This window comes from Thamnophis sirtalis, unplaced genomic scaffold, assembly GCF_051295495.1.
Source record: "Thamnophis sirtalis isolate CommonGarterSnake01/CBP01778 unplaced genomic scaffold, rThaSir2_p1.2 scaffold_3, whole genome shotgun sequence".
NCBI lineage: Eukaryota > Metazoa > Chordata > Lepidosauria > Squamata > Natricidae > Thamnophis > Thamnophis sirtalis.
Genome location: NW_028261383.1, coordinates 173,640,905 through 173,885,773, shown reverse-complemented (window position 1 = coordinate 173,885,773; position 244,869 = coordinate 173,640,905). Strand labels below are relative to the sequence as shown.

Genomic DNA, 244,869 nt, shown 5'->3' with positions numbered 1-244,869 from the left:
CTCTCTCTCTCTCCCTCCCTCCCTCCCTCCCTCTCTCTCTCTTCCTTCCTTTTGTCTCTCTGTCCCTTTTTTCTTTTTTTCTTTCATCTCTCACTATTTTTTCTTTCTTATTTATTTATTTATTTATTTATTCCTTTCTTTATCTTTCTGTCTGTCTGTCTGTGGGGGGGGGGCAGTGGTGGGTTTCAAAAACTTTGGGAACCTACTCTGTGGGTGTGGCCTCCTTTATGGGAGTGGCTTCCCGGCCATGTGTTCTCTCTCTCTCTCTCTCTCTCTCTCTCTCTCCCTCCCTCCCTCCCTCCCCCACTCTCTCTCGCTCTCTCTCTCTCTTCCTTCCTTTTGTCTCTCTGTCCCTTTTTTCTTTTTTTCTTTCATCTGTCACTTTTTCTTTCTTTTTTATTTATTTATTCCTTTCTTTATCTTTCTGTCTGTCTGCGTGTGTGTGTGTGTGTGTGTGTGTGTGTCAGTGGTGGGTTTCAAAAAAATTTGGAACCTACTCTGTGAGTGTGGCCTCCTTTGTGGGAGTGGCTTCCCGGCCATGTGTTCTCTCTCTCTCTCTCTCTCTCTCTCTCTCTCTCTTCCTTTTGTCTCTCTTTCCCTTTTTCCCTTTTTTCTTTCATCTCTCTCACTCTTTTTTTTTCTTATTTATTTATTTATTTATTCCTTTCTTTATCTTTCTGTCTGTCTGTCTGTCTATGTGTGTGTAGCAGTGGTGGGTTTCAAAAACTTTTGGAACCTACTCTGTGGGTGTGGCCTCCTTTATGGGAGTGGCTTGCCGGCCATGTGTCTCTCTCTCTCTCTCTCTCTCTCTCTCTCTCTCTCTCCTCTCTCTTCCTTTTGTCTCTCTTTCCCTTTTTTCTTTTTTTCTTTCATCTCTCTCACTCTTTTTTTCTTATTTATTTATTTATTTATTCCTTTCTTTATCTTTCTGTCTGTCTGTCTGTGTGTGTGTGTGTGTGTGTGGCAGTGGTGGGTTTCAAAAACTTTTGGAACCTACTCTGTGGGTGTGCCCTCCTTTATGGGAGTGGCTTGCCGGCCATGTGTTCTCTCTCTCTCCCTCCCTCCCTCCCCCACTCTCTCTCTCTCTTCCTTCCTTTTGTCTCTCTGTCCCTTTTTTCTTTTTTTCTTTCATCTCTCACTATTTTTCTTTCTTATTTATTTATTTATTTATTCCTTTCTTTATCTTTCTGTCTGTCTGTCTGTCTGTCTGTGTGGGGGGGCAGTGGTGGGTTTCAAAAACTTTGGGAACCTACTCTGTGGGTGTGGCCTCCTTTGTGGGAGTGGCTTCCCGGCCATGTGTTCTCTCTCTCTCTCTCTCTCTCTCTCTCCCTCCCTCCTTCCCTCTCTCTCTCTCTCTCTCTCTCTCTCTCTCTTCCTTCCTTTTGTCTCTCTGTCCCTTTTTTCTTTTTTTCTTTCATCTCTCACTCTTTTTCTTTCTTATTTATTTATTTATTTATTCCTTTCTTTATCTTTCTGTCTGTCTGTCTGCGTGTGTGTGTGTGTGTGTCAGTGGTGGGTTTCAAAAACTTTGGGAACCTACTCTGTGGGTGTGGCCTCCTTTATGGGAGTGGCTTGCCGGCCATGTGTTCTCTCTCTCTCTCTCTCTCTCTCTCTCTCTCCCTCTCCCTCTCCCTCCCTCTCTCTCTTCCTTCCTTTTGTCTCTCTGTCCGTTTTTTCTTTTTTTCTTTCATCTCTCACTTTTTCTTTCTTTTTTATTTATTTATTTATTTCTTCCTTTCTTTATCTTTCTCTCTCTCTCTCTCTCTGTCTGTCTCTGTCTCTCTGTCTCTCTTTGTGTGTGTGTGTGTGTGTGTCTCTGTGTGTGTGTGTGGCAGTGGTGGGTTTCAAAAATTTTTGGAAGCTCTTCTGTAGGTGTGGCCTGCTTTCCGGGTCCACTGGTGGAACCTCTTCTAACCGGTTCGGTAGATTTGACGAAACCGGTTCTGCCGAATAGGTGCAAACTGGTAGGAACCCCACCTCTGCTTGCGACCCTTCTTTGTCACGGGCGACTCAAAGATATTCTCCTACGACTGGATGCAGATTTCCTCCCTCTTCCTGTCCCCTTTATCATCAGTTGCCCTAATTTCCCCGCTTTGGAGGCGTGAGACGGTGATCTGATGTAAGAAAATGCAAGGTCCCGAAATCTACTTGAATAGCCAGAATGCCGAAGAGAGGCTTGGAAAAAATAACAGCTTTTATTTGTAGAAAGAAGATCTGGTTAGCAATAGTTAGCAATAGTTAGACTTATATACTGCTTCATAGGGCTTTCAGCCCTCTCTAAGGAGTTTACAGAGTCAGCATATCGCCCCCAACAACAATCCGGGTCCTCATTTTACCCACCTCGGAAGGATGGAAGGCTGAGCCTGGTGGGATTTGAACAGCCGAACTGCTGAACTGCAGTCAGCTGAAGTAGCCTGCAGTGCTGCATTTAACCACTGCGCCACCTCGGCTCTTAGACCATTCCACAAGATACAGACAAAGAGCATGCAGTGAAAGGCCACACCTTGGGGAAGGTATACCATCCTTTTATACCTTCAGAGACTTCAGCTTAGTACCCAGTTCTGGCCCCCTTGGCCCATGCCTTCTTTGTAGCCCTGCATTGGCTGTGCCGCAAGGAACAGGGGTGGGGGGGCTGAGAGCTTAGTAACACAGGTATTTGCCCCGTGTAACCCTACCAGCCTATCACATACCCTGCACCAGGCACTGAGTTGTACACAAAAACAAGATAGCAGGAGTTCGATCACTGGTAGGAGCAAACGGCAGAGGCAATTCTAATTATTTTACAGGAGCAAAGCAATTCTTACAGAAGTGAAATAGCAAGTTATTATTATGCCCCAGTAATTCTACCTATTCTACTATTATTATGTCCCTTCAAAATAAACAGCCTGCCCTTTGTTTGCTGGATTCATTGCTCTGGTCTTAATTTCCCAATTTAGGGGTGTGTGTGGTGGGTATATTTATGGGCATTAGTTGCAATTAAATCAATTCCTTCCAATATTTGGATGTGTCAATAAGGATCTTGCATAGGAGTGTAGTATTTCAGTTGCATCTATGCATGAGTTACTGTCCATGCTTATTTTTCTCCATTTGGTCTCCCATTTTTAACTGGGGAAAAAATGTTATTGGAAGGACAATTCATTATCTGTTAGCTTTAGTTCTTAGTTCTAGCCTCCCCCCCCAAAAAAAAAAAGTTTGGTACACGTGAATTAAATCATAGAATCATAAGGTTGGAAGGGACCTTGGAAATATTCTGGTTGCAACCCCCTGCCCAGGGCAGGAGACCTAGTACCATCTTGAACAAATGATTTTCCAATCTCTTCTTGAAAACTTCTAGCAATGGAAGCAACCCACAACTCCAGGACGCAAGCTCTGCCGGTTCACCGACAAATGCGCGATCATCAAATCCGCGCCGACAAAACCGCGCCGATGAAACTGCGCCCGCCATCAACAAACAACGTAATGGGACACGAAAACAACGTTATAACCCTAACCCTAACCCTTTATAACGTTTTCGTGTCCCATTATGTTGTTTGTTGATGGTGGGCGCAGTTTCATCAACGCGGTTTCGTCGGCACGGATTTGACGATCACACATTTGAGGGGTCACGAGCTCTGCCGTTGGTTAGTTATTCTGTCAGAAAATTACTTCATAGTTCCAGGTTGGATCTCCCCAGTGGTCTGCAGAGTGCAAAAACTTTTTTTTTTTTAAATTGTCTCTTCAAAATCTTGGTGCGTCTTATACTCCAGTGCGTCTTATACTCCAAAAAATACGGTACTCAAATTTTCCACTACCTGTTCTCTGGAACCTGTGGGAACCTGCTGAATTTCAACCCTGGACCTCCTCTCTGATGAATATGCTTCTTGTCCTATTTTGGAGAAAAAGTCAATCTCCCTCTTCTCTGCGACACTCAGCATCTCTCAGGATCTCAGCGTCTTTTCGGTATCATAGTGACCAGAACTGGACACAATATTTTGAGTATGGCCTCCCTAGTGCTCTATAAAACAGTACTATTGCTTCTCAGGATCTTGATGCTTCTGTGGATGCAGGCTAAATTTTATTGGCCTTTTGAGCAGCTGCAGCACACTGCTAGCTCATACTTAAGTGAATTGTCATTTAATTGTAATTTAATAAATTTATATGCAGCCCAATCCCGTAGGACTCCGGGCGGCTTACAAAATACAAGAGTAAAAATAAAAAGTTAAAATATAGGGAAAGAGGAAAACAGATTTAAAAACAACACACCATACGCTCAATCTAGGTGGGGCTGGACCTCGTTCATGGGGTCAACAGCCCCAGGCCTGCCGGAACAGCCAGGTTTTAGTGGCTTTTCGGAAGGCCGAGAGAGTGGGAAGTGTCCGGATCTCTGCGGGTAGATCGTTCCATAGGGCCGGAGCAGCTACAGAGAAGGCCCTCCCCCGGGGGGGAGGGTCATCAGCCAGCATTGTCCGGTCGACGGCACCCAGAGAAGGCCCAGCCTGTGAGATCATATCGGCCGTTGGGAGGTATGTGGCGGGAGGCGGTCTCGCAGATATCCAGGTCCTAGACCATGTAGGGCTTTAAAGGTGATAACCAGCACCTTGAAGCGCATCCAGAGACCGATAGGAAGCCAGTGCAGCTCGCGGAGGATAGGTGTAACATGGGTGTATCTAGGTACACCCAATATTGCTCGTGCGGCTGCATTCTGGACCAACTGTAGTCTCCGAACACTCTTCAGGGGCAGCCCCATGTAGAGCGCATTACAGTAATTAAAGTAAGTGGTGGTCCACCAGGACACCTACCGTAGATCCCTCTCACGGTTACTACTGTTGAACTAGGTACTCACCTATTCTACAACTCTGCATTTGTTTTTTTCTGCCTAAGTGCAGGATCTTTTCTCACTACTGAACTACGCTGCATTGGATAGGGCCTAATGCTCAAGTTTGTCAAGATTCTTCTGACTCTTGAATCTAGCTTGGTAAATGTCAACAATTTCCCCATCTTGGTGTCTTCTGCAAATTTGATCAGTTCCCCTTTTTGTCTCCCTCATCTACACCGTTTATGAAGATGTTGAAGAGAACTGGGCCTCAGGCAGAACCTTGAGGTACCTCACTACATGCTTCCCTCCACATAGATTGAAGATTACACACAGTGTGTGGTTGGTGAGCTAATTGTGAATCCATCTGGTGGTTGCACTGTCTATCCCACATTGTTCTGTCTTACCAAGGAGTAGGCGGTGATTTATTTGTCAAATGCCTTACCGAAGTCCAAGTATGCTATTATCCACTGCATTTCTATGAACCATTCATTTAGTCACTTTATCAAAGAAGGTAATAAGGTTTGACTGGCATTGGTCTGATAGTTTTTGAACTGGCTGTTTGATTTGTGGCCATGATTACATTTTATGACAGTGAACACTGTAAATAGCCAATATTTGCAACTTTGCAACTTTAATAAGATTTGTATGCCTCCCACTCCCTAGGGACTCTGGGCGGCTCACATCAAAAGCAAAAACATAGAATATTAAAAGTACAATTATTTAAAATAAAATCATCCATTCAATCACGTGGGGCTGGATTTCAATCAACAGCCCCAGGCCTGCCGGAACAGCCAAATCTTGGTCGCTTTACGGAAGGCCAGGAGAGTGGTAAGGGTCCGGATCTCCACGGGTAGCTCGTTCCATAAGGCCGGCGCGGTTCCACCACAAAACCGCGGTCGACTAAAGCGCGTACCTGACGTCATCACAGCGCGACGAAAAAAGCACGCTGTGAGCGCTAAAGTTAAAATTAACCCCTAAACCTAAACCTAACCCCCCGAAACCTAACCCTAAACCTAACCCTAAACCTAACCCTTAACCTAACGCTAAACCTAACGCTAACGCTTAACCTAACCCTAAACCTAACCCTAACCCTAACCCTTAACCTAACCCTAACCCTAACCCTAAACCTAACCCTTACCTTAACGTGAATCGGCTTGCTTTCAAAGCGCTTTTTAAAGCACCCTTTTTTCTCCGCGGTCGCTGTTGTCGCGCTGCTGATGACGTCAACGACGTGCTTTAATCGGGCGCGCTTTAGTGGACCACGGTTTTGTCGTGCCACGGGCCGGCGCAGCTACAGAGAAGGCCTTCCCTCGGGGGGCCGCCAGCCAGCATTGTCCAGTCGACGGCACCCGGAGGAGCCCCAACCTGTGTGATCTTATTGGTCGTTGGGAAGTAAATGGCAGGAGGTGGTCTCTCAGGTAGCCAGGTCCAATACCATGTAGGGCTTTAAAAGCAACGACTAGCACCTTGACGCGGGTCCGGAGACCAATGGGGAGCCAGTGCAGCTCGCGGAGGATAGGTGTAACGTGGGTGTATCGGGATACACCCATTATCGCTCGCGTGGCTGCATTCTGGACTAGTTGTAGTCTCCGAACACTTTTCAGGGGCAGCCCCATGTAGAGCGCATTACAGTAATCCAGTCTTGAGGTCGCGAGGGCGTGAGTGACTATTCGAAGTGCCTCCCGGTCCAGGTAGGGCCGCCACTGGTGCACCAGGCGAACCTGGCCAAAGACCCCCCTGGTCACAGCCGACAAATGGTGATCTAACGTCAGCTGTGGATCCAGGAGGACCCCCAAATTGCGGGCCCTCTCCGAGGGGTGTATAACTTCACCCCCCCCCCAGGCTAAGAGGTGGAATGTCCGGACCATCTTTGGGAGGCAACATCAATAGCCACTCGGTCTTGTCTGGATTGAGTGCAAGCTTGTTCGCTTCCATCCAGACCCTGACAGCCTCCAGGCACTGGCACATCACTTCCACTGCTTCGCTGAATATTGCCCTTGCCCTTAATATGCACGCCAGGGAATCAGTGTGGGTGACTGTATGGTTAGCAGATGTCTTTCCTGAGGCAGTTTCTAAGCCTGGCTGTTCTCAAAAACTTCCAGATAGCTTATGATTAAGATCAGGAATGATATAAATTGTTTAAAGCTAGCCTAGCAAGGAGGAGCTAAGTTCAATGTAAAGATGTTATCAATTTTCCCACAATGTGTGCATCTTTTTGATCTATGAGACCACTTACTCCTTTAATTCTGGCTAAGAGGAGCATGAGTTATAGTCTCACTTACGTAGATTAGTGGGAAAACTGGCATATACAATTCAGTATATCCCACCAGTCGGTCTTCCTTTTTTAGCCCAGTTGCAGAAGAAAATACGATACTAATATGATTTACATTTTCTCAAAGTTTGGTATTATGGCAGATTGTTCCAGGAAAAATTGCACATAACCACTCTGATAAATGTCCCTGGCTTTCCCCTAAACTTTTCCAGCTCTTCTCAACATTGTTTAAAAGGATGTTTGCATGAAGATAAACTTGTCCAGCTGCTTGGAAATGTTGTGCAAACATCTTGTAGTGTTTATAGTTTGAGAAATACTGATGCCATCAAAAGGAAACAAATCTATGTTGAGTGTGTCCCCATTAAAACAAACTGTTATGAGTCAACGTAGTGCATCTCATCAATTTGTTTCATATTTTTTTTCCTTTTCGGCTTTGCTTTATGGTCATTTGAATCTCAGAGCAGCAGATGTAGTTCCTCTCTTAAGAGATCAAATGAATAACCATGGAGGCACCACCACTCTGAAAGCTGTTGAGAGACCGCCTTCTGCCGATTACCTCCCACAGACCCATTCGATCCCACAGATTAGGCCTCCTCCGTATTCCATCTGCCGGCCAATGTCGGCTGGCGACTACTCGGAGGAGGGCCTTCTCTGTGGCTGCCCCGGCCCTTTGGAATGAGCTCCCCGTGGAGATTCGGACCCTCTCCACCCTTCGGGCCTTCCGGACGGCCGTGAAGACCTGGCTGTCCCAGCAAACCTGGGGTTGAGTCGTCCCCCCCACTCGAATTTGCTGTGTCTGTTGTGCTTTTAAATTGTTCGTATTGTCCGATTGTTTTTGTTTTACTTTTTGTAATTTCCCCTCCCTTGGCTTTTGTTCAGCTGCCCTGAGTCCCTTCAGGGGAATAGGGTGGCCTACAAATTGAATAAACTCCAACTCCAACTCTGTTGGTTGTGAGACCAACTCAAATACCAACCAAGAATTTATTTATTTCTTTGTTAAATTTAATGCTGGTCTGTGATCATAATAAAAATGGATTGATTTTTGAATTTGTTTGCTGCCCATCTCACCATGAGTTCATTTGTAAATTATCAAATGTGGGAGAACATTTGTGACCTTCACCATCACTCAGAAAGCCGTTGCATTACACTTTTCCACCAGGCATTCTCTGCTTTTGGCCCGAATTTTCCTTGGTGCCTGGCCATTCCAGGAGATCCAGCTCTAGTAATTTCAACTGAGTAGAACAGGAGAATGTAACTGTCCATCCTGGTTGTGACTGAGGCTCATTGATGAAATTACAATTCATGGAAATAGTGTTAACAAGACTTACAAGACTTAACAAGACTGGGGGGGGGGAGGTTGTGGGGGAGGGAGGGATGTGTATTAGGCTTGACGAGGGATGTTAGATTTTAAAGTAATATGATTGCACGTGTATACTGTCTTTTCTTATTTTTTCTTTAAAACTAAGATATGTTAAGTATATTGATATGGAAGCATAAATACCATCAACATAGAATGGAGTTTGCTCGGAAGTTGAAATACACCAAGTGAATGAGAGGAAGAGGGGGAAACAGAGGAGAGAAGAAAGATAGGAAGAGAGGGATAGGAGAGAGGGTGAGGGGGGAAGATGGGGAGGATGAGTGGAATGTAGAGAGAGGAGAAGGAGAAAGGAAGGGGAAGTAGAGTAGGAAAAGATGATGGAGGGAAGAAAGGAGGTGGAGTTGGAGTTGGGGTTTATTCAATTTGTAGGTTGCCCTATTCCCCGAAAGGACTCAGGGCGGCTGAACAAAAGCCAAGGGAGGGGAAATTACAAAAAGTAAGACAAAGACAATCAGATAATACGAACAGTTTAAAAGCACAACAGACACAGCAATTTCGAGTAGGGGGGGGAACTCAACCCCAGGCTTGCTGGGACAGCCAGGTCTTCACGGCCGTCCGGAAGGCCCGAAGGGTGGAGAGGGTCCGAATCTCCACAGGGAGCTCGTTCCAAAGGGCCGGGGCAGCCACAGAGAAGGCCCTCCTCCGAGTAGTCGCCAGCTGACATTGGCTGGCAGATGGAACACGGAGGAGGCCTAATCTGTGGGATCGAATGGGTCTGTGGGAGGTAATCGGCAGAAGGTGGTCTCTCAAGGTGGGAGAGAGGTAGAAGAAAGAGGTGTATGGAGAGCAGAAGAGCTAATAATGGGTTTTTATCTTTCTGGGTATTGATGGCAAGAGGAACTGATGTAATTACTACTTAATACAATAGGATATTGGCTATGTAATAGAATACATGTGATTGTATGTTATGAAAATGGAAAATAAAAAAGTATATTTTCAGGGGGGGGGAAAGACTTTCATGTGAGAAAGTGCAGAGCACTTTACAAGTGAGTATAACCATGTTAAGTTGGATCCATAGGCCTCTTTGACATCAGTGTCTACTTTGATGAAAGGCATGGATGTTTCATGGAGGAACTCGTGTTGCATTTGCACGCATGCTGGTTAATAAATCTTCAAGTCCTCACAAATTCTATAGTATACTTCCTTGTTTTATTTTATTTTTTTTAACCAAGGAACACATGCGGTAAATGAAAACCTCTACCTAACATAGAGAACTGATCTCACGCTTGCTGCAGCCCCACTTACAACAGGCATTGCTCAAGCTTTCCATAACATCTCGGGCTCCGCGATCCAAAGGCCAGGGCTCTTCGGAGAGGGCATAGCTCTGCCGACCTTGCCAGCTCCCATAATTGTCAGCGGGATCCTGTTGGGAGGAATGCACTGGATTCCACTCATTGGATAATGATGTTGCATCAAATGCTTCTGCAGGATCTCCCCCAAGGAAAGCACTGAGATTTCCTACAATGAGAATGTAACATTGGAAAGTAGGGAGATCAGAGGCAACATATTGGACTCAGTAAGTGGACTCTCTGCTAGGAAGTCAATTGAATCAGAATATCTTAAAGTAATATGCATTAGATGAAGCATGAATAAATATTTAGCAATAGCAATAGCAATAGCAGTTAGACTTATATACCGCTTCATAGGGCTTTCAGCCCTCTCTAAGCGGGTTTACAGAGTCAGCCTTTTGCCCCCAACAATCCGGGTCCTCATTTTACCCACCTCGGAAGGATGGAAGGCTGAGTCAACCCTGAGCCGGTGAGATTTGAACAGCCGAACTGCTGAACTGCAGTCAGCTGAAGTAGCCTGCAGTGCTGCATTTAACCACTGTGCCACCTCGGCTCTTGGTGTTTAGGCAAACACCCCCTTCCCCCCATTTAACATCCTCTGCAGAAGTAGCAAAACCTACATATTTCAAAACACCTTTGGAAAACAAATGCTTCGTAGGCTGCCTTGGTGAATTGTTATTAACCTCATTGGTAATATCAATATTTTGTAAATAAACAAAATATCTGAAATAAACCCTGAAGCAGAAGGCTGAGCAAACTCTAAGATTTAGCAGATACTAAGAAATTATTCAGATTTACGGTAACCTTTTTCAAACAGAGCTTAATAATGCGAGCATCTTTTTTTGAAGAAGGGAAGAAAGTGAGCAGTGGTTGGATAGCATCATTTTTCTACGTATCAATGTCAAGTGAAGATGATCATTGGTTAGTGCAGAACATTGAGCCTCATTGATGGGGAAATGCCATGTGTTAATTTAATTGCCATCGGATCTGTTTGGGCAACCAAAAGCATATTGAAAGGGGGATGACATTAGAAGGAAATGCTTGCAATTTAGTTTCCCAGACAGGGATGCTTGTCCCTTGTCTACAAATTTGTAGTTATATCCTCTTCCTCCAACCACAGCCACTTTCAGAGATGCAGCTTCCGTTTTGAGTAGAGACGCAGGAAACAGGGAGAAGAGCCGAGGTGGCCCAGTGGTTAGAGTTAGGCTACTTCAGCTGACTGCAGTTCTGCAGTTCGGTGGTTCAAATCTCACCGGCTCAAGGTTGACTCAGCCTTCCATCCTTCCTAGGTGGGTGAAATGAGGACCCGGATTGTTGTTGGGGGCAATATGCTGACTCTGTAAGCCGCTTAGAGAGGGCTGAAAGCCCTATGAAGCGGTATATAAGTCTAACTGCTATTGCTATTGCTAAATGGGCTAAAGCTTAAGAAAGGATTATGGTATCTTGTCGAAGAAGGAATGCTATTTTGATGTGCCTTGGTTTCTGCATTTTTTGTGACAAATATGCTCTTTTCAGTACCAGATAAGATGTTTTCCTCAAACGGTATCCAAACTTTGCACCCAAAACGTTCCACATTTGGTTTTCAGCATCTCTCGGTAGAGCAGAAAGGACTCCTGTTTTCTACAGGAATGACTTCTACCAGCCAAGTATTGCATTGTCCATTAGGAAAAACCTAATATAATAAAGCGTCTTCCTCTATTTTTATATGATTCCAACTGGACAGATTATGTCTACTTTTAAACCCAATCTAGCATTCTTGGGAGGGTATGGGTGACAAATCTCATGTAGCAAGGTATTTACTGACTGGGGTAATAGGAATTTAACTCAACTTGCACAAAATGAGTAATGATAATTAATTTTGTTGGTGAATGGCAGGGCAGCATCCCTGAATGTGTCTTCTCACAGCTACCCTTTGCTGGAAATATCGTAAGGCCGTGATGGCGAACTTATGGCACGCCAGGGGTGGGTTCCTGCCAGTTCTAACCTCTTCTATAGAAGAGGTTCCACAAATCTACTGTGCCATTTAGAACCGGTTCCAGCTCCCTCCCTCCCCCCGCCCGCACCACGCTTGCCCTGCCCGCCGCTCACTGATCGCCTGGCTCACCAATCACCCCACCCACCTCTAAGAGCCCTATCTAAACCTTAAAATCTTAAAGCTGTCAAGTTTGAACACCCCTGGGTTTTTTTTCTAAAGGGTTAGGGGTGTGAGGGTCTTGTAACTTGACAGCTTTAAGACTTGCATGCTTCAATGCCAGAGTTCCTGAGCCAACATGACTGGAGGAGGAATTCTGGGAGTTGAAGTCCACAAGTCTTAAAGCTGTCAAGTTTAAACACCCCTGGGGTTTTTTTTTCTAAAGGGTTAGGGGTGCAAAGGTCTTGTAACTTGACAGCTTTAAGACTTGCATGCTTCAATGCCAGAGTTCCTGAGCCAACATTTTGGTTGCTAAGCAAGAGCGTTGTTAAGTGAGTTTCACCACATTTTACAAGTTGGCCACACCCACTGAGTCACATGACTGCCAAGCCACTCCCACCCAGTCACATGACTGCCAAGTCACTCCCACTCAGTCACATGACCGGCAAGCCACTCCCACAAAGCAATAGCAATAGCAATAGCAGTTAGACTTATATAAAGCAGGCCACACCTACAGAACAGGTTCTAAAAATTTTTTGAAACCCGCCACTGTGGCACGTGTACCAGAGGCGGCACACAGAGCCCTCTCTGTGGGCACGTACGCCATCACCTGCTGCTCTTCTGGTTTCCAGCATGTGCACCTGCGCCAACCAGCTGGTGTTTGTGCATGCCGGAGCACCGGAAACTCAAAGACTCTCTACATGTACCTAGATACACCCATGTTACACCTGTCCTCCCTGAGCTGCACTGGCTCCCTATTGGTCTCCGAACGCGCTTCAAGGTGCTGGTTATCACCTTTAAAGCCCTACATGGCCTAGGACCCGGATATCTCTGTGACCGCTTCCTGCCACATACCTCCCAGCGCCCAATAAGATCTCACAGGGTGGGCCTTCTCCGGGTGCCGTCAACTACACAATGTCGTCTGGCGGCTCCTCGGGGGAGAGCCTTCTCTGTAGCAGCCCCGGCCCTCTGGAACGATCTACCCCCTGCATTTAACCACTGCACCACCTCGGCTCCATGTTCTTGAAAGTATCCAGGTGTTGGAAGGTGGTAACTCAACATTCCCATTATGCAGGACTATGTTAGCTGGGAATTTTAGCAACTGTAATTCCCAGCTAACATAGTCCTGCATAATTGGAACCCCCAGTCCTATTCCGTTCGGAAGACATCACATAAGGTAGAGCTCGGACCTTAACTGGAGTCCACCCCGAGTTTGCCAAGATCCCCTTTTGCTCACCTGCTCGTCTCCAGCGGGATCCTCCACAGGTGAAGATGACAGCACGGATGAACTCCCTGCCACACAGCTTGACCCCATAGGACGGTGTCCTGGCTTCACTCACCAGCCACTTCTCTGAGAGCAGCACTCCAAGCACCAGAGCCAGCAGGAATTTGGGCATGGCTGAGAGCTGTGCGGGACGGAAATTGGGTTTCCTGCGACAACACAACTGCCTTTTGCTAGTTCCTCAGTGTAGCTGAGCCCCTTTTATATCTCCAGGCGGACATGAGCATCTTTCCGGCTATCTCCCCGATTAACAGCAGGAGGGGGTAGCGACCTTTCTTGGTGGAGGAGAACTTGGGAGATGTACGCTAATCAGAGATAACCTTTTCCTTGTTATCAGCTGGGCAGATAGGGAATTGTGTTCAGCGCTCACCTGGCCTTTCCGGGTATGGACAGGCGTGTAGGTGCATAGCGAGAAAATGAACAGCAAAACATGCAAATGTTGATAACGAGCGGGAGAGGAACATAGGCAGAACAACTCCCCAAGACTTCCCACACTTAAGTATGCATTTAGAAGACCTTTATGTTCCAAATAACAAGGTGGGCACTCAATCCAGACAAGACCGAGTGGCTACTGATGTTCCCTCCCAAAGATTGGCCAAGTATTCCATCTCTCAGGCTGGGGGGGTGAAATTATACGCCCCTCAGAGAGGGTCCGCAATTTGGGAGTCCTCCTGGATCCGCAGCTGACTTTAGCACACCATTTGTCGGCTGTGACCAGGGGGGCATTTGCCCAGGTTCGCCTGGTGCACCAATTGCGACCCTACCTGGATCGGGAGGCCCTTCAGATAGTCACTCACGCCCTTGTGACCTCAAGACTGGATTACTGTAACACGCTCTACATGGCGCTGCCCTTGAAGAGTGTTCGAAGACTTCAGCTAGTCCAGAACGCAGCCGCGCGAGCGATTGTGGGTGCACCCAGGTACACCTACGTTACACCTATCCTCCGCGAGCTGCACTGGCTACCCATTAGTCTCCGAACTCGCTTCAAGGTGCTAGTCATCACTTATAAAGCCCTACATGGCATCGGACCTGGGTACCTGAGAGACCGCCTCCTGCCAATTACCTCCCATAGACCGATCAGATCGCACAGACTAGGCCTCCTCCGGATTCCATCTGCCAGCCAATGTCGGCTGGCGACTTCCTGGGGGAGGGCCTTCTCGGTTGCAGCTCCGGCCCTCTGGAACGAGCTCTCCGTGGAGATCCGGACCCTTACTACTCTCCCGGCCTTCCGCAAAGCAACTAAGATCTGGCTGCTCTGGCAGGTTGGGGGGCTGTTGAAATAGCCAGCCCCACGGTAACTATGAATGTTGTGCATTTTAAATTGTTGTTTGTCTATTTGTCTATTTATCCCCTTTCCTTGTTTATTGTAAGCCGCCCGGAGTCCTTCAGGAGTGGACGGCATACAAGACTAATAAACACAAACACAACACAAATATATCAACAGAAGCAGCAGGGAAGACAAGCAGGGTTCTCACTCTTATTACATCTCCTAGTTTACCCTTACCAGCTTGGGCATTTGTCAGGAGTAGCTGGGAATTATAGCCGAATTGTCTGCAATGCACTAGGATGGAAACAGTTCCTATTGTGCTACATACTCTGTCTAACCTCAGATCGATGCTCAACAGTGGTGCTCCAGAGCAAATTTCCCCTTGCATTTGTGTTGTTTATTGGATTGATCAGGTCATTAAATTAGGAGACTTAAGACATTGTACATAGTTAAACTCCATTAAAATATAATGTAAATTCAAATAAGTTATGGGAAGAATACTTACCAACTACCAATTATCCATTAGTCTGTGTCAGAAATTGTCTTAACCACTGGCCTCTTTGAAAAGCTACTTTTTTTGGTTTTTAAAACAAAGGTGGAATTATTTCAACCATCTCTGAGTGGGGATGGTATTCCAGGGAGCTACCTGGACATGAACTCTGGTGTTTCACAAGATGTAGCTGTTTAGCATGCCATCCCTTTGAACTTATATAGGAAGGGCACAGTGGTGGGTTGCCAATTTTTTTTACTACCGGTTCGGGCGTGCTCGCGTGACGTTTCTGCACATGTGCAGAAGCATCTGAGCGGGTGGGTGGAGCCTCCTGCCACTGCTACCAGTTTGCCCGATCCAGGCCGAATCGGGAGAAACCCACCTCTGGAAGGGCAGAGATAAACACAAGAAAGTTGTTCATTAAAGAACCAGGATTTATAGATGACAATCAATACCTTGAATTACATCCAAAAACTCACTAGTAAACAATGCAGTGGTGGGTTTCAAAAATTGTTCGAACCTACTCTATGGGTGTGGCCTCCTTTGTGGGAGTGGCTTGCTGCCCATGTGACCGGATGGGAGTGGCTTGCCGCCCATGTGACCGGATATGAAGATGCCGACGACACTTGTCAGAACCACCTTAAATGACCTCACACACAGCACCGGCATGCATAAGAATAGGATGTAAACTTGTTTTTTAAAAGGCATCTTTGGTTTGCGTTAAAACAACGTCAACACACGCAATGTTCTGATTGCACCACAAACGCAGTAGTCATCCTTACCTTTCACAGAGGCACTGAGTTTTATAAATAGGAGCATGATAGTGTAGAATAATCCTATCCAAGGACCAGTGGTGGGTTTCAAAAAATTTTGGAACCTCTTCTTCTTCTTTTTTGTGGATAATGTTTTTATTTTCCATTTTTTCATTTTCATACACTCACATATATACTGTGCATAGCCAACGCCATACAACATTAAACAATAATCGCAGCAATTCCTCTTGTCAACAATACCCCAAAAAATAGAAACCCAATATACCACTCTCCATACACCTCTTTCTTCCACCCCCTCCAACTTTCTATCTTCCCTTCATCATCCCGCTCTAGCCTACTTTTCCTCCCCCTCTACCACTCCTCTCTCCTGGTCCACTCCCTCCCTTCCTTCTCACCTTCCCTCCCACCCTCTCTCCCATCCCTCTCTACCCCTCTTCCTTCTATCCCACTCCTCCTCCCGGAACCTCTTCTGTAGGTGTGGCCTGCTTTCCGGGTCCACTGGTGGGACCTCTTCTCACCGGTTCGGTAGATTTGACGAAACCGGTTCTACCGAATAGGTGCGAACTGGTAGGAACCCACCTCTGAAACAATGGAACTGTAACACATAGAGCAGAGGTCTCACCTTGGCATATTGAGGTGCACCCATAATTGGTCTTATGGCTGTATTTTAGACAATGATCTTCAACAGAAGCTCCATGCCGAGGGCATTGAGAGGTGTCTAGGGCATCAATAGCTGTGATCAAGTTCTCCTGATCCAAAAAAAGAGTATATGAGATAGATCTAGGAATATGGCTGCTGCTTGCTCTTTCTGCAAGAGTTGTGAGTACAGCTTACATCACAGTTTGGTCTCGGGAAGTGCAATCACATCACAATTAAAGATGGCGGATCTCCGGTTCCACCACAAAACCGCGTTCGACTAAAGGGCGCTCGACGAAACCGCGTAGCTGACGTCATCACAGCGCGACAACAGCGCGGAGAAAAAAGCACGCTGTAAACACTAAACCTAAAATTAACCCCTAAACCTAACCCTAACCCTAACCCTAACCCTAACCCTTAACCTAACCCTAAACCTAACCCTAACCCTTAACCTAACCCTTAACCTAACCCTTAACCTAACCCTAAACCTAACCCTTACCTTAAGTTGAATCGGCTTGCTTTCAAAGCGCTATTTAAAGCGGCCTTCTTTCTCCGCGCTCGCTGTTGTCGCCCTGTTGATGACGTCGGTTTAATCGGGCGCGCTTTAGTCGAGCGCAGTTTTGTCGTGCCACGGGATCTCCAACACAGCTGATCTACAAACCCCAAACTATTTGGTCTTGTTAGGTTTGAGCCTCAACGTTTTGTTCTTTTCAGATCTTATTTCCAGGCAGTGAGAGAGAACATCAACAGCATCACTTGGTCTGCCAGGGGTCAAAATGTACAATTTTTATATTAGACAGATACCTGACACCACGCTATTGGATGACCTTCCTCATGGATCTCATGTAGATGGTAGATGAAAGAGTTTTGAGTCTTAAGAAGCATCAGAAATCCCAGATCTCTCTCTTTTTACCGACACTGAATCCAGGCAAATTATTTTAGCTCATAGGGAAGAAAATGTCGACATGCGGTAAGTTTCTAAGGGGAAGACTACTTGAATTGTTCCTCTTGTTCAGATTTCGTTCAAAGTTGATAGGCAGTGGCAAGTTTTCTGTTCCTCACATTGGCCCAACAGACTTCCATCAGTAAAAAGAGAGTAAATATGCAATTTATACAGCTCTCTGCCTTACTATGATGATCCTGGGACATAAGAGCCAAGGTGGCGCAGTGGTTAAATGCAGCACTGCAGGCTACTGCTAGATCAGCAGGTCAGCGGTTCAAATCTCACCGGCTCAGGGTTGACTCAGCCTTCCATCCTTCCGAGGTGGGTAAAATGAGGACCCAGATTGTTGGGGGCAATATGCTGACTCTCTGTAAACCGCTTAGAGAGGCCTGAAAGGCCTATGAAGCGGTATATAAGTCTACTGCTATTGCTATTGCTACTATACCTGGAATTCCTCAATGCTGCTTGTCCAATTGTAAAAAAAATGGGAACTACTGCAGAAGAACGATTGCCTGGCAGATGGTTTTAGGCTGAGGTGGCGCAGTGGTTAAATGCAGCACTGCAGGCTACTTCAGCTGACTGCTAGATCAGCAGGTCAGCGGTTCAAATCTCACCGGCTCAGGGTTGACTCAGCCTTCCATCCTTCCGAGGTGGGTGAAATGAGGACCCAGACTGTGGGGGCAATATGCTGACTCTGTAAACCGCTTAGAGAGGGCTGAAAGCCCTATGAAGCGGTATATAAGTCTAACTGCTATTGCTACTGCTAATTAGAATAAATCCATTCCTTAACCTCAGAAGTGTAGATTTCTTTCCATCCATGTAAAATAATTCTCTTTACAAAGTCCGAGGCTTGGTACAATTCTTCATGAAACGTCTTTATGCAAATATCTTCCACCTTTCGTTGGCAGCAGGAACAGGACTGAACTTTCCTTATCTCTCCAAATTCTGTCCTTTCAGCCTGCTAGAGATAGCAGACAGTCTTCCTTATTTTGTGATAAGAAGACTGCCACGGTCTCTCCCGTCCGTATGCATAGCAAATGCCATCACAGATAAGCTTTGGCCCAAGTGCTGAGTAACTAGCTTGCTCTGGGCTGCATGATAAGAGTAACATTTCAGACAAAGGACAGATATAGACCCTTCTTAATATCAGGGCAAGGGAGTGAAGTCAGAGGGATACGGCCTCTATGCCCTTGTTGAAAGCATAGGGGGAAATAGGATCTTTGCATTTACCTTTCTCTCTGGGGTTTCTTCCTGGCTTCATTATAGAACTGAACAATAACTTGGGTTTTTAAAAATTTAAATTGCACTTTTATGAAAACTAGGAATTCACTTTTGTGTGGCGAAACTTCCAAAACAGGTTCAGCTATTACTAGCAAAAATCCAGACAACTGCTAGATGGAAGCAAACAGATATAACTGCTGTTATTTGCAGGTTGTTCTAATTAAGTAGCCTTGTATTCACAATTCAACTGCGGGGGTAGTTAGTTATATCACGTTTTTTTGGGTGTGCAGCTGATGAGCAGGTTAGCTGGGTTGCTCAACAGTAAGGCACTAGTGAAGCGAGCGTAGCAGAAGAGCACAACTTCCTTTCCCTATCCTTACCACTTTCGAGAAGGGATGATTGAAAGCATCCTCTTGTGTGATATTGCTGGGTAGTTTGGAGGTATTACTGTTTCAGGCAGGAAGATAGTGCAGAGAGTGGTGAGGACGGCAGAAAAGATTGGAAGGTCCTTCTATCCAGGACATAGCACATATGCAATGCTTGAGTAGGGTCTGCAGCAGTGGTGGGTTTCAAAAATTTTTAGAACCTCTTCTGTAGGTGTGGCCTGCTTTGTGGAAGTGGCTTGATGGTCATGTGACTGGGTGGGAATGGCTTGCCAGCCATGTGACTGGGTGGGCATGGCCAACTTGTTAAATGTGGGGAAACTCACTTAACAACGCTCTTGCTTAGCAACCAAAATGTTGGCTCAGAAACTCTGGCATTTGAAGCACGCAAGTCTTGAAGCTGTCAAGTTACAAGACCCTTGCACCCCTAACCCTTTAGGGAAAAAATCCCAGGGGTGTTCAAACTTGACAGCTTTAAGACTTGTGGACTTCAACTCCCAGAATTCCTCCTCCAGTCATGTTGGCTCAGGAACTCTGGCATTGAAGAGTGAAAGTCTTAAGCTGTCAAGTTACAAGACCCTTGCACCCCTAACCCTTTAGGGAAAAAATCCCAGGGGTGTTCAAACTTAACAGCTTTAAGACTTGTGGACGTCAACTCCCAGAATTCCTCCTCCAGTCATGTTGGTTCAGGAACTCTGGCATTGAAGTGTGCAAGTCTTAAAGCTGTCAAGTTACAAGACCCTTGCACCCCTAACCCTTTAGAACAAAAACCCCAGGGGTGTTCAAACTTGACAGCTTTAAGACTTGTGGACTTCAACTCCCAGAATTCCTCCTCTCGCTCTTCATCTTGGGGGGGGAGGGAGTTGGAACCGATTCTAAACGGCACTGTAAATTTGTGGAACCTCTTCTATAGAAGAGGTTAGAACTGGCTGGAACCCACCCCTGGTCTGCAGGATTGTCTGCTCAAGCAGCAGGCTGTGGCCCGCGCTGTTGTAAATTTTAAGCAAGAAGGCCTCTGCACAGATTTGTCCTTTTTGCTAATTGTACAGTAAATGTGCCATTTACTGATTAGGAGAGTCTATGGACAGTCAGGTGACTGATGGTGATGATGATGATTTGGTTACCTTATATGTGGACTATTGCAATGTGTTTTATATAAGACCACCCTTGAAGACTGCTCAGGAGCTTCAGGTGGTTCAGAACACAGTGTCAGGCTTGCATTTCTATTCCTTTTAGAATTTTGGCCTGCCACACTTTCCTTATTTCATTATGCTGTTTCTTTAAGTATAGTCGATGGGAGGGGGGAATAGAAGGAGTAGAATTGTGGAACGTATTGTTTTTCATTCTTTACTAGAAGCCAAGATCATCCTTTGTTCTCCACACCAGTACACCTGACCGGAAGAAGCTGGGCGTGGACGCCAGCGTGGAAGAAGAAGATTGGACCATGTGATGGTTTTGTGGGTGTGGGGATAAGATCGTGAACTTTTAACTGGGTGGGATTCTGATGTAACTTCCAGAGTTGGGATCCCCATAGCACGATGCCAACATGCCTGTTTTATTAAATTGGAACTTTAAGCATAGTTTTGCCTTCGACTCTGATTTAATTCTACGTGGTATTTGGAACGCTGACACACAGCATGGTTCAGTGTCCCCACCTAACATTTAGGCTTTCAGGTACAATTCATGATACTAGTTATCATAAGGCCCGGCTGTTTATGGCAATTTGTTTATCTCCCATAGCATCTGCCCATCCTGTTCAATCGGACAGAGATTGCATGCTTTCAATATAACAATACCCTTCTAATGGGAGCTATGCCTTCTCTATTAGTGCTCCTGCCTTTAAAACATAGACCCTGACAAATGTCTACTTCTTCCCTGGCTTTGTTAAAAAAATAAAAGGTTTCAAAATGTTTTTTTTTCCTACTAGGCATTGGGCTAACCTGGAGCCCTCAAGAATAATGGTATCTGTACTGCTTCATCTTTGAATGATTATTTTGATTTGCTGTATGCCTGTCAAGAGTTGAAATATTATGAAACAATATGGATTGGAGGACCCCCCCGGTTCTTGTTTCTCTATTTACTTTTATTTATCATTTCATTTCATTCATTTCATTTATTAAATTTATAGGCCGCCCAATCCCGGAGGTCTCCGGGCGGCTTACAACGAAAGAAAAAAGAAAAGCAAAATAAAAGAATAATTTAAAATTCCCAACATGCATACGTTCTGATCAGGACTGGACCTTAACAATAAGGTCAACAGTCCCAGGCCTGCCGGAACAGCCAGGTTTTAACGGCTTTCCTGAAGGCCATGAGAGTGGGTAAGGTCCGGACCTCTGGGGGTAGCTGATTCCACAGGGTCGGAGCAGCCACAGAGAAGGCTCTCCTCCGGGGGCCTGCCAGCCGACACTGTGGTTGAAAACTAAGGAGAGAAGCAATCTCGAACTAAGGAGAAATTTCTTAATGGTGAGAGCAATTAACCAATGGAATAGATTGCCTTCAGAAATGGTGTGTGCTTCATCCCTGAAGGTTTAAAAAAAAAAAAAAAAAGACTGGACAACCATTTGTCTGAACTGATATAGGGTCTCGTGCTCAAGCCACGGGTTGGAGTAGATGACCTCTGAGATCTCTTCCAACTCTTGCCATTCTACGTTGTATGTTATTCTACAGTTCTTGTCAATTGTGATGATTTACAATTTACACACTTTCACTTATTCTTTGGCTGGTCAGCCCCAAGCGAGAGTTATAATGCCTGAAATTCAAAGGGCCGCAGGTGTAACGTTCCCGTGGTTCGTCCATGAGGCCAATGTGGAGAAAAGACAGGACACGATCTTTCTCGGGATGGAGCGACCCAGATTGGGGGTCTGAGAGCCCCTTTTATTGAGATAGGACAAAGGCAGGAGGAGCAATAGCATGTGATTAAAAACAGCCTGTAAAAGTACAATTTCTAATCTACTGCTCAGGGAAGTTCTGTCTATATATGGTCAAATCCTAGGCGTCATTGGTAGGGCACATCTCAGGATGTTATGTTATGAACTATCAGGATGTTATGGAGTTTTAGGAGTTTGTTTTCTCCTGTGGTTCAGCGTGGCTCTGCATGCCCCGTTATGAACTGGGCCATGGGTGACGCACACCTACACAAGGAACTATATTACAACAGGCAGGAAAGACAACAGGCCTCCAGATAACTCACAATACCCTTAATTTTAACAGCATTGGGAAATGCCGAGGTGGCGCAGTGGTTAGGGTGCAGTACTGCAGGCCACTTCAGCTGACTGTTATCTGCAGTTCGGCGGTTCAAATCTCACCGGCTCAAGGTTGACTCAGCCTTCCATCCTTCCGAGGTGGGTGAAATGAGCACCCAGACTGTGGGGGGCGATATGCTGACTCTGTAAACCGCTTAGAGAGGGCTGAAAGCCCTATGAAGCGGTATATAAATCTAACTGCTATTGCTATTACTAAAACTGGGCTGCAATTTGCAAAAGGTTAATAAATGGCCCTTTGCTGCCATCTATTGGCCACCAGATGCAAAACATCTGCATCACAATTATCCATACTTGATTAGAACTAAGAACATCCAGAACTAAGATCGATTCAGCCCAGTTTCCTGAATTAATCACATAAGCTGGATTCCCGTTGGCCAAAATGTAGTTTGCTGTTTTGAATTGGTGTATATGCAAATAATAAGGCTGCTAAAAATTTCTGCATTTGGTGCAAAAGATCAAAGGAGAATAAGAATTATCAGTCACCATCGGTAATAACTGCTCAACAGTTATCATTAGAATCAGAAACCACTGCTTTGTTAAGTGCCAAAAGTGCAGTTCATTTAGTAACCCCTCAAAGTTACAATGGCATTGAAGTGACTTATGGCCATTTTCTCACACTTTATGTCGGTTGCAACAGCCCCATGGTCATCGTGAGATTTATATCCGGATGCTTGGCAACCAACTCACATTTATGACAGTTGCAGCATCCCGGGGGGGGGAGGGGGGTTCATGCAATTCCCCCTTTTGCAACCTTCTGACAAGCAAAGTAAATGGAATAAACCAGATTCACTTAACAACCGTTTTCCTAATTTAACAACCGCAGCGGTTGTTGACAAATGTGGCAAGGAAAGCAGTAAAACGGGGCAAAATTCACTTAACGGATTTCTCACTCAGCAACCATCAGTGCTGGGACTCCAGAGTGGTCGTAAGTCGAGGACCATCTCCTGTTCTGTTGGTGGGGTTTGCATAGGACAGTATTTCTCAACCTTGGCAACTTGAAGATGTCTGGACTTCAACTCCCAGAATTCTGGGGAATTCTGGGAGTTGAAGTCCAGACATCTTCAAGTTGCCAAGGTTGAGAAACACTGGCATAGGAGTTTGGTCGCCCAGCCTAGAAACAGAACAGCGCTTGGTGCTTATCCACAGATCATGCCCAATGTAACAATTCAAGGGATACATTAATTAGTGCAATTAATTACGACCGTTACACTTCGTTCGCTTGCTTTCAAAACAGTCAGAAGAGGCCTTCGGCTGCATCTAAACTACATTTCCCAGAAGCCGAGGAATCACGCATGCGCAGTTCTGAGTTTAACGGCGTTTTAGAACGCCCTCCCCAGCATATTGAAAGCTACCGAGCCAGTAGGAAAGTGCCACAGCTCCCAATTCGCTCGTGATGTCTTCAGGAAACACCTCTCTGCTAGAATGACAGGCTCCTAATCAAATCCGTAGTTGAGATTATCAGCTTTGCCAATAGAAGGATAAAGTTTCCGGAAGGAGGCGAGGCTTAGAATCAACAGAAGAGGAGGAAACGCCAAGGACATGATTGACAGCCGAACAGCCAATAAAATCCTACCCGCCGTCCAATCGACTTCAGGCACCACCCACTTCCCCCCTCCCCGCACCGAAGTGGGTAGCAACAGTTGCCCCGGTGAGGGAACACGGAGGGCGCCATAGCCACCGTAGTCGTGGCGACCAGGAAGCCCGGCAACAACAACAACAACCGCCCACCCTCCCTGCCTCTGCGCGATTCCCGCCAAAACCGAGAGAGAGCACGATAGTCGCGACGACGTCCCCGCCCCCGCCCCCTCAGGGGACGAGGCCTCGCGGGGCCGGGACAGTCCAGGTGGGTTCGAGTCCGGTTCCCCCCTTCCTTTTTTCCGTAAAAAAAAAATGGCGAAGCCTGTGATTACTCTTTCCCTTTCTCCGAAGTAGTCGGGAAAAGTGAGGCGGACAAGTGAAGTGTTTCCCCCCGCCCTCCCCGGTGTTGGGCCCTACCGCGGCCACACCAAAACAGGGCTTGACGGCAAAGGGCCCAGGCCCTGAAAGGAGGAGCGTTGACTCTCCTCGGTGATTGGTGGGCGAGAGGGCCAATAGGAGCGGGTGGATACGCTCAGGGCAGCCAATGACGTTCGGAGAGAGGCGGATGCGGGCGATCGCTCAGGAGAAGGGAAAAGGAGAGAATGGTTGACTTCAAACAGCGTCACAAAGTCGGGATGACGTCACGGGCATGAGCTTTTTTTTTTTCTTCTTAGCGAAGTTGCGTAGGAGCGCTAATCACCCGAAGGATTAATTCTCTTAATGAGGATTTAATTACAAAATAAATGAATAAAAGGGTTTTATAGAAGTCCTGTTCGGTAGAGAAGGTGGCTATTTGATTGGAATAATTCCCATGGGGGGGGGGAGGAAAGTCATAGGTTAATTATAGTGTTATTTTATTTTTATTTTTTAAAAAATGATAAGATCTGGAAAGACTTTTTGGCCAGGTGGTAGATAGAAAGTTCACTTTTAGACAAGAGGATAATAATAATAATGGCCAACTGCCATGTAAGAGCTGCTTACTTGGCTGTTTTTTATAAATGGTTTGAAGAATGGGAGTTGCGTTGGGAAAGTGAGTTGTGGTGGGGTTTTATTTTGTTTTATTTTTGGTCCCTGCTCCCTGTGGTTATTTATTTACTTATTTATTTGTTTATTGAATTTATAGGCCGCCCAATCCCGAAGGTTCTCAATAAAGCTCCCATGTTATTATTCAGCTATATCTATTACAAATAAGAGTAATTAGATTTTAGCTAATTTTAAGTTGTATTCTTCCATCGGTCAGCCTATGTCTCTCCAATAGCAAAGCCTTCTCAGTCCTATTGCCATTCGTTGAATAGATTTACCAAATGTTTTTATAAGCAAGTCCAAACAGGGATATCTTCGCACCTTTTTGCTCAGAATGTCTCTGATGAGATAATAATGTTGTCCCAGGCTTGTTAAACTTTTCAAATTGACTTTAATTCTCGAAGGTGGAATTATGAAATCTGCCAATGATGTTTCATAAAGTGTAGATTCTTTAGCTCCCCCCCCCCCCTTTCCAGCATAGCATTTCTTCCTTCCTCCGAGATAGATACGTACACCACTGGTTTTTCAAGACATAAAACAACATTCCTGTACCATGTTTAGAATAGATACTGGTAAGACAGTGGTGGGATTCAAATAATCTACCAACCAGTTCTTTGCCCTAATGACCAGCTGGGTAGGCGGGGCTCGATGGTCATAGAGAGCCGAGGTGGCACAGTGGTTAGAGTGCATCACTGCAGGCTACTTCAGCTGACTGCAGTTCTGCAGTTCGGCTGTTCAAATCTCACCGGCTCAGGGTTGACTCAGCCTTCCATCCTTCCGAGGTGGGTAAAATGAGGACCCGGATTGTTGTTGGGGGCAATATGCTGACTCTGTAAACCGCTTAGAGAGGGCTGAAAGCCCTATGAAGCGGTATATAAGTCTAACTGCTATTGCTATTGCTATGTGATCATGTGGGCATGGCCAAGTCAATGTCACTCAGGTTGATGGGCACTTTGCCTTAGTTGTTACAATTGTAATAAGGCAGTGGTAGTCAACCTGGTCCATACCGCCCACTAGTGGGCATTCCAGCTTTCATGGTGGGTGGTAGGGATTTGCTATTAACTCTGCTTTATGAATTTTATAAAGTTACTTCCCTACTTTATAAATCACCATGACTGTGGAACCGGTGGGCGCTTAGAAAATTTTACTACTAACAGAGATACAAAAGTGGGTGGTAGGTATAAAAAGGTTGACTACCCCTGGTAATAAGGGTTAACCGGAGAGGCAGTTTCTGTAAACAGGGCAATAAAGATGAGGCTAGAAACAACACCGGAATGTTTCCTTCCTGCCTTCCTTACAGGATTAGCCCTGTAAAGTGGGAAAAAAACAAAATATTTCTTCCAACAACTGGTTCTCCGAACCGCTTAGAAAGTTACCAACCGGTTCTCCCGAATAGGTGCGAACCGGCTGAATCCCACCACTGTCGTAAGAATAGTAGTTGAAGATTTTGAAATCAGAGGGTTTTTTTTTGCATCATGTGCTCAAAAGAAACCTGTTGCTCACTGATAAAGGCACATTTTATGCAGAAGTTCTCAATTTTATTCTCTGGGAAACTCGGGATCGGGAACTTTTGAAAAAAAATATAAGGTAGCCAGAACAAATAGAAATCCTAGTGTGAATCAGTACTGTAGGTGTTAGAATGCTAAACACCCCTCCCCTACCCTTCCACCCCCGCTAATGGAATTGACAGTATATCTGAAACCTCAAATAAGGCAAACATTGCTGTTAAATGTAACTTCAGATTACTAATATAACTGATTTCTAAAAGCCATGCTGTTTCACACGGGTATCTGTTTCAAAATGCTTTAGGTAAAATTATTTGTGTTCTGTGCCTGTGGCTAGGTATAAGAGCACACCACAATTGGTGAGAGTAATGATAAGAATAAGGTAAATATCTTAAATGTAATGATAGTATAAGATAAATAAAAATGATTATGGATAAGGATATTAAGATTTGTCATTTATGTATTTTTTTTTACTCCGCTCAGTACATAAATATGAATGAATTCTCTTCTTACAGATAGTTCTTATTTAATAACTGGTCATTTAGCGACCATTGAAAGTTACAACAGATCTCCCCCAAAATGCAGCTGGCACTTGGCAGACAGCCTTGTGTTTACAATTATTTGGTTTTATGTTTTTTGTCAGAAGTCTCTACTTACTTTTGGTTTCTGACAAAAAACGCCCATTGAGAACAATGAGTTCATTTAATAACCACAGCATTCGCTTAACTATTGTGTTTGCCTTACCACCAGGTATGCTTAACAACTGCTTCAAAAACATGTCGTAAAATTGAGTCAGTCATGTGATGACCAGCTTAACAACCAGCATGATTTATAATTTCAAGCTCAGTTACAGTTGTAAGTTGAGGACTTCCTGTATTTTCCTAATATTTTATTCCAGATAACATTACAGTTTAATGTTCAGTTTCCTCACTGAGAGATATAGGCATTAATTTAGGTTCTAAGGAACATCCCTATACGGAAATGTTGAATTGCTTCACATTTTAAGGTACTTTTCACAAATTGGAAATTGAAACTAAACGGAGGTGAAATATTTTTGGACGTTCTAGAGATACTGAATGCCAAATACTGCTTGATGTTCTAATGATGTGTTACATCTAATGTTCTTACAGATTGTTAAGTTTGAATTGGATCTAAACGTCAGTTTGCATTTGGGGGAGGTGCCTTTGATTTCTGGAGACTACCTGACAATTTTTTGGGGCAAGATTTCAGAAATGGACTCTTGGTTTTTCTAGGGTTGAGAGTGACTGGCCCCAGGTCATCCATCTGATTTTGTGCCTAAAGTGGGACTATATCTCTCAGTCTCTCTAGTTCAGTGTTTCTCAACCTTGGCAAGTTGAAGATGTCTGGACTTCAACTCCCAGAATTCCCCAGCCAGCGAATGCTGGCTGGGGAATTCTGGGAGTTGAAGTCCAGACATCTTCAACTTGCCAAGGTTGAGAAACACTGCTCTAGTTTATAGCCTGGTGCCCTAACTCCTATACCAGACTGACTCCCTTAGTTTGCCTTAGAAGTAGTTAAGATAACTATGGCATCTGCTATTTATTCACTTTATAGTTATGTTATGTTATGTTTATTATACTTGTATGCCGCCCTATTCCCGAGGGACTCAGAGCAGCTAACAAACAAGTGGGGAAGGGGGAGATACAAAAAACGAAGACAAAAAAACAAAATACAAGAAGCTACACAACAATCGCAACCATTCAAGTGGGGCTGGGAACTCATCAGCCCCAGGCCTGCCGGAACAGCCAGGTCTTGACGGCTTTGCAGAAAGCCTGGAGGGTGGTAAGGGTCCGAATCTCCACGGGGAGATCGTTCCAGAGGGCCGGAGCAGCCACAGAGAAGGCCCTCCCCCGGGGGGGTCGACAGTCGACATTGGCTAGCGGATGGTATCCGGAGGAGGCCTAATCTGTGGGATCTAATTGGTCGTAGGGAGGTAATTGGCAGGAGGAGGTCTCTCAAGTACCCAGGTCCGATACCATGTAGGGCTTTAAAAGTAGCGCATCATTTCTTTTCACCAAAAACTTATGATAGCAAACAGAAACTAAAGGAATGGCTGGCAGAACTTTAGTACTTTTCGAAACATTAAACAAATGTGCCCAAGTTGCAAAATGGCCACAAAATTCAAATGTTTTAAAACTGCTTGTTGCGGAGCACAAGATAGACTTTAATACAGTATCAAAAGGTCATTATAGCCATTTAGAAATTACCAGTATCAAGTTCATAAGTTTCAATCAACTTCACGTTTTGCTGTTCATTGCATGGATAATCTCATTGAACATTGGAGGAATAATTATGGAATCTATTTTATGTTTGTATGCTTAAGATCCAGAAGTTACTGAAAGATGAAGGATTTTGGTTGCTTTGGAAAGGCTGAAAGAAAATAAGTACTAACCCTGTAATTGCTTGTGGGGGTTGGTGGTTTTGAATTTCTTGAACAATAAATACAATTTCTGATTCTTTTTGAAAATCCAGATTATACCTGTAATGTTGGCCTTTATTATTGCAGGTTTAATTGTTGGCAGCTAGAACTACATGCCATATAAATAACACAACATTCTTACTGGAATATGCAGTTTGGCTACATGTGAAAACCGTTCAATTCAAGAAAAAGGTATTATTAAAATATTTTCAATGTTTAATTTCCAGTATTCAGAACCATCTAATACAGGGGTGTGAAACTCGATTTCATTGAGGGCTGCATCAGGGGGGGGAGGGCTCTCCCAAGTTCCATTTTTTCTGGAAGAAGCACTGTGGGCAAGTCCTTCACTGTTTCCAGAGTGGCCCCATGGGCCAGAAGTAAACACATTGTAGGCTGGATTCAGCCCACGGGCCTTGGGTTTGATAACCCTGATCTAATACATTGCTTAGGGTTGGAAGTTGGAATGATCAGATGGAAGTAAAATTCTGGAGATCTATATGGAACCGATCCATCCCAAAAATGGTTAAACACACCTGTCATATAAGGGAGCTGGGCTTCCTTGACAACGTTTTCTGTACATCCAAGAAACTTGTTCAGTTCTTATAGCAATAGCAGTAGACTTATATACCGCTTCATAGGGCTTTCAGCCCTCTCTAAGCGGTTTACAGAGAGTCAGCATATTGCCCCCAACAATCCGGGTCCTCATTTTACCCACCTCGGAAGGATGGAAGGCTGAGTCAACCCTGAGCCGGTGAGATTTGAACCGCTGAACTGCTGATCTAGCAGTAGCCTGCAGTGCTGCATTTAACCACTGCGCCACCTCGGCTCTGGTTGAATGGTGGAGAATGGAAGGATGTATATTTTTTACAGTCATCTGATCCTTAGCCCTCCGAAGGATGGTCAGCAGCTCTCTCAGTCGGTGAGGCCACTCGCTGCAATACCCAGAAGCTTCCACACCCGTTTGCTCTCTGGTTCAGGTGACCCTGGGGGGGATTGAGTGGCCTCAACAACTGAGAGAGAGAGTTAATGACCAACCTTCGGAGTGCTAAGGACCAGATGGCTGCAAAGAGTATAAATCCTTCCATTCGCCACCATTCTGCCAGAACTGAAGAAGCTTCTTGGATGAGAATTGAAATGTTTTCAAGGGGGGAAAAAATCCAAGAAATTCCAGTTGCTTTTTGAACAGCTCTTTTGAGACAACCATGACCTGGATGATTGAGAATCTCCATAGATATGACATTAGTCTGGTTAAACTCTGTTCCCTGGGTAGCATAATATACTGCTCTTGAGTTAATATTGAGGTTTAAAATATTTCAGAATTGTATTATTGAATAGTTGGGTTTGGATGTACAGTACACAGCTGTTAACTTTTAGAGAAGTTTTCAGATTCAAGAGAGCATACCCTGTAAACAGAATTGTGGCACTTTAAGCAGCTGTTGGGATAAGAATGAACAATGCCTAGGAAATGTCATTCTTTTACAATATAAACAGGCTTTTCCTTTTTAATTTTTATGGATTCTCTCTAAATAATTGCATAAAGTAATTTTAATTTTTTTGGGAAAAGATAAACATACAAGGATAGACATGAGAAATCTTTATATGAACCTCCTTTTCAATATTTAGCAAGTGCGGATAACAAATTTTGAACCCTACTCCACTATTAAGAGCACTTCGTTAGCTCAGTTGTTAATTTGAGAGTTTACATCCTGGGATGTAGATAAATGTTTATCCATAAAGGGACACTATCCTTCTATTCAGTAAGTGTGCCATTAGTAGTGCTCTTTCTGTGCTGGATTGCATTGCATCAGATTTAGAATGATAAAATCACAGGATTGGAAGGGACCTCAGAGGTCTTCTAGTCCATCCTCCTGCCCAGAACAGGAGAACTTATTCCATCCTGATGAATGGCTATCCAGTCTTTTCTTGAAGACCTCCAGAAATGGATCACCATAACCCGGGGAGGCAAGTTATTCCATTAATTAATTGTTAAGTTCTTTATGCAAATGTACTAGTGAAAAATAACAATAGAATGGCAACACACATTGAGCTATGTTAAACTACGATTACACTTCGTTTTGACTTGGCTCATCGTGTGACTTGGCCATTTTAATTTATAGACCATGGTTAATGGGCATTGCAATGTATCAACCCAACCAATTGTGTCAATACAACCCTCTGAAACGAGCTATTAGGTAAGAACCAGATTTATAAAGATACCATTCCTCTTATGTCAGTAAAACACATAAATATGTGATCCCAATTTGGATCAAGTCTGAATTCTTAAGGTTCTAAAAAGAGCAAGTTATTTTCACGTTCGACTTGCACAAAAAAGAATGAGCAAGCATGTTGGAATCTTTGGGATGCATGTTGTGCCTGATCTGATGCCTCCTATAGTTTTTATGCTTTAGTATTGTATTTTTAAGTCTTTGGCCATTTTAACTTGAAATAATTTATAATGCTTATTTGGTTAAAAGAGGTTTTTATGGTCTTTGTAAAGTGCCAGAAAAAAAGTTTTCCCTTCTGAGACCTCAAATGATACATTCAAAAATATATAGTGCAGGACTAAATGCAATTACCAGCCTGCTTCAGCAAGGCAGCTTCTGATTTTCCTGACAAAGAGTTAAACTCTGTTATTCAAAAGGATGATTATACACTCATCATAATTGTCTGGCTGTCTGAGAAAAACAGCCTTATGCGAAAATAATAATTTCCAGATAGATTGTAAAATATTCTTTAGCACAGTGTTTCTCAACCTTGGCAACTTGAAGATGTCCGGACTTCAACTCCCAGAATTCCCCAGCCAGCTGGCTGGGGAATTCTGGGAGTTGAAGTCCGGACATCTTCAAGTGACCAAGGTTGAGAAACACTGCTTTAGCAACTGTGGTGATTTACTTAACTACAGTTGCATAAAATTGGATATGCTGATGTGATGACTCACTTAACCACAATGACGAAATTAAAAATCCCAATTGTGATTGTAAGTCAAGGACTACCGTAATTGCTCCTTCGTGTACGAAGCAGCTTTTGAGGCCTTTACACCGTCTAACTGCATAACATAAAGATATACTGAATATTGCTGTTGAGGTTCTTTGCAGTTTTCTCTCCATTATTCTTTTAGCTTTAAACAATAAAAAAGGGTTATTTTAAAGCATTTGACTGCCCCTAATACTAGGTTGTGATTACAGTCGTCACTTTGGGGATTTATCATTAATGTTGTTTGTCTGCATATAAAACCAAATAGACTTTATATCGTCCATAGAGGCTTACTGAATTTCTTTAAAAACAGGTATACAAAATGCTATGGAAGTTTACAAAATTGGCAAAGACACATTATTATGCACTTATTTAACCAGAAACACTGGGAGCAGAATGTGACAAATAGTAAACAAATTACTCTGAATCTTGCAAGTTGTACCATACTTTCTGTCTTAAAGTTCATACTCGGTTCTCTATTCCTTATCCTAACTAGCTGTAAGGGGGTATTGTAAGCAAGTTGAATTTCTGACGATTGTGAGCAGGTTTGTGTTTCATAAAAGAATTCTGAAAAATATGATTTAAGTAGTCATGCAGATTATATTTAACGTTCTGCATTGTTAATTTTCCAGACTAATATTTCACATGCACCAATTGATTTTCCTGCTGCTATTCTTTTCGATAATTGTTTTCAATTAGATTTTTAAACATGGCGAGTTATTAAGTTGTCACCCAGTGAATAGAACTGTAGGGAGTTCTTTCTGTCTGCAAAATGCTTTATAATTGATTAATTATTTTTCTTTTCTTTTTTTTTTGTTCTGTTTGTTTTTCTTTTCCTCTTCAACGAAAGGAAGCAAAAAAAAGCCTTATTTATTATCATTTTCCCCACTGTTGGCATGGCAACACAGGCTTATGTTACCGAATTACAGGCAGCCCAACAACAATCACAACAACCGCAACAGTCTCAGCAACAGCCAGCAGCAACAGCAAACGCAACGACACCAGTGGTGGTGGCAGCAGCAACTCAACAGCAGTATGTGGCAGAATTGCAAAGCGCCCAGCAGCAGTCAACCCCAAAACAGTATGTGGCAGAAATCCCAACTTCTCAGACGCAGGCTCCACCCACTGGGCCACAGACACCAACGCCTGCGCCACAGCAGTACATTGTGGTGACTGTTTCTGGTAAGTGTTCAAGGGGTGAAGGAAAGTGGGGAAATTGCCAGGGGGAAAAAAAAAAAGAGAGCCGTCATTTGGAGAGATGAAATGCACTTTATTTACAGCAGTGTTTCTCAACCTTGGCCACTTGAAGATGTCTGGACTTCAACTCCCAGAATTCCCCAGCCAGCGAACGCTGGCTGGGGAATTCTGGGAGTTGAAGTCCAGACATCTTCAAGTGGCCAAGGTTGAGAAACACTGGCTTAGAGGATGCTGGCTGGGGAATTCTGGGAGTTGAAGTCCAGACATCTTCAAGTGGCCAAGGTTGAGAAGCACTGGCTTAGAGGATGCTGGCTGGGGAATTCTGGGAGTTGAAGTCCAGACATCTTCAAGTGGCCAAGGTTGAGAAACACTGGCTTAGAGGATGCTGGCTGGGGAATTCTGGGAGTTGAAGTCCAGACATCTTCAAGTGGCCAAGGTTGAGAAACACTGGCTTAGAGGATGCTGGCTGGGGAATTCTGGGAGTTGAAGTCCAGACATCTTCAAGTGGCCAAGGTTGAGAAACACTGGCTTAGAGGATGCTGGCTGGGGAATTCTGGGAGTTGAAGTCCAGACATCTTCCAGTGGCCAAGGTTGAGAAACACTGGCTTAGAGGATGCTGGCTGGGGAATTCTGGGAGTTGAAGTCCAGACATCTTCCAGTGGCCAAGGTTGAGAAACACTGGCTTAGAGGATGCTGGCTGGGGAATTCTGGGAGTTGAAGTCCAGACATCTTCAAGTGGCCAAGGTTGAGAAACACTGGCTTAGAGGATGCTGGCTGGGGAATTCTGGGAGTTGAAGTCCAGACATCTTCAAGTGGCCAAGGTTGAGAAACACTGGCTTAGAGGATGCTGGCTGGGGAATTCTGGGAGTTGAAGTCCAGACATCTTCAAGTGGCCAAGGTTGAGAAACACTGGCTTAGAGGATGCTGGCTGGGGAATTCTGGGAGTTGAAGTCCAGACATCTTCAAGTGGCCAAGGTTGAGAAACACTGGCTTAGAGGATGCTGGCTGGGGAATTCTGGGACTTGAAGTCCAGACATCTTCAAGTGGCCAAGGTTGAGAAACACTGATTTTACAGCCTTCACGTCGGGGAGCTTATGAAAGCCATTATCAGTGCCACTTCGGTAAAGACAATCAAGTGAAGGAATAATCAGCCCTAATATCAAATAGTTCTGATTCAACCAGTTAGGGTAGACTGACAAATAGTAGCTGGCAATGTCCTTCCTAGGCAGCTTTTAGGAAATATTTCCCTTTGTTTCAAGAACAGAATCCCTTAATCTGCCTTGAAATCTGTTTGTGAAATATTCCCCTCACAGATTATAATCATTGAAGATCCCATCTGCGTAACTGAATATATTTATAATTTGAACATTTCGCCAGTTAACTTTCCTTAATTTGTATGATTTGCACTTCATAGCTTCTTCGTCTGTCTTTACTAGAAGAGTATGGTGAATTTCAAATAATAATTTGGTTAATCTCATCGATCCCAAATGAAGTCCTTTTAAATTTACTACTATATTTTAAAATTGTTCTAATGAAATATATATGTACAAATATATAGGGTAAACAGTTTTAAATATACAGTACTGAAATCCATGATTAAAAGCTCAGGTGAGATAAGTGATTTAAATGTGGTTTGCAAAAATCAGTTGAAGGACCCATTGAGCATTGCCAGGCCCAGCATATAACTTTCCTTTAAATATATTTTCTAATTCTCTATCAGCTACTGTGAACAGATTAATGCCCATCTCTTTTGAATGATACACTTCTCATTGAAGTAGCTATATTTTATACAGTTATCACAGAATTAGTAAATACTGAAACATCTGGGAATGTCTCTGTTGAGTGACTATATTTTTCACTTCCCTGCATATCATGAATGACCATGAAACCTCTTTTGGTGTTGATTTTGCAGTTACAAATAAATTTTGAGTAGGGAATTAGCAAATACAGAATAGTCTCGGCAAATTCATTCTGGGCCTTGCATCAACAATGAAGATTTGCATTTAGAACTTGGGTATGATGATGAGAATAGAATCTTCCCCCTGCGTGGTATGCAGCAGAACCTTTCTTTCACTAATCAGATTTTTATGATAGATAGATCCTATATATTTTCAATAATAGCCCAAGAATATTAATCTACGTACGAAGTTTAGAAGATATGACATGAACTCTGCACCGCAGCCCTGCACGGATCTGCAAGGGTGAGATTCCAGGCCAGTTGGAAATTAAATATAGTAGATTGCTTTAACTCTTCTGCTTACATTAATAACAAACTGAAAATAGTCTTAAGAAGAGTTCAACATCTGTCTGAGTGAAGAGGAAGATGCCAGGCCAGGTTTTGGCTTGGGTTTAATACTTGACTGAGACATCACCAGAGACTTCCCGGGCTGCAGGCAGGACTAGAAAGTTAAAAATCAAATCAAAACAAAAAATAGCAATGGCATAACATTTTGGCACTGTTGCCAAAAAATTCACATGCATTGTTATAATTGTTTTTAGTCCAGGCTATTATACTTTGTTTCATCTTTTTAATTATATGCTTCGGTGTTGTTAGCTGTCCAGAGTCTAGTGGAATGAATGGCTATAAGATATTTAATAAAAATAATAAAGTAATAATGAATATAGATATGTTTATAAAATCATGATGAGAGAAGCTTCATGACATATTTCTTTTACATTTACACGACAATATTTAGTTTCATTTGGATTTTGTCACAATATACATTTAAATTTAAATCGAGAGCCGAGGTGGCGCAGTGGTTAAATGCAGCACTGCAGGCTACTTCAGCTGACTGCAGTTCTGCAGTTCGGCGGTTCAAATCTCACCGGCTCAGGGTTGACTCAGCCTTCCATCCTTCCGAGGTGGACCCGGATTGTTGTTGGGGGTGATATGCTGACTCTGTAAACCGCTTAGAGAGGGCTGAAAGCCCTATGAAGCGGTATATAAGTCTAACTGCTATTGCTATTGCTAATTTGTGCTGCTTAATTGACTACCATGTATTATGTGAATTTTCTACGCTTTGTTTTTGCTATAGATTGCACAGAGATTAGGGAGGATTGGAAAATTAGAGAAGAATGGGGAAAAGAATGATGCACTATTTCACCCAGTTAATAACGACAAGAGTTTTGGTAGTATATAGATTTAGTTTACTGGAATTTATTCCGTTTTTATAAATCAGCCTTCCTTCAGTTTAACAGTTTGTTTTCAATGTATGCTGAATTCTATTTTCATACGTGCCTTGGCAAAAATCAGAAAGAGTAAAGGTGATACCTCTTGTTCATATTGAGATACAGATGATTTTGAATTACACTGATTTTCCACCCAGCAAGTAGAAGCAGCAGCTGATTTTCAGCTGCGCTGCAAAAAGTGAAAGATAATTACAAGTACAATTTTAAAAGACACCATAGGTAAGCCAACTGCGGTGTTCATATGTTTTATTAAATGGTTATTGATATATATATTTTAATCAGTGTGTACAAAATGTATTTAATTGGTCTATTTTTGTTATTTTGCCCTTGTAACATAATACACTCAAGACAGGCCAAGAAAATGGCCTTTGTGGTAATGATCACATTCTTTTCTGGCTCATTCTAAAGTTAAATACCCACACTCTCAGTTTCCCTTTCTTTCGGTGGAATTGAACTTAACGCATCTCTGCAAGCAGAGTTTTGGCTCAGGTTCAAGTAGATTATGTTGCCGTGATTGCCTTTCACACAGTTGCCTTATAATAAATGATTTGATTTGGCCGTGGCACGACAAAACCGCGGTCCACTAAAGCGCGCCCGATTAAAGCGCGTACCTGACGTCATCAGCAGCGCGACAAATACGACCGCGGAGAAAAAAGGGCGCTTTAAAAAGCGCTTTTAAAGCAAGCCGATTCACGTAAAGGTAAGGGTTAGGTTTAGGTTTAGAGTTAGGGTTAGGTTAAGGGTTAGGGTTAGGTTTAGGGTTACGTTAAGCGTTAGGGTTAGGTTTAGGGTTAGGTTAAGGGTTAGTGTTAGGTTAAGGGTTAGGTTTAGGGTTAGGTTTGGGGGGCTTAGGGTAAGGTTTTCGCGTTAATTTTAACTTTACCGCTCACAGCGTGATGTTTTCGTCGCGCTGTGATGACATCAGGTACGCGCTTTCGTCGAGCGCGCTTTAGTCTACCGCGGTTTTGTGGTGGAACCGATTTGGCAAGGTAGGAATTTCAATGACTGTTATATTACAAAAGCATTGATGTCTAAAAGTGATGTGCTAAGTTGATGCTTCTGAGAAATTAATGCATAAAAAGAAACAAACTCATATATAAACATAGATTTATTGTTTTTACATATTTGTAACGTTTCTGACTCTGTTTCCATCTATTTGCTTTCATATCTTAAAACAATAACTCTTATTTCCAAGTAACGTGTTTGATTATTTTTTCAAGTTTAATTTTCTATCTAGCTTTTCATATCAGGGAGGGTCATTATGACATTGTGAGAATTTCTGCCCTAGTTGTTAATTCTTTTAATGAGTTGAAAGGAACTGCTCTGGCCCTGAGAAGTTCAACAATCCTCAAGTCATCCATTTGCCCGATAATATTGATTACGCTGATCATTCTTCACATTGCCAGAGAACTTCAAGGGAACAGTCTTGAAATCCTACATAATAAATTGCATTTTGTAAGAACAACAAATACATCCAGAAGCCCAGTGCAGATGGCCCAGTCTGACTTCCTCTGCCCTTTCTCCCCTCCTGTTGAGCATGTCAAATGAGACACCCATGAAATGTGAACTGCTCCTTTGCGATTACAATCGGGTGAACAGCCGGCATCCGCCACCCAATCCTGGGAAGAACAGAGAACGTACCTACTCTTGATGCGAATGTTTATTCGAAATCAATCTGCCTGGAAGCTTTAGTAGGAACAAATGGGGATTACTTGGCCAAGGTTCCAGTTTATAAAAGGCTTGCCCGTTTTATTTTCAAGGAAAAGAGCAGTTAGAGCTGAAACCTTTCAGGAGCTTCACCATGTATTATGATTGCCTTTATGCAATGCCTTTTGATCGTAAGTACTTCTGAAGGGATTTCTGCTTAGTACCTCTTGGCCTATATCAGAGATAGATCCTTTACAAATTACCTGCTGTCTTTGCTCTCTTGCAAGCCCATTGTGGCCAACAGACTTTACAGCATAGAAGCAGCAGAAGAGTCTGCTCTCAGCATAGAAAGCTTCTTGATTGTCATAGTAGTACTTTGAACCATATGCTCTAGCCTGGCTTTTGGAAAAGAAATGTATGCGCTGCTTTGGATTATATCTCAAAATCCGGAAGGAAACGAAAGGTAGCATCTTCAGAAAATAGAAAACATTTTTTTTTATGACAGTAACATCATTGAGGGTAGATGAATGCTGGAAACTCAACATCCTGATGTAATTGCAGAGGCATAGAGAGAAGTACCAGAGACAGCTGTATTTCTGCTTGCCTTTAGAAAAACACATGCTTCCAGGGATGGATATGGAAAGGAAACATCTGGCAAATAAATAGAAACCACAAAAAATGAAGATAAATATATAGAGAGAGAACTTTGCTGGTGTAAGAGTAATTACGCAAGGCTTGGGTTGTTACTATTAGCACTGTTGCACTAAATGGCTTACTTAAATTGTATTCAATCAAAGAGATGTCTAGGAGATCCAACTTTCCCAGATAGGTTCTGTCCACCCAGTCCAGATGGCCAGAGAGTGCCTGCTGAAAGTCTCCTCCATTCTGGGGCAGAGTTGAAGGGCATCTTCCCTCTCATGATATAGACTAATGAAGGATGTTGATGATCCCACTCCTGTGACTTCCAGAGGCTTGTGAAATCCTGACTTTTTGGGTTTGGGGGGGGGGGAGGAGGCTTTGAAGATTAATTGTTTGTGGAACAGTAACCTGTTGTTTTTTTCCTATTAATCATTATTGATCATAGGTTTGTTTTTTTTACAGTCAACCAGATGTTCAGATTGGATTTGGCATTTTTATCTAATGGGATCCTATATATTGCCTAGAGCCCTTTTAGACTGGTTCTTTTTATTTAGCTCTAATAAATAAAATATACAATAAAACTTTGAAGGAGCTCCTAAAATAAAGAGAGGAGAGGCATTTGCTTTATCACTACAAATATTGCACAACTTTTAAATATCAGACTATGTGATGAAGGATGTAGTGGGGGAAGTTATCTTCATTTTTGGGTAAATATATATATGGATTGCTTTATTACCATTACAGAGAGTGCTGGGAATTATAACAGCTTCCAGCAAAAACATGCTGGAGAAATCTCATGTAGACTTTTCCCAATAAGAACTGTGCATTTGTAGCCTAAGACAGTCGTAGTCTGAACACATTCTTAGACATTACTTTATTCTTGTGAAGAAAATAAATTGCTACATTTGAATAATACGATTTGTTCTCATTTTAGGAGCTGGCTGCTCTGTGTAATTTAATTGTCAATATGAACTGTCAATGAAAGTCACCTGGGTGAAAAATAGGCGGAGGAAGATGTGTTGGATATGTTCACCGTCTTGAATTATTTACAGAAATAATAAATGTGGGATACAAATAAATATATAACATCATAAAATAAAATATTAATATTTAGTCCCAAAACTCTGGATAAACAGTAGTTCATACTCTACATATGTAGTTATAAAATTATAGCGTTAATACAATAATGCAATAGCAGAGTTGGAAGGGACTTTGGAGGTCTTCTAGTCCAACCCCCTGCCTAGGCAGGAAACCCTATACCATTTCAGACAGATGGCTAGCCAATATCTTCTTAAAGACTTCCAGTATTGGGGCATTCATAACTTCTGGAGGCAACTTCTGTTCCACCGATTAATTGTTCTCACTGTCAGGAAATTTCTCCTCAGTTCTAAATTGCTTCTCTCCTTGATTAGTTTCCACCCATTGCTTCTTGTTCTGCCTTCAGATGCTTTGGAGAGTAGCTTGACTCCCTCTTCTTTGTGGCAGCCCCTGAGATATTGGGAGATGCAATCCTGTCTCCCCTGGTCCTTCTTTTCATTAAAACTAAATATACTCAGTTCCTGTGATGAGTTGAAGTAAGCCATTTCGAAGACCACGCCTAATCCAAATTAAAGCCTTCCCAAGTGATATGAGTTCACTCTCTTCTTCTTCTCCTTCAAGAGAAGAGTCACTCTTGCCTTTACAAGTAACTCAATTTCTTTCAGCAGTGCTGCTTCTAAAGGAGAGTAGTGTCAGCATGGAATGGGACAACTCTGCGCAACCAACTCACTGCTGCCAACTCATGACTCATAATAGAGCCGAGGTGGCGCAGTGGTTAGGGTGCAGTACTGCAGGCCACTTTAGCTGACTGTGATCTGCAGTTCAGCGGTTCAAATCTCAACGGCTCAAAGGTCGACTCAGCCTTCCATCCTTCCGAGGTGGGTGAAATGAGGACCCGGACTGTGGGGGCGATATGCTGACTCAATTTGCTAAAAAAAATTGTAAACCGCTTAGAGAGGGCTGAAAGCCCTACGAAGCGGTATATAAGTCTAGTAAATAAATAAATAAATGACACCAGCTGGCCATGGCCAACTTGCTGCAGGATAGCTTGCCATGGCCAACTTGTGGTGGCACAATTGCGACGGGGCAATTAAATAGTTCAATTTAATTTTAATTTTTCATCATTCGTATTTCATTTTTCTGTCCTTCTGCTTCCTTCCTTTAATGGTTCTATACCACCATTTCTTTGATATTAGTGCAACTCTTTTTTTTTTTTTAGAAGTTCAAAAGTTTTATTTCTTTTAAGACAAACATTTCATCATTCCTCAATCAGTAAATTGCAATCAGTAAGCTACCACCATCAGCAAGGTCCCGCCCAGGAAGCCGATATTAGTGCAACTCTTGTCCTACGGTACATCCTATTTCAAGTTGACTGTGCAGTGAGTCATCCTAGACCCATGTTAGCAAGAGTTCAGCCTGGGAAAAAGATCCTGGCTCCCTTGTTAAGAGTAAAAAAAATAATAATGAGGCAATAACTTGATATCTTGTAGCTCCTAGAATAGGAAAAGGTGCTATATTAACTTTTCAGAGAGCTAATTGGAGGGACAAAATAGGACTCCTGTTGGTCACATGCTGCTAAGTGTTGAATGAATTCTAAAATTGCTGGTTATTCCTTCACTTCAGAGAATGAGTTCAGTTTTCTGCTCTTCCATATATTTTTTTTTGAGGTGTAATTGCAAAATTGGGATTTTCATGGGGAAGCTTGTCTAATATTTATATATATATATATATTTCTGCCTTTCAATAGAAGGCTCCATGAGGCCCAGCGACACAGTTTCAGAGTCCAGTCCAGGATCCACAGCTACGCAGTCAGGAGTGCCGACTCAGGTCGTTCAGCAGGTCCAGGGCACTCAGCAGGTACGTGGCTCAGCTGAGAGTCTTGCTACTAACGTGACATAGATGCACTAAAGCAGTGTTTCTCAACCTTGGCAACTTGAAGATGTCTGGACTTCAACTCCCAGAATTCCCCAGCCAGCGAATGCTGGCTGGGGAATTCTGGGAGTTGAAGTCCGGACATCTTCAAGTTGCCAAGGTTGAGAAACACTGCACTAAAGCAATCAGAGGAAGTCTGGCTCAGGTTTCCAGATACAATTCATAAACAGTAAAAGAACGTGAGATATAATGAGTAAAAACAAAAGGCATATTGGGAAAGCTGGTCTCCAAAGTAGCACCTGGAGGCTTCAACTGGTCCAGAATGCGGCCGCGCGGGTTATCGTGGGGGTACCTAGGTGGTCCCATGTTGCGCCCCTTTTAGGCGGCCTGCACTGGTTGCCGGCTGTCTTCTGGGTGCGATTCAAGGTACTAATAATGACCTTTAAAGCGCTCCATGGCTTAGGCCCAGGGTACCCGCGAGACCACCTACTGCCACCAGTAGCCTCCCACCGTCCAGTGCGATCCCACAGAGTTGGCCTCCTCAGGGTGCCGTTGGCCAGACAGTGTTGGCTAGTGACCCCCAGGGGGGAGAGCCTTCTCCGTGGGAGCGCCTTCCCTCTGGAATGAGCTGCCTCCGGAGCTTCGCATAATCCCTGACCTCCGGTCCTTCCGACGCGCCCTAAAAAGTTGGTTTTTCCAGCAAGCCGGCCTGGCCTGAATCAAAATAAAATAAATGATTGATCACTGTTAATTTTAATTGAATTGTAAATGTTATTGTTAATCTTAATTGGGTTTGTTTTTTGGATACTCTATCTAATAACACAGCTAAAAACTACATAATAAATTAAGATATCATGTTTTCCCAATTCATGAACTCAGCACATGATTAAAGCCTACAGTGATGGCAAGAATGGGACATAGTTTTAGAGGGTCAGCAGGTTTTGCCATAAACAACAATGCACAGCTAGGATCCAGTCCATATAATACCAACATCACTCCTATGCAAGTCTCTCAAGTACCTTTAATTCCAAATCATTTCATTATTTTTAATTCCATTTAGACTTCTGGAGACTCCTTGTTCAGCCGCCTTCCCCTTCTTTCAAGAATAATGTTTTATTGCCATCAAAAATTGTTCTGCGTGCTTTAATTTTAACTTTTGTGATATGTGTCTTTTTAAATTTTATACGCCGCCCTGAGTCCTTTAGGAGAAGGGTGGCATGTAAATCCAATAAACAAACAAGGAAGCTAAGAATAGGAGATGGTTGGTTTGTTTCTCTCGTAGCTTTTTGTTTCCTCAATAATCAAGGTGGTTTAAGATGATAAAAATACAAAATATGAGCTACGGTAACAATAATACAGTTGACATGAGAATTAATCACTGAAATAACAATTGAAATCCTGACCGCTGAGGGAGAGACAGCCAAAAGTATTTTCCTAGGGAGTATGGTCCATGTCTTGGGAGTCATGCAGAAGAATTGTCAGCCTTTTACTGACAAGAAAATCTTCAAAAGATCAGTAAGATCTTCTCCTGCTAATCTAAGTAGCCAGGCAGGTTTATTGTTGGAGAGAGATATGTAAATAGTTACACCGCCAATCCATTAAAATGGCTTTAAAAGTCAATGTCAATGTATTGGATTGTGTTGGAATGCAACTAGTAGCTAGTGCGAGTATCATATAATATCTATGCCAGTGTTTCTCAACCTTGGCAACTTGAAGATGTCCGGACTTCAACTCCCAGAATTCCCCAGCCAGCGAATGCTGGCTGGGGAATTCTGGGAGTTGAAGTCCGGACATCTTCAAGTTACCAAGGTTGAGAAACACTGATCTATGCTTTTCACTGACAATAACTTACCTATTGTATTCTGTAGTAGTTGTACTAGCTTGCATACACCTCGTTGTATTTCTCAAGCAAGACAAGTTGTAACCAAGGCAGATAACTGTTGCTAAAGGCAGCCTATGGAGGAAGGGTCATATTTGCCCCCCCCCCTAACTATAATTGGTGATCACGCTCCTTCTATTGCTGTACAACTCCACCTGGAAGAAGCCTCATTTCAATTCCAGAGTCCAGGTTTTTCCCTACCATCAGCGATTCTATGTTATTTATTTATTTTTTTAAAAAAATACGTATGGCTGCCCAATTTGCAGCACAACTCTGGGTGCTTCAGAACAATAAAACTACAAACCATAAAAACCGATAAATAGCAAAAACATAAACTAAAAGCCAGCCCCCACCCCCAAGCGCCTCAGTCATTCCTTGGGATGCCCCAAGATTCATCTATGGGACTGCCAATACTGTACTCCAGTGCTCGGGTAAAGAGTCAAATCTTAATAGCCTTCTGGAAAGCTAAAAGACTTGGGAGGTCCAAGTCCTAGAGTGTCAGCACCTCTTCATTGAGTAATTAGGAAAGAAGACCACGAGACTCCATAGGTAGAAATCAAGTGTACTTTTACTAATTATAAATGATTAGAAGCGTAGCAAAGCGAAGACTGATTATTTAGGCACGAAAGCGATTGATATATAGAATAGCCCATTCCCCACCCCTTGGCATCCCAGTTACAGTCCAATCACAATTCTCCCAAGTGTCAGGTGTGAGATAACTTCGAAAGGCATCACCAAGATGGAATGTCGGTGCCGTTAGCCTTGGCGGGAACTTCCTCCGCATGCGTAGTCCGACAGGCAGCAGAACTCCAGAATCTTCCTCCAGCACAATTAGTAACCCCTCCCAAATACCATGTCCTCCCTCCCCGTTTCAATGGCAGCCGAAGCAGCAGCAAAGCAGAGGCTGACATAGAGGTTGGGAGGTCCTAGAGCCGAGGTGGCACAGTGGTTAAATGCAGCACTGCAGGCTACTTCAGCTGACTGCTAGTTCTGCAGTTCGGCTGTTCAAATCTCACCGGCTCAGGGTTGACTCAGCCTTCCATCCTTCCGAGGTGGGTAAAATGAGGACCCGGATTGTTGTTGGGGGCAATATACTAACTCTATAAACCGCTTAGAGAGGGCTGAAAGCCCTATGAAGCGGTATATAAGTCTAACTGCTATTGCTATTGCTATTGGTGGGGAGGGTATTACACAAGGTAGGGGCAGCTATTGGAAAGACACTTCTATTATTCTCCGTTTTAATTGTTCTCTCTCCATCCTATGGAATATCACAAGTAAGTAACACACGAATGTACTGTTTCATTCTTTGGAATCAGAAAAATAAGGGAAAATAGAGGTGGGAGTCAAAAGCTTACCAAGGACAGTACAGAACTTCAGATAATCTCCCTAGCAATTTACACGTAGATGGCAAAATAGCACATAGGTAGTCCTTGACTTAACCATTCATTAATGGAGGACCAAGGTTGCAATGGCCTTGGAGAGGGCCCTTTATATCCTATAAAGTAATTCCAATCATCACAATATTCCCCGCCCCCCCATCATGTAATCAGTTTGGTTGCTAAGCAACCATTGCACATTTGCACCTGGCTGCATCATCTTCTGACGTAGATCTTAAGCTAAAATGACCAGAATAGTTCAATACATATTTGAACAAAATTCCAATTAAAATATATATTTGAAGTGTGTGTTTGTGTGTGTATGTGTGTCTGTCTGTCTACACCAGTGGTAGTCAACCTGGTCCTTACCGCCCACTAGTGGGGGTTCCAGCTTTCATGGTGGGCGGTAGGGGTTTGCTGTAACTCTGCTTACAGCCAAGGTGGCGCAGTGGTTAAATGCAGCACTGCAGGCTACTGCTAGATCAGCAGGTCAGCGGTTCAAATCTCACCGGCTCAGGGTTGACTCAGCCTTCCATCCTTCCGAGGTGGGTAAAATGAGGACCCAGATTGTTGGGGGCAATATGCTGACTCTCTGTAAACCGCTTAGAGAGGCCTGAAAGGCCTATGAAGCGGTATATAAGTCTACTGCTATTGCTATTGCTATTGCTTTGTAAATTTTATAAAGTAAAGTTACTTCCCTACTTTATAAATCACCATGACTGTGGAACCGGTGGGCGCTTAGAAAATTTTACTACTAACAGAGATACAAAAGTGGGCGGTAGGTATGAAAAGGTTGACTACCCCTGGTCTACACACACACACACACACACATACACACACACACGGCTACTGGTTTCTCAAACATTTTGCCTTAGAATGCAGTGGTAAGAGCCGAGGTGGCGCAGTGGTTTGGGTGCAGTACTGCAGGCTACTTCAGCTGACTGCTGTTCTGCAGTTCAGTGGTTCAAATCTCACAGGCTCAGGGTTGACTCAGCCTTCCATCCTTTCAAGGTGGGTAAAATGAGGACCCAGATTGTTGGGGGCGATATGCTGACTCTGTAAACCGCTTAGAGAGGGATGAAAGCCCTATGAAGCGGTATATAAGTCTAACTGCTATTGCTATTGCTAAAATCTAGTTTCTAATTAATGAAACCTTCTGGATCAAGGAAGGCCTTTTTTCACCAAAGATCTTACAAAAGTCCATGTAAGATCATAGGACATGTACTATACTTAAAGAAGCATTAATAACCTCTTAGCCATGGAACCAATCCCAATCTGACACTGATTCTACTGGGTGGGGCAAGGATTAAGCACAAACATGGTGCCCCCCCCCATAGCTATCTGCACATCATCAAGCTGAAAAGGACCTATATGAAACTGACAAGGTTAGCTTCAGATGATTTGCCCCCAAATTCAAGTCTAAATCAAAATAACTCCATGACTTTGTCTGCAAAGAATGTTGAAGATTGCTCACAGGGAGCCTCCCGTCAGTTCCAGCTTTTCCTCTATCCACATCTTGTTCGACAAAGTGTTGGAAATAGAAAACATGGTTTACTCTGTTCAGTGCAGATGATGTGGACGCTGAGGAAAAAACCCTCTTTACTACATGCATTATAGCAAGGTAGGTTCCAAATGGCCCTTGAAAGAGATTCCGCCTGTACTAAACTGTCTAATCCGATTTATTATGAATTCCTCCTTCTGCACTTCGGACCTCTGCTTAAGTGTTTTAGCAGTAGACTATAGCAGTAGACTTATATACCGCTTCATAGGCCTTTCAGGCCTCTCTAAGCGGTTTACAGAGAGTCAGCATATCGCCCCCACAGTCTGGGTCCTCATTTCACCCACCTCGGAAGGATGGAAGGCTGAGTCAACCCTGAGCCGGTGAGATTTGAACCGCTGACCTGCTGATCTAGCAGTAGCCTGCAGTGCTGCATTTAACCACTGCGCCACCTGTATTTTGTTCTTAATTGTAATATAGGTATCAAGGGAATTATGATCCCAAATTGAAAGTGGCATTCTTTTTCTGAAATGCTTGTGCTACTGAGAACAATGGGTTTTCACTCAGCTTGCCTCAGTACTGTGACATAACAAATACCAATATTTTTACAGGTAGTCCTCAACTTACAACTATTCGTTTAGTGATTGCTCAAAGTTACAACAGTACTGAAAAAAGTGACTCGTGATCATTTTTCACACTTATGACCATTGCAGCATTTCATATGATTGAAATTCGGATGCTTGCCAACTGGTTCATATTTACGATGGTTGCAGAGTCCCCGGGCCATGTTATTTAGAGCCGAGGTGGCGCAGTGGTTAAATGCAGCACTGCAGGCTACTTCAGCTGACTGCAGTTCAGCAGTTCGGCTGTTCAAATCCCACTAGGCTCAGGGTTGACTCAGCCTTCCATCCTTCCGAGGTGGGTAAAATGAGGACCCGGATTGTTGTTGGGGGCGATATGCTGACTCTGTAAACCGTTTAGAGAGGGCTGAAAGCCCTGTGAAGCGGTATATAAGTCTAATTGCTATTGCTAATCTCACCGGCTCAAGGTTGACTCAGCCTTCCATCCTTCCGAGGTGGGTGAAATGAGGACCCGGATTGTTGTTGGGGGCAATATGCTGACTCTGTAAACCGCTTAGAGAGGGCTGAAAGTCCTATGAAGCGGTATATAAGTCTATTGCTATTGCTATTGCTATTTAACTTTTGCAACCTGCTGACAAGCAAAATGGAGAAGCCAGATTCACTTAACAACCGTGTTACTAACTTAACAACTGTGGCAAGAAAGGTCATAAAATGGGACAGACTCACTTAACAACTGTTTCAACTAAACAACATAAGTTTTGAGCTTAGCTGTTCTCATAAGTTGAGAAGTAACTATGTTGGCTTTACTATATAATAAACTTAGAAATTTCTGAGTAAGAAAAATGGTGAAAGCGATTAAGGCCAAGAGTTGTCTTTTTTTAAATCCTGTTCTCTTATTTGCAGAGGTTGCTGGTTCAAGCCAGTGTACAAACAAAACCTGGAACAGTATCTCCTCTGCAGCTTACAAGTGTGCAAGTTCCCCCACAGGTGAGCCTCATTTCTTTCACTGATGCTACCACAAACAGTTGGAAATGTGTTGAAGCTTTCTCTTTGGTCCAGCAACCTGCCTGCTGGACAATATTCAAATGCTTCATACATTGCTGTAAAAAGGTGCTGTATTTAATCATTCTATTTCGGGTATGAGGTGTAGCTGCATTACAGTACTAGCTCAAGCTGGTATGTTTGTTGCAAGAAATGACATGAATTGCTTCGTGAAGATCCCTAAGTAATAAAACCCTTTTCCCAGTCTACAAAATGGGTTCCACCACAAAATCGCGGAGGACAAAATCGTGGTCGACGAAAGCGCATTTGACGTCATCACAGCGCGACGAAAACATCGCGCTGTGATCGAAAAATGTAAAAATAAAGCGAAAACCTTACCCTAACCCCCCCAAACCTAACCCTTAACCTAACCCTAAATCTAACTCTAAACCTAACCGTTAACGTAACGCTAAACCTAACGCTAACCCTTAACCTAACCCTAACCCTAAACCTAACCCTTACCTTTATGTGAATCGGCTTGCTTTAATTTTAATTTTATTTCAATTTTTAATTTTTTTCGTCGCGCTGTGATGACGTCACATGCGTGCTTTCATAGAGCGCGATTTTGTCCTCTGCGGTTTTGACGGGTCACGTACAAAATGCATATTGATTAGTGTATTTGATTAACCTACTGAATGTATGTGATTAGGTAGCTTGGCCCAGCGAACGTAGCAACTTACCAGTTGGTCTTGCTTCTTTTTTTTTTCTTTTTTAATATAATTTTTTATTTCAAACACATAAACACATCAACAGAAACAGACACATGACTTAAAACAACGTAGGAACAATACGTTCCATTGTATATCATACAGCAGTTCCGTATCCGTTTCTGTGCAGTTAATGTTTTCCCTTCTATACATTTCTATCTTTCATTCATAATCTCCTTATTCGTTATCCATTTTTATGTACAATTCTATATTTATTTATACTTAGCTATTTATAACCAAATATCGTTTACCTATATTGTGCTTTATATTCTTACTGTCATTTATTCTCTTACATACAATTATAGGTATACATTCACATAGTTATTCTTTTTCTTTGTCATTCTTATACTTTTGTTATTCCATTTAAAAGGTTATAATATACAGTTTGGGTTGCTTTGTTTATCATCCCTAGCGCCTGTTGTAACACCACCTTATTTTCCCTTTCTTTTCTCCCTCCCTCCCTTCTCTACTTCCTTCCTTCCTCCTCTCCTTCCCCTTCTTCCTTCCCTTACCTCTCCCCTACTCCTACCCTCTTTCCTCTCCTTCCTACCCTCTCTCCTTCTCTTTCTCTCTCTTCCTCCCTCCTCTCCTTCTCTTTCTCTCCCTTCCACCCACCTCTCCTTACCTCTTTCTTCTTCCCTTACCTCTTGCTTCTTAATGATTTGCTCAACCTATCGTAGTTCTTCTAAAGATAATCAGGCCTTTTTTTATGCCAATTGTTTCAGCGACTCGTGGTACAGAATACACCACAAACTAGCAAAGGAGGGTCAATAGCTTTGACTGTACATGGTGTGCAACAAGTCCACTCTTCACCTGAGGTGAGTGATCAGATATTCAGATTTTTCAGGTGTTGTGAAACATATACAGTATGTAGATGTCCTGTATGCTATGCACCAAAGAAACTGCGGTTTGACCTTCACTGGATTTTTGTGTTGCCTATCTTCACATCTGGCTTCCAATTCTGGCTTTCCCTGCCTGCTCTTAGTTGCTTTATCTCAGTGTTTCTCAACCTTGGCAACTTGAAGATGTCTGGACTTCAACTCCCAGAATTCCCCAGCCAGCGAATGCTGGCTGGGGAATTCTGGGAGTTGAAGTCCTGACATCTTCAAGTTGCCATGGTTGAGAAACACTGCTTTATCTAGTTAGTCCTGTTAAGTTTCCATCTCACTGTTAATTAGACCAAAAACAAGTACATAGTTTTATCATCTCAGCAATACTGTTAACTGTGGGGAAAATCAACATGTGTTGGCCACTTAAAAAAATCAAATAGTCTCTAAGGAAATATAACCAAATGAACAGCATGATTACAGTCCTTTTAGTATGAAAAATAAGTTCTTTTTTTTACCTACAATTGATGGACAGTAAAATGGTAGTTGCAGAATTTGATTGCATGAAGTGTTTTCAGAGTATATATAAAGAATTTGCACTGCTTATTTTTTTTCTGTCTGTTCCATTCTGTGATCTGAGATCGGACAGAATAGGATAGATTCAAGCAGAAAGACTGCCTCATGAATTGAATAGAAGGTGTATTTTTCCATGTAATTCCCAAAAAGTACTTCTGAGTTCATGGGAAGGAGAATGTAACACCTCATCCAAAACATACGACTTTAAAGCAGTTGTATGTTATCAAAAGGGAGAAAGATACAAAGAAAAGCATGGCTGCTTTAGAAAATTGAAGACAGATACTGCATTTGTATCATCGATATGCCCAGGAATACCTAAAGCACCATTTTGGAATTGAAATCAAAGTGTTTCAGAGCTACAATGAAAAGCACAGAAAACAAATTCAAGACTAAAGATCTATTAACCAGGCAACCGGAACAGAACTTGGATAGCTTCATGTGAATCCCGGTGGATGATGCCCTGCTGCTGAGTGGAACGATGTTTTGTTTTCTTTGCTATTTTTTAAGTTTTGTATGCTAGGTAAATATAATTTTGCTGAATGTGATTCCTACTTTCCTAATCCCCCTCCATTGTTTTTTTAAGTAGTTAATAATGGGGCTTTTCCTATCTGAAACCCATTTTATTCTAAACCTCATAACAGGAAATTCATTAAGTTAGTGTAAATTTGAGATTTAGGTTTCAGTTTTCATTATGGGCCAGAATAGAAAACAGATCAATATCTTCTGTCTTACTATTCAAACTTGAGTCAACCTCTCAACATCCCAGTCATGGATCCTGTTGGCCTCAGCCAGCCTACTAACCTAGGATTAGGATAGAGGATTTAATTTCCCAGATCCCAGCTGAATGGAGATTCTCAGTCATCCAAGTCATAGTTGTCTCAAAGATACATTTTCAAAAGGCAACTGGACTTTTTTTTTTTGAGGAAGAAGAAGGAAAATGTTTTGCTTCCAGTCACAATTGAGGAAGCTTCTTGGATGAGAAGTGAAACGTTGTCTTCTTCTTTCTTAAAAAATAATACAGATGCTTTTTGAAAAAAGCACCCTTGAGGCACATCCCAGCTGCTTACAGCTTATAGACCTGGAGACTAAACGGGGTTAACTTGCCATCCCGGGATTTAATAACACAACTATTAAAGGTAATCCTTGACTTACAGCTACAATTGGAACCAGAATGCCTGTTGCTAAGTGATGTGACTGTTAAGTAAGCCGCACCTGATTTTATTATCTGTATTGCTACATTTCTTGTTAAGTGAATCATTGTGGTTGTTAAGCGAACCATTAAGTGAATCCAGGTTCTTTATTGACTTTGCTAATTGGAAGCCCCCTGGAAAGTCCCAAGTGGCCCTGGGATGCTGCAACCATTGTAAATATATGTCGGTGGTCAAGTACCCACATTTTGCTCATGTGACTACAAGGATGTTGCAATGGTCATAAGTAAAAAGACTGATTGTAACTTACTTTATTCCATGTCATCATAACTTCAAATGGTTGTGCTCTACATGGGGCTGCCCTTGAAGAGTATTCGGCGACTTCAGCTGGTCCAGAATGCGGCCGCGTGAGCGATCGTGGGTGCACCTCGATTCACCCACGTAACACCTATCCTCTGCGAGCTGCACTGGCTGCCTGTTGATCTCCGGGTACGCTTCAAGGTGCTACTTGTCACCTACAAAGCCCTTCATGGTATTGGATCTGGGTACTTGAGAGACCGCCTGCTGCCAATTACCTCCACTAGACCGATAAGATCGCATAGATTAGGCCTCCTCCGAATTCCATCAGCCAGCCAGTGTCGACTGGCAACTACCTGGAGGAGAGCCTTCTCGGTGGCTGCTCCGACCCTCTGGAACGAGCTCCCCATGGAGATTCGGACCCTCACCTCCCTCCAGACCTTCCGCATAGCCCTTAAAACCTGGCTGTCCCGGCTGGCCTGGGGTTAAAGACCCTAACCCCTACTCAAATTGTATGACTGTTGAGTTTTTAAATGATGTAGTGTCTTTATGTTGTAAATTGTTTGTCTTTCCCCTCCCCTTTTGAACTGTGAGCCGCCCTGAGTCCCCCCAGGGAAAAGGGCGGCATACAAATAAAGTGACTAAATGACTAAATGACTAAATGGTTGTTAAATGAATGGTTGTAAGTCAAGGACTACCTATAATTCCAAAGAAGTTGCCCATTCTTATATATGTATATGTACTCACACGCCAGGTTTTCTGAAGACAGCCTAAGAAAGGGAATCTCATCAACATCAGCCTCTACCACTCACGTTTTCAACTTTTTACCAAAAGATTTCAGAGATGGACTATAATCAAGCTATCTCCACCGACTGGTGTCATAGTAGCAACTGTGTGAGGGATCTTGAAGTCCCAGTTTGACAATCACTTAAATATGAGTCAGCCGTGTGTTGGAGCTGCCAAAAAAGCCAACACAGTTCTACGCTGCATTAACAGAGGGATAGAATCAAGATCACGTGAAGTGTTAATACCACTTTACAATGCCTTGGTAAGGCCACACTTGGAATACGGCATTCAGTTTTGGTCGCCCCATTGTGAAAAAGATGTTGAGACTCTAGAAAGTGTGCAGAGAAGAGCAACAAAGATTCTTAGGGGGCTGGAGGCTAAAACATATGAAGAACGGTTGCTGGAATTGGGTGTGTCTAATTTAATGAAAGGACTAGTGGTTTGGTTTGGTTTGGTTTTATTTTATTCGACTTGTATTCCGCCCCATTCCCGAGGGACTCAGGGCGGCTAACAAAACCAAGGGAGGGGGGGGGAGGACAATACAAAAAGGATAACCACAAAAAACAAACAACAGTACAAAACAGTCTAAAAGGTCTCAACACGCATACCCATTCGAGTAGGGGATGGGACTCAGCAGCCCCAGGCCTGCTGGAACAGCCAGGTCTTGACGGCTTTACGGAAAGCCTGGAGGGAGGTGAGGGTCCGAATCTCCACGGGGAGATCGTTCCAAAGGGCCGGAGCAGCCACAGAGAAGGCCCTCCTCCGGGTGGTTGCCAGCCGACATTGGCCGGCCGATGGAATTTGGAGGAGGCCTAATCTGTGTGATCTAATGGGCCTTTGGGAGGTAATTGGCAGCAGGCGGTCTCTCAAGTACCCAGGTCCAATACCATGTAGGGCTTTATAGGTGACGACTAGCACCTTGAAGCATATCCGGAGACCAATAGGTAACCAGTGCAGCTCGCGGAGGATAGGTGTGACGTGGGTGTACCGACATGATATCTCTGGGATTGCCACAAAGAAGAGGGGGTCAAGCTATTCTTCAAAGCACCTGAAGGCAGAACAAGAAGCAATGGATGAAAACTAATCAAGGAGAGAAGCAACCTTGAACTGCCGTAAGGAGTAATTTCCTGACAGTTAGAACAACTTGCCTCCAGAAGTTGTGAATGCTTCAACAGTGGAAGTTTTTAAGAAGAGATTGGACAATAAGTTATCTGAAATGGCATAGGGTTTCCTGCCCGAGCAGGGGGTTGGACTAGAAGACCTCCAAGGTCTCTTCCAACCCCTTTATTCTATTATTCAAACCAAAGCACCCTCCTCAGTCCTGATACCAATGATGAAGATGTCCCTCTTCGCACCAAGAAATTCCGAAGGAAAGACTCATTGACAATACTATTTATGATCTACCAGAATCTGTCATGGATCATCCAGCTAGTTTTTCCAGCCCTAATATGAACACTATTCAAGCCCATGCACAAAGTAGCCATTAACATGGGGAGGGCATTCATAATTGCCCTTGAAATAGGTTCATTGTTGGTCAAGAAAGAATACAGTATCATCCATTCCTCAGTGCCTAAGCCCAACCTTTATTCTCAAGGTCAGTGTTGTCTTCCACTGGGACTTCCCTCTTCCCTAGCTACAAAACCCACAAACTGCATCAAATGGAGTTATCAAGCTCTAGCTGAGAAGGAATTCAGAGTCTCTGACGGTTTCCTAGTGACTTTGTAATATTTCATCTTGACTGCAGTCTGGTGAATCGAGTTTGCACCAAATAAGCATAAGAGATTCAGAATAATCCTGCCCCACAGGGAAGAACAGTTCATTCCACTGGGAAAGTAATCATTTTATCCACTTTCAACAGACACCTGTAGGGATTGCTACATGATCTTCTGTGATTTAACTCTTCTGTGGTTTAACTGTGCAGAAAACGTGTTCTGAGCAAAAACTATGGGCCTTCCAGATGCAAATCCACCTCCAGGATGTTTATTCCCACTGTAGAATGACCTGGTTTTACTGTGAAAAAAAATGGTTCGTTTTAAGTTTTCATGAAGGTCCTTTTTCTACACTGGAAGCAGGATATTTGAAACCCACCCAGACATTCACACACAGAGGAACTTGCAAACAGATTACTGGGGCCCCAATATATTTGAGCAATTTCTCAGCTATATCTTTACTCTTACTTTTTAAAAATGTGCTTCTTTCAAGCTTTCTTCTGCATTGTTAATCTAGTACTGGGGGTGGGGGGGTTAGTTTCTCCAAAAGGAAGCACATTAGAATCTAACTCTTGCTTCCTGAGCAAGTGAGAGGGACTGTTGTAGAGTTCCCTATCACTAGTTTAGAAAAAGGACATTCATGGGAAACCTAATGAATCATTCTAGGTCTTGGTAGCTGCTCGTATATGGGTATGCGCATATACTAGAGTCAGTTTTTGATTCCTTGAGAGGAATCAAAGAGAGACCGCCTCCTGCCAATTACCTCCCTACGACCTATTAGATCACACAGATTAGGCCTCCTCCGAGTTCCATCCGCCAGTCAGTGTCGACTGGCAACTACGCGGAGGAGAGCCTTTTCAGTAGTAGCTCCGACCCTTTGGAACGATCTCCCCGTGGAGATTCGCACCCTCACCACCGTCCAGACCTTCCGCACAGCCCTCATGGCCTGGCTATCCCGTCAGGCCTGGGGATAAAGATTCTAATCTGTCCCCACCCGAATGATGAATGAATGTTGTGTTCTATTTTTACTTACGTATTGTTTTATGTTTACTGTTTTGTACCCCCCTCCCTATATTTTGTAAGCCGCCCTGAGTCCCCTCAGGGAAAAGGGCGGCCTATAAATAATAAACAAATCAAAAATCAAATCAAATCCTGGTGATTGCCTGGGCTATTCCCTGCAGTTTTCTTGCCAAAGTTTTTGAGAATTGATTTGCCCTTTCCTCCTTCCTAGGGTTGAGAGAGCGGGACTGACCCAAGGTTATCCAACTGGCTTCATGTCTAAGCAAGAGTAGAACTAATGGTCTCCCAGTTTCCAGCCAGATGCCTAAGCCATTAGGCCAAACTAGATCCCAAAAGTACACTAATGTACTAATGGTGCCTTTCATTCCACAGAGATCGGTCGTGCAGACAACTCCCACAACTCCCAAAGCAGGTACAGTGCAACAACTGGCAGTGCAAGGGCTCCAGCAGGTTCATGTCACCCAAGAGGTAAGTGCTTGTCTTCTTCTCCTGCGTTTCCGCTTCTTGTATCCTGTAGCCACGGAGGACTTCTGCCCTCTGAGCTAAGTAACTAATGTCAGAAAGGTTAAAGCCCTGTCTTTAACCCGGTTCACCCACAAAACCGCGCCCGACTAAACCGCGCCCGACTAAACCGCGTCGCTGACATCATCAACAGGGCGACAACAGCGCGGAGACAGAAGCACGCTGTAAACCATAAACCTAAAATTAACACCTAAACCTAACCCCCCTACACCTAACCCTTAACCTAACCCTAAACCTAACCTTAAACCTAACCCTTAACCTAACGCTAAACCTAATCCTAACCCTTAACCTAACCCTAAACCTAACCCTAACCCTTAACCTAACCCTAAACCTAACCCTAACCCTTAACCTAACCCTAACCCTTAACCTAACCCTAAACCTAACCCTAACCCTTAACCTAACCCTAAACCTAACCCTAACCCTTAACCTAACCCTAAACCTAACCCTAACCCTTAACCTAACCCTAACCCTTAACCTAACCCTAAACCTAACCCTAACCCTTAACCTAACCCTAAACCTAACCCTAACCCTTAACCTAACCCTAAACCTAACCCTAACCCTTAACCTAACCCTAACCCTTAACCTAACCCTAAACCTAACCCTAACCCTTAACCTAACCCTAAACCTAACCCTTACCTTAAGTTGAATCAGCTTGCTTTCAAAGCGCTATTTAAAGCGCCCTTCTTTCTCCGCGCTCCCTGTTGTCGCCCTGTTGATGACGTCAGCGACGCGGTTTAATCGGGCGCGGCTTAGTCGAGCGCGGTTTTGACGGGTCACGCTTTAACCCTCCTGCAAAAGTACTCCCTTTATTTCATTCAAGTGATCCCAATAGTCCTGATCCAGGATTAGTCTATACCCTGTCCTCCGTCTTTCTCTTGTGGCTTGTAGCCATCCAGAGATTTCTGCCACTGATTACTCTACTCGCCCAAATAGTGAAGTGGAAAAAGACCCAGAGCGGTGATGGTTTCTTGGTCTTGAAGGTCCCTTTTGTTCTATAGAATATAGAATAGCCAGAGTACTGGGACCTTCTGTCCTCGGCCTCAGCCTTTACGTTCTTGTTTCTTTTTCCTTTAGCTCTGATGGCTTTAGTCTTTCTGTTTATCGTCTAGAATGCAGACAGTGGTCCTTCTAAGAGCAGTCAGCAGCAGGAGCAGCCGCAGGAGCAACAAGGAGTACAGCAAAACCTCTCCCTAGAATGCAGCAGCAGCAGCAACAGCAGCAGCAGCAGCAGCAGCAATGCACCCCAGCTGGCCAGCTGCTGTTTACCCGGCCCGGAGCACAGGCTCCACTACATGCACTCCCTAGATTCTGCCTCGGAGCAGTGGGTGGAGCTGGTCCGCATGCTTCCTCAGCCACTCCTCCTGCCACAACAGAAGGTGGTGATAGAGCAGCTACCATTCCTCTCCTCTCATCACTCCAGCCCCGACCAGAGAGTCAAGATTCAGAGAGTCCCTCAGGTGCTAGTGTTCGGAACAGCAGCTACGGCGCTTAAAGTAGGTCCAGCAAAGAAGGGCAGCAACCGAGATCCAAGAATAGCAAGCCCTGTGCGCACCCACTCCTTAAGTGACAGAAAGGCAGAGCAAACTAACATCCTTCACCTTCTCTGCGCCCCCCCCCCCAAAGGAATCTCGTCGTAATCATTGGTGGTGGTCAAACGGCAATTTCCCCTTCCCCCCCGTAACCCTGCCAGAGGAGTTGAAATTCTTGGACCTCTTTAGACTTGGAGTTAATTTTGCTTTACATAAATAAGGGGTAAATATAGGAATCTTAAGGGGTGTGCGAGATAGAATTGTTAGAGATGTGATGGCCTAGGGCAGTGTTTCTCAACCTTAGCAACTTGAAGATGTCTGGACTTCAACAAGACAAATGTTGGACAAATTATATGAAAGAGATTCTAAAGAGCTAAGAGATCACTGAGCAAGAAAACAGTGGAGATTAATAGGTGTCTATTGAGGCAGTTTAAGGGGGAATCACTAACAGATTTTCATCTAAATCAGTGTTTCTCAACCTTGGCAACTTGAAGATGTCTGGACTTCAACTCCCAGAATTCCCCAGCCAGCGAATGCTGGCTGGGGTATTCTGGGAGTTGAAGTCCGGACATCTTCAAGTTGCCAAGGTTGAGAAACACTGGCCTAGGGGTTTTCCTAATTTATTCATTTCCAGCTTTCACATCTTTTATGTGAAACCACCATTAAGCCACTATAAGCCACTGACGCAGTGGTTAGAATGCAGTGTTTTAGGCTGGATCTGCCCACTGCCAGCAGTTCGATTCTGACCAGCTCAAGGTTGACTCAGCCTTCAACCCTTCCAAGGTCGGTAAAATGAGGACCCGGATCGTTTGGGGGGAAAAATGCTGACTGTAAATCACTTTTAAAGAACGCTGCAAATCATTACGAAGCAGTATAAGTACTATTGCTATTTACGGGACATATATAAACTCTTTAAACAAATTTCATTTGAGTGGACATGGAACTTAAAATATAAGTTTTAATAGCTAATCAGGATTTCAAGTTGGGTTTGTGAACAAGGTTCAGTCTACGAAAGAGGAATACTGAAATACTAATCATAAAGAGTATTTTCTGATAATTAAAAAAAAAACACTGGACATTGGTATTGGGATTGGTATTTTATTATTTGTATGCCGCCCTTCTCCGGGAGGACTCAGGGCGGCGAACAATTCAAGGGGGGAAAAAAAGGGGGAACATAAAAGACAAAATACAAATAATAAAAGTAGACAACAGTTGCACAACCATACATGTCGAGAGGGGAGGGAACTCATCACCCCCAGGCCTGCCGGCAAAGCCAGGTTTTGACAGCTTTTCGGAAGGCCTGGAGAGAGGTGAGAGTCCGAATCCCTGCGGGGAGTTCATTCCAGAGGGCCGGAGCTGCCACAGAGAAGGCCCTCCCCCGGGTAATAGCCAGGTGGCATTGGCTGGTAGACGGAACCCGGAGGAGGCCAACCCTGTGAGATCTAATGGGTCTGTGGGAGGTAATTGGCAGCAGGCGGTCTCTCAAGTACCCAGATCCAATACCATGAAGGGCTTTATAAGTTACGACTAGCACCTTGAAGCGTATCCGGAGACCGATCGGTAACCAGTGCAGCTCGCGGAGGATAGGTGTAACGTGGGTGTACCGAGGTGCACCCACAATCGCTCGCGCGGCTGCGTTCTGGACGAGTTGAAGTCTCCGAATACTCTTCAAGGGCTGCCCCATGTAGAGCGGACAATAGACATCTTTGTAAAGAGTCATTTTGCACATGATGGAGGGGCAACTGCAGTCAACTACAGTTCTGAATAATTGTACCGTATGGTGTGTTGTTATTGTAGTTGCAATACTTCCAAGAGTACCTGCATTTTTTTTTACTCTAGCTCTGCGCTTTGGTGTGTGGGAAAATGTACTTTGCCTTGCATTCCTTTCTTAACGATCGTAATGCTGGACTTATTTTGTCTAATCAGAGGACCCGCGGTGTCTTTCACTTACACAGAGAATTCTTATTCCATAGAAATTCTGGGGTGAGGATTAGCCTTTGATCAGATCAATCCATGATAACTGAATGTCAGATACAGGATAAGAACAATGCCCATGTGTGGAAGAAAAAGGATTCTGATGGCCCAGGCGTGCTTTAGGGCATGACCCATCAAAAGCACGGAGGACAAAATCGCGCTCGACAAAAGCGCGCATGTGACATCATCACAGCGCGACGGAAAAAATTAAAAATTCAAATAAAATTAAAATTAAAGCAAGCTGATTCACATAAAGGTAAGGGTTAGGGTTAGGTTAAGGGTTAGGGTCAGGTTTAGAGCGTTAGCGTTAGGTTTAGCGTTAGGTTAAGGGTTAGCGTTAGGTTTAGCGTTACGTTAATGGTTAGGTTTAGGGTTAGATTTAGGGTTAGGTTAAGGGTTAGGTTTGGGGGGGTTAGGGTAAGGTTTTAGCTTTATTTTTACATTTTTCGATCACAGCGCGATGTTTTCGTCAAATGCGCGCTTTCGTCGAGCGCGATTTTGTCCTCCGCGATTTTGTGGTGGAACCGCTTTAGGGAAGTCTATTGGGAGGGGAGGGAGGGGGAGAAAGGGAGGGGGACGGTAAACACGGCCTTACTTCTTCATCTCAGTTTGATTTCCCTTTCCTTCCTGCTGCTTGTGTCCTCAGGTCCAGCAGCTTCAACAGGTTCCCGTGCAACATGTCTATCCTAACCAGGTTCAGTACGTGGAAGGAGGAGATGCCAGCTACACAGCAAGTACCATGTGAGTTTAAAGAATGCCCTCGTCCTTTCTCGCCTGGACTACTGCAACACTCTCTACATGGGGCTGCTCTTGAAGAGCACCCGGAGGCTTCAACTGGTCCAGAATGCGGCTGCGCGGGTTATCATGGGGGGCACCTAGGCGCTCCCATGTTACACCCCTTTTAGGCGGCCTGCACTGGTTGCCGGTTGTCTTCCGGGTGCGATTCAAGGTACTAATTATGACCCTTAAACGCTCCCTGGCTTAGGCCCAGGGTACCTGCGAGACCACCTACTGCCACCGGTAGCCTCCCACCGTCCAGTGCGATCCCAAAGAGTTGGCCTCCTCAGGGTGCCGTCGGCCAGACAGTGTCGGCTAGCGACCCCCAGGGGGAGCGCCTTCTCTGTGGGAGCCCCTTCCCTTTGGAATGAGCTGCCCCCGGAGCTTCGTATAATCTCCGACCTCCGGTCCTTCTGAGGCGCCCTAAAAAGTTGGCTTTTCCAGCAAGCCAGCCTGTCCTGAACAAAGCAAAATAAATTATTGATCACTGTTAATTTTAATTCGAATTTTTTTATAAAAATGTCATTGTCAATTTTAATTGGGTTTGGGATATTCTATTTAATTTTTTTTTAAACTTTAGTAGTATGTGTTTCTTTTAATGTTGTACGCCGCCCTGAGTCCTTGGGAGAAGGGTGGCACATAAATCTAATAAACTTAAACCTAAAGCTAAGTCAAGCTTGTCCTGCTTATGCTATCCTGAAGCTTGAGCCTAATAATTTAATTGGTCAGATTCAGGGTGACGAAGCCACTGCTCCAAATAATGGCACGCTCTAGTTTTCCACACAATGGCAAAGTCTTTCCGTATTGTGTCCGAACCAACGGATTCCATATTATTTCTAAACCGTAGAGATAACCCCTATTCCAACAAAAGCTGGAACTGAAAATATTTCAAGAAAGAATCTTATGCTACCTTAATACATCAATTATTGTGCCCCAGTTGTATCTGATAGGCTGGAGTAGGAATGCCCTTTACATGCCAGAGAAAACCTGGCAGGAACAGGATGCCTGATATGCATGCTATTATTGGTATTTTTACAGAAACTTTTAAAAGAATAAATCTCCTGCTTCTGGAACTTTCCTCCTCTGTGTCTGTTCTGCTCCGGGCAATGGAGGATGGGGAAATCCTGGCAGCTTTTCTCAGTTAAAATGCAAACGGAGTTTGGGATTCCACTTCAACGTCTTATTTACTCAGGAGCTTCTGGATGGGAGCAAATCATACAACATCTCTTTACTGTTCTGCCCCGGTCAATGAGGTTCTGCTCGGGCAGCCAGTTAACTCCACGCTTGGGAATATCTTTCAGATCACGTTTATTATCAGGCATCCTTAATAGCAAAACTTACAGTTCAGTGTTAAGATTCTTCTGTACTTTCCATGATCTGTCCCATCACGTAGTGTAAAAAGATGATGATTTTATCCCCATGCTGAGTGGAGATGCAGAATGCTACTATTTTGTTCACAAAAGCAATTGAACTGCCCGGCTATAAACTTTGCATGTGGGCAAGATGCCCCGGTGGCCAATCAGAAACAGAGATGTGGTCACGTGTCATGGAACTACATTTCCCATAAGGCAGTCTCTGCCTGCATTTCCCATGAGGTAGTTTCTTAAAGGAGACCGTTCTTAATTCCTACACTAGCTATATACTGTGCTGTGTCTGTCATACAATTCTGGATATATGTAGTTTTCTCCTCTTAGGTTGCTGTTTTTCCCCCTAAGGTGTGCCTGTGCTTATTTGACCGTGTTTCTTCCATTTCAGACGCTCCAACACTTACCCTTACACAGAAACCCCTCTCTACACTCAGAACACTGGAGCAAATTACTATGAATCCCAAAGCACCCCAACGCAAGTCTCCAGCCCAGCATCCTCACAAACAGTGGCCAGCAGCGGCTCCGTACCTATGTATGTTTCTGGAGGACAAATAATAGCCAATCCAAATGGAAGCAGCAGTACAGCAGCAGCAGCAGGAGGAGGAGCAGGGGGAGGAGCACCAGCAGCAGCAGGAAATGGTGCTGGTGGTGGCAGCACTACCGGAGGTGGTGGTGGTGGTGGTGGTGGTGGAGGAGGAGGAGGAGGCGGAGGAGGAACTGGTGGCAGCAGCAGCAGCAGCACAGGGACCTACGTGATTCAAGGAGGTTACATGCTGGGAAGTTCCAGCCAGTCCTATTCACACACCACCCGGGCCTCGCCCGCAACGGTAAGTTTCCACTGGAATATTTGCTTGTTGATTCAAAGGAACGGGACGTTTCTTTTCTTGCTGCCAGTGCAACTAGTCTCATTAATGCAGTGATTTTCCAAGCCTATATTTTGGAAAAAGCAATGTTTTGTGGGCAGACTGCTCTAAAAGACAGCTTGGTGTTCGTGTTTTGCTAGTCTCTCTGAAAAGATGCAACTGCAAGAGTGTTGGGCTATTGTTAGGTTACACCCTCAACTCCCCAAAAGAGTAAGCTACCCGGAGTCCTTCAGGCGAGATGCGTGGCCATACACATTGAATAAATAAATGAGCAGACCAAGTTATGGATAGCACATTGTTGTGGCCCAGCAGGAGCCGTTGGAGCTGCCACCAGACTCCCGACAGCGAGGGGCCCTCTGAGTCGGCTCTGGAGGATGTGGAGGACCCTGGACAGGGTTCCGACTCCGAGCAGGGTGCAGAGAGGCTGGTTGGCCACCAGGAGGCGCCTGAGCCTTGGACCAGTGGGGAGGAGACAAGGGAGTGTGATCCTGACGTCATGCATTGGAGCAGTGGGGAGGAGACAAGGGAGTTGGTCCTGGATGCCCGGCAACGGAGGGCTAATAGGCGTAAGGAACAGTTGCACAGTTACAGGAGATAATTGCACTCAGCTGGTAGTAATTAGGCTCCTCTCAAGAGTATAAAAGGAATGGCTTTGCACACGCTCGTCGCAGGAATCAACGTGTTTACTAGAGCTGGAGAACACTCGTGTCTAGCTTGGCAGGCTGGATTGCTGCCAAGGACTGGTCTGTGCTGGATTTCCTGTCTGTGTGTTAATAAATCCTTGAAGTATCTTTGTCTCGGCGTGCTTTTGGTGTAGGACGAGGGAGGTCAGAACAGCACATTATGCTAACTGAGTATATATATATATTTTTGGAGGTAATGGAAAGTACGGCTGCTGCGGCTAGGTTTTTCTGCTACCCAGATCTGCAGCCGTCTTGGGAGTTCACTTAAGGTGCCTCCCTTTGGGAGACTTTACTTACAACAGCCAAAGATTCTGAATCTGTTTATAATCTCCCAATGGATTCATGGGGGAAGCAAGATGACGCGATAAGAACAAGGGTAACATTTTTGTGTCTGTGATTATAGCTCAGATTTCATGCCTTTTTCTTTTAGGCCAAAAGGGGGACATGAATTAATTGTTAGAATTAGTTTTTTTGCCTAACTTTCGTTACATAAGAATTGAAAAAGTATTCCAAAAGTACTTTTTTCTTTCCAAAAGGTAACTGGACTTTCTTGGTTTTGTCTTCTGAAAACATTTCACTTCTCGTCCAAGAAGCTTCTTCAATTCCAGTTAACTGTTGGGGAAAGGATTCATATAGCTCTCTAGTGCTAATGACTAGATGACTTCAAAGAATATAAATATAACCTTCCATTCTCCATCGGTTAGAACTGAAGAGGCTTCTTGGATGAGAAGTAAAATGCTTTCAAAGGGGAAAAAAACTCAAGAAAGTCCAGTTGCCTTTTTTTGGCGGGGGGGGGGGGATCACCTTTGGGACAACAATGACCTGGATGATTGAGAACCTCCATAAAATTGAACAGTATACAAAATGCTTTTTCTCTTTTCTCTGCCTCTCTTTCGAACTATTATAATTCATAAATCTCTTCACATTGACTTCCCAAATGAAATGAAATTGATTAAATGTTTAAATCTATCGACATGCATAGAAAAGGCAAAATATATTATACTCAAAGAGAGCCACGAACAGTTGTTACAGGCAGGCAAAACGCAAGAGTTATTTTGACGGAAATAAAAAAAAAGTTTGTTTTGGAAATGAGCGGGTAGCAGATCAAAATAAAAGTAATAAAAAATTTCAGCTGAAACTGAAAGAACATTGAGAAAGTTATTTAGGATTAGTCAGAAATTGGCACTGGTGGTGGGAGTTCAGGGTGCAGAAGTGCAGGGCAGCTGAAAGGGTAGAAATGAGGGGGTGGGGATGGGCAGTGGTGGGAGTTGAAGGAGGAAACGTTAAACCAGTGTTTCTCAACCTTGGCCACTTGAAGATGTCTGGACTTCAACTCCCAGAATTCCCCAGCCAGCGAATGCTGGCTGGGGAATTCTGGGAGTTGAAGTCCGGACATCTTCAAGTTGCCAAGGTTGAGAAACACTGCGTTAAAGGCTTGGGAGGCAACTTGAAGGACCTGTGAATTGCATTCCTCTTGCTTTCTAGGTCCAGTGGCTGCTGGATAACTATGAGACTGCTGAGGGTGTGAGTCTTCCTCGCAGTACCTTATACTGCCATTACCTCCTGCATTGTCAGGAGCAAAAACTGGAGCCAGTCAATGCAGCATCTTTTGGAAAGCTAATCCGCTCAGTATTTATGGGACTCCGAACTCGCCGGCTCGGAACCAGGTAAACAGATGGAAGGGTGTGTAACAGTGGTGGGTTTCAAAAATTGTTCGAACCTACTCTGTGGGTGTTGGCCTCCTTTGTGGGAGTGGCTTGCCGCCCATGTGACCGGATGGGAGTGGCTTGCCGCCCATGTGACCGGATGGGAGTGGCTTGCCACCCATGTGACCGGATGGGAGTGGCTTGCCGCCCATGTGACCGGATATGAAGATGCCGACGACACTTGTCAGAACCACCTTAAATTACCTCTCACACAGCACTGGCCTGCATAAGAATAGGATGTCAACTTGTTTTTTAAAAGGCATCTTTGGTTTGCGTTAAAACAACTTCAACCCACGCAATGTTCTGATTGCACCACAAACGCAGGAGTCATCCTTACCTTTCACAGAGGCACTGAGTTTTATAAATAGGAGCATGATAGTGTAGAATAATCATATCCAAGGACCAAATTCAAAAAAAATTGGCACCTCTTCTGTAGGTGTGGCCTGCTTTCCGGGTCCACTGGTGGAACCTCTTCTAACCGGTTCGGTAGATTTGACGAACCGGTTATACCGAATAGGTGCGAACTGGTAGGAACCCACCTCTGGTGTGTAACCAGTATGACTTCCCCATATAAGGGCGGGGGGAGGGAATGTTAAATTTGTGTTTCTGTTTTTATACTGGCAACTATTAGGAGGACACATATTGAAACAAGCACTTGTTTTGGGAGGAATTGGATTAGCTATAAAACATGGATTGTATGTAATTACGGGGAATAATACTATCTAGCTTCCCAAAACATAATTAATCAGATAAACCTAGCAGCTGCATTCACACAGGACAACCTAATCGGTTTAATTTTAAATTCTTTATTACTGTATGCCTTAGCTTTGCATGTGACCCACGGTTATTTGATCAGTTTACAGTATAGTATTTGATGCTAAGGCAGAAAAAGTTTAATTCAATAACTAGTTAAATGTTCTGTGAACAGATTCGGTATTTCCTCAAGTCTCCAAGGCTGAAGAGATGCAGGTTCAAATCTCATTCCAGTTCATGAACTCACTAGGCAATTTGGCATGAATAACAATAGCATGTTTTTTGGAATACTTAAAATACTTCATAAACTTTTATTGAATTTATTGGTCCCCAATTTTTAGCAGTCTTGGAATTTTGTGAAAAAGTTAAAGGTACTGTCAAATAACGGCTACCTTACATATTTCCATAATGATCACAACATACTGCTTTCACAGAGGGGCAAGCTGGTAAGGACCGGAAAAAAAATTACTTGCCCAAGATCTTGAATCCAAGATAGATGATTAATTTGAACCTTAACCCTAACCCTTGCCAGCTCCTTAGAATGCTAGTTTTTATTCTGTAGTCTTTTCTTGGGGATCATCCTAGTCTCTCTCACTCCAGATTTTCTCTCTTCTTAGTCTAAACCAGTGTTTCTCAACCTTGGCAACTTTAAGTCCTGTGGACTTCAACTCCCAGAATCCCCCAGCCAGCTGTGCTGGCTGGGGGATTCTGGGAGTTGAAGTCCACAGGACTTAAAGTCGCCAAGGTTGAGAAACACTGGTCTAAACATATAAATGAGAGGGTTTTTTTCCCCTTCCTATCTGTAAGCTACCTTGCAAGCTTCCCCTATTCATAATAGCATTCGAACCCACCTGCTGCCTCCCTTTCTCAAAACTGGCTAGAATGTCTTCATGTTGTCTTTTCCATTCTACCGAGTTTATTTGGCAGGAGGGACATTTCCCCAAAGTAAACGGTTTGTTATGGTCTAATCGATTTATATACAGGCTTCTATTTTCATTTTTTCCTTTCAGAGGGAATTCTAAATACCACTATTATGGGTTGCGCATCAAAGCCAATTCCCCATTGCTGCGGCTCATGGAGGACCAGCAACACCTGGCCATGCGGCAACAGCCTTTTTCTCAGAAGCAACGGTAGGAGATTGTGCAGGAAAAATGCAGAGTTCAGTGACAGAGGACGTATTCATGGGTTGTGAAGATACGTTTAAACTTAACCCACAGCTCTAAAAATCTAATATGGGGCCAGTTGGATTGGTGGTATAAGATTTCTGTTGGAACTTTTTAAGTTTCTCTACTATCTGGTTTTGTAGTAACCTCCATCATTTGTCTTTGGAAGGTTCTGATTAGTACTTTCCCCTACCTTTTGGTTTAAATTTTGTGCACTCTCAGAAGAACTTCCTTTCTACCTACATCCAGTTTTGAATATAGTTTTGGTAGGGCACCACTGCTTACCTGTCCTGATGCCATGCACGCTCCCTTCCTTTCCTCACTATTACTGTGCTCTGAAATGTCTTGACTCTAAGCTACTTTGTCTTTTAGGCTCAAACCTGTTCAGAAAATGGAGGGCATGACCAACGGAGTAGCTGTGGGGCAGCAACAGGCCTCGGGGCTATCTGATATCAGTGCCCAAGTACAACAATACCAGCAGTTCTTAGGTAAGAATGAGGCTTGAGACACTGAGAACTTAGAGTACAGTGTCGGCTGGCGGGCCCCCGGAGGAGAGCCTTCTTTGTGGCTGCTCCGACCCTGTGGAATCAGCTACCCCCAGAGGTCCGGACCTCACCCACTCTCATGGCCTTCAGGAAAGCCGTTAAAACCTGGCTGTTCTGGCAGGCCTGGGGCTGTTGACCTTAGTGTTAAGGTCCAGCCCCGATTAGAACGTATGTGTGTTGTGAATTTTAAACTATTTTTTTACTTATTTTGCTTTTCTTTTTTCTTCCTTCATTGTAAGCCGCCCAGAGTCCTCCGGGATTGGGCGGCCTATAAATTTAATAAATGAAATGAAATGAATGAGTAGGAGGCAGAAGAGAATATGTACCATCCTTTATGTCGCTGTCTTTGCGGTATTTCTGCGGTGGTAATAGCAATAGCAGCAATAGCAGTTAGACTTATATACCGCTTCATAGGGCTTTCAGCCCTCTCTAAGCGGTTTACAGAGTCAGCATATCACCCCCAACAACAATCCGGGTCCTCATTTTACCCACCTCGGAAGGATGGAAGGCTGAGTCAACCTTCAGCCAGTGAGATTTGAACCGCCAAACTGCAGCTAACAGTCAGCTGAAGTAGCTGCAGTACTGCACTCTAACCACTGCGCCACTTCGGCTCAGTGAAACGGTAGACCTCAGTGCTCCAATTTTCCACCTATTTCAAGAAAATAAAATCAGAGTGCAAATGAAGCCCAAATTTTCCCTAATAGTTTCACTTGCAAATGATAGAAAAGTGCAGATGTTTCATTGGGGTTTAGTTGACCTTGTCGGATTGACTTTTCCTTCCTCTTTGCAGATGCTTCTCGCAGCTTGCCTGACTTTACAGAGTTGGACTTACAAGGGAAGAATCTCCCTGAGGGTGTCGGGGCGGAAGATGTGAAGGCTTTCCAGCTGCTGTATCGAGAACATTGTGAGGTATGTCACGGATCATATTGGAGAAGCCCAAATGAGGCATTAGAGCAGTGTTTCTCAACCTTGGCCACTTGAAGATGTCTGGACTTCAACTCCCAGAATTCCCCAGCCAGCATCCTCTAAGCCAGTGTTTCTCAACCTTGGCCACTTGAAGATGTCCGGACTTCAACTCCCAGAATTCCCCAGCCAGCATCCTCTAAGCCAGTGTTTCTCAACCTTGGCCACTTGAAGATGTCTGGACTTCAACTCCCAGAATTCCCCAGCCAGCATCCTCTAAGCCAGTGTTTCTCAACCTTGGCCACTTGAAGATGTCCGGACTTCAACTCCCAGAATTCCCCAGCCAGCATTCGCTGGCTGGGGAATTCTGGGAGTTGAAGTCCGGACATCTTCAAGTGGCCAAGGTTGAGAAACACTGCATTAGAGCATGAATAGGCAACCTGAAATCTTTTAGATATTCTAACTGATCCTTTTTCGCAATCAATGTTGGACGTGATTAAATATGTTGAATGGATTTGGTTTAAAAAAGGGATTGCTGCCGCCAGAAAAAAAAATAAAATTCCACAAGATGAGCGAGCCTAGTCTTTTGGTAGAGAAAGTTCTTAGCCAGTGGCAGGCTGGAAAAATAGTCTGGGAAATAGAAAGTCAGTGAGCATGGAGAAGTGTTGCTTGGACTCAGTCAGGTAAGGCGTGGGACTTGAGAGACCGCCTACTGCCAATCACCTCCTCTAGACCGATAAGATCGCATAGACTAGGCCTCCTCCGAATTCCATCAGCCAGCCAGTGTAGACTGGCAACTACCCGGAGGAGAGCCTTCTCGGTGGCTGCTCCGACCCTCTGGAATGAACTCCCCGTGGAGATCCGGACCCTCACCACCCTCCAGACCTTCCGCGCCGCCCTTAAAATCTGGCTGTCCCGGCGGGCCTGGGGTTAAAGACTCTAACCCCTACTCGAATTGTATGACTGTTGAGTTCTTAAATGACGTAGTGCCTGTATGTTGTAAATTGTTCGTCCTTCCCCCCCCCCCTTTGAACTGTGAGCCGCCCTGAGTCCCCCCAGGGAAAAGGGCGGCATACAAATAAAGTGAAACTGAAACTGAAACTCAGGGGTTTAAGTTTAAATTTAGCTTTTCCACTGCAAGACGTAAAATAAAAGACTTGCAACCCCACTCGAATGGTATGACTGTTGTGCTTTTTAACGGTGTATGGTTTTCATGTTTGTAACTTGTTTGTTTATTCCCCCCCCCCCCTTTGAACTGTGAGCCGCCCTGAGTCCCCTCAGGGAAAAGGGCGGCATACAAATAAAGTAAATTGAAATTGAATTGAAATTGATATGCAGTGGATTATACAACTGCTGCTTCTCTGCAGGCTATTGTCGATGTGATGGTAAACCTGCAGTTCACACTGGTAGAGACACTCTGGAAGACCTTTTGGAGATATAATTTGAACCAGCCCAGTGAAACCTCCCCTATAGTTATGTGAGTATTACTGCAAAGTTGTCATTTCTTCCCCCTGTGTGTGCGAGGTGGCCCGTTCAATTTACAGCCCTCTTTTTCCACAAATGTTAACCGCAACCTTGAACCAACAAAAAAGGTGTTTTTAAACACCTAAAGATATTAGTGGATTCCATTGTGAAAAGATTGTTGTCAGGGCAAATAAAACATTAACTTCAATAGCAGTTAGCAATAGCAGTTAGACTTATATACCGCTTCATAGGGCTTCCAGCCCTCTCTAAGCGGTTTTACAGAGTCAGCATATTGCCCCCAACAACAATCCGGGTCCTCATTTTACCCACCTCGGAAGGATGGAAGGCTGAGTCAACCTTGAGCCGGTGAGATTAGCAATAGCAATAGCAGTTAGACTTATATACCACTTCATAGGGCTCTCAGCTCTCTCTAAGCGGTTTTACAGAGTCAGCATATCGCCCCCAACAACAATCCGGGTCCTCATTTTACCCACCTCGGAAGGATGGAAGGCTGAGTCAACCTTGAGCCGGTGAGATTAGCAATAGCAGTTAGACTTATATACCGCTTCCTAGGGCTTTCAGCCCTCTCTAAGCGGTTTACAGAGTCAGCATATCGCCCCCAACAGTCCGGGTTTTCATTTCATCCACCTCGGAAGGATAGAAGGCTGAGTCAACCCTTGAGCCGGTGAGATTAGAACCGCCGAACTGCAGATAACAGTCAGCTGAAGTGGCCTGCAGTACTGCACCCTAACCACTGCGCCACCTCGGCTCTCATTCAAAAGGAATGTTGACTTGGAAACAAATTTTCCTACTCATTGATTATTCCTTAGAAGAACTACAGGGAGTGTCATGCCGGCTTCTGAGAAAATGAGCTGTAATTTGGTGATGTTTTTTTTTTTTAATTTGGCGTAATGCATGTTTGACATTTTAGCCACGATGAAGCAGAGAAGCGTCTCCCAAAGAACTGCTTGGTGATCCTGTCTAAGTATGAGCCTGTTCTCAAATGGACTAAAGACTGTGACAACTTGCTATACCAGGGCCTGGTAGAGGTTCTCATCCCAGAAGTGCTCCGGCCCATTCCGAGTAAGCTTACTGCGCACAGCTCATTTTTTTTCCAGCCAATAATGGCTTAAGAGGAACCCCCAGGGTAACCCAGTGGTGGGTGGAGAGACTTCAGCTCTTGGAAAGACTCTCCCTGAAACTGATGCTTTCTCTCATTGTGGGCTTAAATCCCATGTTCTGTGATTGGTGGGGTAACAGTCTAATTTAGTAGAAAAGAAAGCGGTTAGGTCAACTGTCGATCCATAAGAACAACAACAACTGTGGAAGTGCCTATTTTAGAGTGAAATTATTGTTGTGGTTCCAATTCTGCTCCAGGTGCCTTGACACAAGCAATCCGAAACTTTGCAAAAAGTTTGGAGAGCTGGTTGACAAACGCGATGATGAATATTCCAGAAGAGATGGTCCGAGTGAAGGTGAGCCGAAGAGCAAAAAGTTGTGGGGCAGGAAGTGTGGAACAGTTTGAGTTGGTTTCTTCTCCTTCTCCTCCTTATAGGAGATTCTAATATTTTTTGGGGGGAAATTGAGGTCTGTGCTAGGAGAGATTGATAGATAATTCCACTAACAGTTGCTGTGTATACTTGAAGCTAGAATGCCACCTTCTTCTTCCCACTTTCTTTTGGAGTTTATTTATTGATTTGATTGATCTATTTATATAGTCACCCATCTCACATAAATGACTTGGTGACTTACAATAAAATAGATAGCAATAGCAATAGCAGTTAGACTTATATACCGCTTCATAGGGCTTTCAGTCCTCTCTAAGCGGTTTACAGGGTCAGCACATTGCCCCCAACAACAATCCGGGTCCTCATTTTACCCACCTCGGAAGGATGGAAGGCTGAGTCAACTCTGAGCCGGTGAGATTAGAACCACCGAACTGCAGATAACAGTCAGCTGAAGTGGCCTGCAGTGCTGCACCCCAACCACTGCGCCACCTCGGCTCTCTAATAATAAAATAAAAACAAAATAACTCTTAACTCTTAGAAACAGAGCCGAGGTGGCGCAGTGGTTAAATGCAGCACTGCAGGCTACTTCAGCTGACTGCAGTTCGGCTGTTCAAATCTCACCAGCTCAAGGTTGACTCAGCCTTCCATCCTTCCGAGGTGGGTCAAATGAGGACCCGGATTGTTGTTGGGGGCGATATGCTGACTCTGTAAACTGCTTAGAGAGGGCTGAAAGTCTATGAAGCGGTATATAAGTCTAACTGCTATTGCTATTAGCAAAACCAAAAGGCAAGCTTTATCACACGCCTAGGCACAGAATCAAATGTTAAAGCCAGCAGAACTGGGGCTTACCTGATCTCAGGTGGAATGATGTTCCAAAGGGGCTGCCATGGCAGAAAGTTCCTCCTCCTGAGTCCCACCAGCCAATACTCCTTAATTGAAGGCATCTGGAGCAGGCTTCTTCTACTGGTGAGATGCGTAGAAACAATTGGGGGTAACGCAGTCCCGAGCCATGAAGGACTTTAAAGATAACTACCAGTACCTTGAATGTCACCAGAAACACACTGGAATCCAACGCTATTCGCAGAGTGGTGGTGCTACATGGGCCCAAACCCCAAAGACATTCATCACCTGCGCTATCGTATTCTGCACCAGCTGAAGCTTCCAAACACTCTTCAAGGGCAGCCCCAGGAAGAGCAGGTTGCAATTTGGAGATCACAAGAGCACGAGTAATTTATAAGTAACACCCCCCACCCACCCACCCCAATCCAGGAATGGGCGCAACTGCTACACAGACCAAAGCTATGAAAGGCCCTCCTAGCCATGGCTACCACTACTGTGGTTATTTTGCAGTGGTTCTCTGAGCTCCGTAGTTCCTTCTCGCCAAGCAGAAGGGTGCGAGAAAAGTTACGTCATTCCGTGACCCGTCAAAACCGCGGACGACAAAAGCGCGATCGACGAAAGCGCGCATTTGACATCATCAGAGCGCGACGAAAAAATTTAAAAATTTAAATAAAAATTAAATTAAAGCAAGCCGATTCACATAAAGGTAAGGGTTAGGGTTAGGGTTAGGGTTAGGTTAAGGGTTAGGGTTAGGTTTAGAGCGTTAGGGTTAGGTTTAGGGTTAGGTTAAGGGTTAGCGTTAGGTTTAGCATTAGGTTAAGGGTTAGGTTTAGGGTTAGGTTTAGGGTTAGGTTTAGGGTTAGGTTTGGGGGGGTTAGGGTAAGGTTTTCGCTTTATTTTTACATTTTTCGATCACAGCGCGATGTTTTCGTCGCGCTGTGATGACGTCAAATGCGCGCTTTTGACGACCGCGATTTTGTCATCCGCGGTTTTGTGGTGGAACCACGTCATTCGTCTTTTCTTTCTCAGGTGGCTGCAGCAAGTGCCTTTGCCCAGACCCTGCGGCGGTACACTTCTCTGAACCATCTTGCCCAGGCTGCCCGGGCTGTTTTGCAGAACACAGCTCAAATTAATCAGATGCTGAGTGATCTCAACCGGGTTGATTTTGCAAATGTCCAGGTAACCATCCGTGTGTCGTTATGCCCTAATTTGGCCACGCTGGTTTTTTTTTTCCTTCTTCCTTTTCCATTTGCAGCTAGAAACTAAAAATGTTTCCTTTTCTTGTTGACTCAGATGGGCTGGGTGCTATTTATCACAAATATTTTTTTTCCCTTTCAGTTAATTTTAGTGAACTAAGTAGCCAATATAGAGGTTGCTTCAAATAGAGACGTAAGAAGGTTTAGTTTATAGAAATGTTAATGTATACTTTTGATTTGATTGATTTTATTTTATTTCATTTATATGCCGCCCTTTTCCCCAAAGGGGACTCAGGGCGACTCACAATTCAAATCAGGGAAGGGGGGTACAGACAGAAAATAAAAAGACGAAACATAACAATACATAATTTAAAAACACACAACAGTCATACCATTCGAGACGGGGGGCAACAGCTCTTTTGGTGATTGATAAGTAGAAATGTTAACATCTCTTAGATTGTCTTAGATGCTTAACGTTTATTTTCTTAGCACGTAACTAATTAATTTGGGATTGAGGGAAAAGACCTACAAATCTTATTAATAAATCATTGTTTAAAGATGGCTATAAAGGTGTAATATTGTGTGGGTCTGTGGAGAGGAGAGGTGAGATAAACAGTAAATAACTTTTAGTCAACTACAATAATAACAAAGAAATGTTAATGGATAATATATAATGATATATACAGGTGTGTTATGGGGGGGGAATGCTTAGATATCTTACTTAACTGAAGTTGTTTTAGAACATGTCATAAAGGTGTAACGTTATTGGAGATCTATTGAAACTGCAAATGAATGCCAGTAGGTGGTTGTGTCTTTAAATATAAATGATTCTAGATAAAAACATGTTTAAATAATGGTAATTAAATGAGAATTGTGGTACAGGGATAGTAAAATACGTAATTTTTCTTTCTTGACTTAAAATGTACAACTCGATTTGAATGAAGTATACGTAAGGATGGTGGAAAAAACTCACAGAATATATTTGTAACCAATCGATACGCTTTCTACAAGATGTAACGAAAGATGATTCTTTTTTTGTGTGTGTTTTTGTTTAACTAAAACAATAAAAAAAAGAATTTTAAAAAAAAGAAGGTTTAGTTTACTGTGCCCATTTGGGTTAGCATTCTTTTTCAAAAGAAATCAATCTCATTATCAAAGTTGTTTTCTCACTCATTTTTTATAGTGTTTATACTCCACCCTTCAGCCCTGAATTACTTTTAGAAGAGTGAAAACCAGACCATCCATACTGCCAGCTTTATAATCTAAATAAAACATTACATAAGGAAAGGGAAAAACAGATAATTCAGGCACCTATTCTTTTTTTTTTCCAATATATTTTTATTATTTTTACATTTAAAACAATGCAGTATTGTGAAGTCGGAGTGACTATACATTCACATTATATACAGCTAGTTTCAACCATTGACAGTTAAACCTATTTAATACATTATCAATCCTTCTGTCCAATCACAATATATACAGTTTGTTCCAGTCTTGTCACCTTGTCTTATACCAGTCATAAAATCTATTCCAGACTTCAAAATATTCGGATTCCCCTTTATTTTTAAGTTCAAGAGTGAGCCTCTCTGTTTTCCACACAGGCCAACACTTTTCTGATTATATCTAGCTCTGATGGTGTATTTTCTTTTTTCCAATATTGCAGGCACCTTTTCTTAATGTTTAATTTCCCATCCTGTAATGGTCCAGCTGTCATAGGAAGGGGCTATTGAAAAAGGCTGAAATGACTTCCAGAGCAGAGGGACCAGCTGTTCTTCCTCTGGGGGCAGTGGGCAGCCTGACTGGCCTCTGGGAAGAGAGGAGGGAAGATCCCCAGTCCCACAAATAATTTTAGAACATCTAGAGTTAGTGAGCCGTTGGATGGTTCATCTCCTTTAAGCGGAGACAATATATTTCATAATAGCTCATGATGTATTATTGTTTTCTAAATACCAAATTACTTTGGCTGCTCTGTTTCCACGTGTTTTAATTTCTTTAAGCCACCAGATTGGCCATTGGCTTATCCACAGAGAGAGAGAGAGTGTGTGTATGTGCAGCAATTGCATTGAAGAATTTTCTCTTTCTCTTTGCTCCTCCAAAGGAGCAGGCCTCGTGGGTGTGCAGGTGTGAGGACCGTGTGGTACAGCGGCTCGAGCAAGACTTCAAAATGACTCTGCAGCAGCAGAATTCTCTGGAGCAGTGGGCGGTGTGGCTGGACGGGGTGGTCAGCCAAGTCCTAAAACCTTATCATGGCAGCCCCAGCTTTCCCAAAGCTGCCAAACATTTTCTCCTCAAGTGGTCCTTCTATAGGTAAGTGGACGGTGAGATGCAGACGTTGGACCTGCTCTTTGGTGCCCAAGCTGTAAATGACTTAATTAAGATTAAGATTTAGTTTAAGATTAAGATTTAGTTTATTTGTATGCCGCCCTTCTCCGGGAGGGACTCAGGGCGGCGAACAACTCAAAAGGGGAAAAGGGGATACAAACACAATACACGTAATTAAAATACACAAGAGTCATACAGCCATACAAGTCGAGAGGGGAGGGGAACTCATCAACCCCAGGCCTGCCGGCACAGCCAGGTTTTGACGGCTTTCCGGAAGGCCTGTAGAGAGGTGAAGGTCCGGATCCCTGCGGGGAGCTCGTTCCACAGGGCCGGAGCTGCCACAGAGAAGGCCCTCCCCCGGGTAGTAGCCAGGTGGCATTGGCTGGTAGACGGAACCCGGAGGAGGCCGACCCTGTGCGATCTAACGGGTCTATGGGAGGTAATTGGCAGCAGGCGGTCTCTCAAGTACCTGGGTACCCATTAACAAGCCTTGGGGTTCTACTTCAATGATATGTGCAGCGTTGGGTTACTTCTCTTTGCAGCTCCATGGTGATTCGGGACTTGACCCTGCGAAGCGCGGCCAGCTTTGGCTCCTTTCATCTCATCCGCCTCCTCTATGATGAATATATGTACTACCTGATAGAACATCGTGTAGCTCAGGCCAAGGGTGTGACTCCTATAGCTGTTATGGGAGAGGTAGGTCTTTTTTTTATTATTATTATTACATAGACAACACATACACACAACAATGAAAAATCAAAAACAAAAAAGAAAAAAAACACAAAAAAGAAAAAAAAAACATCATCACATACAGCATGTCGTTTGGTTACAGGTGTTTTAACATTTATCATTCTTGTACATTTATTATTTCATTTAATAGGTTATAATATACAGTTTGGGTTGCTTTGTTTACCATCCCTTCCTCTTGTTGTAACACCACCTTATTTTCCCTTTCTTTTCTCCCTCCCTCCCTTCTCTACTTTCTTCCTTCCTCCTCTCCTTTCCCTTCCTTCTTCTTGTACCTTTCTTCTACTCCTGCTCTTCCCCTTCCTACCCTCTCTCCTCCTCTTTCTCTCCTTTCCATCCTCCTCTCCTTACCTCTTTCTTTCCACCCTCTCTCCCTTCTCTACTTTCCTCCTTCCTCCTCTCCTTCCCCTTCCTTCTTCCTGTACCTTTCTCCTACTCCTGCTCTTCCTCTTCCCCTTCCTACCCTCTCTCCTCCTCTTTCTCTCCTTTCCATCCTCCTCTCCTTACCTCTTTCTTTTCACCCTCTCTCCCTTCTCTACTGTCTTCCTTCCTCCTCTCCTTCCCCTTCCTTCTTCCCTTACCTCTCCTTTACTCCTGCTCTTCCTCTTTCCCTTCCTACCCTCTCTCCTTCCTTTTCTCTCCCTCCCAGCCTCCTTTCCCTTTCCTTTCTCCCTCTCTCCCTTCTCTACTTTCCTCCTTCCTCCTCTCCTTCCCCTTCCTTCTTCCCGTACCTTTCTTCTACTCCTGCTCTTCCCCTTCCTACCCTCTCTCCTCCTCTTTCTCTCCTTTCCATCCTCCTCTCCTTACCTCTTTCTTTTCACCCTCTCTCCCTTCTCTACTTTCTTCCTTCCTCCTCTCCTTCCCCTTCCTTCTTCCCTTACCTCTCCTTTGCTCCTGCTCTTCCTCTTCCCCTTCCTACCCTCTCTCCTTCCTTTTCTCTCCCTTCCAGCCTCCTTTCCTTTCCCTTTCCTTTCTCCCTCTCTCCCTTCTCTACTTTCCTCCTTCCTCCTCTCCTTCCCCTTCCTTCTTCCCGTACCTTTCTCCTACTCCTGCTCTTCCTCTTCCCCTTCCTACCCTCTTCCCTCCTCTTTCTCTCCTTTCCATCCTCCTCTCCTTACCTCTTTCTTTCCACCCTCTCTCCCTTCTCCACTTTCTTCCTTTCTCCTCTCCTTCCCCTTCCTTCTTCCCTTACCTCTCCTTTGCTCCTGATCTTCCTCTTTCCCTTCCTACCCTCTCTCCTTTGGGAGAGGTAGGTCTTATGGCTATTGAACGTAAGAATGAATTGCTGGCAGAAAGAGTGTTCTGCAAATTCTGATTGTCCTCCACTTGGTATCCTAATGAAAGAAATACTTTTCTCTGTATTTGATTATATGAGGTTTTGGTCTATATTCAGCTGCCTTATAAATCTGATGTATAGCTGAATATAGACCAAAATTCCATATAATCAGGAGCCTCAGTTCTTCTGTTCTGATAGTATTTTTTTTGCAGTAGTTCTGTACTTCAAGTGGTTTGATTAATAGGAGATGCCAAGTTAACTCAGGCTGGGTCTCCACTGTCCGTTTTCCTAAACCCAAAATAGAGTTACAGATGGAAAATCATCTATAATTACTCGTGCTTTGTAGCCGGTGGAATCTCTTATGCAGGACACTCAGGTACAGCAAGGTATCAAGGTAAAATCATATGACTATATTCTGGATTTTTAAAAAAAGCATTATGTATGTCTATGCAGCTCTGTGTGTTCCTACATCTGTCCCTTACACAAATTTGTCTCGCTGTGGAGAACATAATTGCTTATCCATGTTTTTTTTGTTTTCTTTTAAGTTTGCAAATCTGGCAAGTTCCTTGAACCCTCTGGACCCTGATAAAGGTACTTTCCAGCACTTTAAGGAGTTAATTGTTTTAAGGGGTTACTTGTTTGTTTAATGTCAGATTGTTTGGAATTATTACTCCCTTACTTTACAAATGGGAGTCAATATTGCTTCTTCCATTTGTATGGGGGGAAAAATGGTCCAGGGGGGCATATTTAGATATGTTTGCAGCTATGCCTGAAACAGATTCTGCTCCAGTACAAGTTGGTTGTCTAGGTTTAGGCTCTTGACACCAGGACTGAAAAAGGAAGACGGTTTACGGCAGAGAGGTATCCATGGGGTTTCATGTAATGATTAACTAGAACCAGTGGTGGGATTCAAATAATTCAACAACCAGTTCTCTGCCCTAATGACCAGCTGGATAGGTGGGGCTCGGCGGTCATGTGATCATGTGGGTGTGGCCAAGTCAATGTTGCTAGGGTCAATGGGCGCTTCGCCTTGGCTGTTGCAATGGTAATAAGGGTTAACCAGAGAGGCAGTTTCTGTAAGCAGGGCAATAAAGATTAGGCTAGAAACAACACCAGAATGTTTCCTTCCTGCCTTCCTTACAGGATTAGCCCTGTAAAGTGGGGAAAAACAAAGTTTTCTTCCAACAACCGGTTCTCTGAACCGCTTAGAAAGTTACCAACCGGTTCTCCCGAATACGTGCGAACCGGCTGAATCCCACCACTGACTAGAGCCCATGTCAGCTATCTAAGCTTGGGAATGCTGCTTGGGTAGCATGCAAAACATGCCAGACTCCAATGCTGCGTACTTTTGGGTGGTCTGCATTTACCCCATACCTCATTTCCTGGAAGGCTTTACAATGTTGAATGAGTCCTCCCCTTGTCCATGTACAGGTCTGGCTCCTAGGTATGAAATTAAGAGTTATCCGCACATCTGGGAGATGTCGTGATTTTTAAACTCAGCCCAGAGAGTGGAATTAAAGAGAGACCATTGATCCAGATGTATTTTTAACGCTTCTGCTCAAACTTACATTCGGTCCAAATAAAACAGTGTCTGTTGATTCAGAGGTTATTGATTCCAGGATTGTGCTATCTTTGACTCTTGATAGGGTTGCATTCTCCCGGAAAAAAAATAGGTTTGCAATCAGAGGGACTTCCTGGACATGGTTTCTGCTTGGGGTGACATTTCTCAGTGGCAGTGGCAACACTGGGGCAGAAGTCGAGGCAGTGCAGGTGGCTGAGACTGCCGAAGGCCCAGGCCTTGCAACAATAGCAATAGCAGTTAGACTTATATACCGCTTCATAGGGCTTTCAGCCCTCTCTAAGCGGTTTACAGAGTCAGCATATCGCCCCCCACAGTCTGGGTCCTCATTTCACCCACCTCGGAAGGATGGAAGGCTGAGTCAACCTTGAGCCGGTGAGATTTGAACCGCTGAACTGCAGATAACAGTCAGCTGAAGTGGCCTGCAGTACTGCACCCTAACCACTGCGCCACTCTTTGTAGTATCTTGTCCATTGAGATAAAGATGATCTCATGGTTTTTTTTGGGAAGCAGGTGAAAGCATGGCTCTTCCAGAAAGTCCTTGGCATGCAATCTAAATCTCTAGATTGGAAATTAGATTAAGGATATAATAATTTAATTGATTTTGTACTGTTTTATATTTAACTTCAGTCTGTTAGGCTTGAGGGGGTGTTAAATAAATCACATAAATAATCTTGCCAAATGTTGGCTATCTCATATAAGAACTAGTGAGATGTTAACAATCTTCAGCAAGGGCATCAACATTTTGAGAAAAAGTAAGTGATTTTTATTTCTCTGTATGTGCATATGTGTGTGTGTATAAAAATTAAAAAAAAAATGGGGGATTTGCAAACCCCCCCCTTTCTGGAGTGAAAAATTTGTTGTTTCTCCTGAGTACTAATCCCTGGCTGGGGAATTCTGGGAGTTGAAGCCCAGTCATCTTCAAGTTGCCAAGGTTGAGAAACACTGCTCTGCAGGAATGAGCCACTGTTGTATCTCTCAGGTCTAGCAATTTTGACAGTGTAGGGACAACCTTTATCTCTATGGCTGAAGTGACTGGAGGAATACTTAGCTTTGAGTTGATTGCTTGGTTAATGGACAACCTCTAAGGAAATAAAGTTTCAACGCCTCGGTGCTCAGGGTCTTAACTTGGCTTTGTGCCTCCCGTTGATGTAACGGCTTCTTCTTTTGGATTAGATGAAGAAGAGGAAGAGGAGGAGGAGAGCGATGAAGAGATGCCTCAAGAACTGTCTCTTAGCTCCAACGAATCCAGCAGCCTCACAGCCGAGCCTATGGAGCCACCCTCGAAACTGGCACGGACAGATTCACGGGGCATCTTCGTCCAAGCGCTGCCTTCCAGTTAAAGAGAGATAAAGGAGGGACTGACTATTAAAGTGGCCAGCAGGAAGTCAGGGTGCATCTTGCACTGCGCTGTGCTGCCCTGCGATAAAAGATGTGCTGTTCCCTGTCTCCGAGTGGTATGCAATGCGCTTTCATTTCACCCCAACCCCCGTCCCTGGCCTACCTGTACCCAATACGAACCAAGTAAGATCCCAGGAACACTCCTCCTGAAAAGCCTGCCTAATTCCTGGTAGCAGGGGAGGGTACTTGGTTAGTGGGTCTGATCACGGTTTCACTGGTCAGTTTCTTTAGTCTGAAACTGGCTTAAGTCAAGGACTCCTTCGCCCTTGGCTGATTTTTGAAGGGAATTTATGTGCTTGGCCAAGCATGGTCCCAGCTTATGCTGCTGGGAATGCAAAAAAAACCCCATGCTTCGAGATTATAAAATTGGCCCAAGTTCTTAGCGAGGGCCTAGCCTTTTCTGCCTCTTGGCAGAAGTATGATATGCAGAGCCTCTGGCCCACCTGAGTGAGTTGAGCCATTGAAATCGATTCTCGGTGAGTCATTCCGTCCACTAGGTTGGATCAGGTTGAATGTCGTTATAATTGTGGGGGGACTCCTTGTGTCTGCCTGTTCCTTGATGCTGAGCATCTGTCTTAATGTTACTCAAGGCTGCTGGGCACAAAAAGAGTTTGGAATTCCAGAAGCTCGGACAGTTGACGGTCTAACGCTTGGGTATAGGGGCAGGAATGTGCAAGAATTATTCCAGCTTGAGTGAAAAGTTTCTGTTGTAATAATCAGCATTGAATTCTTGAAGCTTTCTGTGGCAGTGGCTGAATTTATAAGTGGATTTTCTCAGTGCAGTATATGCAACTGGGCTTTCTTCAGCTATTCAATGGTGCGGTGTTATTTGGAATAGGGCAGCATACACTCTGTGCAGCTGTTAATTGTATCCAAGTTTGGTTTGCCATAGATGTATACATAATGATCATTACTAGGACAAGTGCCATCTGCCGTACCCGTCTTTCTGACCCAGCAAAATTCTGGCTACAGGTTCATTTTCTTTTTAGAGGGGAAAAAAAGGAGAGTTCAGCATCATGGTTTCAGTTGAAACGTCTTGAGCTTGTGCCTGCCACTCTAGATTTTCTAATAGAGCTCATACCAATTCTTCAGATTGTCCAGTGCTAATCTCTCTTGGGACAATTCATCCAAGCCCACTGTTATGTTTTTTTAAAAAAAAATCAGCCTCACATTAAATATGTCTAAATTGATGGATGTTTAATGTACATTTGAAGTTCTGCTACAAGGTTTTTCTGTTTCTACTTTTCCCTACTTTTGGGGAGCAGGGTATCAAGCAGGAGGAGCTGCGTGGTTATCATCCCTGAATACAGTTTTGGGATGCAGCTTTCAGAAGCACATCTTGGTGCTTCTCCTGACGATTGTGATACGTTTGCAACTTCTAGCCCAATCCCGGAATTACTCGAGGCATGTCATGAAATCCCACGCTATTTGTGTGAAGCCAGCCTAAGTGAGCCATTTTTGAACTCTGCTGGCACATCAAACATTAACTATCTCAACCTGTTTTGCTAATACCTTTTATTTTTCAAGCCTTACTTTGCAAAGCTAGTGGTACTAAAAGTACAGTTAGCTTTGGCAGATGCTGGGGGCTACCCTTTTATTGACCAAGAAACAATGTTTAGAATCATTCGCCCCACTGTTGACTTCTTAAGGCCATTGAAGTGCTGGTGATTGGAGTGGGGTTATATATATTTTTTTTTCAAGTGCTTGTAGTCCAAAGATTGCCTGCTGTACAGGAATAAGCTAGGAAGTGGGTATAGGAAGTGCTACACCACTATGGAACAGGGTGCTTACTCATCTCAGCATAAACTTCTATTAGCCCACTTTTATGTTACTACAGAATAACTAGAACAGGGAATGCAACAGAAACTCTAATGGCCAAAATGATAGACAGACCTTCATTGCCAACTTGCTGAGAAATAGGAAGCCAAATGGACCGGAAAATAACTGAATGCATACAAAACCGTAAGCAAGGACCAGCCATTCAGATTCCCTTCCTGTTTGCGAAGCGATAGCACAAATGATCGTTATAAAACAACCGGATTCATGGTTCATCAGCTGGAATTGTTTTGACTTTACAGCTAATTTAGAACGGAGCAGGAAGACTTGGGTTCCATTAGCAGCAAAAGGTATTTTATTTCGCAGCTGGGCAAAATTACGCCAGTGCTATTCTTCACCTTTTGACTAAATCTTGAAAGATTATGCGAGGTATAGGCATCTCTGTGAAAATAATTTGGTGGTTGTGTCCTTTCTAATGAACTTATTTAAGCACTAATAGCCAATGATTCTTGAATCCAAATTCATGATATTACTGTAATATTCCCCGGCAGAAGTCTATGACTGTTAAACAACTGTAGGCTTTTAAATGATACGGATGGGCAGAAGCTGTCAAAACAGTATCTTCTGTTTTAGCCCAACCTCTACATGCTCCCCATTTAGCCCAGCCTTCCATGTAAAAGCACTCAGTCTGATAAACCAGAAGTTATAGTGGAAGCCTTAAAAGAAAGAAACCCATTTTTAAAGTGTCTTTATTTCCATCCTCAGCTAAATAGGCAGATTCCTTAGCTGCAGGTGACATTAAGAGCACCGGGATCAGATACTTTGGGATTCTAGTCATGAAATCATTTTCTGTCCAATTTCCTTTGCTACGAGAAGTCAAATGTGTTCCAGGCACTGAACATAAAACGTATTACCTTGTAATCCCTCTTAAATATGTAAGCCTAACAAAGCTATTTCTACGTAAAGCTGTCTTTAACATAAGTAGCCCAAGTTGTGAAGTGGCACAATCTTGAAAGGGAGTAAATAAGAGGGAAAACACAAAGTTTGGACCGTTTTTGCTTTGCTCCCAAGGCAAAATGTTGCCTTCAAGGAAAAGTTTTGCACATGAAGCACCTCTTAGTTTTGAATTAAGCATAAATAGTATTTGCAAGATGCCAAGTGAAAGAGAAAAATTCTCCCCTGCCTTTACTAGAGGTGCCAGAGCCAATTACCCCCTGCATTAAGAACCCAGTCTTTCAGAGAAGCACCTTAATACCTCTATCTGGCTCAACTATCATTTTCATAAAACAATTTGTAGCAAAGCAGTGTGTAGTATCCATGGTTTCTACAGTACGATTCTCGTGGCATACCTAAAATTTCAACTCCATTGTCCTAGACATGTGCATATACCTTGGTTTGTTGGATGTATGAGTATGTCCATCAGTGAATAGTAAGTTTCGTGCGCCAACAGGATAACCAATGATATCTACAAGGACAAGCACTAATCAGGTTTTGAGAAATCGGTTCCTCTGTTCCAGCATTTCCCCCAATCCTTGCTCTCCAAAATGTATGCAGGTTTACATTTAGCTTTACGACAGTCCCAATTCTGGTAAAGAAAATTGATCTTTTTGCAAAAAAAACCTTGCTTCTGTGAGCTAAGCTATTCCCTCTCTTTAAAAACTGCATAATGCTGGATCCACCAATCACACAAGACCAACAACATGAATAAGCTTACCTTTGTATTCAGTTGCTGCCTTACACAACAAAATCCTTTCCTTCTGAACCAGGACTCTCTCTATTCACTAAACAAAATTGGCTGCAGAGCAGCTAGGAACAGTTGTGAGCAAACCCAGGTCAGTCTGGATACTGCAGAAATACTTGCCGAGTATATTTAGTATCCCACACAGAACCAGTCCTGTTCCCTCTCTGTGCTAGTAACTTAAAGCAAAACAGATCTGATTACTTGCTACCCTAGTGGAAGTAATCCCTCTTCTGGTTTGTAACTGAATATTAGATATTCTAGTTTTAAACAAAAAAAATATCTGTGCTTTTCTATGTAATAACTAATTCTTGTTCTATAAACCACCTAAATATTGTGAGATTGGTGAAGATAAAATTACTTGATATTTTTGGGTTTTTCAACCATCATGGCCTTATTTGTTCAATTTTTCCAGTGTTTTAAACTTGTGATATAGATGTTTATTGCAAAAATCTACATATTGTATAAAATATATATTTTGTGTCAATCTTTTGTGCGGCGGCGGCAACAGCAGCGGCAGCTTTAGCTGTTCTATAAGACTCCACGAGTCGAGTCTGAAGAGCTCTGTGGGTGTCCTGGGCCCATGAGATGGGCAGTGTCTGTGGTCAGATGATGTATGTGTGTGTAGTCTAGAGTGCAACAGCTGTTTTCTACCTTTTGTAGTTCTTTCTTAAGAAATAAATTCAGCCGTGTTCTTTGCCTAGGATGCTGCTTGCTTACTCTTGCAAAAATGAGTTCACGTTTCAGCCACCTGCAAAATTAAAATCAAGGTATTCTGCTTGGCAATCCCACCACAGGTTCTATGACTTGGATGAAGGTTCCCAAACTTTCCCGTAGTAAGTTCCATTTATTAAATACCCTACGCTGCCCCTGCGAGTTTGCTGTGGTGCCTGCCATGGCACAGGGTGTGGGAACTGCAGATCTAAACATATAAAGAGAGTCAGAGCTATATTCCACTCTTCATACAATTGAGAGAGGCTACAAATAGCAGGGAGGAATAAATCCATTTCACAGTCATGTTTAAAAATTCATCTGCCGGTGCCCCATCCTGGCAGAACCATTTAGATAGGATGAATACAATTGATGTTTTAAATGGAATGAGAATAGCCTTATAGGATTTTTTTTCTGAGACAATCAAATGCCATTTGGCTCCCTTTTGCTATTTCACAGTTGCTGTATAGCTTCTGCAATACATTTTTTTTTTAAATCAAGGTTTTCAGGCAAATTTGTTTCTATTGGAGTTCTATAAAAAGGCTGCTACTCATAATAACTGTAAAGTGGAACACATTTATATTAAACGTCTTAGGGCCTGAAATTCCTATAGTCGCATTTTTGCTAATATATGAATTTTATTCATGAGGACTGTTACCTCTGATTCAAAGTGAAGGTTGCCAATGAAAGGGGAAATGATGCTTTCCTCTCATACCTATCCTGAATTTTAATTACCCTCCCATCTTTTAAGACAACATTCTCTTGAACATTATGAAAAAATATTTATAATAGTTATTTATGCTATCTGAAATCGCACAATTCTGAAACACCTTGCTCAAACTGAGCAAATTTAAGCATGGACAGATACATGTAGGTGCACCATGGAAAAAAAAAAGAATGTATTATGACAGCCAGTGTGAATTATGGGATGTTCTTGTATAACAAGCAGTAAGTATCTTAAATCTGCATACTTTCCAGATAGTAAACATTCCCTAATGTCAACCTGTGTGAAAATTCTTTTGTGATGCTGTAATTCCTATTGAGTTCTTCATCAGAGAGAAAAAGAAGCAACAAGAGCTAGTCTCAGTTTAAAATATTTATTGCAGGAGAATAAGACCTGCTGGAGAGAAAACAGAGAAAAAACATTTGTAATCAGTCCACTAGGTATGTGAGGTGGGGTGGCATTTACATTTAAGAAGGAAAAAAAATGGATAAAGTAACAAGTACAAAATGACATTAAAACAAGAAAGGGATTTGGTCTCCTTAAACAATATTGTTGCCTTGGAATTAATTGGTTCTTGCATTAGAGGGAGTCAAATCTTACAGGATATTCCCACCTATCCCTTGCAACTTTACCAAATACAGATTACTATAGGACAGTGTTTCTCAACCTTGGCAACTTGAAGATGTCCGGATTTCAACTCCCAGAATTCCCCAGCCAGCGAATGCTGGCTGGGGAATTCTGGGAGTTGAAGTCCGGACATCTTCAAGTTGCCAAGGTTGAGAAACACTGCTATAGAAGGTTAAACAGCTACTTTCTGCTTTTTCTAAATCATCTGAAGTTGAGCCACCTTAAACAATAATCCTAATCTGCAAGGAAAAGTGTGTTTTTCAGAGTCTCAAGCAACCTCGCCTTTTCACATACAGCCCCCACCCCTCCCACAACAGCAACAAGGAAGAAGAGGATGTTTCTATTCACAAAAGCTAATGTATCCAAGATCCTCTTGGCAACATCTACTAAAAGAAATGGGAAAATTAAAAATGTTTTAACAAGGAGGTAGTTGAATTGGACATACAGTTATGGCAAAAAAATGAACAACTGTTGTGTAAGTTTTGCTTCCGAGTCAGATCTCATAAGACAATCCATGTGTACCGCTCATTATCTGCTAGGAATTTTAATGAGCAACCTGCAATTACAAAGAAAAAAAGAGTTAGCAAGCAGATAGTCCTTGCAATACAGCTTTCTCCAAAACTAATTACATTATAAAGTCATCTTGGATGGAATTGTTGAAATCTGCTATCTGAAACCAGAAACTACGATAGTAATTAACTGCTGCTTCTTCGTGGGCCATAATCATTCAGAGATTGAATGAAATCTCTTAAAAATCCAGAATCCAGACAGATGTCTACAATCTTCAACGTTACAAATTTTCTAGACAAATTATCCTACATTTTTTCCCCACGAAGAATGTCAGAGACAGAAAGCGCCAAACATTTCTTCGATTGAAAGCTGGCTATTATGCAATATTGGTCAGCCAACTGAGTTTACCGATGGTGATGAAACTTTCACAAGACAGAAAATACCTTTGTGGAGGGCTTCATTGGTCATTCGGTTGACGTAGCGAACACTGCTCTCTGGTACAAGCCACTTCATGACCATATCCACACAGCTTTTCCGGTAGGAGCTCCACACACTGCCACTGAGAGGCAGGGACTAGGGTTAGTTAGCAAGCCCAGAGTTCACACTTGGATAATTTTGATAACAGCATTTAGAATCATGGAAAAATACTAATCAACTTGCCCTCAAATGTAAGATCATCAGAACCAGTGGCAGATTATTCCCAGTTCCACCACAAAACCGCGCTCGACTAAACCGCGCTCGACTAAACCACGTAGCTGACGTCATCAATAGGGCGACAACAGCGCGGAGACAGAAGCACACTGTAAACCCTAAACCTAAAATTAAACTCTAAACCTAAACCTAACCCCCCTAAACCTAATCCTAACCCTAACCCTTAACCTAACCCTAAACCTAATCCTAACCCTTAACCTAACCCTAAACCTAACCCTTACCTTAAGTTGAATCGGCTTGCTTTCAAAGCGCTATTTAAAGCACCCTTCTTTCTCCGCGCTTGCTGTTGTCGCCCTGTTGATGATGTCAGCAACGTGGTTTAATCGGGCGCGGCTTAGTCGAGCGCGGTTTTGTCGTGCCACGATTATTCCCTACGTTCCTTTAATTGTGCTACTATATAATAAGGGTCACCATTCCCTTCCATCAGGAGACACAGAATGGTACCTTTTGAAAATCTTTGCAGAAAGATTTCTGAAAATATGTCCGAGGAAAGAGCTGAAGGGCTGGTTTTCATTAGAAAGGTTGCAATAGAAAAATGGTAAAAAAAAAAAAAAAGAATAAGTAGAAAAGTAGAAGGTCAACCCCGTCTTACCTGGGCTGCCCTTTGACTTCTGTGAGATCACCTACACTGACAGTGACAAAGATGCCAGTATTCAGATCCCATGCCACTTTGAGGCTGGTGTGATATGTCTTTGGTCTGCAGACGATAATAATGATTAGAAGACCACCCATCCAATAAATTCAGACAGATAATATCCCTTCTTATATCAACATTTCCCCAACCTTACACAGTTGCTCCCAAGAAATTATTTGCTCATATAAGATAGCATATCTTGTCTCCAAACATTTTGAGAATGTATTTTTAATACCCGGGATATAGTATTTTACATTTCTGGTAGAACCGAAGACCTTCAGATTCGTTCAATGCTTCAGAATATGCGGGAGCACTTGGGGTTTTTAAAGCAGTTTTGCCTTTTTGCAAGATTGCAGTGTTGCTTCAAGAAGGCTTGTGCAGCAGATATACAATCTTGGAAACAAATCCAAAGAACTGTCTAGTGTGACACGGGACTCACCTGAGCTGCCCCTCTTCATCTGGAGAAGGAAATGCAAGCAGTAAGAGTCCAATATTGATGATGACTTGATTGGTTTCTGGACATACCTAAAAGACACATTTAAAAGAATGTCGTAAGTTGCATTTGGCTGGAAGACAAGGTTCTATTCCAGTGTTTCTCAACCTTGGCGACTTTAAGTCCTGTGGACTTCAACTCCCAGAATTCCCCAGCCAGCTGTGCTGGCTGGGGGATTCTGGGAGTTGAAGTCCACAGGACTTAAAGTCGCCAAGGTTGAGAAACACTGGCATAGATATTATATGATACTCGCACTAGCTACTAGTTGCATTCCAACACAATCCAGTACATTGATATTGACTTTTAAAGCCATTTTAATAGATTGGCGGTGTAACTATTTACATATCTCTCTCCAACAATAAACCTGCCTGGCTACTTAGATTAGCAGGAGCTATGCTGGCTGGGGGATTCTGGGAGTTGAAGTCCACAGGACTTAAAGTCGCCAAGGTTGAGAAACACTGTTCTATTCTTATCTAAAGGGAACCCAAGGTTAAAAACTGAAAGAAAAGAAAGGATTGTTCTTCGATCATCCACGCCCCATAACTCTCATAAACCAAAAAGAAATACGCTAAGCGGGAACCCTTGAATTTCAAAATATCAAAATATAAGCCTAATTAACTCGTTGGCAGTTCCTAACACCTAAGTCAGTTTTTACTGAATGAATAACAAAATGTTTTCCTGCTCTGCCCTTTTACTAGTCAGAGACCTCTCTGAAGTAATTCTCTCTTCTATTCAAATCAGCTATTCTAACATGGCTCAAATAAATTTTTGGGGTGAACAAGTAGTCCACAATAAAATCAGCATACTATTAATATCAAGGAAATGTTGCCTGTACAACCTTATTCCAACTTTTTTTGTCTTTTTACTATTTCAATCCACATAAGCCATAGAACTGAGACTCAAAGGTCACCTCGAACAGGAAAGGTTAGAACTGGCGAGACAGTCCCACTTGGCACTGAATACAATGAGGCAATAGTAGTTATGCCAGAGCTTTTAATTAAAACTTGGCACGGTTGATCAGAATAGTCAACTTGAAGCAAATTGGGAATATTTATCTTCTCCAAGTAGGTGGAGACATCATCCAGGCATGGGTATGGCTCCGTCAGGATCCAATATGACTGGGTCTACAAGTATTAAAGCCACGCCCACGAAGCTCCTCCCCAGAAAGAGACTCAGTCGATCCTGAATCTCTAGCGCTCTACATGGGGCAGCCCTTGAAGAGCATTCGGAGACTTCAGCTCATCCAGAATGCAGCCGCGTGAGCGATTGTGGGTGCACCTCGATACACCCACGTGACACCTATCCTCCGCGAGCTGCACTGGCTACCGATTGGTCTCCGGATACGCTTCAAGGTGCTAGTCGTCACTTATAAAGCCCTTCATGGTATTGGACCTGGGTACTTGAGAGACCGCCTGCTGCCAATTACCTCCCAAAGGCCCATTAGATCACACAGATTAGGCCTCCTCCAGGTTCCATCTACTGGCCAATGTCATCTGGCTACTACCCGGGGGGAGGGCCTTCTCTGTGGCTGCTCCGGCCCTTTGGAACGAACTCCCCGCAGAGATTCGGACCCTCACCTCTCTCCAGGCTTTCCGCAAAGCCCTTAAAACCTGGCTGTGCCGGCAGGCCTGGGGTTGATGAGTTCCCCTCCCCTCTCGAATCGTGTGACTGTTGATTGTCTTTTTAAATTCTCTTTGTACCTTGTTTGTTGTATTTCCTTCTTGTTTACCCCCCCCCCCCTTGGTTTGTTAGCCGCCCTGAGTCCCTCTGGGAATAGGGCAGCATATAAATACAATAAACCTTAAACCTTAAACCTTCGATTAGCTGTGTCTCCCTATCTCTCCTTGCTAATTTCCTTTACCTTTCGCTAAAAATCCTTCAAAATATTTTCAAACCTTCTCAATTGGCTTCCTCCTCAGACTCAAGACCTCTGCTCCACAGAAACTTTGATTTTTTTAAAAAAAATATTATTTCTTTGTTCCAATAAATTAGACTGCTGAGAACTTTTTAAAATAATAATAGGTAAGCTCAACTCAGTCAGACTGCCCCCAGAGTGTCTGGATTGGAAGAAGAATGGACGTTTTTACAGAGTTCCCACCATTTGTATTTTCTGCATTTCTAGTTCTAGATATTAAATTTTGTAATTTGTAATTTTAATAGATTTGTATGCTGCCCAATCCCGAAGGACTCCGGGCTGCTTACATAAAAGCAATTAAAAGATTAAAAAGATTAAAAACATCAAACCAATACAGTTTAAAACAGAAAAACACAACATGCACTCAGTTATAATGGGGCTGAAGTTCAGACAAGCTCAACAGCCCCAGGCCTGCCGAAACAGCCAGGTCTTAACGGACTTACGGAAGGCCAGGAGAGTGGGGAGGGTCTGGATCTCAGGGGGGGTAGCTCGTTAAAGTAAATGCTCATCTTATTCTTTAAAAAGAACTGTGCGGTTCTTCACTAGGGAGCATTTTTTTCATAAATCAGAGTGGATTCTGTCTGTCTCTCTCTCTCATCTATATCTCAAACTGGAACCATGAGACTCTCTTACTCTCCTGAATAATTAAGTTTTACTCTCCACAGTTAAATACACATGTATGTTACTCTCTTAAATATAAGCTATTTTGAGAATATATGTTAAAAGACAACATAAAATGTAAATAGAAGCATCCATTAGGGATGACCTCAAATCTCCAAAAAGCCATATCTCTTCTCTTAATTATACGATCTTGGACTGTAAAAATATATTAATTCTTAAACATTCCTATTTTAATAAGGTGTCTTCCAGAAGTAGAATATAACTCCTAGAACCCCCATTTACTAATGCAATGAACATTACAAATATGACACAAGAGGAAAATGGTCTAACAATTCTGAGGGAGGTATGTTGGGAAAACTCTCAATTTGCACTATTTTTATTTATACCATGTGACATCCTTAGGGAGTCCATTTCCACCCACTTTTAGACAGACAGACAACAGTTTGCCTCATACCCACTCTGTAGTCATAAGTATTGAAAAACAAATAATTACAAAAATGGGACAATTTTGTGAATGGTAAGGGCATTTATTATTATTTAAGGATGAATTTTTAAAAATCTGGGTTGCATTAGAGCTATTTCAAGCTATGTTGACACTCAAAGGACAGGTAAACTTGCAAGTCAATACTCAGCGCTCTGGCTCAAGGTGCTTGTATAGTGAATAATAGCCAAAAATAATTTAAGTATGTTAAATTTATACCCCATTATTTTTTTTAAAAATCTGAAATATCCTCAAATCAGGCCTGGAGAACAGCGTCTGCATTTTTTTAATAAGCCAATAAGCAATACTATAAAAGTGATGTTCTCAAATGAGGTATCATTAAACAAATTATCATATTCCTACCTCCAAGATGACAATGTCATAGTCACTGAAGGAACAAAACTGCTTGGACCATGAAGCATCGTTTCGAATCACTTCATTAATAACATATTCAAAATCCAAAGTCAGCTGCTCCACTGTTAAATATTGGCCCTAGAAAAGCAGAAAGATAGAGGGAAGAATCTGTATCCGTAATTTCTGACACAGCCTGCTCCGTAAATTAAAGCATTTAATTTTTGAAAAGTCATACAAACAAATATAACTGCTCCTCTGTTTTCGCCCCTAACATTGAATCAATACTCTCTATCCCAATTCATTTTTTTCCTATCAACCAGATATCTTGTGCAAAATCTCCACAATCTACTAGCCAGAAAAAATCTGACATACCCGTGTAATATGAGACTACAATCTTGAATGTACATTAATTTCGCAATTTGAGGCAAAAACCACTCAGGGCTTAACATTCTGCTTACAATTTAGCATGCTATTAAGGCAACAGTTGCCTAAATATTATATTATAGCCAATATTTTTCTGCACATTGATTGATTCGTTTTTCACATACAGAATGTCTCCTCTCTGATCTGGACAGAATCAGCCTCAAAAATTATTTTAAATTGAAGTTCTAAAATTTCATTTAAAAAATAGGGGGGGGGGGTGTCTTTCCAGAACAGAATCAACTGAAATGCAACACAATATATAAAAGACAAAAATATTACTTCTGAAATCCAGGAACTGCACATATAAATAAGCTATGCTAAAGACTTTTTTCCTGTTTAAAGACTGAACATCTTTCAAATCTAACAGAAAAGAGAGAAAGAGATCTAGACTGGAAAATCTCTCCCATTCACATAGTTTTTGTCAAATTAATTTTATAGTGTGTATATTTTCTGGCTACTGTCTAGTCCTTGTATGAAGGTCCCCTAACTGATAAATTACACGCCTAGAATATGCTACGCCTGTTTAACCCTCATTTACAGAATAAACCAGAAACGCTTGGGTTCATACAACCCAAAACTATGATTAACAACCATACTAATCATAGTACATAATAAGCTGAGATGAAATCAAACAATGTGTTTGTTAAACTGGCAGCTTAAACCAAAGATGCTTGAAAATATAAATCAGAAATACTTGAAACTTGCTGATAAACAAACTGATACAATTTAAATAATCCCTCAATGAGTTCGGGACGCCTCCCTAATTTAAAAGCACTATATTCCAACTAATCAGGGTGTTTTGTGTGTGTGTGTGTGTGTTTCAATACAATGAGATCAAACAACTGGATAAAGCCAAAAAAGCAAGTAATAAAAAGAACCCAAGAAAGAAAGTAATGAAAAAAAAATATTAATGAGGTCACATTTCCTTGAGAATAATTATTTAGTGGTCTAGTACTCAAACCGAGTAGCATCTCTTTCTCTCAGATCAGAAGATTCCTAGAATCTTACCTCGCAAACAGCCTTCTCCTTCAAGAGCTTCAAATTTCTTCCTAGGAGGTCTGTCACAACAAATGGCAAGGAGATTTTGTCATCCTCATATTCTGAAATAAAAAATAATATAAAGCCACTAGGGACCTTCAAAAGAACGACTCCAAAAAATATCTTTTGCAAACCATAGAAGAATAAAAAGAGGGAAGCAAAAGCAGGAGAAGTGAATGTATTGGGACAGGGTGCTTCCAAGAGAATGCATTCAAAGCATTCCGTCTCCCCTTTGATTATCTAAGGTTAATGCGATTATTATTCCAAAGCATCCAAACCTTTTCTTTTTTCAAATCTGTCACATGAGATTTGTTTTCATATTTTGTAAATACCAATTCCATTTATTAATATTCTTGCTTTGGATAATTTATTAATAAATGCATAAAATTTATATGCTGCCTCAATCAAAGTAAAATGTCCTATCACTAGCGTACAAGACAAATTTACACGGTATCAGTAATTTATGTTTTGAGTATTTTTGAACAGGCAAAGTGTTTGCACTGAAAAATAGAACTGACTGACTTCAACATGCAGTTGTCTACCTGACTGGCTTCATAATCAAAAATATTTATTTTTGTCTTCTGAATTAGTTCTGGCAGGGTACCATGAACAAATATGCAAAAGAACACACTTTCTGAATGTATTCTGAAAAACAAGGCAGCATTAATCTTTCCTACTTTCCCATTTTTAAAACACTTCATAAACTATACTATATTGAAGAAGAATTTGTCACTGCAAACAATGATATTTAAAAAGCAACACTTACTGGTTATATGTGAAAAAAACCTGTTCCACAAATCCATCTGAATATATACCAGTTATTATTATTAAATTTATAAAACCAAATCAGACACAGTCAATGTATCACTTTGGATTTCTGCATATTCTGATTATATACTAATGATAAAAGGCAAAAATGAATACATCAAGTATTTAAATATATAGCAAGGTTAACAATGCACAGGCTGAAATTTCAGTTTTTAAGAAAATCAGACATTTTATCAGCAAAGAAATTGACTGACAGGCTGATTAAATAACAATTGTTCTCTTATGAAAAGTTAGAAGAAAATCAACAAGATTGAGGGGATAAAACAAAGCAACTGGAAGGAAATAAGTTTTTCTCAGTTTTTTCTGGCCTTCACACATTGGCAGGCGATCCAATATTATAACAATTCACATTGGCAACAAGAGGAAAAAAGTGTGAATGCCATAGATGGACAGATGCATAAGGTATCTTTTTAAACATCATGACTACGTTAGACAATCAGAGAAGATCAGATGTCTCAGAATGGCTACAGTCCAGAAATTTCTTCCTAGACAGGTTTTAAAATCCAGGCAATACAAAAATACTGTGGTTGTCTACTATTCACACTTCACAGAAAGCAGTGCATAATATGTGACTATGTTACACTAATTTAAAAAAAAAATGTTTCAGGTTATGTGAAATAACACCCAGAGGGTCTATATACTACTAAAACTCTTTTCTGTAACTTTTAGAACCTATAACTGATACGTTACCTCAATTATGCCAGGACTTAATCAGTTCAAATCAGAGCACCAAATTTGATTTTTTTGCTCACATATACATAATGCAGAATAACTCTTTAACTGTGGATATTACTAAGAGAGTTATAAACTACAGGCAGCAACAGGCCCAAAATTATGAATGAGTCACGGCTAGATCTATTAGCTATTACACAAATAGAATACACAATTAGGATTCAAGCCACAGAATAGTTCTTCAGTGTTACATAGAAACAAGACACAACAGCAACTTTGAAATCTATTTCATTATGCTAGATATTTCAGACAAAAGGATTCCTCGTGATGTTATGCTACACCATCTGATCTTCTGCTAACCTTAATTGAAAAGGTTGGGTGAAGGGAGAAAAGGAAATCCATGCAGTAAAAGGAGACCCAATGAGGAAGCCATTATTTTACACCTAGGCAACTGAGAAGGTGCAGGAAACATTCCCAAGGCTGGAGGAGGTAGCCTTCCCTTGTTCAAACAGAAATTCACTCAGTACATATGGGAAAGAGTGCCTATCCCCTGGAGAATGTGGAAGCATGTTTCTTACTGAAATCTGGCTCATGCCTGGCAAATCCTGTCAGAAACCACAAACCCACTACCCCTTTCTTCCCCACACTCACCATCCTCTGTCTCGGAAGAATCGTTGGGCTCCAGGACGTAACGCAGTTTGGTATAGTTCACGTAGCCTGGCTCGGCTGGCAGACTTTCCAGTTCAAAATTGGCTACGAAAGATTCTTTGGGGGAGCTCTCTAGATCAGAAACGCTACCGGTTCCAGTAGACGATGCGGAACTATGAGCCACACTGCCATGTAAGCAAGATTCCAAAGTCTTCCTCAGATCCCAAGAGCCTAAAGTATCCTGGCCCAGAGCCCCAGAGTCAAGGAGGCACTTGAGTCCCTTGCCTGCTGCTGCTGCTGCTTCTCCTTCTACGGGTGCGCTGCCTCTGGCTTCCTTGGCCCTTCGGAAGATGTCTGCGACAAATTCCTTTGCCATAGCTACAGCGGGTGAGACGTGGGTATCTATGTCGTGGGGAGGTACCGCAAGAGGCTGTGTTAATGGAGTCTCGCTCTGGCAGGAGCAGTGGTCTTTTTCCAACCCTTTCTCTAAGCCTTCAGGGCAATGTGTGATAAGCGATGCGTGGTTCACTTCCACAACAGGGGCCCGGGTCTGGCGACTCCTGTCATAGAGAATTTGGCAGAAGTTGCTGTCATCTAAAAGGAAACAACAACAATAAAATCAGAAGTGCCACATAATTTCTACGGCACATTTTCAAGGACTATTTGTAATACGTTGCTGACTAAATTCTATTCAGAAACCAATACATGAACATATATGTACAAATAATCAGTGTTCGGTTGTGTCAATTATGCTCTTATCATTTTTCCCCACTGGCAAACTGGGCTTTAGTCTGTTCTCCAGCAAAGCTTTTTTTAATATATATATATTTGGGCATACCAGGGGTTGTGACACTAAATACATACCTATTTCCCTGGCTCAGCTGATAAAGGAGGAGAACCTTGTGGCTTAGTGGTTAACACAACTGCTTAATATGTAATGCAGCACAGGTTCAAATCCCAGTAAGGGTATGGCTAGCTGATGGGAGCTAAATAGCTTGAAATAGATCTATACTAGTCTCCCTTTATTTATTTATCAGCACAAATGCAACACACACACACACACACTCAATAGTTATGACAACGAACATTCTATGACAAGCAAAGTAATTCAGAGGTAGATCATATATACGACAAAAGCATAATTTTTATTTCTCTCACGGCCTTCTAAAGATCCACAATAGAGAAAACACTTAAGTTACATAGACCAATTATAAAAACATCTAGTAGCAAGTTTGACCATTACTATTCAAATCGTCTTGAAGAGTAATGGTCCAGAACGTATTCTGTATTAGAATAATCTTTGATTTGCAATAGTTTAGGTAATTTGGGGGGAGGGGTATCACCTCTCCTATGAAGTAAGTTGATGTCATTCATTTTTATGAGGAAACTGAAATGCTGCACTTGGAGATATTACCAGAGCAGGCAAGGCATGCCCATCATTGCACTGTTTAAGAGTTCAAATGTTTAAAAACTCTCAGAGATCTCAAGAGAATTATTTATTCTGATAAAATTCCTGATTTATTCAGTTATCTGATTCTTAGACAGCCCATCCTAATAACAACAAGAACAAGAAGTCAAGTTGTGGGACTTTCAAAACCAAACAGGCAGACATCCGGCCCGCAACGTGTCTGACATCACTATTATGGAAAAGAAAAAAGTCTGGTTCATTGATATTGCAATACCAGGGTGGTTCATGAATTGAAGAGAAGCAACTAGAAAAATAACGAAATACTGCAATTTGCAAATTGGAAGTCAAGAGATTGTGGAGGAAGAAATCAATAATTGTACCAATAGTAATAGGAGTCCTTAGAGCAATAACCAAAGAGTTGCCTGGATACTTGGAAATTTTGAACTTATCAGACCTGAATATCCTGACTTTGCAAAAAAAACCACCTTACTCGGAACTGCCTATATACCAAGATGTTACCTTAACACCTCTTAGGTTCTTGGTTAGGACTTGAACACATTTTTACTAGCCCCATGAATCAAAAAGCTACTTGGAACTGTTTATATACCAGGAGTGTCAAACTTGCAGCATCATCTTGTCGTCACGTGACATATCGCGACTTTCCCCCTTCACTAGAGCGAGGGTGGGCGTGGCCAATGCATGCTTCATCTGACCTGCAAGCCGCAAGTTTGACACCCCTGCTATATACTCAGATGCTACCTTAATAGCTCTTATGTCCTAGGTTAGAACTTGAAACTGTTAAATTTTTCCAGTCCCAGACTGTGAATCGAATTGAAGATTAAATCTTAAATAATAATAAACCATGGCAAAAGCAGTACCAATAGCAATAGGTGTCTTGGGTGCAATCCCAAAACAACTGGAGCACCACTTGAACACCATAGGCATTGACAAATTCACCATCAGTCAATTGCAAAAGTTGGCGTTACTGGCAACAGCCTCCATCCTGCGACGATATCTGTAACACCATCAAACACCTACATCTGCCTATCCCAGGTCTTTGGTAAGGACTCGATAGGTAGACAAAAATGTCAAACCCATTCTGACTGTGCAATAAACAACAACAACAACAATAATAGGAGGAGGATTCATCCTATTCTACCATATATTACAATATTAGACAACACTATATAAAAAGTAGAGACCTTCAAGTTTCTGGGTTCTATAATCTCCCAGGATTTGAAATGAACACCTAACATTAGAACCATCATTAATAAGGCAAGAATGTTCTCTCTGTGTCAACTACAGACGTTCAGATTGCCCCAGGATCTGTTGATTAAATTCTACAGGAGAATTATTGAATCTGTCATTTGTTCTTAACTGGTTTGGTAACGCAACAAAACAGGACAGGTATTGACTTCAACAGATAGGACTGCAAAAAAACCCAGCTGTAACCAGTCTTCCTTCCATTGAGGACCTGTACAGTATACATATAGTATGAACCAGAAAGAGGGCTGAGAAAATATCTACAGACCCCCTTAAATCTTGGACATAAACTATTTCAACTCCTCCCCTCAAGATGCCGCTATAGGGCATTGCATGCAAAACAATTAGACACAAATACAGTTTTTTTCCCTTGTGCCATCACTCTGCGGATCACCTAATTACCACAGTACTGTCTTATGTCTAAGGATATTTACCCATGTAGTATGGCTGTATTACTATTATTCTTCTCATCTTTTCTACTAGCTTCTATCTACATTGGTATCTTATGCTTATATACTTTGTTGTTTGTACGTACACTGAGTACATACAACAGGCATCTCTCTCTCACACACACATATGCAAATACACATAAACACACTTCCACACATGTACCTGATTTATGCACAGAAACAGCGCAGGCAACTAGAGAATAGCTGGTGTTCAGCAGCACCACTTGGTCCTTCTTGAGTTGGAATGCTGGCTGAAATGTGGGGAAAGGGTACACCACCTGGTACTTCATGTGCAGCATGAATCCATGCTGCAAACATTTGGCATTCGGGTCACCTGAGAGGTATGTGCAAAGGAACAACAGAACCAAGACAAAAAAAAGCCTCTCATCAGTTGGGAAAGGACTCCTTAGGCAGGGTTTACAATTACCCATTTTTATTGTTGAATTAAATTTCCAAGTTAGGGTAATAAGCATATGGCACAATGCACATAATCTAAGTTATGATATCATGCTAATTCCCTAAAATAAGATTTTTGAAGCCACTGATAAAAAGTTCACTTGCAGGTAGTCCTTGACTTATAACCATAATCAGCATTGGAATTTCCATCTCCAAGTAATGTCGTAGAGTGGCATCATGAGACTGCATTGCTTAACAATAACAATGCTAGCATTCCCAGTTGCCATCCTAACCCCAGATGTGCAGGTGGTTAAGTGGGAAGGCGTCCCAGATAATGAGTATGAGGTGCCGAAGAGGGGAGGAGGAGACCTTGGGAGGTTTAGCACAGACAATACACAAGTTGTGGAGTGCTGTAGTGTTCTGTGAGTTCAGGGAGGCTGGGGAAAGAACATGCTGCAACTCAGGGGAATCTCAGGACATCGCAACTCTAGGGCTGCAAGACCGTAGCACAAGGTGAAGCTACAGCTTCTCCCTGGAAGCCTCCACCAGCCCAGCCCAGCAGCTCAAACCCACCAAGTCCCAGGACGCCCCGGCAGCATGGAAACCGCACCCTGGAAAGCACAAAAGAGCTTCTTGGCTCTGGGACTGAAAGAAGCCTCTGAGCTGAAGTGCAGTGCAAGGCTCAACCCCAGTCCAGGCCCAGCCATAGTCAACCACACCATCCTATACTCCAGTGTTTCTCAACCTTGGCAACTTGAAGATGTCCGGACTTCAACTCCCAGAATTCCCCAGCCAGCGAATGCTGGCTGGGGAATTCTGGGAGTTGAAGTCCGGACATCTTCAAGTTGCCAAGGTTGAGAAACACTGCTATACTCCAAGGCCCTTGCTGCCTTGCACTCCAACACCCTAACAGACCTTTGCCAGTTTCTAGCTTTGGATGCTGACGAGTTGTGCCCAGCTGGCCCCTCAGGAGATAGCTGCTGATCATCTTCCCCAGTTCTCCTAAGGAAATCTCAAAGCATGACATAGGGGAAAAAACCTTATGCAGCCAGCAGTTGCCTTGCAAAGGATTGGGCCAGGCACACCTTATTATCAGCAAAAGAAAGAAGGGCCAAAGGTCAGTAACATGTCATGAACTATGGTGTGCGGGGGACAAAAGGGCAGAAATGGGAGGGAGATAGGTTGGTGGAGAGCACTGAAATGCCCCTGTAGTTTAAGTGCGGGTTGGCTGCGAAATGTCTGAATGTTGAATTTTTGGGACTGCAGCCGCCATAACCTCTGGAATTGAACGTAAGTCCCTTCATTCAGCACTGCTATGACTTCAAAGTCACTGAACAAATAGATCAGAAATCAAGAACTACCTGTATTCCTAACGATTAACAGTGTCATTAAAAAGATCGTTTCTCTCATATCTGAAAAACTGGAACTGAGCACAAATAGGAAATGTTTTTAAATATTAGACAATAACCATCTGATAATGCATTAATCCTAGCATTTTTTCTCATTTTTTCTTTATTCTTCTCTGTCCTACTTAAAAGTTTTAATTGTTACCTTCAAAATTATTTGAAGGGTAAAATAAGGGTAAAAAAATTCTCCTCTGTTACTCATGTTCAACTTACCTGGATGTGCAATCGCCATGTCCCGGCAACTGGGACAGTACATAAAAGGAGGCATAGCCACTGTGCTGATGTAGATATCTCTATGGTTTTCATCACTCATCATCATGTTCATCAGGAGGCCATTGGCTGAACGGGTACTACCAGGAGAAAAGGAATAGCGGTCATTCTCAGACAAGTCCATTTACGTTTTTGCATTTGTGGTTTTTAGTTCTGGCTTCCAAATTTTAAAAGTATCTGGCAGACTTCCAATCCCTCAAATTAATCCTCAATAAATTCAATGACATTTGTTTCTAATATACAGGAATACTGATTTAATCACTGGTAACAAAAGGTTGCGGTGTTCTGTTAAATCCCTAGATTTAATTTGTAACAATTCAGAAACTGAGAGGTTATTTGTATTCTGCTAAGCTTCAGAGTAATTTCTGTTCCCCAACTTTTCAAGTCAGCATCTCACTTCCTAGATATTTATCATTTATAATATGAAACAAAAAGTATATTTTAGAATGCCTGCAAACAGAGCAAGTCTGCAGAAGGATATAGCAGATAAAGGTTTCAAACTCAAAAGGTGAATTGACTAAAGAAGCATACTTGAAACCAAAAACGATGACCTTGGAGGAATCGCTGGGCCATTCGCATACAGTCAAGTAAAGGTCACTGTAGATTTCTTCATCCTGGAATAATCGGACTTGGCGGACCTGAAGGAACAAGAAGATACTTATTGGAACCCAGATGTACTTGGAAAAAGGATGATTAGGCTGCACAATAACTATCATAAAAATAAACCTTACTAATCTGGAGCATTAATTCGAATGTGCTTTATGGTTCTATAGCCCTGTATCAGAGAATTGCCAAATGTAACTACGTGACAAAGAAAACCAAACAGTAAAAGGCAGCTAATGCAACCTATTATGCTAGTTAGTTAGTTAGTTAGTATTTGCCAAGATTATGAAGCAGGGTTAAGGTCAATCTGACTAGATGAAGTCCCTGATCCACCTATGCAATTAGGAAACATTCAAGGCTAGATTTTCTCAATGAGAAAATGAAGCAATACTATCTGAATCAGACAGAAGAACTTTGGGAGCAAGAGCCAAAGGAAAGCAGGGGGTTCCATTATCTGATTCTTCCTTTCTTTAACCATCACCTTGAAGTTCCCATCCTGACAGATAAGATAAACATTATCATGGTTGAACAAAATATTTGCACTCCATTTGCAGGAGTCTTTGGATGTTGAGCTGTTCAAGTATATTTTGGTTTAACTGAGAATATTGTTTCAGAGGGGAATTAATATGTGTCTGATATAAATTAGATTTTAAAGCTTTCTATATTGGTAGGGATGGCTATTTTGGTTCCACCACAAAACCGCGGACAAAATCGCGCTCGACGAAAGCGCGCATTTGACGTCATCACAGCGCGACAAAAACATCGCGCTGTGATCGAAAAATGTAAAAATAAAGCGAAAACCTTACCCTAACCCCCCCAAACCTAACCCTAAACCTAACCCTAAACCTAACGCTAAACGTAACCCTAACGCTCTAAACCTAACCCTAACCCTTAACCTAACCCTAACCCTAACCCTTACCTTTATGTGAATCGGCTTGCTTTAATTTTATTTTTATTTCAATTTTTAATTTTTTTTGTCACGCTGTGATGACGTCAAATGCGCGCTTTCGTCGAGCGCACTTTTGTGGACCGCAGTTTTGACGGGTCACGGGCTATTTTAAATTCAAATATTCTCAAAATATCAACTAGCAATTAATCTGGCAATTAATCCAAGGATCAGGCAGAAATCTGGCAATTAATCCAAGGATCAGGCATGATCATATGAAATTATAATCCATATGGTAATATGACAAGAGCCAGTTTGGGATAGTGTTTATGGGGCTGTCCTAGAAACCCAGAGACTTTGAGTTCTAAGCCTGCCTTAAGCATGAAAGCCACCTGGATAGTTTTTAGGTGAATCATTCTCTCTCAGCCCAACACACCTCACAGGGTAGTTATTGTGGAGAAAATAGGAGGAGAGCAGTGTAGTATGTATTTTCAATGCCTTGACTTAGTTATTAAGCAATAAAGGATTTAAAAAATCAAATAAATAAATAAAATAGATGTCATTAAAAAAATTAAAATGTTAAGTGATCTAACATCTGACAAAATCTTGTATGTCTGAAGAAACTGACATGTAGGCAGCTTTGCAAGATTTGGGCATTTGATTTTTTAACTTAATTTTTTACTAATGCTATTGCTCAATAAACTAATATAACAAACTATTTGTTACACTAAATTAGTATGTACATGGAAAGACCAACATACAAATGACTGAAACTGATTTATATTTCATAAAATTGCTAAAGAAGTTTGTGATTATTTTTGCTAAATTGGATTGTTACATCCAATGTAATTTGTATAGTCTTCAGAAAGAAATGTTACCAATCTAATTTGTCAAAGCTCAAACTATGATTTACATTGGTGAAAAGTGGTATTGGAAGGAAAAGTCTCAAGCACAAATTCAGATAGATAGATGAAAATCTAGTACAGGAGCCAGTTGTTTAGAATATGCTACAGCTGTGGCTTTATATCAAGGTATCTGAACTGTCTCTTCTCACAATTAGGTGTCATGAGAGGTTACACTGTTACTGCTTCCCCAGCCCCACTTCCTACAAAATGGTGATTTTCCTTAAAACAAAACAAAATTCAAGACCATAATGATTTACTCCTGCAACTGGTTTGAAAATGATTTTTTTAAATCAGTTTTTTCAGAATTATTCTTCAGAACCGAAGAAGCTTATTGGATGAGAAGCAAAAAGTCTTCAAGCAAAAAAACCAAGAAAGTCCAGTTGCCTTTTGAAAAAGCACCTTTGGAAAAACCATGACCTGGATGACTGAGAATCTCCACAGAAAGAATTATTTTATTTTATAATATGGCAGATATACAGAAAAGAAGAAATGTAAATCTACTAAATGAATTGGAGGGGGGGGGGAACAACAACAAAATATTATACTTTAAAAGTTGGAGTAAAAGCTATGCATGTTCTTATTTTGGAGATGTTTCTCTTTAAAATTGTTCTTTCTGTGCTATCTTTAATATCAGCTACAATGACGTTTAATCTTCTCTACATATTTTGTTTAAAATGTAACCATTGTCTAGTGTAATCCAACATTTTAATCGCTTAAAAACAATGGGTTTTTTTAAAAAAACCTTTGGTAGTGCTATCATCTTCTAGAAGCTTATTAATTCAGTATGTGCAATTGCTTTATGAGTTATAGCACCTTGCTTTAAAGGAAAAATAAAGAAATACCATAAACACTTGTTATTAGAAAAATAAAATTCTCTGAAATAGATTACGAAGAAAGCTTCCTATCTAATTTTGAATGACATAAACATGATATCTGAAGATGAGAAACAAACACAAATGTCCCAGATTTTCTTGATTATCCACCAGAAACAAGGCTGCAGGCATGCGGCATGACCATTTTTTTTTTCTAATATGACATTCAAATTTTTTTGTTAGGCAAACTGAAGCTCTTAATGCCCACATTTTAATAAATCAATGTATGATGGTGACTAGGAAACATAAAACCACCTAATAGCAAAAATCCAGCAGGAACATTCCGCACAGTGGTGGGTTACGACTGGTACAGCCCAGTATGGGCGTACCGGTGCCTGCTGGGAACACCAGGTATTGTTCCAATACGGTGCTCCGGAGGGCCCACCTGCCTGTCCGCTCTCCTTACCTCTATTTGAGCTGACCAGGGCATTTGCGCACCTACACAGAGCGTACGGCGTCTGCGGTGGGTACGCATGCACGTGCTGCATGCGTGCACATGGTTGACACCCAGCCCCGTTGCAGCGTAACAGTTGCAACGGGATCCAGAACCCACCACTGATTCCGTACCTGTACCTGTTACTACTCTGCTCTTCTCATAGGTCAGAGAATCCAAACCAGTGGTGGTTATGACCGGTACGCCCCGGTAAGGACATACCGGTGCCTGCCAGGATCACCGGGTGCCATTCCGGTACGGTGCTCCGGAGGGTCCACCCATGGTCCTTACCTGTATTTGAGCTCTTCAGCGCTTCCGCGCACCTGCCCAGAGCGTACAGCACCTGCGCGCTGCTCCTCCAAGCAGCTGGAGTGTCGTGGAGCATCGCAGGAGGTAAGGACGCATGCGCACGCTGCGCACGTTCATGTGGTGGACACCGGGCCCCGTTGCACTGTACTGGTTGCACCAGGATCCGGAACCCACAACTGATCCAAACATTTTATACAAGCCCACTCAAAACTCCACACAAGGTTTACATTTGCAGCTTCAGTGCAAAGAAAAGCACTCAAATTGTTTTAATTCTTCTACCTTTTGAGCTGTTTGAATTTTTCTGAGAGGAAACATTAAACTTGTGCTTAATACAAATGGTCAAACTTTGTAAATGTATGTGATAGAGATCTCTGCCAAGTATGTGTAGTGCAGTCCATACCATTTTTAGTTTGCTGTGAACGTTGAACTCCCACCAATAGAGATGGTAGATGTAAAAAGAGAAATCGTCATCTCCACTGCTGCTAGTATAAGACAAGACGTATCTCCCACACTTAGAGAACCCAAGGAAAATGTGTCTGCAAGACAAGGAAAGGCAGGTCAGGGTGAAACCGTAAGATTTTCAAGCAAGCAATGTAAATGAACAGTTAATCACCTTACACCAGGGAAAATAACTAATCCGTAGCAAATTTTAAAAAAAGATTTAAATATAAACTTACCCTGCACATAGGAAATGTTCATCAACAATGCTCTTCAGAGACACACAAACTCTGGGTGGCAGCTTACGAAAGAGACGAGGTGACAACTGACCACTGATCTGTAAAACAGGCATCATAAGTTCTCAAATGCATACATATTCCCTTTATGCCATACTAACCCAAATTTTATTATGATCTTTGACCAGCATATGTACATCTATACACACACGCATCAAAAGAAATGAAAAAGAAAAGATTAATTTAGCCATATATCAAACAAATTTGAGCAAAAATTACAATGCAACAGAACACATGCTCAACGGGAATCACAGTGATAGTCGTTCATGGAAGAGATTTATTTATTTTGGTTTTTTCAATCAATGATTCCTAAAGGAAGTGCACTGAATCTAGTCAGAACAAATGCCCTGCAATGTCCATGCTTAATTGGGAGTAATCACTTTTATTGTGTGTAAAAGACAATCTCCAACATTGAGGCTAAACTAACATCTCGTTACCATTCTGCATCTAGAATATTTCTTTCAATGAACTTTTTGCCTAATCATATCCCATCCTTTATATTGCCTTATTAGAGATGCCATAGGCTGCAAGTTTTTCTCTGATAGATATCTTCCAAGTAGATTGGAAATTATCCTTGTTTGCCAGAAATGTCAGATCTGTTAGGTTAAACGGTGATTTTAGCCCATACTTAAAGGTAACCATCTAGATCCTGGCTTTTATCCTTAAAATTCCTAGTTCTAATTTCAATGTTGCCTTTGACATGACATGCTACTTGTTGACATGCTTAATCTTAAAAATTTCGACTGTCACTTCTATGCTGCAGCTAATTAAGTAAGGTCCCAGCTGAATCCCATATAATAGTGGTATCATAATTTTAACCTCAAACAGTTAGTTGAATGTAGCGTACACCTTCAGAGGAACAAAAGGGCAGCAAAGTGACGCCACTCCTTTGAACAACCAGGTATGGGACTATGTCCTGATGAATGAAAAGTAACTCCCAAGTAGTCAAAGCATTTGGCTTGTTCCGTGTTACTGCCTTTAAGCTGCCTATTATGAATTTTAGGTCATTTGTTAAAGCCATAAGTTTTGTTTGTTGATATTATAATTTTTTTCTTTTTCATATTGTTGAGCAAACCATCCCTATACATCCCTATCAGAGATAGTGACCAAATAACATAAAGGAAAGGTGTATATTGAAGTTGACTGTTGATACATTGCATAAGTGAGTTTACATACAATTAAAAATTGAAATCCTCTCCACTCACACCCCCTCAGGTAACTGTGAAAGAATTTAGTAATAAAAAGGCAAAAATGGAGATCCTCTTATTCAATAATCACTTACTGATGTTAACTCAAAATGCATTCAAGAGTAGTGAAAAAAGAACATCAAGCAAAGTGGCAAGTATTACAAGTTATACTACTACTCGCAGCATAATTGTCTATGTTTTTTATTTTTATCCTACATCTAAGTATGCATATAGTTCCTATACTCACGCAATCATGCCTAACAAGTTACCCAGAGAAAAAATAATAATTTGACCATAATTAATGACTGAATGATTGAACTAGGTTGGAGTTTTGCTGGTTCAAGTCCAGCTCTCAAGGTATGTCCACAAGCCCTTTTATTTGAGACAATCTACAATGTTTAAAACAAGATCTCAATTAGAATGAAAAAAAGAAAAAATGGACATCTGGAAAACAAATCAACATCATCTCAAACACACACCAAGGGCCTACCATCCAATCTAATCCAAAACCTAGATTTTAAGACCTGTTTGAACAATGCTAGGATACAGCCAATACAAATCTTTAAGAGTGTAGCTCATAGAGAAGAGGTGATAATTCCATGGCATGCCCATAAGTGCTGTACTGCCAAATTCTGGACCAGGTTCAGCCTTCAAGTTGTCATCAAAGAGCAGCCATTTATTACAATAGTAATGCAAAATCACTATGAAAACATCTTGGAGAGCTACCTGATCAAGAAATGGGAATAATTAATAATAATTGCACAGGATACATCTATAAAGGAACTCTTCCTGACCACAGCTGCCATTTGCTCTTTAAGTAGGAATTGAGCCCCAAAAAACCCCCACCCAATATGTGTACCAACACTGGAGCAGTGCCATTCATGAGTAAAGATGGAAAATCTTAAATTCACAGCCACTCTATCTTCCTAGGATTGAGTTTGAGTATATTTGTCTTCATCTAGATCCCCACAGCTGTCAAAGACTGGGAGCATACCTCAACAGCCTTATTTGGTCGCTTACTTTCCCAATCTGAAACATGAACTGAAGCACATCCAAATTATCCATTGACTCCAAGGCCCACTGAGGTTATAGCCTACTTTTCAGCAAACCTTCCAAGAAAGGGAAGGTTAAAGGCTTGACAAAAGTTGTCCAGAACAGTTCAATCCAGGAGTTGACATACCACTGCTTCCTTCAAAGTCAGCAGAATTATCACCATCACCTGGAACTCAATACTACTATATAGTATTGAATACCAATAAGCAGGTATTAAGTCAAGAATTCTGTCCATTTCTTCAGGAGTTAAAGATTAAAGTATGCATCACCTCTGCAAGTCTTGCCCAGTTGGAGCCCAGGTCTAAGTGAATCTGAGTGATTGTATCCACCAGAAAACTATCATTTACCGTGGCTATGCACATAGCCTTATGGCTCATCTTTTCTCAGTAATTGGTCACCTTTAAAAGCTACAATCACCTGGCTATGAATGAACACAACAACAGCAGAAAGACAATATTTTGCAACTCTTAATGCCACAGTGTATTCCTTGATATGGACTTTCATTCACTCTTTGTTTTCTTCCAATAGTGCTCTAGGCATTTCTTCTAGAGTTTCATTCCCATTCCTCAGAAAACCAAGAGGCTGCAGAACAGCAATCTCATCCAAAACATCAAATGTCCATTTCGGCAATAACTAAAACCTCAACTGAATCCTCTGGGGAAAAAACCAGATCCTTTGGGGGGAAAAAACAGATCCTCTGGGAAAAAACAGAGGTGATACGTTGAAGAGCAACCAGAGAATAAGACCCTATTATATAAGAACTGACTGTAGTTGGAACATAATCTTCCATTACCAGATTATGTTGTAATGCACCAACAAAAACATCATCACACGTTGCGTGCAACCCCTGGCACGCATTGGGCCTTCAATTATTAGGGGCACACCTATGGCTGCCATTAAACCTTGAACCGCTCCAGATTCAATGTCGTCAGGGAGCAAGTTAAAGTCCGCAAAACCTGTTTGGAGTTGGGCAGTATCAAACTGAATACATAAACAAATGCTTTGGCTAGTCCACTGCCAGCCAACTCAGCCAGGGAAGCTGGTAGAGCAGCACAAATCAAACTACTGCCTGGAGCACAACGTAGTAAACTACAATGTCTCACATCTGGTTAACAGCAGAGCAAAATCTCTGGAAGCTGTTAAGGCATCCCAGATGACACTCACAACCCCAATCGGGGTTTTCCTGGGATTACAGCAGGTACTAAACTTGAAAGCAAGGTGGGCATACCTTCGAGGGAACTCCCATTTTGGGACCACCCAGGTATTAATCGATATGCCAAACTGGTTCAGCATTACTGTAACACGCTCTACATGGGGCTGCCCCTGAAGAGTGTTCAAAGACTGCAGTTGGTCCAGAATGCAGCCACGCGAGCGATTTTGGGTGTACCTAGATACACCCATGTTACACCTATCCTCCGCGAGCTGCACTGGCTCCCCATTGGTCTCCGGACGCGCTTCAAGGTGCTAGTCGTTACTTTTAAAGCCCTACATGGTTTAGGACCTGGCTACCTGAGAGACCGTCTACTGCCATTCACCTCCTAATGACCAATAAGATCGCACAGGTTGGGCCTCCTCCAGGTGCCGTCAACCGGACAATGCCGGCTGGCGGTTCCCCAGGGGAGGGCCTTCTCTGTAGCTGCACCAGCCCTGTGGAACGATCTACCTGTAGAGATCCGGACTCTCACCACTCTCCCGGCCTTCCGTAAAGCCACCAAGACCTGGCTGTTCCGGCAGGCCTGGGGCTGTTGATCGATGTCCAGCCCCATCTACACTGAATGGATGGTGTGCAATTTTAATCAATTGTATTTCTTGTTTATTAAATTTTTAAATTGCTTTTTATCTGTCTGTGAGCTGCCCAGAGTCCCAAGGGAGTGGGCGGCATACAAATTTTATTAAATGAGCCGAAGTGGCACAATGGTTAGAGTGCAGTAATGCAGGCCACTTCAGCTGACTGCTATCTGCAGTTCGGCGGTTCAAATCTCACCGGCTCAAGGTTGACTCAGCCTTCCATCCTTCCGAGGTGGGTAAAATGAGGACCCGGATTGTTGTTGGTGGCGATATTCTGACTCTGTAAACCGCTTAGAGAGGGCTGGAAGCCCTATGAAGCGGTATATAAGTCTAACTGCTATTGCTATTCGTGATCAAATTGTAAACAAAGGTTGGTTTATTACATACATAGCTCTTGGTTTACAGCAGCATTCAGGGTCTAGGGCAGTATTTCCCAACCTTGGCAACTTGAAGATGTCCGGACTTCAACTCCCAGAATTCCCCAGCCAGCATTTGCTGGCTGGGGAATTCTGGGAGTTGAAGTCCGGACATCTTCAAGTTGCCAAGGTTGGGAAACACTGGTCTAGGGGCACCAAGGATCCAGCGGCCTGGCATCCAAAACTATTTTTACCACCTGCCTTCAGATTTCCACCATACTGGGTTTAACCTGCCATGACCTTGATGGAACCACCACAGCTCTCTCCTCCCTCTCCATCCTGCATTCATCCTCCTCTTCCTCCTCCTCTGGAACATAACCAACTACCCCCCCCCTCACCTTCAAATTCCTCCAACAGATCGTAGGGACCTCCCCAGTTACTCCTGCACCCAACAACGGAGGAGGCGCCCCCTGCCTTGGTCGACCTACCAACCGACCAGTCGCACCTCCTCTTCACGGCCACCCACAAAGGTAAACCGGGGTTCGTCACACACACAGATCGCGGTCCCAAGTCAAGGCCCCCCTTCCCCAGTCAGCGCAGCAAGGAAAGTCCGGGGAAACAGAACCCGGGGCCGAGAAAGGAAGGGAAAGAGCGGAGAGGCTGAAGGGCTTTGGGGGGGGGGGGAATGAGCAGCCGCTCACCCCGACTTCTTCCCGCCGCCCCTCGAGGACTGTGGTGCCGTGGATTCTCGAGGGAGAACCCAGGCGCCACCGCGGTGCCAGGGAGCGACTCCGGCTGAACCGCCGACACCAAGCGGGCCCGAGCCACGCAAGCTGCTCCCGCCGTCATGCTCGAAGCGGCTTTATCGACGCCTTCCTCCTTCCGTCCATCCCACCCCTGGCCCTCTTCCCCCCCTGAGGGTATCCTTCCAGCCGCAACGCCCAGCCGCATCCGTCCCTTTTCCCCTCCGGTGGCCGTTCCCGCTCACCTTGATGCGCTCCAGCTGCCGTATGACGTGCTCCCGCCGAGCCCCGCGCCCCAACTCCGCCGAGCCCCGCTTCCCTCCCGAGGCGGCGCCCCGCTCCGATTTCGAGCTCGGCGCCATTTTCCTCACCCTCCTCTGCCGTTCGCCGCTACGCCCCGCCCCCCCCGCTCTACCTCCCTCAAGTGAGCGACGACGCTGCCGTGCCCTTGCTGATTGGCCAGCCCTCGCGCACGTGACCGAGCGTCAATGAGCGCTCGCTCGGAACTTCGTTTCGCCTCTCGGTTCCCATTGGTTAAATCTAACCGTCTGTCATCCGCGGCCCCCTTCCTGCTCCCACCTCACGGGTGAGAGATGCCACAGTTTGAGCGCCCGCTCGCTCGTGCCAGATATCCCGCTGGATTTCGATTGGCCGAATCGCCTTTCAGTTTCGGAAGGGGAAGCGAATGGGGGCCACGCCCCCCCCCCCGAGTTTTCAGACGCAACGGCAGGGTAGAAAAAGACGCCAGAGAGGGGAAAGTGTTATGTTGCCATGGTAACGTGGCCACCGGCCCCGGCCTGGCCATCCTGTCAAGCAGAGCGTAGTCTGGACAAAAAAAATAAACAGGACGTTATTGAGTTCTGTGGCATTAAAATGTGCTTCTCTGTTGTTGATAAATAAGTTTAATAAGGGAATAATTGAAAATTGGTATGTGTATGTGTATGTGTATGTGTATGTGTATGTGTGTGTGTATATATATATATATATATATATATATATATATATATATATATATATATATATATATATATATATATATATATATATATATATATATATATATATATATATATATATATATGTGGCGACTATTTAGAATATTTTTTCTGTTTGAATGTATGATGTACAAGGATAATGATGAACATAAGCATACCTGATGGTTGATTGGTGGAATTATGCATAATTGAAAATAGTGATATACAAATACAAATGGTTGGTAAAAAAAAAAATCTATCATATGGGGATTATATAAACCAGTGTTTCTCAACCTTGGCAACTTGAAGATGTCTGGACTTCAACTCCCAGAATTCCCCAGCCAGCAAACAAGTACATGTCAAATGATAACCCAGCCCCCTCCCTTCAACGACCCCACCCCAGTGTCCAATCTGCAACTCCCTTAAGTGTCATGTGGGGTGCATCTCCAAAAGGCATCATCATGTTGGTATGCAGGACGGTTGTCCTTGACCAGGACCAAATACCGGCTACCAGCATGTGCAGAAGATGGTGAGAAAAAAACTCCTGTTTCCATATCACCTCCTGTACCATTTATTCCCATCCCAAATACCATGCGAAAGAAAGAGAAAGAAAGGAAGAAACAAATAAATAAAAAAGAAAGAAAAAGAGTGAGAGAGAGATGAAAGAAAAAAGGGACAGAGAGACAAAAGGAAGGAAAGAGAGAGAGTGAGAAAGAAAGAAGAAAGAAAGAAAGAAAGAAAGAAAGAAAGAAAGAAAGAAAGAAAACAAACACATGGCTGGCAAGCCACTCCCACCAGGTCACATGGCTGGCAAGCCACTCCCACAAAGGAGGCCACACCCACAGAGTAGGTTCCAAATTTTTTTGAAACCCACCACTGATTTAACATTTATAAAGCTTCTGTTGCTGAAAGTTCTTACCAGCAACCCATGTGATCTAGGATTTGGCCATTTGGGGGAACAGAGCTAACTGACCTATTTACTGTATAATCCAATGCACAGATTTTTATCAGATTTTATCTGTTTTGATGGGAATAAATCGTGTTTCCAACTAAGCTTTTCAGTGCTAGATCTTTTTCTGAATGCAAATTATTGCTCTTTTTAGATTGAACTTCATAACAGATTGAAACTCATCAAGCTGAATGTAACTATGTCTAAGCCATCTGTCACAGATGTATTAAACCTCTTGTCTTGATGCCTCCTGAAACTGCCAAGAAGAGTTGGGAATTGAAATACCTGGTGAATGTCAATGCATTAACTGAGCAGTCTTTGGCTAGATGAGTCTATAAAAGGAAAGGGTATCCTATATGAAACAGGATTAAGTTTTGGAGTTGAGATAAGAGCTGCATTTCTCTTTTAAATAAAACTTCCCTCAAGTCAAGTTTTGACTCCTCGTGACTAACTGGAGGCATCAGTGTGGTTTCCTTGACAATATAATAAGGAAGTGGGTTGTCACTGCTCATTTCCAAGATGTACTTTTGTTTTTCCAAAGAAGCCTACGCTCCAGGATTCCCTGGTAGTTTTCCATCCAAAAACCAACCAAATCCAGCACTGTTTTGCCTTTTAGTATCAGCTGAATTCTACTTGATGCTGTTACTTGTTCCTGGGTTGATATTTCATCCATCTCAGAATGCATACGATGCATACATAAGGCTAACAGATCACACGATGCCTTGTTTTTAATTTACTGTTTGGGAAGACAGTTTCTGAGCACTGCAGCATAAATATGTGAACACAAAATTTAGATGTTTAGGGGCTGAGTGTTGGCACAGAGCTTCTGAAATTTAGCTGTGGGTCAGATTAAACATCGTATGTACGAGCCAAATAAAACTGAGGCCTTGCCCATCACTTTACAGCATTTTCTAATCTCATACGTAATTTTCAGGAAATGATAAATGAGGGTTCCAGTATCTCTGGGAATATTTGGCATCAAAGATTGTATAAATATGCATGACTAAAGAAAAACAAAAAAAAACGCCTGCTCTTATTTAAAGACTGTCTTTACATAATTCATTACTTCCCAAAGATAAGTTGCCTGACATCTTCAGGACAGGCAAACTTTTAAAGACAAAGGCTGGGAATGCTTCCAGTAAAATTGCAATTGCTTAGCTTTATATCACAAATACTGTATGTCTAAGGTTCAATATTTCATTTGCTAGCAGAACTTGGAACTTCTTTGATTGATCTACAGAGAATGGAAGAAACAAGATAGGACAACTTTCTTCCAGGAAAAAGAACCCATTCAGATTAGAAACCATTTAACCCAGCTTTCTGATTTCAATAGTAGCTAGCCAGATATCACCGCAGAGCACAAGGCCCACAAACACACTAAACTCACTCCTGCTTATTCCCTAATAGCCAGTATTGGAGGTAGTAGGCTTCCTCCAAATATGGGCATTCCTTTTTTTATGCAACCATAGCTAATATCAACTTCTAGTCCACAAACTTGTATAATCCTGTTTTAAATAGCTTGTGGCTGTTACCACATTTGAGCAAATGCAAACACTGTTAATTGTATGTTGTGTAAAACAAGGACTTTCTTTTGTCTGTCTTGAATCAGCCACCCATCAATTTTGCTGAGTGAATGTGCACTCTAGTGTTTTGAGAGAGCGAAAGAGAGAGAGAGAGAGATGTCTACTCAACATCCTGTTTTTAGCTACTGTTTTCTTAATGTCATAGAGCAGGGGTGTCGAACTCAATTTCATGGAGGGACGCATCAGGGCTGTGATTGACCTTGGGAGGGGGAGGCGGGCATGCCCAACTGGGTGGATGTGGCCAACTTGGTGACCATGGCCACCTTGACACCACTCATTGGGCATGGCCAACTGGGTGGGCGTGGCCAGCTTGACGCCCCTCCCCAAACTACTGGCAGGTTTCCTTTTTGCATTGGGTGGACCGGGGAGAAGCCATGCCGAACACATTGTGGGTCCGTGGGCCTTGAGTTTGACACCTGTGTCATAGAGTTTAGATTAGGAATCAAACACTATTCTAGTCTTTTATTGATTAATGTTCTGTACCCCCTTCACGGCTCTTAACAAACAGCAAGCAGACAAACTTAAAAGGACTTTTCTTTATCAGTTCTCAGTTCAAAAGTGGCTGCGAGCCAAAATAACATAAATTAAAGTCTCTTTCAAGCAGATAACAGAATACAAAACACTCTTACAAGCAATGCACTTCTTCCAAAGTCTCCACGAATCAGGTTTACATGAAACACCAAAGCACTTATCCAAGTGTAACAAGCAATGTTGTGCGAACCAAGAAACCCACAAAGGAACGTACGTTGACTCCTGCAACTAGGGCATGGCAGTATCCAACCTTTTATCTCCAAACCTGCCTCTCACAAGCCCCAGTTGCATAATGAATCTTGTATCCCGAAAAGACTCACAGCCGACATCTGCTGAGTCACAATAGATTAATACGTTTATTGTGGCATAAGGTTTTACATCATTGTTCATCGGATGTAGTTAATATCTTGAGATAGTTGCACCTAGATTAAAAAATTGGTTAGGAAACTGGATCAATTGAAGATATTGAAATGAAAAGGAAATTGCATTTTAAAAATGAGAATTATTTCTTGAGGCATTGCAAAAACGGGGTGCCTTGAAGTCAGTATGAACTCTTGGACAATTTGGTTTAGTTTTCTTGGCAAGATTTCAGAAGTGGTTTTGCCATTGCCTACTTCCTAGGGCTGAGAGAGAATGACTGGCTTAAGGTCACCCCAGCAGGCATGGCTAGAACTCACAGTCTCTGTTTCTAGCCTGTACCCTTAACCTTTATACCAGATTGGCTCTCTTTTGAAAGAGGAGAATTTGAAAGAGGAGAACCATGTTAATATATGATAGCCAAAAGAAGAAGAAGCCTGATAGCATATCTAGAGGTTTTCTGTATAATATGCTGTTTGTATGTCCATTATGTACTTATACTGTGACATCAAGGAAGTGGGCGAATATACAGAAGGTTGGGGTAAATAGCAAAGAAGTAAGAGACGAGAATAAAATATAGATAGAATGATTTATACTATTTAAGCATAGATAAAGATGGGGGGCTGAGATCAACACAAAGAGTGGTTTCTTTTTTTTCTTTTTTTTCTTTTTTTCTTTTCTCTTTTCTTTTCTCTCTCTTTTTTTTTTCTCTGTTTTTTTTTCTTTTGATATATTACTTTTATTTTTTAATCCATATGTATGCAAGATATTTTAGACAGAAGGTAGTGCCAGGTGTGGGCCCTGGGAAGTCGGGAGGATTAGGGATGGGGATTTGTGGGGGGTGGGGTGGGGGGGTGTTAACATAGTCTTAATAAGAACAAGAATGTATTTATATACGGTGGTTCTTTTTTTTTTCTTTTTTTTTTTTCCCTTGGTTCATTTTACTTTTATCAGATCAAACAACACTCGAATAAAGGCATACACCAAGGAGGGAGGTAGAGGGAAAGAAGAGGGAGGAGTAAGGAAGGAGTAAGGGGAATGTAAGGAGGGTGTCCGGGGAGTAAGGGGAGAAGGAAGGTTTGAGGGGAAAGGGAAGTAGGAGGGGAGTGTTAGAGGGAGAAAGGAAAGTTGGAGGGGGTAGATGGGGTGTATGGAGGATGGAAGGGTTAGGTGGGGTTGTGAATGATGAGTTGTGTTTCCTTTTTATTTGTTCGTTTTATTCCCTTTTTCTTTTTTTTTTCTTTTCTTATAGTAAATACCCTGTATATAAGTGATTGCAAATGGAATGTGAAAAATGAATAAAATATATTTAAAAAAAAAAAAAAAAAAAGAAAGTTCCAAAAAAAGGAAGTGGGCTTCTTCTATAGATTAACTGAAGTTAAGGTTGATGGTGGAGTGGAAGTTATTGAGATCTTGATGGAATTTGATGGAAAGTGTTTTCTGTGGGTCCAAATTATGAAAATTTTAATTTTCTTCTTCTTGTGCCATAGACATCATCGGAGGTTGGCGATCATGTTGATGATCCTATTTTTATCAATAGCCGCATGAAAAAGTGCTGTTGAATTTTGTCCAAACCGGTCCCTTAGATTTTGAAGCCATGATGTTCATCTTCTGCCTGGACCTCGTTTGCCTTCAATCTTTCCTTGGAGGATTAAGTGAAGTACGCCGTATTTTTCTGTGTGTCGCATCACATGTCCGAAATATTTAACCTTTCACTTTTTTATGGTTTTGATTATTTCCCTTGGATATCATCTCCTCATTTCTGAGTTTGTCAACCCAACATATGAGTAACAGCCACTTGTAAATCCACATTTCAAAGGCTTCTAGTCTCTTCAAGTGGCTTTCTGTCAGAGACCAACTCTCCAACTCCATAGAGCAGGATAGAAAACAGTGATGGGTTTCAAAAAATTTTCGAACCTACTCTGTGGGTGTGGCCTCCTTTGTGGGAGTGGCTTGCCGGCCATGTGACCTGGTGGGAGTGGCTTGCCAGCCATGTGTTTTCTTTCTTTCTTCTTTCTTTCTTTCTTTCTTTCTTTCTTTCTTTCTCTTTCTTTCTTTCTCTCTCTCTCTCTCTCTTTCCTTCCTTTTGTCTCTCTGTCCCTTTTTCCTTTTTTCTTTCATCGCTCTCTCACTTTTTCTTTCTTTTTTCTTTATTTCTTTATTTCTTTCTTCCTTTTTTCTGTTTCTCTCTCTGTGTGAGTCTGTCTGTCTGTCTGTCTGTCTGTGTGTCAGTGGTGGGTTTCAAAAAATTTTGGAACCTCTTCTGTAGGTGTGGCCTGCTTTCCGGGTCCACAGGTGGAACCTCTTCTCACCGGTTTGGTAGATTTGATGAACTGGCTCTACCGAATAGGTGCGAACTGGTAGGAACCCACCTCTGATAGAAATGATGTAGCATCTGACAAGCCTGATGATCCTTTTTTTCCTCCCCTTACTGATATGCGTGCTCTTACATATAGGACCAAAATGACACATGTTTGAGCTATAGTATTCCTAATGTGTACATTTGGGGAGGAGAGAGGGGAAATGGACATTTCGTGATTAAATTCAGTTTTAGCTATTAAACCTCAAGGCACAAGTGATAGTGGTTGTAGAGCTAAAAAAACAGATATTGGTCCAGAGCTGGGTTCCTACCAGTTCGCACCTATTCGGTAGAACCGGTTCGTCAAATCTACTGAACCGGTTAGAAGAGGTTCCACCAGTGGACCCGGAAAGCAGGCCACACCTACAGAAGAGCTTCCAAATTTTTTTTGAAACCCACCACTGGTCCTTGGATATGATTATTCTACACTATCATGCTCCTATTTATAAAACTCAGTGCCTCTGTGAAAGGTAAGGATGACTACTGCGTTTGTGGTGCAATCAGAACATTGCGTGTGTTGAAGCTGTTTTAACGCAAACCAAAGATGCCTTTTAAAAAACAAGTTTACATCCTATTCTTATGCACGCCAGTGCTGTGTGAGGGGTAATTTAAGGTGGTTCTGACAAGTGTCGTCGGCATCTTCATATCCGGTCACATGGGCGGCAAGCCACTCCCATCCGGTCACATGGGTGGCAAGCCACTCCCACAAAGGAGGCCACACCCACAGAGTAGGTTCGAACAATTTTGGAAACCCACCACTGTATTGGTGCCATCTGGGTGAGTGATAACATTCATGTTGGGGGGGGGGTCCTTAAGAGCAGTTCTGCGGAGGACTTTTAAGTGCTTCTGGATGGCAGTTGTACAAAAATGCATGGAATGTTAATATAACTGCCATCTTATGTGTTATTAATTTCATTACGGTGTTGATCTTAGCATTTTTACAGTAAAAGCTGTGACTATTGAAACTCTGACTTTCCCAGCAGGTCATAGCATCTAGCTGAGCTTGGGAACCAATCAAGGTTGGGTGTGGTTTATTCATTGGATGAAAGACCATAAGATCTTGGAAGGATTGAGCAACTGAATAACAACAAGCTAGATTAGCAAATCAGACGATACTTTTGGAAGGTGAGAGCAAACCATTTATTTGCCTGTTGTCACCCCCCAAAAAACCTGCCTTGCTTTCCTGCCTTTTGCCAGTTGTAGAGTGCTCTCCCCCACCCCCCCCAGCATATGGTGGGATGGGCTCAGAGGTATTGAATATTTACTATACGATACACTAATGGTAATTCAGATCAGAACAAACTTTTTGTGCTGCTGGTTTGAGGAGGGCCACAAAGTCTGACCCAGGAAGTATGGTATTGTTGAAAGAAATGTCCTGGGTTCAGCTCCAAGTGGGGAAAAAGACACTGGAGACATGGAGGCTGCTTGGAAAGATGGTTTATTGGTGGACAGGACCACGTGGCTTGAGCCCTGGACAGGAAAGGTCATCACATGCTTCAATGTTGGTGGAGAAGAAGAGAAGGGCTGAGGGAGGGGCTTGCTAGGCTTTTTATACCCTGTTTAGTCCCACCTCTCTGTTTCCTGTTCCTGTGTAAGAAATGTATTCTGATTGGTTGTCAGACTCCCATGGTGCCATGCAGGGGGCAACTCTCTAGGCTGCGTTTTGAATCCATAGATGAGTTCTCAGATGCCATGTGGAGAGTTGAGTAATATCCCTTCCCCCTACAGCTGCAGTGGAGAAGTCTTTATTATGTAAAGTGGGCTAGCCTAGCCTTCTCAATGGCCTATTGACAAAGTGGGGATGGGCAGGAAGCTACAGGCAGCTATTCTGTCTTTTAAAACATGTTTCTTTCTTTTCACATCCAGAGAAACATTCTGCCTTTTCAATATTTCCTAGGATATTTCATTTTTCTGGGAGAGGGCTGGGTGATAACTTCCCACAGTGGGATGGGCTCAGAGGTATTGAATATTTACAATACGGTACACTAATGGTAATTCAGATCAGAACAAACTTTTTGTGCTGCTGGTTTGAGGAGGGCCACAAGGTCTGACCCAGGATTTATGGTATAAAGAGAAAGCAAAGGTGTACTCCATATTCTGCAGCGTTCAGAGGAAGAGCCCAAGTCAAGATGCCTTGGAGAAATTTGCCGGAGAAAAACAAGCAAGGCAGCCCAGTAGGCGAACCGCAGCTGATCGGTTCCCCGAAGAGTCAGCGCCTGGCTGGCAATCCCCCAGCCTCCTTCGGCCAACATTTATGCACATTATGCAATAAGAGCCCCTCCTTCTTTGACTTTGATCGGGTGAAAAACAAAGGGGAAGAAAACATACCCTTCTTCTCCCTCGCCCGCAGAAGGGGCAGCTGCACGGCGGGAGCCGGTCCGTCCCAGACGCCTTAGTGGGGGGAGAGAAAAGGGAGGAGGAGGGATTCCTCCGTGAGTTGCCTGCAGGCAAAAAGCCCTTTGGCTTCGGAAAGAGAAGGAAGAAAGTCGCGCAAGGGCCCGGTGGGGGTGCAAGAGGTACCGCCCTGCGCGGGTCTCTAGCTCCCCTTTGGGATCCGTCGGAGGACAGACGGCTCCGGCCAAACAGGGCGATGGTGAGCAAGCGTGAACGCGAGGTTTCTAACCGCGTGGGAACCGGGAGCCAGGCGCCCGGCAGCTGCACCACGGAGACCCCCGTAGGGGCGGAGCGGGCTTTGGACGGCGCCGACCTGAGCCGTGGCGGAGGCCGGCCAGGTGTGCGCGCTCCGCCGCTGCCACCTGAAGCTGCACTGGAGGAAGAGGAAGGAGAGCCGCAGACAGGTCGCAAATGCTTGAACGGGGAGGGCGGAGGGGCGGCGAATGAGGCTCTTGAATTCAGACGCGCTACCTCCGTTGCGTGTCAGCTGCAGAAGGGCGATTGGACTCCTTTAATCCTAAACACGCGTGCCGACTGTGGGAATCTATATCCGGAATTGTTACCCCGGGAGACAGATTGCTTCGAATTAAGGAGGGCCAGCACGTAGGTGTAACTTACGGATGTAGCAAGAAAACGGGGAATCTCTGTTAGTGGTATGAAAATTCTTTGCAGCTCACGAAGTTCATGCCCACATCGAACAGCTTATATCAGGCAGAAATTCTACAGCTATTTGAAACATTATATAGATAGATAGATAGATAGATAGATAGATAGATAGATAGATAGATAGATAGATAGATAGATAGATAGATAGATAGATAGAGAGATAGAGAGATAGAGAGAGAGAGAGAGAGAGAGAGAGAGAGATAGATAGAGATAGATAGATAGATAGATAGATAGATAGATAGATAGAGATAGATAGATAGATAGAGATAGATAGATAGATGATTGATAGATGATAGATGATTGATAGATGATAGATGATTGATAGATGATAGATGATAGATAGAGATAGAGATATAATGTATTTAATTCGATTTCTGTAACAACCTATGGAAGAAACTCTGAAAATTGAAAGTGTCATAAAGATGTTAAAAGGAGAATATCTCCCCCCCCACCCCCCAAAAAAGAATCAGAAAACAGATACTTTAGGAGCTAGGACCAGAAAAGAGGAGGAGAGGAGGGAGGGAGGGAGAAAAAGAGAAGGAGAGAGGGTAGGAAGGGGAAGAGAGAGGGTAGGAGTAGGGGAGAGGTAAGGGAAGGAAGAAGGGGAAGGAGAGGAGGAAGGAAGAAAGTACAGAAGGAAGGGAGGGAGAAAAGAAAGGGAAAATAAGGTAGTGTTACAACAGGCGCTAAGGATGGTAAACAATACAATCCAAACTGTACCCTATAATCTTTTAAACGGAATAACAATAGTATAAGAATGGCAAAGAAAATAGCAGTGGACTTAACCATGAAGAATAACCATGTGAATGTATACCTAGAATTGTATGTAAGAGAATAAATGACAGTAAGAATATAAAGCACAATATAGATAAATAATATTTGGTCATAAGTAGCTAAGCATAAATAAATAAAGAATTGTACATACAAATGGATAACGAATAAGGAGATTATGAATGCAAGATAGAAACGTATAGAAGGGAAAACACTAACTGCAAAGAAACCGATACGGAACTGCTGTATGATATACGACGGAACTTCTTGTTCCTATATTGTCTTAAGTCATGTGTTTGTTTTTGTTGATGTGTTTATGTGTTTAAAATAAAAATTTATATATAAAAAAAGGAGCTAGGACCAGGAATGCAGAAAGTGGTGTCTAAATGGGTAATGTTGATTGGTTCCTGCTTTCGATTTCAAAAGTTTTATTTCTTTTAAGGCAAACATTTCATCATTCCTCAATCAGTAAGACATCGAAGTACAATTTCTTGTATATCAAAATAATTCTAGTTTACCACCAAATTCTTGTCTAGCCTAATATATACCCCTCCCTCCCTCCGCCCTCTCCCCCAACCCCCTCCAGATTGGTTCCTGCTTTCAACAAGATTATATAGTCCCGTCCCCCACAAATATTTGTCCCCTGCACTGTGGCACCTGTCACAGAAGCCCCTTGGATATCAGCCGACTTCCTTCTCACTCCCTCTTCCTCATTTACATATTTACACATGTAATGCTCTAGACTAGATGATCTCTCTGTTGTACTTCATTGGCCTTTGATTTTTGCTTGGAATTCCTCCTTGTAAGGTCTGTTGTGAGGAATTTTGCTCCCCCTTTCCCCAATAATTAGTCAATAAAGCCCTTTTCCATGCCAAGTTAATGAAAACCTTGTATAAGCCCATTCCCAACACTTTGGACACTGTTCCATGTGTGCATGGATTTTATCCAAACATTTAGGGCAAGCCTCTGTTCTTCCTACCCTGCATGCGATATTTTTCTCATCCTCTATTTTTTTTATTTTTATTTTCCATTTTCATAACATACAATCACATGTATACTATTACATAGCCAATATCCTATTGTATTAAGTAGTAATTACATCAGTTCCTCTTGTCATCAACGCCCAGAAAGATAAAAACCCATTATTGGCTCTTCTGCTCTCCATACACCTCTTTCTTCTATCTCTCTCCTACCTCCTTTCTTCCCTCCATCATCCTTTTCTCCTCTACTTCCCCTTCCTTTCTCCTTCTCTTCTCTCTACATTCCACTCCTCCTTATCCTCCTCATCTTCCCCCCTTACCCTCTCTCTCCTATCCCTCTCTTCCCATCTTTCTTCTCTCCTCTGTTTCCCACTCTTCCTCACATTGGTGTATTTCCGCTTCTGAGCAAACTCCAATCTATGTTGATGGTATTTATGCTTCCATATCAATATACTTAACATATCTTAGTTTTAAAGAAAAAAATAAGAGAGAACAGTATACATGTACAATCCTATGACATTAAAATATAACACCCCTCGTCAAACCTAATATATATCCCTCCCTCCCCCCCACAACCCCCGGTAGATGGTACATGGTATAAATCTTTAACAAAAACAGTCTAAAATATATTGGAAAAAAGAATAGAAAATTGATACCATCCTCTATTTTTAAAAAACCAAACATCCTTGTGCCTTTCGGGTACCCAATTTCAATTACCGTATATACTCGAGTATAGGCCGGCCCGAATATAAGCCGAGGCACCTAATTTTACCACAAAAAACTGGAAAAGTTATTGACTCGAGTATAAGCCTAGGGTGGGAAATGAGGCAGCTACCGGTAAATTTCAAAAATAAAAATAGATTTTTTTACCGGTGTATTCAATGAAATACTTCACTCACCTCATGATGCTGATGTCCCGCTGTGATGATGATGTCCCGTGCAGCCGCGGGAGCGATGTCCCGCCTCCTATGACACACGGCACAGTGATTCCTATCATTGGATCACTGTACCAGAGGAGGTGGGACATCGCTATGTGGCTGCTTGCCATAACAAGGAGGAGGTGGGACATCGTTGCAGAGCGGCAGGAGGGGGAGGAAGGGGAATCGTAAGACAGCCCTGCATTACATTAGAACGTGAGGAGGGGGGATGGTGCGGTGCGCGCTGCGCGGCAAACTGACACAGAGGGAGGGGAAACTCACAGGGGCGCCGGGCCATTCATGAGCGTCACCCAGCGGCATGGCCCCGCCCCTTTTTCTCCTCCATTTCGGGCAAATTTTTCACTGACTCGAGTATAAGCCGAGGCGGCTTTTTTCAGCCCAAAAAGTGGGCTGAAAAACTCGGCTTATACTTGAGTATATACGGTAGTAAGGCATTTCAATACTGTGAACGACCTCTGTCTACGTTCCCAAAGGCACAGACTTGGGAAGGGAGAGGGGTGTGTGTGCTTCCTGGCCTACCCAATGGAGCAAACAGGAGAAGCATTGAGAGAAAAAGCATGGTATGATATTATACAGAGCTCCATTGATTAGCCCCCTCTTCTGCCCCAGCAGCTGTGCAGTGGCCATCTACTACTACTCCTGGCAAGTATTCCTTATAGCTTTCTGCTGAAGAACTACGAGGAGGAGGAGGATGAAGAGGATGAACTGTCACTGCCAACATCCCAGCCCCATGGGGACCCTGCCCAGAATGTGTCTGGTTGCCCAGCTAAATGCACGTGCCCAACAGAGGAGACTGTGGATTGTGGTGGCCTCGACCTGCACATTTTCCCCAGCAATATCTCCGCAGATATCCAGCATCTTTCACTGCAGGTGATGTTACCCTGATAATGATTGGGGCAGATGAGCTTTGCTCTATGGGGTAAAATAATAGTTCTCAGAAACTGCAGGTGTGCAGAGAAAGACCACGCCGTTGGTGGTATGGATGCCTTCCTACCCTTGTTATACAGTGCTGATCTTCCTTCTGTAGAATAACCAATTGCAAGAGCTACCCTACCATGAACTGTCCCGTCTGGTCAACCTACGAACCCTCAATCTCCATGACAATCTGATCACTTCTGATGGTAAGCGGGTATTCCCTGGTGTTCCCTGTGTGGCAGGAGGTCCTTTCGAATGTACACAAGTTAACCCTTAATCTGCATTGTTCTCTTTAAGAGTAAATGGCTTAGTGGGTGGAAGGGCTCTTTCAAATATAAAGTATCACTTGCTTTCCTTCCATCGAAGAGAGGGTTGAAAAGTTGGGTTCACCGACAAAAGGGCGAACGACAAAACCGCGCCCAACTAAACCGCGTCGCTGACGTCATCAACAGGGCGACAACAGCGCGGAGACAGAAACGTGCTGTAAAAGTAACCCTAAACCTAAACTTAACCCCTAATCCTAAACCTAACCCTAAACCTAATCCTAAACCTAACCCTTAACCTAACTCTAAACCTATCCCTAACCCTTAACCTAACCCTAAACCTAACCCTTAACCTAACCCTAAACCTAATCCTAAACCTAAACCTAACCCTAACCCTTAACCTAACTCTAAACCTAATCCTAACCCTTAACCTAACCCTAAACCTAACCCTAACCCTTAACCTAACCCTAAACCTAATCCTAACCCTAAACCTAACCCTAACCCTTAACCTAACCCTAAACCTAATCCTAACCCTTAACCTAACCCTAAACCTAATCCTAACCCTTAACCTAACCCTAACCCTAAACCTAACCCTAACCCTAACCCTAACCCTAACCCTAACCCTAACCCTAAACCTAATCCTAACCCTTAACCTAACCCTAACCCTAAAGCTAACCCTAAACCTAACCCTTACCTTAAGTTGAATCGGCTTTCTTTCAACGCGCTATTTAAAGCGCCCTTCTTTCTCCGCGCTGGCTGTTGTCGCCGCGTTGATGACATCAGCGACGCGGTTTAGTCGGGCGCGATTTTGTCGTTCGCCCTTTTGACGGGTCACAAAAAAGTTGAACTGGTTAGAAGGTGGCCAGTCTACCCCTCAACCATGGAAGCTCATTGGGTGAGTGTGGGTCAGTCACTCCCTCTCCCTTCCAACCTCATCTTACAGGGTGTTTAAGAGAAAAATAGGAGGGGTTGCTACATACAATATGCTGCTTTAGCTCATATAAAAGGCAGGGTAGAACTCAAGTATATTTTGCAGGCGTGTGGGGAAGGGGCTGCTCAGTGTGGAAGGGCTGAGAAATAGCAGCTTGGTCTCAGTCAGAGATGACTGGACCATCAGGAGACTGTAAACCAGTTTTATTTACTTTCTGAGCTTGGCCCGAGTGGACAGCGAAAGGTGAATAATACCTGTGGATCAGGGGTGGGTTTCTCGCCCCGTTCCAACCAAACCGGTTCGGTTGGAACGGGGCCGGCGGCGTCCTCGTGCACGCGCGCGGTGCACGCATGCGTACTAGCATCTGCGAGACGCTCCAGCTGCTCCTGGACGATCGCGCAGCCGCTGTATGCGTCCTGCGCATGCGTGGAAGCGCAGAACTCGTCAAAACTGGGTAAGGACCGCGGGCGGGCGGGCGTGCCCTTCGCCGTTCCCGGAAGTTACTTACTTCCGGGTTCGCTGACCAATCGGTTCGCAGGGGCCGCCGCGAACCGGTTGAAACCCACGCCTGCTGTGGATACTGAGAGGTCTTGCATGGGGGTAAGAAATCTAACTGGCACAGCAACTTAGCAGAATCCCAAATATAGATCGGCCTTATTCTAGTTTGTCCCATTTTAAAGGTCTCCCAGACGAGGTCTTTGAGTCACTCGAGTCACTTCAGTACATCTACCTGGCCAATAACAAGGTGAGTATGTTTGGATCAATAAGTGCACACAGTCTAGTGATTTGGGTTTTTACTTGCACAACCCCCCCCCTCCAAAAAAAAACCCCTGCAAACATCAGCAAAGAAGATGGGAAATGCTAAATTAAGGAACCACAAGATGAAAAAAAAATTAGGCTCTGAGATTTCTATATAAAAATCAAATGGTTAATGCAGTGTTTCTCAACCTTGGCAACTTGAAGATGCCTGGACTTCAACTCTCAGAATTCCCCAGCCAGCATTTGCTGGCTGGGGAATTCTGGGAGTTGAAGTCCGGGCATCTTTAAGTTGCCAAGGTTGAGAAACACTGGGTTAATGGATAAGAACCAGGGTTGTTTAAAAGAAGGAATCCTTGATATTTTTTAATTATACTTTTGCCCAGTTTTCCTCCAAAGGACTCAGGGTAGACCATTGGATCATGGTCACCATACATGACCATTACTTTATGTCACCTGGCCAAATCTGGCTGGTTTAGAAAAGTAAACAGGGTTTGACTTGGTTAGTATTAGGATGGGAGACCACCAAGAATACCAGGATTGTAGGCTAGGAGAGGAGGAACACCCCCCCCCCAACAACCCTAGATGAAGACAGTGACAATCCACTTCCATATTATTGTCAAGAGAACCACATGGTTATGTCTATGTAGCCAGTAGGCATCAATCTTGATTTAAAGACTTTTTTTTTCTCCCAGAAATATATAATTTCCTTGGCTGATTAAAAAAAACAAACCCCCAAATTAAGACCAGACATGATTTATGCAAAGATGGAATTCCTCCCTTCCTGTTTAGATTTCTAAATTTAAATTTGATTTCTTAGATTTATTTGGATTTCCAACTTGTCAAATCAATTCAGAAAAAACAATATTCTTGTAGAAAATCCCATTAAATGATCTTTAATTTTCAGACTATTGGCTCAATCTTTTTTTCTAACCCTTCGATAATAATTCTCCTCTCCAAACAAAGCAGGGAATTATAGCCAGGCTAACTATCCTAATCCAGGACCTGGCATGCTCTGGGCTAGAATATTGGCTTTACCTCCCAAATCTTAAGGATAAAATAAAATTAAAAAAGCACAATTTAAAAAAAAACCAAACCAAATTCAAAGTAATAACCAAATACAACAAAGACAGTGGAAAATTAATGTATAAAAACCTACAAAATTAGGATTTGACAACTAAAGAATGAGGAGATTTCAATGAAATGCACTAAAACTGGGTGGATAATAAATTAAGAATTAAAAAAAAACAGAAAAACATGATGTCATCACTCTACGATTGGGACTTTTTATGCCGTCTTGCAGAAAGTGCAGAAAATAGAAACTCGGCAACTCTATTAGGAACAATAGGATTCTGAACTGTGAGTGGAAAAGTAGCTTCACCCTCATTTTTGTTACGATTTGGTAAGAATAGACCTGCATGGAATCTTACAGTACTTCCCATCTCACACCGCTTCACGATTGAATTCATTTCCTGCAGTACCTTCTTTTTATTATTTTATTTAACAGCCGTATGCAAGAAAATATAGAACAGTGATAACATCCTAAAAACTCTTTATAAAAAAATAGAATCGAAATTTAAATGGAAGTTAGCTAGATAAACTTCAGCATTCTTAAAGTACAATAAGAGCTTAATCCTTGTAAAAGTTTCTCAGGAAAGTAATTAGATGTTTTGGCATATCTATTATCTTTAATATATTTCATGTTTATGATCTATTATCGAAGGTTTGTCATCAATAAAAAGGCTCACATATTTCCCTCTTACGTTCTTTTCCTCTCTCCATTATCCTTCTTAAGTATTAGTTATCCGGTGTCTTTCTCTCTTTTCTGAAGCCTAACTCGTTTTCTGCATTATTGGAATTTTGGTATTTATTTATTCAATTGATATAGCCACCCATGTCCTAAAATCAGCAATCCTTCCTTCTTTAGGAACTGCTATCCTTTTTTTCTCAGTAGCTTCTATAGCTTATATTTGTTCTGAGTTTATTAACATTTGCTTTTTGAAGTTCAAGACGTGTATTTGAATATGCTCGGTTTAAGTTTCTCTCTGTTTTTTTCTCAGTTGAATCTTTCCTATTGGTTAACAGCAAGTCAAGAACAGTTTGTGCTTTCTCCATCTTTTGAAGGAAAAGTTTGTTCAGAACCTGATCTCAAAAGTTCCAGTAATTACATTTCCAGACATCTAATCCTCTTGCTCTGGATTGATATCACTGTCTTCTGCCCTTGCTTCTCTTTTTTGTTTTCATATTAAGGTTACTTCCACTGTGCTGCAAATTTATCTCTCATTTCTAGGCAAGAAGACCTGGTGCAAATCATCGTTTCTTTTTGTCTTCTTAGAATGTTACCTGTGGAAATGCTTTTATTTCATTTTCTAACTCTTTTTAGAATCCTTAGTTAAATATTCGACTCTTGATTTAGATCAGTGTTTCTCAACCTTGGCAACTTGAAGATGTCCGGACTTCAACTCCCAGAATTCCCCAGCCAGCGAATGCAGATGTGAATGACATCAAGTTGTCCACGCCCAGCCACATGACCACCCCGCCATGCCTACCCAGTTGGTCATTAGGGCAGAGAACTGGTTGTTAAATTATTTGAATTTATGTTCTGAATCTTGCTTCTGTGATCCCAGTCCATCTAAGTTCATATTATGAAAGCATTCATTTTAATATGCTTTATTTTCATTTGAACCATTTTGGGTTTTTCCTGGTTCGCGTTTCCCATTTTCCATGTTCCAACTGTATGCATAAAATGAGAAAATCTTCCTTCCGTACATATTTTCACGTTTCTTTTCCAGCTATCCGTGGCACCACAGTTCCTACCCCACACACTGCGCATTGTGGATCTTGCTGCCAACCACCTGACGTGGCTCTATCCATTCACTTTTGGGCATAAGCCTGGTCTCAGGTAAAGCTAAGACAAAAAAATTGGCACATTTAATTAGAAGTAAAGCCAGCACTACAAAGTGTTGGCCAACTCCCTGAAAAACTACATAACAAGAATGGCATAGTGGGGCAGGGGGTGGGAGGGTGGGAATAATGCCAATTTTTGGAAAAGTCAAGCCACTGGAAATCACACTCTCTGTTCAAGGTGGTGCAGTACTGCAGGCCACTTCAGCTGACTGTTATCTGCAGTTCGGCTGTTCAAATCTCACCGGCTCAAGGTTGACTCAGCCTTCCATCCTTCCGAGGTGGGTGAAATGAGGACCCAGACTGTGGGGGCGATATGCTGACTCTGTAAACCGCTTAGAGAGGGCTGAAAGCCCTATGAAGCGGTATATAAGTCTAACTGCTATTGCTATTCAAGAAGTTGCAAAAGGCCTGACCTGAATTACTAAACAGGGAAGGTTGAAATTTTTCCCCCTCCATTTTTTCTCCTCCATTCAGGTCTGTTTATCTGCACAACAATTACTTGAACAACACTGGTCTGTCCTCTGCTGCTTTCAACGGCTCAGATGCTGTCAGCACCCTGATCCTTTCCAACAATCAGCTCACCTATGTGCCCCAGAATTTGCCCCGTGGTGTTGTTCGCCTCCATTTGCAGGTCTGTAGCTCTCTCCCATCCTGTCAGGGTAGGGAAAAAAGGTTTGGCTAGATTGCTACATTGTAAAATGTGGCCAAGTTCACTTAACACATCTCACTTAGCAACAGAAATTTGGGGCTCAATTTGTGGTTGTAAGTCAAGGATTACCTGTAGTGTTTCTACCTGTACTAGATAAATTATATTACATGGCTATTGGAAAATGTCCAAGCATGGAAAACATACACATTCTTCCATGTTCGCTAAGTCTTAATGATGAGCAAATATATTCAAGAATTCGGGCTCTCTCCAGCTGGACTCAGTCCTGGAAGGTTAAAATTAATTAATTTAATTTAATTTGTTAGATTTATAGGCTGCCCAATCCCGGAGGAGTCCGGGCGGCTTACACAGAGCAAAAGAAAACAAACAAAATAAAAATAAAAAATAAAAAAATTCTCCAACATGTGTACGTTCTGATTGGGGCTGGAGCCTACATAATGATGTTGATGTTGATGTTAATTTTATTTATATGCTGCCCTTTTCCCCCGAAGGGGACTCAGGGCGGCTCACAACTCAACTAGGGAAGGGGGATACAAACAAGAATTTAAAACGACATAAACAACAATACATAATTAAAACACAACAGTCATACCAATTCGAGACGGGGGCAACAGCTCTTTAGCCCCAGACCTGTCGGAACAGCCAGGTTTTAAGGGCTTTGCGGAAGGTTTGGAGGGTGGTGAAGGTTCGAATCTCCACGGGGAATTCGTTCCAAAGGGTCGGAGCAGCCACAGAGAAGGCTCTCCTCCGAGTAGTCGCCAGTCGACACTGACCGGCGGATGGAATTCGGAGGAGGCCTAATCTGTGGGATCTAATCGGTCTAGTGGAGGTAATTGGCAACAGCCCCAGGCCTGCCGAAACAGCCAGGTCTTAACAGCTTTCCTGAAGGCCATGAGGGTGGGTGAGGTCCGGACCTCTGGGGGTAACTGATTCCACAGGGTTGGAGCAGCCACAGAGAAGACCCTCCTCCGGGGAGCTACCAGCCAACACTGTCTGGCTGACGGCGTCCTAAGGAGGCCCACCCTGTGGGATCTTATCGGCCGTTGGGAGGTATTGATTTCTCTGTTTAATATCAACTGCCCGAAAAGCCAAAGAGATTCTGAGGAAGATGCCAGAGTTGTGATTAGTTACCGCAATCCAGCTGTGGATGTTCATTTCCTATTTATTCTGCTTCTGCAGGATAGCAGTGCCACGAGAGCGTTTGGGCCATTCTCACCTATAATGCCGTTCTAGATTGTTGGGTGGGGTGGGGGGAATGAGAGTGGGGCATTTCTTTGACCACAAGACTTCCTTTTGCAGAATAATCACATTTCTCGTATCCCTAAAGGGGCCTTGAGCAGCCAGGGGAGCCTCCGGGAGCTTTACCTGCAGAACAATAATCTATCCAGTGGGGGCCTGAACCATCCCGCCTTCAGGTAAGGATGGTAAGAAGTGAAACTGGCTGTGGCAAAGAGCAATATAATTTAAAATCAGGATGTTGGGTAGACAACTCACTGGAGTGAGGGGCATTGGAAGACTTTCTAGGCTGAGCCGAGGTGGCGCAGTGGTTAAATGCAGCACTGCAGGCCACTTCAGCTGACTGTTATCTGCATTTCAGCGGTTCAAATCTCACCGGCTCAAGGTCGACTCAGCCTTCCATCCTTCCGAGGTGGGTAAAATGAGGACCCGGATTGTTGTTGGGGGCGATATGCTGACTCTGTAAACCGCTTAGAGAGGGCTGAAAGCCTTATGAAGCGGTATATAAGTCTAACTGCTATTGCTATTGCTATTGCTATTTTTCTGATGTGGACTCCATGGCTGATCATTGTGCATATGGAGTCCATCAGTGATTATTATATTGATCATTATGATTGATTATTATGTTGCTGAAATAGAAATCATTAGTGATTTTTCCAATGTGGACTCGTGGCTGATTCAACAGATGAGGAGCCGAGGTGGCGCAGTGGTTAGGGTGCAGTACTGCAGGCCACTTCAGCTGACTGCTATCTGCAGTTCAGCGGTTCTAATCTCACTGGCTCAAGGTTGACTCAGCCTTCCATCCTTCCGAGGTGGGTGAAATGAGGACCCAGACTGTGGGGGCGATATGCTGACTCTGTAAACCGCTTAGAGAGGGCTGAAAGCCCTATGAAGAGGTATATAAGTCTAACTGCTATTGCTATTGTTTATCTGGCATCCTGTATCTCTGTAGCAAGCTGAAGAGCCTCGAATACCTGGATCTCTCCAACAACAACTTGACGGAGGTTCCTGTTGGTCTTCCTGCCAACATAGTGATACTACATTTGGGCCGAAACCGCTTGAAGGGACTGCCGCCTGAGCGTCTTAGCCGTGCGCGGGGCCTGCAGTACCTCCTATTGCAAAGCAACGCTTTAACAACTTCAGGGATACACCCGGAGGCCTTTGCCCACCTGCGCTCCCTCCACACACTCCATTTGTACAATAATCAGCTCGATGGGATCCCGCCTGGACTTCCGCGGCGCGTCCGGTCCTTGATGCTGCTGCACAACCAGATTGCCCGCATTGGCTTGAACGACTTTGCGTCCACCTATGCTTTGACCGAGCTCAATCTCAGTTACAACCGGCTTTATAGTGCCCACATCCACCGCCTGGCCTTCCGCAAGCTTAGGCTCCTAGAAACTCTGGACATCTCTGGCAATAGGCTCACGCTTCTCCCTGCCGGGCTGCCCATCAGTCTTCAAGTCCTCCACCTTCAGAAGAACCAGCTCAACGCTCTTTCTCCAGAACGGTTAGTTAACCTCACCGTGCTTAAGGAGCTGCACCTGGCACACAACCGGCTGAAGGTCAGCAGTATTACTCCAGGCACTTGGCATGAGCTGCGTGCGCTCAAGGTGAGGCAAGAAGGAAGACGGAAGGAGTTGACTACACAATGTATATTCTGGTGGCTAAAAGAAAGGTCATTTTAGGACAGCAAAATGGTAGAGCTTTTCAGAACAAATTCCTATGTGTAAGTAGAGCCGAGGTGGCGCAGTGGTTAAATGCAGCACTGCAGGCTACTTCAGGTGACTGCAGTTCTGCAGTTCGGCTGTTCAAATCTCACCGGCTCAGGGTTGACTCAGCCTTCCATCCTTCCGAGGTGGGTGAAATGAGGACCCGGATTGTTGGGGGCGATATGCTGACTCTGTAAACCGCTTAGAGAGGGCTGAAAGCCCTATGAAGCGGTATAGAAGTCTAACTGCTATTGCTATTGCTAATCTCACCGGCTCAAGGTTGACTCAGCCTTCCATCCTTCCGAGGTGGGTAAAATGAGGACCCAGATTGTTGGGGGGCGATATGCTGACTCTGTAAACCGCTTAGAGAGGGCTGAAGGCCCTATGAAGCGGTATATAAGTCTAACTGCTATTGCTATTGCTATTATTGCAGTTGGACATCTTTATAGGTACCCAGAGTCTCAGCTGGCAGGGCTCACCTTAGTATAGAAGTTCTCCTCTTCTAGGTGATAGAAATCCAAGCTGCGGGTCCCGTAGAGAGGCTGTTGAGCTTGGCTAAGCAAATTGGGAACTGACGTTCAAAATCAAGTTGTAACAAATGTGGACGTGCAGATGCAAAATTAAGTTTGAATGTGCAAATAAGTAATTTCCTCTCATATTTAGTTCATCCAGTGAAGTTATATTATTATGGGTTCAGGGCAGACAAAAGGAAAAGCTGCTTTACGTAGTGCATTGTTGTGACTCAGCAGAAGTTTGCTGTGTGTTGAGTCGGGATGCAGGAATATTGCTCCAGCTGTTGCTCGTTAGTGTCGTCTTCTGGAGATAAAAGGACTGATGGTGCCACACCCTGGTTGCAGGAGTCAATCTGTTCTGACCCCCCTTCTTCGCTCATTCACACACGACAGTCAGACAGACTTGAAAGGAAATAACTTTATCAGTCCTGGCTCACGCTGGCTGCGAGCCCAAAATAAACATAAATAAAGTCTCTGGCAAAAAGGTTACGCAGCAGAATGCAAAAACAAAGAGCTATTACAGCAACACCAGGTTTACAGAAAGAAAGCAAATCACTTCTCCAAGTGTCTCTTTGAATCAGGGTTACAGAAAGCAAATCACTTATCCAAGTGCCTCTCACAAACGAATCACGACCGATGAACGACCAACCACAAACGAACGAATGAACGTTGACTCCTGCAACCAGGGCGTGGCACCATCAGTCCTTTTATCTCCAGAAGACCACACTAATGAGCCCCAGCTGCATTGTTATTCCTGCATCCCGACTCAACTCACAGCAAACTTCTGCTGAGTCACAACAGTGCATTATGAAAGTCTGTGGAAAATACAGATTAGTTAGGTTTATGGAGAAATAGCTTCTTATCTCTAGTTATTGCCATTGTACATGACAAGGATACCTAATATTTAGTGGATTTTTTACTTTCCAGCTCCTGGATCTGAGTTTCAATGAGTTGTCATACGTTCCACCAGACCTTCCAGAATCACTGGAGTATCTATACTTGCAACACAACAGAATTATTGTCATTATGGCTGAGACTTTCCTCACAACATCCAACATACGGGTCATCTCTCTCAGGTATTATTATTATTATTATTTATTATTTGTTAAATTTCTAGGCCGCCCAATCCCAGAGGACTCCGGGCGGCTTACAAAGAAAGAAAGAAAAAGAAAAAAGAAAAGAAAAATAAAATAATAATTTAAAAATTCCCAACATGCATACATTTCTGATTGGGGCTGGACCTTAACAATAAGGTCAACAGCCCCAGGCCTGCCGGAACAGCCAGGTTTTAACAGCTTTCCCGAAGGCCATGAGAGTGGGCGAGGTCTGGATCTCTGGGGGTAATTCGTTCCAAAGGGTCGGGGCAGCCACAGAGAAGGCTCTCCTCCGAGGAGCCGCCAGCTGACATTGTCTGGCTGACGGCATCTGAAGGAGGCCCACCCTGTGGGATCTTATCAGCCGTTGGGAGGTAAATGAAAGACCAACTAACTTGCCTTTTATAGAAGAATGAATACGTAACTACTGTAACCTGAATATTATATGCTTACAGCCCATAAATGATGCATCTGTGAGTTTAGTTTATGCGTACCTCTTCCTTTTTAAAACAACGTCAAGCAAAACAAATGGTCTGTATTTGAAATGAAAATAGCCTCCTTTGGACATCCCTCCAAAAATCTTTTCAGAACCAAAAATGTCAAGACTCCGGTTCTTGTGACATTACTCTACCCTCCTTGTTTTGTAGATCCAATCGCTTACTGGCAGCCAATGTGTCGGAAGAGGCATTTGCAGATCTGAAATTCCTGGAAGTTGTAGACCTGGCGGGCAACCCGGAGCCGATCACCACCTCTCTCCTGCACGCTAGGCGCCAGGCCCAGACTCAGATGGGCACCTAGGAAAGCAGCCCGGAAGAGGTTAGGTTTAGAGCTCACCGTGGGCCTAACTTATAAGTTTGCATTCACCTTATGTATTTTTCAGCTCCAGCGGAATCAGAAATTTAATGATAGCAATAGCAGTTAGACTTATATACCGCTTCATAGTGCTTTTACAGCCCTCTCTAAGCGGTTTTACAGAGTCAGCATATTGCCCCCAACAACAATCCGGGTCCTCATTTTACCCACCTCGGAAGGATGGAAGGCTGAGTCAACCCTGAGCCGGTGAGATTTGAACAGCCGAACTGCAGAACTGCAGTCAGCTGAAGTAGCCTGCAGTGCTGCATTTAACCACTGCGCCACCTCGGCTCATGGACTCAAAGTCAAGGACTATCTGTCCATATAAAAAATGACAGGGGGGAAGAGTGCCTTCAAGTCAGTGTTGAATCCCAGTTGACTGCCTGGACAAATCCTCGCTGTTTTCTTGGCAATATTTCAAAAGTTTGCCATTGCCTCCTTCCTAGGGCTGAGAGGGTGCCTGGCCCAAGGTCACCCAGTTGGTTTTCTGCCTAAGGTGAACTAGAACTCAAGCTCTCCTGGTTTTTAGATTACACCAAGCTGGCTTTCTTGTATGAATAGTACGGTGTAAATGCCACCTGCAATTTGATACATCCTAGTTGCAGGTAGATTGGGGGTTGACTTTTGTACATTGCTTTTTAATACTGTTTCCCCAAAAAATGTGTAGTGTAAATCCAGTGGTTTATAAACATCTATTCTATGCAGTGTAACAGAATGAAACTGCAGCAAACTGAATATCCACAGAAGCTGCAGTTAATTGTTTTAATGTCTTCGCCCAGCACTAAAATGATAGCAATGTGTTCTGACCCCCCTCGTCCCACACCAACACACACTCTGAGCCAAAGATAAGTTACGGCATTTAATTAACAGACAGAGAGGTCCTTGGCAGCAAACCGGCACAGACAAGCTTGGGCAGCAATCCAGCACAGATAAGGCTTGGCAGCAATCCAGCCTGCCAAGCTCACAATAATGTTCTCCGACATTAGTTCCTGCGTTGACTTCTGCAAAGAGGGGCGTGTGCACAAGCAGTCCTTTTTATAGTCTGGAAAGGAGCCTAATGACCACCAGCTGAGTGCAATTACCTCCTGTACTTGCGCAACTGTTCCTGATGCCTATTAGTTCTTCGGTGCCGAGCATCCAGGAACAACTCACTGCTGGCGTCCGGATCACTCTCCCTTGTCTCCTCCCCACTGGTCCAAGGCTCAGGCGCCTCCTGGTGGCCAACCAGCCTCTCTGCGCCCTGCTCGGATTCGGAACCCTGTCCAGGGTCCTCCACATCCTCCAGAGCAGACTCATAGGGCCCCTCGCTGTCGGAGTCTGGTGGCAGCTCCAACGGCTCCTGCTGGGCCACAACAGCAATGATTGTGTCAGATCCTACCAAAATGGGGTGGATAATCCCCTGCTTGGACTGGATCCTTGGATGGGGATCTCATTGCCCAAAAAGGTTTGTTTGGCCATTTTTATCACCTTGAGCTTTCCCTCCCCCCCCCCCCTAGTCCTTTCCCAGTCCACAATGCAATTCAACTTAAATGTGTAGTATTGCTGTCAGTGCTGCTTCTGCCTTTGCAGAAGATCTCGTGTTACAGGTATAAATACAGCCAATCTTTCTGGATGTGTCACGCCCAGCTGATTGTATCTCTTTCTTCTGCAGATTGCCACCTAGAATTCTCTGCACTACTCTACTTCCTTAGGCCTTCTGATGAACCTAAACCTACCTGCCAACTTCTGGAAGGGGTTTTGTTGTACAGTGTTTTACTCTTTCGGTTTCTGCAAGCCAAATAAAACAAAGCCGGGGCGAGCAAGTTGCTTTTCTTGGGAGCAAAACTGGAATGCTGATTGCCAGTGGATCTCCATTTGGCTTGGCTAAGCTTTCCAGGAACTAATTTGACAGTCATACCCAGAAGATGCTAGTGCATCCCCCTGCGCTCGTTTGCATTATTGGCAAGGGCATTAAAATATTCAGTGGAGCACTCCACCCACAGTTCCTTCTTCTGCATCACTTCTCACATGTATTTCCAATCTAATAGCCCGGCTTGCTGCAGTGAGCTAGAAAGTTGCAAATGCCAAGGGTTTTCTTTCCCGTGTGTCAAAGCCCCTTTTAATCGTTTTGCAAAGGAGATGACGACAGAAATGACAGCTAGGGTTCACAATCACACAGAATTAATAGCCAGAATTATTGGTGTTTTGATTCTTCTACATTTATAGACTTGGGGCAACATTCAAAAGAACTTACCTCTAGAACGTGCCTCCAGAAATCGTGGTGCTCCATCACTGGAGGTTTTCAAGAAGAGACTGGACTGCCATTTGTCCAGAATGGTATAGGATTGCCTGCCTGAGCAGAAGTTTGGACTGGAAGACCTCCAAGGTGGTTCCACCACAAAACCGCGTTCGACTAAAGCGCGCTCGACGAAACCGCGTAGCTGACGTCATCACAGGGCGACAACAGCGCGGAGACAGAAGCACGCTGTAAACGCTAAACCTAAAATTAACCCCTAAACCTAAACCTAACCCCCCTAAACCTAATCCTAAACCTAACCCTAAACCTAACCCTTAACCTAACCCTAACCCTTAACCTAACCCTAACCCTTAACCTAACCCTAAACCTAACCGTTAACCTAACCCTAAACCTAACCCTTAACCTAACCGTAAACCTAACCCTTAACCTAACCCTAACCCTTAACCTAACCCTAAACCTAACCCTAACCCTTAACCTAACCCTAAACCTAACCCTAAACCTAACCCTTAACCTAACCCTTAACCTAACCCTAAACCTAACCCTAACCCTAACCCTTACCTTAAGTTGAATCGGCTTGCTTTCAAAGCGCTATTTAAAGCGCCCTTCTTTCTCCGCGCTGGCTGTTGTCACCCTGATGATGACGTCAGCGACGCGGTTTAATCGGGCGCGCTTTAGTCGAGCGCGGTTTTGTCGTGCCACGCTCCAAGGTTCCTTCCAACCCTTTTATTCTATGTTCTAAATAAGGGTCCATCATTACAGGACTAAAATCATAATAAAGCTTGTATTTTTCTATGGAAAATGTAACTTTTGAGATCAAAGACACCATGCCTGTATCAAGGAGGAAGCCATAGAAACTAAATTATTTCAATATCAAATGACTTCATAAACTAATTTGTGTTAACTTAGCAGATTTAAAGTCTTTTTATACAATGGGGGGGGGGAATAAATTAAAGTCATAAAATAGATGGAAGTTTCCGTAAGAATGGCGTCTTAACTGTTGAGCAGACACATAAAACAGAATCCAGATTAAAAGGAGGTTTGGATAATTTATTACTGGTACTTTTTGTTTTGAACAAAGCTTCTCCCTTCCCTCCTTTAAAAACGTTATATATTTGTGTCATCCTATACATAAAATAAAGCCATAACACAGATTTTTTACAGCCTTTGCTTTTAACATTAATTCTGAAAACCTCTGGCTGAACATTAGTTTCAGAGACAGGCACTTTTATAAAAATGAGGTTGTGAAAATGGGTCGGGAAAGAAAAGGGTATATCGTACATTTGTTTTCCTTTTATCATCTTTACAATAAACTTAAAATTTGGCTTTAAAAGGTACGTAGACAGGGAAGGCCACCTGGATACAACCCACAATTCGTCACCTCATTTCATCCTGAGCAGCAGCAACAATCCTGAGTTAATTCCTTAAACTCAAATCTTCCAGAAAAAAAAAGAACTAGGAAAGGTCACATTTCCATCTGTCAAAATGGATTATATTAAAAAAAAAGCATCCCAACAGGTGTCAGTAGCTTCTCCCCTGTCTTTGTGTGGGGAAGAGGGGAGCTAAGTGACACAATCACACTCTATATCAGTGTTTCTCAACCTTGGCCACTTGAAGATGTCTGGACTTCAACTCCCAGGATTCCCCAGCCAGCATTCGCTGGCTGGGGAATTCTGGGAGTTGAAGTCCGGACATCTTCAAGTGGCCAAGGTTGAGAAACACTGCTCTATATAATGTGTCAGGAAGTAGGGAGTTTTATCTTACCAGATACCATTTTCCATTCAAGAGAAACAGTACAATCACAGATATTATGAGAAGAAAAATCTAACCTTCGTAAGAGTACCATGGATGAATTTCACAAACTGTTTGTACGCCAGAACTGAGCAATTATTTCTTCCCTAGGAGAAAGACTGCTATGCTACTCTCTATACATTAAAGAAGGGAACCATCCCATTTAGCAGTCTTCATAGATGCTTTGTCTCTTTTGTCCCTCCAAGACAAGGTAGAAACAACGAGAAAGTGTATGTTATAGGTCCAGACCAGGGGTGGGGTTTCCATCCCCTTACTGGGATTCGAACCTGTGCTGTATTGCATCTTAGGCAAACTAAATAGCTTGATATATATATATATATATATATATATATATATATATATATATATATATATATATATATATATATATATATATATATATATATATATATATATATATATATATATATATATATATATATATATATATATATATATATATATATATATATATATATATATATATATATATATATATATATATATATATATATATATATATATATATATATATATATATATATATATATATATATATATATATATATATATATATATATATATATATATATATATATATATATATATATATATATATATATATATATATATATATATATATATATATATATATATATATATATATATATATATATATATATATATATATATATATATATATATATATATATATATATATATCGGGTGGGTTTCAATTGGTCCACGGCGGTCCAGTTTGAACACAGGCCTCAACTAAAATGCTGTCTCCTCTACTCTTTGGCAGTAGATATATATATATCAGGAGTGGGTATCAACTGGTCCGCGGCGGTCCGCGCGGACCGGTTGGTCGGCGAACTCGGAAGTAAGTAACTTCCGGGAACGGCGAAGGGCCCACCCGCCCTCCTTACCGGTCTTTGAAGGCTTCTGCGCTTCCACGCAGGCGCATGGCACATACAGCACCTGCGCGATTCTCCGCGAGCAGCTGGATGGCACATACAGTGCCTGCGCGATTCTCCGCGAGCAGCTGGGGCATCGCGCAGGCACTAAGACGCATGCGTGAACTGCGCGCGTGCACGAGGACGCCGCCGGCCCCGTTCCAACCGAACCGGTTGGAACGGGATTAGCAACCCACCACTGGTCCGGACCCATCAAAAACTATTGAGTCTTGTGGCTACATACTTCTCCGTGTTAGAGATTGTTTTAAAGAGCAGACTACTTAGCTCTCAGAAGGGAAGGATACCAACATATGCAGGACCCTCAACTGGCATACAAGACTGCACACACAAGGAATCCCAACGAGATCTATTTGACCACTGAAAACCCCTGAAAAGTAATGACGTGAGTCAAAAGTGAATTTTCAGTTGTCAGAATACACCACCAAGGGCCAGGAAATCAAAGAGTGTGCCTGATGCAAAAGAGAGCAGAGTGATGGATGTAGCTATAAGGAAATCTAGGAAATGAATGCAGGCTCTATGGCAGTGTTTCTCAACCTTGGCAACTTGAAGATGTCCGGACTTCAACTCCCAGAATTCCCCAGCCAGCATTCGCTGGCTGGGGAATTCTGGGAGTTGAAGTCCGGACATCTTCAAGTTGCCAAGGTTGAGAAACACTGCTCTATGGCTTCTGGAATAACCTCGTTAAACACACTGAAAGTGCCAAATTCCAAACTGGGACAACTCAAGTTAATTTGGGATGTTCTGGAATCTCCATCACTGCAATGGATCTCTACATCAGTGTTTCCCAACCTTGGCAACTTGAAGATTTCTGGACTTCAACTCCCAGAATTCTGGCTGGGGAATGCTGGCTGGGGAATTCTGGGAGCTGAAGTCCAGACATCTTCAAGTGGCCAAGGTTGAGAAACACTGCTCTACATTACACACCTAAAACCATTAAATACCCTGGTCAGGGGAGAAAGACCATGTGAATGGGACTTGTATTTCAACCGGTATACAAGGTAGATTTAAAAATTGGAATCCCACAGGCACGGGCACACAAGGGGTCTCCCTGACAGCTGAGAAGGGATTAAATTAGATCAGGTTAAAAAACAACAACAACAGAGCATGTGCAAAATGCTTAGTGCAAAAGGAAGGAAGGAGTGGCGGATGTAGCTAATAAGGCACCTGTCACATGGATTGTCTCTCTTCAGGTCATTGGGGTTATATAATGTACTTATGGTGAAGCCTAGGGAGAATTTTCTGCAAAGTCAATTAATCAAGAATCGGCTTGTGGCATTACTGATCCATCAGCATACAGCCTACGCATTTTGGTCTTTCCTCTACCCCTTCACCTGTAACAGTGAAAAGACCGTGCTTGAAAGCGTTGTTGCTTGGATAGATAAGTGCTTTAGCTTCATTTCCGGAACTTCTGCAGCTGAAAGATAAAAACATATAGGCACATCAATGTTTCCAAGAAAAGTATAGGTAAACCATCAATGGCATTCATAAGAACCAATTTGGTCTAGCGGTTAAAGCACTAGCTCAAAACCAGAAGTTTGTTAGTTCTAATGCCGCCTTATCATGCAAGGGGTAAACCTACTTCACAGAGTTGTGGTGGAGAACATAGGAGGCGGAAAGCATATATACGGATAAGAGCCTGTGGCCTAATGGCTAAGATCTCTGCCTAGTATGCCTAGTATGCAATATAGCCCAGGTTCAAATCCCAGTAAGGGTATGGCTCGCTGATGAGAGCTAAATAGCTTGAAATAGATCTATACTAGTCTCCCTTTATTTATTTACTGTATTTATCAGCACAAATAAAAAACACACACACACACATATATATATATGTGTGTGTGTGTGTGTGTTTTATTTTTTTATTTGTGCTGATAAATAAATAAAGGGAGACTAGTATAGATCTATTTCAAGCTATTTAGCTCTCATCAGCTAGCCATACCCTTACTGGGATTTGAACCTGGGCTATATTACATACTAGGCAGACTTCTTAGCCATTAGGCCACAGGCTCTTATCCGTTATCAGCGAAGCCAGGGTGAAAGGTATCTATTAGATTTTTACAACCCCTGGTAAGCCCCAATTATGGGAGGAAGCTAACTGCTTCCATCATCTGTCAATCGGCTCGTCACAAGAGTCCATCGGCTCGTCACAAGAGTCCATCACGACAGAAACCCAATATTTTTAATGTTGCCTTTGTTATATTTGTGTTTTTTTATATATATATATATCATTGGTGGGTTGCTCGTCCCGTTCCAACCGGTACGGGACGAGAAAATCAAAGAGTGTGCCAAGTGCCTGATGCAAAAGAGAGCAGAGTGATGGATGTAGCTATAAGGAAATCTAGGAAATGAATGCAGGCTCTAAGGCTTCTGGAATAACCTCTTTAAACACACTGAAAGTGCCAAATTCCAAACTGGGACAACTCAAGTTAATTTGGGATGTTCTGGAACCTCCATCACTGCAATGGATAGCTACATTGCACACCTAAAACCATTAAATACACTGGTCAAGGGAGAAAGACCATGTGAATGGGACATCTATTTCAACCGGTACGCTTGGAATGGGGCCGGCGGCGTCCTCGTGCACACACGCAGTTCACGCAGGCGTCTTAGCGCCTGCGTGATGCTCCAGCTGCTCGCAGAGAATCGCGCAGGCGCTGTATGTGCCATGCGCCTGCATGGCAGCGCAGAAGCCTTCAAAGACCGGTAAGGAGTGCGGGCGGGCGGGCAGGCGGGCCCTTCGCTGTTCACGGAAGTTACTTACTTCCGAGTTCACCGACCAACTGGTCCGCGCAGACCGCCGCGGACCAGTTGAAACCCACCCCTGATATATATATATATATATATTTATTTATTTTTATGCCAACTTTTGATCAGCCTTGGGAAAATTAGTATGTTAGTGGTATATCTATATCTCTATCTATCTGTATCTATATCTATATCTATCTCTATATCTATCTCTATATATCTATATCTATATCTATATCTATCTCTATCTATCTATCTATCTATCTATCTATCTATCTATCTATCTATCATCTATCTATCATCTATCTATCTATCTATCTATCTATCTATCTATCTATCTATCTATCTATCTATCATCTATCTATCATCTATCTATCATCTATCTATCTATCTATCTATCTATCTATCTATCTATCTATCTATCTATCTATCATCTATCTATCATCTATCTATCTATCTATCTATCTATCTATCTATCTATCTATCTATCTATCTATCTATCTATCTATATTATTTTTATGCCAACTTTTGATCAGCCTTGGGCAAATTAGTATGTTAGTGGTATATATATATATATATACCACTAACATACTAATTTTCCCAAGGCTGATCAAAAGTTGGCATAAAAATAAAAAAATCCAGGGTGGACACTGAAATTTTAAGAACCACAGTGAAGACTGTCTCCCTGGCAGCCCTATGAAGCGGTATATAAGTCTAACTGCTATTGCTATTGCTATATAAAGTCCACAAGTATTAAAAGATGCCAAGATAAGAAACCCCTGATTTGTAGAACACTTTCAGTAGCACGAGTACTCAGTTAAATTGTGCAAACTTAAAATCCTTCAGGAAAACCGTTTCTTCCTGTCCAAAAAGAAAGAAGGGACCCCCCCCCTCTAAAGGGGAACCCATGATACAAAATGGAAAAGTTTCCGGACTTGTTTCGCTGACCAATTGGGCGGGGAAAAGAAGAATCTACTCACCTCCCTCTCCACCAGATTGCGCTTGTAAAGGGCATCCTTAGCTGCCTCCTGCCAAAGAGTAGAGGAGACAGCATTTTAGTTGAGGCCTGTGTTCAAACTGCCCCTAGTATCGACACATATCCCAATTCTCTTTTTAAACAAGTGGTCATCCATTGAAAACCAAGCCCAGGGGCTTGAAAAAGGATTCTTCTTCTTCCCTCGCCCTACCGCCATTCCACAAAGTCACTCCGTACCCGTTTCCCATCATTTCCAAGGCGCCGTGCTGCCTCTGTGTACCATTGGAGGTATTGCTCCAATCGAGCCAGATATTCTGTAGAGTGAAGGTAAAACATGGTCAGGAACCGTCCCTTGGGGTGCCTCGGGACTCACTGGTGTACCAAGGTCAGTTCGGAGGAGAAAGACAGCTCCATAGCTCAGCCGTCCATATCAAAATACCTTTCATGATGGCAGCTCCTCCGTGCTGTAGCTGGGACTTTTGCCAGTTGATCTTCTGAATGATGCTTTGATGCTGCTCTACCAGGTCCCTGGGTGGAGGCTGACCAGCTTGATTGTACGTCGCTATCTGTTAGCAAGAGTGAGGCGTTTGTAAATCCCTGACCAAATCATTGGGAGAGTGCAGAATACACAATAAGAGACATTCTAGGACCGAATTCTAGCAAGCTAATTGTCAGGATGAATAATCAGCCCCCAGAAACATCCAACCTCAAGAGCGTTTCCAACCTTCTGAACTCTCCTGAACAGATGCTAAGGGGGAGACTTACAGGCACTGAGCAATAGAGGCCTTGAACCAGAGGTGGGGTTCCTACCAGTTCGCACCAGTTTGGTAGAACCGGTTCGTCAAATCTACCGAACCGGTTAGAAGAGGTTCCACCAGAAAGCAGGCCGCACCTACAAGAAGAGGTTCCAAAATTTTTTGAAACCCACCACTGACACACACACACACACACAGACTCACACAGACTCACACAGAGAGAGAAAGAGAAAGAAAGAAAGAAAGAAATAAAAAAATAAAAAAAGAAAAAGTGAGAGAGATGAAAGAAAAAAAGGAAAAAGGGATAGAGAGACAAAAGGAAGGAAAGAGAGAGAGAGAAAGAGAGAGAGAGAGAGAGAGAACACATGGCCAGCAAGCCACTCCCACCAGGTCACATGGCTGGCAAGCCACTCCCACAAAAGAGGCCACACCCACAGAGTAGGTTCAAATTTTTTTTGAAACCCACCACTGACACACACACACACACACACACACACACACACACACACACACACACACAGAGACTCACACAGAGAGAGAAAGAGAAAGAAAGAAAGAAAGAAAAAAAGAAAAAAGAAAAAGAGAGATGAAAGAAAAAAAGGAAAAAGGGATAGAGAGACAAAAGGAAGGAGAGAGAGAGAGAGAGAGAACACACAGCCGGCAAGCCACTCCCACCAGGTCACAAGGCTGGCAAGCCACTCCCACAAAAGAGGCCACACCCACAGAGTAGGTTCCAAATTTTTTTTGAAACCCACCACTGACACACACACAGACTCACACAGAGAGAGAAAGAGAAATAAAGAAATAAAGAAATAAAGAAAAAGAGATGAAAAAAAGGAAAAAGGGATAGAGACAAAAGGAAGGAGAGAGAGAGAGAGAGAGAGAGAGAGAGAGAGAGAGAGAGAGAGAGAGAGAGAGAGAGAGAGAGAGAGAACACATGTCCGGCAAGCCACTCCCACCAGGTCACATGGCTGGCAAGCCACTCCCACAAAAGAGGCCACACCCACAGAGTAGGTTCCAAATTTTTTTTTAAACCCACCACTGCCTTGAACATAGCACTTACATCTCCTCCTTTCTCTTTTAGTTTGGCACAAAATAAGACCTTAGGAAGGATAGACATGTTTCATAAAGGAAATCTAAAAGATAGTTTTATTTTTCTTACTTTGAAAATAAAACAAAACATAAGATTATGTTGAAGCCGCAGGATCAGAAAACAGAAATAACCCACAGCAAAAATGGGCAGAACATAAATATCCATCTCTCTCTCTCCCTCTCTCTCCAGCTGTGACCAATGCTATCCTCAGCGCCATGCTATACAAGAACCAGGGTTCTGGTTATGTACAGAGTGTTCGGAGAGGCGCAGTGCCATCAATATTTGGGTTGCAATTCTACTATGGAAAATTCTCATGACCTTTATTTTTCTGGAAGGACGGAAAAGGATGCCAAGAACCGAAACCAAAGAATTTTCCTGACTTACAGACCATTTGTTGTACGTTTCAAACTTCTTCTTATCACCTATCTGCCTCTCGCCCTGTCAACATTTAGTTTAATATTGTACGAGGTGAATATTGACTCAATATTGGAAACTTAAAACTGCTTATGCGATCAAACACATGTGAGAAGAACAAGAGAAAAACAGGGAAATGTTTGGTAAAATTAGGGGCGATTCAGCTGTTATTTACTGAATTTTGTGGAACAAATATTAGAATACCCATGCTTTTGAAGAGATAAAATGTTTATAAAAAGATAAAGTCAATTGGAAAAAAAAACTCCCTTGTTGTGTGTAATTATGTATGTAGGCAGGTCAGTGGTGGGTTTCAAAATTTTTTAGAACCTCTTCTGTAGGTGTGGCTTGTTTTGTGGGAGTGGCTTGCCGGCCATGTGACTGGGTAGGAGTGGTTTGCCAGCCATGTGACTGGGTGGGAGTGGCCAACTTGTAAAATGTGGTGAAACTAACTTAACAAAGCTCTTGCTTAGCAACCAAAATGTTGGCTCAGAAACTCTGGCATTTGAAGTGTGCAAGTCTTAAAGCTGTCAAGTTACAAGACCCTTCCACCCTTAACCCTTTAGGAAAAAAAAAACCAGGGTTGTTCAAACTTAGCAGCTTTAAGACTTGTGGACTTCAACTCAGTTCAGTTCAGTTCAGTTTATTAAATTTATATGCTGCCCTTTTCCCCCAAAGGGGACTCAGGGCGGCTCACAACTCGAACCGGGGAAGGGGGATACGGACAAAAGATTTAAAAAACAACAACATAACAATATATAATTTAAAACTCACAACAGTCATACCATTCGAGACGGGGCAACAGCTCTTTAGCCCCAGGCCTGTCGGAACAACCAGGTTTTGAGGGCTTTGCGGAAGGCCTGGAGGGTGGTGAGGGTTCGAATCTCCACGGGGAGTTCGTTCCAGAGGGTCGGAGCAGCCACAGAGAAGGCTCTCCTCCCAGAATTCCTCCTCCAGTCATGTTGGCTCAGGAACTCTGGCATTGAAGTTTGCAAGTCTTAAAGCTGTCAAGTTACAAGACCCTTGCACCCCTAACCCTTTAGAAGAAAAAAGCCAGGGGTGTTCAAACTTAACAGCTTTAAGACTTGTGGACTTCAACTCCCAGAATTCCTCCTCCAGTCATGTTGGCTCAGAAACTCTGGCATTTGAAGCACACAAGTCTTAAAGCTGTCAAGTTACAAGACCCTTGCACCCCTAACCCTTTAGGGAAAAAAACCCAAGGGTGTTTAAACTTGACAGCTTTAAGACCTGTGGACTTCAACTCCCAGAATTCCTCCTCTCGCTCTTCATCTTGATGATGTGAGGATGGGCCGGGGGAGGGAGCTGGAACCGGTTCTAAACGGCACTGTAGATTTGTGGAACCTCTTCTATAGAAGAGGTCGGAACTGGCAGGAACCCACTCCTGATGCAGGTACACATGTATCCTCCTTTCTTTCTCCCTCACTTCCTAGAAATGATTTAATCTGAAGCACAGAGAATTGAGGGCCTGCCTTTTAGTGTACATTAAAGCAAAGCAAAGCAGAGTGTGTACGGAAGTTGTGCAATGTGACTGCCTCACCACCACCACCCCCGCATGTGTCTTTGCGCATGGACACACATACACAGAGATCCACATCACTGACCTTCTTCTCCAGCCTCTCCTTGTCAGAAGTTAATATGCTGAAGCTTTGCAGAGAATAGGCCGGCTTGCTGGAGGGAAAAACAAACACAGCGTAACCTCAAAATTGGCCAAAATCACAGAAACACAGTACAATGGAAACCAAAGGCCATTATCGCTACTTTTGGGGGGAAGCCTGCTTTCAGAGGGAAATTATGCCGGCTTCACAGAAAGCAAATTGTGTGAGCAATAGCAATAGTTAGCAATAGTTATACTTATATACCACTTCATAGGGCTTTCAACCCTCTCTAAGTGGTTTACAGAGTCAGCATATCGCCCCCAACAACAATCCGGGTCCTCATTTCACCCACCTCGGAAGGATGGAAGGCTGAGTCAACCTTGAGCCTGGTGGGATTTGAACAGCCAAACTGCAGAACTCCAGTCAGCTGAAGTAGCCGGCAGTGCTGCATTTAACCACTGCGCCACCTCGGCTCTTGAGCAGTCTCCCATCTCTTCCATTGGGGAAAAATATATATATAAATTCTCTTTGGATTTTCTACTGCAGGCATCAAAATATCCCAGGCGGACTCTGATTTAGTTATTCGGCAACGTCTCTCCTGCTTAAAAATGCCTGCTTAACATTTCTCTCTCGTTCAAAGAGGAGCAAAATACTCCTTTGTGTGGGGTGCAGAAACGGAGCTCAAATCCTGAATATTCGAGCTCCTTTCCCGAACCTTGCCGAAGGAGTTCTCCTCTGCACATGGAAGGGGAGCTGAACTCCCTCTACTGGCTGCTCTTTCACCTTGCCCCCCCCCCCCCGAGATGAGAGGGAGGTGAAAGCTGAGCAAAGAGGCAGCATAATAAGATACGGAGGGTGGGATGTCTCAGACAGGTGAGGAAGATCCAGTGCAAACTTATATTTCTTTGCTTAAGGGCTGAGTATCCTGTTTGGATTTCAACAGGAAGGATTTTTAAGTTCTGGAGCGGACTCTCCCAGGGTCTCCCCTACCTCCTCCTGAGGAACTCCTTGCCAGACACTGCACCCACTTAATGACCCACGAGACTGCAATTGGGAGCCCTGTTGTTGAGCAAAACAATTGCTTAATGTCTGCTTTGCTCAGACTGAGATTCTGGTCACAAATAAACAATCTGGGATTGTTTATTCTCGTCTATTATTATTTACATAGAAGAAGGCGTTGTGGCCCAGCAGGAGCCGTTGGAGCTGCCACCAGACTCCGACAGCGAGTGGCCCTATGAGTCGGCTCAGGAGGAGGTAGAGGACCCTGGACAGGGTTCCGACTCCGAGCAGGGCGCAGGGAGACTGGTTGGCCACCAGGTGGCACCTGAGCCTTGGACCAGTGGGGAGGAGACAAGGGAGAGTGAGCCAGAAGCCAGCAGTGAGTTGTTCCTGGATGCCCGGCACCGAAGAGCTAATAGGCGTCAGGAACAGTTGCGCAAGTACAGGAGGTAAGTGCACTCAGCTGATGGTCATTAGGCTCCTCTCCAGACTATAAAAAAGACTGCTTGTGCACAAGCCTCTCTTGCAGAAGTCAATGCATTGACTAAAGAGAACTGTTGTAACTAACTTGGCAGGCTGGATTGCTGCCAAGGTTTGTCTGAGTTGCTGCCAAAGTCCTTATGTATTTGTTTGCTTGGCTTTCAGCCACCGAGATTTTGGTCTTGCTATTAAAGTACATTCTAGTTAAGCTTGTCTCGGCTTTCGTTACTGGACGGAGGAGGGGGTCAGAACAGGAAGGTATACACATGATTATGTTTGTTATGTGTGTATGCATATGTATGTAGTTATAGATCAGACATTACATGGTGAAGGATGCCAATGGCTCAGAAATGCAATTACAAAGCCGCCTAAGATGGCACCGTGAGACAATTGAGAGCAGTATCCAACCTGAATCAGGCAATTTCCATTTCATCCTTTGTGCAATTACTACTCAACGGGCAGGCATGACATAGTATGTTTTAAGTTATAGTTGAAGAGAGCCTTTGTCTCACTGGGGTTGTTTCTTTACGTGACGCATCCAAACCGCGCTCGACTAAACCGCGCCCGATTAAACCGCATCACTGACGTCATCAACAGGGCGACAACAGCCAGCACGTAGAAAGAAGGGCGCTTTAAATAGCGCTTTGAAAGCAAGCCGATTCAACTTAAGGTAAGGGTTAGGTTAAGGGTTAGGATTAGGTTTAGGGTTAGGTTAAGGGTTAGGTTTAGGGTCAGGTTTAGGGGGGTTAATTTTAGGTTTAGGGGTTAATTTTAGGTTTAGGGTTTACAGCGTGCTTCTCTCTCTGCGCTGTTGTCGCCCTGTTGATGACGTCAGCTACGCAGTTTAGTCGGATGCGGTTTAGTCGAGCGCGGTTTTGTGGTGGAACCGTTTCTTTACTGAGGAGACCTTTTTGGACAACAGCACAAGCAGCCAACATGCTACAGAGTGAGGAAAACAAAATCTGGCTTTGATAACAATCCACCAAGAAAGTTTTCCCTGCAAAACTACTGTGAAAGGGATGTTTCACTTTCTTTGAAAAGCTGTGCTCTGGTAGGTTTCTTATTCATTTAAGCGTCCTTTCCTTTCTATGGCAAAAACATATTCGGCACAAACTTTATGGTAATAACCTTTTTCAGAGGACCACCTCTTGGTGGATTGCATGCCCAAGAGAAATTATCCTACTTTCCATTCTGTTAACATGAATGATACTCAGAAGCTCCTTCTGAAGTGGCCACCTGGGACTTATTTAGTCCTTTCATTTGAACATTCAAGCCTTGCATTCACTTTCACAGGCTGAACGATGTCCATAAAGTTGAAAGTTTTATTTTTTTTTGTCTCAAGATATTTTAGACTGTGTTTGTTAAAAATCTATACCGTGTACGGGCTCTGGGAAGCCCGGGGGGGGGGGTGTTTGGGAGGAGGGGAGGGGAGGGGGGGACATATACTATGTGTTAGATTTCAACGTAATGCGATTTCACATGTATACCGTTTCTCTTTAATTTCTCCGTAAAAATAGGACAAGCTGAATACATTGACATATAGTAGAAATACACCAAGGGGAGGAGGAGTGGGATAGAAGGAAGAGGGGGAGAGAGGGCGGGAGAGAGGATTGGAGGGAGGGTGAGAAGGAAGGGAGGGAGTGGACCGGGAGAGAGGAGTGGTAGAGGGGGAGGGGAAGTAGGGTAGAGGGGAATGATGGAGGGAAGATAGTAAGTTGGAGGGGGGTGGAAGAAAGAGGTGTATGGAGAGCGGAAGAGGTATATTGGGTTTCTATTTGAGTTTGAGTTTCATTTTATTTATATTTCTGGGGGTATTGCTGACAAGAGGAACTGCTGTGATTATTGTTTAATGTTGCATGGCCCCGGTTATGCACAGTATATATATGTGATTGTATGAAAATGAAAAATGGAAAATAAAAACATTTTAACAAGGTTGAAAGGACAGAAGAGATCCCCGCAGGTCACTGTGTGTAGAATTCAAATCCCGAAGACTTCAGCATAGTCAGAGAACATACCTACCTACTTCCTGCATCTTTCACAGGAGCTACTGCTGGCTTAGGTTTTGAAAAGGCAGCCTACAGGAAGAAAAGAGAGTCCATTAATTCCTTCTGCAAAAAAAAATGGGTCATTTTCATCCAGGCGTTTCAGGATAACATGAACCATCAGCGTAAACTGAAGGTTTCAATTTCAATTTTTTCAATTTAATAAAATTTGTATGCCGCCCAATCCCTTGGGACTCAGGGCGGCTTACAGAGCAAGATAAGGAAAAAAAAACATTTAAAAATTAAGAATAAAAATACAGTTGTTAAAATTACACACCATCCATTCTGTCTAAGTGGAGCTGGACATTGATCAACAGCCCCAGGCCTGCCGGAACAGCCAGGTTTTGGTGGCTTTTCGAAAGGCCGGGAGAGTGGGAGGGGTCCGGATCTCTACGGGTAGATCGTTCCACAGGGCCGGTGCGGCTACAGAGAAGGCCCTCCCCCGAGGGGTCGCCAGCCAGCATTGTCCGGTCGACGGCACCCAGAGGAGGCCCAACCTGTGAGATCTTATTGGTCGTTGGGAGATATAAAGTTACATACATACAAAAAATTCTACAGCAGTGTAGATAAAGATAGAATATGGGGTTCTGGGCATGGAATCCAGGTTCCTATTATTTCAGTATTCATTTGAAAGATGAAGGAGTGAGTTTATGGTTCTGATGGGTTGTGAGGATGGAGCTGAAATAGTGTGAAATAAAGGTCTGGCGAAATCTCAAGGGACAAGCACAAGAGGCAGAAGGCAGAGCTTCAACGCCCTCTTGGATATCTGCTGACACGTCCAATTCTTGCAAAATTGAAATATAATATGCAAAGTAATTCAACTGTTGCAAAATAATTTATGCAAGCCCACCCTTACACATTTGCCAGATCTGTGCACACTACAGAGTTTAGGATATCTTGGTGCAATTCTTTTCCTTATCTCTGCAGAATGCACAGGATTGGATGCAATCTATAGCAATAGCAATAGCAATTAGACTTATATACCGCTTCATAGGGCTTTCAGCCCTCTCTAAGCGGTTTACAGAGTCAGCATATCGCCCCCAACAACAATCCAGGTCCTCATTTTACCCACCTCGGAAGGATGGAAGGCTGAGTCAACCTTTGAGCCGGTGAGATTTGAACAGTCGAACTGCAGAACTGCAGTCAGCTGAAGTAGCCTGCAGTGCTGCATTTAACCACTGCGCCACCTCGGCTCTAAAATGGAATTGTACTGACTGAAGGGGACGTTATAATCAGACTTTTCACAGTACAGGAACCCCAGCTACAAAAAATAAAGGTCAAACCGGGCTAGAATTCTATGCAAAGCCATACATGGAAGCTTTGCTGTCACTGAAAAAAGCCAGAATGCGCGGAATGGTTCAGCTCTTACTGGCGGCCCAGTGAGGGGATCAATGACCAGCCACTTCTCCGTTGTGGTTTCCAGCTGCTGAGATGTCAGTGGTTCTCTGAGACGGACAATCACTTCTAACCTTCCTCCTGTGGGTCGTCGGCCATCCAAAAGCTAGAAAGGGGAAGAGGGAAAGATTGGGGATTGAGACATACGATTGTCTTCTTCAAATGAAGCGGTGAGGCTCCGAGAGATATTTCATCCCTTCCACGTGGAATCGGAGCCTGAGTGAGTCTACATTATTTAAACTTGCATCTTAAAACCATTCAGCATTATTCTTCCAAGCCCAGTTAAGAAAGATGTTCTGACCCCCCCGTCCCCTCGTTCCACACCAAAGCACACTCCGAGCCAGAGATAAATTACGGCATTTAATTAACAGACAAACAGGTCCTAACCTAAGATACACAAAGATAGAATGCAAATAACAAAATTTAATCAATTCAGTTTTTTAAAGTTTTGATTAACAGAAAGTAGACGATAAACAATTGACAGTAAAAAGGCCTTGATCTTTAGCACAGGAGGCTGAAGAACGATGCTTATGTCAAAAGTTAAAAAAGTGTAATCGAAATTTAAACATTATCCTGTTGGATCAGACCTCAAACCCATCTAGTCCAGCTGTCTGTTCCCATAGCGGCCAACTTGAGAGACCGCCTGCTGCCAATTACCTCCAATAGACCGATTAGATCCCACAGATTAGGCCTCCTCCGAATTCCATCCGCCGGCCAGTGTCGACTGGCGACTACTCGGAGGAGAGCCTTCTCAGTGGCTGCTCTGACCCTCTGGAATGAGCTCCCCGTGGAGATTCGAACCCTCACCACCCTCCAGGCCTTCTGCAAAGCCCTTAAAACCTGGTTGTTCCGACAGGCCTGGGGCTAAAGAGTTTTTGCCCCCCCCTCGAATGGTATGGTTGTTGTGTGTTTTTTAAATTTTGTATTGTTATGTCTTGTCTTTTTTTATCCCCCTGTCTGTACCCCCTTCCCTGATTGAATTGTGAGCTGCCCTGAGTCCCCTTCGGGGAAAAGGGCGGCATATAAATGTAATCAATCAATCAATCAACCATCTGCACAAGGACTCCTACCAGTTTCTCTGAAAATGGCTTCACAGCCAGTCAGGTTTCATTTCATTTCATTTCATTTATTGAGTTTCTAGGCCACCCAATCCCGAAGGACTTACAGAAATGAAAAATATTAAAAAAGAATTAAAACAGCAAGACACAACAAAGTTAAGAAGAAGCACAACATGCACCCAATCAAAGGGGGGCTGGACCTCAATCAAGAGGTCAACAGTCCCAGGCCTGCCGGAAAAGCCAGGTTTTGATAGCTTTGCGGAAGGCCATGAGAGTGGGTAGGGCCCGGATCTCTGGGGGTAGCTCATTCCATAGGGCTGGAGCGGCAACAGAGAAGGCCCCTCCTCCGAGGCGTCGCCAGCCGGCATTGTCCCGCTGAAGGCACCCGGAGAAGGCCCATCCTGTGCGATCTTATTGGTCTTAGGAAGGTGTGCGGCAGAAGACGGTCTCGCAGATATCCGGGTCCTAGGCCATGTAGGGCTTTAAAGGTGATAACCAGCACCTTGAATCGTGGTTACCAGCAAGGCTAACAGCCACTGATCCCTATGACTTCTGTGAATTAATCCAACCCTTTTTCGAAGCTAGCTAAGATGGAAGGAAGCGCCTCATTTTATGATAACAAATCCCAAAGTTTAATTATGTATTGTATTTTTTTTAAAAAACCTCATCTTTTCAACAAGTCTTGCATAGAATCTGAGAGGCCAAGCAAAAGCAGCTTGCCCAATCTATTCTCTCTATTCTAGAGAGCCGAGGTGGCGCAGTGGTTAAATGCAGCACTGCAGGCTACTTCAGCTGACTGCAGTTCAGCAGTTCAGCGGTTCTAATCTCACCGGCTCAAGGTTGACTCAGCCCTCCATCCTTCCGAGGTGGGTGAAATGAGGACCCAGATTGTGGGGGGCAATATGCTGACTCTGTAAACCGCTTAGAGAGGGCTGAAAGCCCTATGAAGCGGTACATAAGTCTAACTGCTATTGCTATTGCTATCTAGTCCGGCCCAGATTTTCATGGATACTGACTCCCAAAAAGAGAAGACCTACTTCCAAAATCTCTCGAAGCTCACACTTGGCCTCCAGGGCTTCCAACTTCAGTTGAGCTGTTCCCACCACACGGTCATTTTTGAACAGCCCCCTGTAGAGAAATAGCAATAATTAATCCCAGCGTCCATTCCATTTCAGAAAGAAAAATACCACGGAGCCTCTTCAAAATAACCCTGCCTTATTGGCTGTGAGTTGCTTTAAGGATGTTTTTATTTAAAAAAAAATGATTCATAACAGTCACTCAAAGCCTCATTCCAGATTTTGTATCTTTTAGAAGTTTTAGCCCCTGGAGTCAAGCCAGTTTGGTGTAGTGGTTAATGTCAGCGTTCCAATCATGCAGAATTAAATCAGAGTCCAAGGCAAAACAATCCTTTTTGTTCCAATTTAATAAGGCAGACATCTTAGGCACATCTGTGTTAATCCCAATACTGGAAATGACATCAGAATCCCACCCAGTTAAAAGTTCATGATCTTGTCCCCACACCCACAAATCCATCACATGGTCCAATCTTCTCCTTCCATGCTGGCATCCATGCCCAGCTTCTTCCGGTCAGGTGTGAAAGTGCGGAGACAAAGGATGACCTTGACTTCTAGCAAAGAATGAAAACAATACATTCCACAATCCTACTCCTGTCTATTCCCCCCTCCCATTGACTATACTTAAAGAAACAGCATAATGAATTAAGAGTAAGTGTGGCAGGCCAAAATTCTAAAAGGAATATAAATGCAGGCCTGACAGTTAAGGCACCAAGCTAAAAAATGTGAGACCAAGACAGTGGTGGGATTCAAATAATTTAACATCTGGTTCTCTGCCCTAATGACCAGCAGGGGAGGTGGGGCTCGGTGGTCATGTGACTGGGTGGGTGTGGCCAACTCAAGGTCACTCAGGTCGATGGGCGCTTCGCCTTAGCGGTTCCAATGTAATAAGGGTTAACTGGAGAGGCAGTTTCTGTAAGCAGGGCAATAATAGCAATAGCAATAGCAGTTAGACTTATATACCGCTTCATAGGGCTTTCAGCCGTCTCTAAGCGGTTTACAGAGTCAGCATATCGCCCCCACAGTCTGGGTCCTCATTTCACCCACCTCGGAAGGATGGAAGGCTGAGTCAGCCTTCCATCCTTCCGAGTTGGGTAAAATGAGGACCCGGATTGTTGTTGGGGGTGATATGCTGACTCTGTAAACCGCTTAGAGAGGGCTGAATGCCCTATGAAGCGGTATATAAGTCTAACTGCTATTGCTATTGCTATGAAGGCAAGGTGTTCCACTGGTTGATTGTTCTCATTATCAGGAAATTTCTCCTTAGTTCTAGGTTGCTTCTCTCCTTTGTTAGTTTCCATCTATTGTTTCTTGTTCTGTTTTCTGGTGCTTTGGAAAATAAGTTAACCCCCCTCTCCTTTGTGGCAGCACCTCAAATATCTACCTATCAAAATGTGCTATCATGCCACACCAGAGCTTCCTTGTTGCTCTTCTCGGCACTCTTTCCAGAGTCTCCATATTTTTTTTTATGGTTCACCAACAAATGCGTGCCGACAAAACCGCGACATCATTAGCGCGCCGACAACAGCGCACCATCGACGAACAACATGAAAACAAGGTAATAACCCTAACCCTGACTCTAACCCTTACCTTAACCCTAATCGCGCTTTTGTGGGCGTGGTTTTGTCAGCGCGCTAATGACGTTGCGGCTTTCTCGCCACGGTTTTGTCGGCGTGCTTTTGTCGTGCGCGCATTTGTCGGGCCACGCTTTTTTATATCGTGGTGATCAAAACTGGATGCAGCATCCCAAGTGTGGCCTTACCCGAGGCCTTATAAAGCGGCACTAACACCTCCCACCTGTGAAAACCAAACAACACCGAGCGCGTAATTTTCCAGATTTTATTAAAAGGCATAACAAGCCTTTATGACCTGCAGCTGACGGTTCCACCACAAAACCGCGGACGACAAAATCACGGTCGACGAAAGCGCGTATGTGACGTCATCACAGCGCGACGAAAAAGATCGAAAAATGTAAAAATAAAGCGAAAACCTTACCCTAACCCCCCCAAACCTAACCCTAAACCTAACCCTAACCCTAAATCTAACCCTAAACCTAACCCTTAACCTAACAAAAAACCTAACGCTAACCCTTAACCTAACGCTAAACCTAACGCTAACGCTCTAAACCTAACCCTAACCCTTAACCTAACTCTAACCCTAACCCTTAACCTAACTCTAACCCTAACCCTTAACCTAACGCTTACCTTTATGTGAATCGGCTTGCTGTAATTTAATTTTTATTTCAATTTTTTGATCTTTTTCGTCGCGTTGTGATGACGTCACATACGCGATTTCGTCGACCACGCTTTTGTGGAACGCGGTTTTGACGGGTCACGCAGCTGACTTCATCACAAAAGCTTCCACCCTTAAATAAAGTCTGTTAATTGGAGAAGTTACTAGTGTAGGAGACTTCCGTTTTCAAAGAGGGTCTATCGGCATGGAGACACATCTGGCTTACCCTTTATGGACAACTTCAAATTTGATGCCCTTGGACTGAATGGCTCTCTTGAATCCCCGATGGCTCCGGTTAACGTAGAGTTTGAACTTCTCTTGGAACTCTGCCAAAGCGAAATGGCGAAACTCAAGATCAACTGGGTTGAGATGCGAGTCTATATTAAACTTAGCAAAGTCTATAACAAGCCTACGGGGAGGAATCGTGATTACAATATTTGGTAGGCTGATATCATTACAGAGCTCAATTCAAATGGTTTTTTGTATTGTATTGTATTGTATTTGGTTTATTTGTATGCCGCCCTTCTCCAGGAGGGACTCAGGGCGGCGAACAACTCAGGGGGGAAAGGGGACATAGACACAATACACATAATTAAAATACACGAAAATCACACAGCCATACCAGTCGAGAGGGGAGGGGAACTCATCAACCCCAGGCCTGCCGGCACAGCCAGGTTTTCTCTTCCTTCCCTCCCCCCCACCCCCCACCCCCGACACTGATCAATGACTCAAATGAACACAGTTGTGTTAGTGTGTGAGGCAGATGCTAACCTCTACTTGGTAATTCTTCAACAGATTACATTATTCAAAAGTAAGGGGCAGGAAATGTAGTAGTCTTACTTCGTTTTTTAATGTAACGTGATGAAAACTTCTGGGGAATTATAAAATTGGCATACAGATAATTGGGTGGGTCTTCTAAACTTGTCACTGCCTGCAGACTTTTATAAGTTAATTTAACGCAAACTAAAACAGCCACCGAATAAAATCAAAGTAAAATTAGCAATGCGTGTATAAGGTTCTAAAAAGAATCAGCACACATTTAAAAGGGAAAAGTTAAAAAACTTGAGAAAACAGAGAAGTGTTTGTTTGATATGAAAACACCAGTTGAGTCTCTTTTTGAAGAAGACACTTAGCTTAGGCATTAAAAACACCCATTGTTCTCTAAATAAATCACTTGGTCACTCACGCCCTTGTCACCACAAGGCTGGATTATTGCAACGCGCGCTACATGGGGCTACCCTTGAAAAGCATTCGGAAACTGCAGCTAGTCCAGAATGCGGCCGCGCGAGCGATATTAGGTGCACCGAGGTACACCCACGTTACACCTGTCCTCCGCGAGCTGCACTGGCTACCAATTGGTCTCCGGATGCAATTCAAGGTGTTGGTTATTACCTTTAAAGCCCTACATGGCTTAGGGCCAGCGTACCTGCGAGACCGCCTACTGCCACATACCTCCCAGCGGCCGGTGAGATCACACAGATTGGGCCTCCTTTGGATGCCGTCAGCCAGACAGTGTTGGCTGGCGGCTCCCTGGAGGAGAGCCTTCTCTGTGGCTGCTCCGACCCTTTGGAATGAGCTACCCCCAGAGATCAGGACCCTACCCGCTCTCATGGCCTTCAGGAAAGCTGTTAAGACCTGGCTATTCCGGCAGGCCTGGGGCTGTTGACCTCATTGTTGAGGTCCAGCCCCGATCAGAACGAATGCATGTGTTGTGCTTTTAAATCTGTCTTTTTTTATATAATGTCTTTCTTCCTCTTCTTTTTGTAAGCCGCCCGGAGTCCTTCGGGATTGGGCGGCATATAAATCCTATAAATAATAAATAAATAAATAAATAAATAAATAAATGAATGAATGAATGAATGAATGAATGAATGAATGAATGCACAGAGTTAAATTGAATATGGGAGGAAATGATCCTTCAAATAAACTAGTCTCAAACCTTTTAGCCGAGGTGGCGCAGTGGTTAAATGCAGCACTGCAGGCTACTGCTAGATCAGCAGTTCAGCGGTTCAAATCTCACCGGCTCAGGGTTGACTCAGCCTTCCATCCTTCCGAGGTGGGTAAAATGAGGACCCAGATTGTTGGGGGCAATATGCTGACTCTCTGTAAACCGCTTAGAGAGGGCTGAAAGCCCTATGAAGCGGTATATAAGTCTACTGCTATTGCTATTGCTATTTTAGGAAATCTGAATTCTAATATTCTGAGCTGGGGGCAGGAACTGACAGAAAGGCAAAGAGGAGACTTAGTCATGGAATATTTTTTAGTTGTTCCTTTGCAGAAAATGCATTCCCAAAGGTAACACTCAGCAAATTCCAAGAAATGCAGGCAAAACTTGATAACTATCTCCCTCTCTCTGTTCCAGTTTCTCAAAAAAAAAAAAAAATTATGCTTTCTGGCTTCTAGCCCTGTCTATCAACAAAGAAGATTGTGTTACAATCATCGCAAGTCCATGCCAGTAATAATGTTCCAACAGCCTTTCCTGAATCGCTCAGAACCAACAGACCCCACTTTTGTCTTCAAATTTCTACTGATCGTATCTTTTTTAACTCTCAGCCAACAAACAACTATCTCTGCAAAAAGTTTCGCCAGGTAACAGCAGCTTCATGACCTGACAAATACGCGCACGACAAAAGCGCGCCGACAAAACTGCGACATCGAAATCGCGCCCACAACAGCGCGCCGACAGCAGCGCGCTGACAAAAGCGCGATTAGGGTTAACGTAAGGGTTAGGGTTAGGTTCAGGGTTAGGTTCAGGGTTAGGGTTATTACGTTGTTTTCGCGTTGTTTGTTGAAGGCGCGCTTTTGTCGGCGCGCTGTTGGCGCGATTTCAATATCGTGGTTTTCTCGCCGCGGTTTTGTCGGCACGCTTTTGTCGTGCGCGCATTTGTCGGTGAACCCAGCAGCTTCAGAGAAAGGAACTTATACGTTCTGACGCCAACTGCAAGCTGAAGGATCTGTAGTAGCTGATCAGAAACATGTCCGAGGATACAGTCCACTAAACTTACTATCTCTCTAGGGCAGTGTTTCTCAACCTTGGCCACTTGAAGATGTCTGGACTTCAACTCCCAGAATTCCCCAGCCAGCTGGCTGGGGAATTCTGGGAGTTGAAGTCCGGACATCTTCAAGTGACCAAGGTTGAGAAACACTGGCTTAGAGGATGCTGGCTGGGGAATTCTGGGAGTTGAAGTCCAGACATCTTCAAGTGACCAAGGTTGAGAAACACTGGCTTAGAGGATGCTGGCTGGGGAATTCTGGGAGTTGAAGTCCGGACATCTTCAAGTTGCCAAGGTTGAGAAACACTGCTCTAGGGTGTGAATTACCAGCATTCTGGTGACATGTTGCTCTATTCCTTCAACAAGTGGGCATTTCAGATTATTAAACTTCTCTAGTGGTTATGGGTTTCTCTCTCTCCCCACGGCCTGTTTCTCTCTTTGCTTGTATGCTCCCAGGGATTGCCGGATTCCTAATCTGGCAACTTCACTTCTTTCTCAGATTTTGCAGTCGGCCTTGGTACTTGAGACAGGTAAAGGGCAGGTGACGTTGTAGAAGGTGAAGAATCTGCCCATCCAATCATGTCATAATGAAACCTCATCAAAGAAAGACCAGCGCCAGTTCCTAATACTATCAGCTATTTGCTCCGTAGCACTTCCTCCGGTTAAAAGCATGGCATTGTAACTGCTCAAGAACACATCATTTATTATTAAAATTTAGTTATTATTAAAATTTATATGCCGCCCAATCCCGAAGGACTCCGGGCGGCTTACAAAAGAAAAAGAAAGAAAGAAAGAAAAATAAGGAAAAAAAAAGACAGTTTAAAATCACAACATGCATTCATTCTAACCGGGGCTGGACCTCAACAATGAGGTCAACAGCCCCAGGTCTGCCGGAACCGTGACCCGTCAAAACCGCGCTCGACTAAGCCGCGCCCGATTAAACCGCGTCGCTGATGTCATCAACAGGGCGACAACAGCCAGCGCGGAAAAAGAAGGGCGCTTTAAATAGCGCTTTGAAAGCAAGCCGATCCAACTTAAGGTAAGGGTTAGGTTTAGGGTTAGGTTTAGGGTTAGCTTTAGGGTTAGGTTAAGGGTTAGGGTTAGGGTTAGGTTAAGGGTTAGTTTTAGGGTTAGGTTAAGGGTTAGGGTTAGGTTTAGGGTTAGGTTAAGGGTTAGGGTTAGGGTTAGGGTTAGGTTAAGGGTTAGGTTTAGGGTTAGGTTTAGGGGCGTTAGGTTTAGGGGTTAGTTTTAGGTTTAGCGTTTACAGCGTGCTTCTGTCTCTGCGCTGTTGTCGGCCTGTTGATGACGTCAGCTACGCGGTTTAGTCGAGCGCGGTTTAGTCGAGCGCGGTTTTGTGGTGGAACCTGCCGGAACAGCCAGGTCTTAACAGCTTTCCTGACTTTAAAGTTACAACCTTAAGAAGGAAATAAATGAAATCTGTGAAGGAGGGTCATTTTTAAGCTTTCCTCTTTAACCCAAATAAATCACAAATATTTAACCTGGGTTGCTATGTTGGGGAATTAAAAGTTGGGGGTGATAAAAGGATTATGCACCTCAGCTTTAAGAGAAAAAAAAAATGTTAACGCTTATTGCGTTTCCAAATACTACCTTCCGATGCACTTTTAACCTAAACCCAGAAAAGCAAAATTTGCCCTCTTGGTTTTCAAGTCATGCAGAGAGATTTACCAGGACAGTTGGAGTTTTTGATCACGCTTGTCTTATCTTTCTGAGCTTCTTCCTAGAAAACACAGGAATGTGAAAGGCAACAAAAAAACCACTGCTTCTTTGAAAATTAACAAGGCTCTGATAACCATCTGACAAAAACAGTTTTATCCTTTCTATCTATTTCTTCTGTCTCTGTGTTACATATCAGCAAAAGTAACGTCATGTCAACCTTGTCATGTCATGTCGGCTGGCGACTCCCCGGGGGAGAGCCTTCTCTGTCGCAGCTCCAGCCCTTTGGAACGACCTCCCCGTGGAGATCCGGACCCTTACTACCCTCCCGGCCTTCCGCAAAGCCACCAAGTTCTGGCTGCTCCGGCAGGCCGGGGGGCTTGTAAAACATCCAGCCCCACGGTAACTGTGAATGTTGTGTATTTTAAAGTGTTGTTTTGTTTATTTATCCCCTTCCCTTGTTTATTGTAAGCTGCCCGGAGTCCTTCGGGAGTGGGCGGCATACAAGACCAATAAACTCAACTCAACTCAACTCAATGTGTAATGAGTTCATGGGGTTTTTTGGGCAGCAATATGGAATTAATTTGCCACTGTCTACAGGATACTCCTCTGCTTTTGCAGTCTAACCTACAACCTAGATAGGTTTAATATGATACAGATATTCTCTAGGTTTCTCCCTTCCAGCCATACAGAATACTAGTGAGGCCTGACCCTGTTTAGCTTCCAAACCCAAACAAGATCAGTCATAAGCTGCCACCTGCAGAGATATATTAAGAGAAATAATTATAAATAGATTAAAAGTTTCTTTTAGGGAGGAAGAGAGAGAAAGGGAAGGAGAGAGGGCAGGAAGGAGAAGAAAGAGGGTAGGAGTAGGGGAGAGATAAGGGAAGGAAGAAGGGGAAGGAGAGGAGGAAGGAAGGAAGTAGAGAAGGAAGGGAGGGAGAAAAGAAAAGAAAGAGAATATAGCAATAGCAATAGCAGTAGACTTATATACCGCTTCATAGGCCTTTCAGGCCTCTCTAAGCGGTTTACAGAGAGTCAGCATATTGCCCCCAACAATCTGGGTCCTCATTTTACCCACCTCGGAAGGATGGAAGGCTGAGTCAACCCTGAGCCGGTGAGATTTGAACCGTAGCCTGCAGTGCTGCATTTAACCACTGCGCCACCTTGGCTCTTACAGGTGGAAAATAAGGTGGTGTCATAGCAGGTGCGAAGGATGGTAAACAAAGCATTCCAAACTATACCTTATAACCTCTTAAATGGAATAATAATAATAATATAAGAATGGCAAAGAAAAAGAATAACTATGTGAATGTATACCTATAACTGTATGTAAGAGAATAAATGACAGTAAAAATATAAAGCACAATATAGGTAAATAATACTTGGTCATAAGTAGCTAAGTATAAATAAATAAATAATTGTACATAAAAACAGATAACGAATAAGGAGATTATGAACGCAAGATAGAAATGTATAGAAGGGAAAACACTAACTGCAAAGGAACCGATTCGGAACTGCGGTATGATATACGATGGAACTTATTGTTCCTATGTTGTTTTTAAGTCAGGTGTTTGTTTCTGTTGATGTGTTTATGTGTATAAAATAAAAATTAATACTAAAAAAAAGAAAGAAAAAAAGTTTCTTTCACTCTCCAAGAATGGGATTGTCAATGCAACACCATGCCAACTATAACATGCTACATCTTTCTTGACACTCGTTAACTACGATAGCCTTTCTAAATGTTTCCATAGGCTCAAAAATGGCAAGGACCGTGGGTACTATCTATGAACTCATTCGATGCTCAGATAAGCTACATTTCCATGTAGATGAAACGGTAGCTTTTTAAACCTGCGGTAACTTACCGCATTAGGATAGGGAAACTCAAAACGCACAAAAGCATCCAAATCATCAGGAGATATGCCTGGGGAAAAAAACAGTAACAGGAATATGGCAAATTATACTCCAGAATTTTTTTTTTTGGATAAGACATCATCTGAAAGCTAAAAATAAATTTTCACAAAGCACAATCTTGCATGACGGCAGCTACAAACCAAACACAGGATTATCTGCCACACGAAGGCAAAACAAATTTAGACTTAAGGTGTGAAACAGAAATAGAATCAGAAATATTTTTCTACACCAGAGTGGTCTCTACAAGAGAAGCTTGGCCTTTGGTTAACCTGCAAGTCAGCATGACTGGAGTCTAGTCCATTGGACATAATTGTTGAAGGATGATGCCCTTTCGGGCCTGTATTTTGTTTGATGATGCTAGCAACAGATTTGTTCAGAAATCAACAAAATCATGTACTTTTTGACTAAATATTCTATCTATTGCAGTAGTAACCAATTAGAACAGAGCCGAGGTGGCGCAGTGGTTAGGGTGCAGTACTGCAGGCCACTTCAGCTGACTGTTATCTGCAGTTCAGCGGTTCTAATCTCACCGGCTCAAGGTTGACTCAGCCTTCCATCCTTCCAAGGTGGGTAAAATGAGGACCCGGATTGTTGTTGGGGGCGATATGCTGACTCTGTAAACCGCTTAGAGAGGGCTGAAAGCCCTATGAAGCGGTACATAAGTCTAACTGCTATTGCTATTGCTAGAATGGTAACTGAAATTAGATTATCCAATCATTTCATATGAGGTTTATTGCTTTTTGGTTATTTGTTTTTTTGCTATTTATTTTTCTGATCCTTCTTCTGCAACCAAAGGCAGGGCATACACTGAATGAAAAATCAGCTCTTAAAAGACAGCCACGTTGTTGAAAAAAAGGCAACAGAGACACAATGATGCTTTCAAGCATCCATCTTGTCAATCTACTGGGGACAGTCAAGAATCAACAATAGTACCAATCAGTGGTGGGATTCAAATAATTTAACAACCGGTTCTCTGCCCTAATGACCATCTGGGTAGGTGGGGCTTGGTGGTCATGTGACTGGGTGGGCGTGGCCAACTCAAGGTCACTCATGTCGATGGACGCTTTGTCTTAGCTGTGACAATGTCATAAGGGTTAAGCAGAGAGGCAGTTTCTGTAAGCAGGGCAATAAAGATTAGGCTAGAAACAACACCAGGATGTTTCCTTCCTGCCTTCCTTACAGGATTAGCCCTGTAAAGTGGGGGGAAAAAACAAAATGAGATTTCTTCCAACAATCAGTTCTCCGAACTGCTTAGAAAGTTACCAACCGGTTCTCCCCGAATAGGTGCAAACCGGCTAAATCCCACCACTGGTACTAATGATGAGGATGAATACTGGTGAGAGTATTTTGTCTTCTGCCACTCTTAGAATGGCAAGAGAGTAATAACACAAAAAAGGAGCAACGGAGGGGCATTTTACAGAGGTCAGCCATTTCAACAAAAAGGAGGGCAGCATTGGGGTTGCCCCCCCCCCCAATTTAGTTAAAAAACAGGGCTCATTTTATAGATTACCTGGAGGAGCTGGGAGGTTGATTCCTTTCACTATTGAAAGAATCATATCGTTGCTGTTTAATTCTGGAAAGATCCTGAAAGGAAAAAAGCAGCAGATAGTTTTAAGTTCAGTATTAGATAACTCACTAGGTCATCAGTTCAGAAATATTTCCTTACCTAACATTTATGCAACTCTGCATACCCTCCCTGTGCAGCCTTCACATCCCCACATTCCCTTCCGGCTACCTGAGAGACCGCCTCCTGCCACTTACCTCCCAACGACCAACAAGATCGCACAGGTTGGGCCTCCTCCGGGTGCCGTCGACCGGACAATGCCGGCTGGCGGCCCCCCGGGGGAGGGCCTTTTCTGTAGCTGTGCTGGCCCTGTGGAACGAACCGTGACCCGTCAAAACCGCGGTCCACTAAAGCGCGCCCGATCAAAGCGCGTACGTGACGTCATCAGCAGCGCGACAAATAAAATTAAAAATAAATTAAATTAAAATTAAAATAAAATTAAAGCAAGCCGATTCACATAAAGGTAAGGGTTAGGGTTAGGTTAAGGGTTAGGGTTAGGGTTAGATTTAGGGTTACGTTAAGCGTTAGGGTTAGGTTTAGGGTTAGGTTAAGGGTTAGCGTTAGGTTTAGCGTTAGGTTAAGGGTTAGGTTTAGGGTTAGGCTTAGGGTTAGGTTTAGGGTTAGGTTTGGGGGGGTTAGGGTAAGGTTTTCGCGTTAATTTTAAATTTACCGCTCACAGCATGCCGTTTTCATTGTGCTGTGATGATGTCACGTACGCGCTTTCGTCGAGCGCGCTTTAGTCTACCGCGGATTTGTGGTGGAACCGAATGAACTACCCGTAGAGATCTGGACCCTTACCACTCTCCCGGCCTTCCGTAAAGCCACTAAGACCTGGCTGTTCCGGCAGGCCTGGGGCTGTTGATTAATATCCAGCCCCACTTAGATGGAATGAATGGTGTGGAATTTTAATAACTGTCTCTTTTATTTTAATTTTAAATGTTTCTTTTATCTTGCCTGTAAGCCGCCCAGAGTCCCAAGGGGGTGGGCGGCATACAAATTTTATTAAACTAAACTAAACTAAACCTTCCACACTGCACCCCTGCACAGTCTCTCCAATTCACAAGGCATCTCTTGTACAATCCCCTCACCCTCCCTCCGTGCACAGCACCTCCTTGCACACACACACACACACCTGCCAAACCCCACAGTGCCACTCGCATACCCTTATACGTCATCCTTTTTCAAGCCAAGCATTTCTTTAGTCCAATAGTTTGGATCGCATATGGGCAACCAAGCGCATTTTAGAAGTTCCCAAGAACAGGCAAGAGAGCCTCTGCCTTCTTCTACTGCCATTTTGCAGCAGCTGGTGTGTGAAATATGCTGCCCGTGATTAGAAAATTTATATATAACCACCGACAGCCTCAACCTCCATAAATAAAATGTGGCCATGAGCACATCTAATGTCCAAGAAATGTCAAGTTTTAACTATACACTATATGTAACAGCAGTTGATTAGTTCCTTGATTTGATTACATTTTTTCCCATTTTTAATACTATGAAGGGAAAAAAACTTTTTAACCTATATTTTCTATACCATGCATGTTTATATGTGTGTGTGTGTTTTCTTTCACTGTATCTGCTGTTGGCATTTTTATTTATAGGAAGACCGAGGTGGCGTAGTGGTTAGAGTGCAGCACTGCAGGTTACTTCAGCTGACTGCAGTTCTGCAGTTCGGCTGTTCAAATCTCACCAGCTCAAGGTTGACTCAGCCTTCCATCCTTCCGAGGTGGGTAAAATGAGGACCCGGATTGTTGGGGGCGATATGCTGACTCTGTAAACCGCTTAGAGAGGGCTGAAAGCCCTATGAAGCGGTATATAAGTCTAACTGCTATTGCTATAGCCTTTAGTGATATCAATTGCCTTTTCTCCTCCTTTACCTGAACTAAAATATCAGTCTACCAAGTGCTCTGGCAAGAAAGTCAGTTTGATGTAGTGGTTAATGTGACTGACCCAGAAACCAGGAGAGTTCTAGTCCAGCCTTAGGCATGAAAGACAGCTGGGTGACTTTGGGCCAGTCCCTCTGTCTCGGTCCAACTCACCTCAAAGGGTTATTGTTATGGGAAAAATAGGAGAAATGTGGCCATTTCTACCCCGTGTCAATCTGGGGGTAGTTCTTGCTCACTCCCAAACCCTACCTTGCTGGCACTAACTGAACATTCAATTGTGGCAACCTTATGAAGACTGGGTTTAATTCGTCTGGATTGTTAACTGTTGGGGTTCAGAGAGAAACTTAATCAGGATGTCCAAAACCCGAAACCATTTCTGATGAGGAAAGTAACTGAAAAGCATTTCCTAGCAGGGAAAAATTTGCTATAATCGTGACAAGTTCACACACTTGATCATACTGAAAGTCCTCTGCTCGTAATGATATTTTGGAAGTGGAAATCCTTTGGCGTGTGCTTGTTTTAAGATCTCCATATTTTTCTTGCAGTCTTCAGCCATCTTCTCAAATCTGGAGAGGGGAAGACCAAAACAAACATCTGGTTTATATCTGATTCATGAACTTTAACCAGACACCTTTCACACACATGCTCCGCTGGATGGCATGTTAGCAGCCAGTTTACACAATGAATTGCACTGTGTTAAGTTTGCAGACTATGTTACCATTATCATTTTGTAAGTTGTCCAGAGTCTTTTCAACAGTGAAATGGGCAGCATATAAATTTACTTATTAAATAAATAAAATATTACAACATGTGGCGTGACTATTGAAGCAAAGCAGTCATCTAAAACTGTGGATGGTTGTGCTATAAAAGCAGGAATATACTGAACATGTCATAGCATTAGATAGGTGTTCTGACCCCCCCCCCTTCTCTGTCCAGGAACGAAAGCCAAAACAGACGTACAAAAGAATGTTTTAATCAGTCCAAGCTCTTGTTGGCTGCAAGCCCAAAATAAACAAATAGATAATTACTCTAGCAACAATTAAACAAGCTTCTCACAGCAAACCACTTATCCAGTTGGTTTCTCTGAATCATCTACGGGAACCAGGGCATGGCACAAACAGTTCCCTTTATACTCAGGAGAGGATCCCAATGAGCAACAACTGCTTGCAATCATCTCCGGTAAGTTGTTCCTTCCGTCGAGTAACCCTTCGACGGGGTGCATCCTGCAACAACTCACAAGTGTTTCCCTGAACACTCCCTCTGATCCAAGGTTCCGCCACCACCTGGTGGCCAACCAGTCTCACCTCGCCCTGCTCCACCTCCTCCAAGGCCGACTCATAAACCCCCTCGCTGTCGGAGTCTGGCGACAGCTCTAACAGCTCCTGCCGGGCCACAACAGATAGGCTATATCAGAAACAGGACTAGGTAACTCTAGACCCCCGACTAAAAATTAGCTTTTAGTAAACTAGCAATCCTGATCCCAGGCTCATAAAAGTTCTTGGGATCATTACATCAGCAAGAAGCTGGAGGTTTCCCCATTACTAATGAAGGAACCCATACAAAGAAAATCAGAAACTCTCTGTCCTAGTGAGATATCACTGAAGTCTTCTTCCTAAAAGGCCTTCAGGCCAGAATGGAAATAAAGCAAACACATACAAAGAGGATAAATAATATAAACAGGGAGAGAGTGGTATTAGTTGAGAGCAATTCAATTGCTGGAATTCTTGTAATCCCATCCTTATCATCTCAGTGCATTTTCTCTAGAAACTCTGGATTTTTAGATAGCTGCCGAAGAATATGAAAACGTCTGAAGAATTCAATCTAAAATAGTTAATTTTTGATCCCAGCAAACAGAAGCAGTATTATTCGCAAACAGTGAATAAAACTGGAACTTCTCCAGCCACAGCTAATTGGCAGGGGATCTGGGAACAAGTTGTGTTTTGAGAACTGCATTGGCAAAATGGAACATTCCATACAAACCAGAGCGCTTTGCATCACTATTGGGCCCAGATCTGCCTAGCGAATGCAAACTTTACCAAACATTGAGTAACACATCAGGCACATGACCCACGAATCATGCCATAAAAGTTATATACAAAAAAGGGAAGGAAGGAGAGAAGGAGAGAAGAAAGGAGGGAAGGAAGGAGGAAAGGAAGGAGGAAAGGAAGGAGAGGAGAGAAGAAAGGAGGGAATAAAGGAGAGAAGAAAGGAGGGAAGGAAGGAGGAAAGGAAGGAGAGAAGGAGAGAAGAAAGGAGGGAATAAAGGAGGGAAGGAGAGAAGAAAGGAGGGAAGGAAGGGGGAAGGAATGAGGGAAGGAAGGAGAGAAGGAGAGAAGAAAGGAGGGAAGGAAGGAGGGAATGAAGGAGAGAAGGAGAGAAGAAAGGAGGGAAGAAAGGAGGGAAGGAAGGAGGAAAGGAAGGAGGGAAGGAGAGAAGAAAGGAGGGAAGGAAGGAGGGAAGGAGAGAAGGAGAGAAGAAAGGAGGGAAGGAAGGAGGGAAGGAAGGAGAGAAAAAAGGAGGGAAGGAAGGAGGGAAGGAAAGAAGGAGAGAAGAAAGGAGGAAAGGAAGGGGGAAGGAAGGGGGGAAGGAAGGAGGGAAGGAAGGAGAGAAGGAGAGAAGAAAGGAGGGAAGGAAGGAAGGAAGAAGAAGTAAGATTGTTGTAAAATAAGATGGGTGTATGGGATGGTAAGAAAGCAATCTCAATTATATTGTCAATTGTAGGGGAGAAAAATTGTTATACATATTATTAACAACAGTTATGAGATTTTATAATTGTGAATGTATATATGAGAAATAAAAAATTAAATCTAATAATAAAAAAAAGAAAACAAAAATGGAGCTTTAAGAGGCGAAAAATATGGGATACATAGGGAAGATGTAGTGTATTAGATGCAATGCACCTGGGAAGATTTAGTTATATTCTCATGATCTGGGGCCAAGAAGATAACTTTATCATTTACCAATGTTTTCTAATTATTACTTTTAATTTAGGAGCTGAATCTCTTTAGTGTCAATAGCAACTAAGGTTTTAAACAGTAATGTTTTCCAGCATGGGTTGAGAGATGCTGGGAGTGGGTTCACCGACAAATGCGCGCTCGACAAAAGCACGCCGACGAAACCGCGGCGAGAAAACGGCGAGTTCTAAATAGCGCCGACGAATGAGCACAGAAGCGCGCCGAAAAGAGCGCGCCGAAAAGAGCGCGCCGACAAAAGCGTGCCTTCAACAAACAATAACAACCTAATAACCCTAATCCTCACCCTGAACCTAGCCCTTGCCTTAACTGAAATCGCGCTTTTGTGGGCGGGTTTTGTCGGCGCGTTGTTGTGGGCGTGTTTATGGCGTTGCAATTTTCTCGCCGCGGTTTTGTTGGCGCATTTTTGTCGTGCGCACATTTGTCGGGTCACGCTGGGAGTGAACCTATGGCATGAAAACATGCTTCTTGTCTGACTTGGCCTCTCCTGATTACGGATTATATTTTTCCAAGAAGTTGCAGTTTTTCCTAAGGCAAAATGCTTACTGTTATCCTTAATTACTCTATAATTTGCTTCAGGAATCTTTGTGTCTGTCTTCTTAAACCCAAAGGAAGTCTATTCAACGGCTTAACTCCGCAAAAGAATATTCATTACAACAAGGACATGTCTGGCCAATGTGAAGATCGTATAACAGTGAACAGAAGAGAAGGACATTTGTTAAGTTTACTGATATACTTACTTGACGGTTTCTGTGATGTTCCCTAAATGGGTGAACTGCTTTGAGTAACTGACGCACATCTGGAATCAAGAAGAAGCCACGTGAGGAATAGACAAACATGTGATAGACTTGGCTGCCTCTTCTCCATTCAAAATCCCTCAGGCAACACTCATATTCCTTCCGTTAACAAGCCCAACTCTTACGCAAGAGTCCGCAGCCTCCTTCCCCACAGAACCCAGGAACATATTTCTCATGTAATCCATCCCCCATCCAGTAGCTGTGGTTAACTCTCTCCTGGGACTTGCGGACCACTTATTCACAGTTGCTGATGGCGGTCAGAACTGAATCTTTGGGGAGGTCAACAGACATGTGGGTGACCCATTCCAATCTGATGCGCAGGAGCAAGATACTTTAGATAAAGATTACTGGACCCTCACCACTTTCGGAACTTTTTCCCCCCTTGGCTAAACCAGGCGTGGGTGTGGCCAGCCTGTCACGTATCCGGCCCGTGAGCTGGCAGTTTGACAGCCCTGCTCTAAGGTTATATTGCTGAGGCTGGACCCCAAAGAAGGGTAACCCATGATGGGTGCGTCACAGATGGAGGAACAGACTAAATACAACCCAGCGGAATGGGAAATGACAAGAATACCATGTTGGCAGGATACTTCAAGATTGGAGGTATTTAACAGTGACTAGGGAAGAGCAGAGGGGAAATACAAATAGTACTGGTGCTGGCTTTGACAAGCAAAGTCAGTGGGGAAGCCAGCAGGAGATCGTAAATGGCGATAATGTGATGTCGCATCTAATGGCCATGCAGCAGAGGTGGTATTCAGCAGGTTCTGACCAGTTCTGGAGAACTGGTAGTGGAAATTTTGAGTAGTTGGATTGAATTGGATTTGATTTATTGGATTCATATGCCGCCCTTCTCCCAAGGACTCAGGGCGGCGAACAACATTAAAAACAAACAAACACATAATACAAAAGTAAAAAAAAAAAAAAATAGAATATCCCAAACAAACCCAATTAGAATTAACAACAACATTTTAAAAAAAAATTCGAATTAAAATTAGCAATGATCAATAATTTATTTTGTTTTTGTATATAATGTTGAGTTGCTATGATAAATAATAATTGGATATGAGAAGGGAAGGTTAGAAATATCCTTGGACTACATATAAAGGTTATTAATCACAATAATTATTATAAAAAATAAAATTAAACTATATACAGTTAAATCTTAACCAAGATGGGGAAAATGCTATGATATATGATATAATTAAATAAAGAAAGGAGAATGATAATAAATTATATACATGGAGGATGGAATTTTTGGTATTAAATATTATGGATGTTTAGCTAAAACAGGATATGAGGATTTGATGTTAATGGAGGATTTTATAAACAAGTAAATGATATGCCAGCATGTGGTTATGGATTAAATCTTTGGTATAGTTAATGATGAAGGATGTTTAAACAACTGTAGTCAACTAAAAGTGGAGGTATGATGATGTTAATATGGTAAACATTTGAGTTAAGATATTTGAATTAATATGAATTAATGGAAGAGATGCACAAAAACTTGTTGTAACCAGCTGATATACTTTTTAATAACATATGCTTGTTGTGTTTTTTTTTCTTTCTCTGTTTTGTTTTTTGTTCTTTTTTGTTTTGATTTTTTTCCCCCACTGTTGTGGGTATGTGTTGTTTATGTAACAAAAAAATAAAAAAAATTATTAAAAATAATAATAATAATTTATTTTGTTTTGTTCAGGCCAGGCTGGCTTGCTGGAAAAGCCAACTTTTTGGGGCGCGTCGGAAGGACCGGAGGTCGGGGATTATACAAAGCTCCGGGGGCAGCTCATTCCAGAGGGAAGGCGCTCCCACAGAGAAGGCTCTCCCCTGGGGGTCACTAGCCGACACTGTCTGGCCGATGGCACCCAGTTCAGAGAAATACCACCTCTGGCTGGCCTCGCCCCATCTATTCTCTGCCTCCCGAGTCCCAGCTAATTGGGAGGGAGTGGAGATTTTACAGTATCCTTCCCCTGCTACGCCCACCAAGCCACACCCACCAAGCCACAGAACCGACAGTAAACGTTTTTGAATCCCACCACTGCAGGGGTAGGTTCCGGCTACTGCTACTCCTGGTTCGCTCAGGGATGCTCTGCGTGTGCATGTTTAATGCACACTATGCACGCATGCGCAGTATTTTAAAAAAGTTTTTGTGCATGCGCAAAGCAAAAAACCAAGATGGCAGTGCCTACAGCGCCGCTGAGAGCACGGGTTCGGGGGCGTGCCAGGCCAAGTTACTACCTACTTGGCTGAACCAATCCAAACCGGTAGGAACCCACCTCTGCGCCACTGCCATGCAGGATTCGCTTAAATGCGCCAAGCGAAACTACTGCAACTGCTGTGGTAAGTTGATGCAGTCACCTAATGCCATGCTTTATGATCACTTAGCATAGAGTTGGGCTTGTTAAGGGATTGCTTAACAATTACTTTCATTAAGGGAGGACTACTTGAACTAGTGAGAAACAATAGCACAGATCTAGGCAAAATGCAGAGGAATCACAAATACTGTTAACATTTGGCTGTAAAAGCTAGACAAAGAAAAATAGATTCCTCTGAATTGTGGCACTGGAGGGAAAATGTTGAGAATACCCTGGACCACAAGATGAATCCAAATGTTAATTCTACACGAAGAACAAGTCTTCTCACTGGAAAACTAAAAAAAAAAGCTAAAGCTTGATATTTTGGACACACAGTTTGAAGAGAACAGATTTTGGAGTAATTGCTAATACTTGGGGAAATCAAAGGCATTCAAAATGGGGTCAACAGAAGTCAAAATTGCTGGATGCTAGCAATAGCAATAGCAGTTAGACTTATATAGCGCTTCATAGGGCTTTCAGCCCTCTCTAAGCGGTTTACAGAGTCAGCATATCTCCCCCAACAACAATCCGGGTCCTCATTTTACCCACCTCGGAAGGATGGAAGGCTGAGTCAACCCTGAGCCGGTGAGATTTGAACAGCCGAACTGCAGAACTGCAGTCAGCTGAAGTAGCCTGCAGGGCTGCATTTAACCACTGCGCCACCTCGGCTCTGCTATCTCTGATAGTGACAACATCATCTTATACAAGCACTCAAGGTAACTCTTTCTAATAGACAATCCTGCTGAAATATTATCCATTGGTTCATGAAAAAGTGGATGCAACTGAACAGCAATGAAGTGAGAATCAAGTCTTTGGACAGTTTTTATTTTCTTTCTTAAAGTTTCTATTTTAAAAACCACCGAACCATCTTCAAATAGTTTCCTTACGCGCATAACTTCTCTAATATCCTTTGGAATGGTAAACAGCCTAAGCAGCCAAGTTCAGCTTGGCCCAGACATCTGCTCCAGATATGAAACAGGATTTTTTAAAACAAAAATAGCAAAGTAGACAAAGAATTCCACCCACTCTCAGTCTACTACCTAACTCTTTACCTGACCACAGTTTATACCAAAAATGAGTTTTGATGAGAGGAAAAAACTGCTTAAAAAAAACCAAAGAGACGCTTTCTCACCTAATTCCACACATCCTTTGGGAATTCTCACTTTCCACCGCAAAAATGCACACATACATGCGTACCGACAAGTCAGGTAAACAGCAAATGTGGCTGCTAGTATTAAAATTTCAACTCCCATGAAAGCTCATTTAAATCAGACTCTCATTCTAAGCGGTTGGACCCTTCTCCAGATGTACTGGCTCCCTGAACAACTTAGGAGTTGATGTCCAGGGTTCCACCACAAAACCGCGTTCGACTAAAGTGCGCTCGACGAAACCGCGTAGCTGACATCATCAACAGGGCGACAACAGCGCGGAGACAGAAGCACGCTGTAAACGCTAAACCTAAAATTAACCCCTAAACCTAAACCTAACCCCCCTAAACCTAATCCTAAACCTAACCCTAAACCTAACCCTTAACCTAACCCTAAACCTAACCCTTAACCTAACCCTAAAGCTAACCCTAAACCTAACCCTAAAGCTAACCCTTAACCTAACCCTAAACCTAACCCTAAACCTAACCCTTAACCTAACCCTAACCCTAACCCTAACCCTAAACCTAACCCTAAACCTAACCCTTAACCTAACCCTAACCCTAACCCTAAACCTAACCCTAATCCTTAACCTAACCCTAAAACTAACCCTAACCCTTAACCTAACCCTAAAACTAACCCTAACCCTTAACCTAACCCTAAACCTAACCCTAAACCTAACCCTAAACCTAACCCTTAACCTAACCCTAACCCTAACCCTAAACCTAATCCTAACCCTTAACCTAACCCTAAAACTAACCCTAACCCTTAACCTAACCCTAAACCTAACCCTAAACCTAACCCTTACCTTAAGTTGAATCGGCTTGCTTTCAAAGCGCTATTTAAAGCGCCCTTCTTTCTCCGCGCTCGCTGTTGTCGCCCTGTTGATGACGTCAGCGACGCGGTTTAATCGGGTGCGGCTTAGTCGAGCGCGGTTTTGTCGTGCCACGGATGTCCAGCACGTTTAGAGAGAGGGCCTTTAGGTTACAACCCTTCTTCACCCATTTCTGTCCAAGATCTCTCCAAAAGCAACAATCAGAAAAATGGTGTGGCTGAAGAATGAAAGAACTACAAGGGTGCAGGAAGAACTATGTACATCAGGGACGTGCAGTCACTAGAGGCAAGGGAGGCGGGGCCTCGCCAGTCTCCTCAGGGAAAGGAAAGAATTTTAAATAATTTTTTAAAAATAATTAAAGCCAGGGTAGTTGCTACCAGATTTCAAGTCACAGTGGCTTGGTGTCTGCTCTCAGTATTAACTAGGAAGAGGCCAGAGAACTAGGGGCCTCTTTTGCATAAGGAATTTTTCTCCTTTTAAGAGATAACCAAGGGTTAACCAGCAAAAAAATTTGTATGCAAAGGAGGCACGTGTTCTCTCGCCTCCTGTAGAGGGCATTTTTAGAGGCTTTTTAGAGTTCTCTGGGAGCAACTAGCTCAGTCTGACTCAGAACTCTGGCCTTTCATGAGGGCAGGGCAGGGAGAAGCAGAGTTGAAATCGTCTCTGAAACAGCTGGAAAAGGTAGCAATAGCAATAGTTAGACTTATATACCGCTTCATAGGGCTCTCAGCCCTCTCTAAGCGGTTTACAGAGTCAGCATATTGCCCCCATCAACAATCCGGGTCCTCATTTCACCCACCTCGGAAGGATGGAAGGCTGAGTCAACCTTGAGCCTAGTGGGATTTGAACAGCCGAACTGCTGAACTGCAGTCAGCTGAAGTAGCCTGCAGTGCTGCATTTAACCACTGCGCCACCTCGGCTCAGTGTGTGTGTGTGGGGAGGGGGGAGGAATTCAAAAAGTTTGATCAGAAGGCAGCAGGGGAAGGGGGGGGGTATGGCAGAGGAGCTGCTTTCAAGCCTTTGGAAAATATATCCAATCCAACTTCTGTGTTTGTGTTTGAGAGTGAGTGAATGAGAGAGGGATCGAAGTTCTCTGTGTGCATGTGTCTGTTTGAGAGAGGGGGGGAGGGAAGGAGAGAGGGAGGAAAGGGGGGGAGGGAGAAGAAAAAGAATGGGAAAACTTATTTTGCAAGGGGGGCAAATGCTGTCGCTTTAAATCGGAACTGAGCATGCCTGGCTATGGAATTCTGGGAGTTGAAGTCCACAAGTCTAAAAAGCTGCCTCACCAGGGCTAAAGCTGACCGCACATCACTGATGTACATAGTAAGGAAAGGTCAGAATGCCTTCTATCTCGTCTCTTAGAAGAGAAGAGCTTTGTGCCCCTTTTCAGGCTTCAGCTTTTACTACCTCGTGCTGTTGCCTCATTAGCTTCACAAGCTCAGTGTACTGGGCAGTTGTTGCTGGGGAAATGTTGCCTCCACCCCGCTGCACAAGCATGAATTCTTCCTTGTTCACGGGAGCCGGGGGCACCTAAAAGAAGAAGAAAGCAAACATTGGAATTAATCACTTCTGAAATTCTATGCCTTCGTGGATACCTTTTTTTTACTATCCCAGCAAGGGGAAATCACGTCAGGGCTCTGTTTTACTAAAGGCAAATTGTTCTGTGCAAAAAACTGACGTGGGCTTTTCTAGGCCTTGTTTCAGGCCTGCATTTATATTCCTTTTAGAATTTTGGCCTGCCACACTTTCTCTTGTTTCATTATGCTGTTTCTTTAAGTATAGTCAATGAGAGGGGGGGAATAGACAGGAGTAGGATTTTGGAATGTATTGTTTTTCATTCTTTGCTAGAAGCCAAGGTCATCCTTTGTTCTCCACACCAGTACACCTGACCGGAAGAAGCTGGGCGTAGACGCCAGCGTGGAAGAATGAGATTGGACCATGTGATGGACTGTGGGTGTGGGGACAAGATCGTGAACTTTTAACTGGGTGGGATTCTGATGTAACTTCCAGAGTTGGAATCCCCATAGCACGATGCTAACATGCCTGCTTTATTAAATTGAAACTTTAAGCATAGTTTTGCCTTCGACTCTGATTTAATTCTACATGGTATTTGGAACGCTGACATCTTGGAGGAAAGCATGCAGATGAACAGCTATACTTCAGGGATTTAGGAGAATTGCAGAAATATTCTGCACCAACACAGACTTTAAGAAGGCGCTTAGCTGGAGGCTCTTTTCTGACAAGGGACCACAGGATGTAATATAGGGAGTACAATGGGTTCAAATTTCAGCCCATTTGCAGAAACTGTTCCTCTTTTGAAGAGAGGCCGCCTGTCAGGCTTTAAGTGAAACTCTCATTGTCCCCTAAACTTTCCCCCAAACCCGTTTGGCTTGCACTTCATTTTTCTCCTCAAGGAGAAAATAGAGGACAGAATTAAAACCAATCAGCACTAAAGAGGATCAGGCTCCATTCTCCCACTTCAAAGAGAAAGCCAAGCCCTCTCTGCAGGAGGATTTCAGAGTAAAGGTATTGAACAAACAAAATGTCAGCGTTCCAAGTATCATGTAGAATTAAATCAGAGTCCAAGGCAAAACGATCCTTAAAGTTCCAATTTAATAAAGCAGACATCTTAGCACATCTGTGTTAATCCCAATTCTGGAAATGACATCAGAATTCCACCCAGTTAAAAGTTCATGATCTTGTCCCCACAACCACAAATCCATCACATGGTCCAATCTTCTTCTCCCACACTGGCACCCACACCCAGCTGCTTCCGGTCAGGTGTAAAAGTGCGGAGACAAAAGATGACCTTGGCTTCTAGTAAAGAATGAAAACAACACATTCCACAATCCTACTCCTTTCTATTTCCCCCTCCCATCGACTTTACTAATGAAACAGCATAATGAAATAAGAGAAAGTGTGGCAGGCCAAAATTCTAAAAGGAATATAATTGCAGGCCTGACACAAAAAAACAAATAAGCTTTGGGGTGAAGCTTCTGGCTAGAGATGAGGTTTTCTTTCTGAAAGCCCAGCCACTAACATGATCTGGCAAATCCATGGAGGTGGAGAGCCAGTTATCCAATCTGATTCATTTTCCATGCCTGACACAAGAACTGCCCTGCTGGATCAGACCAATTCGTTTTGATCTGGCCCAGGTTCTATTGGTCTGATGCTTCTTACAAAGATGATCTCTTGCTTGTACATTTGAAAACATATAGCAATAGCAATAGCAGTTAGACTTATATACCGCTTCATAGGGCTTTCAGCCCTCTCTAAGCGGTTTACAGAGTCAGCATATTGCCCCCAACAACCATCCGGGTCCTCATTTCACCCACCTCGGAAGGATGGAAGGCTGAATCAACCTTTGAGCCGGTGAGATTTGAACAGCCTAACTGCAGAACTGCAGTCAGCTGAAGTAGCCTGCAGTGCTGCATTTAACCACTGTGCCACCTCGGCTCGACTTAAGCCATGCCTAACTGAAACGAATATTTTGACAGCTGCCGTTTCTTTAAAATTAAAATAAATAAATGGCAAAACAGAATAAAATCCTGGCTGCAGGCACTCAGATTAAATGAAAACATCCAATTGGCCAAAAATATATCTGAGATTACAATATTCTTGCATGAGATCATTAAAATCTCATCAGATTTCAGGCATTTCCTTGAACCGAAGAAGTCGCCAAACTCATTTTAAGTGAAGTTCTCTTGGAAGTCTCGTAAGCCAGATACTCCAATTTTCTGCCATCAAAATTGCTTCACACTTAAGAGAAGATGGTACTAAACAAGTAGGATGTTGACATATCAACTACGAGTCAAGGGACACGCTCCCTCCCTAGATGGACGGAAAAACAACTTGCCTTACATATGTCGACAGGGAGCCCACTTTGTGACGCCTCAATCATGGGGTCCAGCCCTTTGGCCTGGCATAAGAGCAGCTTGGCTCCCTCAATGTCATTCCGCTGCTTTGCTCGGAGAGCTGCCTGTTTCAATTGCTTCCTCCGGTTTTCTAAGAAGGTCAGCTGCTGTTGAGCTGCAGGGAGGAACGGCAAGCAAAGGAGATACTATTCAGAGTAATTGGTAAACCCAAGAAAGGAAATTTTCCACCTGGATGAGGGAAACTCGTTATATAATCCACTAATTTGCTCATGCTCTGTGCAAAACAGTTGCCATTTAACAACAGCACGGGGGAATACAAGAAGACATGTACTCAAGATGATTTTGAAGATTTGTAAACCTATCCTCTTCTCGGGTCTCGCTAAGTTGCTCAGTGTGATGGGTATATGTGTGCGGGTTCCTGGGAGGAATGAGTGAAGAATGTGTACACCCAGAAGATACACTCCCAACGAGGGTTCCACCACAAAACCGCGTTTGACTAAAGGGTGCTCAACGAAACCGCGTAGTTGACGTCATCACAGCGCGACAACAGCGCGGAGAAAAAAGCACGCTGTAAACGCTAAACCTAAAATTAACCCCTAAACCTAAACCTAACCCCCCTAAACCTAACCCTAAACCTAACCCTTAACCTAACCCTTAACATAACCCTAAACCTAATCCTAACCCTTAACCTAACCCTAAACCTAACTCTAAACCTAACCCTAACCCTTAACCTAACCCTAAACCTAACCCTAAACCTAACCCTAAACCTAACCCTTACCTTAACTTGAATCGGCTTGCTTTAAAAGCGCTATTTAAAGCGCCCTTCTTTCTCCGCGCTCGCTGTTGTCGCCCTGTTGATGACATCAACGACGCGCTTTCATCGGGCGCGCTTTAGTCGAGCGCGGTTGTGTCGTGCCACGCCCAACGAGAACACCCAATGGTGAAGGTCATCCTAGCTATCTAACTAAAGCATTATTGGGCAGACAGGATACCCAAAGATTCAGGAAGGAAAAAGCTAAGGCATAATTTCATACTGCATGGTTGAGAGAAAGCAGTGAGAAACCTATAAAAGAACTACCGTGTTTTCACTCGTTTTTGCCTTCCCCAGCCCCCAAGAGCCCCCCCCCTCCAAACCCTCTGCACGTCCATTTTTGTGAAAAACGGGATGCGTGGGCTGGGATTTCAGGAGGCCAAAAATGCTGTGTTCAGTGTACAAGACACACCCAGATTTTTACTCTCTTTTTTGGGTGCGTCTTATACTCCAAAAAATACGGTACTACAGTATGTAGCTGGAGGGTTGCACCAGTAGTCAAATATGAGAGAAATTTTTTGAGAAGTTCTGTCCATCCTAGTCAACCACCTGATCAGGGGTGGGTTTCAACCGGTTTGCGGCGGTCCCTGCGAAACGGTTGGTCGGCGAACCTGGAAGTAAGTAACTTCCAGGAACGGCGAAGGGCCCACCTGCCCGCCCACGCTTCTTACCCGGTTTTGACGAGTTCTGCGCTTCCACGCATGCGCAGGACGCATACAGCGCCTGCGCGATCCTCCAGGAGCAGCTGGAGCATCGCACAGACGCTGGTACGCATGCGTGCACTGCACGCGTGCACGAGGACGCCGCCGGCCCCGTTCCAACCAAACCGGTTGGAACGGGGCGAGAAACCCACCCCTGCACCTGATCATCATCACCGAAAAGTGCAATGGAACAGATACTTGAATTTGCCTAGTTTCTTCTTCTGTCTCTAACTCACAGTCTTTATGCACGCCAAAGAATGCAAGTCACAGGTTTTACATTATTGACCGGGTTGAGGACCCCAGTAGCAAAATGATGCAGAAGAAAAAGGAAATGAGTAAAATGGAAAGAAAAAAAAAAAGAACCACTTACCTTTTCCAATATTCTTTGGGGCACTTTTAGCAGTGGGCGCTGGCTTCGCAAGGGCAGCTTGTGGGCCTGGCTGATGGGGTAGTTTCGGTTGGACTGAGGGAGCCAGCTTGGATGATGCCGGAGAGGAGTCGGGCTGAAAGAGCAAGGATTAGACCTATGAAGTAGTTCCTTCTGGGATTCAGCACCATTTCCACAGTTTAAAAAATCCAAACATTATTGGAGGTGTTCTGACCCCCCTTATTTGCTCATTAACAGACGACAGTTAAAAGGAAATAACTTTATCAGTCTTGGCTCACGCTGGCTGCAAGCCCAAAATAAACATAAAGTCTCTTGCAAACAAGGGTTACGCAGCAGGATGCAGAAACAAAACTCTTACAGCACCAAGTTTTCAAGAAGCAAAATCACTTATCCAAGTGTCTCACAAACTCAAACAGGAATGGAACTGAATTCTCCATAAACGAACGACAAACCACGAAAGAACGATGAACGAACGTTGACTTCTGCAACTAAGGCGTGGCACCATCTGTCTTTTTATCTCCAGAAGACGACACTAACGATCCCCAGCTGCATTGTTAGTCCTGCATCCCGACTCAACTCACAGCAAACTTCTGCTGAGTCACAACAGGAGGTATGGCAGATGCTTTGGCTGGTGTCTATTGAAGAGTGTATTACTTCAATAAAATCACACAATCCTAGAATTGCCCAGGGCAATTTAGATCAGCAAGGCCAACCAACTGCTCAGTTCAAGAATCCAAAAAGAACCCACTACTTCTCAAGATAATTGGTTCTACTATCAAACTGCTCATATGCCATTTTTTCTTTTCTTTTAAGAGAAAGATAGCCATCCCAGCTCTCAAAAAGATAGAGGAGAACCTCTCAGTTATGATCATTTCGGCCAAGTAAAATACTGATCTGTTGTAAGAGCCTTTTGGGTGAAACTTTGTTGTTGGATTATGCCTGCCCCTCTTTGTTAACTGCAAATCTTGCCTGAAGGGGAAAGTGGAAAATGACATGGTGCCCAGGTTCCCACTAGGTTAGCTTCAAGTGTACACATGCAGAGTTAGGATGTCAAGGATCCCCCAATATGTACTGTGTTGTGGCCCAGCAGGTGCCGTTGGAGCTGCCACCAGACTCCGACAGCGAGGGGCCCTTTGAGTCGGCTCTGGAGGATGTGGAGGACCCTGGACAGGGTTCCGACTCCAAGCAGGGCACAGAGAGGCTGGTTGGCCACCAGGAGGCGCCTGAGCCTTGGACCAGTGGGGAGGAGACAAGGGAGAGTGAGCCAGAGGCCAGTAGTGAGTTGTTCCTGGATGCACGCCATCGAAGAGCAACTAGGCTCAGGAACAATTACGCAATTACAGGAGGTGATTGTACTCAGCTGGTGGTCATTAGGCTCCTCTCCAGACTATAAAAAGCTACTTGTGCACACGCCCCTCTTTGCAGAAGTCAACACAGGATTGAATGTCGGAGGACATTACTGTGAGCTTGGCAGGCTGGATTGCTGCCAAGCCTTATCTGTGTTTATTGCTGCCTGAGTTTGTCTGAGTTGCTGCCAAGGTCCTTATCTGTTTGTTCTGCTTGGCTTTCAGCCACCAAGGTCTTGGTGTCTTGCTATTAAAGTACATTCCAGTTAAGCTTGTCTCAGCATTCGTTACTGGATGGAGGAGGGGGTCAGAACAGTACTGTATGAGGTTTAGGGAGGGGACAGGAGACAGTCATTGTTCCACCCTTCAGCAAAAAACTGCCCCCCCTTCTCTCCCGAGGCCAGCTAACTCTTTCCCTGGTGGTGGGTAGGACAGTTGAAGACCCCAAAACTGTATTTTACTTAGCTGCCTTCCCTACCCATGTCTCACTTCATAAAAACTTCTTGGTAGTTTTTTTAAAACTCTTAATTCCGAAGAATTCTGTTCTCTACAAGCGTTTCCAGATTTGCTTTTAAACTTTCTATTTCTTGGTTTCTATCACCTTTTCCACTCTTGCAATTTCAAATCACACATCCTCCTCTAGTCAAATAACCCCACGTTCAAAAATAAACCTTGTTCCTTCCCAACTTTTTCATAATTAGCCAAAAATACGAAGTCACACCTTTTGCTAGGAAAAATATACATATATTACCTCCAAAGTATTTGTGGTTGGTTTTCGCTTTTAGTTTTTAAATTTCAAATCGCAGTTTGCGAAGATAAAAAGCGCATCAAATTCAGTTCACCTTTAAGGCACAAGACACTCTTTCACATAACCATTTGCACCTCCTTTTCACTGACTCTCACTCTATACCATAATTAAATCTTTGTTATTTTTAACACACTCATTTTAATAGCAATAGCAATAGCAGTTAGACTTATATACCGCTTCATAGGGCTTTCAGCCCTCTCTAAGCGGTTTACAGAGTCAGCATATCGCCCCCACAGTCTGGGTCCTCATTTCACCCACCTCGGAAGGATGGAAGGCTGAGTCAACCTTGAGCTGGTGAGATTAGCAATAGCAATAGCAGTTAAGACTTATATACCGCTTTATAGGGCTTTCAGCCCTCTCTAAGCGGTTTACAGAGTCAGCATATTGCCCCCAACAACAATCCAGGTCCTCATTTCACCCACCTCGGAAGGATGGAAGGCTGAGTCAACCTTGAGCCGGTGAGATTAGAACCACTGAACTGCAGATAACAGTCAGCTGAAGTAGCCTGCAGTACTGCACTCTAACCACTGAGCCACCTCGGCTCTTAATAATTTTATATGGCCTTATATATACAACTAGCTGGATACCCGTGCTCCACTACGAAACTATGTGATCGGGTTTGATAAATCAACACTGACAGCTTGAAAATTAATGAGTAGTTACGACAGAAGCCTCTCCTATCCTATCTCCTTCTCTCCCTCAGTCTAACTCCTTAGCATGAGAGCATGTTAATCTATATATATAAATACTGTATAAGAAATACTAATGATCTGATGGTAATTTCAAAAAATATTTTCTTAGCGAGCATATAGAAGCCAAGAGGAACATACATGTCAAATTTCAAGTTTGTAGGCTTTTTACAGTTCTGGAGATTTCATGATTAGTGAGTGGATTTGGCTTTTTTATATATATATATATATATATATGTATGTTTTTTTATTTGTGCTGATAAATAAATAAAGGAAGACTAGTATAGATCTATTTCAAGCTATTTAGCTCTCATCAGCTAGCCATACCCTTACTGGGATTCGAACCTGTGGCTAGCTGATGAGAGCTAAATAGCTTGAAATAGATCTATACTAGTCTTCCTTTATTTATTTATCAGCACAAATAAAAAAACACAAATATAACAAAGGCAACAGTAAAAATATTGGGTTTCTGTCTGGATGGACTCTTGTGACGAGCCTAATGACAGAGAGTGGAAGTGTGACCTTCCTCCCACACTTGGGCATACCAGGGGTTGTGACTTTAAGTATGTATTTGGGAATGTCAGTTTTCCTCCATGCCCAGAGTTTAACATTATAGATCTGTAAGATTCTGTCTGTGATGGATTGATTATACTCAAAATAAATATGGAACTAAGAAATTCCAGATAGCGTATGATTAAGATTAGGAAGGATATAAATTGTTTAGTGTTAGCCTAGCAAGGAGAAGCCAAGTTCAATTTAAAGATGTTATTAATTTCTTACTCTTTTTTCAAATATATTCTAGACTGTTTTTGTTAAAGATTTATACCGTGTATTGGTTCTGGGAAGTCAGGGGAGGGAAGGGGGGGGAGCTAGGGGGGAGGGAGGGAAGTATATTAGGTTTGAGGAGGGGTGTTAGATATTAAAGTAATATGTCTGCACATGTATACTGTCTTCTCTTATTTTTTCTTTAAAACTAAGATATGTTAAGTATATTGATATGGAAGTATAAATACCATCAACACAAAAGGGAGTTTGCTCAGAAGCTGAAATACACCAAGTGAATGAGAGGAAGAGTGGGAAGCAGAGGAGAGAAGAAAGATAGGAAGAGAGGGACAGGAGAGAGGGTGAAGGGGGGGAAGATGAGGTGTATAAGGAGGAGTGGTAAGGGAAGAGAGGAGAAGGAGAAAGGAAGGGGAAGTAGAGTAGAAAATGATGGAGGGAAGACAGGATGTAGAAGAGTGGGAAGCAGAGGAGAGAAGAAAGATAGGAAGAGAGGGACAGGAGAGAGGGTGAAGGGGGAAGATGAGGTGTATAAGGAGGAGTGGTAAGGGGAGAGAGAAGGAGAAAGGAAGGGGAAGTAGAGTAGAAAATGATGGAGGGAAGACAGGATGTAGAAGAGTGGGAAGCAGAGGAGAGAAGAAAGATAGGAAGAGAGGGACAGGAGAGAGGGTGAAGGGGGAAGATGAGGTGTATAAGGAGGAGTGGTAAGGGAAGAGAGGAGAAGGAGAAAGGAAGGGGAAGTAGAGTAGAAAATGATGGAGGGAAGACAGGATGTAGAAGAGTGGGAAGCAGAGAAGAGAAGAAAGATAGGAAGAGAGGGACAGGAGAGAGGGTGAAGGGGGGGAAGATGAAGTGTATAAGGAGGAGTGGTAAGGGGAGAGAGAAGGAGAAAGGAAGGGGAAGTGGAGTAGAAAAGGATGATGGAGGGAAGAAAGGAGGTAGGGAGGGGGAGGAGATAGGCAGAAGAAAGTGGTGGATAAGGCATAAGCAGGGTGTATGGAGAGCAGAAGAGCCAATAATTGGTTTCTATTTTTTTTATTTTTTTCCGGGAGTTGATGGCAAGATTCTGCCTGTATAATTCCCAGGATGCAATCTAAATGCAAGAGTGAAAATTAGCAGACGCAGAGTGAAGCTGTCTTCTTTTCACGTGTATCTGCCAAACTTTGTGAAATCAACTTAGCACTCCCAGGTGGGAGATGAAGGAACATTTTTCCTCGTATCTTGCTTTAGTTGTGCAACATTGTAAGAAGTGCCGTGTGGCATAATGTTTCTATTCAAGATGGTCTTTAGCTCTGATTAAGGAGAAACCTAGATGGTTTTGATTAAACTTCCTCCCACCTCTGCACAGTTAAGATAATTAGAGGAAAGTGTTTTCTCCTTTGTCTCTTGCAAGTTCATTTGTCACCAGCAGAAGAAAAGGGGACCATCTCTGTTGCAATTTTGAAAGTTATCCCGTGATACAGAGGTAGAAAGACGGGCAGGAACTGGCATTCCTGACAAACAATACCAACCAAAGCAGACATCAAAGGCTTTTTTTACAGTATAAGGTGCAATTGATGAAGGTAATTTAAGAAGTGATTGGGTTGGTTAGACAATTTAAAATAAAAAAAGGGGAAACAATATAATCAATTCCACACAGAGAAGGTGACAGTTAGAAGCAGGTGGGAATATTGTATGTATTTGGTCTGATTAGGGTTTCCAGCCGTGACCCGTCAAAACCGCGCCTGACTAAACTGCGTCGCTGACATCATCAACAGGGCGACAACAGCGAGCGCGGAGAAAGAAGGGCGCTTTAAATAGCGCTTTGAAAGCAAGCCAATTCAACTTAAGGTAAGGGTTAGGTTTAGGGTTAGGGTTAGGATAAGGTTTAGGTTTAGGGTTAGGTTTAGGGTTAGGTTAAGGGTTAGGTTTAGGGTTAGGTTAAGGGTTAGGATTAGGTTTAGGGTTAGGTTAAGGGTTAGGTTTAGGGTTAGGTTTAGGGTTAGGTTAAGGGTTAGGTTTAGGGTTAGGTTTAGGATTAGGTTTAGGTTTAGGGGGGTTAGGTTTAGGTTTATGTGTTAATTTTAGGTTTAGGGTTTACAGCGTGCTTCTGTCTCCGCGCTGTTGTTGCCCTGTTGATGACGTCAGCGACGTGGTTTAGTCGAGCGCGGTTTTGTCGGTGAACCGTTTCCAGCTACTCCCAATATATACCCAGTTCTGTCAACCATGGCACACGCATGTTGTTAGAGGAAAGCATTTTAAGATCTTGCCTAGCACTTAATCCAACCTTTTTGCTCTCTTCTGCATCTTCATCCGCGGTTGCTAGTTTCATCGCCGTTTCAAGAATCCCTCCCAAACTCTGATCTCCTGGCAAAGATTCCACTCCTTGAATAGGTGGGAAACCTGCACAAAGAAGGTGAAATGAAAGTTAATTTAAATAAGGCATCACTGCCAGCTGCTCGGGGTCATTCTTGGCTACTTAGCAGTCACTCATTCACTAATTGGTAAGGAATCAATTTCTTCATGTATTTGAATAAAATTACAGAATTTGATCTACCTGGCTATTCCGGCAGGCCTGGGGCTGTTGACCTCATTGTTGAGGTCCAGCCCCAACCGAAACGAATGGATCTGTGTTGTTTTTAACTTGTCTATTTTTATTCTTATTTCTTTTATTGTTTTTTCCCCTCGCTGTAAGCCGCCCGGAGTCCTCCAGGATTGGGGGACTATAAATAAAATTAAACTCAAACTCAATGCAAAGACCAAGCACTCTTGATTAGGACTCAAAGGAAGACAAATCTGTCTAATCAAAGAAAGCAAAACCTGAAATGAACTGACATACTTCAGGCTGAAAATAAAACTCTCCCGTGTTGTGTATAAAAAGATTCTTGCATAGCCCACCAGGAGTGGGTAAAGTTTAAAAGCTCTCTTTATGCGAGTAGGAGAGCTTAGCAGGGGAGTTTTTAAAAGGGACAAGGCTACCTGTGGAGAAGGGACGTGCAGGCAGGGGAGGCAGAGCCCCACCACTGTCATCATGAAAAGAAAAAAAAATGTAAAAGGAAAACGGCAAGAGCTGAGATCAGGCTGAGCTAGTTGCTGCCAGAGTCACCGTGGATGACTCTGCTTAACTGTTTAAAAAAGCCTCTAAAAAGCGCCCTCTACAGGAGGAGGCAGGAGAACGACGGGAGTGAGTGAGAGAGGGAAGGGGGTAGGAGAGATAGTCCAATCCAACTTCTCTGTGTGTGTGTGTCTGTTTGAGAGAGGGGAGAGGCAGGGAGGGAGGGAGAGAAGGAAGAAAGAGGGGGAGGGAGAAGAAAAAAGAATGAAGGAAACTTATTTCGCAAAGGAGAAAAACAAATGCTGTCGCTTTAAACCGGAACTGAGCATGCCTGGCTGGGGAATTCTGGGAGTTGAAATCCACAAGTCTAAAAAAATTTGAAACCCACCACTGTGTCAGTGCCTCACCAGCCATAAACCTCACCGCACGTCACTGCTGTGGAGGTAAGAGATGTGATCCGCTCCATGACCTGCCGTACTCCTGGATATGCTTTCCTAACCCTGACACTGGAAATCTAGAACAATCCTAAAGCAAACAACGTAACTAGCAGAATTGGAAATTAAATACCTGGTGGTACAGGAAGATCAGCAAACTCCACAGGTTTCCCGGCTTTATGAGATTTGATGGCCTCTTGATATTGCTGGAAGAATTTAAAAAAAAAAAAAGCAATAAGCTACAAAACTCCTTTAAAAATGGCCTTTGTATATAACAAGGTTGGTTCTGTCCAAACGGTTGCTTATAATATTATTTTTATGTTGCAATGCATAGCTGTGCCGGAACACGTATACAACAGCAGTAATGATTAACCATAGCATTAATTAGATGAGTAAAACAAACTGTTTACCTCTAAAACAAACTGTTTAAAACAAACTGTTTACCTCTAAGCATTAAGCAGATCAGTAATCACAGACTCTTAATTATAAGCGTTGATTAAATCAGGGGTTACAACTGATTAACTCTCAAACATTAATTAAGGATTAGAAGTTTGCATGCTGGTAAAAGATTTATTGACTATGGGCATTCTTTAGGTCTACATGGAAGTAAATGAGTTACCATATACCATAGACTTGTACAACCATGATTGGTCCACATAGACCATGTGGATCCACCCTTTCCTTGTGTATCCTCAATAAAAGAGGCCTCCCGGGATTCTATTCCGTGTCGGCCCATCCCGAGAGAGACCTGCCTCCGAGTCTTCTTTCATCATTGGCTTCATGGGCGACCCGCGGAGAAATCGCATTTTTATATCTTCCATCAGGAGCATCAAGAATATTCTCAAATAATCAGTCAATCAATACTGCTAAGAAAGAATATAACAGCCCTCTTGATAGAGAGCCGAGGTGGCGCAGTGGTTAGGGTGCAGCACTGCAGGCCACTTCAGCTGACTGTTATCTGCAGTTCGGCGGTTCAAATCTCACCGGCTCAAGGTTGACTCAGCCTTCCATCCTTCCGAGGTGGGTGAAATGAGGACCCAGACTGTGGGGGGCGATATGCTGACTCTGTAAACCGCTTACAGAGGGCTGGAAGCCCTATGAAGCGGTATATAAGTCTAACTGCTATTGCTATTGATATATTCCATATAACTCCTAGGATGCTGGTTACAACAAATGGGTTTTGTAGCCCCACAAACCTTGTATGTTGTTGGAGAAGGCTATTATAAGAGGTTTTGCACTAAAAGGCCTGGCTTGCTTTGCTGTCATTGTCAGTGACAATAATACCAAGGGGTTAGAATTTGTAAATCTTTCTATTGCACATCAAAAGCAATAGCAATAGCAGTTAAGACTTATATACCGCTTCATAGGGCTTTCAGCCCTCTCTAAGCAGTTTACAGAGTCAGCATATCGCCCCCAACAACAATCCGGGTCCTCATTTTACCCACCTCGGAAGGATGGAAGGCTGAGTCAACCCTGAGCCGGTGAGATTTGAACAGCTGAACTGCAGAACTGCAGTCAGCTGAAGTAGCCTGCAGTGCTGCATTTAACCACTGCGCCACCTCGGCTAAGCAGAGTCATCCACTGTGAGATGAAAGAGCCACTGAAAGAGCCAAGGTGGCGCAGTGGTTAAATGCAGCACTGCAGGCTACTGCTAGATCAGCAGTTCAGCGGTTCAAATCTCACCGGCTCAGGGTTGACTCAGCCTTCCATCCTTCCGAGGTGGGTGAAATGAGGACCCGGATTGTTGGGGGCAATATGCTGACTCTCTGTAAACCGCTTAGAGAGGGCTGAAAGCCCTATGAAGCGGTATAGAAGTCTACTGCTATTGCTATATCCACTGTGACTCTGGCAGCAACTAGCTCAGCCTTTTTCCTTTTACATTTTCCTTTTCTTTTCATGATGACAGTGGTGAGGCTCTGCCTCCCCTGCCTCCACGTCACTGAACCTATAATTCCACCACATCTTTCCACAGGGAGACAACAGGAAAAACCAGAGCACATTCGAGAATTCCAAATTCTGCTCTGCTTCCTCTTCCCAGTTTCACCCCGAGAGTTGATGCAGCCAATGAACATCCAAAGTCACAAATGGCAGCCACTTCACCTTCACGATCCGTTCGTGCATCCTGGCCTTCCTGTCCTCTCCTTTGCTCTTTGCCTGGGCAGCCGCCACCTTGTATCGGTCCATCCTCTGCTGCAAGGCCTCCATCATATCTCGAGGGGGCGCCGGCCGCTCTGGAAACCAAAGTTCAGTTCAGTTCAGTTCACTTTATTTGTATGCCGCCCTTTTCCCTGGGGGGACTCAGGGCGGCTCACAGTTCAAAGGGGGGGGGGGGGAAAGGACAAACAATTTACAACATAAAAACATTACATCATTTAAGAACTCAACAGTCATACAATTCGAGTAGGGGTTGGAGTCTTTAACCCCAGGCCAGCCGGGACAGCCAGATTTTAAGTGCGGCGCGGAAGGTCTGGAGGGTGGTGAGGGTCCGGATCTCCATGGGGAGTTCGTTCCAGAGGGTCGGAGCAGCCACCGAGAAGGCTCTCCTCCGAGTAGTCGCCAGTCTACACTGGCTGGCTGATGAATTCGGAGGAGGCCTAATCTATGCGATCTTATCGGTCTAGTGGAGGTGATTGCAGTAGGCGGTCTCTCAAGTACCCAGAAGGTAGCACGCTGCAGAAAACATCTATCACATATCTTATAAAAGCTTGAGGCCTTCCAGGTACTCAACCCAAGAGTAGTCACTTTGACCAAGGGGGGAGGTCACCTGACCGAGGGTACCTCCCTAGAAGCAATGTTTTCTAAATATTAAAAGCACAAATTTCCCCTACCTATATTCATAGGGACCCAAAGGAAGTTTTAACTAAAGAATCACGTCTCTCGTATAAAATAGTTGCTCTGTGACGGGACTCTGCTGGCCTTATTAAGACACAGAGGGAGCAGAGTAGAATAGGTTTAGAAACTTTTCAACTCTTTTCACGAGTAAGTCAAGCTAGGTAGCTGTTTTGGCCCAGCAGGAGCCGTTGGAGCTGCCACCAGACTCCCGACAGTGAGGGGCCCTGTGAGTCGGCTCTGGAGGATGTGGAGGACCCTGGACAGAGTTCCGACTCTGAGTAGGGCGCAGAGAGGCTGGTTGGCCACCAGGAGGCACCTGAGCCTTGGACCAGTGGGGAGGAGACAAGGGAGAGTAAGCCGAAAGCCAGTAGTGAGTTGTTCCTGGAGGCACGGCATCGAAGAGCTAATAGGCATCAGGAACAGTTGCGCAGTTACAGGAGGTGATTGCGCTCAGCTGGTGGTCATTAGGCTCCTCTCCAGACTATAAAAAGTCTACTTGTGCACATGCCCCTCTTGCAGAAGTCAACACAGAATCGAATGTCGGAAAACTTTGTATGAGCTTGGCAGGCTGGATTGCTGCCAAGGCTTATCTGTGTTTATTGCTGCCCAAGCTTGTCTGTGCCGGTTTGCTGCCAAGGACCTGTTTGTCTGTTAATTAAATGCTGTAATTTATCTCTGTCTCGGAGTGTGCTTGGGTGTGGAACGAGGGGGGTCAGAACAGATAGCTATGAAGTTTGCTCCTTGAACTTTCTCTATTTGTTTCCCATTTCCCTCATTGTTCGAATGAGAAACCCAATTCTACCTAGTATGAGATATATTAATTCTGGAGGAATTAATAAATTGAAATAATATAAATTGAAATAATACATAAACAAAGAAGCATTATTATCAAGAAACAGGAAAGAAAACCAAAGTGTTTTGGAGTTCTCACCGGCTGTCCTTGAGACTCCTTGGGCTGGATGACTGACTGCTTGAGCAAGGGGTGTGGCTGTTGCCACCGGAGTGTGTTGTACAGGTGAAGATAACATCTCCTTGGGTAACTGATCTGTGGAAATCAGATAAACAACTAAAAGTAAGTTAAAAAGCTAATGAATAAGAGAGCCTGCATTTCATCCTCTTCCTGTCTACCAGACATTCCAAGCTCCACTGTTTCTCTGCCCTCTTGGAAACAGCCCCTCCCGCCAGCGATTCTGATTACATTTCACCCCAGCCCATCCTTAACTCAGGAACTCAAAACGTACCGATCGATTCAAATATACATTAACAATGATTTCTGTTGTGGCCCAGCAGGAGCCGTGGAGCTGCCACCAGACTCCGACAGCGAGGGGCCCTATGAGTCAGCTCTGGAGGATGTGGAGGACCCTGGACAGGGTTCCGACTCTGGGCAGGGCGCAGAGAGGCTGGTTGGCCACCAGGAGGCGCCTCAGCCTTGCACCAGTGGGGAGGAGACAAGGGAGAGTGAGCCGGACGCCAACAGTGAGTTGTTCCTGGATGCCCGGCACCGAAGAGCTGATAGGCATCAGGAACAGTTGCGCAGTTATAGGAGGTGATTGTACTCAGCTGGTGGTCATTAGGCTCCTCTCGAGACTATAAAAGGAATGATTGTGCACACGCCCCCTTTGCAGAAGTCAACGCAGGATTGAATGTCGGAGGACATTACTGTGAGCTTGGCAGGCTGGATTGCTGCCATGTATCTGTGTTTATTGCTGCCTGAGTTTGTCTGAGTTGCTGCCAAGGTCCTTATCTGTTTGTTCTGCTTGGCTTTCAGCCACCGAGGTTTTAGTGTCTTGCTATTAAAGCACATTCCAGTTAAGCTTGTCTCGGCATTCGTTACTGGATGGAACAATTGCGTAATTGTTCCTGACGCCTAGTAGCTCTTCAATGGCGTGCATCCAGGAACAACTCACTGCTGGCCTCCAGCTCACTCTCCCTTGTCTCCTCCCCACTGATCCAAGGCTCAGGCGCCACCTGGTGGCCAACCAGTCCAGTCTCTCTGCGCCCTGCTCAGAGTCGGAACCCTGTCCAGGGTCCTCCACCTCCTCCAGAGCCGACTCAGAGGGCCCCTCGCTGTCAGAGTCTGGTGGCAGCTCCAACGGCACCTGCTGGGCCACAACAGAGCACCAAAGACCCCCCTTAGGTCAACCGTGAGCTACAAATATTATCCTTTATAAGAACCTGAAATGATGACATAAGAATTGGTACCAAGCTAAAACAGATTGCAAAATTAAATTTGTCCTTTTTTTCCCCATTAATCATGGGTAGGACCACCCAGAACCACAAAGAAGAATCAAATTCCATTAATCCTTCACCTTTTTCTTTACAACTCCCAAATACCTGCCCTGCAGGTTATTGCAATTCTACATGCCTTAGTGTTTGGCAATACCTTTGTGTAAATCAGAAATATACACTCACGCCCTTGTGACCTCAAGACTGGATTATTGTAATGCGCTCTACATGGGGCTGCCCTTGAAGAGTGTTCGAAGACTACAGTTAGTCCAGAACGCAGCCGCGCGAGCGATTGTGGGTGCACCCAGGTACACCCACGTCACACCTATCCTCCGTGAGCTGCACTGGCTACCCATTAGTCTCCGAATCCGCTTCAAGGTGCTGGTCGCTACCTATAAAGCCCTACATGGCATCGGACCTGGGTACCTGAGAGACCGCCTCCTGCCGATTACCTCCCATAGACCAATCAGATCTCACAGGTTAGGTCTCCTCCGGATTCCATCCGCCAGCCAATGTCGGCTGGCGACTCCCTGGGGGAGAGCCTTCTCTGTTGCAGCTCCGGCCCTCTGGAATGATCTCCCTGTCGAGATCCGAACCCTTACGACCCTCCCAGCTTTCCGCAAAGCCACCAAGTCCTGGCTGCTCCAGCAGGCCGGGGGGGCCTGTGAAACATCCAGCCCTGCGGAAATTGTGAATGTTGCGGTTTTGTTTTTAAAGTGTTGTCTTGGTCTAGTCTTCCCCCTTCCCTTGTCTATTGTGAGCCGCCCGGAGTCCTTCGGGAGTGGGCGGCATACAAGACAAATAAATACAAATACAAATATATCCTACGCACAGGCAAGCCTGCTGAATTCCCTAATATTCATTTCCACTGAAAAAATAATTTATGTCCTGGAGGCTGCTAAGAAATTAAGAGCTATATCCACTTCCCGATCTATGCCTAGATGAAAAGCAGTTGCCACTCAAGGATTATCCCAATGTTTTGTTCAAGGTTTAGTTTAGTTTAGTTTTCACTTTATTTGTATGCCGCCCTTTTCCCTGGGGGGACTCAGGGCGGCTCACAGTTCAAAGGGGGGAGAAGGACAAACAATTTACAACATAAAGACACTACATCATTTAAGAACACAACAGTCATACAATTCGAGTGGGGGTTAGAGTCTTTAACCCCAGGCCAGCCGGGACAGCTAGGTTTTAAGGGTGGCACGGAAGGTCTGGAGGGTGGTGAGGGTCCAAATCTCCATGGGGAGTTCGTTCCAGAGGGTCGGAGCAGCCACCGAGAAGGCTCTCCTCCGGGTAGTCACCAGTCTACACTGGCTGGCTGATGGAATTCGGAGGAGGCCTAATCTATGCGATCTTATCGGTCTAGTGGAGGTAATTGAAATTAAAAGGTCTGTGTTTCAGCTTTAGAATGCCTAGCTGTTATGAGAGCAAACACCTTGTTGGGATTATTCCATTCTTTGGGTTGAGGAACAAATCAATAAGCTTCCATTTACTTTCATCTAGTAATCTGATTGGTATTTCATGTTTCAATGCAGGCCTTTGACAGTGAAACTCTAAAAGAAACAAGACTTACTATCTTCACTGCCATCCGATTTGACTTCCCTGATGCATAATCTGTATAATCAAATTCTCAACAAAAATAATGCCTGACAAATATTGCTTATTTCCCATTCTCACCTGGAGGTGGTGGCAGATTGCTGAGATCCACAGGTTCTCCTTTCTCAAGAGACTCTAAAATAGGTTCAAAACTCTGAAAAACACCAATACAGGCAAGTTAAGTGTTTGTTCTTCTATACACATTGTCCTCGACTTACAACTCCCTATACTTCCTTTGTTTTTTTTCCCCTTTGGTTTTTTTTTATTAAAAGTTTTAAAAAAGTTTTACAAATATATACCTGCCCCCCCGAACCCATCTCCCCCCCCCCCCAACCTCCCAAAGCAAATACAGGGTATAAACATTAACAACCATATTCTAAAATAAACTAACAGACTTTAGCATCATCCCTCACATAAGTGCGGGTACAGTGGCATACATGGAAGTATAGGGTCATCAGTTATTCTTGTTAGGTATAATTACAGACTGTACAGTTTATAGAGACTAATTTGATTTTGAATTTTACAACGGCAGCAAGACTGTTGGTGGCGCAGTACTGGAATTAATGAATGGACATTAAAAGTAACAAGCTTAGCCGAGATGGCTAAAATATCAGCATATCTTAAGGACCATTCAGATTTATTTATTTATTTATTAAATTTTGTATGCCGCCCACTCTCAGAAGAGACTCAGGGTGGCTTACAATAAAAGGGAGGGGGGATATATAAAATAGCAATAGCAATAGCAGTTAGACTTATATACCGCTTCATAGGGCTTTCAGCCCTCTCTAAGCAGTTTACAGAGTCAGCATATCGCCCCCCACAGTCTGGGTCCTCATTTCACCCACCTCGGAAGGATGGAAGGCTGAGTCAACCTTGAGCCGGTGAGATTTGAACCGCCGAACTGCAGATAGCAGTGAGCTGAAGTGGCCTGCAGTACTGCACCCTAACCACTGCGCCACCTCGGCAAGAGACGGCAGACTTTCCCTAAGCCAAAATACTACCTAAGCTTTTATCCGAATGGCTGCTTTTGCATAATTGCCATCAAAAAAAGAGCCGAGGTGGCGGAGTGGTTAAATGCAGCACTGCAGGCTACTTCAGCTGACTGCAATTCTGCAGTTCGGCGGTTCAAATCTCACCGGCTCAGGGTTGACTCAGCCTTCCATCCTTCCGAGGTGGGTGAAATGAGGACCCGGATTGTTGTTGGGGGCGATATGCTGACTCTGTAAACCGCTTAGAGAGGGCTGAAAGCCCTATGAAGCGGTATATAAATCTAACTGCTATAAAACTGGACAATCCAGGCAAAGGCACCCTCCTAATTTTAGTGATATGAGCTGTGACTCACATCAGAATCAAAGGATACCCTTGAATGTGAGCCATCCTAGAATATAGAGCAAAATCCAACCTGTGCGAATTCTAGCTTTTATACCTGCTCCGTATATTCGTCTGGTTTCATATCTTTCCTTAAATTATACTTCATTCATCAAGTCGGGATTTGCTCGCACGTGGATTGCAAAATATAGCAGCTGGGTTCCCATGTTTATGCCAGGCCAAGCAAGCCACATTATAGTCTAATTCATTGGGTATAACAGGAGCCTTGAGGGCAGGCAGAAAAAAGAATATAAACGTTTTCTCCCTTGCTAATTTCCCAGTGAGGATTTTCCCCGCTCTTTTTTTTTTAAAGTCACAGTTACTATGAAAACACACCTACCTTTGCCAGGCGATAATATTTGGTGGCCATTTCATTGTCACCTTCTTGCTTAGAACGCAGGGCTGCCAGTTTATATTCCCGTATTCTGGCTTGGAGGGCAGTTTGAGTGCTGGAGTTTGGCGCATCTAAGGGGCAAAGAGGGAAGATGTCACAATCTATGTACCCATCTAAGGGTGCCCGTATCTGCATGCGTTCTACTCAACAAACCTGCACAGAAGGTAAATTGAGCACACAAAAGATTAAGTAACACCCCCCCCCCAATAAGAGGCGAGGTGGCGCAGTGGTTAAATGCAGCACTGCAGGCTACTTCAGCTGACTGCAGTTCGGCTGTTCAAATCTCACCGGCTCAGGGTTGACTCAGCCTTCCATCCTTCCGAGGTGAGTAAAATGAGGACCCGGATTGTGGGGGTGATATGCTGACTCTGTAAACCGCTTAGAGAGGGCTGAAAGCCTTATGAAGCGGTATATAAGTCTAACTGCTATTGCTATTGCTAAGGGGCGTGTGCACAATCATTCCTTTTATAGTCTTGAGAGGAGCCTAATTACCACCAGCTGAGTGCAATTATCTCCTGTAACTGCGTAACTGTTCCTTCCGCCTATCAGCTCTTCAGTGCCGGGCATCCAGGAACAACTCCCTTGTCTCCTCCCCACTGCTCCAATGCATGACGTCAGGAACACACTCCCTTGTCTCCTCCCCACTGGTCCAAGGCTCAGGCGCCTCCTGGTGGCCAACCAGCCTCTCTGCGCCCTGGTCTGAGTCAGAACCCTGTCCAGGATCCTCCACATCCTCCAGAGCCGACTCATAGGGCCCCTCGCTGTCGGAGTCTGGTGGCAGCTCCAACGGCTCCTGCTGGGCCACAACAGACCTCATAGTCATGATACCCGATAAAATTGACAGATTTCTCCACTGCTTTTTCTCCTTCCCCAGCTTTTGGGCTGACTCAGATGATAAAGAGATTTTGGAGAGCGAGAAAGCTTGTCACTTTCTCGTGGCATTTTAGCTAGTCCTTTGAACTACCTTATATACTCAACTCCTTAAAAATAGTACTGGGTCCAGAATCAAAGCTAAATTCAGCTTTTGTTTCCTCTGCAGAAAATCGTACGACCTCCACACGACCCATTAGTTCTCATCGTTTAGGCCTCCTCCGAGTTCCATCTGCCGGCCAATGCCGCTGGCCACCACGCGGAGGAGAGCCTTCTCGGTGGTAGCCCCGACCCAATGGAACGATCTCCCCGTGGAGCTTCGTACCCTCACCACCCTCCAGACCTTCCGCACAGCCCTTAGAATCTGGCTATCCCGTCAGGCCTGGGGCTAAAGATTGTAACCCGCCCGAATGGTATGAATGTTGCGTTTTAATCATGTACTGTCTTATATGTAAAAGTCTGTTTTCCCCCCCTTCCTTTTGACTGTGAGCCGCCCTGAGTCCCCCAGGGAAAAGGGCGGCATACAAATAAACACAAATTCAAACACAAATTCAAATTCAAAATATATTTATCTCAATGCAAACCACGCCTTTCCTCCCCCGGTTACCTTAAAGCTGGGTCATATTGTTCAGTACTAACCTGATGAAAGGGAAGATGTTGCTGGGGCAGATGTTTCCAGTGGTGTTTCTGAGGAATTGAGTGGTGGACCGGTCGTTGGAGAAATCTTTGGTTTTGGAAGCTTTGGTGGTGGGATTTTGGGAGGCAGCTGTGACCTCCCAGGGGATGGTTTAGATGGTGGCTGTTCGAGAGCTGCAGCTGGTGGTCCTGGAGCAACGTCGTTGGTGAACACTTCACTTTCTTCTGGTGTGGAGGGTTGTGGAGGTTGGAGTGGTCTTCGAAGAAGCAGCCTGCGGGCAATTGCTACTCTTTCCTGTAGCTACTGGTGGAGGAATCTCATCTTCATCTATCTTTTTGCCTTTCCTTACAGAGGTCAATAGGTTTTCTAGAGTCTGGGGGGGAAAAGGCTTCATATAATTACAGCACTTTGCAGGTTCATCCATGAATTGAATATTGCCACCAGTAAAAGGACAGGGTTTTTAAAAATCACATCCTTTACCCACCCCAAAAGGATATCTTCAAGATGGACGTGACCCGTCAAAACCGCGCTCGACTAAAGCGCGCCCGATAAACAGCGTCGCTGACATCATCAACAGGGCGACAACAGCCAGCGCGGAGAAAGAAGGGCGCTTTAAATAGCGCTTTGAAAGCAAGCCGATTCAAGTTAAGGTAAGGGTTAGGTTTAGGGTTAGGGTTAGGTTTAGGGTTAGGGGTTAGGTTAAGGGTTAGGGTTAGGTTAAGGGTTAGGGTTAGGTTTAGGGTTACGTTAAGCATTAGGGTTAGGCTTAGGGTTAGGTTTAGGGTTAGCGTTAGGTTTAGCGTTAGGTTAAGGGTTAGGTTTAGGGTTAGGTTTAGGGTTAGGTTAAGGGTTAGGATTAGGTTTAGGGTTAGGTTAAGGGTTAGGTTTAGGGGGTTTAGGTTTAGGTGTTAATTTTAGGTTTAGGGTTTACAGCGTGCTTCTGTCTCCGCGCTGTTGTCGCCCTGTTGATGACATCAGCAACGCGGTTTAGTCGAGCGCGGTTTTGTGGTGGAACCCAAGATAAGACTGGAGCATTATAAAATCCTCATGGGAAACAATGGTTATCTACCACTGCAGTTTTTTTTTTTTTTTAAAAGCATTTCTCATTTCATTTATCAGCTGCCCCAAGTGACAACTTTCCATATCTGTCAAAGTTCCATCTTTATCGTGGGTTTCCTCCTCTGGCCACATCTACTTATAGCTTTGTTAGTACTTCCAAGACTCTTGTAAACTATACGCAAGTCTTTCCTGGATATCTGAGAGACCGCCTCCTGCCACATACCTCCCAACGGCCGATAAGATCTCACAGGTTGGGCCTTCTCCGGGTGCCGTCGACCGGACAATGCCGGCTGGCTGCCCCTCGGGGGAGGGCCTTCTCTGTGGCTGCCCCGGCCCTATGGAACGATCTACCCCCAGAGATCCGGACCCTCCCCACTCTCCCGGCCTTTCCGAAAAGCCACTAAAACCTGGCTATTCCGGCAGGCCTGGGGCTGTTGACTTCATGAACGAGGTCCAGCCCCACCTAGACTGAATGTATGGTGTGTTGTTTTTAAATTTGTTTCTCTTTTTCTATTTTTAACTCTTTAATCTTGTTTTTGTAAGCCACCCGGAGTCCTACGGGATTGGGCGGCATATAAATTTATTAAATTACAATTACAATTAATTACAATTTCCATAACGTCTGCATCTTGCCAAGATCTGTAAAGGTTTTAATTCTTAAATCGGGTAAGATCCCAATAGTTAACCATGTCACTACTCTACTCTTAATATCCTGTATAGAACCGACATTCACGTGCCACTGTCACAGTTAGCACTAAAAAAATAGACTTACTCGTACGTCTAGACACCGAAACACAAAATGATTAGGACTAGTAATGGCTTCCAATGGAAATACTTTCACAATGGAAAGTACCTGAGAGACCTCCTCCTGCCAATCACCTCCCAAAGACCAATTCGAACGCACAGGCTTGGCCTTCTCCGGGTTCCATCTGCCAGCCAATGCCGGCTGGCGACCCCCCGGGGGAGAGCCTTCTCTGTTGCTGCTTCGGCCCTCTGGAACGAGCTCCCCGTGGAGATCCGGACCCTTACTACCCTCCCGGCCTTCCGTAAAGCTACTAAGTCCTGGCTGTTCCGGCAGGCTGGGGGCTGTTAAAGCACCCAGCCCCGTCTTAATTGTGACTGTTGTGGATTTTAAAATTGTTTAGTCTTATTTATTCCCTCCCCTGTTTATTGTGAGCCGCCCGGAGTCCTTCGGGAGTGGGCGGCATGCAAAACCAATAAACCAAACCCTACTAGATGTGAAAGGCATGAAAGTCCTTTCCAGCACAGGTTTCCTATGAATGTTATTAAGAAACACTAAAGATCTAATACATTTATCCCAGCAAATATTTGGTGTCTTACTTTGAGGCCTCTTTCGTAGCGGCGCATTTTGGAACTTTCCCCAGCTTGTTTCGCATTAGCAATAGCAACCTTGTACATAGCCAGTCTTTCCAGCAAAATGGATTCAGATGTGCCGGAGGCAGCGGGAGCACTGTGTTCCTGGCAAAGCACAACACCAATCCTTATTTCTTACGGAAAGCCAACATTAGTACAATTGCAGAAGAGCTATAATCGTGTACATTTGAGGTCAAACCAGTGGTGGGTTTCAAAAATTGTTGGAACCTACTCTGTGGGTGTGGCCTCCTTTGTGGGAGTGACTTGCCACCCATGTGACTGGATGGGAGTGGCTTGCCGCCCATGTGACCGGATATGAAATTATGAATTAGTACTTAGGTCGGTCCAAGTAGCTATTCAGAAACTCTGGCATTGAAGCATGCAAGTCTTAAAGCTGTCAAGTTACAAGATCCTTGCACCCCTAACCCTTTAGAAAAAAAACTAGGGGTCTTCAAACCTGACAGCTTTAAGACTTGTGGACTTCAACTCCCAGAATTCCTCCTCCAGTCACGTTGGCTCAGGAACTCTGGCATTGAAGCATGCAGGCCTTAAAGCTGTCAAGTTACAAGATCCTTGCACCCCTAACCCTTTAGCAGTGGTGGGTTTCAAAAAATTTTGGAACCTCTTCTGTAGGAGTGGCCTGCTTTCCAGGTCCACTGGTGGAACCTCTTCTAACCGGTTTGGTAGATTTGACGAACCAGTTCTACCGAATAGGTGCGAACTGGTAGGAACCCACCTCTGGGTCAAACCCAGGATATGTTCTCCCCCGCCTTTCCCCTCCAGCAATAAACCATAAACAGCAATGTACAAAAGAAGGGAAATCATATTCCTGGCCAGAAAAATAAGAGGGGGGGGGGGGACGGCTACTAACTTGGAATCAAAACTATACACGCGCTCTACATGGGGCTGCCCCTGAAAAGCGTTCGGAGATTACAACTGGTCCAGAATGCAGCCGCGCGAGCGATATTGGGTGCACCTAGATACACCCATGTTCCACCCATCCTCTGCGAGCTGCACTGGCTCCCGATCAGTCTCCGAACGCGCTTCAAGGTGCTGGTCATCACCTTTAAAGCCCTACATGGCTTGGGACCCGGATATCTACGGGACCGTCTTCTGCCACATATCTCCCAGCGACCGATAAGATCTCACAGGGTGGGCCTTCTCCGGGTGCCGTCGACTAGACAATGTCGTCTGGCGGCTCCTCGGGGGAGGGCCTTCTCTGTAGCTGCTCCGGCCCTATGGAACGATCTACCCCCAGAGATCCGGACCCTCCCCACTCTCTCGACCTTCTGAAAGTCTATTAAGACCTGGCTTTTCCGGCAGGCCTGGGGCTGTTGACCTCTTGAATGAGGTCCAGCCCCACTACGGTTGAGTGTGTTGTGTTTTAACCTGCTTTGTTTTCTTTCCTTTTTAAACTTTTTAGTACTTTTTAAATTGTCTTTTATGTAAGCCGCCCGGAGTCCTTCAGGATTGGGTGGCATATAAGTTTATTAAACTTAACTTAACTCTTGCAAAAAGAAATACTGTTTCTTGGGGGGGGGGGGTTCCCTTTGAAAATATTTCACTTCTCATTCAAGAAGCTTCATGGATTAGAACTGAAGAAGCTATTCGGATGAGAAGAGAAACATTTTCAAAGGAGAAAAAAAAACACCAAGAAAGCCTACTTGCCTTTTAGAAAAAAAAACTTTTGGGACCATTTTTTTTTTGGAGTTGCAACTTAAAAGTAAGCAAGAAGAACAAAGCTAAGTTGATATGAAAAATATGCACCTTAGTAGCAATGGGTACCACAGCATCTGGGATCCTACCATCTTCTTCAAGTACTTCTGTTAGTTCAGCCTGCAAGCCAGGGAAACATATTGTTAAAGCTACATGTGAAATTTAAACGAGAGAATTTTTGTTTCTACCTCTAACAGAGTATGCTTCTTGCAGTGGTGGGTTTCAAAAAATTTTCGAACCTACTCTGTGGGTGTGGCCTCCTTTGTGGGAGTGGCTTGCCACCCATGTGACCGGATGGGAGTGGCTTGCCAGTCATGTGTTTTCTCTCTCTCTCTCTCTCTCTCTCTCTCTCTCTCTCTCTCTTTCCTTCCTTTTGTCTCTGTCCGTTTTTCATTTTTTTCTTTCATCTCTCACTTTTTCTTTCTTTTTTTCTTTATTTATTTCTTCCTCTCTTTCTCTCTCTCTCTCCCTCTCTCTCTCTCTCTCTCTCTCTCTGTGTGTGTGTGTGTGTGTGTGAGAGAGAGAGAGAGAGAGAGAGTGGTGAGTTTCAAAAATTTTTGGAACCTCTTCTGTAGGTGTGGCCTGCTTTCCAGGTCTACTGGTGGAACCTCTTCTAACCGGTTCGGTAGATTTGACGAACCGGTTCTACCGAACTGGTGCAAACTGGTAGGAACCCCACCTCTGGCTTCTTGACAATATAATATAGCACCTAGGTCAGTGTTTCTCAACCTTGGCCACTTGAAGATGTCCGGACTTCAACTCCCAGAATTCCCCAGCCAGCATTCGCTGGCTGGGGAATTCTGGGAGTTGAAGTCCAGACATCTTCAAGTAGCCAGGGTTGAGAAACACTGACCTAGGTGTTATGAAATCCTGTTCCAAACTACATTTCTTTCGTTTCCACCTCTAACATAATATGTTTCATAGTGACCAGGTGTGATTAGATCCCAAGGTACTGTTACCATTAGTTCATCATCATCTTCTAAATCTTCCTCTTCTACCCCATCCTCCTCATCAAGGTCCTTCATACAGAGGGCAGCCATTTTTTCAATCGCTTCCATTGGCAAAGGAGCTGAGAAAGAAAAAGTAGTAGAATCAACCAGTAAGTCGCTCAATCGTGACATCAAATCAGTTCAAAATTGTAGTACTTACATAAATACAGCAGCAGGTAAAAATGGATACACACACACACACACAGACACACACAAAAATATATGAGAAACTTCTGCATATATATATTGGATTTCAGGTGAGCAAGGATCATGACGATGCTAGATTTTGCTCTTTCTTTTTGGCCCGGAAGCCAATGTGTATAAAATCCATAAAGATTTTCTCTCAGCAATCAGAATGCTGCATCTGTAGCACTCAAGTAGTCCCGACTTCATCTGAGCACTGGTGATTGGATTATTTTCTCTACTCCTGAACACTGTATCTGAAGAGAAGTACTGAGACCACAAAAAATATGAACAAGGTCCACTCCACCTTTCCTAGCGGTGGGGTCTTTCCCAAGCCCATGCCCTCGTCCTTTCTCTCCTGGACTACTGTAACGCTCTCTACACGGGGCTGCCCTTGAAGAGCACCCGGAAGCTTCAACTGGTCCAGAATGCGGCTGCGCGGGTTATCATGGGGGCACCTAGGTACTCCCATGTTACGCCCCTTTTAGGCGGCCTGCACTGGTTGCCGGTTGTCTTCCGGGTGCGATTCAAGGTACTAATTATGACCTTTAAAGCGCTCCATGGCTTAGGCCCAGGGTACCTGCGAGACCATCTACTGCCACCAGTAGCCTCCCACCGTCCAGTGCGATCCCACAGAGTTGGCCTCCTCAGGGTGCCGTCGGCCAGACAGTGTCGGCTAGCGACCCCCAGGGGGAGAACCTTCTCTGTGGGAGCGCCTTCCCTCTGGAATGAGCTGCCCCCGGAGCTTCGCATAATCCCTGACCTCTAGAGCCGAGGTGGCGCAGTGTTTAGAGTGCAGCACTGCAGGCTACTTCAGCTGACTGCAGTTCTGCAGTTTGGCTGTTCAAATCTCACCGGCTCAAGGTTGACTCAGCCTTCCATCCTTCCGAAGTGGGTAAAATGAGGACCCGGATTGTTGTTGGGGGCAATATGCTGACTCTGTAAACCGCTTAGAGAGGGCTGAAAGCCCTATGAAGCTGTATATAAGTCAAACTGCTATTGCTATTGCTATTGGTCCTTCCGACGCACCCTAAAAAGTTGGCTTTTCCAGCAAGCCAGCCTGGCCTGAACAAAACAAATCAAAGTATTGATTACTGCTAATTTTAATTTGAATTCTTTTTTTAAAAAATGTGTCATTGTTAATTTTAATTGGGTTTGGGGATATCCTATTTAATTTCCTCTTAACTTTTGTAGTATGTGTTTCTTTTAATGTTGTACGCCGCCCTGAGTCCTTGGGAGAAGGGCGGCATATAAATCGAATAAACCTCAACTTCAAGTAATAGCTTATCCCTGCATGTAAAAGCCCCTTCCTCCGAGTTTCTGAAAAGAAGTGAAAATGTTTCTCTGAAGGACAGTATCGGATGGTTGTTAGGTTTTCTTTTATGAATCACTGTTCTTGTCTTTATTTCTGTTGTAGGCCACCTGGAGTTGGTTTGGAAGAGACCAGAACAAAAATACCAATAATAAAATTCCAGAAAAATGCAAGAAAGCAGCAATGATTTTTAAAAAAATAACTTCGCGCATATCCACTTTGTAGACCTCATTAATCACTACTTTTAAGTCGTAACAACCCCATGAAACCCCTTGAGTCCACTTACTTTTTCCATTGGGCTTTTGTTTGGGATCTGGTTGGCCTCCAACAATGGCCAGCAATTCAGCTTCCAGTTCGTGATCATCCTGTTCATTGCTAGCCATCATGTTTTCAGGAGAGAAATCCAACAGCAAACCCATCTGTATAATAGGATTCAAGCATGTAAACTACAGAATAGCAATAGCAACAGCAATAGCAGTTAGACTTATATACCGCTTCATAGGGCTTTCAGCCCTCTCTAAGCAGTTTACAGAATCAGCATATTGCCCTCAACAACAATCCGGGTCCTCATTTTACCCACCTCGGAAGGATGGAAGGCTGAGTCAACCTTGAGCCGGTGAGATTTGAACCGCCGAACTGCAGCTAGCAGTCAGCTGAAGTGGCCTGCAGTACTGCACTCTACCCACTGCGCCACCTCGGCTCCTAGGAAGCCTCTTTCTTAACCAAATTAGAGCTTGCTTCATAGATAAATCCTTATGGTGCTAATTTTATCATAGGGTAATATTAGCATGTTTCAAGGGAAGGGGATTGAGGATGTATAAAAGGAAGTAATTCGTTATCCAGAACACAGTTAAACTGTGGAATTCATTATCTTAAAATGTAGCCTTATCAGTGGCCACCTTTTTTTAAAGATCAATTCGTGGATAAAATTGTCAACGGTTATTAATCATTATGCTTAATACATCTGCTATAGGAAGTGCCAGTTGCTAAAGTATATATGCAGTCCTTCCATCTAACACTCGATTGGCTTCGTTGGGAACAAAATGGCTTGATCTGGTATAGGATCTCTAAAATAACTAGCATCTCTGTGACAGGTCAAAGATCTTACTAAGGTTTTTTTTGTTAAATAAAGCTGGGTGCTGTACAAAAAGAAAGATGGGTTTAATGAAAACTTTGAAGTTATTGTTTATATGCATAAAATTGCAGGTATTAATGTGGGGAAGTTGGGTGAAAAGCTGTCCCAACGAAAGGTTTGTTTTTCTGTAATAATAATGGCAGTCATTAGGAGCCACCCATATCTTTTGCTGCTGAGTGCCTTCAATATCTCCAGGTCTTGCTGACATCACCATCTCAATCACTGCCACCGCCCTGGTAGCTGCTGAACATCTGATCAGAAGCACAAGCTCTTCCTATGTGGCCTGTGGTTATTTTTAATTTATTAATATGGCCCTTTCCATTTACAACTTATGCAGGTCTGCTCTGAATTAAAACGCCCATGGCATTTAATATCAGTATCAATATGTTTGCGTCATTGGATAAGATCTTTTTCAAGAACTTTTCAGGACCTAAGAAAAAGAAGTACAAATTGTGGTGCCCTTTTTGGGTTTTAATAGCAATAGCAGTTAGACTTATATACCGCTTCATAGGGCTTTCAGCCCTCTCTAAGCGGTTTACAGAGTCAGCATATTGCCCCCAACAACAATCTGGGTCCTCATTTCACCCACCTTGGAAGGATGGAAGGCTGAGTCAACCTTGAGCCGGTGAGATTAGAACCGCTGAACTGCAGATAACAGTCAGCTGAAGTGGCTTGCAGTGCTGCACCCTAACCACTGCGCCACCTCGGTTCTTCTCTTATTAAGCTTTATTTTTTGTGCTCTTGTCAAAACCATTGGCCCCCTCTGTTGCAGCCTAATCATAACGGCTTAAAGCTGTCGTTAGAGAGTCAATAGAGCCACACTGTGTTAGGAATGGGAATTTAGGAATCTTGTTTGATATGCATGAGATTTCATAAAATGTGCCCTCTCTTCCTGTACAAGAAGGATCCAATGCTTGGATGTCTGATGGACAATTAAAGGCAATGCTAGATCACATTTCCAAGAGTCACGATCATAAAAAAGCCTACGTCACTTTCAATTGGCAATGATGAGCACTACAGTATTTCCTGTCTTAATGCTATAAAGTTTTCTGAGAGAGAGAAGGTTTGACCTATAAGCCACAAAAATAGGACAGCGGGGATTTAGAACAGGTATTACGGTAGGTTGCACAGTCAGCCAGATGTTTAGAGTTGCATTTGGCATTTCTGTGCACCAATTGAGTGCTTTTCAAGGACTAGGGATAAGCATGTATTGTTTTTCAATAATATTAAATGTATTGTTGCAGAATGTAAAGCTGCCTTATGCAATTGACTGATGGTGATTTTGTCAGTGCCAAAGGGGTTCAAATGCTCTTTCCAGTATTTTGGAATTATTATTATTTATTAAATGTGTAAGTCTGCTCATCTCATCTAAGCAATGCTGGACAACTTACAAGAAGTTAAAAAAAAACCCAATCCAATAAAAACTAATATACAGATATATAACAACCATCCACAATCAAAGTAAAACAAAAAAGGTCATGATCATAGGCAGAATCCATCCTTACATCAGCTCAACACAGCCATCGTTATGTGTTCGTTATGTGTCCATTTTTTTCTCTCTCTCTTTTTTGTAAGCCGCCCGGAGTCCTTCGGGATTGGGCGGCATATAAATTTTATAAATAATAATAATAATAAATAATTGTAAAAACTCCCCACCATCACCAGAGCCCCAGGGATGATGACAGTACCAAGTGTCAGGGTCTTCCTACAGATTCCACCGTGGCACGACAAAACCGCGGTCCACTAAAGCGCGCCCGATTAAAGCGCGTCGCTGACGTCATCAGCAGCGCGACAACAGCGACCGCGGAGAAAAAAGGGCGCTTTAAAAAGCGCATTTAAAGCAAGCTGATTCACGTTAAGGTAAGGGTTAGGTTTAAGTTTAGGTTTAGAGTTAGGTTTAGGTTTAGGGTTAGGGTTAGGTTAAGGTTAGGGTTAGGTTAAGCATTAGGATTAGGTTTAGGGTTAGGTTAAGGATTAGCGTTAGGTTTAGCGTTAGGTTAAGGGTTAGGTTTAGGGTTAGTTTAGGGTTAGGTTAAGGGTTAGGTTTAGGGTTAGGTTTAGGTTTGGGGGGGTTAGGTTTAGGTTTACGCGTTAATTTTAGCTTTACCGCTCACAGCGTGCTTTTTTCGTCGCGCTGTGATGACGTCAGGTACGCGGTTTCGTCGAGCGCGCTTTAGTCGACCGCGGTTTTGTGGTGGAACCGATTCCACGTGTCAAAGGTTAGAAGAAGACATGTACAATGACTTACTTGTCTGGCTGCAGCAGTCCCCTTGCCTCCTGGTGGAGGTGGCGGCTTCCTGTTCTTCTTCATTTTCCTTTATTCTGCCCTCAGTAAGTGCAGGTTAGCATCAGACAAATGGATCTACGGATATTTAGAAAGCCTCCCGTAAGCTCTTGTCTCTGTTTCTCACGTCCCATCATCCATCTCATCTCCCTTTCTGTTGTCAGCCCTCACTACCTTCTCCATATAGGTTTCAAACAGCAGGAGACAGTTAAATTAATACCTTGTAAAATGAAGTATCAAGTGCTTTGAGCCGAGTCTAACTCACAATTAGTACTGTAAATAGACAGATCTATGCAGTTTTCTTGGCAACAGCACGGAATAGCAATAGCAATATAGCAATAGCAGTAGACTTATATACCGCTTCATAGGCCTTTCAGGCCTCTCTAAGCGGTTTACAGAGTCGGCATATCGCCCCCAACAACAATCTGGGTCCTCATTTTACCCACCTCGGAAGGATGGAAGGCTGAGTCAACCCTGAGCCGGTGAGATTTGAACCGCTGACCTGCTGATCTAGCAGTAGCCTGCAGTGCTGCATTTAACCACTGCGCCACCTTGGCTCGTTTTGCCATTCCTCTCTTCCCATTTTCTTCTTATTTCAGTCTAGATCATAGTTCCTGGTGTTATCCCACTTTAGTACCCACCAAGTACAACTTTCTTAGCTTTTTCAGAAACAACCAAGGATGCCTAGGTCAGTGTTTTTCAACCTTTTTGTGCAAAGGCACACTTTTTTCATGAAAAAAAATCACGAGGCACACCACCATTAGAAAATGTTTAAAAATTTTAACTCTGTGCCTATATTGACTATATATAAAGTGTTTTTCCCACGGCACACCTTACACTATGTCACAGCACACTAGTGTGCCGCGGCACAGTGGTTGAAAAACACTGGCCTAGGTGTTGCCACCTATAATGACTGTTAACATGCTTTAAATCAAGAAGCACCCCGCTTCTTGCCACCACACCCTAATATCTCCCACATTCTTTTGTCAACGTGCTGTTGAAATCCGTGGAAGTTTTATTTATAAGGATATCTGGAGTGAGTTGTGCAGAGTATCAATTTTAACAACACTTATGATCGCTGTGTTACAAATCATAATATGTCCTTTACTATAAAGGACAGTCCTTTATTTCAGAACGCTTTCCTTTAGATATATATTTTCTTGGTTTTGCTATAGAATAGGATCGCTGTGCATATACATCACCAAACTCAACATCCCTGCGTTATAAATCATAGTATGTCCTTTACTATAAAGGACATATTACTTTATTTCAGAACGCTTTCCTTTAGATATATATTTTCTTGGTTTTGCTATAGAATAGGATCACTGTACATATACATCACCAAACTCAACGTCCCTGCCATCCTTACAAAATAAGATTCTAGAAAGACTTTCCAGAAACATAACAGGAGGCCATCTTTCCAACCTCTTATTCTCATTAACAGCCTATAAATGTAGAATTAGTTTGCACAACTAAAATTTAAAAATAACAGACGGCATTTAATATTTAATAGGAATTACCTTGCTACCTATGTACCTGGTGTGATATTTTTGTCCTTGTAAAGTCAGCCCCTATTGTGCCCCTATTAATATTAATAAAAAAAAACGCCCCGATTGTGCCCCTATTAATATTAATATTTTTTTAAAAACGCCCCACCGAATTCTGTTTGTATTGAGAGCTTATTATTCCCAAGTAAGGGCGTCCTACTATTTGGCCTACCTATATACCACAAATCAGGACAGGTATTACAGTAACCCCTAGTTCTTCAGTGGAAACTCCCGATTTTTCCCCTTCCGTAATGTAGGAATCACAATACCCGTATCTGGGTTGCAAGGACACTTGCAAAATTAACAAGGAAGTGAATAGCAAGGTTTAACTCATCTTGATTTGCAGGTTGCCTATTCCCCCCCCCCCAATTAAGCTTTCATGCAGCGATTTGGGTCGTTCCCCCCACCCCACCCCACGCCCGCAACACGTAATGCAACGGGGGGGGGGACATGTCACCCCCTCCCCTCCTTTTTGCATTAAAAGGCACTCACTTCCTGCTTTCTCTCCCGAAGCCTCCTGCGACACCGCGCTTGGCTTTACGGCTCCCTTGCCTTGATGGGTTCACGACAGGGCCCTTCCTTCCTTTACGGCGCCTCCTGCCTTTTGCTATTTTGAGAGTCGTACTTTTCCCTCTTGGACGCAGCTGCTGAGTTTTCGCGTTAAGAGGGTCAAAAGAAAAGAGAGGGCGTATCGTTGCAGCTATTAGGTTGCTCTACGCTTAAAAAACGGCAGAGTAGATTAAGCAGTGTTTCCCAACCTTGGCAACTTGAAGATGTCCGGACTTCAACTCCCAGAATCCCCCAGCCAGCATTCGCTGGCTGGGGAATTCTGGGAGTTGAAGTCCGGACATCTTCAGATTGCCAAGGTTGGGAAACACTGGATTAAGGACCAAGCAGCCATTCTCAAAAGACCCCCCCAATTTAAGCTTGAACAAACCAGATCAAGGGTCCCTTTAAAGTTGGCAACTTTTAAGACTTGTGGACTTCAACTCCCAGAATTCCTCCAGCTTTGCTGCCTGCGGGAACGACCCAAATCGCTGCATGAAAGCTTAGTTTGGGGGGGGGGGGATAGGGAACCCGCAAATCAAGATGAGTTAAACCTGGCTAATTCCCTTCCTTGTTAATTTTGCAAGTGTCCTTGCAACCCAGATACGGGTATCGTGATTCCTACATTACGGAAAGGGAAAAATCGGGAGTTTCTACTGAAGAACTCGGGGTTACTGTAATACTTGTCCTGATTTGTGGTGTATAGGTAGGCCAAATAGTAGGACGCCCTTACTTGGGAATAATAAGCTTTCAATACAAACGGAATTCGGTGGGGCGTTGTTTTTTTTTAAAGACTTGTGGACTTCAACTCCCAGAATTCCTCCAGCTTTGCTGCCTGCCTGAGGAATTCTGGGAGTTGAAGTCCACCAGTCTTGCCAAGGTTGGAGACCCCTGAATTTAGATCAAGTCTGAAAACTTGAGATGTTGCCTTCCAACTGTTTTCTGCTGCAAGAGGGGGGGGGGATAGTCGTACATAGTTGTCCTTATTAAAAGAAGGTTGGTGTTGATTATTATTCCGATTGGGAAGTCTGGGCATAGAGGCATCATTTTCTCCTATTATTGTTTTTTAGTCTCCCCATGACTCGCAGACCGAGAATCCGATGGGAAACATGCAACGAGGAACAGAGCTTGCAATTTAGTCCCAAGTTGATGCTCCCACCTTCAAAACGAACTGGTTGAAACGGAGTGGGGACAAATGCTTACCGAAAGCATTTCTGGAATAATGCATTTGTTCCGCTGAAGAAAGCAGAACAATTCGTAATAATTGTGGACTGAGCGTCCGCTGGCATATTTAGAAAGTGTTCTTACCCTCCGAACTAAGAAGATCCCTCAAGTTGCACCGCAAATGAGACGGCGCACAACTCTTCAGTTTCCTACGTTTATCTTCCTGCCGGTCTAAGTGAAGCGGGCAGGATTTCCATCAAAGGGGCGTGGCCTTAAGAAAGAGAGTGGGAGGAGCCAGGGCTAAATAAGGAGGTTGAAAGGCGGTTACTTTAAAACGGTTGGTTTGGCGGGAAAAGCCTTTGTCGGTTTGATCAGCTGGACATATAGGTTCAGTTACGCGCATAATAATAATAATAATAAAATAAATAAATAATATAAATGCTCCTTGGCAAATTTCCTTGCATGGAAAAGGAGTGTAATTTCTGGATTCCTTGTCTTTCAAGAAACAAAAATCTGTCTCCACATAAAAATACCCCAAGCACATAACAACAGTCCCAATACAGCCATTTTCAAATATACTGGTTCTAAAGAGAAAAATCCTACTCTGACAATAATCGATGAGATGAATGTTAATGAACTTTAAAAGATGCTTTCTTGAGGGGGCTGCAAACATAAATGTTATTCTTTTTAAAAAAAAAAGTTTTAGTCAATTTTACAAATATTTCCCCTTCCTTCCCCCCCACCCTCCCTCCCCCCAATTTCCCAGAGCAAAATACAGGATATTATTATTATTATTATTATTTAATGGATTTATAGGGCGCCCAATCCCGAAGGACTCCGAAGGATATAAACATTTAACAATCATAACTAATATAAGCTAACTAACTATAGCATCCTACCTCTCTCTTGTATTTTAACTCTCCTTTTATTAAACTAAATTTAGATAAATTGTAACATTCCTTGTCCATTCATAAGCTAATTGAAATTTCTTAGTCCGATATTTATTTTGAATGTAGTCAGTCCATCTTCTCCATTCCAACTTATATTTCTCATCTGAACGGTCCTTCAAATATGCTGAGATTCTGGCCATCTCTGCTAAGTTTACTACTTTGATTGATATCCAGCCCCGCTTAGATGGAATGGATGATCTTGAATTTTAATCTTGTATTTCCTATTTTTAAATTTTAAATGTTTTTTTTTTGTCTTGTTGTGAGCCGCCCAGAGTCCCAATGGGAGTGAGCGGCATACAAATCTTATTAAACTTTATTAAACTTGGAAACTACTTTTAATGTCCATTCTTGAATGGTAGGCAATTCTTCCTTCTTCCAGTACTGCGCCACCAACAATCTTGCTGCCGTTATTAAGTTCAGAATCAAATTAGTCTCTATAACTGTACAGTCTGTAATTATACCTAACGAATAATTGAGGAGTAAACTTTTATCCTCTTTTTAAGAATATTTTGAATAATCCACCATATTTTTTATCCAAAATGCTTTAACTTTTTTTACAAGTAAATGTTATTCTTGAATACAAAACTTTTTTTAAAAAAATTATATAAGGGAATAAAAGCAAAGAATGTCCATTTTACAGATTAACAGGTGAACAAGTGTTCTCTGATAGGATAAGATGTCTTTTTCCTACGATGGATGGTTTTATGTGGAGGAAAAAAAATAAATTAAAAAATTCTTCAACATTTCAATCCATCTAATTACCTCATCTACATCAGTAGGCTTTGTAGCCACATAATTTTCACCGCATCATCAGTTTTATTGTATTATGAGTCTTTAGGACCCAGATTATTGGGGGCAATATGCTAACTAAACCCCTTGGAGTGGGCTATAAAAGCACTGTGAAGTGATACATAAATTTGTGCTATTGCTATTTAACATCTCTAATAAGCCACTCTACAGTGGATACTTTAAAAAAAACGAACTTAGTATTTGAAGGAAACATGCATAAGTTTTAGATGTTTCACATTTTTTCCAGATAATATAGTAAGGTCCCATTAAGCTGGTAAGCAACTTGAACAGAGCAGAAAGTCTTATTTTCATTTATCAGGGTGTGGGTATGGTTCCCATAGACTCACTAGATCCCACAGGTTAGGTCTCCTCCGGATTCCATCTGCCAGCCAATGTCGGCTGGCGATTCCCCGGGGGAGAGCCTTCTCTGTTGCAGCTCCAGCCCTCTGGAATGACCTCCCCGTGGAGATCCGGACCCTTACTACCCTCCCGGCCTTCCGCAAAGCCACTAAGTCCTGGCTGCTCCAGCAGGCTGGGGGGAGCTGAGAAACATCTACCTCCATGGAAATTGTGAATGTTGGTCTTGTTTTTAATATGTTGTCTTTGTCTTGTTCCCCCCTTTCCCTTGTCTTTTGTGAGCCGCCCAGAGTCCTCCGGGAGTGGGCGGCATACAAGACAAATAAACTAAACTAAACTAAACTATTCCTATTTTGCTTCTTCACTCTCTCATGAAAAAAAAGGAAGCCAAGAAGATTGATGTCAGTTTTAAATAGAAAAGTAACATATCAAAATTATTTTGCTCAAACTTTAATATTGAAAGATAAAAAATGTAAACTGAAATGTTTATCTTAAAACAGTTTCACTTTTCAAAATATCATGAAATGTGATTAAAAAAAAAAAAACAAATCTGTTCCTTTTCAATTTACCAGGTCTCCCCAAAATGAGTAAAAGAAGAAAGACTCAGATTTCAGGTAATAGAAACATAAAAACATATATTTTTATATCATATTATTTACATCTTCTTAAAATCATTAATATCAAACTTCATCCTCTTCCCACTCTCACATGTGTACATAATAATCGAATAATAGTTATACTGGTTGTTCTTAGTCCAGTATTTTGTTCTGACAGCGGTAACTAGAGGTCTCTAGGAAACTCTCAAACCTGCTCCCCTCTAACTGGTATTACATGTATATTGGGAGCTTTGATGGTGTAGTGGTTAGAATGCAGTATTGCAGGCTAATTCTGCCAACTGCCAGCAGTTTGATCCTGAACAAACTCGAGGTTGACTCAGCCTTCCATCCTTCCGAGGTCAATAAAATGAGGACCCAGATTGTGGGGGGGAATATGCTGATTCTGTAAACCACTTGGATAGGGCTGTAAAGCATTGTGAAGCAGTATATAAGTCTAAGTGCTCTTGCTATTGCTGTTTGCAAGCATGCTACTCCAATCCAGAGCTACACCGAGTCTCCGAAATCAGTAAGTCTGCAGTCCTAGTAAGATCTTCCTCCCATCAAGTTACCCAATCCAGTTTGAAAAGATCATCACACATACAGCATTGGTATAATGCATTCCAGAAAGATAATTTTTCTATGTGCAATTTACCTATTACATCAACCCTAGTAGAATGTTGGCAGCGTGCATTAGGTGAAAATAAGCTTTCTTTAGTCTTTTTAAAATCTCTTTCTAATCAGTTTCATTGGGTAAACCATAATCCTATTGACCCACTTTCTCCATGCCAGCCTGCTTTTATATAAAGATGATTTTCTTTATATCAAACCTCAGGCCCAATCTTTTGGTTTGCTCTCTTCTGTACTTTTTTTCAGCTTTATTATATCCTTATATCCTTTCTCAAATATGGCAACTAAGACCAAACAGAATACTCAAAATGCAAATATACTATAAATTACTAAAAGGGTATTACTAGGTACATTTATTTTCAGTTCTTTCCCTAAGGGGAAGAATTGAAGGATCTTTCCCAAAGATGTAATGAGAATACTATGCAATACCTGTCATTTTTAGAAATAATGTTGATAGTCTAGGCTTTAATAAACTGAGCATAGGTTATTTATTTAGTTAAGAAAACTTTTAAAATTTAAGAAAATCATGGCCACCCAACTCAATTTCAGTGACTCTGGGTGACTTACAAGGATAAAACCCCAATATATTGAATTGAATACTTTATTTGGCCAAATGTGATTGCACACACAAGGAATTTGTCTCTGGTACAGAAGCTCCCAGTAGACATGCAAAGCAACAAAATAATAATAAACATAAAACATAAAAGCAATAAAAAGCAATGATTCTTACCCTCTTAGCAGCAACAATCAAATTAAACATTTGATGTGCTCCATCCCACTCTGGGGTCCCCAAGTTCATTGACAAAACTAGATCTTTGGGGCCTTGTGTTACAGTTTCAAAATGGGGGCTAATCTCATTATTTCCAGTGGGAATGATGTTCCACAGGGAGCATTTAATTGAAGCCTCATATTAATAGGAATTGTATACATTATGCATCGTATTGTATAGAGCCATGGTGGTGCACTGGTTAGAATGCAGCATTGAGAGCTAATTTTGCTGACTGCTGGTTGCCAGCAGTTCGGCTGTTCAATTCTCACTGGCTCAGGGTTGACTCAGCCTCCCATCCTTCCAAAATCGGTAAAATGAGGACCAGATTGTTGGAGTCAATAGGCTGGCTTTGTAAACTGCTCAGAGAGGGCTGTAAAGCACTGTGAAACAGTATATAAGTCTACATATTGCTATGTAATATTTGTAATTAAATCAATAGGATATTCATTTTCATTTGGTAAGTATTAAACAGTTTGCTGTGTTTCTTATGCATTATAGTTTATTGATATTATTTTACCCTTTCTCTCAAAAGAAGAAAATAACAAGGAAGGCATTTCTAAGCCAAAGAAGAATACTAGAAAGAAAATGCATTTGACAGAAGAAAGTGATCTAGAAATATTAACCCAAGTTTCTCAGACCAGTCATTCTCTCTCTATACCCGAAGTATATGAAGAATGTAAGGAAAATTTGGAAGAAGATCAGGGGCTAAGGTAACAATAATATTTCATATACATATATGTTGTATTTGTGCTGATAAATAAAGGGAGACTAGTATAGATCTATTTCAAGCTATTTAGCTCTCATCAGCTCGCCATACCCTTACTGGTATTAGAACCTGTGCTGTATTATGGTCTCTTGTGATGAGCTGATGAGCTGATGGAGACAGAGAATGGAAGCAGTGAACTTCCTCCCATATTTGGGCATACCAGGGATTGTGACTTTGTATGTATGTATGTATGTATGTATGTATGTATGTATGTATGTATATAATGTGTGTGTGTGTGTGTGTGTGTTTTTATTTGTGCTGATAAATAAATAAAGGGAGACTAGTATAGATCTATTTCAAGCTATTTAGCTCTCATCAGCTAGCCATACCCTTACTGGGATTTGAACCTGGGCTATATTGCACACTAGGCATACTAGGCAGAGATCTTAGCCATTAGGCCACAGGCTCTTATCCGTTTATCAGCGAAGCCAGGGTGAAAGGTATCTATTAGATTTTTTACAACCCCTGGTAAGCCCCAATTATGGGAGGAAGCTAACTGCTTCCATCATCTGTCCTTCGGCTCGTCACAAGAGTCCATCACGACAGAAACCCAATATTTTATTTATTTATTAAAATATTGGGTTTCTGTCATGATGGACTCTTGTGACGAGCCGAAGGACAGATGATGGAAGCAGTTAGCTTCCTCCCATAATTGGGGCTTACCAGGGGTTGTAAAAAATCTAATATATATATATATATATATATATATATATATATATATATATATATATATATATATATATATATATATATATATATATATATATATATAATATATACATACATGCATACATACATACACACACACACACACACATACATACATACATACACGCATACGCATATATATCACTGTTATTAACATACAGTGGTAATGCATCTTCTCCTCCCCACCTAATTCCAAAACTGTCCCAACCAGGTACTCTGGAAATGGTTTAGGACTGTAAGTCCTGAATTTTCAGCCAGCTTATTCAAATACATATGAAAAGTAAGGCACTAAATCGGTAGATTGGCCTAAATAAGACTGCCCCAAAGGTGCTTTTTCAAAAGGCAAGTGGACTTTTTTTTTTTAAGTGGACAATTATGATGGCGATCATATTCCTGTCAGATACAGACTAGATTCTAGCAGGATGAGACATTCAGATATAGTTGGTACATTTTTCCCTTTTCTGTTTTAGTGTTACTTGTTTACTGGGAGAGGTTGGTGCCTGACAACTCCCAGTAAATTGATTTGTAAAGGTAAAGGTTCCCCTCACACATATGTGCTAGTCGTTCCCGACTCTAGGGAGCGGTGCTCATCTCCATTTCAAAGGCGAAGAGCCAGCGCTGTCCAAAGACGTCTCTGTAGTCATGTGGCTGGCCTGACTAAATGCCGAAGGCGCACAGAACACTGTTACCTTCCCACCAAAGTGGTCCCTATTTTTCTACTTGCATTTTTACCTGCTTTCAAACTGCTAGGTTGGCAGAAGCTGGGGCAAGTAATAGGAGCTCACTCTGTTACGTGGCACTAGGGATTTGAACCGTCGAACTGCCGTCCTTTCTGATCGACAAGCTCAGCGTCTTAGCCACTGAGCCACTGCGTCCCTTCAAAAAATTGATTTGTAACCCCTGCCAATAAAACTATAATGTTTCTCTCAAAATCAATATTTCTCCCTTCAATGAATGGATTTAAATAATAAATAATAGTTAAATCAAGTAAAATCAAGACTGAGTTGGGGAATACCAGAATAATCTGAGACGTTCTAAAACAATCTTCAGCATATTTTATGGCTCACAAGACTAATTTACTTCACTGCTTTAAAATGTTTGAGAAGGATTCAGCAATGCTCAACAATTCCTGAAAACAAATACAATTACAATACTACTTTAATACTAATTGCAAACTACTTGGCAATTACTAACTCGAAGAAATAAACACTAGATTAATTCATGTTTATTTTTTTGGTTTTTACAAAATCCACTCCTGTCAGTTCATGCCTTAGTAAAATGTAAAATGACTGTTGGATTATTCATTTAATAAACCAGATAACTAAAATTTTGCAGTACCGATCAATGTTACTAATTGAAGAACAAGTTGGGAATATCCTATTTCATATTCCTCCTGATAAAATGCTATTTTTAATTTATAGCATCATAGAATCTTAGGGCTGGAAGAGATCTTGAATATCTTCTAATCCAACCGCCAGTCTTTTCTTGAAAGCCTCCCGCAATGGAGCACCCATAACTTGGGGAGGCAAACTGTTCCATTGATTAATTGTTCACTCATGAAATTCCTCCTTAGTTCCAGGTTGGATTTCCCTCTAACGAGCTTCCACCCACTGCTTCGTGTTCTGCCCTCAGGCGCTATGGAGAATAAATCAACTCCCCTCTTCCTTGGCTCAGCCCTTCAAGCTATTACCCCCTAATCTTTCTTTTTGTTAGGCTTAGCCCTTCATCATACCATCTGACCTCCAGACCGCATATCTTTTTTGTTGTTGTTCTGCTCTGCACTCTTTCTAGGTTCAGCACCTTTTTTTTTTTGTATCAGAGAGTTTGACACAGTATTTCAAATTTGGCCTCACTCGTGCACTATTTAGTGGTACAACCACAGGAGGTATATAGGTTTCTGTGATCTTGATGCTGTCCCTGTGTTGATGCAGCCTGGGACTGCATCTGCTGTTTTTGGCCGCTGGAGTATACTGCTGACTCCTACTTGTGGTGGCTCACAAGTAGACCTAGCTCCCTCTCACAGGCACCACTCTTGAACCAGGTACTGCCTATCCTGTGCCTGTGCATTTGTGTGTTTTTTTCTGCCTAAGTGTAGGATTTTACTTTTCTCACCCCTAAACTGTATCTTGTTGGATAGGGCTCAATACTCAAGTCTGGCAAGATCCTTCTGAATCTTGAGTCTTTCTTCCAAAGTATTAGCAATTCCCCACACCTTGGAGTCGTCTGCAAATCTGTTGAGTGCCCTTCAATCATTTATGATGTTGAAGAGCACTGGCCCGTGAGAAAACCTTGAATAGGTATCTCAGTGCATTCTTCTCTCAGCGTAGATGTAGTTCCATTGAGGACCTCATACTGAGTACAGTTGGTCAGCCAATTGCAAATCCGTCTGCTTCCTTTTTACTCCATATTTTTATATCTTACCAAGACGTACAATGTGGTCTACTTTTATCATATGCCTTACTGAAATCTGAGTGTTCTATATCCACAACATTTCCTCGATCCACTTTATCAAAGAAGGCAATAAGATTTGTTCTCACAGCAGAAATTAAATTGAGGATCAATTATGGTTAAATTAGTGAAGAACCTCAGGGGGGAAAAAGTCTGTAAATGGTTATAAAACTATCACAACCATTAGTCACAAAACCTAGCTTGGTAGCCACTGAATATAGGATTAAATTCACTGAAAGTGGGAGAAAGCAGCCTACCTTGTATCATCTATTGGATAAAGATTTTCATTCAACAGACACTTTTGAAAGTGTTAGCTCTTCTTTTTGAATGAACAAGATAAACGGACCATTTTATTGATGAGGCAACAAGATAATTCAAGAAAAGATGGATAACTTTAGTTCTGGGAAAAGCATGTGTGTGTGTGTGTGTGTGATATCATCACAGGGGGTCTGCGAAGTCTTGAAGAAATGTCATGATTTAAATCTTGAGTTAAGTCTTAGGGATCCCTGGCCTTGCTCCATGGCCACAAAAGATGTTTAAAGGGAGCCCATGGTGGAGAATAGTTTGAGAATTGCTGGCCAGCCAACACGGCAACAGCTCAATCAGGGAAGCTGATAGAGCTGCACAAATCAAACTTATTGCCTCGGCCCCATCTTAAGCTACAGTGTCTCACATCTGGTTAAACTGAAGGCAAAACCTCTGAAAGAGCTAAAGGAGGGGGGGGGTCCATGCTAAATAAAAGATTAAGAACCACTGCCCTGACTTCTTTAATAAATCTTCCTCTTCACAGCTTGACAAGGCTCCAAAGGTGTCAACTAATTATGCCTCCATAAATTCAACTGCAATCTATCCTCTTTCTGCCTGAACTTGCTTATCTGAATAAGAATAGAATAGAATAGAATAGAATAGAATTCTTTATTGGCCAAGTGTGTTTGGACACACAAGGAATTTGTCTTTGGTGCATATAATCTCAGTGTACATAAAGAAAAATAGAATAGAATACATTCATCAATAATCATAAGATACAATACTTAGAATAATAGTAATGCAGTCTTAGTAGATAATTTGATAGTGTTGTGGGGATTAGTTGTTTAGCAGAGTGATGGCATTCAGGGGAAAACTGAAAGAACATTCTTTGTTGTGCTTTTTTGATGACATTTTTCATGTTAGGTGTCCATTTTAAGTCTTGAGATATGATAGAACCTAGAAACCTGAAGGTCTCTACTGTTGATACTGTGTTGTCTAGTATTGTAAGAGGCGGTAATATAGGAGGGTTTCCCCTAAAATCTACCACCATTTCTACGGTTTTGAGCATATTTAGTTCAAGATTGTTCTGGTCACACCACAAGGCTAGTTGTTCAACCTCCCGTCTGTACGCAGATTCATCGTTGTCTCGAATGAAACCAATCACGGTTGTATAAGTGTCTCCAGAAGGCAGAGATGGTTTGTTATCTTTGCAAGAGAACCACTCTTTGGTTCTCATTACAGCCCATCTTATTAAGAAGCCACTCAGTCAAATGCATGGCAGTTGCATAGTAATGACATTGAAGTAATCAACTTAGGGAATGAGTAATTACTTTCTTTGAAGCCCACTGTCTGCTATTGAGTCTATTAAGAGTGATTTGTAGGTAAATCTGCTTAGTTTGCAATACACAGTTGTTTGGAGTTTGATTTTCAACCCTTCCCTGTCTCAAAAGTAAAAGAACAGGATTGGGTGAGGGGGGGGGGCGTTCCCTTTTCACAGTAGATTCGTCCTATTGAGTCTTCACTTTGGGTTACAGTGGCTTGATCATTTTTGGATTCAGAGCTTTCTGCTCCAGTTAATTCATAACATTCACACACATAACAAAAATACAAACCAATAATGGGGATGTGAATCTCATAACTCTTACATTCATTATATTGGAGCAGCACAGTGAGGTTTTAAACTAAGACCCCCGCCCCAGTAGAAACAGAGTTAATTGACACTCAAATAAATGCTTGTAATTCTTTATAAACACTTGGTTCTCTGAGTATATGAAAGACAAAATAATTTATTACACACACACACACACACACATACCAGAAATGCAAATGAATAATGAAGATGAAAAACTCATAACTCTTTATATTGCAGCAGCAAAGTTTTAAACTAGGTTTTTTTCTCAATAGAGAAAATATGGGAGAATTTTTCAGCAATTCCTTAAAATGAGGCACAGTGAAAAAGCCCAATGGAAGATAGATCTGCCAGTTTCCTTCCTTGGGATTTAACTAAGGAATGGAAAATGGGGGAAACTGTAGATCTTGGGAGACAGGACATTAATTGATATATGCAGCTTGGGGTGACTGGCAACTAAAAAAGTGCATGGCGCTTTCTATTAATGATAATTCAAGTTTGTTTCCCTTTGAAGAAATTTATAATGCAAATGCTCTTTAATCAAGGGGAAAATGAATGTGTGACTGTAATATACACATATAATAAAATAGAATGTGAACATAGAAGGAAGAGATGTGGGCTTCTTGTTTCGTTGCAATTGCCAAGAATAAAGTTCATTTATAGGAAGGTGGAAACCATCTTTTCCCTATTGCAGGATCCTTCTTTTGGGTAATTTAAATTAGTAATTTGTTGTTTCTAAATTTGAATTCGTTTTTTTCTTTCCAGCTCTACCAAGTTACTTAAGGATGGTTGTGAATGGAAAGAGCTAGATTGCACTAAGGCTGCAATACCTTCTTCACAAGTAAGTATATTAAAATCTCAATGCAAAAATGACATCTTAGTAGTGTAATTGCAGTTTATATTGTCTTTTTCACCTTCCGCCTTCCAAAGTTTGCAGGTAATCTTCCCTTAACTACCAGTTGTTCAGTGATCATTTAAAATGATGACGACACTAACAAATAGTAGTTACAACTAGTCCTTGAGATTATGGCCCTTGCAACACTTCCATCTCCACCACTTCCAAGATATAACTGTTTAGACACTTGGCAGCCCATCAATTACAACATTTGGGCTGCCAACATTTACAGCACTTATTTCAACTCTTTCCCTTCCACCTATCTCCCCCTCATTTCTGCACTTTTGACAGCCCTGCACTCCACTTTCACTGACATTCACCGTCTTCTTACAGAACCAATCAAAAAACCAACAAATCACAGAACCATTATGGCTTTTCCATAGTGTATTTTTCTAGCTTAGCCAATAAGCGAAATCTTCATGCATATGGAATAGCATTACTGGGCCAAATTGAATACTTTAATTTTAAAAGTTGTTGAGGAAGTGAATGTGACTGTCTCATTTTTTATTATAGAATAGGAAGCTCATACCAACATTTACTACTAAGGCAAAAAAATCATTGATTAAAAGACAAGAAAAATGTTTTGAGGAAACTACAGTAATTTGGACCAAAGAGGTATGAGCTGATATTCGCAACAAACTTTCTGCTTGTTTACAGTATAATGTAATAGATATTTGCCACCATTAAAAAATGGTTGCGGTTAGATGAAAAAGAAATATTTAAAAAGTAATGAAATGCAACTAAGATTATATTTTTGCTGCTATTTACAATTATTTATTTGTGCAGCAGTGAAGTTTTGTAGATGCATTTCTGAAGCTAAGCATTTTCTTGTTCATGTTGGCATTAAAATATTTTTATTCCTTTGGTTTTGATGACTTCTGACTCTGACTCTGGGCAGGTCACAAAATAAGGAGTGACATGCACACAACAAATGAATAGGAATACAATAAAAATTAATCTAAAAATATTTTAAAGACTTTGTTACAGTGTTTTTGTAGCTATATGGTGAATTTATATTCACTGATATTAGAAGAGAAGTTGAGCTAAATTTAATAGATATTTGGAGAAAAATGGAACCAGAAAAAAAACAATTTACCTTTTACTCCAATCTACATCAGTCCTGGTCACGGATTGATATGGCATGAATGAATGGGGAAATTGGGGCAGAAATAAATACAATTGAAATAGTATCAAATATGTGGGTGAATCACAACCCCATTAAAATAATTTGGGAAGGAAAAAATCCCTAGATGAAGATGGATGTTAAATTTGCAAATATTAAAAGAAAAACAATTTATTCAAAAATGTAGAAACGAATTGGAGTTATTCCTTAAGGAAAACACAAAAGAACAAATATCTATATAAAATCTATGGGACACCATGAAAGCTTATTCCCACGGAATTATTATAGCGTATTCAGCAAAAAGAAACAAAGAGAAATGGGCACAACAGAAAATATTAGAGGAGGAAATTAAAAATTTAGAAATAGAATTTCAAAATAAGCCACAGAATGGCAAAATTAGAAAGGATTGGATGTTAGCAAAACATAAATTAAATACATCAGACCAGGAAGAAACGGTAAATGGCCTAAAACTAACAAAACAAAACTTCTTTGAGCAAGCAAATAAACCAGGGAGGTGGTTGTATTACAGATTGAGAAAAGAGAGAGAAAAAAGATTAATATATCAACTTCAAGAGGAAACTGGTGAATTACAACATACAATGGAAGGGAAGAAAAGGATTGCATTCAAGTACTTTGTGAATATGTATAAAGGGGAACAAGGAGATGAAAAACAAATAAAAGAATATCTGAATGGAGAAGAAAAACCGTCAATAACAGAAGACATGAAGAAATGTTGCAAAAAAACAACAACCTAGAATTGAAACAGGCGATCCAAAAACAGAAAAATAATAAAACGCCAGGTCCAGATGGATTTCCAGCAGAATGGTATAAAATAATAGATGAATAAAGTTGAAAGCTCTACAGAATGACAGAGCAGAGGTGGTATGGGATTCCTTGACTGGGACCTTTATTACAAAGCAGCAGCATTAACATGGATTAGGGATTGGATAAATTTAAAAAATAAAAGAATACTAACATTAGAGGGCCACGATCTGCAAACGGGATGGCATTATTTCCTATGGGAAGTGGGTAAAAAGAAACAAAAATACTTTAATAGACACTATATTAGAGATGCACTGATACAGGTCTGGAATAAAATTAGAGAAAAATACTACATGAAAATACCGACATGGCTTTCCACTATGGAAGCCAGGACATATCCCAATACACGAGATCTATCGAAAATGATTAGATATAGTGAAATTTTAGACATTCAAGGAAATTTGAAAACAAATCAGGAATTAAAGGAGCTAAATATAAATATAGACTGGTGGCCAGACCTTCAACTACAATTGAGATTAAAAAAAAGATATAAAAGAATATGGAATATACATAGAATTACAACAAATAGATAAAATTTTAATTGGCCCAGAAAATAAATTCATAACGAAAATTTACAAATATTTATTAGAAGTAACATTAGAAGAAGAAAAAGTTCAAGGTTGCATGATAGCGTGGGCCAAAAACTTTGTGGATTGGGAAAGAATTTGGAACACAAATTACAAAGTAACTTGATCAGTAACACTCAAAGAAAATATGTATACAATGTTTTATCGTTGGCATTTACCACCAATGAGATTGGCTAAAATGTACCCAAACATGAATCCGACCTGCTGGAAGTGTAAAAAAATACAAGGGACTTTCTATCACATATGGTGGACCTGCCCGGAAACTGAAAAATATTGGACAAAAATTTGGAAATGGGTGCAAGAAATTACAGGAGAACAAATAAAATACAAACCCGAACTCTTTCTACTGGGAATAATCAAAGGGAAATATACAAAGAAAATTAAGTACATATTAACACATCTGCTGACGACAGTTAGAATAGCGTTTGCCCAATTCTGGAAACAAAATAATATCCCCTTGGACGAATTAGTGACACAAAAAAATTGGGATTGTGCAGAGATGGACAAATTAACATTAAAATTAAAAGACAAAGAAGAGTCGGACTATATTATGAAATTTGGAACAATTGGTACAAATGGCTGCAAGGCAAGAATAAAATTAATTAAGCCAAAAAACAATATATATTTATATATAGAGAGAGAACTGTGTATAAAGGTTTATAAACATAGAAGCGAAATAATATTTATATGTACAGGTATGATGATATAATAATGTTGATATAATGACTGTAAGGTGTTGTAGAAGGAAAAAATAATAATTTAAAAAATTCAGAAGAGAAGTTGAAAGTGGTAACAAGAATCAAAATATAAATACTAGATAATTAAACACATTTATTTTTATGAGGTGAGAGAAAAAATATTCAGAAAATGCTAGATATTTGCACTGCTTTTTTATCTACTCATCTTTTTTTGCCTTTTGATAGGGGCAACACATGGATAAAAATGTATCTAGAACAGCAGAAGATACTGTTCAAAACCCAGTTACACCTGCAGAATCCTCAGTGACAAAAATGGAGAGTGCCAGAGATCAAATAATCCCTCATTGTGAAAGAATAAATGAAGGACTAGATGTAAAAAAACAAGATGAATATGGGATTAGAAAAATAAACAATAATGATGTCACATCAGGATTATCTGATTCTCAGCAAGAAGCAGGAATTGAATCAAATTCACAAGCAAGTAACTACAAAGAAGAAATGTCACAAAAGCAAGTTTCTTTTTCTCTATGTGTATCAAGTAATAAAGATGAGAATAATTCTGAAAAGAAAGCTCTCCCTACAGAGCCAGTTAAATACCAACTGGCGAAGCAGATGAATGTAAGCATGTTGCCAGAAGATAGGAGTATTGACCATATTAAAAGTGGCCAAAATGAAGAACAGCGTCTGGACAGTTCGGGCACAAATATGCAACAAGATAAATCGATGCAAATTATCTTGAAAGCAGGTGAAACAGATGACGCTAGCTGGATTAATAAGGGAAACGGCAAAGATTCACATTATTCCGAGTGCATGGATAGCCAAACCCAAAAGGTGACCAACATAATTCAACTCCCAGTTATTACAGATATATTCATTCCTACATCAGAAAAACTGAACACTTCTCCATGTACAATTAGTGCAAATAAACAGAGAAATGCGGACGCCAAAGAAACAGAAGGACTTCCAGATAAAAGTGGAAAAACTGAAGAACAAAATGACAACTGTACATGTAGCAATAATGAAATTTCTGCCCCTGAAGCCTATAAACCTGTACTGATTAAAAAAGCTTCTGATCAGCAGAACCTCGAATCAAATGGCAAACCTGTAGAGAAAGGCATTAGAAGCATAGACTCTTGTAGAAAAGAGTCAATTCTTGCAGAGCAAAATAGTGTAAAAAACCAAGGTATTTCTGGGAAAGAGTTTCCTTATGTTCAGCCTGTTGATCCCTATTTAGAAAAGGGAGTGGATCATTCTGAGCCAATTTGTGACCAGATCATTTTACAAGGAAGTCTGGTTTCCCCACAGTTTAATGAGGATGTTCTACCCGAAAGCAGACAAATTTCTTTGGAGGATACTCTTTGCATAAAGGAGAGCATTTGTAACTCGACTGAACCAAATGTTCCTACTCTGCTGATCCAAAAAGAGAACGCAATTTGTTCTGAACATTTGGTGTTGAATATGCAGCAATCAGAACTCAGAGAAAATAATTTGATTATAGACAATATTATGAATCCATTGCCAAGCAGAAACGTTGTTGAGAAAACAGTGATGAAGGATTCCAAGGCAGAACCAAATCCAAAGAAAAATGTCTTCTTTTCCAGCGATATCTATATGGCAGATGAAGAATCAGCAGAGTGTGAAGGAAACAGGAGAGAACCTGACCAGTTGAACAGCAGCCTTCATTCTGTAGAGATTCTTCCACCACAAGTGTTGGGTGACCCCGATAAGGAAATTAATGCACAGTCAACAATGCAAGGATCTTTTGCTGCATGTAGGCCAGATTCCAGCATCAGGGCACCAAATGATCTTGACGTGGTAGTTCAAGCATATTCTCCTTGCCCAGATTCCTTTTCTCTGGACCTGGAATCCTTGCCTGACACTCTATTGGAGGGCGTCCTGGAAAGCCACGGTGTTGAATCTCAATCACAGAAAGTAAGCTGACTACTGATGACTTTTTTTTAAAGTGCTATTGTTATTCAACACAACAGTCGAGGCCTTAAAATTTGATTAACATTATTAATGTTTAGGTCCTTCACAATTAATAGTCAATCTCATATTGATTTGGAAAGAAATGATCTTGTACTTTATTTATTAAATTTATACGCTGCCCATCTCACTCTGCAAAGGAAGTCTGGATAGTTTTATATACTTTATTATGTTATATATATATATATATATATATATATATATATATATATATATATATATATATATATATATATATATATATATATATATATATACATACATACATACATACATACATACATACACACACACATACACATACATACATACACACATACACACACATACATACACACACATATACATACACATACATATATATATATATATACACACATATATACACACATATATACACACATATATATATATACACACACACACACACACACACACACACACACACACACACACACACACACACATACATATATATATATATATATATATATATCATATAATTTAAATTCTTGTTATATTGTGGGAAGTTATCATCCAGCCCTCTCCCAGAAAATGAAATATCCTAGGAAATATTGAAAAGGCAGAATATTTATCTGGATGTGAAAAGAAAGAAACATGTTTTAAAAGACAGAATAGTCGCCTGTAGCTTTCTGCTCATCCCCAGTTAATGGGCCATTAAGACTAGCCAGGCTAGCCCACTTTGCATAATAAAGATTTCTCCACTGCAGCTGCAGGTGGAAGGGATATTGGAAGTTGCTCAACTCTCCACATGGCATCTGAGAACTCATCTATGGATTCAAAACAGCCTAGAGAGTAGCCCCCTGCATGACCCCATGGGAGTCTGACAACCAATCAGAAGACATTTCTTACACAGGAACAGGAAACAGAGAGGTGGGACTGAACAGGTTATAAAAAGCCTAGCAAGCCCCTCCCTCAGCCCTTCTCCTTCTCCACCAACATTGAAGCATGTGATCCCCTTTTCTGTCCAGGGCTCAAGCCATGTGGTCCTGTCCACCATTAAAACCATCTTTCCAAGCAGCCTCCATGTCTCCAGTGTCTTCTTCCCCACCTGGAGCTCAACCCAGAAGGACATTTCTTTCAACAATATAAAAACTAAAACAGTCTGAGGTTAAATCCTTAAAGCTGGAGATATCATTTATAAAGTGCAGTACTTTCATTAAGATTGAGGTAAAAAAAATTCCAATATTTTATATAATTTTAAATGTTTTAAATGTAAAAAGTATTGCAATTAATTGCTGATATCATAGGTCCAATCAAGCCCCAGTTTTCATTTAGTCCCATGGTTAATCCAAGCTCCACCCTTTTTCTTTTTTGCTTTTCAGAAACATTCAGCTTCTTTCCCTTATTATCTCATTTTTAGTTCTGTGTGCTTTCTTGGTGGCATGGGGGGGGGGGCAAAACAAAAGCCTTTTTGTCTCTTATTTTAATCCATTTCTAATAAGATGAATTAAGAGTTACTTGGCTTTCAATAATTGTCTTCCTCCTCCTTCATTTATAAAAGGGTAGCAATAGAAGGAGGACAGGAGAAAAAGAAAACTACAAGTGTCAGGAATTCTGGAAATAGCCGAGAAGAAAAGCTTGCTAGCAAAGTACACTGAAAATGAATAAGATTTATTCTCTTGCCACATAACAGATCCTTTCCAAACAGCTTAATCTCAAACTTAACTGGAAAAAGTCTTTTTTTAAAAAATCCTGCACAAACCTGAGATTCATTACTGGCAGAATGAAAATGAAAATGATACCCCCACCTCCAAGTAAACTCTTTGTTATGTAGAACACCATTATATCTCTTCCATTTCTTTCCTTTCAGACATATGTTCTGAATGATTTACAGACATGTTTCAAGGACAAAAGTAATCAGTATACCACAAGGAAACAAGGAGAAAATAAAATCTCAGCCCCTGATTCTTCTGAAATATCTGCAAATAATGTCAGGTTAGTGGGTTTCCTCACATGAGTTTTTATTTTACATTCCCCTTCCACATGGTCTCATTAAGGACTCCCATTTTAAGTATACACACAATCAAGGTGTATATATGTTTACCTGGATCTGAGTGAAAGTTTATGCTAACATTCCATGTTTTTTTTAATTTATTCTTTATCTTACACTTTTAGCAGACTGCTAAGGGGAAAGAAGCAAAATAACAAAATGCAGAATTAAAATGTTTATTCTAGAAAGGATGTCCACATTGAATGTAATGTCATAATAATGTTTGGCAGCTTTCGGCTGCCCATTTATCTTGTATTAGGCATTTTGGGGCAGGTACAGAAAGTTTTATGAATAAGATATCTAAGATTTCGTGGCAAAAGCACTTGCTAAAAACATATTTAATATTAAAATGTACACTAAAATATACTTAAAATGCATTTAAAAACTACAATGCCTGATAGTCACTTAACATTTAAGGGCATTTTTACCATTGAAAAACCACTGATTATGCCATTGATCTGATGCCCAAATTCTTTTATCCTTTAAAAAAAAAAAATCAGAGATGAAATGAAGATGATTTGTGATCCATCCAAACAGGAGGATGCAACAGAGGTTGTTTATGGACTAATTAAAGAACTGTCTAATCTCAAGTAAGAATATATTTGTTATAAAACACATAAAAGAATTTAAATATAGTAGGCAGGCATCTTCATAATATCCATAGCATGGAAGGAACAGGTTCTTTTTACTAAAGGTTCCAGATTTATTACTTTCAAAGGTCTTTGAAATTAGTCCAACAGACAAATGAAATTATGTCATCTGACCACAGGTTTTCCATTCTTGACCTAAATATCTTTGTCTACTAACTGCCTTGTTTAGCAACCATTCAAAGATATGAATAATAGGTTGCATAAATAACAGCTTGCACTCGGATTAAACTTCCCACCAGACAAATCAGTAGAGACAAACCAATTCTCAGGGAAAACCTATTAAAAATCAGAATGCATAACACCCACTGATTGTCACTTATAACTTGCAACTCAAGCCACTAAAATATACAACCCATATTGGGCAATGACCCTGGTTCATGCTTGTCTAGGCTAGAGAAAGCCATCAAACCTGAAGTGGGTTCTCACAAACAGTAAGAAATGATAACACAAGACCCTGCAACAAATCACATGACTTCATGTTGCTCACTAATCTTTTAGCTCATCTTCCCAACATACATCAGAAGGTCAGAAGAAACAATGGGTTTTAACCCATTATAATTGCTAACTGATAAAGATACAAGTACTTGCAATCATGGTACCTGTATCTGTAAAATCACTGTCTCCCTTTATATTTTACATCAGTTTAATCTTGCATCTGATGAAATGAGCCTTAGTTAACAAAAAACTTATTTTTTTCATTAAAATCTGTTGGTCTGAAAAGATGTATCAGACTCTTCCTGATTTTTATTAAAGGTTGTTTCTACTATGTTTTCAATGCCTGAGCACTACTAATATATTTAGGATGTTCCTAGGTGAGGCCTAATTATAATAGTATAAATAACAGCAGTAGATAAAACGGAAATGTAAGACCAGACAATATTTTGATAAATGCCATTCCTTCTATCTCCTAGTGGAGGAAAGTACAAAAAATAAACAAAAATTAGTGCTTCATCACTATATAAAACCAAAAGCATTTAAAATATTATTTTGCGTAGAAAAAACAACTCAAGTTATGCTGTAACAAACACAATTAATATTTAAAAATTAACAATCATCAGATTCAAGGCAACTACCAATGCATATTCACTTTTAATTCAACTAGTGTGAATCATTTATTTTATTCTGTTCAGGCCAGGCAAGCCGGCCTGGCCTGAACAGAATAAAATAAATGATTAATTTAATTGTTAATTTTAATCTAATTTTTAAATTTTTATTGTTAATATTAATTGGGTTTGTTTTTGGACACTTTATTTAATTTCCTTTTTAACTTTTGTAATATGTGCTTTTTTTAATGTTGTACGCCACCCTGAGTTTTGGGAGAAGGGCGCCATATAAATCCAATAAACACAAACACACAAGTTTACTGAAATAAAACTATACAAATGTCTTTTTAAAAAAAAAGAACATGGTAATGGTTAGGAATTTAGATAGCTCTGTGAAAAAAAGACATTCTGGTCTAATCATGGTTAAATGGAGCTTTGCATTTCAAACTCTGCTTTTTTGTTATGTCTGTACAACAGTGAGAATTCATAATTTGATTGTTGCCTTGTTTTCAGCCGATTGATCATGAGTACACACAGAGATCTGGATTCCTTCAAGAGACTGAAGTCTCGGAGAAACAAACAACATGGGAGGCTCCTATCCCACAGCATGAACAATATGACAAGTATGGCTTGTGCAGTGAAAAAGAAGAGAGAATTATAACATGTTATTCCCTCAATATTTATAAGAATGTTTGCTCTACTTTTGGCAGTATTCCTTAGCTATGGCAACCTATCAGGAGGCATTGTATTTATTTTCCGACAGTTAGTTTTCACTTCAATAAAACAAAAGTACATTTTATCTTTGTTTAAGTATCTACCTGGTTATTCAACTCTGAGAAGAATTAAAGCTAGTGTCCTGAAATAACAAAACTTTCCCACTTCTCTCCCGTCTCTTAAGATGCACATTATTTGAAGAAATCTCCCATGATTTCTTCATATAGCAAAGTAGCATATCTGTTGCTTTTTAAATACAAGTTTAAAAAAAAAACCTTCAGTCACACTACAAAATGTACAACATTTTGGTTTAACTATTTAATAGTTTATTAATAAGTTAGAAAAGCCTTGTGCAATGTGATTCCATACAAATATATTAGCTTTACAATTGCCGTAATTCCATATCATCAGGTAGATTAATAGAAATCTAGACAGTACAAAATTGTGGAAGGCAAGATACATTCACTTTGTGGGGGCTGTAGGGAAAATCTGAATCCTTTATTTGGGCACAAGTCAAACAAAGTGGAACGTTTAAAATAATACTGATTACGTGGCATCTAGATGTCTCCAACTGAAACAACTCTGATGCTCCGTTTTATTTTGCAAAATTTCTTCTTTCCTACACAAATCCTTTTGTGGATTTATGTATTTGTTAAATTCCATCATCATGGAAAATACCTCCTTTTTTATTCCAGAGTTAAAGAAATATATTCCGTTTTCATACAAAAACAATAGTAACTACAAACTTAAAAACCAAACAATTGGTTCACAAAAATAACTTGTAAAACAAGTATAAACAATTATAAACATATAAATAATAAACATAAGGAACCTTAAACAAACCAACAAAAAGCATTCATGTTAGTTGAATGCAGAAGAGCAGACTGAGGATATCATATAACACGTCTTGCAACTCAATCAAATAGTTTTAACAAAATGTGAACACAGGTGGAGGGAAAACAAAGATTTCTTGATATCAGGTGTGCTAATGCTGGGTGTGTTGCTTGTATCAGATTTGTTAACTAGTCTTTTCTGCATCACTTTTCAAGTTGCTTATAAATTGATTTCTGAGCACCAGTGATTCCACATGAATGGTTTGTCCTACAGTCTTCTCCAATTCTTCAGAAAAGTGCTATTATGAGACCTGAAAGAAATAATATACATTTCACTAATTTCAGTTATCTTTTCCTCACCCAGAAGGAAGCATAATTAATGTTTGTTAACATGGGAAGACTTAACTCTTAACAAAGTTTCTTTCGATAGCGAGATGATGACTAAATGCCAAAAGCACACAGAATGCTGTTACCTTCCCACCAAAGTGGTCCCTATTTTTCTATGTGCAGTTTTTAAAATAAATTTTTAATTTTTTTTAAATTTAGAACAAACACAACACCCTTCTTTACATGCTGTAGAAAGTTTATCAGTTGGTTACAAAAAGACTTTCGTGCATCTCTTCCACAGTCAACAAACGTAATTCATATTAACTCAAGTATTTTAACTCAAATATTTATACATGTTACCATCATCATATCTCCATTTTCATTTGACTATAATTGTTTAAACGTCCATCATAGAATATACCAAGATTTAATACATAACCACATTTACTATTTCTAAAATCCTCCACAAACACTAAATCCTTATGTCCTATTCTAGCTAAACATCCATAATATTCAATAACAAAATTTTCTAATCCTCCATTCCAAATCACTGTTTAGAATTTACATCCAGTTTCCTTATGTTACACCCATATCTATATATACATTGTTATTCTTATCCCTCTTTTATTTAACTATATCCTGTATCATAACATTTCCCCCCTAATAATCAAAACTTTAACTGTATCTAACTTAGTTCTTTTTTATTATTATTAACCTTTATATATAATCCAAAGGGATTTCTAATCTTCCTTACATGGGTACTATTAAATATTAATATCCAATTATACTCAGCGTAACATTACACATTGTATACATTAGTAACTATCAATTATTTATTTAAACTACAGTATATCTATTGTCAATAAATTTCACTAAGTTTAACTAGTTTTAAATTATATTCTTCCATCTATCAACTTGTATCTTTCCAATAACAATACAGTCTCATATCTTCTGCCATTTGTGGTGCCAGTCCTCTAATCATCTCCTTGGTGAACTTTGTATGGACTCCTCTTAGCAACTCCTTGCTTATAAGATCTCTCATGTAATCTTGATGCCTTTCTTCTGTTTCCTCAGTCAGCTTATCTTTGATTGTCAGTAGTGTTATCAATGCTATTGCTAATAAAATTTCTCTCTTTAAATCCATAAATTCTTTGTTTTTTTCTTCTTTTGTATTTTGCCGTCTGGGATAAATTTCCCCTCCATTTAATTCCTCTTTCAGTATTCCACTCTTTTCATTTTCAGAGACAAACCAATCACCATAAATATCAGCAAATTTAATCTCTTTATATTCATTTTCCACTTTGATTTTTTGGGTTTTAACCACCATGTTTTCCATTTGATAAACATCCTCAACTTTTTCATCATATTTTGCTGTTAGATGCTCTAAGTCTTCCAGCTTCTTCTCTATCCTCTCATATGTATTTGATAATTTCTGTATTTCTGAAAATATCTTTTGCAACCTTAAGGCTTCTTTCTGCTGTTGAAATTGTGCCATTATCTCCAGCTAACAAACACAGCTGCTCTAGCTTGGAAGGTTAATAAAATTAAGCATAGATTCACAAAAACGTTTTGTTTTCACTTTTCTCTGGTTAAAGATATACTTCAAAGGGACATCTGTATGCTTCCCTTCTTATCACTCTCTATAACCGAGCAGTGAGACCTTGTAGTGCGCCAAGCCAAAACAATCAGTGAAGAGAAAAAAGTGTTCTGTTTCCAATACACAAACCTTCCAGCCTCCCAGTAGCAGTGTTATTGTTGCAAATTTCCTTTTTGTATCTTTTTTTGTATTTCAAGTTAGAAAAAAGAGTCCCAATTTTTAAATGGGTTAGGAGAACACCCACAGTAATGAAAGGAAAATTTTAGTCCATAGGTTACAGAGAATGATAAAAGGAAAAAAAAATAGAAGAAAACTTAATCCATTCATTTTAAAAGGCATGCATAAATTCCATCCATGAAGATAGCATTTAAAAAGTAAGATAACCACTGTCCAAAACCATTCCAAATTTAATTCCGCCGCTTGATAAAGTTCCTCACCAGCTGGAAACACTTTCTCTTTCCGTATCCTTCCATTTTGGAGCCGCCCCGACTTCGTCAGCCTTGGCTGGATTTTTTGTCACTGGCTTGAAGAACTTCTCTTGCAACGATCAGGGACTTTGCAATGTCCCTGAGGTCAGTAAGACTTATTCTTCCTGTTCACCATCTCTTTGGGACGGTTTAGGTCCGATTGGACCACCCAGCGGCAAAAGTATCAGCTGGTCTTGGAGCATCGAGACCGCACGTCCGTATCGTTGTGACGTTGGCTCCTCCTTTTCTTTCTACGTGCATTTTTACATGCTTTCGAACTGCTAGGTTGGCAAAAGCTCGGACAAGTAACCTTACTCCGTTACATGGCACTAAACCGCTGAACTGCCGACCTTCTGTTCAACAAACTCAGCGTCTTAGCACCACAGTGTTCCCTAACAGTCATAAACAATGATAAATCTAATACTGTGAAAAAGTAATTTCTGATTTAATAGTGTAGCAAAGATGAGGGGGCTTTAAGTCTATAAACTGCCAGCCTTATAACTCCAACTTAACGCCCAAGAATTGTGTTAATATATATTGATCTTTTTCACCCGAGAGCACCAAAACCCACTCTGCTAGCAGGGACCCAATTAGATAAATGTACCGTACATTTCTTGTTTTCGGAATCACTCTCATTAAGTAAAGAAGCCTCCAAATCATACACAGAAGCTCTTTCCTATCAGTTCCTTGCCTCCTAATCATTTGCAACAATCACACAACAGTGGCAGAATTTTGCCTAAAGATTCGCAAAGCAAAAGAGCAGATTTTAAAAGTCCCAACAATTTTTACTAGACAAGTTGGTTTTGCCATCTAGAGATCATCAAAAAAAAAAAATGGTTACCCTTTCAAAGTGGCTTATTTGGACAATATAAGTAATTTTTCTCCCAGTGTATCTTACACAATAATTTTGCAAAGTAAATTAGACTAGGAGATAGTGACTGGGTTCACTGATTTATTCATCGATCCTGAGTTGAATTGAGTATAAATTTGAACCTAGCCCTCCGCAATCTAAAGCAATAGCTTCCATGGCATCAGTTTAAGCAACCACAAATATATGGCCTATGTTTTGTTTTGTTAAAATGATGTCCTGTTGGGCCTCCTTCGGGTACCGTCGACCGGGCAATGCCGGTTGGCGACTTCTCGAGGGAGGTCTTTTTCTGTAGCTGCCCCGGCCCTGTGGAATGATCTCCCCACAGAGATCCGGACCCTTCCCACTCTCTCGGCCTTCCGTAAGGCCACTAAAACCTGGCTGTTCCGGGAGGCCTGGGGCTGTTGACCCCAAAACATGGTCCAGCCTCACTTGGAATGGAGTGCGTGGTGTGTTTTTAAATCTATCTTTTCTTTCCTTCTCTTCTTTTTGATTTATTTGTATTGTTAGACGCCCGGAGTCCTTCGGGATTGGGCGGCATACAAATGCTATTAAACTTTGAAACTCCAAAAAAATTGTTAAGAATGTATAAAGTATTTCAAATTCATGTTGGAAAAGTGAACAAATGAAGGGTCATTTTATCATGCCTGGTAGATTTGTTAAAAATCCCAAAAAAACTGTGTCAAAATATACAATGATAGCATTTTAAAAACCAGCATTCATCTGAAACCACAACTTTTCATGTTGGGATTAATGGATAGTCAATTAGAAAAGAGCCATGAAAGATTATTTTTAAAAAACAAAGTACTGCAAGAATACTACTATAATTATATGCACAAAAATGAAGTCTCTGAAATACCCCAAACAGAGGAATGGTTGGTTAAAATGACAGAACTAGCAGAAATGGCAAAATTAATTTGATTAGTGAAAGATCAACAAATATTAGTAACTGGAAACCTCTATGGCCTTTTTGCTTAAAAAATGAAAAAAAGGGGGGATTTATGGGTTTGAAGATTAAAAGTAGTTTATGAAAAGAAGAAAAGTGTGATGTAATCTTAGAGAGGGTAAAACATAATTGCTGTCACAAGGAAATCAGAAGCCAATTCTTTATAATCTTCCTTTTCTCACTACTTTTCTTTTATTCTATATTCTCTTACAGCTTTTACTTTAACATTTATCTACCATTGATCACCTCCAGCTCATGGCTCAAAACATTCAAATACATCACTAATTTGCTACAAGCCACGCTGAACAATAGAACTGCAATATCTCAGCCACTAGTCATGATATCCACACTTGTATACAGACAAACTGAAGAAAAAAATCTCACAAGTAACAAGAAATAACAGGACAATGATACCACCAAGAGAATCATATAGCAGTAAATCCAGATATCTACTTCTCCCTACGATACTAACACCAACATGTTGTCCATAAACAACATCTTTTTCTAATATGATTGACCAGCAATACTATTCTGGGTTCTACACAAGATGATCTGACATCAGGACTAAAAACAAGGACAAATAACAAAATATTTGACCTTCCAGGATATTCTAATATAGATAGCAAAATAACAGTTCTGGGACCAAGTGGCTTTTTCATCAAGCCTAAAACTTGATGAGAGTTAAATCTCTCAGAAGGCCTGAACAAACCCATTAGAGGGATTAACTAACTGATAAGTATTTAGGAGCTTTCTCACATGATCTTCATTTGCGTAACTACCCTGTCCTTCCCTCCCCCCCATCTTTTCCCAATGTATTTACATTCTACACCTTATGTAATTAAGCTACCCGATCACAAAGTTTATGACTCAGAGCCTTAAAGAAATGCTATCAGAATCTTTTTGAGGAGTGGAAATTATTGTGAGTGGCAACTATTGTATCTCTTTTAACACTTCCTGACTTTTTAGTTACCATGTCTTTTCCTTCCACCTGTATTCGTATATCACATTTAGAAACATTATGCCATATTTACATCACATCACCTTCTTGATCCAGCTGAAATAAGTAGAATTTCCCTCTATAAATACTCCAGATATTAGCATCCTAACATGTGTCTCTTAGGGTTTAGCCCCCTGGTAATATATCTATCTTTGGGAAACCTTTGCTACAGATAGATAGATAGATAGATAGATAGATAGATAGATAGATAGATAGATAGATAGATGTAGATGTAGATAGATAGATAGATAGATAGATGTAGATAGATAGATATAGATAGATAGATAGATAGATAGATAGATAGATAGATAAGATAGATAGATGATAGATAGATGATAGATAGATAGATTAGATAGATAGATGATAGATAGATAGATAGATTAGATAGATAGATGATAGATAGATGATAGATAGATGATAGATAGATGATAGATAGATTAGATAGATAGATTAGATAGATAGATAGATAGATACATACATACATACATATATACACATATATATATATACATACACACACACACACTTTTTATTATACCAAAGAAACATTTTTAGAACTTCAAGCAATTACATTCTTAGTACTTTTTAATATGCAGATCGGAGTAAGAATTACAGGCTCCTCTATGGGATAAAAAACAGACCCAGCATAAAATTGGGATACAATTAAAAAAAAAACTCAACCTGTTGCTAACTAGATCTCTAGATCCTCTCCCACCTCCCCACCCCCCCAAAAAACACTTTTTGCCCCACTCAGGAATTCACCGTTCCTCCTTATTGCTGGGACTGACCAAGTTTTCGATCAACCGGAGTCAGTCCGTTCCTGTGTTCGCGTTGAGAATGGGAAGATGGGATTAAAAATGCCACCCGGAGGTCAAATGGGCAAATCCCCGCTCCTTCTTCGATTTAGAATCAGTGTTTCTCAACCTTGGCAACTTGAAGATGTCCGGACTTCAACTCCCAGAATTCCCTTCGATTTAGATCAGTGTTTCTCAACCTTGGCAACTTGAAGATGTCCGGACTTCAACTCCCAGAATTCCCTTCGATTTAGATCAGTGTTTCTCAACCTTGGCAACTTGAAGATGTCCGGACTTCAACTCCCAGAATTCCCCAGCCAGCGAATGCATTCGCTGGCTGGGGAATTCTGGGAGTTGAAGTCCGGACATCTTCAAGTTGCCAAGGTTGAGAAACACTGATTTAGATTAAGAAAGGAAAAAAATCCCAACTCCACTGGACGCCAAAAACAACATTTAAGGGTTGTCACTGCTATATGGGGGGGGGGGGGAGTCAAGTTTCAAGTTTTATTTTAGTTTAGTTTATTTTAATTATTTTATTTATAGGCTGCCCAATCCCGGAGGATTTGACCGTTGTATCTAACTCCTTTGGGTAGCCACAACCAACCGCCGGTACTCACCGATTAAGAGCCGCTGCCCATCCATTTCGGGTGGCTTTCAAATCTGGGCTGAAGGGAAAGGATTTATTTTTTAAAAATATATATATAAAGACTTGCCTTTTTTTTCCTCTTCCCAGCCGAGTTCCTGGTGCAGCTGGTGTAGACAGATGTGTAGCCCTGCTTGGTTAAAGGGCAGAATCTCCTCGTGTGCGCCAAATCCCCCGACGCTCCGCATTGAGGACATTGGTATTTTCTCAATATCGGGCATTGCACCAAGCCGGCTTCGTCCTTCAAGCAATGCGAGGTATAGATGGAGCGCGACTCCCCGTTCTGCTTGCAGAAGGAGCAACCGAGCTCGTCCCATCCACGCGCCGCCGAGGGAGGCTCGTCCAGCTGCTGCCGCCTCCGTCTCCGCCGCGCTAAAAGTTGCTGCTCCGGCTGGAACTCCGGCGCCTGCGGTGCGGGCTCTTCTTCTTCTTCTTCGGAGGGTCCGTCTCGGCTCATCCCTTCCACCAACTTGGCCAGCTGGAAATAATCCCTCCAGAGTTGGAAAGCGGCCGGACTCATCCTCCTTGCTTGACTGGGCTTCCAGCCGGACCCCCGCGGGTTTAAAGAGGGGGGGGGAGACCTCCTGGGTTTCCCCCCCCCCCGGAGGAGCCAATGGCAATTCTCCGAAGCGCCCGGTCACCACCCCCGGCAATTGCTTGGAGCCCGAGAGTCTGATTTGCCCAAGGGAAAAAAGAAAAAAGGGTGGGCGGGAGAGAGAGAGACCGGGGGGGGGGGGGGGGGGCTTCCTGGCCGCGAACTCCTAACAGCGCAGTTTATGGAGGGAGGAACGGGGCTTTCTCAGCCCTTCAGCGAAGCCCCGGAGATGCTGGAGGACCTTGTAAGGTTGCCCTTTTTGCAGGAAGGGCCTTTAGCAGAAAGAGCTCAAGGCGCGCGCAAAACGTCCTTCGGTTTAAGTTTAATAGCAATAGCAGATTTTTATATACTGCTTCATAGCAATAGCAATAGCAGTAGACTTATATACCGCTTCATAGGGCTTTCAGCCCTCTCTAAGCGGTTTACAGAGTCAGCATATCGCTCCGGGTCCTCATTTCACCCACCTCGGAAGGATGGAAGGCTGAGTCAACCCTGAGCCTGGTGGGATTTGAACCGCTGAGCTGCTGATCTAGCAGTCAGCTGAAGTGGCCTGCAGTGCTGCACTTTACCCACTGCGCCACCTCGGCTCCTTATAACATTTATATGCCGCCCAATGATCCCGTAGGATCTCCGGGCGGCTTACAGTACAGAAATAAATCAAAAATAAAATAGAAAGAAAAGATAAGATTTAAAATACAACACACCATGCGCTCCGTTCTAAATGGGGCTGGACCTGGTTCCTTCTGCAGGTGTCTGTTGAAAGAGAGGATTAGCCCTTGGGAAACAAGGACTGTCAGCTTAGCCCAGAAAGTGATTTGAAAACAATATGTGTTTACTTTGTAAAACTTTGTAAAAGATGGGGTTTTTTTTTTAATCTATCTTCACAGCAGGAGATTTCCCAAATTGTACCGATTGACTGCCTTGCTAAATTGCTGTCTTATTTGGAAATGCAAAAGTCTAGAGGTTGACGGGTTATCAGGAAAGGGCTTGTTTTTCTGGATCGGATGGTTTCCTCCCCCCATTTTAAAGGCAGCTGGCTTGATTGTTTTCCCTCCTGCCGGCTGCCAATTGGGCCTTGCAACATTGTTAATAGTTATAGGAAGGGGGAGTGCCACTATAAGCTGAATCTAATTTTGGGAAAGAAAGAAAGAAAGATGATAGATAGATAGATAGATAGATAGATAGATAGATAGATAGATAGATAGATGATATGTAGATTATATATATGTATGTGTGTATATATATATGGGAGGAAGCCTACTGCTTCCTTTTCCTTTCTCTGTCTATTGGCTCGTCACAAGAGACCATCCAGACAGAAACGCAATATTTTTACTGTTGCCTTTGTTACATTTGTGTTGTATTTGTGCTCCCTTTATTTATCAGCACAAATACAACAGACATATACATATATACGTATTTGTGCTCCCTTTATTTATCAGCACAAATACAACAGACATATACCTATATACGTATATACGTATATATGTATATGTCTGTTGTATTTGTGCTGATAAATAAAGGGAGCACAAATACAACACAAATGTAACAAAGGCAACAGTAAAAATATTGCGTTTCTGTCTGGATGGTCTCTTGTGACGAGCCAATAGACAGAGAAAGGAAAAGGAAGCAGTAGGCTTCCTCCCATATTTGGGCATACCAGGGGTTGTGACACTAAATACATGTATATGTATGTATGTATGTGTGTGTGTATGTGTGTTGTATTTGTGCTGATAAATAAATAAAGGGAGACTAGTATAGATCTATTTCAAGCTATTTAGCACTCATCAGCTAGCCATACCCTTGCTGGGAATCGAACCTGTGCTCTATTGCCTCTTAGGCAGATGTGTTAACCATTGAGCTACAGAGCTCAATTCCTTATCAGCCAGGCCAGGGTGAAAGGTATATATTGGAAGTGTGATCTTCCTCCCATATTTGGGCATACCAGGGGTTGTGACTTTAAATTATATATATATATATATATATATATATATATATATATATATATATATATATATATATATATATATATATATATATGCAACTATAATTGTGTAAATACAGTTATACGTAAATATAGGCACTCCTATATGTACATACACAAAGGTACACTTACATATATACAGGTGCATGTAAATGTTCAGGCACTCTTGAATCTTTAAGTAAACAGAAAGCAACAGAAAAGAGAGACTCAAAAAGCTACAGGGGAAAGGAAAAGACCAGAAGACCTCCACCAGCAATCAATACACAGATCAGAAGAGATTAGCACTAGGATTAATTCTAGACTAGCAATTAAGCAGTGAACTCAGTCAAGGAGCTACCAAGACCACTGATAGGGCAAGCCACTTGTATGCAGGTAGCCCTAGATTTACAAGCACAATTGAGCCCAAGTTTCCTGTTGCAAATTTCCAAGAGAGTAGCTAGATACTGGAACAGGAAGAGGAATTTAGGTAACCTTGTTTTCAGCCTCTGGTGGATTTTAATCCTTCAGAATTTGGAAAAATCCAAGATAAGAATTTGTTCTAACGATTCTTTGTCTTTTTGCTATAGGTAATATATTTAGTCAGCATGAGCTTAAATGGACTCCAGGGGATGGTAGAGGACAGGAAGGCCTGGAGGAACATTGTCCATGGGGTCGCAATGGATCAGACAGGACTTCGCAACTAACAACAACAAACATATTTAGCAAGGAAACTTGATTTAGTCCTTTGTGTGTGTGAGCGTCCATGTGTGTATGTGTGTCGAAATCTTTACTATTTCCAGTTATTATGACCTTAAATCCGTTATTAATGTATGCTTGGTATGTATTTCATTGCAACTAGGAGGCTCATTATAGCAAAGAACTATACCTCTTACTTACCAACATTATGCTAAATATCTTGTTATTGGTTTCTATGGGAATTTTTTTTTTCAGAGGCCGTATTTTGAGCAGTTCTGGACTTTTGCCTCCTTTGGCATTTATCTTCTAAGTAATTATACACAATTTAAAAGATTATATTTGATAAGCACTCGTTTTTTGGCTTACAGCAGTGTTTCATAGCAATATTTTTCTGAGAGTGGAGTCTAGAAAAGCACTGTGAGTCCTTTTGCTGCAAGCTCACCAATTTGATGTCAATACACGATGAACGAAAACCAAAGACCAGGATGAAGCAGGGGTTCTCTTCCTTACTTGCCTTTCAAAGAGACTCCTGTGCCAGACATGGACTGTCTGACCTGAATCTTTTCTGCAAAGGGGGTTACAATATGAGAGGGAGGGAGGCTGTGAGAATGCAGTGGGAGTGATTTACCAGCATCAGGAGGCTAGAAGGGAAAGAAATGGGCCTGTGATCATTATATCACATTCATACATACATACATACATACATACATACATACATGTGTGTGTATGTACATATACATACATACACACATACATACATCATACCAGAGGTGGGTTCCTACCAGTTCGCACCTATTCGGTAGAACCGGTTCGTCAAATCTACCGAACTGGTTAGAATAGCAATAGGAATAGCAGTTAGACTTATATACCGCTTCATAGGGCTTTCAGCCCTCTCTAAGCGGTTTACAGAGTCAGCATATTGCCCCTAACAATCCGGGTCCTCATTTTACTCACCTCGGAAGGATGGAAGGCTGAGTCAACCCTGAGCCGGTGAGATTTGAACCGCCGAACTGCAGCTAACAGTCAGCTGAAGTGGCTGCAGTACTGCACTCTAACCACTGTGCCACCTCGGCTCTCTAGAAGAGGTTCCACCAGTGGACCCGGAAAGCAGGCCACACCTACAGAAGAGGTTCCAAAATTTTTTGAAACCCACCACTGACACACACACACACACACACACACACTCACACACACACTCACACACAGAGAGAGAAAGAGAAAGAAAGGAAGAAAGAAAGAAAGAAAGAAAGAAAGAAAAAGTGAGAGATGAAAGAAAAAAAGGAAAAAGGGACAGAGAGACAAAAGGAAGGAAAGAGAGAGGGAGAGGGAGAGAGAGAGAGAAAACACATGGCCGGCAAGCCACTCCCACCAGGTCGCATGGCTGGCAAGCCACTCCCACAAAGGAGGCCACACCCACAGAGTAGGTTCAAAAAATTTTTGAAACCCACCACTGATACATACATACATATCTAGGTATGTATGTACGTACACACACACGCATATAACTGTTACAAGAACTGGGCATGGCTAGTCTAGTGAAGAGAAGGACCAGGGGAGACATGATAGCAGTGTTCCAATACTTGAGGGGCTGCCAGAGAGAGGAGGAGGGGCTCAAGCTATTTTCCAAAGCATATGAAGGCCATAATGGATGGAAACTGAACAAGGAGAGATTCAACCTAGAAATAAGGAGGAACTTTCTGACAGTGAGAACAATCAACCCATGGAACAGAAGTTGCCTTCAGAAGTTGCGGGAGCTTCATCACTTGAGACTTTCAAGAAGAGATTGGACTGCCATTTGTCAGAAACGGTAGGGTCTCCTGCTTGAGTGGGGGGGGGGTTGGACTAGATGACCTCTAAGGTACCTTCCAACTCTGTTAATCTGTTATCAGTGCAGCTGCCCCGAATGGACCAGAGGTTCAAAAGTTATGCTGTTTTGGGGGGGGGGGCAGCTTAAAAGAAAATCCCTTTCCACCCCATCTCCGTTTTGAGTGATGAATGGAAGTGGCTGTTCTCAAAATAAAACCTCACTTTCAGGAATTAGGCAAGGACAATCAAGTTAATATTTCCCATTTAAATATGGTTTTAAGTTGTATCGGGTTTCTTTTTGGTTTCTTTCCAATTAGATGGTCCAATATTATAAACTTTTTAAATTTCCATCATTGTTGCTTAGCCTTATAGATTAAAATATAATTATAAAAATAAAATGGCATACTTATTTTTGTGCACCTAATGAAGTCATTTGATTTATTGCTGAGGGTCACATATTTTTGTTTTACCATCTTAGGGGGATGTGTACATTCTTCCTATGGGAATTCAGTGTCCTTCAGTAAGTGTTGTGGCCCAGCAGGTGCCATTGGAGCTGCCACCAGACTCCGACAACGAGGGGCCCTCTGAGTCAGCTCTGGAGGAGGTGGAGGACCCTGGACAGGGTTCTGACTCCGAGCAGGGTGCAGAGGGGCTGGTTGGCCACCAGGAGGCACCTGAGCCTTGGACCAGTGGAGAGGAGACAAGGGAGAGTGAGCCAGAGGCCAGTAGTGAGTTGTTCCTGGATGCACGCCATCGAAGAGCTACTAGGCGCCAGGAACAATTACGCAATTACAGGAGGTGATTGTACTCAGCTGGTGGTCATTAGGCTCCTCTCCAGACTATAAAAAGCTACTTGTGCACACGGCCCTCTGTGCAGAAGTCAACGCAGGATTGAATGTCGGAGGACATTACTGTGAGCTTGGCAGGCTGGATTGCTGCCAAGCCTTATCTGTGTTTATTGCTGCCTGAGTTTGTCTGAGTTGCTGCCAAGGTTTTGTTCTGCTTGGCTTTCAGCCACTGAGGTCTTGGTGTCTTGCTATTAAAGTACATTCCAGTTAAGCTTGTCTCGGCATTCGTTACTGGACGGAGGAGGGGGTCAGAACAAGTAACTATACAAACGGGACTAGATGGAAGACTCCTGTATTTCTCCTCTCCAACTTCACATAGATTCCACTAAATGAATGGGATTCATACATTTGTTGCAATTTTGCTGCTGTGATCACAGGAGTCTATAAATCAGCATCACTTGTTGAGTCCCATTCCTGACTGACAGCAGCTAACAGAAGATGCCTTTGTGAATGTAGGGTCTGTATAAAAATGTAGGGTAAAATACTTGGTTAGAGAAAGGTGTTAACATTCATCAATAATTGGAAACTCCTTTTGGACTTTTTGTGCAAAAAAGAAAATGGTTTTGTGACTAACAGTTTTCTTGATTAGAAAGGAAATGATGAAATCTTGGAGATTGTAGTTTGATTAGAATTTAATTATCAACATGAAGATAGGTAGGTAGGTGTTCTGTCCCCCCCTTCACGGCTCGTTAACAAACGCAGGCAGGCAACTTAAAAGGAAGTCTTTCTTTATCAGTTCTCAGTTCAAACTGGCTTCGAGCCCCAAAATAACATAAATACAAGTCTCCGACAAGAATGCAAAACAAAAACTCTTACAAGCACTGCACTTCGTCCAGAGTCTCCATGGATCAGGTTTACATGAAACACCAAAGCACTTATCCA

At 42.6% G+C, this 244,869-nt stretch overlaps 7 protein-coding genes across 9 annotated transcripts; 3 read left to right on the top strand and 4 right to left on the bottom strand.

Moving 5' to 3' along the window:
• Window positions 1–9,468: 9,468 nt before the first annotated feature.
• Window positions 9,469–13,316, bottom strand: RLN3 (relaxin 3). Its single transcript, XM_087707934.1, has 2 exons — window positions 13,103–13,316; window positions 9,469–9,903 (listed from the first exon to the last, which is right to left on the bottom strand). The coding sequence occupies exons 1-2, from the start codon at window positions 13,260–13,262 to the stop codon at window positions 9,647–9,649; spliced, it is 417 nt and encodes a 138-aa protein (XP_087564060.1). The 5' UTR covers window positions 13,263–13,316; the 3' UTR covers window positions 9,469–9,646.
• Window positions 13,317–23,777: 10,461 nt separating this feature from the next.
• RFX1 (regulatory factor X1) lies at window positions 23,778–79,835 on the top strand. 3 transcript variants are annotated; one of them, XM_087710978.1, is made up of 23 exons: window positions 23,778–23,966; window positions 26,980–27,084; window positions 28,757–28,861; window positions 32,493–32,824; window positions 41,100–41,209; window positions 47,462–47,545; window positions 49,032–49,124; window positions 55,042–55,137; window positions 56,301–56,684; window positions 59,341–59,435; window positions 61,227–61,665; window positions 63,870–64,051; window positions 65,854–65,973; window positions 66,379–66,494; window positions 67,342–67,460; window positions 68,822–68,931; window positions 69,850–70,001; window positions 70,296–70,393; window positions 72,296–72,445; window positions 74,561–74,769; window positions 75,327–75,480; window positions 77,353–77,398; window positions 79,563–79,835. In XM_087710978.1, the coding sequence occupies exons 4-23, from the start codon at window positions 32,539–32,541 to the stop codon at window positions 79,727–79,729; spliced, it is 3,210 nt and encodes a 1,069-aa protein (XP_087567104.1). In that variant the 5' UTR covers window positions 23,778–23,966; window positions 26,980–27,084; window positions 28,757–28,861; window positions 32,493–32,538; the 3' UTR covers window positions 79,730–79,835. The 3 variants fall into 3 exon arrangements, with proteins under 3 accessions (XP_087567104.1, XP_087567103.1, XP_087567105.1); XM_087710977.1 differs by lacking the exon at window positions 26,980–27,084; XM_087710979.1 differs by lacking the exons at window positions 26,980–27,084; window positions 56,301–56,684.
• Window positions 79,836–85,485: 5,650 nt separating this feature from the next.
• Window positions 85,486–110,131, bottom strand: DCAF15 (DDB1 and CUL4 associated factor 15). The gene is made up of 13 exons (XM_087710976.1): window positions 109,998–110,131; window positions 104,569–104,666; window positions 104,292–104,427; window positions 100,415–100,521; window positions 99,827–99,963; window positions 97,975–98,145; window positions 94,695–95,285; window positions 92,514–92,605; window positions 91,092–91,220; window positions 87,658–87,743; window positions 87,177–87,281; window positions 86,317–86,432; window positions 85,486–85,919 (listed from the first exon to the last, which is right to left on the bottom strand). The coding sequence occupies exons 1-13, from the start codon at window positions 110,112–110,114 to the stop codon at window positions 85,864–85,866; spliced, it is 1,941 nt and encodes a 646-aa protein (XP_087567102.1). The 5' UTR covers window positions 110,115–110,131; the 3' UTR covers window positions 85,486–85,863.
• Window positions 110,132–113,477: 3,346 nt separating this feature from the next.
• Window positions 113,478–135,894, top strand: PODNL1 (podocan like 1). The gene is made up of 12 exons (XM_087708295.1): window positions 113,478–113,553; window positions 119,218–119,303; window positions 122,867–123,124; window positions 123,282–123,375; window positions 125,044–125,108; window positions 127,912–128,021; window positions 128,501–128,657; window positions 129,993–130,108; window positions 130,882–131,539; window positions 133,078–133,226; window positions 133,892–134,060; window positions 135,748–135,894. Exons 1-11 carry the CDS (start codon window positions 113,478–113,480, stop codon window positions 134,040–134,042), a joined length of 1,920 nt encoding a protein of 639 aa, XP_087564421.1. The 3' UTR covers window positions 134,043–134,060; window positions 135,748–135,894.
• Window positions 135,895–138,959: 3,065 nt separating this feature from the next.
• On the bottom strand, window positions 138,960–209,075 carry CC2D1A (coiled-coil and C2 domain containing 1A). Its single transcript, XM_087710975.1, is given in 31 exon segments — window positions 138,960–140,511; window positions 142,820–142,867; window positions 143,053–143,129; window positions 143,255–143,381; window positions 146,697–146,763; window positions 150,189–150,244; window positions 151,581–151,712; window positions 153,702–153,792; window positions 156,196–156,295; window positions 160,649–160,700; window positions 162,502–162,560; window positions 164,061–164,134; window positions 166,450–166,566; window positions 169,713–169,771; window positions 175,505–175,627; window positions 177,954–178,126; window positions 179,855–179,987; window positions 185,762–185,877; window positions 187,097–187,169; window positions 189,064–189,194; window positions 190,727–190,840; window positions 193,696–193,768; window positions 195,323–195,447; window positions 196,886–197,099; window positions 197,101–197,256; window positions 199,284–199,421; window positions 201,084–201,152; window positions 201,992–202,101; window positions 203,803–203,935; window positions 206,900–207,013; window positions 208,975–209,075. Coding segments are annotated over 30 exon segments (3,024 nt in total). The 5' UTR covers window positions 206,963–207,013; window positions 208,975–209,075; the 3' UTR covers window positions 138,960–140,490.
• Window positions 209,076–214,819: 5,744 nt separating this feature from the next.
• BRME1 (break repair meiotic recombinase recruitment factor 1) lies at window positions 214,820–230,695 on the top strand. Its single transcript, XM_087707933.1, has 7 exons — window positions 214,820–214,990; window positions 220,844–220,919; window positions 221,487–221,588; window positions 224,429–226,135; window positions 228,024–228,148; window positions 228,704–228,793; window positions 230,410–230,695. Exons 1-7 carry the CDS (start codon window positions 214,866–214,868, stop codon window positions 230,555–230,557), a joined length of 2,373 nt encoding a protein of 790 aa, XP_087564059.1. The 5' UTR covers window positions 214,820–214,865; the 3' UTR covers window positions 230,558–230,695.
• A 6,559-nt stretch (window positions 230,696–237,254) lies between these two features.
• NANOS3 (nanos C2HC-type zinc finger 3) lies at window positions 237,255–238,703 on the bottom strand. Its single transcript, XM_014060178.2, has 2 exons — window positions 238,153–238,703; window positions 237,255–237,266 (listed from the first exon to the last, which is right to left on the bottom strand). Exons 1-2 carry the CDS (start codon window positions 238,600–238,602, stop codon window positions 237,255–237,257), a joined length of 462 nt encoding a protein of 153 aa, XP_013915653.2. The 5' UTR covers window positions 238,603–238,703.
• Window positions 238,704–244,869: the final 6,166 nt, after the last annotated feature.

Bases quoted from the DNA above. Each gene is read 5' to 3' on its own strand.
- RLN3 (XM_087707934.1), bottom strand. From the start codon at position 13,262: ATGCCCAAATTCCTGCTGGCTCTGGTGCTTGGAGTGCTGCTCTCAGAG. The intron at 9,904-13,102 runs GTGAGCAAAAGG...TTCTCATTGTAG, and splicing joins ATCCCGCTGGAGACGAGCAG to GAAATCTCAGTGCTTTCCTT.
- RFX1 (XM_087710977.1), top strand. From the start codon at position 32,539: ATGGCAACACAGGCTTATGTTACCGAATTACAGGCAGCCCAACAACAA. The intron at 70,394-72,295 runs GTGAGCCGAAGA...TTTCTTTCTCAG, and splicing joins AAGAGATGGTCCGAGTGAAG to GTGGCTGCAGCAAGTGCCTT. The intron at 72,446-74,560 runs GTAACCATCCGT...GCTCCTCCAAAG, and splicing joins TTGATTTTGCAAATGTCCAG to GAGCAGGCCTCGTGGGTGTG.
- DCAF15 (XM_087710976.1), bottom strand. From the start codon at position 110,114: ATGGCGCCGAGCTCGAAATCGGAGCGGGGCGCCGCCTCGGGAGGGAAG. The intron at 100,522-104,291 runs GTATGGACTGCA...TTGTTCCTTCAG, and splicing joins TTCACAGCAAACTAAAAATG to GTCCGCCAAGTCCGATTATT. The intron at 87,282-87,657 runs GTGAGTCCCGTG...TATCGTCTGCAG, and splicing joins GATGAAGAGGGGCAGCTCAG to ACCAAAGACATATCACACCA.
- PODNL1 (XM_087708295.1), top strand. From the start codon at position 113,478: ATGCCCAACTGGGTGGATGTGGCCAACTTGGTGACCATGGCCACCTTG. The intron at 119,304-122,866 runs GTCGCAAATGCT...CTGCCCCAGCAG, and splicing joins GGAAGGAGAGCCGCAGACAG to CTGTGCAGTGGCCATCTACT. The intron at 128,022-128,500 runs GTAAAGCTAAGA...TCCTCCATTCAG, and splicing joins GGGCATAAGCCTGGTCTCAG to GTCTGTTTATCTGCACAACA.
- BRME1 (XM_087707933.1), top strand. From the start codon at position 214,866: ATGCATTTGACAGAAGAAAGTGATCTAGAAATATTAACCCAAGTTTCT. The intron at 220,920-221,486 runs GTAAGTATATTA...TTTTTATTATAG, and splicing joins CTGCAATACCTTCTTCACAA to AATAGGAAGCTCATACCAAC. The intron at 228,794-230,409 runs GTAAGAATATAT...CCTTGTTTTCAG, and splicing joins AAAGAACTGTCTAATCTCAA to CCGATTGATCATGAGTACAC.
- NANOS3 (XM_014060178.2), bottom strand. From the start codon at position 238,602: ATGAGTCCGGCCGCTTTCCAACTCTGGAGGGATTATTTCCAGCTGGCC.